This window comes from Pelecanus crispus, chromosome 4 (genome assembly GCF_030463565.1).
Source record: "Pelecanus crispus isolate bPelCri1 chromosome 4, bPelCri1.pri, whole genome shotgun sequence".
Lineage (NCBI taxonomy): Eukaryota > Metazoa > Chordata > Aves > Pelecaniformes > Pelecanidae > Pelecanus > Pelecanus crispus.
The window spans coordinates 33,260,396-33,519,025 of NC_134646.1; the positions used below are offsets into that span (position 1 = coordinate 33,260,396).

The 258,630-nt window shown below is 41.1% G+C and overlaps 1 protein-coding gene across 7 annotated transcripts; it reads right to left on the minus strand.

The window, feature by feature from the left end:
* Positions 1-101,107: 101,107 nt before the first annotated feature.
* On the minus strand, positions 101,108-226,220 carry PDLIM5 (PDZ and LIM domain 5). 7 transcript variants are annotated; one of them, XM_075708773.1, is made up of 15 exons: positions 226,099-226,220; positions 186,916-187,067; positions 156,028-156,070; positions 154,258-154,682; positions 149,099-149,271; positions 147,479-147,515; positions 145,087-145,116; positions 143,123-143,306; positions 142,313-142,440; positions 126,177-126,361; positions 113,474-113,648; positions 107,072-107,252; positions 105,936-106,056; positions 101,885-102,000; positions 101,108-101,263 (listed from the first exon to the last, which is right to left on the minus strand). In XM_075708773.1, exons 1-15 carry the CDS (start codon positions 226,192-226,194, stop codon positions 101,174-101,176), a joined length of 2,136 nt encoding a protein of 711 aa, XP_075564888.1. In that variant the 5' UTR covers positions 226,195-226,220; the 3' UTR covers positions 101,108-101,173. The 7 variants fall into 7 exon arrangements, with proteins under 7 accessions (XP_075564888.1, XP_075564890.1, XP_075564889.1 ...); XM_075708775.1 differs by lacking the exons at positions 142,313-142,440; positions 143,123-143,306; positions 145,087-145,116 and having other exon boundaries at positions 154,258-154,373; XM_075708774.1 differs by lacking the exons at positions 142,313-142,440; positions 143,123-143,306; positions 145,087-145,116.
* Between the last annotated feature and the right edge of the window lie 32,410 nt (positions 226,221-258,630).

A 258,630-nucleotide genomic window follows, 5' to 3' on the forward strand; every position in this document is an offset into this window, starting at 1 on the left:
TATATATATATGTCTGTATGTGCATATATACGAATAGATGTATATTCTATATACAGAATATTTATACATGTATGTCTGTATATAGAACATATACATATATTCTGTATGTATATAGAAAACAGACACATCACACACACACACGCATTTAAGTGACTGTGCAGGGTGCGAAGCACCGCAGCCTACACTGCCACTTTTGCACATCCCCCACAGCGTATTTTTCCAGTGCATTCTCGGGAGCTGATTCATTCTCTAACCCAATATAAAAGTCAATAGTAAACATTGTATTTAAAAGCCTGAACTACACATGGGGTATTTTACCAGCGTGGTTTTTCAAATGCACTTGACTTTACCTTCTAGCTATTCTAAAGAATGAGTAACCTGTTCCACTCCATTCAGCAACATCCACTCCTCCCCCAGCATCCCTCTTCTGTGCTAATCACGTTTTAGACGCAAAAGAAAGTCAGCCTCAATGTGGGAAAGAGGTGTATTTTAACCAGGTATATTCCTCAGCATTTATATTTCATAGTGGTCACCTTTCCAAGCTGAAAATTGCTTACCAGTGATCTGAAATGGACTACTTAGAATATGAAACAGGAAAGGTAACAAGATGTTCCCTTGCATAATATTCTACAAAATCAGTCCTGCTCTGTTGATATTTGTTCTACCTTGTAACACGCAACTAAGTTATGCGTTGATAAACTGAAAGTCATGAGAACAGTTACTGAAGGATGGTTCCCAGTCACAAAACACCAAACACTTCACTGACTCAGTGAGTCCACTGCCAGCTATATATAGTACTAGAAACATAAATGCCACTCAGTTCTCCTCCTTCAATGGGGGAGAATCACAATAAAACTTTCCAACTGCAGTTACTGTCTGTTTCAGAGGCCTGGCTTTATATTTTGATAATTAGATTACAATCAATTAGTGGAAATAGCCAAAATAAACAAGTCAAGAAAACGTCTAACTTCCTGGAAAGTTAACCTCCCCCAGCAAAACAAACATTTCAGCAATATTAAAGCTCTGTTCATATTTAAGCAACCTTATTTTCCTTGCTTCATTTGTGATATAATGCTTATTTGTGTATTTTGTTTCCAAAAACATCACAAAGCAGGTCAAGCTCCTTTAAGGCAAATAGTATTATTGGGGACAGCATTTGCTTTCTGACACAGGTCTGTTCCGGGAGAAGACTGAGCAGAACATGCACATGCTCTGCTGTAAACCAGACCAGTATGAAGAGTGCTGCTGCCCCAAGGGGTTCTTGATTGTAAAAAAGGGTCAGGGAAGAAAGAATGAAGACACACATGGGGAGGATTGTTGGGTTTGGACCTGAACTATGTTGTGATGAAAAAAACTACATCGTTCATCATAACTGGGAGGGAATAAGTAGGAAAGCTGACGGACACTTTCTGGCCCTCCCCTCCTGAGGACCTGAGTTTTCCCAGTCTGTGACGTTAGCTCGGACCACTCACGGGAGAAAGCACGGCTGAACTGGCAGCCCGCTGGCATCCTCAGTTTTCAAAGCATTCATCCTACACTCACACACAATTTACAGGCTTAAACGTTCAGTGTATAATACAGAAGGATATAATGTTGGAAGTAAGGCTAAATTAATACTTAGGGGCAGTCTTTTCTGAGCAGACTGTGGGTAGGAGGCAGGTAACAGTTAATATTTTTCTTCATCAAGCCTGCTGCCATCTAAACTGAAGAAGTAGTTACGATACGGGGAAGCAGCAGAGCTCACAAACTATAATTTTCTTTCAGTGATACCGTTAACTGATCCTGTTGGTATAGCACAAGTTCCTCCCACTGCTACACACGAGCACCAATTCAACACAGCCAGAAACTGAACCTGTCACTGATTACGCTTGGGAATTTCTGTCATTAAGTGCAATTCTTAAACCCTGCTGGGTACTGATAAACTTAAGTACGAACTCCAAGCTCTTCCACTCCCACAAAGTAACAAAGAGCAAGCAAAGTGCTGCTGCTCTGCCTGTGCACCCACAGGGAACCACACACACCAGAGACTTCAGACATACTAGTTTTTTCTAAATAGAGAAAGAAGTGCAGTGAATCAGATCTAGCCTATTACATATATCACTGAGCAAGGCTTAATGGATGCACAAGAAGCATGGAGCAATCTCTAAGGAGGAATAACTTCTGCTCAATGTTCAGAAAAATGCAAGAGCACAGTTTCACCAGAAGACTGTGCTTTATATCGGCAACTGAGTCTTACAAGGATAGAAAGAAAATTGTTTGTCTCTAACCAACAAATTAACACCATAGGTACCATACTATTAAATATTTAAGGCTATTACTTTAAATGAGTTCTCCAGTGCAGGGAAGAAGGGAAAAAAAGAAAGAAAGAAAGAAAAAAAATCAGACTCAATTAGATCCTAACCCAGTATATTCTCATTTCCTTCAACATGGGTTTTGCCAGAATGAGATTAAATACAGGTCACATTAATTTATCTGCAGATCATTATTAATACATTTTCATGTATGTTAGCATAGCCATTTTCCCCCCTGCATCTTTAGCAATCTAACACTGGAACACATTCCTTCACTAAGAGTCTGCAAGTCCTCCAACAGATGTACCACTTCAGCAGGAAAATTTATTTCTTCTTTCATGATTGATAGAGAATTCATCTAACAGCAATTTAACCTTTGAGATTATACATGCTGAGTAAATTAAAAAAAAAAAATCACAAAATGTGAACATTTGAAATGATGAGCAATGGCTTCACACATCGCAAGAGGGGGAAGGATAGCAGCACCACGGTAAATTAGAAGGATTTTACTGAACTCAGGAGAATTTTTTTGTATTTATCAGTGTATAAGTTGTATAATGCTTACAAAGAAAACCTCAGAGTCAGCTACATCAGCACAAACACACAAATGTGACTTTTGGTGAATCTCCTGATTTCTCTTCAGGTTTGTTAGAGTTTTGACTCTTCCTCTTTTACAGGCTATTTAACTTTCAAGAAGTAGACTTATGCCTTGCTGTTCTTGATAATCTAAACATTAGCATACAACTGGAGCCTTCATACTACCATCCAGTTAAACACAATGCTGAACAAGTCAAAAGTGGATCTGCAGATACAGTCACACAATAGGTAGTGATCAGCTCATGCTCATTAAGACACATCATCACCCTCAATTCGAGACTGCAGCCTCTGTCAGATGAGAAACGATAAATGACTGTGTATGAATTCCAACCCCTTTGAACAGAAATTGAAACAGGCTTGTGCTCCTTCCCTGCATTGCACTGCACAAAGGACAGACAGATGGTCAATCTGCTGCATGTGTGGCAACTGTTAAACCAGACCAACCCAATTCTTTGCAGTTGTCCCATCAAACCTACCTACAAACACTTTTCAAAATTTGCCAAATAGAAATAAAATAAGGAAAGTCAGTGCTATGTTGATTTCTGCATCAAAAATTGCAATTAATAGTTCAACACTAAGTTGCAAGCTATACCTTTAAATGTTTCTTGCAGGTTTTAATTTAACCCTCTATAAAATGTATAAAACGTCACACCTTTTAGCACAACATGAAGCAAGAACCATTGAGGAAAACATGCCTCTGAGAAAACTTCCAGAGTTTTATCCCCTTCTCTGTCTCCTACTTCTGACAAGCAGAAGTAGCATAGGCATTTGCTGCTTAATTTTGAAGGTGTATCTCAATTAAAATAGGTCTCAAGACCCTTCCCTCCTCACATCAAACCTCTGCGCTCTCATGTGACGATACGGAAGAGTAAGGACAGCACCAGGCAAGCCTACACATTTTCTTTGAGAAGTGGCAGGGACAGAACTCTACTGTTTTTAAGAGCTCTCGCTGAGTGCGTGCAAACTTGATGGAGTGAACTTGGGCAGGCCAGTTCAATGGCATATGGAAAACGTCACAAGTTCCAGCAGTGGAACAAATTGCTATCCACTTTGTCATGCTGATCTACAGGTACTTGCTTATCGTCAGAGCCTTTACTGATACCTGTGGTAGAATTACACATTCCATTCCCAATACAAGTTATGTTATCACATATTAAACTTACTACTAACGCACAGAACTTGAAACAAAAAGTAACCCAAAATAAACAAACCCTCCATTGACAAACTTTCTATGAGCTCACAATAATGAACAGTGTCTTATCTTTATCAACAGATGCTGTCTTACCTTTATCAAGAAAGGCTGAAATGTCCCTTTCTCCTATTCAGCTCCCAAGAACAAAAGAAACGAACTCCACCCTGTGGGCAAAGAACATTTTTTTAAATGATTAGTGATATTCTGAAAGAAGGTTTAAATCATTACAAAATAATACAGACCTTCCAGTTCTCGTATGATACTCAGTTAAAAATATAATGGTATCTGGAAAAAAGCCCACTGATGGCATATAACTAGTTATACATTTACTACATTATTTCAACAAGTAACATGGCAAATGTTCCTGTGAACTGCAGCCCACTGATAGTGAAATATTCAACAATATTATTTTATAAGGCAAATTACACTTTTATTTATTAGGTCAGCTTCCAAGACAAAATGGCAATATTGCAACCCATTGTGCAATCTTCAAGCACACAGGTTTCCTTTACATCTTAACAGAGACCCCAAAAGAATGAGATAATACGATACACATTATTAAAAATAATTCTGGATGCCCTAATAATTCACATATCTTATAAACCAAGGGTCATTGCTCCTCCCTTTTGTAACAAACATGCAAACCCAAACACTTCCATGGGAGTAGGATGGGATTTGTATGGCAACAGATGTTGTAAGTCTTAGGGTGAGATCAACAGTCTCATAAGCAGCAGAGAGACAGAGATTCATTTATTCTGCAATGTAGCCATAAAAGCTTTACTGAAGCCCTCAGCAAGAGCAGTTTCAGTCAGCTGCAGAGGACTGAAGACAAGGCTGGAAAATCAACCACAGAGGCTAGAAGCAAAAGAGAAAAAGAAGATGGAGCAACAGCTACAGTAGGATGATGACAACGAAGGCTGCTGGAGAATGAATGCATTACATGCTTGTATTGTAAGGAAAAGCAATTTAATGGGTTGAACAAAAGGCACAAGAGCAGAGAGGCAAGGAGAAACAGGGGGACCAGAGCTTTTGCTTCTTTGCTCTTTAATTAGCTACTTCATTATCACACTAGAATGTGAAGCAGAAATTATTCATTTGGACAGCCTCCCTAAAGTCTTTACAATGTCACTGCTTATCTTATCTGAAGTAGTTTTACACATATCAACACCAATTCAAGAGTTGCAGAATGGCTCAATTTCATTCCTGTCCTAAACAGTGGCCTAATATTTATCATTCCCTTCACAATACTGGAGCAGATAGAAATTTTGCAAGGGCATAAATACAACTGACTTGCTGATAATGGCCCGATTCAAGTAGCTGTCCTTGTCCTTACAGCAGGTTTGTTATTCTACAGTTGTTATAATCTGTTGTTCAAAAGGAAAAATTAATGTTGTTTGTTATTAAAGAAAATACCAAGCTAAGTGCCACTAATCAGATGCTACACATTTTAAATATGCAAATAGTTTGTACTGACGTAGTTAATTCACAGTGTACGTTACAGCTTCCCTTTTTGCGAGATAAAAGAAAATCTCCATGCATTTTGTTCACACTAGTTCTGTGAACGTTCACATATAGAACAAACTACTGAAGTGAGTTGTGATCATTTGATTTGCTTCTAATTAACAGAGACCAGCTGCCAATGGTGAGTACATCTTCCCCAAAATACTTGTTACATTGACATCTTGGGAGCTCTCATGCATCCATAATACATGTTTCAACATAGATTAAAAGTCAGAAAAATTACTGCCATCACTCCCTAAAATGCACTGGATGGATTTTGAAAGCTTCCTTTTTCATTGCTGAACTTCTTCAAAAGGGCCCAAATATTGGGGATCCCACCCTTTCACATGCATCAAATTGTGCACTTAAGGTCATATCCGTTCTGAAATACTAAGTTAAATTGTGTTTATACATCCTAGAGGTTTGTCTGGTGTTTACACAAAGCTACAGGTACAAATGGTTTGGTTTAACAACCTATTTTCAATCCGCTCCGTTTCAATATTTCATCACCAAATTATTTTAACAGCGCATGTTTAACACAGCAACTTTCACCAACATCAAAAACTTTCTCAAGTTAGTGAACCTTCATCAGCAAACTCTTAGGCCTCTTCCAAACATTCACACAGCTCTGCTTCCCTCTCTCTTCAACCTGGCTCCTACTTAGAGAAGAGGGAGATGCACGACTCTTGCAACACCACTTTGTGACCAAGCAAGCCCAGCCATCTGCAAACCAAGGCTTCACAGGCTGACTTGCCTGGCAGCTGCCCAGGGCTATGGTGAAGGGTTGCCCCTACATGCTTCCCCACAGTGAGGGGAACATAAACATCTGAATTCAAAGTCATCAGGACCATAATCAAGCACAGCAATTTCAGGATTGAAAACCAAAGTATTATTTATACTTTAATACTAATTTAAACTGTACTCTGAAGTCTACATTAAAGTAAATTTCCCCTCCACAGCAAAGTTTTTAAGCTTATAAGAGAATGATTTATGTGCTAAAAGTGATTTCCAGTAAACTATGATGACTTCAACTTCTATCCAAAGGGCCATCATTTTTCAGTAAACCTAGCTCAATCCTTCACTCCCACAGAGCACCATTTGTACCTTCTCACGGGACACCCGTGGAGGAGAGGAACAGTAGTACCATCCACAGTCACATGCAACTCAACTCAAATTTCAGCTGCATTCACACCTGAGACAGCAGTGGGAAGCAGACAGAAAATGCCAACTTCATGCTCATGTATGGATAGAGAGGAGGGAAAAAAAAAAGGGGTGGGGGGGGGTGGGGGGAATCTGTTCCTGAAAAGGCAAAGGTCTTAGATAAGCATGCCACAGTTTTTTGAACTTCCCAATTTCTCCTATCAAATGCTTCTGTCAGGAGTCACAGAATCATAGAATCTTCAAGTTGGAAGGGACCCATAAGGATCATAGAGTCCAACTAAACCATATAACTCAGAGCATCGTCCAGATACTTCTTGAACTCCAACAGGCTTGGTGCCATGACCGCTTCCCTGGGGAGCCCATTCCAGTGACCGATCACCCTCCCAGTGAAGAACCTTTTCCTAATGTCCAGTCTGAAGTCATTTGTATCTGTTTGACTGTGTCCTCTTACATGGTTGAATGAGGGATGAGGAACTGATTGGGAGGTTACAATTTATGTTAGCAGTTAAAATTTCCATGATCTTTTTCTGGAGGAGTTTAAACCAGATAGTTGATAGTAAAAAATGACAGGTCCTTCCCTTCAGCTCCCACAAAGGAAGAATAATGTCCTTCACCATTTCATCATAGAATCATAGAATCGTTTAGGTTGGAAAAGACCTTTAAGATCATCCAGTCCAACCATTAACCTAACACTACCAGGTCCATCACTAAACCAATTAAGGGTAGAGTAGCAACCCCACACACGTCCTGGCTTGGTGGCTGGATCATTTATAATGAAAGTAAAAACTAGGAATCATTAAGATTGGAAAGGACCTCTCAGATCATCTGTCCAACCATCAACCCAACACCACCATGCCTACTAAACCATGTCCCCAAGTGCCACGTCTACCCATTTTTTGAACACCTCCAGGGATGGGGACTCCACCACCTCTCTGGGCAGCCTGTTCCAGTGCTTGACCACCCTTTCCGTGAAGAAATTTCTTCTAATTTCTAGCCTAAACCTCCCCTGGCACAACTTGAAGCTGCTTCCTCTTGTCCTATTGCTAGCTACATAGGAGAAGAGACCAAGACCCACCTTGCTACAACCTCCTTTCAGGTAGTTGTAGAGAGCAATAAGGTCTCCCCTCAGCCTCCTCTTCTCCAAGCTAAACAACCCCAGTTCCCTCAGCCGCTCCTCATAAGGCCTGTGCTCCAGACCCTGCACCAGCTTTGTTGCCCTTCTCTGAACACGCTCCAGCACCAGGCAAAAACATGATAGGGACATTTTGACATGTTCTTCCTGTTCTCTAGAATCTCTGGAAACCATTTTCCTAATCTTTTTTACTCTTTTTCTCAGCTCCACCCTGCAGAGATCGGGGACTGATCTCTAGTAGGCACAGCCGACAAGAACATCCGCCATAATCACAGTGCAGCCTCCCCAGCTCAAAATAATAATTTCCACTTACGAACAGCCTTCAAATATATGATTTCACTATCTTATTCTTGAAGAAGAATTTTCCCATGCTAAGCTAATATTAAATACACAAATGGTGATACATTTCACTACAGACAAGGCAGGTGTCTCTCCCTGCTTTAGCCATGACACCGCATGCAAGCTTCCAGCTTCTAAAATCATGTCATCTTACCTGAGAATGCTTTCCACTCTTGTCCTTGATCTATTTAATTTTTTTTCATTTGTGATCTAGAGGAGGTGTCTAACAAAAAGTTTCAGCTAGCATTTGACGATATGTTACCTGTATGGGCTGGGTTAAAATGTAAAGAATTTTCTTCATTTTATTTTCAGAAAGACAGAAAAGCCTAGAATGAGTAAGAAAAACAATACATAAAAAATAAGCAGTACAATTTATGCTGTGCTTTAGCAGACCAATACAGCTATGATTTGACATCCATGCGTCTGACCACAGAATTGGTACATAGCCAACACAGGAGCCAAAGAGGTCAATGCCCATAAAAATGTGAAGATGATTCAGTTCGCATTCACTCTAAACTGCATACAAAATACCCGCAATCCCAAGCTAATGTATCATTCCTCTTAAACCCTGCAAGAATAGAGACAGAAAGTTGAACTTAACACTAGTTGATACAATCGGGGATTTCATGGGTAAGATGATACTATGGCAATAAAAAGCTGGGAAACACTAAAGTAACCATAAAAATGTCCTGTTTCATAAGATAAGGAAGCTTTTCAGCACAACTGATACTTGTTTTGACTTCTTAAATGAAGCTAAATAATATTTTCATTTCTCCCTCACAGCTCTTTCAGAAGGAGTCCACCCTCTCTGAAAACCCACGGCACGAAGCAGGCCAAGGACCAAAGGCTCCCCAGCCACTAACAGGAAGGTGCCCTTTCCCACTCCTGCCATTTGTCAGCCTTGCAGGCAAAAGCTGAGAGAGAAGCACAGATTGGAATAAATACACAGATAGTTTTGGGCTAATTAAACAAATTACTCTGAATCAATAGTATTTAAAATCTATGGAGAAAATTAATAGATACCATCAGAAAGCTTCTAAGGGAGAGAGAGTATAGAAAAGTGCTACAGCATGAGGAATATGAGATTTCACTTGATGCGGCCTCCACGAGGCAAAAAAACTAGATGGAAAAGCCTATAAGAATCTTTTTTGTAACATATGTAAACATAACATATAGAAATATGTAGTTTGATTGTAAACACCCAGATAATTCTTCCAGAGATCAGTTTTCATCAGTGGCTTCAGTTCTCAAATTACACAACGTTATGACAGAATGAAATCAATTTAATGCATCTGCACTTGTCTGTACCTACAAATTTTATCATGGAAAAATATAACTGCAATACAGACAAGAAGCTGAGTAGGCACATCATTCTAATTACAGATAGACAAAAGTTGCATCTGAAACTGAATCAACTCCTCCCCTCCCATCAGACTATATGATTTCATAATAAGGCAGAATCACATAAGATACCACTTTTGCCAAGATCACTGCAATTTTAAGTTGCAATTTTGAAGTGGCATATCAGCGAGACAAGCAGAAGGCTCTAAATAAAAAAAATTGGAACAGAAGATTCAGCAAAACAGCTGAATTGACGTGAACCTTCAGCTTAGGAGAACCAAATCTTTGGAAAGACGTGATTCTAGCAGGAAGGTGGCCGTCAGTGACTTAAACTGTGAACTCTTCTATCCCACACACACAGTCAAACACTACAGGAAAATTACAGGACATAGTGGGTAAGACACTGATAATCTGTCACCTTAAACATAATTGACAGATATGGCTAAACTTTTCTCCATAGGTTTCCTAGGTTCCCTGTGGCTGCCAGCCTTTAGGTTATCAGGAAAAAAACAAGGCCCTTTCTTACGACATTCTTAAATTGTTACAGAAATAAAACTACTGCTGCTTTGCCATACACTGAAGACTCATTTATTTCAATGCATTTCTGTAAGGCCTTATTACTTCCTATTTTCTGTACTTATTGTGCTGTCTGAAAGATTCTCCAAGGTGTGGGCACTAAAAAAACCCACAGGTGATCTCCTATGCAATGAAGTCCTTGTCTTGCTCATGCTTTCCCTGCCTATGGCTCCATGCCATTCAGACATTTACACACTGAGCCCTCTTTGCTCTCTATTAGAACAACAAGCACCTATCTAAACAGCCAGCATGAAACCTGATCTGTCTGTTTTCAACTGAAAACCACCAAAAAAAAAAAAAAAAACAAAAACCAACCCCCCCCCCAAAAAAAAAACAACCCAACAAAACACCCACGACATTTCAGACTGTCTTTTGGAATAATACATTCAAATATTTTCTTAGTATGAAAAGACTAAACGCCACCCTTCCAGTCTGAAAAGCCTCTGCAAAGAAAAACAGCAGTTACATTCCCAGCATTACAAGGAGCATGGGGAATTTGGCCTCAGTATTTGCTGCGACTGTTTCCGTAGCACACAAGTAGCACAAATCAGATGCTCAGGGAGTAAAGTTTAATTCAGAATTCATGAGACTAGGTCAGATTTATGCCAGGATTAGCAGGATACAACACAATCATAAACAACTGAGATGACAAGGGCTCTCAGTGCTTGGCATTGTAATTGATTCTGGTTTGGGGTGTTTTTGAGGTTTTGGGGAGGGTTGTTGGTTGGTTTGCTGGGTTTGGGGTTTATCTTTGCTTTATTGTGTTTCTAAAGCAAATTACCGATTTTTCAAATGCGTAAATCTTTGATATTTAAAAATGTGATAAACAGCTTCAATATATAATTAATAACCCACTCGGCTTCAAAGGATTTTAATGCCTCCCCATCAGCAGAAATGCAGTAACGTTACACTCATTCCTACTTACTTTATGGAAAAGAAACCAAGAAACTAAACAAATGTAATCGCTTAAAACAAAGTCAACTTTTAAAGATTTTCTGCAAAGTTCGAGTACAAACAAAATGAGACAGTAGAAATATCTCTTAAGTTTACATGACTCTTAAGACTAATCAGAGTTGTCAATATTAGAATACTATAGTCTAGCCAGTCATTAAAATTAATACTTGAGACATTCTAGCGTTGTTTTAAACTCCGAACCAGAGGAGAAAAGGCACTACAAGAATCATGCGTGTTGATGTTATGAGTCATCTATTTATACTTTTTAAAGTAACTACCACAATTAGTTTGAGGCAGGTAAGTTTAAGGGAAGAGTCAGAAAATACATTTCAAAGGACTAAGATTAAGAATGTAACTGTGGCTTTCACCTACACTTAGCAACTGGAAATTCATTTCCAGTCTCAAGCACAGACTGGGCCCCAAAGACCTATTTTGATCTCTGCATACAAACTGGCTGGCACTATTGGTAGAAACACTAGCCTTGTGTAGCTACATTTTCCACATGGAACTGATGGAGACTATTATTAGAGATGTTGAAAGGAGCACTAGGCTACGGACCATAAAGGAGAGCACTATGTGCTCCATGAAAGTGATGTCAATACCTACACCAAGGCACGTCTGAGAAGGTGGAACACAAAACTATAGGATGCTGAAGACAAAAGCACGTACGTGTATTTGAAGAGCATTTGACATACTTGATGTCAACTCAATAATGTCCCCATAGGGGACTAACAAAGCTGAATTACACAAAATCAAATCTGACTAAGTACATGCCAAGCAGCAGCAGGTCACCATCAGTCAGCTTCACTTTTCTGCGATGGGTGCTTATGTGACAGCGGTCGCTCAATGGTTGTACCTGGCTGACGACATGCAGCATGCAGATGGTCCTCCCAGAGACACAGAGGGCCACATGTTCCTCACCTCCCACAGCTGGCATGCAGTGTGCAAGCCGGACCGCTGTCCTGGAGATCCTAAGAGGAACCATAAGCCCAACACCCTTCGCCTTTCTGAACACACTCTCTGCATCATAATGTGACATCCACCTCAAACAGATGGTCTCCTAATGGACCCACTTTCTCAGCTTAATCTGTAACTCAGTGTTGAACCAGTAGGCCACAACCATGGAATGCCTATTAAAATATGGTAGACAGCCGGCTGAACATAAGCCAGCAGTGTTCCCAGGTGGCCAAGAAGGCCAGCAGCATCCTGGCCTGTATCAGGAACAGTGTGGCCAGCAGGAGCAGGGAAGTGATTGTCCCCCTGTACTCGGCGCTGGTGAGGCCACACCTCGAATACTGTGTCCAGTTTTGGGCCCCTCAATACAAGAAGGACATTGAGGTGCTGGAGTGTGTCCAGAGAAGGGCAACAAAGCTGGTGAAGGGTCTGGAGCACAGGCCTTATGAGAAGCGGCTGAGGCAACTGGGATTGTTTAGCCTGGAGAAGAGGAGGCTGAGGGGAGACCTTATCGCTCTCTACAACTACCTGAAAGGAGGTTGTAGTGAGGTGGGTGTTGGTCTCTTCTCCCATGCAGCTAGCGATAAGACGAGAGGGAATGGGCTCAAGCTGCGCCAGGGGAGGTTTCAGTTGGAAATTAGGAAAAATTTCTTCACAGAAAGGGTGGTCAAGCACTGGAACAGGCTGCCCAGAGAGGTGGTGGAGTCACCATCCCTGGAGGTGTTCAAAAAACGGGTAGATACGGCACTTAGGGACATGGTTTAGTCTAGTCTACCCTGAATTGGATTAGCGTGGACTTGGTAATGTTAGGTTAATGGTTGGACTGGATGATCTTAAAGGTCTTTTCCAACCTAAATGATTCTATGATTCTATTCTATGAAAACAGAAAAATATTTACCCAATTCAGCATACAATTGCAGGTGTGCCTTTGTAAATTTGAAACTTTTTCCACTGAAACAATAGGATTATGACAATAGGGAAATATGGTAAAATTATCTACCCATACATATGACAGCTCCAATGTGAAAGAAATAGCTATAATGGGACAAGGTTACAAAAACAATGTTACAAAACTTCATTTTTTATTCTCTTTTTTTAAATAAGGCTAAAAATTTAAGTAGATAGTGAGAAACACCCACAGGAGGTAGAATTACAGGTCATTTCAGGCTGATGCAGTGAAAAACAAGGAAGCTAAAGCATTCAGCATAAAAATCAGAGTAATTTCTAAATACTTCCTTATTTACAACATGATGTGCTATTACCACTTTAAACAAGGAACAAGTTCTTTTCTCTCCTATTTTCAGACTTAATACACAAGTGCTCTGCATTTTGCATTAAAAAGGCCATTCAGTACATACTGTAAATAAAACATGGTGAATTGTGGGGGCGGGGCGGGAAGCAGAGAACACGACAGACACACACAGAACTCCTTTCTGAAAGGACACAACCATGTTGCCATGTTAAGCTACAAGGGAAATGACAGCCAGATTTTCTCCATTTATGAATAAGCTTCGTTGCCTTGAAGGTAGGAGAGAAAAAGGGTGGCTTTTCCATTGCAGCTTGGACCATGGCATATCATGCAATTTCAAACTAGATGGCCAAAAGCAAACAAACATGCATGTGAAAACTGGTAATTTGACAAACACTGCTCTCTTGATGAAATCTCACAACAGTAGTAAACCACTGGAGTACAAAGTCATTTGTGAACCAAATGCTTCAAACAGAAAAAACGCACCTCACTACAGCAACACAGCAAGTTACTAATTCACTGCAGCAGAAAGTAATTTGTGAATTGAATCTCAAAGCATGTTTCCTTTTGCTTTTGTTTACTTCCGAGTTGAATGTTCTTAAACTGTATGGACTGCATACTAAATAGCAATCACAGGTTTTGTGTGTGTATATATTATGTATGTGTCAAGAAGTATATATGGAAATTGTATGAAGATTGGGAATGATTAGAAGCCTTATGCCATGGAAATATTGCATAGGCATGAAAAGTGTATAACATTACCCTTGAATAATTAAGGGTCAGAAGATCAGCCTACGCATGCAGACCTTTCCTCAAAACAAGGTTACCACAGTGACCTCTTCAGAACTGCCTGCCTCCTGGTGTTATTTTCTTCCCATCTCTGCTCCAGGTTTTCCACGTATTTGGAATTCCACAGGTGGTCCCCATCGCCCCCCAAAAAAACGCTCTTTCCAGATGAATTCCCCAGAACAGGACTTCATTTCTTAGACAGCAGAGGGATATTTTCCAGAAACTCATGATTCCCAAGAGTGCCACAATTGGCTAATACTTAATCATTCCATAATCTTAGAAAATCTGGTAGAAGTTTAAAAACATTTTCGCAAGGCACTGATGTTCCAATAAATGCTGGAAGCTCTCTGACCAGCATGTGATAACTGTTCATTAAAGGATTTGGCTGTCCCTTCTCATTGCTTCAATATAAACAGCATATTCTTAATAAAGCCTATGCTAATGTAATGCTTTTGAAGTTTTAGTCAACTATTTTAAACATGGTATTCTAATATCTTCTGATAAACACAGAGATGAGTCAATAGTCCAATACTACAGACTCTCTCTTACTATTTTATTTGTTGATGTTAATGATTTGCTAAGTTTATTTCCCTTCAACCACAGCCTCTGTGTTTCTCAAAGCTCCTTAAAAATTACTTAAGTAACAAAAGACATTATGACACAAAGATAAAAGGAAACATATTTTAGTATATAATTTCCCAGCTGAAGTGTCACACCTCAACACACACAGCTGTGCCCATAAACACTCTTCATGCCATCACAGTATTAGAACGATGCACACACGTACACCGTTTGGCAAAAATAATCCACATTTATCACAGACCATTTTCATTCCGATTCCATGTTTAGTGATCCTTTTCCAGGATTTCTGCTTGCATCTCTGGTGAAATGCTGCACTTCCTACATTGTATCTCCATTCTACACATGGGGTAAAATACAGATTTCTTCCTTGAAAGAAATTCGGTATAATTAATAACAGAATAATTACTATAAAGAAATAAGCTGCATCCTCTCTGTACACAGACGTATCTCTCACACATGCTAAGTGGACTCACTGAGCATGTTTATCAGGAAAGAGATGAGAAATCCTGTAACTCAGATGATACAGAAATGTATATAAAGAAAATCTTTAATTTCCTACATTAGTATAATACGTAAGGGGAAGTCAAAGAGAGGTAACATAAACAGAATGAGAATAAAGGAAATCTTGATTTAATAATTGATTTTTAACCTCCTTTGCATTTATACTTCACTGACTTAAAAAAAAAAAATCTCATTTTCACTGGCTGCTGTAACCACTGAAACAAACATTAACTCTAAACCAAATTAAAACAGGATTTTAAAATAGTGAAGTAGCTCACTAAAGATACCTTATGTGCATGGTAAAATGGGTTTACCCAAAAGCTCTTTGATTCAAAACCAAGTTGTTGAATAAAGAATTTTCTGCGAGAAAGGTTTATTTTAATTGTGAGTCAGAGTTTTAAAGGTTTCAGTTTACTGCCCCAAAGCCTTCCCAAGGATCTTCACAGAAGATAAGCATCATCATCTGCACCTTAAAATAGGATTCCGTTGAACCACCAAAAAAGCAATAATGAATATATTATGCTGGCACCTGCTGAGATTTTTAAATGAGCCACGGTGAGCTACTGCTCCTTGATAACACCATGGCACGTTCCTCCTCACCTGTGTGAAGCCCCCAAATGCTGCAGCTGGTAGAGGCTGCAGGAGGAGGGCTGCAAAGGGCTCACTGAAAGTAATCCAACAGAAGGTACTTCAACACCAGTGAAATGTAGTAAGAACCTGCCTAGTCACTCCCACCATATTATCTAAAAAGATTAGCCAATTTCAAACCTTCCTCTAATTCTAAATTTGTTTTCTGTTAAAGATTCTGTTTCTGAAAATTAGACCAATAACTGTTCAACACTTTTTTTTCTTCAGAGATCAAAATTCAAGTTGCTTCAATGGCAATGCGTTACTCTCTGTTTAAAGAGTCACACCAAAAGAAGTTTTACAAGGTAGTTCACACTTGAGTGAATGTTTTAATTAAAATACTAGAATTACCACCAGTCTTGAATCTTTAAATAAGATTAAATGCTATACCTTCTGCTGTATCACTCCCCATGCTTATAGACTTATTTTACTTTTACCTTTTTAATCAATTTTGGCAATGTAGACAGACAAATTATTTTTATTAGTTTCCTCCACTTCCATTGTAGCTGACTCAGGCTTGATTTCAACTGTCTGCAAAATATATTTGGTGTCTGGACTACTAATCCACAGAGATTTCTTTTTCAACTTGTTTCCTTGGAAGGTGGTGGAATCAATTCTATTACTGTTATTTTCAGAAAATTTGATAGAAGTTCAAAGACTACTGTTTTGTTTTAAATAGAGCCAGCCTTTGAAATTCAACTACCTGCCAGTGGTCTAAAATGCCTTTTTAAGCAGTTAACATAACGTAGCAAGTAATAAACATAAGGAAAAACTTTAGCAAGTATGAAAAGATAGGAAAACACCCACATGCCATTACAGCCTGTTTCAACCTACACATACAATATAAATCAAGCATAAGGTAACAGTAGCTTAACTAATTCTATTAATCTCTATGAGTAAGCATTTCATTTGGCCATTTTCACATCCTGTAATTATTCTAGAGGAAACGCAGGTTAAAGGTTCAACTAGCACTTAAAATGTCTCCTAAAGCATAATTATATCTACAAGACTTAGCCTGTGGGTAAAATTGGGAAACCTATAACACAGAGCATTTATTTTTCTCAAACACACTGTGGAGTCCAATTATTCCAAAGAATTTCTTTTTTACTATTACTACTCAGTTCTATGCAATGTGTATCTCAAAAGGAAAAGCTATCTGCAGCCTGCACAATTTGGGCCATGAAACATTATTATTCAGTTTTAATAAATGGTTAAAACAAAATCATGAGCAAACTCTTCAAGTTCATTCAAAGGAAGCATCATAAAAACATAGCCACAGTTGTCAATTGCTCGATTCAGTAGGGGATCAAAATAGGGGATCATTGCAACAGCACAGGGATCAAGAGCAGCCCTGTTTGTTAAATGGAAAAATATGGTTTCACACAAACACAAAACACCTATTTGCTTTTTCGCGGTGTGTTTTTGGAACAGAAACTCACTTTCAAAGATGGGAAGAGAGCCTGCAAACTGTGCATGTCATGAAGTACCTGCTTAGATAAATTATGCTCTTAAAAAAACAAAAAAAACCCCAAACAACTCCATAAATTGAAATTGCCTGGCATACAGCGAGAAAAGGCTAAAAGGCTGAGAAGAGGTGAGCATTCAAAACAGCCAGGAATTCAAGTGGATAATATACTACAATGAGAGGATCTTGCAATTCTTATCTACAGAATCCTCTAATCTCCTTCTTTCCATTAAATATGCACTAGTGCCATATGCAGTATGCATTGATTTGAAACAAAAAGATACTGAATCATATTTATTTGTCATTGGCAATTTATAAGACACATAAATAAAAGACTATTTGTTTGCCATTATTTAACAAGACTTATTTGCTGGTTTTTGTTTTTGGAAAACAACTACTTTGCTACTTATTGCAAGTAGTGCAATTGATGGAATCTGTCAAGCAAGTTCCAAGGTTTTGGGTAAAAAAAAAATGCAACTTGAAAAACTCATGAAAAGGAGATTAATGTTAAAAAAACCCCAAGCTCTCAAATTAGTAAATACTGGAATTAAGGCTGTTCATGAAGCGTGAATTCAGACCTCTTGTATCTATTCACTGTAATGGCTTTGCTCAATATTACACAGCAAGCCATCTATGCAGCCAAGAAAAAAAACCCAAACACCAATGCTCCCATGACCAGCACAAAGTTTTAAGCTAAAATTGTTCTTCTCTTTTAAACCTTTGTTTTATTCACTGTTTACCCCGGTTTAGATGATACAAAAGTCTAAGATATCACTGCACCACAACATATAAAAAGACTGTATAAAAATGTGGAAAAGGGAGTTTCATAACATACAGAATTCAACATTGAGGTACTATAGTGTCAAGCTGAAATTTACATCCAAACCAAAATGACCATAGGTATTGATTAAGAATTTTGGTTTACACAAAGTTTTCCATTATTTATTTTTAAAAACATTCCAGTTTTACTAAAAAGACCCAAAACCACCCTAACCGGTTTTGACATATTTTTAGAGCTCTCCGAATGTTTTCCTTTCCTTGGCAATTTTTCTTCAGAGTTGCATTAACATCTCACTCACCAACACAAACGGCTAATGGATCTGTATAGGTACCTGCCAAAGGCAGCAAGCACTAAAATACAGGCAACAGAACAAAGTCCAAGATGTTTCATGTTTCAGACACTCTTCCTAAGCATTTTGACCTTCCAACATCCAGAGCTCCAATGAGATCAGAGAGCATCTTAAAAGGATTTCTCAAGTATCTTCTACAAGATAAAACATAAAGCTGTATCTATTCAGGAAGATACCTCTTTGCCACTAAAAAATAGTTTTCTGATTGTTTCTGATTTATATTGATGATGTCCAGCGGATTGAGAAGGAATGGAAATAGCAAAATGTTGTTTCTCCAGCTCCAGTGTCAGGAAACGCTGTTCACCAGTTTATGAAGCAGCAGATAACTCCAAGGTCTCCCTGACCTTTCAGCACTGTGGGACAGTCTTTACACAAGGACTGACTGTTCTCACACAGTTCCTGCACCGTACAAGGTACTAATCTTTTTGTTAACACTTGGCATTCAGGTCTTCTTGTTCTACTTCTTTTTTCCCCAAGGAAACTACTCATCACTGATGTAATCCCAGAATAGCGACACATTATGGGATCCTGTCCCAAACATAGGTCTGGCTTTTCAGTTCCTTCCTCTTCCTTCTTCAGTATCCTAGTGTCCCCCTAGATTGGAAATGGGCATCAACTCTCTGCATCAGTAATCCTTTCATTTTGATGGTAACACTGGTCATCTTTTACAAGTGACATGTGAAAGGGCCGGGCTTAGACATTTTGCTGGCTGGCAAGAGTCAAGTTCTGTTGGTGTACAGCAGGAACACCAGAAGCAGGTTAGCTTTAAACATTAGATTTGCCTATGGTAGGCTTGAGATTTCCGTTCCTCTTTCTATTCTAGTACTAGTGAGTAGCTACATGCTACATAGAGCCACATTAGTGTTGTTAAACACTAACCAGTCCACTGCAAGCATTCACTGCTTGGTTCTCCCTCCCCATCAATGCAAGAGGAACTCCTGGGTCATACCGAAAGTTTGCAAGGGATGAGCTGCAGTCAATGCAGATGTAAATTATTCAAGCATTCCAAGCATGTCTCTTCTCAAACATCACTCACTTAACGCATCTAAACTTAAGATGTATTTTTAAAGAGAGGAGCGCATGGTAAAAAGAAAAAGAAGGTTACATGGAATCAGGGTGGATTCAGACATCTTTAGCAGTGGACCTTATTCAGCATGCAAAGAATTATAAATTGAGTGCTATTTTTCTTAAAGCATAAGGCATCTGCAAAACTTGTAAGAAAAACAGTGTTCAGCTGATAACTGCAAATATCACAAGCATGCTGGTATCTAAAATTCAGAAAACAACAATCAATTAGAAATAAATACTAATCTAAATCAAGGTGCACAATACTGGTGAGACATTTATTAAAAACAGTATGAAAATGTATACATAGTCAAATATACATTTTGCTTTTTGTTGAAGGTAAGTATAACAGCACGCACCTGTTGTTTACAACCACTGCAAATGAAAAGGTGCCAACGCAAACCAACTTGTGAACTCTCCATGCTGCTCAGTAGAAAGAAACTAAGGCCCTGATTCAGCAAGTACCTACTTTTACTGGAACATGTTGCCCACCTTGAAAGTTCAAAGGAATGTCTCACCCGAAATGAGCTGTCAGCCTACCATAACATTTCAACACTTGAGTCTAAAATGGTACCTAAAAAAACCCACACCAACACTATATACTTTGTGAAGAAATGTAATGTATACTTTCAGATGGGGAATAACGTTCTTTGTTATTTTTGTCGCTTATGGCCTGTCATACCTCAGTAGCTGCCCACTAGAGTAGCTATTGGCCATGGGATTTCTATAGCTGCAACTGGCAGGCAGAATTTAAACATATGGCACATTCGTTTATAAAAGACCTTTGGCACTGCTGATGGTGAGTGTTGTGGTTTAGCCCCAGCCAGCAACTAAGCACCACGCAGCCACTCGCTCACTCCCCCTACCCCGATGGGATGGGGGAGAGAATCAGAGGAGTAAGAGTGAGAAACACTCCTGGGTTGAGATAAGAACAGTTTAATAATTGAAATAAAGTAAAATAGTAATGATAATAATAACAATATAATAATGATAATAGTAACATACAAAGCAAGTGATGCACAATGCAATTGCTCACCACCCGCCGACTGATACCCAGACAGTCCCCGAGCAGCGATCACTGCCCCCCAGCCAACCACCCCCCAGTTTATATACTGAGCATGACGTCACATGGTATGGAATAGCCCTTTGGTCAGTTTGGATCAACTCTTCTGGCTGTGCCCCCTCCCAGTTTCTTGTGCACCTGGCAGAGCATGGGAAGCTGAAAAGTCCTTGACTAGCATAAGCAGTACTTAGCAACAACTAAACCATCAGCGTGTTATCAACATTCTTCTCATACTAAATCCAAACCACAGCACTGTGCCTGCTACTAGGAAGAAAATTAACTCTATTCCAGCAGAAACCAGGACAGTGAGGGATGGAGTTCTCTGGAAGTAACAACAGTTACTTCAGCTTTCTGCACAAGGGTCCTGCCTAGCAGGACAAGTATAAAACGGCAGTATGTCCTATAATTATCTTCCACAAGAACAGCACTCTGTCAAAGGCTAGCGATCAACCTACTTGTGCAATATGAAACAAAGCACATAACCACCTGGGAATTAGCTATACAGCTTTCATTCCAAAACCAATTATTGCCAGGAAAGAAAGGGGAGGGTGAGTAAATTAAACACTTACATATGCCTATTAGTGCTTTGGAAACCTGAATTTATCTAGAAGCATTGAACCTCAAATCCCAATCAACGGTCTTCACCAAAACCACACAGAATTCCAACAAAATCAGCAGCTCTTCTCACTACAACCCCACCTCTGACCTAGCGGTGGGTGCAAAGCAACCTCGGCCATCTGCAGCCGGCCTCCGCGCAGGCTGGTGCTCCGCCCTCATCACCAACCCACCTCTGCAGCCGCAACACCACGCTGCCCTGCGGTGCCCCTAGTTACTGTAGCCACTCCTGATGTGAACCCATGAACGTCGTTGGGCTCTAGAGATTAGTTAAGCATTAGCATTTTCAAAATGCATCTGGTTGAGAAAACAGAAACCTGCTAGACCTGTTCACCTCTGCTTATCTTAAATCCTCTGATCACTGGTGAGATACTTAGTATCTTAAAACATATGGGTGTTGTTCTGACTTCTTCTATACAACCTGCAATTATAAAACCAGATTCCATAAGGTAATTTTATGGATCCAATAAAAGCAGCATCTGGTATCTTCTTCAATTTCATTTTTCAGAGGAGACCTGCTCGTCTGTAAGAGTATTTCCCATAATTTTGTTCTTTGCAGAATACTTAAATATACATGGTTTGATTTAGGGAGTACCTTCCCCTTACAGTGTTACCTCATCGTATGGAGATGCAAACCCCATGCATCTAAGCTTACAAACTTGTATTACATTTCTACACTGGTGAAACTCCACTACAAAAAAATCAGGCCAGATATTGCCACATGGACATGCAGCAGAGCTACAGCAGGCGTGCCACACTGATAAGGTTTTTCTAAGAAACAGAAGTGACAAAGGCAGTGATGTTAGATAGCAATTAGTGATATTTGGCAGGAACGTCAGGACTGAAGTAGGTGGTTTACAACAGGCAAAAATGCCCTTTCCCAAAGCCTAGCAGTGAGCATCTTTGTTGCTGGATGAGGCTGTAGCAGGAGACTCAGAGCCCAAAACCAGACTAGGCAAGCTCGGGGGCAAGAGGCTGGGATGTCATCTCTAACACCCACAGCCCAACAGTGGGGGGTGCTGGGAGGGTCAGTGGGGAATGGACACTGATGGGTCCAGGCTTGTTTCTCCTCCCTATGGTGCATCCTCCACAGCTGCCATCAGGGACATGTTCCTGAACGAGACCCAGTGTTGGCCCAACTCCTCTTAGCAGCCACTATTATTGTTATTAGTTAATCAAATAAAAGCAAAACATGATTGTCAGGCTAAAGTATTCAGTGTTTGAGAACAATTTGTTTGGTGTTGGCCACTTCTCACACAGTGCATACAGAGCATTTTAGTCCCACAGACACAAAATCACTGTATTCCATTTTTTTTTTTAATAATTCCTCACACTTTAAAACTGATTTCTTGTTTGGTTTCCTTCACATTGTGTAAATGCACACACAGTCACACGTACATATAAACAACACAGAATTGTGAAACAAACACAAATAAGTACTTAACTTTTAAAACCTCAGTTTTGCCTTGCTTTCATCTATGAATGTTGCAAAGTGAAAAAAGACTCAATATTTAAGTTGTCCACTTCAGCTAAAACATTCACCGTACATTCCAGAACATATCATGGCATTAAGCACACTGTACCTCAAGCAAATAAATCAAAGGCACAATATTTTATTTTTTAACTACATCAGTTAGTATTTCTGGATAAGAATGTGTCTTGTATGGCAGGTGAAGGGATAATTTAGCTGTTGCTATTAGCTTGCCTTCTACTTGTAACTGCCAGATACCACAGCACATGATTTGAAATGATCCTCAATAAGTTATTATCAATTTGACATTTACACTGGTGCCATTAGGGTTAATTTTCAGTTCTCATTCAGATGGACAAGGATTTTAACCTAATAATTACAAGAGTAAATAGGCTACTAATTATTAAAGTAATTATTGTTTTAATTAATATTACTATTATATTAAATGTAATTATTATAACAGCAATTATTAGTACTAGTGCAACTGGTCCTTGCCACTCTAGAGGCTAGACCTGACTGTGTTACGTAAATGGTATATTTTCTGTGTATTTCTCACCTTTGTAACAGTTACTTTTTCTAAAGACTGGAAGTTCAAGAGCTGAATTTGAAACACTTGGCCCCATTGTTTTTACTCACCTGGGTGCATAAATCCTGGCTCTACAGATAACAGAAGAATTCTATTTCTTTATTATCAACTTCCTCTGTGATACAGAAAGTTCTTTTTAAAATACTGCCAGGTACTAAGAACAGGTTTAGCATTTTCTTAAAATTAGAAGACTTGTAGTAGGAGATGAGCTCCCCATTATCCATCTGTTTCCAGCTGGTTTTATTTATATTACCGAACTTTCCAGATGTCGTGCTCTTCATCTTTTGTCCCTGTGGAACGATAAACTATATTCCTCTTACAAGCTCTTTATATCTGCCCTTCTATTTAAACATTTAAAATAATTTTTAAATGAGAGATGTGTTAAATTCTTATCTTCTGTAGAGATTTCCAGGACCAGCATTCACCAACTCCCTCTTGCGAACTACCTAACAAAGAGAGAAAGAAAAGGACGGAGTGCACTTCTGGGTGTGGGGGTGTGGGTGTTGGGGGGCAGCAGCATGAGGGTAAGTTAGCTGGAAATAAAACTAGAGGTAGTCTTGCCTCCAGTGAGCCATTTGTATGTATTGAAAGGAGGACAAGCAAAGAACAAAACAAATGCCAGACCTGCAGGTGTGCTAACAAATTAAAACTGGAGCAGGAAAAGAAAAAATCTGCTATATCCTTTCAACCTCTGCTTCACCTCAACAATCTCTATGATGCAATCTTTATTCTAAGGAGAATTGCATGCAGTCAATCTTATCCGTACTACCTGTAAGCATGCAGTGGATGTCTACGCAGGGTGGCACGACTCTGCTGCTGCCCCTACCAGTGCCACTGGCACCAATTACAGGAGCCCCCAAACTGTCCTAAGCTATTAAAAGACAGAGAAAGGAAAAGAACTGACTCCCTGCTTGACCACAAACACTAACTCAAAAATAGACATTCCCTGCAACTACAAAGTATTTTAGTTGTAAAAGAAGTTTTCAACAGCATGTGGTACTGTCTTCTGGCTTCTCAGGAAAGCACTGAAGAGAGGGTTATTCAAATAAATAATTTGTCTTTACCTGTGTGATTTCTCTCAATATGAGTTCCTCTAATGCAATGGAAAAGAGAGTACTTGTGAGGTGGTTGTGTGGTCTGTGTCAAAAAAGTCAGAATTATAAAATGTCTTCTTAAATCTCCAAATGGTATTTTATCTCTGTACATGTTCCACTTGGAACTTTCCGTATCTAGTAAAAATGCTGTTCTTTCCTCTATGAGCAACAGAAAGTTTTATGTTATGTTACCAAGTTCCATAAAACTGAAAGGAGGAAGAAACTGAATCATGTGGGTCAGGAGTCAATATTTTAAATACCTTATATAGAGCTTTCTACAGACACTACATAGTACCCCTTTAAATTAAAAAAAAAAATATTTAGGGTGGTTTTTTAATATATATAATACATAAGCCATGATGTAGCTATGAAAAGGTTCATGTTACAAGCCATGATTTTGAGGCTTAAAAAAAAAAAAGCTTCTATGCTTTGTGTCTGGAAAACGGAACAGTGAACTTTTATGACTGCAATCGATTTGTTGTCCTGAGAAAAAGACCAAACAGAACGGAAAGATCGTCACATCAAGACTCATACTCATTACAGATATAGACTCTGAAGTAGAGCGGAGCAATCTCACAAGACATCAAGCAGTCAGGCAACACCACACATTCATAGCTGGGAAATAAGAAGGGTCTTGAGACATACTTTAAGCATTGAAAGTCAATACACTGCTCAAACATAGAGACTCAAAAACTCAGGAAGATGTTGTAAAACACAGGACTCCACAGAAATGTTCTGGCAGAATAGACCTTCGGTTTGGAGTTTACTCTAGCTCAAACATGCTCCTTCATAACCCAAAGACACCTCTAGGAAAAGGTTGATGTCAAGTACACTCTGTGGACAGATTTTATTGCCTTAACGCTTGCCTTTGTGATTAAGCCTCCACTACCTTACCAAGAATTTAACCCTTTTGCTTTACTAGAAGAAAGCTGCTAATTCTTCTTTAAAAATTGCTTGGTAACTGAAGTCCCACTGAGCAAGCAGCAAGAACTTTGCCCAAGGCAATAAATCTAAAACCTGTTATGGCAAACCAGTGCTGGCAAACCTCCGCAGGCTTGGGATCTGAGAGTTTAGGCCATGATTCCTACCCAGCTCCAAAAGGCAGTTTGCAGGTTGGTATTATCAGCTCACAAAATCAGGAGAAATATACCTGCGTGGGATGACTCCTCAGAAGACTCTGCCATCCTACACAGATTTTGCCTCCCTGTATAAGTCTAGTTTCTTCAGCTAGTTCCCTAACAGCCACCTTCCCTGCTAGAAAGAAGCAGCCGCCTTTTATAATCCAGTCAGAACTCCCTTGGTTTTGGCAGCTGCTGAGCTTTTGTCCTGCGGACAAAACCCCCACGGCTGGCTCTGCAAGGGCTCAAGCCAGATTTCTTGCAGTTAAAGAGCTGTTCTGCAACAACACTGCACTGGAGTGGCTCATCTTGAGCCATTTTTCCTCCTCGTGTATTTTTTCCCCACACTTTCTTATTAAACCACACGTTTAGCATACACATACAGTATCATTCACATACACACAGTAAGCTATGTATACTTACAGCTTACATGTATGTAAAGCATACATACAGTAAATACATTATTGACCACACTGGCATGCAGCCTGCATGAGGGGTTCCATCAGAGTTCTGCCCCTGTCCCAGTAATTTCTCTGGTGTGCTGCAGCAATACCAGGTCCAATGACGAACTGTCCACTTACAGGAGGTAAAGATCCAGCTCTTGGCCTCAAATACAACTCATATGAGTTTTTCCCCTATCAGCAGTTAGAGCTCTCTGAACCAATGCATGCTTGCTTTGTGGGGCAAGAAGATCAGAAAACTGTTGTTAATACAAAAGACACCCCTGCAGTCAATTTAGACCGTTGTAACTCCATTCCACACTTGCTAAACCTTTTCACCGAACCTTATTAGAAACAGAGCTCCCCCAGCACAGGAGGGAATTAGAGGGTTTCTGCAGTGCATTCACACCACGATGAGTTGTACTAGAGCAGCTATGTGCTGGAGCGTTTTCCACGGCCTTTATATTAAAGCAAGTCACTTTACAGGTCAACGCTCTGGCAAGCTTGCTCCTTGGCGAGACTTGCAGCTTCCACAGTGGCAGAGTGAAGTAGCCACAGCTGTACCAGCTGTACGTTTAATGCCGAGCACAGGTTCCCAGCAACCTAAATAATATGAGTTCAGTGTAGCAGTCAAGATTACACATTAAGCAACCATGAGCAAAACAGGAGCAATTAGGGAACAGCTAGGGAGCGCTCAAATGTGTAACCAGATACTCTCACAGCCAATACATATCAATACAGCATATAAAAACATGGTCAAGCACCACAGCTCTCTCCCTCTGAGTGTTATAGTTGGGTGGTCTTGCAATGAAAAGTACGTGTTAAATCACATCTTGTCCACCCATAAAGAAAGCCAGCCGTAAACCGGCTCCTGACACTTAGAAATAGAAAGTGCTCCAATCAATGCTGGCAGTAACTTGAGTAACCCTGGAGAGGACATTTCTGGACAAGGTGATGGCTGACCATGGCTTTTCACAGGAAAGCAGCAATGGAAGGGACCTCCTGAATGACAGGTCTAATGCACGATTTCCTCCTTTCACGCCAAAAGGGGAAACAAGGCGCTCTCCATACATAATTGCGGAACACTCTACACATCTATACCTTGACAGCTGCTTTGCTAATAACATCGCACGTTTTCTGCTACTCCCAATCCTGTCAGGTAATATGAAGCACTACTAGCAACTGAACTACTGCAATAAGGACTACCAAATCAAGCCATCAAAAAAAAAAAAAAAGAAAAAAAAGAAAAAAAAGAATTGCACCAATTCACAAGTCCTAAAGGAAAAGATGAGAATAAATATATTCAGGTATATACAAAGTTCCTGAGTGATGAAAAACAAACAGTGTCTAACAGAATCTGAGCAAGTACTATGTAGAAGTAAATTTTTATGTATTTTTTTTTTCTAAGTTACATCCACCAGATTACCTGTGGAAAGGATAGATTTTCAGAAAAAATCTGAATGCAGATGTTTGAAGATGCAAAGCAACTGCTTCCTAAAATACTGAGGAATAACACAGAAAAGGCAGCATGGGGAAGGCAGCTGTGAAGGAAGTCAGAAGAGGATTGGAAGACTGTGGGGGAAAGACTATAAAGTTGGTAACAGCACAACACAGACAGAAGCACAGAAATGAAATACATGTAGGGGAGAAAGAAAACAGGAAGGACACTAGCATTTCTGATGGGCTAGAACATCAGACACATGAAAGGAAAAACTCCACACGCAAGATTTCAAGGCATCAATTTTCTTCCTCCTTTAGTAAAGGAATGTCAAGAGCCAAAAGATTGAACAGAAGTCAAAACTTAGTTGAAAGCCACAGAGGAAAATGGTCATTCTTCTGCCAAATGACTCTTCACCCCACGATTTTAAATTTCTGGGAAATGTACATTGCTTTTACTGTCAATTGGCTTGTACTTTTTATGGCTTCTTGGGTAATATTAATAGGCCAGTGAATTCTACAAGCAGTTTTAAAGAATATTTACCAGGCTGCTTCCAAGATTTCTGGAGAATGTGAATTACCAAATATGTGTTTTTAACTTAGGAACTTATAAAGCAAAGAATTATATTTTCTTTGAGATTAGTTAATGGACGTGAAAATAAACACCGCCAATGTGACAGCAAAATTCAATAGAATTTAATAAACTCAAGTTAGGACTAGATAATTTACATCCCAGAGCTCTGGAAACATTGGCACATAAAGCAGGAGGTGTTAAAGAAAATATTTTAATAGGTCTCCAATGCCGAGGGTGGTGCTATCTGATCGGAAAATAACAAAGATAATGCCCATACTTGAGAAAGAAAAAAAATGCAATCTGGGCAAAGAAAGTCCAGTTATTCTGATCCCAGCAGAATGGAAGGCTTTAGGACAATTACTCAGAGGGGGAAAAAATGTTGAAGAGATGGGAGTAAACAAAGGAATATACTTCTATCTGCACTTGCAAAAAAATGAACAATGTCAGACTAACTTTTTTTTTTTTTTTTTTTTACCTGGCCTTCAATAAAGCCCGTGATAGCATGACATATAAAGAATTCTTTAGGGAACTCAGAAACAGGGGGGAAACTTGAAGTACGTATTAGCAGTATGAATGAACTGACTATCTTACAAAGTTTTAAAAAGGGAAAGCATGCACCATGTGGCAATTATTAGTGTACTTCCACAAACATTTGTTCAGAAAGTAATTTTATTTAGTACTTTTACCAATGAACTTAGCAAGGAAAAAATCCAAAACCAGCGGTACCTAATTAAAAACAGCTTCTAACACAAAATTAGAAGATATGACCAACACATAGAAACACCATACAGAATATCACACAGAATTTAATGGGTAACTTTGAGATACCTGAGCATGAAGTTCTGTAGCATAAAATGGAAGGCTACATGCATGGAACCACCAGAAAATGAAGCTATTTATCAACTGGAAAAGTTCAAGGAGGGAAAATACCTTGTTGACAATACTCATTGACAACAGATTGACTGTGACCTGACAACATAAAGCAGACACCTCAAAGGCAAATATTATCTGAAAATGTATCAGGAGTCATGTGTCCAACAGAGATAGGAAAGCACTAGTGCCACTGTACTTCAGGAACAGCACCAGGAAAATCTGGCCGTTTACACTCCAGAAAACTGAATACAAACCAGTGGTAGAGGAGGACTTCCAGGATGTTACAAGAGCAAAGAAGCTCTTTCAAAGGAGGAGACAAAAAAAAAAAACCATTGAGCAAAACTAGTCCAGCAAAACAAATGGTGGGAGAATGACATCTCCCTGCAAGTGCCGAAAGAAAACAGACACCAAAAAAGACACCAAGACACCAGAAAAACTTGGCTTGCTGCCTATCAACTTCCACAATCAGTTGCTCAGACTAGGAACCCGACTGCTGATAGCAGTTTCCCATTTGCTGAATTTGGTATTTTAACTATACCATTTTTACCTGATTATATGCAAATCTGCAAAGAGCTTACATTCCCCCTTACAGGGAAGTTTAATCCCACTGAAGTGAATAGAGTATGAAAGCCAGAATCTAAATCCCAGACACCCAAATATTAAGAATTCCAAAGGAATTCAGACATACAATTCTTAAAATCTTTTGATTGGAATCCAATATTCAGTTCTGTTAGGTCCTGTTGAATAACCAAGCTGAACTAAACAAATAAGAATAAAAGCTTTCCCATCCCTCTTACTGTACAAAAGACGACTCAAATTTGTCTGCCTGTGGTGCAAGGTGAATGACTATCAGACAGGAAGATATGGCTAGACTATTTGGCCCCAAAAAACCCTTTAATTAAAAAAAAAAAAACACATAAAACCAAGTTGGATTGTTCAAACTGTGTCCCTGAAGTGAAATTTGGGCACTTCTAAAAAAGACAGGCCAACCTCCACAGGTGCTGAACAATTCCTCTACAGTCATTTTTGGCTTATGTCAATGCAGGGTTGAGGTTACACATGAGAATGAATCCTTGGTCTCATTCTGATGTTTTCCTGGCACTCCCTACTGTCCCAGTGGGCTGGGACAGCCGTGGTCCGTAAGTCAGGGCAAGGGTGCATTTTCACTTTATGAGGAGGCCCCATAACACCTGCCTGTACCATGAGACCAAGACCATACCCCTTGAATGAGCAGACAGTGAAAAACCTTCTTACAAACTTTAACATATTGACTAGTCTCACACATCTTACAACCTGTTTTAATCAAGACAATTCTGCCTGTTTTTATTCTGTTGTTCATTTCTGGAAGTTACTCAAACATTTCTTTCCGTTCAAAACCATCTAGACTACTAATCCAATGTGTCTTGTCGTCTTCTCCTCAACGCGCTCATAAATACTGGCATAGCTTTAAGTGCAGCCTTGAGCCGGACTAGGGATACTTTCAGTAACACTGAGGTTTTATAAAGATAGGATATGTAGAACATTCCTTTACGTAAATATGCAAGATGTAAATAAAATTTTACATTTACGTAGAAAATTTTCCTTTCAATAGAAAATTTCTTGAGCTCCTATTTGGACTAAACAGAACTGAAAGCAGACTTGGCAGACCAACTAGATGTTCTTCATAACAAATGGAAAGTAAGAAAATACTTGTAATTCTTCTACTTCCTTCCAGCTCTTGTTCAAAACCAGCTTATTAAGTACTTTTGCAGTTGCCCCAAAAGGAAAAGTAATTTAAACAATAGATTTCAAAAGCCTCTTTCAATATGTAGTTCTCATAAACGTTGTCTCTTTGATCTGTTTTATTGGACTTTTTTTTTTTTTTAAACTCTCTTAAGATCTACTGTTAAAAAACAAACAAAAATTTCTGAGATTATATATAAAGGCTCAAAGTGGGAGAAAGTGCTTCCATACTTGAAATTTCTAATAGCTTTCTATCCATCAACAAACATCAGGAGAGAAATGAGACAAACATTGAGAATAATCTGCTTTAGAAAGGACACACGGTCAGTGGATGAACAAGATAAAAGCAAAAGAAAATACAGAACGTGAAAGTTGAAACAAATGAGAAAGGGGGAAAAAAAACTAAGATTTAGTTTTCAAAAGGAAGTGTTCAAATGTTCAAAATGTGAAAAGAGAGAATAAAAGAAACAGAAAAGTTACAACTTCAAAGATTGCCAAGTTCTGTCCTGTCATGGATGTATGCCATTCATTCCCCCTATTTCAGTCATATAACTGACTTTAACTAAATATTCCTTAAGCATCGTATGGTAGGCACTACAATGTATCTGGCAACTGTCGATGGTTCAGCAGAGACGTGTTACTGGACAGCTATGGCACTGGTAAATTGGTGCCTGATGCTTAGTACTAACATCAATACAACAACTTGCCTGAACAGAGTTGGCCTGGGCTCTCAGGTTATGGCACGCAGCTAAATACTGTACACTGAGGGGAAAATATATGTTCAGGAGCGGAAAATTTAAGGCTAATTCTCAACCAGGGCTGAAGCAGATGTGGTGGAATGCACTCTTTCCTGAACATGAAACATGAAGGAAATCAATGTGAAAACATAAAAAAAAAAGTGTTCTTTCTTCCCTTCTGCTTTGGAAGAATGAGGCCTTCAAATGGTTCCTCGTTAACTTTCCCAGTCTGTGTTTGCTTTTTCCATGAACACTGAGGAAAAAGGGAAGTATGTGGTGGTAACTGACCCGTAAATTTATATACTACTTGAGGGGAATTCCATCCATTCCTGTACCCTGGGTATTTCCATAGGTACCAAACAGACCAGTTTGAACACTCCCATTTCATGTCTCATTCCTCCTCTTGGATGCAGGTCCTTTTTCTCAAGAGATCTGTTGCCAAGACCTCCCACCACCTCACCATTATCAGAAGTAAGGTCCAACACAGTGAGTCAAGCACACTGTGGATGCAAATACAGTGAAAGGTTCACATGAAACATCATCTTCCCCTGGACAACACTACAGGTCTACCAAAGAGAGATGCTTATTCTCTTCTGCTTGCACAAAACTTCTTTCAGTGCAACACTATGCAGACGATGCCTGAAGAACTGTGGTTGATAGCTCCCTTCCCAAGTGCACGCCTCCCTTTTCTCTCCTAAGCCCACTGACATAAACATGCACCATATAATGCAATTCCCCCAAAATGTCTTCAAACATTAAGCAATTCAACAAAACAGAAACTAAAATGTACAAGTTAAACACGTTAGAGACAGATTTCCCCTGCTTTGCCACTGCAAAGTTAAAAGCTCTGACCCTGTAAATCTTTTAGCCCTTGGACTTATGAGCCTGATTAAAAACACAAGACAAATCATAAAAAAAAAATGGTGGGCAAAACCTACTTTTTATTTGTCTAAGAAAATGCTGTCAAAAACATTGCAAAAAATTTACATAGCACTCCCCTGTACTTACTGCCTCTTTAATCCAACTGAAAACAAAAGTTATACTCCAAACATGAAAATGTTTATTATGCATTTTAGTCAGCCACATTAATGTGTGGATCTACCACAATTTAAGACCTCAGTGATTTAAGAATGCTACTTTCCCTAAGACAGAAAAATGAACATAAACTGATGGCAAAAGTAATAGTTGTGAAGTAATGCTTACTTTCTAAAAAACTGCTTGCTCTTCCTCTGAAGTCTGTACTGTTAAAAATCAGCAGACCGGTTCTGCCCTTGAAACATTTACAGTCTGACCAATTTTGGAGTCATTCACAAATGCTGAGCTAGAAGCAAGTGCCATGGAAAGGTAGCAAGCACCTATGCAGGGTGCAGGGAGTATTTTTAACCTCCAGTGCCATTCAACTACTGACTGAATGAATAGCAGTAGGACCAAACCATAGATTGTTCATGGTCAGGAAGAACTAAGAAGTTCACGTGTAGGCTTTACTGCTGATACAATCTTGCCTAAAGAATTCCTCTACTGTTCACACCCTGCCTTTTATGCTCATGTTTAAATAAATTGCGCTACCTAAAAAACATTATTTAAAAATCAAAGGAAGTCAAATGCAAAAAGTTTTCCAACAACTAAGTGTTTTACATTCAAAGAGTCACCCCTACCTATGTAATAACCTGGCCACTAGTTTTCATGTGGATGGATTTCTCAAACTTGTTACAATAATCCAAAAAGCTTATCATAATTGGGCTTACAGATACAGTTATGTTTCAGGAGGTGATGCTATGCACGAGTGAGTAAAGAGATGAGCGATGCAGTGAACAAACTGTATACTTGCGGCAAGCCTGAAAGCAAGCTAAGCATTACAGTATGTGGAACTGATGTGGCTTGGCAGAGCTATGAAGGAAGCAAGAGAATCAAGAGAACAACACGGCTTGAGAACAAAGTAAAAACCAGATTCTGACAAATTTAGCTCATCATTCAGCAAAACAGAATAACAATTTGCAGCAAGACACCTGAACGTGACAACAATCAAGACAGCAAGTCACCTTTTTCAAAATGGAAAATGTAAACCCAGTACAGAAAAATCATAAACTGACAAAATAATTCTCCTGATAACACAGTGTAATTTATGAACAGATGTTTTACAGAAATAAGCTAGAAAGTTATAACAGTTTGGGCTTTTTTTCATAAGAATTATTATGACATTTTTCTTCAGTAATGCCCATGCCACCTTACCTTCTTTCTAAGATTCATAAACATTTCTAGTTAGGAACAGATAGAGGGCTAAAAATTACGTTGCTGTCAGCCTTGGTAACTTTTCCACTAGTTTTGGCATAATACTAGTATTTTGCTTCATAAAAATTAATACTTGAGTCTTACATAAAGTGTCTTGTTTAATTTATATACACTCAAATAATGGAGTGCAAGATTTTGTATACCTTAAGGTATATAAAAATGTATGTTTTAGCTGACAGTAAAATAAACCTTCTTATATCATCTCGAAGAAAAAGTTACCATAAAGGCTTATTCATGAAATTCAAAGCAGCGTATTTTCAGCAACAGTGTGGAAATGAATTCTTCTTGAGCACAAAGATAATAAAATTTATGTACAAAAAGGCACAAATGATGATACATAAATTAGCATCTGCTTGATCAGTTACACACTTCCAACATGCATATACCAGTTACATTCAGGAACATTTATTAATATCTTAGTAAATCTCTTAGTGATCTGCTGATGACCTTTTCCAGGGCAATCTAAACCTTGTCCCTCAGCTGAATTCCACCAGATCAAGGCAAAATTCATCCAGAACACAATTTAGTTACTCCACTCTATAACTGCACAGCTAACTTAAGATTTGCTAGCCCTCAAATTAAAGCAAAGTTAATAACTACAACAAATTGTACCTTACATCTAGCTAACTAAAATGTATTATGTCCCATTTTTTTAAGATAATACCATCCTTAACTTTAAAAAAATTGGGATTTGAGGCATAACTGCAACTGTTCATACATGAAGAAACGCGTCAAGAATACAATTCCATCATAGATATCAAATAATTGAAATACATGCCTGTCCATATGCATCTCACTAAACTTCATAGCACAATTAGTATGCTGTACTTGGGGCTCTTTTAGACTTCAAGGTAGGGGTCACGCTCCCTATATATGTTGTACAGCATTTGGCTCCTTCTGGGAGCTACTAGAAGTAAATAGGAACAAAGTGATGATGGGTTATTCCCAGGCACCCAGCATTGGTTCAGTTTTCCGCCACACACACTGATTTTGGAACAAAAGCAGTTTGAGACCGAGCCCTTTTCAACCCAGAGACATATGACCCATCATCGTCAGCCCAGGAGGAAGAGTTAACCACCATGGAGTCACTCTCCTTAAGAAAACAGCAAAGGTGTTTGGAGCAGGGTAGGCAGGGTAAGAACAGGACTATGATCCCAGAAAAAGAAATGTTTCTACTACTCGCGTATATTCAGAAGATAACAACGTAAAAAGCGAAACAAGGTTCTGACTCCTCCCTGTAACTACAAAAGCATCCTTTATGGTGGAAAAAAACAGGAGAGTCTGCTTTTTGCTCTTTCTAAGGGCATCTTTGAAAAACTTTGGCTTTGACACGGCGACTGGCCTGTGGTAAACAAACTCCATATTGGTCTGAACTGGAAAGGGAGAACAACCTACCAGAGTGCCAGAAGCCCTGCATCCCAGCCAAGCCGACCTGATGCATAGATGATACCTGGTGAAAGCCTCAGGTAGCCGTTGACCCCTCCAGTTTGGAAACCCTTCTGCAGCTGAACATCACCAAGACATGGCACATACTCCTAACCTTGTATTCAGTATATCTCCCAAGTTGCATGAGCCAGCACTGAGCAATGCCATCGCTTCTCTCCAGAGTTTTCCACTGTATTGCTCCTCAGGGGGTCATTTCTACCTCACTCGTGGCTCTTTTATGCCATAACAGCACAAGCGGGCCTGCAGGATAAGTTGTTTAATATCTTTATCAATGCTCTCAATGAGGGGATTGAGTGCACCCTCAGTAAGTTTGCAGATGACACCAAACTGGGTGGGAGTGTCAGTCTGCTCGAGGGTAGGATGGCCCTGCAGAGGGACCTGGACAGGCTGGACCGATGGGCTGAGGCCAACTGTATGAGGTTCAACAAGGCCAAGTGCTGGGTCCTGCACTTCGGTCACAACAACCCCGTGCAACGCTACAGGCTTGGGGAAGAGTGGCTGGAAAGCTGCTTGGTCAAAAAGGACCTGGGGGTGTTGGCTGAGAGCCGGCTGAACATGAGCCAGCAGCGTGCCCAGGTGGCCAAGAAGGCCAACAGCATCCTGGCTTGTATCAGGAACAGTGTGGCCAGCAGGAGCAGGGAGGTGATTGTGCCCCTGTACTCGGCGCTGGTGAGGCCGCCCCTGGAATACTGTGTCCAGTTTGGGGCCCCTCAATACAAGAAAGACATTGAGGTGCTGGAGAGTGTTCAGAGAAGGGCAACAAAGCTGGTGAAGGGTCTGGAGCACAGGCCTTATGAGGAGCGGCTGAGGCAACTGGGATTGTTTAGCCTGGAGAAGAGGAGGCTGAGGGGAGACCTTATCACTCTCTACAACTACCTGAAAGGAGGTTGTAACGAGGTGGGTGTTGGTCTCTTCTCCCATGTAGTTAGCGATAGGACAAGAGGAAATGGGCTTAAGCTGCGCCAGGGGAGGTTTAGGTTGGATATTAGGAAAAATTTCTTCACGGAAAGGGTGGTCAAGCATTGGAACAGGCTGCCCAGAGAGGTGGTGGAGTCACCATCCCTGGAAGTGTTCAAAAAACGGGTAGATACGGCACTTAGGGACATGGTTTAGTCTAGTCTACCCTTAATTGGTTTAGTGTGGACTTGGTAATGTTAGGTTAATGGTTGGACTGGATGATCTTAAAGGTCTTTTCCAACCTAAACGATTCTATGATTCTACAAACTGTGTCCAAGTATGGGACCTGAACTCACACCGCAACAGCTGTCTGAAGTGTCAAGAGGGTAACAAGGGCTTTCCAGTCAGCGTAAGCACCCGCAGGAGCCCACAGAATACCAAGAAGAGTCAGGCCTAGGAGAACACCAAGGGCGAGATACCACTTGCAGCTGCAGAGGGATGTGGATTTGCAATGCTTGAAGAGCACAGTTAGCCAGCAAAACAAAGGTTCCGTTTAAAAGCATTTGTATGTCTGAAGAAGCTGATGAGTGGTTTTGAGGCTCACAGAGATTTCTGTGGACCAAGACCTGTAGAAACAATTCTGGCCTTTGTATAAAGTCCCAGGAAAAACAGTAAGTTTTGATTAAAGTCACATTCATCACTCTTGCTATAGCAAAGAATCAACAGCAACTAACTCTCCATTCCCAGATTTTAGTATAGGAACTACATGAGGAGAAAAAACAACCAGTGATACTTAGAAGTATTTTACTTCATCTGATATCAGTGTGCTTAACACACGACCTAAAGCTAAGTTTCTCAAACAAACTTTTCTAACGCTAAGCCCCATAATAAACACTTACTAAAACGAACAAAATAGTTGGCAACCAACAAAATGTTTGGGTTTTTTTTTTTTTAATTAACAATTTACAGTTGAAAGAAACAGAAAATACATAAGGTTTTCTTAAATGCTATTAAGTGTCTTCATGAACATAGCATATATAGCATACTCCTCATACTCTCAAAAAATAAAAAAAAAAACCAAATGAGAAACCCTCTTCACCACCAGGAGAGGAGCTACACCACTTTGTGGGGCAAAGTGTTATTGTACAGTAGCTCATATGCACATAATAATTCTGAAACGCGCTGACACGTCGCACGCTACGCCAGACAAGCGGCTTGGCTATTCCTACTCGCACTGCATGCTGGATTTGCTGAATGCAAACATACATATCAGTGGCTCTATACCTTCAGAGCGCAGAAAGTTGATGTTGAGAGTCCCAACTGACTGGATTAATTTTGTCTGCAGCCAAGCATAACACCGCTTTAGAGCCTCACACTCTATCAAGGGAGAAATTCTAATTGGATCTAACAAAGGGCTCACTGCTTAGGCACACGTGTTAGAAAATAGTTTCCACATCACATAAACTGTACTACTAAGGAGAATTATAAAAGGACATTTTCAGAGCTCTAGAATAATGATACATTATATTACATACATTGCTTTCAAGTATACCGCTTTCAGGAAAGTATGTAAGTTATGAATAATGCATTTACTCGGGGTAACAGCAGGTATGGTGAATCAAGGCTAGATTCAGACACTGTTACTGGCATTCCTTTGCGCTACACTTAACCACAGGAAAGTGTGGTGGAAGATGCTTCACAATGGAAATATCAGAGTCTTAGTATTTAATCTTCAAAATGATGCACTAGAAAGGAAAATGATGCACTAGAAAGGAAAAAGCGATAAAAGGATGGTGAAAAACAATCTAAGGAGCTTTGAGGGGGGAAAATTAAACACTTAAATTGTGGGAACAGAAAAAGTACATCTCAGCCTCCCACTGAAGCCATCTTTTGTGCCCCTCTCTGGCTACCACTTCCGCGTGACAGGCATCTTGGTCTTCCTGACTAAATGTGCACAATACCAGAACTACTAGTTGAGAGTATCACACTACTACTAAACCCACAATACTAATCCCATCAACCTTTCTTCACCAATCTATGCCCCTCTCTGCTCATGCATCTCTCCCATCTACTCTCCAAGTGGAATAAGCCTGCCTGGGCATCCCCTCTGCTTCAGCAACACAGGATGGAAAGGCTGGCACAGCAGAGCATGGGAGAATCCCCCACCGTTATTGCCCAAAATGTTCAACATTATCACAGTAGTCCATAACATCTTAATACTTTTTTTTGGTAGGAGTACCAGGAAGGATTCAGAGTTTATCAAATATGATTTGACACCATGATATCATGTAGTTCCATTGTAATTAGTCTATCTTTTACCTCCTGTCATTTTAGTCATGCTCAGAAGTTGGGCACAGCAGAGAACCTGGGCCCGTGCACTTCGCAAGATAGATCCTCGGCTGAGAGTTGCAATGGGAAGCAAACATACGGTGTGACAAGTCAGGTATCTAGATGTCTGAAACTTCTGAGAAAACAAATGGATTGTCTAGCTGCAAGCAACTTACACTAAATTAAAAAAAGAAAGTGTTTACATTATTTAGTTGCCATCATTGATTTGTTCTCAGTAGCATCTAGCCTAGGAGCTCCCCTTATCTCAGCAAAAGGAAAGGTGTTCCTGACCCCGAGACATGCTCCTGATTATGATGGGAGAAGGAAAATACTGAATCAGACCGACCGGGGTGGGGAAAAAGCAGGTACTGTAAAACCGGGACACGCTCTACTGGGAAGCCTCACTACAGCCGTCCCCCTTGGTCAGGGGTCACTGCCGCACCACATAACACTAGCCCCGTGCCGCTACCACTGAAATTTTAATAATGCGGACAGACATACCGACAGACCAATTAACCTTGCGGGGGGGGACAATTAAGGCAAAAAAGAAAGCACATCACACCAGAAATCTTCTGATTTGGCTCTGGACTGAGGACACTGGCCATTGAAAACAGATCAAATCTTCATTTTCCATTTCCTTGCCCTTGTCCACATTAGCCCACCAGCTGCCCGAATCGCATTCCCTACCTTACTGATGAGGGAACACGTACTGGTTTTGGCTGGGATAGAGTTAATTTCTTCATAGTAGCTCATATGGTGCTATGTTTTGCATTTGTGATGAAGTGTTGATAACACAGAGATGTGTTAGGTATTGCTGAGCAGTGCTTACACAGCTTCAAGGCCTTTTCCACTTCTCACACTGCCCCGCCAGCAAGTAGGCTGGGGGTGCACAAGAAGCTGGGAGGGGACACAGCTGGGACAACTGACCCCAACTGTCCAAAGGGATATCCCACACCATATGACGTCATGTTCAGCAATAAAAGCTGAGGGGAAGGGAGGGAACATTCACAGTTATGGCGTTGGCCTTCCCAAATCTGTTAGGCGTTATGAAACCCTGCTTTCCTGGAGATGGCTGAACATCTGCCTGATGATGGGAAGCAGTGAATGAATTCCTTGTTTTGCTTTGCTTGCCTGTGCAGCTTTTGCTTTACTTGTTAAACCACCTTTACCTCAAACCATGTTTTCTCACTTTTACCCTTCCATTCTCTCCCCCACTCTGCTGGGGGGCAGTGAGCGAGTGGCTGCATGGGGCTGGGCTGCCCACCGGGGTCTGCCCACAACAAAATGTCACTACAAACCTTCCCACTTAGTGCCTTGCTGCAGCTACATCTGCCAAGAAGCAAACAGTAAGTAAAAACACATGTGAAGAGTGACACTAGCTTTGCCTGCCATGGCTAACACACCTTAGCAAAATGAAGGCTAAGAGGGCATTTGATTGCTGTCTACCAGCAGATCAAGGGAAGGGCAGGAAGGCACAAAGAGCAGAGAGGAAAAAGCGCCGTATATGCTAAGGGCAATGTCGAGCATTGTGTATGAACCAGTTGTGCTGATGTTCAGGTTGGAAATGAAAACAAAGGTCCTCATGGCTCCACAGCTCAGCATCAGGAAATACTCTCCGCACAGGAGAAACAGAAAGCAGATATTCAGCCCTTAGAAGAAGAAACTTGCTACTTCTACAAAAGGAATTGTATAATAGATGAAAAGGCAGGGAACTGGAAGGTGACCCAGGAAGTCTCACAGGTCTGCTGCCAGGAAAGTCTGAAACAGAAGCGCAGAGCACAGGGAATTCCTCTAGGTAACTTCTGGTGGAGCAGTCAGCTTCTAATTAGGATTCCCCAAGACAGGAAGGAATTCATCTCAAAAGCATATTTTGATATTGGGGGCCCTAAACCCTAGTAGAAGGCATAGTTTAACCTCTGCATCTCAAACCATTCCTAAATAATAAAAAAAAAAAAAAAAAAAAAGAAGAGGCACTCTTACAGAGATCAAACAAGTATTTCATTAAAAAAGGTGTAACTTACCTCTCTCTCGTATTCATCTACAAGCCCCAGCATTATTTTGATACCTCAAGGAAAAGGACCCTGGATTTACAAATATTCATCACTCTGTATTAAAACACCTTAATGTCAGGACAGGAAAAACTGAACTGTCTTCAGGAGGGTCCATCTCCCACCACTGACTACGGAGAAATGCTAGAGAATTAAAATGAGATGAACCCCAGTTACCAATGCAATGACATAGAAAGAAGAAAATCAAATGGACAGACCCAGACACAGTTTTCCCTGTCAGAACAGGCCATTAGAAAACCTAGTAAGAAAGAAAGATAATGAACAAGGACTTCACTGGCAGTTAAGGTGTGAGAGTCTAAGCTCCTAGCTTAACTATTATACTTAGTAATCTGCCTTCAAGTGAATTACAAACTCACTTTATTTCTTTAAACTTCAGAGGAGTACTAATTCCCAAATACATGGCTGAACCACATAAACTAATAGCTCATAAATTATAATAACGATTTTTAAAGTTTCTCTCTTCTGCAGCCCTTAAACAAGTAGATTTCATTTTGATTTTACCCAAATATTCTTCACCAGTGTTCTCAAGCCACCCTGGAGCAGAGCTGTGACTCACCCGCACCCCCAAGCTTGCGGCTGCTTTCACCTGGCTGCTCTGGTGTTGGGGGGGTTGCAATGCTGAGCGAGCCAAGGACTCCCCAGGAACGTTACACACACAGTGCTAAGCCCTTCTTACCAACCTAGCGAGTGGGAGTTAAATTATTTGGTCTGGGGGTTTGTCGGTTTGCTTTGAAACATAACCTTCAGACAAAGACTTTCTTGGGCTTTACCAACAGAGACGGAGGTAAAGGGGTGGTAACACAAGGTTTCGGCTTGCCAAATGAAATTATGGTCCTATTAAAAAACAAGCAAGCAACTAATGAGAGCCCAATGACATAATATAAACATCTTAGTTTCCTTCAGTAGATTAAAGGCAGTTCATAAATGAACTCTGAAAAATAGCAAAAAAATCAAGATACACCTCCACCTCATGCACATTTAAAACCTGATTTTAAACTTTTCCACTGCTGATTTTTTTTTTTTTTTAATAGACAAAAATCCTTTAGAAAGGATCACAGAGAAAGGTAATATAAATATCAGTGCATGTTCTAAAGAAATAAGTGAGACGTGTTCAGGGCAACGTGGAAGCACTCAAACCAACACCAACATTTATCAAGTACTCTGCTCATTTCTCCCTTTGATACTCGAGCGTTATTTTTCCTGTAAGTCCACATAAACTTTGAAGTTTCGCACAAGATCTTGAAAGAAATATAGAGTCTAACCAGCTGCTAAGTTTGATTCTCTAGCTAGTGATTTCCATGTATGTTATATAGAAAGCATAAAAGAGAATAGGTTGAACAATACAAATCGCCAACAGTGAAACACTCTGAAAATTTATACTAGATAAAAGCATCTGTAGTCTCAACACTTGTATGCTGTAGTCCAGCACAATGATAAAAAACAGTGTCCAGCAGAACAGCTGGAGTCCACTGAAAGAGAGCAAAGCCAGCGTTTGAAATACGATTTGCTCTGGATATGCTCAAGTTCTATGAGACACACTTTCACATCCACAATAAACCTCTTGTAACAGCTAGCCCATTAGATGATCCATCATTTTCTGAAGCTTTAGAAAATCAGAGGCCAGAGAACTGCATAAAAAGGGTGTTATCAAGGAGAAGGTAAACCTGCAAGACAACATATCTAGAATTACTCAACAACAAAACTGCTTTGCATACATGGGATGTGCTTGACATACAGCTATAACTAAAGGTTGTATCTTTTACCTCTTGTCCACAGACCCTCCCAGGGAATTCATAAACACACGAAGCAATAACGCCCGTTTGGCCAGGACCCACAAGGCAGCCTGTGCACTCGTACCACCACTCAGGCTGAGCGAGCATCCCTGTCCGCGCTCGTCCCAAGCCACAGAAGGTTCTTTTGCCAAAATACTGCTTGCCTTCCAGAAAGAGCCAGTGACATAGATACAGCACCTGATGCTACATTACATGCAATTTCTGCCCTGTGAAATGGAGTAAAATCATGTGATCTGTGTCAAGCTCAAAGTCATGTATTTAGCAGGCGTTAAACTACACACACAGAAAGCGACCACCTGAATCTGCTCCTTGCAAAAACACCTTGCCCGTGGAAAAAGTGCAGAGAGACACAAGACAGCAGATAAGCTCTTGCATGCATGCAGCAGCATTCACTTAAAGTGACCATTTGTAACGGCAACATGGAAATACAGAGGGGGTGGGTACACAAACACACCACAATAAAAAAAGGGTTTGACTAGGTTACTGCATTCAAGGTATACATTTGATGAACGCAGCGGAAAAGCAATTTATCAAAATGAAAAAGATTGCTAATGGAATTGCTCTGGTTTACATATCTAACTTATTTTCTTGCTCTTCAAATTGTTTTTAAACACTCATCCTGAACCATATCCTAAGGGAGAAAAGAGAGGAATTCGGTCAATATTGTAAAGTCATGCATGAAAATTAATATGATTAAGGTCCAGAGTAAAAGTTATTTTCACAGCTAACAAACTACAAAACTGCAGTATAACCAGTGAAAATGAAAAAGATGTTAAAACTGATGAGTGGAAATTGCGCTTTTACTAACTGTAATCCACAAACTGCTAGGGTTTTGCAACTAAGGAAAGAAAAGTCAGTAGACTTCAATACAGCCAGACTGAATTCTGTGGACAGGAGGTAAACATCCTCCTAGGTGAGCTCTATCTGTACATAGCCTACACCGTTAAATACTTGGAACACAGTCAGAAAGTCTGACAACCACTGAGCAGCACCAGCCTAGCACCTGACACTACAGGAGCACAAAAAAACTTGGAGAATTCAGAGAGTAAGAACAAAAAACTGCTTAAGGGCTGAAGAAGTGGATTTATAAGGGGAGATTAATAGTTGACTACGTACCAGATTGAATAAAAGATGACATTAAGGTGTCAAAGCAATGCCTTCAATCAATCAAAAGCACCTCACAAAAATAATTTGAGCATGCAAAACCAGTAAATGCTACAGGGAACAGAAAAAGGGTCTGAAGGTGACTGCTGTTCTTTAAAAACACAAGCTTGTTGCCCACAAATGCTCCTTGTATTTGCAGTGAGGGCAGACAAGGACGAAAGAGAGTGAGCTTCCCATACCCCAGTACGAGGTAATGCTTCTTCGGAGTGGAGGAGTTCAGATGTCTCCGCCTCAGTCTCAGAAGTGGATTTAGGATATAGCAGGAAAAAGCAGAAGAGGGAGCTAATTTTCTGAAAAGAAAAGTGGGCATCTGTGGAATAATAAAATGAAGGCTCCTTTCTACCTCCAGGGAAGTGTTAGAAGGCAATAGGATACACTCCAACAATTTCTGGATCATAAACAGGAAGGGTCTCTAGAATTATTCAGACTCTTAAGTTTTGTTGTGTTTTAAAATGAAAAACTACACGGAGTACATTACCCATAGCTGCAGTAATTTGCACATCCTAACAAAAAAACCCAACCAAACAACCAGCTTTTATACATTGCTGCTTCTGTTGTGATTCATTTCCACAGCTGATGATAGAAGAACTGTAACTGGGAAAAGCTGATTAAGGGAAAATAAACAAAGCAAATGACACTGCACCCTCTCAAGGTCTGTAAAAATAACCAAGAGAGCTTGTGTCATTTCTGTATTTTCAGACTTTTTGGTCAAGCGGAATAGAACACTGGAAAATACTTCATATGCCCATACCTGACAGTAGCAGAGTGAGGAATTTGGTTATATCCGTTAAGATGAAGTTAGACCTCCTTCGCATCAGCAGTTTTGAAGATTTCTGAATAGCTAAGGATGCTCATTTCCCATGAGTTTAAAGTGGTTCATTCATCATCATTTGAGTTTCTCAGTGAATTTTTTGGATAAAAACATATTTCAAGTCTGTTAAGAAACAATGACCTTTCAGTTTGTGATGTCATCTGCCTCGTTTGGCAGGGTCATTTTGAACTGAACAAAATCATCTGTTGCTTTCATATCATCTGTTGCCATTCTTTCCTTGTAACTCATGAGCATAACGTCTGCAACTCCATCACGTCAAGTACCCCTTCCTCCTGCTGCTGAACACAAGGGCAACCTTCTAACTGATTGCTGCAGGGTCAGGTTTAAGGACTAGACCTTAAATCTGAATAAACACGTTTAGGCAAAAATGAACTAAACTGCTAGCTCTCCTAAATTTCCAATGTGAAAATTCTCAATTTGTCAGTCTCTTCCAGTGCCCGTCACCCTCAAGTCCATCTTCTCCGAGTGACAGTAAGATGGCAGCACCTCACAAGCTTAGCTGTAAGGACTCCAAAAGTCAAAATGAAATTCTGAGGAGACAGAGAGACATCCCCACATTTACATGGACACATCTGATAGGTAAGGTTAAAAGCTGTTCCTAAAATTCTCTCTAGATATTTTTTTAAGCAAACTATGTACCCACACTCCATACCATAGCCTGCTTTCCTAAAAACATAATCCTCATCTTTGTCATTTACCACCTCTTCTGTTCTCCTTTAAGTGTTGAACTATACAGCCCACATAAACCAAATCTAACAGAAGGGAATACCCCAAAGACAGCGCTACCATGAAATTCAGCGTAGAAAAGAGAAAACCAAAGTTCTTCCATGTTGAATACAGGACTGCATCATGAGTTCCACAATCATGTCTTCTGCTCGATGTTTATCAGCCTGCTAATGAGGGGAGCAGTCCATCACAATACAGGAAGAGACATAATTTCTGTCAGATAGGTCCAACTGAATTACTTGGATAAACCTTTCTCAAGCTAGCCACAGACATGGAATTGACTGAGAAGTATGAGTTTTGTTTGTTCACTACTATTGCTTTTATGCATACGATTATGGCAATTTTGATTGAAGTTTTTTTTGTGAAATCTTATGCATGTATACTATTTCAAAGAGACACTTCACATATTACCAGTGTCCTGATGACATCTACCGAGTACAGTTTAGTGCAGCCCCTTGTTTTATTTCCATGAGCAAAGGACTTACTGGAAATGTACATCAGTTACCTTCTGGTGGTTATGGAAATCTAATCCCATTTTGGATTTCCTACGTCAACTGACACAGTAAGCATTATGCTGAGGCTAGTACAAGTGTGGAAGGACTGAGATGCTACACTTGAATTCCACGTGCAATGTGATTCCCTAGACTTACCTGTAAGACCAACTGAACTGCACATGGTAGTTCCTAGTCTACTACATCCAAACAATGCATTTACTAACTTACCACTCACACCCTGTGACTATGAATTCTCATTTCAGACTGGATCCCTCAGCTTCCTGGGGACGATCATAAATACATCAAGAGAGAAGACAAACAGAGATAGTAACAAATGTCAGCTAGTCATTTGAACTGGCAACCCTTTGGGGATCTCCTGAGCACTGATGCCTCTCCCCACAAAAATCAAGTAACCCAAAAAAATAACTTTAAGTTAAGCTGACTTATGCAGATCTGCAGTTATCTAGGCTTCAAAAAGACCAAGCAATACCAAGCTTTATTTGAAAAATGTGAGAAAATATGGACATATTCAATGAGTAATAAACATATTAATCTTTTTAGTCAGTTGGTCAGCTGGTCCCAGCAGATGTTGACAACCACCTACAGAAAGCACACAATAGCTTCAAGAAGTACTATTTTGAGAGCAAACCTTCCTCAAAGAAATGTTATGACCAGATGTTTAAAAGAAATTTTAAATCTTTTCAGACATGAAAAAGAGGTAGGGGTTTGAAAAAAATCTCAATACTCAAGACAGGAATTTATTGAGAAACTCTCAAAGCAAAGAGCTCAACATGATTTGTATTTTCACTAGTGTGAGGCCCTATTTCCTGGACAATTATAATATCAGAAGGACCCCTATGAAAAACAAACACTGCAACTTTAAAGATAAGGCAGAGAATAACACCCATGGAAACCATCTCCAGGTTGGTTTACATATCCTACAGAAACATTACTGATGGAATGATTCAGCTCAAAGAACGAAGAAAGTTTACATGGGCACAGTTCACAAGCTTTGCAAATTTCAGCCCATCAGCAAAATATAGTAGTCGCAGAATCTGCATTTATTGGAAAAAACTCAGTAAAAAGAACTCAGAGATGCAACTGAGGATCCAGCCCAAGCATTACTTTCAAAACCAGATCAAAAGGAAGTGCGGGTGCCTCAAAATCTTGATTAGAAAAGGAAAATGACTGAGAAAGCCCACATGACTGTTCTCTACGCCACAGGGGATTGCCTCCATTTCAAACTACCTGAAGACTGCTACAAATAAATGAGGCTTCTCTGCACTTCTCATAAGGAAGAAGAACATATTATTTTGCATGTAATTTTTTGGGCCTCAGTGGGCACAAGTGAATGCCATTGTTAGTTCTACCATGCCAAAAGAGAGAAAATAGACTCCAGCTAACTCCTACTGTGCAAAGACTGTTTTCGAGCATGCACTGCATTAAACTGTCAAGCAGGAAGTTGGAGGCATTCCCCACACTGATAACCTGTGAAGTCAGGACCAGCAAGGACAAGTGATACCAACAGAAGTTTCACCACTGAGGTTACATATGCAATCTGGTCACATCCTCACACCATACTGCTAACAAAAGCACTGTGGGCGCTAGTCTTGGGGAGAGACCCTTTGCGCATGGGCTGCCGTGTATTCTGGTCAGCTGCTTCACCTAGATGCTGAAACATCCGGGACTCTGGAGAATAAAGCAGACTGGACCCATCACCCTGTACAGATGGATAGATGCAGCACTAATGCCAAAAGGTTTCCTTGAACTTCTGAAATCGGTATCAGTAAGCATCAATGCAGGCATAGACTCAAGAGCGCCAAACTAAGCAAGCCACAAAACAGCAAAAACAAGAGTGCACAAGATCATTTTAACACGAGTGTGTGGAAGAATATTCTCATTTGCATACAGTCCTAGTTTCTTTTATTCACCTTACAGCATATCTATCATTGGTTCACTGATGAACAGGACTGTATTATTTGTATATGGTACATCTAAGCAAGAATTAAGGTTATATTTATCACTGTGTCAAGAACCTTTCTTGATTAATAAGCATGTAAAAGAGCTGCTATAAACAAGCATTTATCTTCTGATTGGAGAGTATTATCATTAAATGCCATGATTACTGCCACTAAGCTAATACTGAGCAAAAGTTTTCATACCCCACAAAGGAACATCCTCTGAACAATAAAAGCAGCTGAAAATTTTGACACCGGCTTATTTGGCCACAAGCACAGCAGGTGGCTGCTTTTGTTCAGGGAGGAATACTGTGGAAAGAGGCGGAGGTCTCGGGGGGACAGAGGAGGTTAGGGTCTCAAAGAGAACTGAAGTAGTGCAGGAAGAAGGGGAGGTAAAGTCACTTAAATGGAAATAATATTTCCATTTGTTACAGAAATAGCGGAACAGCCTCCATCAATTCATTATTTAATTCATTAAATAGCGCATTTATTTTATTTTTCGCTAGTGAATTAAAGAGTTATCATTTGCAACCCCTTTTACAAGATATTGTAATTATACTTAAATGAAATAATTTTAAAAGGTATTTTGCAAGACTTACAGTTGTTTTTTATTATTTCTTTCAATTTAGGTAATATAATTTCACTTTTGGAGTGCTAATGTAACAAACCACAGTAAAATATTTAACTCAGATATATAAACATTTCAAAAAAACATCTCATTTGAAACTCTATTTTCCCTTTAAGAGTTCTATGGAAGAAACATCACAAAGAAATGATTGTATTTAAATGTGGACACCTCTTTTAAAAGTGCATGCAACAGCCGATATTGTAGCACACAACTGCTCTTAGCAAAACAAAACTATGCTTGCATCCGCCAAATTAGACACATTCATAGCAATAAAAGCCTTTAACTTTATCCTGTCAGCTGTGGTGTATTTTCCTGACATTACAGAAGTCGGATAACTAGAGAAGGAACAGTCTTTTAAAGGACAGTAGTACCAGTTTTAACTGCAAAAACAGCTGTTTATCTCGTTACAAATCTAAATCCTGGCCTGCATAGATTAAAAAATTGTAAAGGGTTCTCAAGAGCATAAACTGATCCTTGTTTTGCAGTTGAACAAACATTTAGCAGCTCTTCTGTTTCTATAGCTAACCTGTTTTCCTGCTTTAAAAAAAAAAGGGAAGGGGGCAGGTGGCAAAACTTGTACTAATTATCCTATTTGTCCAGCCATGTATTCTGTCAGAGCCATACTTTTATCCATATCTGAGGACAATAAAGAAAGTAAAAGGAGGGGCAAAGACTTCCTAAGTTTATAGTCACGTACTCATTTCCTTTGAAACTGGCTCACAGAATTTAAGAATATGTGTGAAAGTGTTGACTACATCAGCACGCTCAGAAAGTCTCCGACATCATCCTCACCTTCCTGTGCAATAGGCCATCTGCTGGAAAACGCCGTGCCCATAGCCAAAAGCTGTGTGTGGGCTGAAAGGCTGTAGGAAAAAAAAAAAAAAAAAAAAAAATGCAGCAAATCCCTGAGATTAATGACTTCACACATGCATCCCTTGTGCTGCGGCCCAGAGCCCTTTCCCCAGCCTCCCAAAACCACACAGTACTGCCATCAGCATCATATAGCTTCCCTCCTCGTTGAGCAAAGATTAGCACATAGATCTGTCCATGCCATACGCTTGGCAGTGCCTCACAGTGGGATAAAAGTCACCCTAATTACCCCCTCTCAGATGCAGGCCCTTTCAAGAATACAGCCCCTGGTCTGATGCTTCACCTCATATACTTCAGGGAAAATACGGAAGGGACAACGACATTCAGAAAAGGTTGTTCTGTGCAGAAAGGTTCTCACAACTCTTTGACATTCATTTATTATTCACTCCCCACCAACTCTCCTTATTTGATGATATGGCTTACAGACTGCAAGCAGTTTAAGATGGAGTTTAAAGTTGCTAGCAACCATTCTGTGATCACTTCCAGTCCCCACAAAAAGAAAAGCCACTGCTTAGTCCATTCTTGCATCTAGAGAGAACAGGTAACTGGATCAATATCTGTTAGAAAGCAAAAAATCACCTGTAATTTAGCATGTGTTTTCTCTGAAAAGACAGATCATTACCGTGGATAGTTCAAAGGCCTTACAAATCTGAATTAAAATATGCGGTACACACGCAAAATAAGAAAGCTAATTATTTATTTGTTAAAGGTGCTGAATACCCATGCTGCTCAAAGAAGTTAACGAGCACCAGAAACGGACGTGCATTCTTTGAAATCAAGCCAACAAACCACCAATGATCAGCCAGTGGTTGCCCAGAAAGGACTACCTGAGTTTGCAACTGCTCCCTGGGACAGTAGCACCATTTAGAGGCCTTCCCCCTGCCCCCCAGACTGATATGCCAATTTAAGCATGATTTTACTGTTTCAGCCTATATCGTTGTAAGTGAAATAAGCTATGCAGATAAAGATCCATGCTGTTCATTACATGATATCTACATTATAGCTGTGACATCTACACTTCAGAGTGCAGACTAAATGAAAGGGTCAATACCAGAGCCTGGAACGAAAACAGGAATTGCTGTCCATGTCCTTCAAGGATTTTATTACAATCCTTTCCAATGTTCACTGTGATCTCTAACCATTGATAGAAGATATAGACAGCTGCTGCCTGAAGTAACCTGTCCCTTCTGTCCTCGGCCAATGTGAGAAGCAAAAGCGGTAAAAGTCCTGACCTTCCTCTGCAAACTTTCCTGTGCTTTCCCTCCCCAGCGTTAGGCTGACAGCACTCTCCTTCGGCCGTACCTTCAGACAGCTCACAGGATTTGTTTCAGGGTACTGAAGCTGCATCCGTTCACTCCAGTCTAGCGGGGATCTGAGCACCTAGCACCAGTATACCTACTGGTAACTTCTTAAGCGCCGCATGTTACGCCGTTACTATCAGTTAGACTATTCACAAGACCAAAACCAAATGCAGTAAACTTTGCAGGACCTCTGTTGGTGTCGCTGTGTTTGGATCTTCTCCACCCTACCTCATGGGTACCACCATCCACTATTTTCAATTAAAAAACCCCCATGTATTCTTTAGAATATTAGTTGCACACACACAAAAGAAATCAGAACCTCTCCATCTCTAGACTTTGACATCTATCAAGTACGATGTAAGACTATTCTTATTCTGGAGTCAAATTAAATTTCTGAGAAAGACAGCATCTCCAACTGTTCATTTCTACAACTAAGCCAAGACACACTTCACAGGAGGATTGCCTCACTGTGCTTGAAGACAGCGAATGATGTTATCTCACATCACAGCTGGAGAAGAGAGAAAACAAGGAAGGTGCCTTTGCACTGATGCAGACCATGCACGTTCCCACCACCTGCTGAAAGTGCTGAGGACCCTATTTTCTCATAAGAAGGATAACAAGAAGAGCTAGGCATAGTAGCTCCTCAAATGCTCCAACAATTCCCAAAGCGACTGCCCATTTAGGTCCTTAATTTTATGGCAAAGCACTTCTAAAAGCTTAACTCAGCCTTCAAATCATTAATTTAACAGCACCACTTTTGGTCAATCAGACTATTTACAGTTTACTTTTCACCTTGAGCCAAGTCCAGTATTTAAGTATAACTTGCATAAAAAAACACTTCAAAAGGTATTTCAAACACATGTAAGACAACTCCTGCCTGTATGCAAAGGCCCCACCAACTTCTAAAAAGATTTAGCATCGATGATTAAACCTGTAAGAATATATCAATTTACAAAAGTAGAGCCACACAGTTTTAATTTTTATTAAATTTGCAATAAGAGAAAAGAAATGCCAAGAATGGTTTATAGAAACAGCTGAAATGCTACTAAGGAAAGAAATGACATTGGGATTAATAATTTCAAATATATGTGCAGCATTTGAGAGCAGAAGGGCAGTATAAAAATAGATCAAACCCTTTTGACAGGCTCTCATTTCTTCACACCATTCCAAGTCACGTTGCCTAAACTGGCAAGGTGAATCAGAAAAATTTAGTTCTGCACAAAGTATGAAATCCACTTTTTTGCAGAAAGCTAGCAAAACATTTATGCACAAATTAAATTCCAAGTTACGTAAATCCGATGGTATTACGCACACACACACAGAGTCAAACAACTGAGGATTCAAGCCTCGAAAAATAAGAATAAAGTTTACAACCAAGAGGACTAGAAACTATTCTTTGTGTTGCTTTGGTTTTGTGGGGTTTTTTTTATTGAAGAGCTAATTCTCAAATAACCAATAACTTCCATGAAACCTTAAAAACAGCAAGTCATAAGAAAATTCCACGAGTTCAAAACACAGCATGTGTGTTGTTCAGATCACATATGAGTTCTTGTCAGGAGAGCAAGTTTCACTCAGAATGAAACAGTCCTCAAAAATTCCATAATTCAATTACAGAGAAGCTTGATTATTCCCTGACAATGGATTTCTGAGTAAAAAAAAGTTATAAAGGTTATCTTTATTTTCTTTCCTTTTTAATTGGAATAAACTGTTGATTTCTGCAGGTCCTCAATCAGCAGCGTCCCTATTACACTGAACAGTCCAACAATGCTGTGTAATCCCCATTGTAAACAATTATTTTGGGGGGTTTTTTGGTGGTTCTGTCTTGCTTGTGGAACAAGCACACGGGAAACAGACAAGCCTAAACTGCTGTGATACATGGTTATCAGAGAAATATTAATTAGGTTCAAGTTAAAACTGTACTCATCCTCCTCTTCAAATGCGCAAATATGGATCTGCCTGCTGCTCCAACGGCTGTCAGGAAAAAAAAAAATCCCGTTCCTTCCATAAAATACAAATATGCATCCATGTGATGCCATTGCTGCTCACGTACTGCTGGCAAGCATAACTTACATGCCCTACGTAAATAAAGTTAACCCCTACATAAACCCCCAGAGTTTACCATCCATTTCCAATTAATGCCAAAATTCTAGTGGAGAACAGTTTTGCTCTTCAGCTATAGTAAAGCAATTATATCTGTGCCAAGGCAAACTTGAAAAAGCTGATTAGTATCTGTGGGAAGAATGTTTCCTGCCATAAGAAGCTGACTTCATGTGACAGTGATGGGTGTCCTGTGAAAACCACTGAGCTAGGCGGACTATAGTTTGAACACAGAAATCACACTAGCATTCTTAAGTCAAAGCACTTCTTACCACCTCCCAAACAGAAATTATACTAGTATTTTAAACCCTAAACACAACACAGAATCAAAGTTTCACATCCATAATAGCTGCAAGGTGCTGAACGTAGTAGCCCTGAATGCCTGCCTAGGAACCCTTGTGAATAAAGGAAAAAGACAATACACATTAATATTTTTAAAGATGAAAGCGCAAAGCAGCCTTTGAGTAACTGAAGTCTCATTCTGTCCATCAATGGCAGCAGCTTGGACTCGACCTCATTCTTGACCCACGGTCTCAAAACATTTTACAAGGGGTACCTGCATCTGCACCCCACTGGACAAACCGAGATACAGAGACGTTGGGGACCGATCCTATGGCATCTCCTTGAAGCAACAGGACCCTGCTCAGCTTTAAGGGTTTCTCTGCTTCGATTCTCCCATAGGACAAGACCCTACAAGACTAGCCTATGAAGAGAAGACGACTACGATGCTTGCACACACTTAATTGTGTTTCTGCAGGCTACAAAAGTCTTGCTACCTTCATTTTAACAAACTCTACCAGATAGTCATGCCTGAAGAGAAATTCCCTGCTAGGAAAAAAAGTGTTCATCCAACTTCAGTAGCAAATGCAAATAGCTAATTAACCTTATCTCCATTACACTGTCCTGACTTTGCAATACATCTGGCACAGAAGCAAGAATTTGTTTGCCTTGTCCAAATGTTCTCATGTACGTACAGAGCCTACAATCAACAGGCTCTGAAGCAAATCTGACTAGCAAAGATTTACCCTGCAAGCGTACCTATAGCCTCTGCACTGTACTCTATATGCATACTTGTGGATGTCGTTTCATTCTCACTTCTAACAGGGAAGCGAGAAGTTGGCAGACACATGAAGAAAATTGTATTTTACTATCTGGTTACAAATAAAGCTGTATTTGTGTACTTAAGAGAGATAAAAACAAACTAGCCAAACCCTCTTCATTATCAATCCAAGGCAAATAAATCTGTTATTTCACCCGCCATGGGGGGGGGGGGGGGGGGGTGGCCCCTATTATAAACGTGTGCGCAAAACATGTGCTTCAGCATTTCACCTCTTCATAGTCTATTTTAAATACAACTATTTTTCCTTAGCCAAAATTGGTAAGGATAAAGGAAAGCAAGTTGGACAAAAGGTCAGATTATACTGAAATTGGAATACTTATCAGAAGAGCTATCTCTGCCAAGGAAGATAATCACAAAGGTAAAGTCTCATTCGATCCTTAATTGACCTGTGTGGTTTTAATCTGGGGGGGGTGGGGGGGTGGGGGTGGGGGTGTGGAATTAACCTAGAGCTAATTACAGTCTTGATTCTACAAACCTGCAAGTACGTAATTTTGTTCACATAAGTATTCCTCAGTCAAGTTATGCATGAACAAATACATTTGTAGCTTCAGGGAATAAGTCTTGAATAACTTAACCTTTTAAAAACTTTTCAGTGGCTGCTTTATAAATATTTCTTATATACAACCCATTTTATATTTTAAGCTTTACATGTGAAGTTTTTCTGAACACCAAACAATATTTGCTTTTGTTTCAGAAAAACAGCAACAGTTATGCTTGTGTCAGGAAATAAGTGGCAGTTTTGAAGAATGAACATTTTAAATACATGCCTTTATTCATCCTGGTCTGTTAAACTACGGTCTTTGGCTTAATAACAACAAAGTGTAGATGTTTGCAGCAATATATTTTGACTTTAGCACTGAATTAATTTTCAATGTGTAACACAATCAGTTTCAGGGGAAGAAACTTCCCAAGACCTGTGTACATGCAGGTCCCTGCATACTACAGTTCACTCACTGCTGGAAAAACTTTCTGGAACATGTAACGGGGGAACCTACGCTCACTGATGCTCTCACCGCACCCACATCACTACCCCAGTCTCTTCATTGCATGCAGTGGTTTGTGCCCATTCCTCAAGCTCTGCAAACTCTGTTGACCTGTATCTGCAGTCCTGCAAGCTGCCACAGGTGACTCCCAATACCAAATACATAAGGCTCAAAATTGTAATCAAGACTTCCAAGAAAACGCCCTCCCAGCTGGCCGTTGCACCACTAGATGAGGACTTGCTTTACATCCAGACTCAAACAGAAAACAACTCCATCAGCCTACTTTCCCAAGGAAATGTTTAGACTTGCTTATCTGTGGATAAACACGTCTGCCAGACCCTATCTAATAAGTTCTGAGCCTATTGGCCAATTATAACCAAATTTGACATAGGTTTGGAGGCCTAAAAGATATTGACTCCGACAAATGGCAGAAAAGCAGGCAGCTGGGCTGAGAATACAGCCCCTGTTAGCGACCCTGTGAAGAGAAAGACTCCAGCAGGGACTCAACACTTGGCTAGTGGGGACTCCCGCCTTGAGATGCAACACCTAAGAGAAGAGGCTTCCTTGGGTTTTGCTTCTTATCAAAAATCCTGCGGCATATTCGGTGTATGAGAGCGATTAAAACGTATTGCCTGTATACCAGAGACACGCAGAAACGCGCGCCTGTGTGCACTGTCTGCATAAGCACGCACACCTAGGTGTGCGCACACAGCGTGGCGTGAACTGATCATAAAGAATAATTGATCACATAGGAATTTTTTTACAGCTTGATGAGGTGTTGACATTTTAAGCAGAGAAAAGTAAACTCAGTAATGTAATGCATGAAAAACCTGGTATAATATAATCAAACACTACTTTATAAAGTATTTTAGTTATGTCAAAGTCATTTCCTTATTACAAAAAAAAAAAAAAAGTCCAGCCCTTATAGAAGCTGTGATAAATAAATCTTTCCTCCTTTCACGCACTGAAAAGAACTAGGTTGTTGATGTAAAGCATGGTAGGATTCATAGATATCATCAGAATGTTACAATTTGTAGACTTTTTGAAAACTTTATCATATAACCCTTGTTACATTTTTGCTACCTCAACCAGATATAAACAGCAAGAGGAAAGTGCTTATCAGAAGCAAGCCCGGTCCAAAACGTGGCCTACTGCAAAAACCAGTTTGGCACTCGCAAACTTTAAACCAAACTGCAGTGTTTTCTTATCAGTTTCCTCCAAATTTTGCCTATCAGCGACAACATTTTCAGTTTGTTCAAGACAATTTAAAAATTGGACCCTGTATCTTCTGAAAGGGAACACAAATCCAAGTGGTAGCAAGTCTGTAAGATACATTTTATAGTTTGTTTACAGGGTACCACCAATAGATCTAATTGTTTCTGTTCAATATTTGCAGTATTTACAGCATAATGATCTAGTTCATTTTTGGCATGTACAAGTCAAATACTGATAAATCTATATATCCTCACCAACTTCTTAAGTAGAGTAATGACAACCAAGATAACCATGTTGCTTTATCTGCTATTCTATCCTTGCAACTACCCTACAGTCAGTAGAAAACACCTGTCGCAAGTTTGAGAGGCACCTTTCTGGTTTATCCCATACTCTATCTGAAGGCTGTAAACTCCTTTGCAATGGCTGTTGTTAGCAGCAGCGTTTAGGCTGGACCCAGAGACACGCCTTCACTTCCCCCAGCACACTGCATCAGGTATTGCGTTCATAAGAAAAAGCAAAGCAGTCCCTTCCCCACAGGATTTATGGTGTAGGTAAGTGCTTTGTAGTCAACAGCAAGCAATCAGTGGTTAAGAAACAGAGCAGCTCATAAACATTAATATTAAAAAAAAAAAAAGAAAAAAAAAAAAGGTTAATCTTATTTCTTGGGAGTAGTAACACATCATTTCCCACCTGAGCATCAGACTTCCTCTCATTGTTTCCTTGCACCTGGCAACAGATATTATGTCTTATGTATTGAAGCTCTTGTTTTCTAGGGACAATACACAGAGAAAAATGACAGAAACATGCAAGAAAGATGAGACTCTGGGAACAGCCTTTGTGAATCTGTCACTTTATATCATTACCAACCAAAGCTCTTTAAAAGAGAGTTTAAAGACCTGAGGGCTTGATTCTGCAAAGCACCGAGTGCTCTGGCCTCACTGCAGCAAAGACCCCAGCACATGCATCACTTTACACAAGTACAACAATTAAAATAGACCTGCTTGTATCCTAAAAATTAAGCATATACTTAAGTGCTAACTTAGAGCCAGAGCATTCAGTATACCGACCCACAGGAAGGACTGCCAGGCCAGGGATGCACACACACCTATAGATAGGTACAGATGAAAGTACCCCAAAGGCCTGAGGTTTTTTTTTCCTGATTGCACAAGTGTCAAGCAAGAGCAGCTCAGCCGAAGCCAAGCAGGGTAGTAGGTTGTGGGAAGACAGTCAAGGCCCTTAGGTTGCATTTACTGTGACGGATTCCTTATTTTGAAATAACTGCAAAACTATTTCATAACAATGCAAAACTTCAACATGTGAATCAGAAGCTACTTACAAGTAGGTTATGAATTCATCATATTACTTTAAGAGTAAAATGCCGCTTTGGTTTTTTTGTTACTTTTAAAAACCTCCGAAAAACTCACTCCCTGGGAGGGAATCACACAAATCACACAGCCTTTGCCATGAAAAGAAAGCAGGAGTAAGTGGTGCCATAAGCTCCTCGCTAGTTGTCGGACAGAGGCGATTTTGTCCTCTGTAGGTAATCACATGGTAACCACTCTGTCAAGTTAATGTACGCTGCCTCCACGAGTTATTCCCAGAGACTGTAGCTTTTAACATCCTAACTTTAACAGGTCTGTCGGTCAAAGTGATATATTCTCAGAAAATAAACGATGGCTGTACTCATTTCCCTTCTCTTAATGTAAACTTTAAACGAAGCAGAAGATACTTTTTCAGCTTGAAAAGGAGATGACAGAGGAAACATTGGAAGTTTGTAAAAGCATGAATGGGACAGAAAGGAACAGGGACCAATTCTGCACTATGTCTACGCAAGACATAGGTGCTATCAAATGAAGGTTCAAAATAAAAGGGTGTGGTGTTTGATAGTGTAAAGTTAGAGCTATGAAATTCCTCGCCACAGCATGTTGCAGATGCTAAAAGTTTACACAGGGTCAAGGGGCAATCAGATCAGTTCACAGAAGGGAAAAATCAGTGGCGGCTATAAAGACACCAGCTCTCCCTCAGGAAGCATCCAAGCTGCAAATGGTTGCATGCTGAGAGCGCCTTCTGGGAATTATCCTTACACGCCTGCCTTAGTTTTAGCCCCCCAGGCAACACTTTTTGCACTGTCAGACGCAGGACGCTAGACAGACCTCTGGTTTTATCCACAAGAGCCTCCTAAACAGTGACGTTTTCTGTAATTTACATTCATCGTGTTCTTAAATCAAGTAGCCAAACGCTATGTTTCTCAACAGCGTCACAAAAAAAAAACCCATCGAGTGCTACGATCTGACTGGTAAATCAGAGTTCACATCAGTCCATCACAAGCGACAAAGCCCATCGGTTAACACAGCACCATACCACCGCGCGAGAAATGACAGCTTCCCAAAGGCTCGCGGAGTCCTCCATCGCCTTGAGTTACAAAACAAGACGTACCTTGGCAAACTGGCATTTTGATTTAAAAGCGCATTTCGGGATCGTATCAATGCGCAGCGTGCGACCGAAGAGAAAGGGTCCAAGAGGTCCCCACCAGCCTCCCGGCTGGGGCGAGCAACGCGCTCCGCTGCAGCTCCTTGCGCCACGCTAAGTTACGAACAGCCTAAAGCAAATGCTCGATGCCACGCGTGGGACGGGACAGGACGCTAGCCCGCCGAGCACCCCAGCAGGGGTAAGCAGAGCCCCAGGTTTGGGCTGGGAGGCGCCGCTGAGCTTTCGGGGCGCTGCCCGCGCTTGGGCGGGCACGAAGCCGGGGCCAGCCGAGGCCGCCCCGGGGCACGCCGGCGGTGCGGGGCGCTCGCAGGCCGCTTGCCCGGGCACGGCAGCTCCCCGGGACCCCCCTCCGCCCCGGGGCAGCTCCAGCCGCGCAGGTGCCGGGCCGCCGGCCGCCGCCTCCCCGCTCCCCGCCCGGCCCCACGTCCTTACCGGCGGCGGATGCTGGCGGGCTCCGCGGGGCTGCCCTCTCCCGCCCGCACACACACACCCCCTTCCCGCCCGGCTCGCAGCCTGCGTACTTGGGTTTGCGGTGGTTTGGGTGGTGGTTTTATTTTTTTTTTTTTTTCCTTTCCCCTCCTCTCGCCCTCTCCAGCTCCCACTAGTGATCGCACACCCGGCCCGCCGGCGGAGGATCAGCCGCCGCCGCCTCCTCCCACCTCCCCCCGCCCCCCCCCCCCGGGGGCGGCCGCCCCGGAGCTGCCTCCCCGCCACCCCCCGAGAGGACCCTCGGTCACCCACCGGGGCCGGCCGAGCCCCGGGGACGGGCCTTAAGGGGCTGGCTACCCCCAGCCATTAATCACCAGCCAAGCAAGCGGCCGCCGCGCCCTCCCGCACGCCCGGCCAAGTCCCCCCGCGCTTGGCTGGAGAGACGGGGAGATTTGAGCGAGGCAATTTACTGCCGGGGTTAAATTAACCGGCGAGATAAAATGGACAGCGTGGGAACGGCCAATTGAAAAATGACTCGCTGATACATCGTATAGCATTTATAGCATCAGCAGTAATTTCTTGCCAAGTGTAGGCTGCACCACGGCCCCAGCATAGATACTCCTGGTGTAACTTGTACTACATCTCACAAGCAGTCCAGCACTGTCCCGTGCTAACTTACAGGCACAACAGAAAATTCAGTCCAGAGTTTTCAATCTCAGTATTATTTTATTACTGCTTCCCTCTTTCCCATGACTGATTAAAGAGAATAACTGACTGGCAGTTGAGGTTGTCATATTAGAAGTCTGCGACCACAACTTAGTCCATTATAACACGATAAAATTTGTAACTAAGAAAAAGATGAATTTAATGGAGTCTACCTCAAGCGTTCCCATTTTAACATTTTAGTGTGCATCAGGAGCGCGCTTCGAAGCAGTCATGAAACAGCCTCAGCGCACAGACCACAAGGCGTAAGCCACAAAATGCATCCCAGGAGCGCACCTAGCACCCTTTGGGACCAACAGGCACCCCGTGCACAAGGCGAGGCTGCAGCCAGTTCAAATGCATCGGCCTGAGCACCAGGTCCTCAGAACCAGCTGTTCCAGATGGCAAATCTACTGAGCCACACTCACTGGTGGTACAGAAACAAATTACACTAACTTCACATAATTTCAATTTCTTGCACTCAAGAGGAGTCAATACTCTCCCTCACTTTCTGAGGAGGTTGATATATTAATGTTACAATGACGTACACAGAAGCTAGTCTATCCCCCTTTGCCTTAGAACATTTAATTTGCAGAAGATTGTGTCAATATTTTAGGGCAGCTCCATGGAGGAGAGAGCAAACTAGCTCCAAAGGAGGAAAGCTTCTTCCACTGCAAAACTCTCTCTCTCTCTTTAGGCCCAAATGTAGTAGCCATACCTTTTTTTTTTTTTTTTTTTACTTTACACATGCCTCAGTCAATACTAGCGGCAGAAGTGGAGAAAGACTTATTACTAGCTGAAACAAATTTGGAAATCCTGAAAAAACTAGGAGAAAGCTTGTTTCAGCAAGATTTCTGGACTGCTATTCTGTGAAATCTGTGTATGCAAGTTGTCCTTGTGCACTTCAGGCTCTGCACAGTTTTTGGCCTGTATCCTAGCCACAGCTCGTTATAACACAGGTATATTGTCTATTGTGAGCCTAAGGTTTCCCTCTCAGCAGAGATACTTCTACTTTTTAATTGGTTTCCCTCTTCTGTTTGCCTCCTGCAGACAAACAAGTGAAGACTGAGACAAATAGAAGTACTGGCTCTTCTAGAAAACAGCTGAATAACTACCCCATGCTGTACTGGCAAGAGAAACCTAGAAAACAAGAGAACTCAAAGGAGGGGGGAACACCCTCAGGAAGTAATAAAGGGATGAAAGGGAAGAGAAGACATAAAAATAAATAGAAAGAGAACAAAAGGAAGGTGTAACAGAATTTAAAAGTGCCATAAAGTGAAACAGTTGGCAGTGAGAAAAGAGGCTTTATGAAGACCTTTGCTTCACACTGCCAAACAGAGATTGAAAAACGTGGTCACCTTTGAAGCACAAAAATAATTAAAGATCTATTGAGTATGTGAGAATCAAGGACTTGTACTATAGTGCTCCAATGTCAGCGTGCAGACCAAAAGGAGCAAGTTGTTTACCAATTTCCTTGAAAACATAGATCAAATCTTCGAAAATGCATGCCCTTCCGAGCTGCGATGAATCAGCAGCCACAGAAACTACACAGTCCTAGACTGAGCCCTAATGAAAGCATGACAGTTTCCCCTTCTTTCCGCCACCTCTGGCTAATCTTTTCTAGATGAATCACTTCAGCCACCATTCTTTAACTCCTAATTATATCAGACCTGAATGAAAAATGAATGAATGAAAACGCTCAAAATATTGAGGTCCCAGTGACGATACTGAAAAGGAGATGTAGTATTTCCAAACAGGACACTGTTTGAGATGGTTGGGTAATTGTCTAAATCTTCTATCACTGCTAAGATAAACCGAAGAAACCACAAAAACGTTCAAGCCTCCTGGCAAAGTTTTTAGAGCGTGCTTTCACCTTCCTGACCTCAAAGTGTTGAGCGCTACACTACTCCTCTGCAATTCCTTCAGATACTACGTGTTGTCAGTGGAGGAGAACACCGTCCCCCCCAAACACATGCAAATAAGCCATCCAGTGGAAAAACATATATTGTGTGATCTCTTCACCTTTTGTCTATGTTTAGAAAAGACAGCATAATCCTTTCTATGCTAGAAGCAAATGCTCTCTTTCCAGAACAGTAGTGTTCTCTTTCTGTCTTGCGAAGAGCTCCATGGCTCTGCAGTTTATGCATTGCTTTTGCTCGGTAAACAACTTCACCAAGCCTGTTTGTCATTCGGTGGCCTTATGTATTTCACAAAGGAAAACCAAACACATGCAACTAATTTATTCCCATTTTCATAGCAGCCGATCAGACATTATAATTCTCCTACCGTACCAAAGTTGCAGGTTTCAGTAATGCAGCAAGAAATGGTATTATCACACCAGATTAAATAGCATTTGTTCTTTACTGTACAGGCAGGACAATACAATATTTCATGGCTTTCTTACAGTTCTATAACATGATTACATCTCATTGTCAAAACTCAATACCAAACTTCATTTGTCTTTGTTTACTCATGGATTATAGTTGATGGTTCTCTGCCGCCCGTTTGCTTGGAGTATAGTGTCTATAGTGCAGTGCTGTGATTTTCAAATCAGCCCTTAAACTGTGATAAACAGAATATCAAAAAGCTCTATCAGCCAGCTAGAAAATTACTTAGGAAAGATATAATTGCTACATACATTTTGTCACAAATGTTTTCGTTTATCAGGTATACCGATCACCTACCCAGTGTCTCTTGTAGTATGCTTATAAAAAAAACAAACAAGTAAAATGCGTTTTAATGGCCAAGAGTTGATCTAAATGTTAACCACAGACTCAAGTTATGTTTATTCATGTGCAGCAGAGTCTTACTTTGTATTTGCTGTGCAAACTCTGGAAGCTTAGGATCAAATGTACTTCTTGTTACCTCACTCTGCCATAGGATGCGTATGTACATATATGTGTTTGAGTGTGCATTACAATGGGAGTAAAAGACTGACAGCCCACTTCGATAAAAGGAGAGGAACAAGAAGAAAGGGTACATGCTTCCCATGTGAAATGGTAATTGCAAGAGGGACAGAGAATTGGAAACAACATGAAAGGCACTATATTTGAACAAAATTATTTAAGACAGCCGTTCCCAAACTGAGATCCAGGGACTAACTCCCTTCTGGGGAGAGCAGCTGGCTGGCTGCCTGCCTCAGCATCTTTCACCAGCAAGAGGAGCCAGCAGTCAGCCATAACGTCCTCCGCAAGTTTCAATGTGTTGGAGTCCTCTGCTTATGAATTTCTGGCATTTGCAATCCTTATTGATTTAAACGGGGCTTGAAAGCCATCCGAACAGAACGCTAGGCATCTTTACTAAATAAGAAAGTTTACAGTGCAGAAGTCTTTAGAGGAAATTTAAAAAGAATAAGAACAAATTACTGTCTCTAGGACAATAGCAGTGGGGAAGAACGCCCTCTGATTAAAAATAAATCTGTTGCCTGTAAAGTTTTTCACTTCAGTTAAACTGCTTAGTCTTAAACTGCAGACAAAATATCCTGGATTTAGGGTACATCCCAAAGCACCCACGTACATGTACCACCTTGCTGACAGCAGCGGTGCACCCGAGTCCAGTGAATGGACTCGCACAAACAGCTCTTCACTTGCCCAAGGGCTCCACAGGCTGGGACTTCAGGCTTCACTTTTTCGTGGATTTTGGTATGGTTTTTCCAACCTTCAGCAGTATTTTATAGCTTCTGCCCTCTAAACCACTAACTATTTTTATAATATGGATTAACCCCTTTTCCAGTTTAAAGAAACAGCTGAGATAGCAAACATTAACAATTTCATATTCTGAACTCTAATTAGTTTAATGTAATGTTATTTGTTCAGGAGTGCTGGTCCTTTAGTCAAGTTTCAGTATAATCCCAACATAATCCCTGATTTTTTTTTTCCTTTTACATCTCATACTTTTCTGAAACTTTTAAAAATGTTTTGATCTGCTAAACACTTACTGAGTGCCTTGTTTTGTGCTACAGTATTTTCTTTGATCACTTCTTTGAAACTTAATCCAACAGGTGTTATTTTAATTAAAAGCAAGCCTGTCATCATTCTTTTATAATATTAATTTCATTTCACTCACTACTATGGAGTGTATTTTATGCATTTTCTTCCTCTTGCCACTCCTTAATTTAGGACTCGCATAATAAGTATGACTTTTATATTTACTGTTTCTTATTTCTATATAGGGTGTATATGTAGAAATATTCTTATTCTTCCCATGCTGTAATGTTATTTGATATTAATGGAATTTCCTCTTGGATTTAAATCCTTGAAAAAGGATGGGCTTTCTAGAGAGCATAAACTGACCAGTTTAATGCAATAACAACGGCAGTTCTCCCTGAATGCAGCTGTGCTCTCACAGGGGATGAGATTTGACCTTTTGCAGAATGACAGCAAAAAATCTAGGTATTCCTGAAGACATCAAAACAAGGATAGGGGCTCAATCTCAAAGCAGCAATATGAAGTTCTTGGAACAAAACCATTAAAGCTATTTTACTTTTGTCCAGGGAGCTATATGACTACCACCTGGAGAGGAAAAACTGGTAGAAGCGCTGACAAAGCCAGCAGAGCCTGCACAGAAAAAGGTACATTTCTTTATTGAGATCTTCCTTTGGACATGTTTTGCCTTTTCTAAGTGTGTCAGGCTTGATCTGGAAAATGGGAGTAAGAAAAGGCCCGATTTCTACACCAGTGACCCACCCACTGCAAAGTAGTCCCATGCTGAGAGGCTGTTACATTCTCACAGGGGAAAGGAACAGGGTCCTACTTTGTTTTAAATTAGGTGTCCTGTTATTTGTGCGTACCCATTTTGCCAACCACAGGCCCAACCATACAGTGCATTTCTTCTATACCCAAAGTGGAATATGTAAAAACACAGAAGACATTCATTATCTCATGAAAGGATCATTTCCATTTGCTCACTGTTGTATGGTGTGGAAAGCAAAGAGAAACAAGCCATGGAAAACAAAAGAAAGCTGACATGTAGAACATTGCGTGTCAGGGATAAAACACCACTAAGAGCCAGGGAATTGTCATCACACTGGAGTTACATCAGACTATAACCATCTCCAGCACTATTTCACTAGCTCTCCCCATACGCATCACTGTTGCATAGTGATCTGTCAGTCAAGCAACTCTAAAAATAACAGCCAAATACCCTTGCATTTACGGCACTCCTTCCTTCCTTGATGTACTATGCTTTCAAGATCTGCCATGTCACATACTCCATTGGACTGCTTCTCTCTTTTACAACACAGAGATGATTTCCAGAGGTTTAGTATCCTGGCTTTCTCCTGATGAGGCTCCAAGGAGTCAGCCTTTTGATGAGTTAATGACAGAGCACTGCATCAGGTGAAACCCAATGGATACAATGTCCAGAAAATAAGAAAGGTTATTTGTCTTAAGATCATTATGAAAAATAGAAGTTTCTTGGCAAGAAAACATTAAAACAGCTTACGTATCCAGGAATCACCCGACACATCCACCCCCCACCCCCCAAACTCTGCCATGCTTCCACACTACTCAGATTTAAAATATTCATCATTGTATATCCCCCCCTACAGATGCTGGCTATGGGATTAGCTGTGTATTGAAGCTTTCAAAAGCTAGTCATTTGAGCCAAATCCTGCTAGTACAGTTTCTCTTCTAAAATAAAGAGAAATATCACAATAGAAGAACTTAAATCTTCATAATGCTATTAGGAGGAAAGAGAAAACTTTAAAACCAATTTTCAGTCATAAAAAATAGTAACCAAACAACCCAGAGGTAAATACTATTAAAGAAGGAAACAAAAAAATAATCACCACTTACACATAATTTCCAATATCCGGTTACAGTAAGAGATAAAAACAAACAAAAAAAATCATTTGAGAAAGGACCCTTTGCTCTCCAACTGAAGCCCTCAACCAGAGGTTTGAGAGCCCGTCTTTCCTTCCCTGGCCCAGTCAATCCAGCTACTCCATACACAGCAACAGAACAATTTCAAGAGGAGCCAGGAAAAGTTTCCCTATCCCACCCCAGACTTCTCGAGAGAGAGATCCTGAGCTTCCCACTGGTGTCTTTTATCCCCCCAGGCACTCTCCTGGAACATACTGAAGCTCAGATGCAGGGATACCCATGTCATTATGTCCTTTATAAAAAGGCTAGTGGAGCTGGGACCACCCATCCCAGCCATATTGTTAGGACACTGCTTGGGTTTAGCGGGGTTTACTGACAGACGTAAGTGGGGAAGCTGAAACAGCTTGCGTTTACCAGAAGTCATACTAAGAAATTTCTTCAAAACCAGGACCGCAGAGCAATTGGATACCACAAGCTACATTATAGTTGTTGGTGTAGATAAGAACTGGGAGAAGAACCAGTGAAATTATCCAAACTGTGTAAGAAGCAAGAAGACGCTACACGGAAACTGGATTACAGTTATTTTCCTGCTGTGTTCCGAGACCCAGGCCAAAAACAAAGCAGGGAGTTTTTCTGGTGGAAAATAAAGTGGGATTTTTTTAAATTCCCAGTGCAGTGCTTAGCTATAAAGCCACTTATAATAGATGGCTCTTATTTCATAATAAGAATATAATGAAGCTGAAAATGGTCTCCTCACACTGCCAAGATGTCAAGAGTAAAACTCCCCCCAGAGCCCCAAATATGTCTTAGCAGATAAAAGTTACAGCTCAGCATACACTTGCTGCACATAAATGTTGGCAGTCCCTATTAATAAAAGCTTGCACTAATCTGTTTTCAGTGGATCAGCAGGGCACAGGCATCTCAAACCATGCATGGAGGACACGGCTAATTCTATCATTGCATATCGTGATGCTGCACTGGAAGCAGAGCAAGAGGGGAAGATCTGCCAGTCTAGGAACTATTTTTCCAGCAACAAATTGTTTCCTTGCATGCTCTTAGGTCTGGCTGCCTTCATCCTCCACTCTTCTGCATTCTGACCAACCTATTTCACCTTGAGCAGCTTTCTCCAGGCACTGACAACCATATACTCTTGTGCAGTAAGCGATGGTCTAGTGCCTTCCCCATGGGTTTTAGGTAAAAGACAACCTATCAGGGAAACACATTTCTCTCTTCCCCTGCTAACAGCATGGTGGCATTGCCTAAATCCGATCTTTATTCTGTTTTGTTTAAGCGGATGTAAAGGTTATGAAGGCTTGGTTATCAGCATGGAAAAACACACACGCTACCTGTAAGCGTTTAAGTGGTATTCTGCATTCTCAGAAGCATAATACAGAGAGAGAACTGCTGCTAGTCAAATACAGCCATTCCTGCATTAGAATTATAGGGAAAAGGTTTAAAGGGGATTTCTATTACTGTTGTTATAATAACAATAAAAAGCAGCAGCACATGAGGCACCATCCCTTTTTATCACCATCCATCACAAAGATAAAATATACAAGATCTCTATATTGTACTTCCAGTTCCCAAGGTGAAAAAACAATTATCCTGTAGAGCATCAGTGCCTGCCAGTTTGGGAAAGTGTTTTACAATACAGAAATGCAGCCTACAAATCCCTTCCCGCTCAGCCCCTTTTGGCCTGTAAGCGGTCGTGCTGGAGTGGCCCTGGTATGGTTTAGGTAACCAATGGGGGGTTGAGGACAGTGTCTGAGCCCCGCTGAAACCCTGTTTGGGGGATTCAAGTGAAAGAGAAGTGGTCCAAAGGGCTGGCACGAGTATGCCTCAGTGGACACATTTACACTGAGCGCAGAAAGTACTGATCGCAAGAGGTAAAGCTCAGCGGGTGCAAATATGGAAAACAAAAAAGATTGCCCAGTTGACTTAGTTGTGTCCTTCACTGACTCCTACAGACTTGCATTTTACTGCTGAAAATGGATATGCTTGTGGGACAAAAGTAAGACTTAGGAAGGCACACTGGAGAATTTTTTTTTTTCCCCCTACCGTGCAACCACAGTATCCAGTTTTCTTTTATACAAAAACCCCATACCTTTTTTCACAGATCTTTCTATTTGTTCAGTGTTAACCCTTCCAGTTTTTAGACAATGCAGATACATGTGGTTGTAATTGGAGAGATAGCACAGACATAGTGTGGATTCATTTTATTTTTTAGAACAAGGAGGAGAACACCCAAACCATTATTTGAAAGAGAGGGGAAAAATAACCCCCCAAAAAAACACCCACAACCAAAACAGTAATTTGTATGGAAGTTGAAGAACTGTCCTATTATTAAAGCATCAGCATTCCTCCTGTACTTATAACTGTCATGACATAGGAACACTACTACTCCTTTGAGATACCATTTAAAGGTAGCAGCATATGACAGAGAAAGCATTTAAAAATATAGCCTTATTTACCCAAAATGTATTTGGCTTTAGCTTTTTTCTCTCCATGCTGGTGAAAGCTACAAGCATTTCACAATTTGAAATTATTTTTGTGAACAGCGTTAGAGAAAGAAAAAAATAAATTAATCCATTAATACCTCAGCCATAAATTTTAAAGTGGTTGCTATTGCATCTCAGCTCCCCCTTGGATGCAGTCAGCAATGGGTAAATGCTGGACCCTTATAACTCTGATTACAGCCCCTTACATTCTTTCTGGGTGAGGTGCTATGCCATTGGAGTAGCTGGGCTTTTTCCTCTCACTTTGCAATTGTTATTTTCCAAACACAGGTTTTCATTGTGCATTTGACTTCAGACATATTATTTAACCAAGTGTTTATCAAACACCTGGAAAATCACTCTCCTTTAAAAATTTTATGATGGAAAAGCAATTACCCTTTAAGCCGTGTTTCAAAGTCACTTCCCAAGAATCCTTTGGAAAGAAACCTCAGCTTTCTCTCCTGCTTAACACCCAATGTCACCCAGCAAGCATGTAAACTACTGCTGATTCTATTCTTTTAGGATCTAGTAACAAAATACAGATAATGAGATTTTTTTGCAATCCACAGCTATTAGTAATCAAAATCCTTAAATACATCAGGATGGGGCTAGTTTCAAATATTTCTATTCCTTACCAGTGTTTAAATCTGTACAACTATTAGCGCCAAGTTTTAAGCTTTTTCCAAAGGCAAAGAGCAGATATGAATCAACGGCCTTCAGATTCCAGGTGAAAGAAAACATGAAGTAAAAAGTCTAGGTAAGAAAAAAACAACATTGTGGAAAGGAAATAAAAAAAAAAAAAAACACCCCACCCAACAACCACCAAGCAAGAAACAAGCCAAGAATACACATCTAACAGTCTGTACTTATCTAAATACGGAAAGATCACCGGCCATTAGGGTTTTAAAGGTGCATTGGGCAGTAGGTAAAGATTCAAAAGTTGCACAGAGGATTGCAGGGGGGGGTGGTCTGGTGAGGTTAACTTCATTTTTACTCAGGGAAGCAGCATCAAAAGGCTGTATGTCTAGAAGGCAAAACACTGTCTTTGGGGTATTTTGAAACAGAGATCAAAATTCAGTTTGACAAAGAAGACAGGAGTAGTCAGTCAAATCCCATTCCAGATTTGTATCCCAAATTCCCAATTCACCTATTCAGAAATTTTGAGGTCTAGCTAGTCTGTGCCAACTCATTGTGCCATCATGTTTCTGACAGGAAGCCACGTTAATCAGCATTTACCCATTCAGCTGGTCTCAGCACAGTCAAAAGCCTATTCACTCTCCCACTCTATGACCAAGGCTAGAGGTGGAGAGTTCCCCAGCTAGCTCTTTCCTCCCTCCTCTTCCACCCCAAATTAATGAATACTGATAACAGCAAACAGAAGCAAAAGGACTACACTTCAGAATTATCTTTTAAAATTGTCACATACCGTACACCAACATATGAGACAAGCACAACTTTTATACAAACTTATTAGCGTAAAGGTGTCCACATTACCCATGGAAAGCTCAGATAAAGGGCCAGTAGACCGGGCCACATCCACACACATGCTCACTGTATGGGCAAACAGCCTCTCTAGAGCACCAACTGCTTTTAGTTCTTCTTCAGTTATGTTCTATCTCATCCTTGTCCCACCATGATGAAGGACGCTGAGCTGCAAGGCCATAGCATCAGGGAACAGCAAGAGGAGCTGCTTAGTATGGAGGGAGCTGAGGGCAACCCTGGCACCAGTCATGCCCTCACCCACCAGGACCCCATCCCTTCGCAGTACCTGAACACAACAGGCAGAGCCAGATTCTTCCATAGCCCTGGAGATGGCAAGGGGTGAGCCAGGTCAGGGTGGGGGGCAGGTAGGGGCAGCGGGAGACAGGGCTAGAGACAAGAGTTGGAGAAAGATGTGCTCAGAGGGAAGGAAAAATTGTTCAGACCTGACCTTAAATGGAGCCCTGGTCACCTGGGTAGGATGTGTGGGTGAGTGTCCCAGGTGGGGCCTTTCTGGGCAATTAAGGCTCATTAGCATGCTCAGGCCTCAACAGAGAGCAGTCAGATTGGGAATAGGTGGGAAGCTCACAAGATTACTATAAGACTGGAGCTCATGCCCCAATTTATTATTTTGCATGTGAAAACTATGAGCCATAAATGCAAACGACAACAGTTAAGACTCTCTCAAGGTCCCAGAGACGAGCTAGTTCCCTTAATTTGCCCTGGCTGGGGAAAGCTGAGAACACTTAGTCCACAGGCAGCTTCTCCAACTATAACTGGAATATAAACAAGTTCATACAAGGCACTGTTGACTTCCTCTCTTTTTCTTTTCAAGAAAGTGTATTCTATTAAAGTGTTCTGAAAGTCACTGAATTTAAAAGCAACAGACACTTCATACTGGAGCAGTGAAGGGAACAGACTGTGCTGGGTAGACTGGCATAAATACACCTGGGTGTCTCACAAAAGACACAAGAAATTCTAAATAGTGCCAAATAGTAAGTTATAGCAAAGCTCATCGGTGCAAAACTCATGGCCAGTTTCTGTGGTTTATCAAATCTCCTTTGCAGGGAATGAAAAATAAAATGAAACTAAAAGCTGTGATTTGGTCAAGGTCAAATACTTCTGAATGTGTTTTACCACCAGTTAGGGTACTAATTCCTTGTTAAGTCATGAGAAAGCAATGAGATTACCCTTAGGATCAGTTGGCTAAGCAAAAGACTGTTGCATATTGCCAGTTAACACATATATAAAGCCACCTAACCATGAAACATTGCTGTTCGTAATAATGGATACTACTGTCTTCAAATTCACTAATGAAATTCCCTGTTTGCAGACATGAGCTTCATCAGAGTTATACTGATCCCTTCAAAGACAAAGCTATTCCATAAATATACACTCCATTTACCAACACTGCAACATTTACCAGAAAAAAAGTACTGCTGAGAACTATTAAAATGGACTCTCCTTTCACAGTTCCCAGTAGTGATAATGTAATGGTTTAGATTTGTTCTTTGGGCCAGATACTTACAATTTATAAGATAAATCTTCTGGATTAAAACAATCCCTTTTACAAACTGTAATGACATGTCTTCTGTGCTATCACAGCATCCATGTAAGCCATCCTGAAGTATCTCCCACAGTCTCCAAAGTGAGACGACAGCAGCATGAGATGGATACCTGCAGTGGAGTTCAACGAAGTTTTAAAATCTGGCCAAAACAGGGAACAGATTGTTGTCAGCCATAGCATAGCTAATAAATGATGTTATTTTAAATAAACGTACTTTCTGAGCTAGGGTCATTCTACATGGAAAGCATGCATGTCAGAGGAGGACATAAACAAGTCACGTGCTCTTAAGAAATGTATCGCTCATCTCCCTGGTGAAAATTAACATAATCCACAGCTTACTTCTGTCCCTCTTCATAACAGATACTTTGGAATATAGAAAGTTCTCATGTTCTTCCAAGTAGCATAGATGGAACAAGCAGCATGAGCTGATGCCATGGATGGAGAGACAAGAAATCCTAATAAACAGAATCCCAGATGATTCTGATGGCCATGGGTGGGAAGCAGGACAGGCAGGAAAACAGGTAGCAGCCATCTGGTCAGGTAAATCATCGTCTACTTCCCATTTACCTCACTGGGTGAAGCCCACATGCTGAGCAGGTTTGGAGCAGAACAGCTGTTACAGAAATTCACCTACAACCAAAATGGTGATGAAACACTCAGCTTCTCCAGGTAACTTAGTGGTTATATAGTGGCAGAAATTTTCCGGGGGTGCTGCTCAATCTTTATAAAGATAGACATTTTGCAAAAGTCTAGACTAGATAGATTTTAAACTTTTAAATGATATGCTCCTTTGGGAATCAAGAAGAAGGTGTCATCTGTCCTCTGGGCACGTACGTTAAGAAGCAATGTACCAGCCAGAATGTGAACATGGGAATGGCTGTGGGGGCAAAGGAAAATGCCGAATTCAAGCAGCCAAAAGAGAAATGGCTGGGCTGTGAAAAGAAAGCAACATTATACTGTGAAATAATGAGGACAGTGTATGGCATGTACAGACTAAAATTCCTCCATGCTGGGAAGCCCGTACAAAATCTTGTTGCATAGACTCCTTCCTCTGTACGCACAAGGTGCACTCTTCTCTGTGAGGTGTGTGATACTGGATTTGCTGAGCTTGAGTATCACAAAACCTTGCATGTTTTATCAGGAGTATTGTGCAAAAAAAGAACCCGGGAATACTACAGTCCTTCCAAAATGTTCCCGTTTAGGGGGGACTCCCTCACGCTGGATTAAGTTTTAGGCTATTTTGGAAAGCTGTCACTCTTTTGAGGAGGGATTTGGGTGTGTATTTCAATACGAATTACTTAAAGAAAAGAAAAAAACCCCGACATATGTTTCCCTCAAGAAATCAGGGGGGTGCATAAAACTCACACATCCTGGCCTAAGAAAAGGACCCGAGTTTTTCTAATGGATGGAAAAAAAGGTCTTCAGCACAAAAGATGGAGACAGTCATTACAGCCATAGTATTAGGATCAGTATCATCTGCTGCCTACCTATCCGATTGGGGATTTTCACGCTCATCAATGTAAAGCCTGCCCTTTTGTCTAGTAGAAAATATGCACACATGTGCACGCACCTCCGTGTGCTCTCAAACATGCACTGCCTTGGGCTGTATACTCTATGCAGCATATTAAGATGCTTCACTTCTGAAGCCTTTCAAGTTCTACTATCTTCATTTGCTAGGATTTGCACATTTCAGTAAAGGACATGTCACCTCATCAGTGGACTCTGCCATGCTAGATTGTGCTTATAGGATTTAGAAAATTTAAATCTTCTGAGTAAGATTTTGCTTGTCCCAAAGCATCAGCAGCTTTTATTGCATAGGATTATTCCCTCAGCCCTTAAGAACAATTTTTCTGAAGCCTTAAAACAAAAGCACCTGAGTAATCCTGAAAATCATGAAGTATGAATCCATCCAAAATATTTCCCATCATAATCACTTTTCAGCCAGAGACCATGTATTTGTTCATCCATGCCCGAGGCAGCTGACAGGGCGACTCACCCATTTCCCCCAGCCCAGGAAGCACTTTCCACCACACCCAGGGTTTCTTACAGGTCAAAGCTTTTTCTTTCAATTATGAACCTTGGGCAAAATATCAAACCAAACAGTTCTTTGCTTAGCTTGGGCTACCACCCTGCCTCTGAAGCTCCTTCCTTTCGGTTCCTCTGCTCTGGGGACTATTGCAGGACAGTGCCTGAAACTTCGATAGGGAGCACCTGGACACATTTCAGCCAGGTTTTATAACTGTATGGGGCTAACCAGCCAGACATCTCTCCAGCCTGTATGAAAACCTCCCTTTCGTGGTGAGAAAGCTCTCTGTTTGGTGCAGAATACTCCTCTTTCTGTAGACTAGATGCTCATGGCTTTCAGGCTTCAGAGCTTTGTCTGGTTGCTTGCAAAACTGAGGAAGAAATGTCTTTCCCCACACATGCACACGTGTCCTGATGCCCCTCAAACCCTCGCACCTCTCCCAGAGACATCAAACCTGACACTGTAGAAGCTAGACTAATAACAGAGCCAAAAGCTGTTCCTATGTGCCCGTCTGAATAATCTTTTATGGCAGATTTTTTTACAGATTTGGGAGCAAGAACAGGGTGTGGATCATCTGCCTGGATCAGCTACCCATATTTTCCTTTCTCGCCATTGTGTAGGCCATTGCTGTTTGTGAAATGTTCCTGTTTTATTCTCTGCTTGTAGTGGACATCAATAATTCCAGTGTGCCAAAGTGCTTTATTTGACTTACAGAGCTCTTCTTAGGGAGCAATGGGTAAGAAAACATTGATGAATAATATATAAAAGGTCAGACGATGCAGTTTGTATTTTGCCATAAAATTTAGTAGGATAGATTCTTAAAAAAAAAAAAAAAATAAATCTAGCACTGACAGCATTTTCTTTTGTACTTTTCTGGAAAAAAATAACTGTTTTAATGCGTGGTCCCCCTGGAACCCTTTGGCTTTCTCCCTCATCTGAGGTACCATCACCTGCTACCAGAACTGTCCATGGAAGCAGGAAACATCAGAAAGGCTTTCTGATCCTCTTCTGCAGCCACATCACTGAACCTCCTGGCTATATAAAATAAAAATCTCTAGATAAGGAAACAAACCTAAATAAATACTTAGCTTAAGTTAAAGGTGACAGCTTTGGGGAAAGCCAGCAGCTTTGTTTTTGCAGTGAGGCAAACTGGATGCTGTGGCCAGTTCTAGCAGTGGCTGCTGCATAGCTTGGCCGAAGCACTTCCATTGCTGTGCCTCCATTTCCCCTCCTGCCCATTTCTCTTCTCTGTTCGGGGTATAAATCCATTGAGTAAGGGACTCTTTGCATGCATTAGCACAGGACCCAGACAAAAAGAGCTCTGGTCTTTCACATAGAAACATGCTAACAAATAAGAAATATATGGCAGGAATCTTACTTTGAATTCACTATCACTTGGAAGTTTATCTTACCATAACCTGAGCATCAGATGTATTGGTCTTATTTTCTTTGTATCTGTTAAAAATGAACATGAAACCATCAAGGGACAGATTGCTGTACTAACTCTGTAATATAGCAAAGCATTGCAAACACCCCCTCCCCCCAAAATATTGCAATATTTTAGGTACATAAAATAATTTTTCATAAGATAAAAGTTGATTTTTCTTGGACTGTGAGGCAGGACAATACCAGGATTGTCAGCATCTGGCTCACAAGTGACAAATGCACAGTGTCTGAATGGATTTTTTTTTTTGTTTTGAGTAAATTAACATTCTGAATTAGATTTTTATGAACCATGAATATGAGCATTGACAAAAAGAGCCTTCATAGCTCTGCACTTTCCCTGACTTTGCTCTTTATTCCCAAAGCTGCTTGTGACAGCTTATTCATTCCCCGAGATTGTTTATTCCTGGTAAAAAGAGCACACCCAACCCAGTGCAGTGATACATGCAGATAAGTAGTTTTCAACCCAGAAGGGCAGAGAATTACTTCTAGATGACCACAAAGGGACAACACAAAAAGCAATTTCATATGCACTGATCTGAAATATGCATAATCTCTGAAAAGATCCTCATTGCGACTGGAAGAAACAGTAACTGGTTGTGACTGGTTCAACAATGTTAAAAACATTGCAAAATTCTGACATAGACTAAATAGTATTTTCGATACATATGAAACAGATCTTTGACACAAACACCAGCTATATCTGGTAAATGAAAAATCTGGGGCTACTAATATGCCTAAAAATGTTTCTTGAAGCCAAGGCCATCATGTAAAGATATTCTAAGAAAATCTGGCCACATGGCAACTTTAACTTAGCAGCTTCCTTTTGTACTGTTATGGTGTGTAGTTACAAAGTCACTGGTGTCCTCACAGTTTGACAACTGCTGAGGCAGGGAGTTTAGGCCAGCAAAGTACAGAGCCATTGACCTAAGAAGAAAAACCCTCCTCGATTTCAAATCAGCCAGATGATGACATAAGACCAGAAACACCAAGTGAAGAATGTCAGTCTAGTATGCCTGACCGCCAAGCTAGTATTCTCACCAGAAAATAAGAAGTGCTATCACTGAAGCTTGAGTTGTGAACTGTACATCATTCTTCCCCTCCTTCTGTGCCAGAAAGCTGTCCATATTATGTAAAAGACCTTGATTCTTGGTTTGCTTATAGTCATATAGGTGAAGAGTCCTGGAAAATCTCCCATCGAGTCAGCAACTTGGCAGGAAGCAAACAGAGTAATTTGACAGATTTGGAAATTCAGTGGGGATTGTGTCAGGAGACCTAAGCACATGCCAATGAGGTCTTCTGCTGCTATCTGGCTTTTAGTAGTTGAATCCCTTGTTTTATCTTCCAGAGTGGGGGGGGAAGGATGGGGGGGGGGGGGGAGCGTTTACGCAGTCCCTCTTAAATTACTACAATGCAGATTCATTATCTGAATCAAAGGCTATACACAATTATACTTCATTAAAACAAAACCCTCTAAGAGTGTTTGGGCAACAGCAACAAAGCGTCCTCACCCGTGAGCATGCAGATTTACTCTGTGCCAAAAATTTTCTCTCAGTGTGTGCCTAAACTGGTGCGAATTGCACAGGGTGACCTGCTTGCTGTTCATCACATATGGTAGAGAATACAATCCAGGCTATGGAAGTGTTGTGGCATATTGCTTTTTCTGCTCCGTTATATGACTCAACAATCATTACCTGCAAAATGAAATTGAAAAAATTCACGTTAATGAGTAATCTTAGCATACTGGCCTCAAAACAATTCAAAGCACCCTTTACAACATGCCCTCTGTTTCAAGGCAAGAAGTGACCTACCCCCAGCACAGAATTCAACATCCAAATATCTCCTTCTGCTTTTCCATTTGTGATGAGTTAGCTGGCTGAAGTTTATATAATTTATCATATTCATTCCCCAGTTTGTCCCTCATGTCTGCCAACCCAGCCTGGTTCAACTTGCTCTTGACACTGCTGATAATTGGAGTCATCTGAAACAGAAACTCTGAGCACCCCTAATAACCAGAGTGGGAATCACCAGCTGAGACTTATAAAACCCTCTGGTAGTTGCTACATGCATATCCAACCATCTAACCCAATATGTGCCAGTATCACATTTAGATCCCTTAATACTGGTTTTCTATGAGAAAAATTGTGGCAAATACGTTGGGTCTTTTATACAGCAACAGCTATTGCTAAATTTAATTACTTCATCTAATAGCCAAAGAAGCCTTGTCTTCCAAGTGGTTTCCTTGTGGTCATCAGGTTATTAACCTCTTTAGCTGTGAAAGAAATTCAAAAGCACTGTTCACTTAGGAAGGATCTCATTTTACATCTGTGGAATGTGGAGAATTTCTGAAAGGAGGAAAAGTATTAAGCACAGATGTTTTTCCATTTATTATCCTCAAGACAATGCATATAATATATTAGTCAGGTTTGGAAAACTTCTTGCCAACTGTTGCTCTACAAGAGAAACCTGCAAATAATTTAGTGAGGATTGGTTATAGGACCGTCTATAGTCAATCTGTAACACACATCTGCTTGAAGAACTGTTGGTAAACATTGCTATATGAAGCTAAGAGTTAATTTATTCCTGCCTCTGCAAAATGCAGAGAAAGACCCTTTCTTCTCACCATGGTTACACCCATAGGGCATAAGGTTCTCTATCCCAGGATATGATTTGGGGACAGACCTCTACTAGCTGAGCTAGATAACTCGGGACGCAGTGAAGGACTTTGGTCTGTAAAGCCCCATGGACAATGAGCCCTGTATCGAGTACACTAGCACCAGTACCTCACCATGGAGCAAGAGAGTTTGGGGTGTCAGAGCTGGAGTGAAAGCAGCTGAGACCCAACAGAGGGAGGAAGCTCAGAGGATGGAGTGGTCTCATCCCACTCATAATCCCTTACTTAAAAGGTAGTCATCTTAAGTAGGACTCCTCTCATTCAATAACTGCAGATGGATTGGAGAGGGAAGGAAGAAGGTCTAGGCAACCTACACATTGAAGGGCTCACCTGAGCAATTTGTCCAAGGACTGTTTGCTGTGAAATACACAAATGATCTGGGATAATGAGATGAGAATTTGAGACTTCATATGTTGAAGGTCTGCTCTATAGGCTTTAAAGTCACACATCTCATCTGGGCCAATGAATCTGAAATTACTGTTTTTATTTTGCTCAGAGGCAAATTAAATCAAAACAAAACATAAAGACTTACAGCATGGGCTCTAGGATGCTTTTCAGAGATGGGACAGTCTGATCTTGGATTCCCTTCAGTATAGGAAGAAGCAAAGGCATCTTCTCACTTGGTGAATAATCTGACTAGGATGCTATTATGGAAATGAAGGCCTTTTTCTCTTCCTCTAGCTATGTTTTAAAAGGCAGTGGCAGCTGTGACTTCATTTTGTGAGGAACCTAATCCTTTCCATATGTATCAGGCATTTTCTGAGGATGCCTACAACTGGGTAAAACTGCTAGTGGGGCTTTTCATTGTTTGGTTTTGGGGTTTTTTTTGGGGGGAATCGCCATTTATGAGAGTAGGTACCACCACTGATGGCAAAACCTGCCATCTCCATTCAGACTCGTATATCCCTTTGAACTGGCTCGCACAGACAACTGTTATGCTCCATTTTGGGGACCCCTATGCTACAAGATCAACTGTTCCTGAGGATATCAGGGGAAGAATCCACTGTTTAAAGACCTTGATGTGTTTCACTTCCATGCTAACTGCTGGGTTGCTCAATCCTGTGAAGATTAGGGTGAAATGTTCAGAATTACAACCCTAGGCACCTGGAGAACTTAACACCAAGCAGGAAAGTTCCTAGAGAGGTCAGGTACCTCCAGAGTCTAGTAGCAGCTTAGCCAGCTTTTTCAGAGCACTTTTGAATGGAGGTTCCTAAGTTCTTTAATGGCCTTTGCCACCGTAGTGCTTGCTGGTAGCAGTAGCCGACAGCTGTCTTTTGTAGATTATGACACAAAAAAAGATGGAAAATATGTCATGCCAGTTTTCTCAGAAGTCCTTTCCAAGTTTCTGAAGTGCACAGCAGTTGGCACCCCCATGAGCATTACCACCTGTAACTTCTTTCTCATTATGCCAACAGTGGGAATGAAAACCCAGACTATAGTCTCAAAGCCCCTCAAATGAAAGGACCTCATCCATTAGCTTGGATCAGCGGTCATCCTTGGTAGATTAGCCACAAGAGGAGCTGTGTGACATGCTTTAGTGGTTTGTCAGCCAGACAGAGTCTGCTCACAGCACAGCAGCGTGTAAATGGAGAAGCCAGATAATCCTGACAATAGCTATAACTATCCTCAGGGAGGATAGTCCTGAGTTGTGCTTAGGCAGGAAAGGATTACCATGACAGTGCGGTTGTGCCAGGACAAACGCTTTCCCCATCATTCTTAAAGTGTGGGAGGCCAGTTCTGTATCACACCCGTCAGAGTCCATTACATCTGGTTTTGGTTTTGTCAAATTCATGATGCCTTTGTTGCCACCACTCCGGTCATATAGTGGTGGCTATCAAGTCACTAACACACAGCTGTACAAAGAATTCTGTATCTCAGGAGATGCATCTGCAACTCATTCCTAGGCAGTCATCTGATGCCGCTAGATTATATAATGAATTTAAATCTGCCAAGAATGAACAAAAATCCTATAACAAAAGTAGAAACCTGTTTCACATACTAGATCAAAACAGGCACGAATGATGGAAAGAAACTGTTTCTAAACTGAACTTCACACATTCCAGTTGCGAAGCTTGGCAGACTGTCAAGAGACTGAGTGGAGACTCTGGTCTGGGAAAAGGGAGTACCCTGTCACAGCAAACTCCACAGCATCACAGCTGGTAGCCAATGGCACGGACCCCTAATTGAAATAAGGCTTTCAGTCATGCATTAAAAATGACAGTTTCTGAGACGGCAGATTCCAAATGTCAGCAGGAACCTGATGGCTTCTTTCACTTGCCTGGGCTCATACTGGCTCTTCATCAACAGCACATGACTTTTGGGTCCGGCAGTTAAACAATCAGCGAAAGTTGATATGCTGTGATTTATGAACCATTATATTCCACACTGTGGATCCCAAGCATGCAAGGATGGGCAAGGATTATAGCTGTTCCTGAGGCAGGGAAACCAGTGACAAACAGGAGGAGCTTCTGACCTGCTTCTTCACTATGTGCTGCCCCACAGTTTGTGGGGAAGCTAATTCTTATGTGGAACAAGGCTCCATGCCACTCCAGAGGGGATGGTGTTTGACCAAAGATATGAAGAGTAAGTCCTTAGCCAGGGAAAAAAAGTAGTTGGTGCTGTACTTACTCATCTCCCATCAGTTTAGGATATCGTGCCGTATGAGTAACTGACTGCAGTCTACTTATTTTCCATCTGCTTCTTCTAGAAAAGATGCACAAGTGATGTTTCATTCTGCAAACTGAGTAAGATGCACTATATAGTGGCGTCCTACGCATTTTACCTCCACTCCTAACTTCTTTGATATCTATATATGTAAGTATTTATCTGTATATCTATATGTATGTTCATAAATTTTATATACACTGCGTGTATGTTAATGACATGCACTGCCAATTCCAGAATGATTTTTTTGTGCCATCAGAAGGCATCTAAAATGTAATGGATATACCTTGACCATTTTGCTCCAACAGAAAGGAGCCATCTTCAGTAAGACCAGAACAGTAGCAAACATATCTTTGATGCTGGTCTCATTCCAAGCACTGGACCGTTTTAATGAGTTATCTCCTATTTGGGAATAGCACTAAACTTGAAATCACTGGTGGACCTTGTCTGGAGCAACCGAAAATAAAACTGGCTTTTGACTCTGCCTTGAACCCTTGGGAACCTTTGGACCATAGGGATGCCGGTACCCAGATACTGGCCCTGGTTGTTGATAATGCTCTGGGCTCTGTAATATAGTTGCTGTATTTATCATTTTGGTGTAACACTGGACTCAACCACTGATCTTACTAGCATCTGTTTGAACCTCTGTGTTTTGCATATGATAAAAGAGGAGGTGAAAGAATCTAGGGTCAAACTGCAGATCTGCTAGTTTTCTCCATCTGCAGAGCTCCAGCTTCTCAGCATCATTTGGGAGGACAACTTACAGACTAGAGGATAACAGTGCTGCTGGACTCTTGCTATGTCTTCTTTGCCAAAAAAGAAAAACAAAAAAAAAAATCTTTGCAAAATACACATAGCGGTGAGAAAGAGATTCCAAATGCTGAGGAGCTTGTTGCTGTAGCTGCCCCCTTGCCTATTGAAAGGTAAAGCTCAGCAGAGTCAGAAACGAAATCTGACTCTGAGTTGTTTTAACCATGAACCATTTCTTTCTATGGAGCTGTGCAACAGACTGGAACTCAGGCAGTAAAAAAGCGCCTGCGTTGCCACCCACCAGATGTCTAGAAGGTGGTCTACGACGCTCACACTCACTGAATTAATAAGACGTCTGTACTTACAAAGCTCAGATATTGATGTCTGACTTCTGCATACAAGCAACCAACACTTCAGTGCAGCTCCTTCTTACGGGTTTTATAACCAAATCCTAATTACTGATCAATCCTCTTCAAAAATCTAAATTGAATCAAGAACAAATCCGAATATTTAACTGGCAGAATACCCACATGTAAAAATGAAGGAATAATCAGTGTGAACAGAAACACAGATAATGCGTATGATTTTAGTGACTAATATGTTGCTGTTATTTTAGACTCAAAAGACCAAATATGTACTATTTTCCCCATTTGTAGTATATGAGAAAATCCAGATTCTATGCACTTCAATTTTCATCTGTTTCATATGAAACAGCTATTCCTTTATATTTAGTGTGCAGTCCGCTTGCATTTCTGACATAATGGTAAAAGTAAGGCTAAGCTATTCAGTAACTGAATGTCACTTCTGGAGCCTGAACCTTCAGTCTTGTCTCAAACTATGTCCCATTACAACTAAGATAATGAAGTGTCTGAGAAATGATGGATCAATCCCTTAACTATTCACATAAACCCTATATTTTTTCTATTGCACTTGTAAAAAAAACTCTCAAAACAGATTTTGTGCTATTTAAAAGTTGCCAAACCATTTTCTTTTAAACTTAATTAAAGAAAATCATTATTTGCATCTTACTGGGGCATTTGTATTGGGACACCCACTGGGAATGAAGTTTCATGTCCAGAATATAAGCCCCTAAAAATATGGGCGCATAATGGAAGGATTGATACATCTTTTATGGTGACAGTGCCAAGGTAATAAAACCTAACACCACAATGTTACCACTTTATACCAAAAATATACAGAAATAAACAAATAGAACATGTTGAGAAATTATACAGAAACTCTGTTAAACATTTTAAAGGGTAATAAAAATGCCTTTGGCCCATTAAGTGTTCTCTACTGACTATATGAACCAGTGCCAAAAAGTATCAAAGCTTTTACAAAGAAAAAGAAATAAAAGAAAAAGGTCCAAGAACTTGGTAGTGTATGTCCTCACTGAATAATTAAATGAATGTGCTGGGCATAACCCAGGAAAAAGTATACAGGCCGTTTCATCTTACAGAAACCCATGCGCACACATATATACATGTACATATTATGCATATGTATTTATACCCACAAGCACATTTGATATGGGAGTTAGAACCCATGTGATAATTTGGCAGGGATATGATACAATCAATTAGTGTTATGCCCCTATCTATTATTAAGGGTCTGGAGAACAAGTCTTATGAGGAGCGGCTGAGGGAACTGGGGTTGTTTAGCCTGGAAAAGAGGAGGCTGAGGGGAGACCTTATCGCTCTCTACAACTACCTGAAAGGAGGTTGTAGTGAGGTGGGTGTTGGTCTCTTCTCCCAAGTAGCTAGCGATAGGACAAGAGGAAATGGGCTTAAGCTGCGCCAGGGGAGGTTTAGACTGGAGATTAGGAAGAATTTCTTTACGGAAAGGGTGGTCAGGCATTGGAACAGGCTGCCCAGAGAGGTGGTGGAGTCACCATCCCTGGAGGCGTTTAAAAAACGGGTAGATGTGGCACTTCGGGATATGGTTTAGTCTGGTCTACCCTTGATTAGTCTAGAGTGGGCTTGGTAGTGTAGGTTAATGGTTGGACTGGATGATCTTAAAGGTCTTTTCCAACCTAGATGATTCTATGATTCTATGATTCAATAACGTAATTCTTTCAACTTTCTCTAAAATTTAAAACTTCAGAGTACATTCTAATATTACTTTAAGAAACCTGAATCACCTATAAAAAAAATCTCTTTCCTTTTCTCCATTATTTTCACCTCTAGCACTTGAGCAAGTTTCTGTCCACAGGTAGATGCAAAGGAATGTCTCACAGTCCCAAAAGCAACTTTTTCTGAGCACTGGGGACATGGATTTTTTTCCAGATCTGCAAATGACAGAGATCAAACTTAAAAACAAGTTATTTCCTTATTTTATCTCGGAACTAATTTATATCTAAAATAATTGACATGGATTACTCCATCTGTATTAACATGGAATTAACATTAATTCCTCCATTTCTTGTGCAGTGAACTCTTAAAGTGAAATCCTAATCCCAGAATCAACCATTAAAATGACACCATTGCAAATTCTTTCTCAAAAGTGAACTTTATATCCAGTGCTCCCATCGATTCCAGGAGCTGTTCTGTACCTACCCCTATGTCTACCTCTTTCTAAATCTAACACTTTCTGTTTTAATACTATACATAAGTCTAGTTGCAGTAATGCACGCTTCAAACCTTTTGAATGTATTTGCTCTACTATCTCTTTGTGTGGCCAGAAGAGACAGGACAGGCCCTGAATGTTAAATAATTACAGGAAAACAATAAGAATCCAAGTTATTCTTTCTTTCAAGGTTCCTAGTCCATCTTGTCTGCTTGTTGTTAATCTTTTAGCAAAATTTCCCATGTTCTACTAAATGCCAACAACAGCCCACAATACACTAACCTCTCTGCCACATTTGAATTGCAGTCCATTAGATTTAACCTCCCAGAGGATGACAAGGGGCTCTTCTGTCATTTTATTCTCAAGTCAGCTGGCTTTTTAAGGACCCAAAAGACATAAAGTATCTCCTGGAGTCACTCTGACTACCTTGGTTTGGATTCTTTTAGTACCAGCATCATAAAATAAATCAGTATCATGAAATAAGAGGATTTGGGTAGCTCTGTGCAGGTGAAAGGGAAATTGATGACTTGCTTGGAAAAATCCAAAAGCAAAAGAAATGCAGATGAAGATTTTCACTTTTCTATTTGAAACAACTACAAAAGGTTGGGAAGTCAGTAGACTGGGATTAGTCCAGTGACTGTATACACTCCTCTTTGTACAAGAACAGTAATTTAATCTATTTACTGTGACTTCTACTGTGACCTCTGGAAGGTGTCACAATAAACTCAGAATGGATCCATGAAAAACATGTTTGAAAAATTCATAGCTTACCAGACGACAAAAAGGTTGGCTTCCTGTTTGAACCAGATGGAAGAGATTTCACATAAAGCCCACGTAGTTTCATTTGCTTGTGTTCAAACCCAAAACAGCTGAGGTCTAAGTGACTCTGAATCACTAAATACTCAGCTGATTTTTCCCTTTACCTAATTTCATTTTTCCCTTGCTGTTGAATTTACTCATCTTTCAGCTTCTAAGCTAATATGTAGCATGTTACCTTTGTGGAGTTTTCCATGAACGTTACTATGTAGGGCTGCAGTCAGGTTAAAACAAGATGTATGCACACATGGAGGCAAGGATATGGAGCCTCTTCCCTGTGCTTATTCTAACAGCTTTGGCCAATCGAAATAATATTTTACTGAACAGTTTGAAATATTATGAATGGCACAAGCATAAGATTTCAGATTTAGTCTCTTATACATCCATTTTTCTTCAGATATATAATTGGAAACATGTATGAGTACTAATAACACAAGGTAATTGACAGAAAAAATCCTATAATAAGGATTAGCAGCACAGATACTGTCTTATCAGCCAAACCAGGAATAAGAATAAATAAAGACATGAGTAAGAATTTCATAGAGAACATTTGTCAGCTGGCATAAATCATAGGTGGGATGAACGAGGTGGTCCCAGAATTATTCCAGATTGGCCCTTCTGCTTTAGCAATAACTGCAGAGCCCATAATGCTGATCCTGCATAGAGTATTATCAACAATACATGTAGGTCAACCTACTAAGCTAATATAGTTCACACTATCCTGTTACTTCGTTTGCCAAGCTACTCAGTCATTAACTGCTCTTGTGTTTCGTCATTTATTTAACTTCCACATTTTGTAATATTTTCATTCACACCTAAAATCATAGAAGGCTATTAATGAAATGGAAGGTGGTTTGATATGATATTTTCAGCAACGTTTCCTGGAAAGTGTGTAAAATTATATACGAATCCAGTTAAGTCCTTGCTTTCCATCAAGAAAATAATTTCTTGCGCACAATCACAAACACACAAAATTTAGTGAAATATTGCGTGAAATAAAAACGATCCTTCTTTGTCTGCTTGATAGGATCACAGGATAAATTCAGTTTGGAAGGGATCTGGGGAGGTATCTAGCCTAATCCACTGCTCCAGGCAAAGTCACACCAAGTTGCTCAGGGCTTTATTCGGTCTCAAAAACCTTCAAGAACAGAGACTACACAACTTTTCTGGGCAACCCAATATCACAACAAGATAGAAATTCTTTAAACACAATGCAATAAATCTCATGGGCAAACCCACAAGATGCACTGTTTTTAAGATGCACATCTTCTTACTACATTTCCTCAAAAGCCAGAAAATTAAAAAACCTGAAAAACATTCCCATCTCAGGTCTTCTATTTCCATTTTTCACACACTTAGTTTTTCATTAGTTGAACTCTATAAAAATTATCAGTGTGAGGCTTTCCTTATTTATGACCCAAAACATGCGTGTTTGAAAATGAGTAGGATGTTTTTCAAATCCAAGATTTTTCTCTCATCAGTTGGATGTGAACTTACCTGAAACCCCTGGGATTGCATACACTGGTTCCAGACATACCTCTATTTGTCCACAGTGTGTGTAATAGCAATAATAATAATAGCATCAACCTGGTGTCTGTGCCGAGATTGCTGACCTTCCTGTGGCCAACTGTAAATGAATACAAATGCTCAGCTGAAATTTCCGGTATTCTCGTGAGCAAAGCTCTGCTAGACCATTTGGTCAACCACGATCATTCTGATGTTACCAGAAGGATCACATACTAATTTCAACTCTTTCTGCTATAGCAGACCTAGTAATCTGTAGCAGTTCTGAACAGCCTGTGATAGGTTTTCTCAGTTTCTCCCCAATGATGGTAGAAAAAGGCCCTGATTAGGGCCATGAAACTTCTGCTGGGTTGCAGAGGAGTTTGTAGGAAAGGTCCTGCTAGTTGGCTATTTTTATTTTCTGGCATCATTAGATGTCTGGAAAAATGCCCTGAAAAATTGAGTCCAGGCACATTGACTTCAGAAATTGTTATATATTAACCAGAAATTTCCTCTTTCCCCACCTACTTTTAAAATTTTTAACAGTGGAATATATTGAAACATGCAGAGAACTGTAAAACAGCCAAGTGGACTTACATAAAACTCACTGAAATGATCCACTTCTGCAGTGGAATAAACTGGAGGAAATATCAGCTAGGAAAGAGGATATCCAAAGAAAGTGACTGCAAACCGCTAGTTAAAATTGAAGTGTGATATCCCTTTCTATTCCCATTTCTCTGTTCTTGAATAGCCAATGACATTTTCTAAATAAAGAACTTTTTCTCTGTTAATTGGTTTGCTTTCAGAAAAAATCCTGTCAAATCCATTTTACTTTCCATTCTTTGTAGAAAAAAAAAAAAGTCATCCTTTCCCTTGGACCATCACGGGATGTTTGCAGGCTGATCACTGCAAGGGCGCGTTTCTCCTTTGGTGTTGCATGCACATGCAGTCACTCGAGTTGGCTAATGAGCATCTCCTGGGAGATGTGACAAGTGTTGAAACACATATGACAAACCTCATTCTTCTGCCAGATCGCTGCCCCCTGCATTTTATAGCCTGACATCTTTTGTCTGTGGGAAGGAAGGAAGCGGAGTGCCTCAAAGATGAGGGCAAGGTTGGAAACTGCGATCAGAGCCTGAATGCGCTGGCATCTGTTACAAGTATGGGGAGCTGAAATTATATTTCTGAGAACTCCCATTACCGTTTATAACTACATATTCCAAGAAAACTCCCAATATAGTAGCTGTCGTGAACAAAGACTGCAGGCTATAAGCGACAGATGAGCTAACCTTTCTGCCTTTTGGGGCATATTTCCTTTGGCCTGGAGCTGCAGGCAGGGACAGTCGCCCCAGCGCAAGGTGCAGGAGGCACCGGCGGATGCAGGGGGTGGAGGGCTGGCTCCTGCCCTTGCCTCAGCAGCCCGGGACGCAGCTGAGAGAACAGGACTGAAATGTGCATCGACGAAATGGCAATCGTAACTGGGCTTCTCCCATCCGCCCCACTTTCATAGTTCGTAACGCTTGGTGAGGGTGGGAATGCACCCGTAATACAACGAACGAGGTTTTGGCTTCAGCCTCTACTGCCCAGGCAGGCTGCGGTAAGGAGACTCAAAATTCAACATTCAAGGGAGTGGATATGCTTCTTTTTGGGTCCTTTTCTGCCAAGGACAGGCAGATAGGGAGCCCTGGGAGGTGCTGCTCACATCTCAACCACCTCTCTCGTTCCAGCTTCTCAATTTTAGAAAAAAAACCCCAATCAGTCCTAGCCCTGCTGACAGTCCCAGCACCCAGCAAGCAAGCAGCGCAGCCATCACTTTAACTGCTTCCTGCAGAATACCCTCAGAGCCTGAGTTTTGGCTTCACTGGCATTTGCCTAATCATATCAAAGTCCTTACCTACACTTGGGTTCCTATTTTTATTTCTCCCCATAATATGAGCTTCAGATTTCCCTGTTTTGTTTATTTTTTAATTAAAGACTTGGACATTTTGAAGCCATTTTATATTTCCTATCCTAGCAATATTCTAAGAAGGACTACACAGATGGGCAAATAATCATATCAAGATCTGAGGTAACACTTCCCTTCATCTCGGTCCACTTGGGTAAACTCACACCACATGCCAGTGTGAACTATTCTTGTAACAAGGGCTGTAAATCCCTGCTGAAACTTATCTAGGAAGGGTAATTTTGGCTATGCATAAGTGCCATACATTAAATTTATTACAGGTGAAATCTGCTGGGAAGGGCTCTGACATTTATAAGTTACACAGACGGTATATATTACAGAGGCTCCAAATTCTGGGAGAATGTAATAGAATATAATTTTATATAGCAATTTTACCTTCAGTCTCTTCAAAAAGAAAGAATCGTCCTTTCAATTCTGCAGCTTTTGTTTTTTTTTTTTTTTTTAAAAAAAGTCTCCGGCCTTTACAATTAAATAATTTCACTTCAGTTCTTCCTAGGTATTCCCTGTTTAGATGCAGTGTAATGCTATCTCATTACTGAAGAGGAGTTTGGAAGGCTTGGACAGCATCTGTAACATGAGCTGTGTAACGATGCAAACATTTACTGTCTCTTCTCCCTTTTACAGGGCGCCGCCTGCATCTTCCTTGCGCCCTTCCTGGGGGGAGGAAAGCCAGGAGCCCCACAAAATGGCAAAGGCAGCCTGAACCACACCTCAAATGCAAGTGTGCAAAAAATGTGCCGGGGCTGATCCTACCTTGGGTGGACATGAATTAAGAACCACAGCTACAGAACCTCGTTTCTTTGCAGAACCTAGTTTCTTTGCAGATATCCATGTCCTCCTTTGCCTCATTGCAAAGATTTTATTCCAAAGTTATCCCAGCAACCTCTGGGATATCTATTTCGTTAAAGTTATTTGCCACTGAATTCAATTCCTCTGTGAAACGTTTATTTCTTATTGTGCTCTGGTGTATTGGGAGCACCTGAGACTCATATGTAAAACTGCAGGAGACATGTTTCTTGCACACAGTGTGATTTCTCACACAGGGTTTTAAAAGTTAAAGCCAACTCTCCCACATGAAGGTCGTCTATCAGCTGTAATTCCCGACAGGTAAATGGCTGCTTGGCGCTATCTGCATACAACCTGTTTTGACATTTTCATAGAATCCTAGAATCATTGAATCGTCTAGGTTGGAAAAGACCTTTAAGATCATCCAGTCCAACCATTAACCTACACTACCAAGCCCACCTAAACCAATCAAGGGTAGACTAGACTAAACCATATCCCGAAGTGCCACATCTACCCGTTTTTTGAACACTTCCAGGAATTTTGTTGGACTCATTTCCATGGTACTGCTTTTGACGCCTCCATGGCACTGCAGAAGGGAAACCACTTCTGCCGTGGGCAAATTGATGAACAAATCCAAGGATGCGATGCATGGAAACACTCCCCAGCACGAGCGGGGAAACCCTGACAAAACACAAGTTGCTTTAAAATATCCCCTAGAAAAACGGCAGTTGCTTTCTCATAAGAAGGTGCAGTGGTTACCAGTTGCAGCCATCTCGGCCAAGCCCAGTGCGATTGCCACTGCGCCCTGCGGAGCCCCGCGCTGCCAGGGCACGGTTCCCCTTTTGGCTGCTGTATCTGCACCAGACTCCAACCTGACCAGCTTCAGATGGCCTCTTTTCTCTTCACAGCATCTATAAATATCTATTTCCTCCTCTAGTTCCAGCATAAATCTTCTCCCTTAGCTTGCATCTGTCCAATTCCAGATCGGTAACATGTTTTAGGTTTGACACCTTAGACCTCCATGCAACAAGAAATGAGAGGTCAATGCTGTTGACTTGGGCGTAGCTTTGTTACACCGCAGGGCGCACGGCATGTTCATACGGACCTGGGAAGCAGCAGGATAGCACAGTCCCAACGACTGCAGCTATTTTTAGCTATGCAAACATATAACATGTCAAATACTAAATATGTCACTAGTCCAGAATTAAAAATTGCCACAGCTGGCTCTCAGGGAGCCTCAACTTTCAGGAGAAGATTCACGCTGGAACTAGACTCACATAAGTAATTGCACTGATTCAAGATCACTTAAACTGGTTACCTTCCACAAATTCAGCCATGTGGAATAATAATAATAATGTTATGAATCATTTTGATAAAACCCACCTTCTACATAAAGTGACAAATGTGAGAGGCTTAGAAAATGTGCATATTGGCTGGGTCTGCAGGGAAGAGGAGTAGCCTGCTTAATTTCAAAACAATAATGATGTTTATATTCCTAGCCTTTTTTTTTAATTGATAAACTTGCCTTACAAATATTATTTTAAACATATCTGTGACAGACTGCTTGAAATCAAAGCCTAATAAAGCACTTATCTTCAAGGGGACTTCTTACATGTTTAAAAGAAAGAACGTACTTCAGGGCTTTGCAGGTTCCAGGCACTGAATACTGTGTTCGCAACAAGCGTTGTGCTACCTGCAGTCTCTGCCTTATTCCAAAGGGCATTTCCCTGGGTCCAGATCCCGGGTCAAAAGGCTGTCCAGCTTCTGTAACAGAGCTCATACATCCAGAGCCAATGACCAAGAATGAGAGAAGGACTGCAGGTTGCGTTTTATGTTCATTGTCTTTATGATTCAGATCATAAGGTTTTCTATTCTTTGCATACATCTGCATGGTATTATCCATATAACAACCATAACAAAAGAAAGATAATTAAAACCAGACTGATTGGAATTAATACAAAATAAACAGTTCGCTTAATATCTCTGGCTAATTTATCTTATGAGAAAAGTGAAGCTAATGCTTTAGTCTAAGTTGGGGGTGGGGGGGGAATTAGAAAAAAAAAAGCAAAATATTTAGCTTACCTCACCTGAAAGCAATCTCCTCTTTGATCCTGTTTGCTTGAACTGCCAGCACCACTTCTTCTCCAGTATCATTAAGTCCTTCTCCATCTCTATTTGCTCTCTTCTGTGCATCTCCTCTGGCCAACTGTTAAGAGTCTTGTAACATACCAGGATGATTTTTATTAAATTAGTCAGAAAAGTATTTCAGTCCTTACTTAGAATTTCCATTTGCAAGAAAGGCTGTACAATTAGCCTCTGCTTCAGCTGTACAAGTTCTGCTCTAGCCTTTTGTGTCCATGTCTAGTGTATCAAGTCTTTAACTTAAACATGAATATTTGAATTGAGCTTGCCCAAAACCTCTGGTAGAATTTAAAGGAACTTTATTTCGGCTCATTCAGCTTGACACGCCCCTTTATGAAACTCTTCCTATGTAGAGCAAACTGACACTCAAAGCCCTTTTCCTCATGTGCCGTTTGCTGCATAGGAGGATCTATTCCTAGGGCAGGAAAATGAAGAGGATGCTCTCTGTATCTTTCACTATAGAGGCCTTCATTTCTGCAACTGCATGCACACACACACACGCACCATATAGACATTGCACTAGTCAGGTCATATCATTGACTGCTGTGCCTGGCCTTTGCCTCCTAATAAATCTTCCCTTGGATTTATTTTTACACTCCAAGCCTCTGGACAGTTTGAGCTTTGAACCAGACCAGAGCATTGATATAAACACCACACCAGCGTGTGCCTTTGCTGTACAGATTATATTCCATTAAAAGAACATCAGTAAGGCTGAAAAGTCAAGGACTCCAAAGTTAGGAAGCAGATAGTGCCGATTCAGTCCTCTTCAGATACAACCTTTGATTACCTGACTGTATGCTCCGTATTTCCATAGGAATCCACTCTCATTTAGTACAGCTACACGTAATGAAATGAGAGCACCTCCTAAATGTAGCATCCCCACACCCCTTAAGGCACATTTTGGCTGAGATGCAGATCCTTATTTTCAATGACACTGGGACTCAGATGAACAACCCCTCAGAAAGCTCATGAATCAAAAGCAAAATTTGTTTCCTTTTTTTTTTTTTTAAAGTTATTACTTGTAAACGTCAAACTGTGTAATAAGAAAGAGAAAACAGGCTTTACCATGGGGTGTGTTGGGCTCATCTAACACAACCACATTACCAAGTTCATTTGTGAATAACAGAGAACACACTGATGGCTAAACACTTGGGGTTTGGGTTATTTGTTTTTGGGTTTTTTTTTTTTCATTTCCTCTACGATTAAATACACTTATCTGGGCTAAGCTATGCCTTTCATCCCCAAACACTGAAAATACTTTGCACATTAAAATGGGCTGCAGGTTCATCCCATGTGCTCTTCAGGGCACCATCCCTACTCTGCCTCATGAGAGCCAGCTGGGGCTGGACAGGCCCCAGGAGAAAGAAATCTGGACAAGGAGGGAAAAGCAGAAGCTCCTGGAGGCTTCCTCCATCCGTGGTCCAGGGCATCAGCCTAGCCCAGGGCTGCGAGCACGAGGTGTTTCATTCCTCCAGCATCCCCATCAATCAGCCACCGCACAGTTGAATCGTAGCTGGTACCTAGTGACCCACAGCCATTTCCAAGAGCAGCTGGGGCCAGGAACCAGCAGCACCACCGCCGGCCGCAGCACAAGCCGCCTCCTGGCAGACGGACCACAGTTGTTCTGGCTCCCCCATCCCTGCCCACCCAGCTGCAAATACTCCTGGAGCTGGTAGCAGGTGGGAGGGGAAGGGCCGGGGAGCTCTTCCAGATGGACAGGAACTCCAAACAAGGCAGCACTGACAAAAATGACAAAGTGGAGTATCAGACTGTGGATTAGCTCTGCAGATCCTCACACAGTTATTCATCTCTGGCTGATGCGGAGGAGGATATGAAATCTATGCACTGGAGTAGCGCTGGACAAGGTACATAATCCACAGACCAGAAGGAACAATGGATTTGTTTAACCGTGAGCCACAGCAAAGAGCTCCCAAAAATTTGTCAGCTCCCAGATCAGCTGGATGCCCCTCGCACTGGGGCACGGGTTAGCTCAGTCACTCAGCGCTCCCTTGTGCAGCATTTTAAAGAGCATGTGGAGAACAGCAGCTCCAACTTTGCACACAGCAATAGGTAAAAGGCTTAATTTTAATGCTTAGATGAGATTTTCCAGGCTGTTTCATCCCCTGCGAGTTACGGTACTGCAGAAGGGCTGCAGCAGCTCGAGGTGTATTTGCCACTTGCAGACCCACGGAGCTGCTCTGCAAAATCTCCATGTGGACTTTAGCAGAGGTGGCCATGCCAGGAGCTGGAGGATGTTCAGAGCAGCGAAGCCCTGGGGGAATTTGAAATAGGGCTGCTGCCTACAGACAGCACAGGATGGGACCGTGTAATCTGAAGCAGCAGCCAGCAGTGGTAATGTTAAACAACACTCGCTTCAGCCTCTGGGTAGCCCAGGATCAGCCCATGACAAAAAAGGATTTCTTTGTGCTCCCAAGTACATAGTGAAGATGAAAAAGCTGTTTGACCTCAATCTAAAAAGCCGGCAGAACTAAAACACACGCAATTTGGTAATGAATATAAATGAAGAATAGGGAGGGGAGAAAAGTCCCCTCCCACGAGGCTGCAAGGTCTGCATCCCCCTTAGGAGCATCCTCAGCTCCTGCCTGCTGTTTTACCTTGCCCTCCCCAGATCATCCCCCTTTTTCAGACCATGCTGTCATGAATCTCTGACAAGAAACAACTGACAAAACAGTGTGACTCGCACAAGCTCTTGCCCTTTTCCTAAACACCAAACTGTTTCCTCCTATCACCTCCCCTTCCCTCCTCTCACCGTGCCCTGTCTCCTGGCCTCCGCTACAGCTCACTTTTCCTTCTCTCTCTACGGTGACTGAAAGCACAACTGAAAACTGCTGCCCAGCACGCCTTTTCTCCCTTGCAGGAGTACGACAGGAGCTTACCGTATATCATGGGAAGACACGAAGGACAGAATAGCAAACACCATTACTGTCTGAAGAAACTAATTTGGAGTGCCAATTTCCATTCTGGTTGGTTTTGCAAACCCCTGCCAGGAAGAAGTTAGAGCCTTCTCTCAACATGCTCCCTGAAAAACAAATAATTTATTACATTAACTCATATGCACATTGATAGAGGAGGCTCACACTTGCACTCAACAGTGATTAGCCCTGAACTTAAATTCATTTAAAAATCTAACCTATACATAAGCCTCCAAAGATGTATTTTTGGCTCTCTGGATGTGGGAGAGCAAAGGCTCAGTGTCAGCAGGGTGCTGCTGGGTGGAGGGATGGGAGATGAACAGTAAAGAGGCAGCGAGCAGGGGCATTCGTTGGGATGCACTGGCCCGGCTGGCTGCTTGTGCCCAGATCTCTGCAGTGGCAGGACCTATGCAAGGAAAGGAGCTGGAGCCTGGATGCAGGTGGTAATCCACACTTCCCATATATTGATTTTCATTTAACTGTTTGCACCCTTTGTGTAGCAGAGCTACTATTACCACATCTATTCCATCACATTGCAAATTATGAATCTCGGTTTCACGGTAGTATCATAACATTGTCTAACTAGCGATCTAATGCCCCCACAATACACCACAATCCTTGAATGCTAATTGCCATTGAGCAGAAAAATACAAGATTCTCCTACGACAAACATGTAACTGCCTAGGAGATGAATATGGTATTAGGAAACCTATGCCAAAGCTCTAGAGATCTTGTAAAAGACAAACTTTAAGCAAGGAAATATGCTATTGCTGCTTTTTTGAGGGAGTATCATAGACTTCATCAGAGCATCCTCAGAAACTGATCTCCACCAAGACACCACAGACATCCACTTGGAATAAATGAAAAAGGAAAGCATCAAAAAATAACATCTCTCCAAATTTCGCAGAGGGAGCTTCTAGCAAACTAGGAGATGCGTTCTATTAAAAGTGGGGAAAAAACACTTGATTAGCCACATACTTGGGAAAATATATAAATAAATGAGGAAGAACAGGCAAGATTTAAAGACAAATTTGCAGCCTTATTGTAGTATCATTTTACTTCCATTGATATAGACTGAATTATTTCAGAGAAAGCCCAACCTATTTGCTTCTCCAGATACCACTGGTCAAAATTTCCCAGTAATCCTCTACAGATTGTCAGTGGGTACCACATGGGGAAAAAAAGTCACACAGCAGATGAACTTCACTGGGGTTGTTTAAACCCAAGTATAAGTCCAAGACTGGACCCTAGGTGCTGTAGATACTAAGTTGCTCTATTTTATACCCTGTGTGCCTCCAACAGGCACAGGCTGAGAACATACAAAAAAAGGGGGCCCTATATTAAAAAAAAAAAAAAAAAATCCTGCCCTATAAAATGTAATTTATTCTTTGCACACAGCCAGAGAGGGTGATTGCTTTATGTGTCACGATCAACACTTTCAATAATGGAAGTGAATTTAAAAAAATATATATGCCAGTAATTTTTGAGAGATCTGAGTAATTCTCAATCCATCCTTAAAGGACACTTTGAAGGGTTTCCATAATTTGGAGAAATGCTGCTAGGACAATATAAATGGCAAGAAAAGCTGAAGAACTCTGATGTGGGTAAAACCTGCAGAGAGTGTCTCAACTTAGTGCAAATGCCGATAGTTCATCTTTCATGCAGAGCCAAATTATTTATGAATTTACCATCCTTTTTATTCTCAGAGAATATTGATCCAAGCACAGGATGAGTACAAAAATTTTATGTTCTATTTGAGTGGAAGTGTCTAACAATTCAATTAAATTCATTGAATCAGCACGGTGCTAGAGTAGGCAGATTAGTATCAGGGAAAGATTTTCACCTTCTTACCTAACCTGTTATAGTTTGTCCAGAGACACTGAACATCAGAGATTTGAGAAATGAAATACACTGGAAAGCAGCGTTATTTCTTGTAGTGATGTTCCTGTTTCTGGGTAGCGTGGTACTCAACAGTTTTGTCATCTACCATTCCTTCAAGTAGATTTGTGACACTTAATGGAAATCCTGCTAAAACCAAGGGCCCAGATCCTTAGTTTAATTCTGATCTCACTCACTGGGCAAATATAAGCATAAAACAAATGTAGCTTTGATACCAGGCATTTTTAATTTGGAGGGAAATAAGTTGAAATCAGTGAGGCTGTATCTGCTTAGGTTATCAAGGATTTTGGCCCTACACTTGTTTTCATCTATTTCCCTTTTGCTTGATGGATTTCAAGGGAAAGAAAGAGTTTATGTGGGATATAATTACCGCTTTGGTCTAGTATCTCAAGTTATTTTTCCAGCGGAAACTTCTGGGTGAGAAAACTTGACACTTTGGAAAGCGTGCCAAAATTTAGTGCAAGTTTATATTTACCAAAGGAACATTTGACATTTCATTGACGCATCACAAAGAGACATAAGGGACACACCTGACAGGATTATCTTGTGCTGAAATACTTTAAAACAAACAATGGCACTGCCCAGCAGTAAGAAAAAGCAAAGCAAAGGTGTGAGTACTGAAAAGGAAATAACTGTGATCCTGTGGAAAGTGTGAATATTACTCAGAGCACAATGACACAATCCCTAGTTTCACAGTATAGGAGAAACCTTTTAAAACATACCCAAAACGTTAGATATTTTTAAGAGTTTAAGGTATTTCTGGTGCAAATACAAAAGCACTTTATTATAATTTGCATACCTGAACATCTTAAATATTTTTGAAAAAATCTTAGGGAAAATATTTTCCCAAATCAGCCATGTGTAAATTTTAGCATGGTGATTTTAAATTTCTTTAGAGACATTTCTGCATGCACTCCATCTTATTCTAGCATACCATTCTGACACAAGTAAAAATTTCTCCTAATGAGAGACAGTGGTTTTCTATCCCCAAAATGCCATACATGCACTAGATTTGGGCTTCTCAGAGATGTGAATACTTTGCCCTATTTTTCAGTCATCAACACAAGTTTCCTATCTATGCCAACCTCAACTTTCAGGGCAAATGATAATGAAGAAGCAATAAAGAGCAATATAAAAGCTCATTATAAGCCCAATTCATAAAATTACAAGCTGTAGTGTGCAGTGTGCACAAGGAAAACTGAAAACCAAGTTCAAGCATACCAAACGAGATTATAAACTAGCTGTTGTTTTTCTGTCTGGGAAAAGCAATTCTTTAATGAGCTTGGAAACGCAGCTAAATATTTTCTTTCATAAATTCAAGAAAAAAACATACCACTTTTGAGACTTCTGCTAGGCAGCTTTTTCTCCTCTCTTTTCCTCTTTTAAATTTTAAATACTGCATAGGAACCATTTGCTCTGTGAGGTTCCCATAGTTAGGACCAAACCCTTCTCAGAGGAATTTTGGCACCTTATTAATTAGTTGGTTACGAGAAGGAGCTGCACTCTTTCAGTGACTCCTATTTTGCCATCAGTAAAGTGTGATCCCATAATAAATTTCCATCAAGCAAACTATTTCTGGTAATTCCCCCTAATTAACACCAGACTGCTAATAATAAATTAGGCCCTATGTGTTTCTGATATAACCAAGATCTTGTCTGAGCACAAGATATTAACCAATGTCCCGAGAAAGTAAAACCTGAACCTAAATTAAGCCTTTGCTGGTAAAAGGATTTATACGCAATTTTGTGAGAAACCCTTTGAAGATCTCATACAGGCCATTTTGACCAGCAAACATTTTGAGCGACAGAGAGATTTGTTCTGTGCTGAGCAGTGAAAGTGGATTTATTGTGAAAACACACCATTGAGTTTTAAGCCTATAAATCTTACAGTGGATTACAGTGTCTTAATGAATGAATGACAGATCTCTTTTTTTTGTCGGTGCATTTTAATGTTACATGACGTTGTGATTGACAGAAACCAAACCTTTGCCATTAAAACGTCAAATGCAGACTTGATGCCTTTAAAAGTTTGGCTTCTGGAGTTTAATATACTGTTTGCAAATAGACTTGCGTTTGTCTCATTCATAGCATAAACACTGAAGGGGAGGCAAGTTTTCTGTAAAGTTGCCTCTAAATTTTATAGAGCTATGTGCAGTGTTTTCCTTCACTTGTGTAAATAAAGGTACAAAACAACAGTGCATTTGCCTAGTTAAGAGATACTCAGCTAAGGAGTGTCTTACCATGCTGGTATTATCGTGAAGTAATTGGCCATGTTATAGTAGATGGTTAAGTATCCCACAGTGAAAGTGGAGACTGCTGCGTGCCAAGGCTAAGTACACTATCAGATAATGCTTGCCAGAGCAGGCAATATTTCCTTGAACAGTCTCAACTTAGGAAAAATACTAAACACTTCTAAATAGCATTGCAAAGTATTCTAGATGGGTGGTAGAATGAAGTAAAGATAACAAATAAACAGTAATTGGCCAATACTGAGTTTTACATTGGTACATATTCTGCAGTGTTCAATACCATATTTCCATCTTTCATTCCACCTTGAGAAAAGATGGAGAATCAGAGACTCACTGAGGTTGGAAGGGACCTTTGGAGATGAAGGGGCCTTGTCTAGTCCAAGGGCCATGTTCAGTCGGGTTTTGAGTCTCTCCAAGGACAGAGACTCCGCAATCTCTCTGAGCAACGTGTGCCAGCGTTTGGCCATCCTCACAGTTGTCCTGTCACTATGTACCACTGAGCCAAGTTTGGCTCCATCTTCTTTATTCCCCCCTCCAGGTATTTGTACACATGGATGAGATCCCCCCTGAGCCCTCTCTTCTCCAAGCTCAACAGTACCAGCTTGCTCAGACTCTCTTTGTACGACAAATGCTCCAAGCCCTTAATCATCTTCCTAGCTTTTCACTCCAGTATGGCCATGCCTCTCTTGTACTGGCGAGACCAGCACTGGACCCAGCACTCCAGATGTGTCTCACCAAGGCTGAGCAGAGAAGAGGGATCACCTCCCTCAATCTGCTGGCAATGCTCCACCTAATGGACCCCAGGAGGCTGGTGGTCTTCCTTGTCACAAAGGGGACATCACTGGCTCATGGTCAACTTGGTGTCCACCACGACCCCCAGGTCCTTTTCTGTAAAGCAAACCTCCATTCTACCCCAAAAAACTGAAGAACGAGCAATTCAAATGATATCTATTCATGTGTACAATCATGATTTCCTTTTACTGACTATGATTCAGGAAAAGAAAACATCCAACAACCACAAAACGACTGAGGACAGATAGAGAGTTTGGGGTTTTCTGTTGGGTTTATTTGTTTCTTTTGTTTTTTAAATATAATTAAATTTGCAAATGTGAACAGCCAAAATTTGATGCCAAAGATTATTATTAAACACAAGCAAGGAAATCACCAGGACTTAACAGCTGGTTGTTTATTGTAAATGAATGGGAAAAAAAAAGGAAGTCGAACAAGTAATCTGTGAATTGATGTAGTTCCCCTTCTTACTCTTGTTTGCAAAGCTACTCATGTGGCTAGATGATGCGAGCAGCTCCATGAACAAGCAAGTACACAACTGAACAGGCCAACACACACTGAACCACAACTCAACTTTTGCTTTTAAGTTTATTGCATTGTTATATTAAGCATTTATATTTACACATAATTCTGAATTATTTAGTTACAATATACTGAAACTGTCATCATGATTCAACTATTCACTTATAAAGACCTTCTACCTTTAGAGTTAAACCCGATTCTCTTACAGGCAGTTTTGGAAGAAAAATAATTACTGACTGAAAATGCATGCAAAAACCAACAGTAGTTAGGTTACTAACATGTCTCTCCTTACTCTCTAACATTCCCTCAAAACATGAATGCTATACATGTGTTGTATGAAAAATAGTTGGGAATCTCACAAAATCCCCAAATGATGAAACGGTGCTGATTTTTGCTATGGCAAGTCTGCAGTCAAATATATGTATGTATATGTGCATATATAAGTATGTCTCTCAATGCACACACATAAGTGTTCATGTATAGAGAAGTATATATAAACACATACACGCACTCACAGACCAAAAGATTCTAGAGGTAAATACGCAGGCTTACAAATAAAACAAAATACAAAGATACCAGTATGAAATAGTCCTAAACAAAAAAAGTAATAAATATTCAGTGAGACATATGGCATTATTATAAAGTGCTCTACTAAAATCTCACTTATTAAAATAAAGATAAAAATTATGTTCCTTTTAGTTGATTTATATAATTCGGTAGAGCCATTAAATATTCATTACGTATCAGTGACTCTATGCTTCCTTTTAAATTTTAAACAAATAGATAAAAGCAAAAATTAAAAGGCAAAGCACCTAAATGAAGCAGTACTATTGGAGCCTTTCAGGCTTTTGTCCTCAAACTCATTAATGACTGCAAAATTGCAAACCCTAGAGCATATGGATTAAGAAATATAATTCCAATTAAAATTATGAAACTAAACAAAATTCAATTTGATTTTAAGGACAATGACAAACTGAAAAGTTTCTATCCTACTTTAAAATAGCCACGTTTGAATTGCAGAAATTACCGAACACCTTATCCTGTGCATTCCCATCCTCCTTCCTCACACTTGTGCAATATAGCTCCACTGAAGCCTAGTCTCTAGGTCTCATTTCTCCATATTCCACCTAATTTCAAAAGCAACCTGGCTCATATATTACTGTATCTGGTCCAGTCTGCTTCTACCCTTCTGATTTTCAGCCAAACTCACAAAAGGGTACATCTACAAGAATGTAAACAGTTTAAACAGCTTTATGCCATTTCTTCCGTACCACCAGAAGTTAAAAAAAGAAATGTGGTAGTATTGAAGAAAAACAGCTTCAGGAAATAAAGTGAAACAGCCTCACAATGTGAACCTGTCTCACTGAATTAATAAGAAAGCTAAATATCTTTTCATATTTCAGTACAGCAATTTTGGTTTTCTTTCCCCCTCTTTTGTTGACGTTCCTTGTTACAATTGCTTTACTCAACCATGGCGATTTTTTGTGATTTTCCCCATGGTTTTATGGATAAACCTGTGCTTTGTATCAGTAAAAAAAACCCTCAAACAAACAAAAAAACCCCACAACAACAAAACCAGTAAATGGTTACTTCTAATGTCTACTGGTAAGAGCACTACAGACTATCAATTCAGTTACATCTGACTTCCCAGTTCAATTAAATAGCACATAAATTCAGTTTCCTTCAGGAATCTGATCTGGCCCTGAGAGGGCCCCCTTCTCTGTTGTGCAACTCTGCTGGAGCAAAATTCACCCCGTGCAGAGGGTCACCACCTCTTCCCTATCTGCCTACAATTGCTCCATACCACTTAAGCCCTAATTTGAAGTTAAGTGGGACTTAGCTGGCGCACAGGTCTTGCGCTGACTCTCTGTATGGAGGCGAAATTCATATCAAGCCACAGAATTGGCTACGTCTCCTGGCTCGCAGTAAACGCATAATGACAGCATTGTGTGTCTGCTCCCTTGCAGGAACTGAGAGATACTGAGCTGCCTAAACTCAATATTACGTTATTCAACAATATATTCCCTGCATCTGGAGGAAAAGAGAGAAATAAAACCCAAACTAATAAAAATCGTAAGAGCTGAGCAAGAAAGTAAGTTTTCAGTACACTACCTGGCACACCACCAATATACATATTCATGAGCTAGATGGTAAAGAATGTACTGAGAGAAAAACAATGTCCTCAGTTGCACTTCAGCAGTTTCCCTCATTCAACACCAGAGTCTCACATTCTGGATATAAAACACTGTTACCTGCAGATTCAGTGCAATTTCCCCTTTCCAAGGCACCTAAAACTATCTAAAACCTGAACTGCAAACATAAGAGTGTAACTCCCCTACTCCCTTACTTTCAAGATCTGATCTGACATTTCCATCCTATCAAACACACCTTCACTAGCAGGTTTTTTGGCTAGTGTTCTGGTAGTACATGAGTTAAGGAAGAGTATCCCATTTATATTTTCTTCTAAGTGGCATCTTCTAAACTATTCCTGTTCACCAGCATAGCCATCACCCAACTTAACTGCTTTGTAAAATTCTCTGTCCTTTGCAGACCCATCAGAGATTTAACTGCAAAGGCACAGGTATGTGTGAATGTACAGGAGGCTTTGTGTATACAGGTATCAGATAAAAATACCAGTTGTTGACCTATATGTTCCATATAATCTTATCTTTGCTTTGAGTTCCTTTTAATGGAGTTTAGCTGCAATACTTCTAGACACACTTTAAGAGACATCAGCGTGATAAAGTGATCTGGACCACTGAAGCCAATCTCCTTTTATTTGTTGAACAGCAGCAACACCAAGACTTCTAATATTGGGTATTTATTTTTATAGACATTTTACTTCTCATACTGAAGCAGATATAAATGTGGTCATAAAATCATGAAACTAATATAGTAATGTGCCAAGTGTAGAGGTAAAGGCACTCTAATCATTTGGCTTGGGTGCAATTCCCAATTCCTATCTTTTTAGGAAGCAGAACCCTAACTGATAAACGCTCTAAAAATTAGAATTGCTGAACATAGACATTTTAACCTTTCTTTCTGTTCAGTACATTTGTTACACAAGATAAGCTCCAAGCATCAGATGTTGATAGAGTGAGCGTGTTTCTTGCACAGTGGCTTGTCCTTCTTGGAGAAGAAAGTCTGACCCTCCAAACTGTCACTGCATACCTGAAATGGGATAAAAAAGAAAAGATCACCCAATTCAGATGGATTAATTACACCATATAGTATTCAGAATGCCAAATCAATGCATTGTTCTATGCACAAATATATTCTAAGAATAAGAATCATTACCTTTTTCTTAGGGACACTCTTTTTGATGCAATACTAATGGTTGATGCAAACACAACCTTTCTTTCTTTAAGTCAACAAGTTCTTAACTGGGAGCAGAGTTAGGTTCAGCATTTAAAAAAATAAATCCTATCATTAGGATTGGGGGTTTTTTTTATGGTCATACAATATTAGCCCGTGATACTTTGGCTACAGTGTCTTTATGTCAGAAGCACTCTTGCTACTTTAGAAATGCAGCCTGTTCCTGCATGGCCTTCAATGCTTGCTCCAAGGAAGTAAACATCAAGGGTTAAACGCTAGGACACATGGCTGCAATCCAGGCCTGGACTGGTGCCAAAGGCTCACAATAGCAACACACCTACCAAGTAACTGGGAAAGTGCTTTTTGTTTGGGCTTAGAGGATTGAAAGAGGTTATAGCTGTTAACTCCCGTACTGGTCAGGTTAGCACAAGCACTGCTGCCATGGGTTTGTTTAAAATGTAGACTAGCTTTACTTACTGAGCATACAAAGCAAGTGTCATGCCAAGTGTGGCCCAGAGCTTCAAGAAACCTGTCTCCAGCTTCAATGGGGAATTCACAGCCATGGCACATAGTACCAAAGAGGGCATAGTAATCTGCAAACAAATACAAAGAGATGTTAAAGATGAAGCATATGCAGAAAAGCGAGACTGACCCTTTGAAACCTTTGTGCTTTTCTTTCAATGGCAGTGGGTTTGCACTTGTTAAGTTTGTATAATACTGGGTACACTGAATAAAGAGCTCCTAGATCGAAAGACTGGGATGCCCTCCTTTCCTCGCTAATTCAGTTCTCATCCCCTTCCTTATCCTTCCAAGTGAGCAATGCTTCCATCTTCCTGGTGTTTCATTTCCTTGAGTAAGGAAGGAATCCTTCAATAGTGGACTTGGGGGGTAGGGGAAATGCACTCCTTGCAGAGCACCTGTGTGGGCTCTACGTGCTCCTTACCTCCTCTCCAGCTCTGCCTTGGAAGCATACCCTGGCTGTTCACATGACAGACCTCCTCAGTGAGTAACGAACTCCTGCCTACCTTCTGGCACAATATTTGCCCCAGACTGCACTACACAAAATCATGCAATCATTAGGCTTCTGTCCTAAACAGAGTTAGCAATTTGGATCAAGTCAGAATAGTTTTCTAGTCACTGCAGTTTATTAAAGGCTTTAAAAAAACCCCACTCCCTGCCCCCCTGCCCCCACCAAAAACCAACCAACCACAAAAAACCCAAACCAAAACCAAACCAGAGGCAATATATTTATTGCGTTTAACAAAAAGTATCAGTAGGGTGTCAGGATGGTTATTAGTGACTGGAATCACTGAAGGGTATTTGCACCATTCATTTTTAGGCCCCCGGATTGACTTGGTGCCTCTGGAGGCTCCCCTGCAATCAGCAGAGAAAAGCCCCTCCAGCAGTCTCAGAGACCAGGGACCAAAACCAAGGGCACCAAACTGTTCATATGCCCACCAACTGCAGAGCTTGAAAAAGAGAGAGCAGGGCAGACTAGCAGGTTAAAATACATGTATAAAGTTGGGTGGGAGGCACTGACACCCACCCCCCTCCCCACAGTCTCAGTGTATGAAACTCGCCTCTGTGTACAGCCATCCCAGGGGCTACCAGTCACCACAGCCCTCTGCTGCCCACCTGTGCAGACCTAAATTTCACCCCAGGTTGTCTGGTCTTTTCCACTTATTTCAACTCTCAAACACCCCATTCTAAGATGGAAATGTTTTTTTTTCCTGCACAGAAGACAACAGCTAGTGCTATAACATGACTGAATTTGGGATCAGCACGCTGCCATGCCAAACACATAACGTCATACAAGATTACGTCTTCATAAGATGAACTGTAGAGCGACAACCATAATGAAGCTTTGGACTCCATCCTTAATAGCAACACTCTGGCTCTGACAAGGAAATTAGATGTCAGGGGTTGTTTTCAAGGAGCCTTATAAGGAGTGGCAAGCGGGGTACAAGGAGATTTTGTTTCTCTACTAGATTATACAGATCTGCTGAAGCTCTAGTGCTTACTGCAGCAGAGCCAACAGGGGCTTATCACATGTGTCAAGCCCAAGGGAAGAGTCCTGTTTTGGTTTAGTAAGACTGTTTTGTATGACGACCTCAAAAAGCATCATCATTGGAGGCCTCTCAGCAGGACAGGGAACACAAGTGCCCTGGAAAAGCAAGTCCTTGATGGCTGCCAGTGGCAGGAAACAGCTTCACAGATCGCCTTCATTAATCCATGCTACTGGCATGAATTTGCAAGTGTTTAAGCAGAAGACAGACCAGAAAAAAGTCAAATGGTAGAACACCTCTGTCCAAAACCCCTGAAGGACACGGTCTCGTGACCATACTGTTCCAGTTCTTTGCATTCGTGTTCATACAGAATCTTTTACTGATGTTTTCCTGATGCCAGTAGTTAAAGCCTTTTGTAAGTTGGCCTGTGGTTTGTGTCGGTAAGTTCATTGGCTTTTCTTCTGAAGAAAGGCAATAGATAAGGGAGAATGAAGGGCATCAGCTTTCTTTTGCTTTTGCATCCTTGAATTGTGATACCACAGGAGCCTCCCAAGGCAGACTTCTCATACAGTCACATATCAGTGCTTCCTGCACACAGCATTTTCAAAACTAGGTTACTAACTCTGCACTTAAAAAAAAAGTTCAAAGATGTAGATATCTGCACTTTTAATTTAATTTTAGCATGGACATCCAAAACCAGGACATTTTGCGGATTAAACTGCCTTAATACTAATAGCTGATGCTGTTACAATTTCAAATACAGATTTAAAATTAGAACCTTTTGCATTAGGAAGAAGGAAAGTTGGCAATGACATTTATGCCTTATTTCTTTAAAATTAGTCATAGACTCTTAACTCCAGCTGGACTGAAAATCTTTGAAGAATGGATATATCTCAAATTAACATCTAGTTAGAGAGCCAGAGCCATTACCACATAACACCGCCAATAACACCTCACAGAACATGTCTACATTAGAAAGTTGCTAGCACAAGTTATCTCAGAAATAAACTTTGCGAGAAGTATAATATTCTTGACGCTTTATCTCAGCGTTTCCTGCTCACAGTATAAAAAAGTGCGCATTTGTGCACGGGAGTCGTAACAGTAGCATAAATCAATGCACCACATGACATACGGGTCATTTGGTGGCAGGAACCAGAATTCAATATTAGCAGAACAAACCCAGTCACGAGCTTTCCACCGAAAGGGGAGTTATCAATTCCTCCAGTACTATTTTTGAATCATCAAATGGTTCCAAGATTAGGGACTTCAGATTGCTTCAGGATGAAATTTCACTGTGCTGTCACGCTGGAGGATGCTGCTCATATATCCATTTCCTCTGCTGCTCCACAAATTCAATAGGAGCAACACGTTACCCTACTTGTGTCACTGAGTTAGCAACAACCTACTGCGTCCTTTTGTATCTGCCAACACCTCATTAAAGCCGCTCTGACAGAGAAACTTTGGATAAATTTTGCCTGCTTTCCTCATCCTTTCAGTACCTCGCACTCTCCATGGCACCTGCTGCAAACAACTGTGGGATCAACCCAGAAGGAAACCTTAGCTCCAAACAGGTCACTAGGATTTCACGCTAAATCTCTTCCTGGTCGATCCACTTCCACCTCTAGTTAAACTGTAATACTCCTTACAATAGAATTAAAAAAACAGAAAAGGCCCGACTGATGGTTCTAACATGGATGTAAACAGCATGCAGCGTGAAAATAGGCAATTTTGATACAATTTTGTTTCTTTTCCATTTTGTGGGAATTGTTTTACAAATACTATCTATTTCTTTCCTAGCCCAGAAGGGTACATGAGAAGTTTTAAAATAAAAGCAATACAAATAAAACTGTTCATAATAATAAAAAAGATATGATTAGCTGGAAGTGCTAAAAACCAAACCAGGATCCCTCTGAACTTCTAGGCCACACCTTTCACGTCATATTACTCATCAGGCTTTCAAGTGCTATAATCGTATCACTGTATTTTTCCCTTGACAGTCTATTTTTTTATCCCAAGCTTGCGTTCAACAGATGTTATTCCTGATCCTGCAAAAAAACATCCTGGGCAGACTCCTTACTCTTGGAAGTCCCTCCCAGCTGTGAATAAGGTTATTCAGAGTAAAAAATACTACTCCACTGGCATTTGCTTGTTTAGTAAATAAGGAGATTTACATAAACTCCAGATTATTTTAAAGCCAACCAGAAAGTCAACCTAAAATTAACATTTTGCTGTATCACCGATACCTACAGCCGAAGGCTTAACAGGAACAACAAGTAAGACCAGTGACAAGAAGCCTCCTTCTGCTGAAGCCGATGAAGAAATTCTCACCAACTTCTCCTGCTGCAAACTCGAAGTGTCTACAGCATTTGTTGCTGCTTTGAATTGACATATCGGAGTTACATGAATTTGCTGGGACACTTCTGAAGTGAAGCTTGAGAAAAAGCAATTATTATTTTTTCCAACCTTATTAAGCTCTGCTTCCCCACACAGCTGCAGTAAACTTTGGTTGTGTTGCTTCTTACCCGTCTCACAGTAGGGATCGCCGTCTTCTAAGTGGAAGACATTATTGCGGATGGGGTTATGACAGGCCACACACACGAAGCAGGAAACATGCCAGGTTTGTTTCAAAGCATTTATTACTTCCTGTGGGGATTAGGAAGAGCGTTATTAACACATTATTTTGATGCGATGACTAGATTGTGGTGACCATGCCTCCACACTCGATTCGTTTCAAGAATATTTTGTTTCCTAATGCTACTTCGAAAATTGGTTGTGCACGCAATTTCTGCTGATGTTAAACTTAATGAGGTGCTTTATTTATGGTACATCTCCTTATTTGTCATAAGCAACCTTTCATTTTTTGGAAGGTTCAATGTAGAATTGGGCTCAGATTTAGCAACTCATTTGTTCACCTCTTCCATTTTAATTAGGATCTCACAACAGTCCCCTGAAATAAGAAAAACAGCATCTCCAATGTCTCCTCCAGTCTGTGAATAGTTAATCAGAAGACATCACATAGAAAATTATGACTGCTCTGTGTTGTTTTGGAAGATGCTATAGTGCCAAATATGACTTGAGAATTGCGCTGCCAGAGCCCTGCATGACCCCGGTTACACAAGAGTCCAGACACATTGCTGTCTGCAGTAAAGCGGCGGACAATCAGCTGGCAGGCTCAAATTAGCAATATTAGTGCAGAGTAGGATAATGTGTCTTTCTAGCTACATTACCGTTGGGAATATTTCAGTACTTCACATCTAGCCAACCAGTATGTTCCGCAGCACTCAGCTTAGTTAAGGAGGACTGTTTATTTTTCTCCCTCCCCGCCCCCCCCCTCCAATTTTGTAGAAGCTGCCAATTAAAAGCATTTTGCTCAAGAAAATTTAGTAATCACAACAGCTACAGAACAGCTTCATGAAAGCAGGAGCTGAACTTGAAGAGCCAAGGAGACTATAGCACCTTTTCTCAAAGAGTCTGAAAAGGCTCAACATTAGAAGAGCCAAAACCATATTCTGTATGTGATGGGAGCTGAATAGATATGTCAGAGTGTGTTTGCAGAAATGCAGGCTGGGCCAGATAAAAGGGAATTTCATTACAGAGAAGCACTGAACACTGTGGTTACTGTTCCCACTGAAAAACAGGCCACTTGCTGGTCACTTACTCCAAGAATCTTCCTTTGGCACTTCGAACACTCAGGGGCAAAGAATTTCTCATAGCAGACCTCGCAATACAGCGCCCCTTTCTCTTCCACAAATCCAATGTAAGCCATGGAGGTTTTGCAATGAGCACAATTAAATTCCTCTGGATGCCACGACTTCCCCAAAGCCACCAAGAAGGGTCCTCTGGTTAGAAAAAAAAGAGATTTTGTCAGCAAATGCCCCTGGGTTGGCTCTTGCAAAAGCTGTTAATAGGCTTAACCTGCGATAGCTCTGTGCCATTATTACACCATTCACAAACTTATGCCGCTCCATCCCTCTTTCCTCCTACAGGCTCTAAGAAAGTGTCAAGCATTGACTAGACCTATTCCCAGTGAACTATCTCCCAGAAACACCTGACCACAATAAATACTAATTCTCTTCACTGCATTTCAGAAATCCTATTTTAGACCTACATTAAATACAGTGCTGAAGTGGCTGCTAGGGAAAAGAAGAAGAAGGATGTTCCCTATGTTCCCAACTATTTCCATCTATTGCAAAGAGATACTTGACTCAGTGATACAATCAGCTCTCTTTCAGCATGCGTTTGTATCGAGGCCACAAACGTTCAAGTAGACTTGACTCCATTACGAGCCAACAACACCAGTTTCTTGTGAGACAAAAATTCAATCGCTGTCCTTATCCAACAAGTTTGCTACAGGTAACCCATCCCAGTTGTTGGGGTTTGGTTTTGCTGGTTTGTTGGTTTGGTTTTTTTTTTTTTTTTTTTTACCCCTACAGAAGTTAGTTAAAATACGATCATTTTCTCCCAATACAGAGCCTCCTCTACCATTTGCAAACACAAAATAATGATGCTTTTATAGCATTTGTCTGGCTAATGCACCAAGGTTAACAGACAAGATGAAACTGTCCATTTCTAAGTCAAAAAAAACTTCTCAGTTTGTAACTCATAAATCCCAGGCATATGCCATTGTATTCATTTGAAAACATATTCGGCATGCTAATTTCTTTAATGAACTTGTTTACTTTAATGAGGTGCTTCCTAGGTCCCACCAACACTCAACCTTCCAGAATTTAGGTTTCAGGCGAACTTTGTGGTTCGAGTTCATCTCCCTCACCAGATTGCCCATTTTGCAATACCAATAGAGATGCCATTCTTTCAGTAATGCATCACTTTTTTCTGATCTAATACCTCACTGCAAAAAAAGTGTAAGATACTAATATCACCATCCTGTTGCTAAACATTTTTTTTTAAAATCAAGTAAGTTACAAGAGCATTTTTGTGTAAGATAAGTTTCTCATATGAACAAAGCAACAGCAATAGAGAAGGAAAAAAAAACTTAAAATTTGTTTCCAGGGTTATACTGACTGTAAGATGGGAATATGAACAGGCAGAGGGCAACTTCACTGAGAGCAGGGAGCAATTATTTTCACTTCTTTTGTACATTTTCTCTGGAGCTGCTATATACTTTCAACAGGATGAGAACTCAAAAATAATGGACTTGAACAGATTTAGGATAACTCACATGCCTTCTGAGATGATGAACGTATTTAATCTGCAACAGTTTCTTCTATTTACCTCTGATTATTGGAAAGAAAGCAGTGAAAAAGGGCTCCTGGAGAGCAGCTCGTAGCCCTTTAAGGAGGGAGCTGGGGTTGAGTGCAGCTCTCTGGCCCCCTGCTCCCAGCAGATGCCTGAGCAGTGCAAACACTGACCTAACCCGATACCCTCCCGTCACCCTACAAGCACCTTTTTACATCAATGCCCTTTCAGTTATGTACTGATCAAACAATACAAGCCCTTATGTACAACAAAGTGCTCTCAGTGCACCATGTCAGCACAGGCTAATTTAACAGATTCATTAACACAGGGTTGACACCAAAGAGACTCTCCCGGCTCCAGGTAGGATTGAGTTTGTGGCCATCTGCACTGAAACGATCGGCTCGGTTAGCTCTGCAATGGAAAGAACGTATGCTAGTGACGGGAGGGGAAGGAATTTTTACAACATCTGCTGCATTTAGCTCTCCGGAGTTTACAGCTCTGACATGTTGAGGTTAGCCATTCAGGACAGCGTGCAGGAACCCAGACGGATGGGGAACAGCCTGAGAGTGCATCTACAGAGTTTCTTTCCCAAAGTCCCCAGACAGCTGTGGCCGTGCCCTGCACAATGTCTCCAAGGTGTTCCATTAGCGGGCTGGCTCCCTGCGCACATGTGTCCAGAAGAACGCTTTCTAAATACAATTTTACGTTTAATCAGGCCGTAGTTTAAACATGTCAAGCTGATGCTGCAGCTTAATGATACCAGCGACTTAAAAGCTGCCCCAAAGCACGTGGAAGAAAGAAAAAAAAATAAACACCTACCACATAAAATACACTAAAACATGATATTCAGAACTTGGAGGTGTTCCTGGTCTCTGCATATTTTTGCGATCAAAACGATAGCTTCCAGTAATGAAAGGTATTTATTTGCTGTATTCATTTCAAAAGGAGTTTAATGCCTCAATTTGAATAAGGGGGCCGCAGGCCCACACTCATGCAACCTGATGGGAAGTAGCTGGGGCATGAAATGCTAGGAAGATGGCTGCAGATGGCTTCCATCCTTCCTTACCCATTTAAAACCAAAAAACAATTAAAAAAAGCCCACATGCCTCTCTCAACTAGAACATATTTTTAAAGGTGGTGCTAAAAACCCATGTTCCTTCCACCCAAAGATATGGATGATCCAACTCGCAACAGCTGGCTGTGAATGTGCTTCTATCCCAGGCTACTTTGACATGCTAAGCATTTCTGAACAAACTTCTGGCATCACCATCTAGACCATGTGAACCAAACTCACAGATGGAGACAAATAGTTGTAATTATTTTTTTAAATATTTTAAAAAAGAGATTCTGATGTATTTACAGCAGTATTTACAGAATCTTATGCCCCCAAGGATCACCAGGTACATAAATTTGGTAGCCACCTAAAACATCTGGGTCCTGCATGTAGCAATGATATAGAGGCAAACTGGAAGGAGAAGTAAATAACATACAGGGCATATAAGCGTAATTTCACTATCTTTACACTTGTAACTAAATATAACTTCATCAGTATGGTCACGATATATTAGTATGCCGATAATCTAGCTTCTTACGTGGCTTTTATTATGATAGCAAGCCAGAACTGAAATTTGGTGGTAGAGAGATCAAAAGGACTTCCACATCTGCTAATTAGGCTAATCACTTTACAGTTAACCATACAGCAGTCTACGGTCTGGAAAGTTTCTTTTTCTCCTCACTTGAAAATGCCCATGATATATAATTTCTGTGTAGGAGATGCTGAAGGGAAGCACTGTTTGTACTTTCTACACCTGTGCCTTTAAAATAATTAAGCTGTATGAAAGGGTGACAAAACTAAATCATCATTCACAAACGGACACACCAAAGAGTATGTTCTGAATGGAGATCCAGAGAAAACACGTGTGGACTTCAAAGGGACAGCCAACTCTGCACTGTGGCACCCAGTGAGACTGCCCGGGAACCAGAAGTCTTCATCAGAAAATGTCAGAAGTTTGTCAGACCATCACAGCAAGTAGACCATGGGAAATTTAATTTGCCTCCAACTTTGATTCTTTCAGACATGGAAAGAAAAGCTTACTTAATGAAGCTTTGGAAAAAAAGGGAATCTTCAGATAATCATGGTATGAATAATTAAAGATCTATTAAAAAGTTATAAGATGTCTCTAAGAAATGGTTTTGGCTCAACCAGCCATGGTTATTCTATGCCTGAGTGTAAAGTAACTTCACAACGCATTTTGGCTTCAAAACAGATGTACAATGCAATGTCACTTGATCCTCCTCCTACCTTTTTGTAGGTAATGCTACCACTAAGGGCATGAACTGTAATTATGCTAAAACTTGAATTCAAAATGCCATTGCAATCTTTCAGATCCCCTGTATGCTGTGAATGAGGCATATCTGGCATTTATTAACACACATCAACTCATCCTCAGATGAAACAATGCTTCCTTTTAATAATTGAGGCAGCATTTAACATATGAAGAAATATAAGGATTTAAATACCACCAGCAAATTACAAAGAAGTTAAGAGGTGGGTATCAGTTACTATTCATGAAAAGGTGTCACTTACAGTAGGTGATAATGGCCTAAGTACTGTCAAGTAGGGCTCCAGGGTTTCTCCCCATGCAGCCACTACTCCATGGACCAATACACTCCCCTACTTACAGGGCAGCAGCTCATCTCCTTTCTAATGGTGATCAAAGCGGGGAGAAGCAGCAAGTGATTTAAGGGCCAAGAGGAGAGGTGGGCTCCTCAGGAGTGATCTACAGACCCCATGTGAGACCCCATGGCACAGCGAACCCTGCTAAACCACAGGTACCTTAAAAGATGCTGAAGTTTCTTTCATGAAAGGTGCAGCATATAGTGGATTTGCAATGTTCATATTCATTTTTAAACTGAAATGAAGGTAACAAAAAGGAAGGTGCATCATTGCTTGTATATTATTTACTAGACACAAATCCAAAGCACTCCACTGCTCAGGGAACAAAAAAGTGAGATTATATGGGCAAAACTGTTCAACGAATAAGATGAATCTCATCCAAAAAGTGTGTAGACCTTTTTGATAGCAATCATTCATTTTGCCGTGAAGCAAAAAAAACTGGATTAGAAAAGATGTACACCTATATTCAGAATTTGTATAAGTTTCTTCTATTGTTTCAAGGGGATTCAGACCATATATTTTTATTACCTTGACATATACAATGGAAGTAGGAAGAACTTCTCCAAAACATCACAGATCAGTTAGCAAAAAGTCATCTAAAATTAACCTGATGTTAACTGAACTGGTAGTGAACTATCAGAATAGAAACTTAATGGAAGCAAGCAAGCTGGACTCAATTCATCCCTAGAGATCAAGTGACTTGAGTTAGCTGCACCTTCTGATGCACAATCCAAGCCAGGGCTCAAGAGGCTTGTCCTCATTTCAGCTGGGATAGAGTTAATTTTCTTCCTAGTAGCAGGCACAGTGCTGTATTTTGGATTTAGTAGGAGAAGAATATTGGTAACACACTGATGTTTTAGTTGTTGCTGAGTACTGCTTATGCTAGTCAAGGACTTTTCAGCTTTCCATGCTCTGTCAGGTGCACAAGAAACTGGGAGGGGGCACAGCCAGAATAGTTGATCCAAACTGACCAAAGGGCTATTCCATACCATATGACGTCATGCTCAGTATGTAAACTGGGGGGGGTTGGCTGGGGGGCAGCGATCGCTGCTCAGGAACTGGCTGGGTATCGGTCGGTGGGTGGTGAGCAATTGCACTGTGCATCACTTGCTTTGTATGTTATTATTACTATTATTATAATATTGTTGTTGTTACTATTATTACTATTTTACTTTAGTTTATTTCAGTTATTAAACTGTTCTTATCTCAACCCAGGAGTTTTCTCACTCTTACTCCTCCGATTCTCTCCCCCATCCCACCAGGGCAGGGGAAGTGAGTGAGTGGCTGCATGGTGCCTGGTTGCTGGCTGGGGTTAAACCACGACAAGGCTGTAAAATGCTAAAATAGAAAGGCCGATTTTCTATTATTCTGAATTAAACTTATACGGCTCATAGAGCTCCTCATTTTTCAGAACTCACTCTTCTAATCAAACAATTCACTCTCTTTAACCATGGTGAAACATAGTGCAGGCTCTCCTATTTTGCTCACTGAAAACATGGGACATAGATGAATAAAAAAGAAATATTACAATGCATTACTTTCCCCTTGTAGTTCAACAATGCAGATAACTGAACAAGCAAGAAAACATTTTAAAAGAATACATTTCTTCCAATAATCCCAGGAAATCTCTATTTTCGGTAAGAAATAAAATGCAAGGTAGATGAAAATCAGGATGATTTGCACACTGACACGAAAAGTGATTACAGTTCCCTGGATGAGACAATCATGACTAACTGTCAGAAATCACTGACTGAACAATGCAACCCAGATTCAATTCTTCCTCCATATGAAATTCTGGCTAATGATAGGCTATCTTAGGGGCTCAGCAGAATTTATTTTACTTAATCTCATTTGGCAAGCTCATTTTTGTGTTGCTTAATCTTTTATACTCATGTCATACAAGTCAAGGACACTAGCTACCATAATACCCAAAGGCCAGAGAGCCCACCAAAGAGCTTGAAATCTAACATTGCAGGAAATCACATACAAGGCTGTGACTTAGCAGCTCACAACGTTTTCCTCCATCATTACTCTCATTCTCAGTTTTGTTAGATAAATCATGCATGAAAACAGTGTTCTGCATTATTGAAATGGAGCCTTAAACCACTTGTGACTAAGGAACCAAAAACCACGAAAGCAAAACAAAGCCCTGCTGTCAGAGAGCCCACAAAATGAATAGATACAAACCTAATGACTTGATTACAGTGCGCACACATGGGAGTACGCTTTCCCGCAGGAATATGCTCTGCCCTCTGAACCAATGTGTCTTGCTCATTTAGCTGAGGTGCTGTCGCAAATTTTTCACTTGGGCCAGTTGTTCCAGGTGGTTTAATACTGTTTGATGTCCATCCACTGGCAGGAGCTGGAGAAAGAGTGCCAAAAGCGTTTAGAAGACCATCCTTTCAGTACCAAGTAAATTATTTTGAAATACAAGCAACTGACAACATTTGCCTAACATCTTTGTCCAGCGTATACCTGCCTACTTAAAAGGAACAAATTAAAAAGCACTTATTTTCCCCTCCTCCCCCACCAAGTAAGTCCTACCTACTTTATGAAATGTCTGTGAAATAACACAGAACGGTTTTGGCTAACTTGTAGAAGTAGTGGACAAATTTCAACATACTAAACAAGTTAGGCAAAAGAATGTAAAACCTGTGAAGGCATTCTTTTGCTTTAGATACAAAAGCTGAAGCCAAGAATATCAGTGTATGAACACAGACAGGAGAACGTGACATACCTACTCAAAACATTTTACAGTGAGTGCAACAGATCATACGTCATTTCTAACAGATTAAACAAGAGTACGCATTTAATACAACACATACAGGAACTTAAAATACAGTACTGTATAAGGAAAACATATTTCTAAATCAAATTTAAACACTAGTCTAGATCACTAGATACTGCCAATCTGAAGCACTGCAAAGGCCACATTCACATCCTCTTTATAAAAGTTATGACACTGAAATAAAAACCTGACGCTTTCAGAAATGTATGTATCTACACGCTCCCATTTGGGCTCAGGTCTTTAGAGTCATAGAATAGACATAAGCTTTTATGGAGTACAAAAAATGCATTTACAAAAATGAAAAGCACAGATGATACTGTTGCCAAGGGTAATGAAGAAACAAACAGTCCTCTGCTTTTCTTTCTTCTCTACTGATATATGTACCTTGGTAACATACAAGCTACAGCAACACAAGTTTATGGGAGCAGTTACTCCTGTCAAGTGGAGAATTCTTTTTCTTTTTCAAGTATGCCAACCCCCCCCCCCCCCCGCACATTTCCATAGCCTTTTGTTTGTAACCACAGGCAAGAGAAACCGTGAGTGTTTACTCGGTGTCCTGGCTTTAGTGCAGCTGTACTAAACCTTGTAAACCAAAAAGTGAAATTAAGATCCGAGTGGAAGCTCAGAGAGAAACAACTAAGCAATGACAGAGACGTCGGACAGCACGGGATGGTGCTTCTGTTGCAATGATGCAGCTCTCCAACACAAGGTCAGGGCATCGGTATGTAGCTGTGCAAAAAACTACTTTGTGGAGCTGTTAATCTTTGTGCTAGCCTTCCTCTCCCATCTTTCAAATCATCTTCCAGGGAAAAGATGAAAAACTGTTTATCATTACCTCCCTTACTGTAATGCTGATCAGCCTCCCCCCTACAGAAAAGTTGCAAATACCTTTCAGGTAAAAAACTGCATTCCCTGCTCAAATGGAAGTGGCATACTAATTGACAGGGAAGATAAATTTAAGCAACAGTGAATACACATAAAATTCAACAGAAATGCCAGTCCCTTACTATTTACAGAAGTAAGATAGCCACACACTGCACAATTTAATCAAAACAATACAGTGAACTTTAGTTAACCCCCGCCACCCATGCGTATTTGTAGGCTAAGGCAACACAGCTGGAAGAGAAATCCTTTTTAACACCGCTACTTTTGTACTATAATTATGCTTGGTATTAATCCACTGATACGGGCTCAATACCTACTTTTGCTTACTCTTTCTCTGTATGAAGCAGCAATATAGTCATACAGCTTTTTTTGTCTAACTGGCTGGTTCATCAAATTTTCTCAAATCAGGTAATTTCCAGACTGACATATTTTTGGATCCTTTTCAGTATCTGAAGTAGCAGAAAGTATACCAGTTCATCAGGGGGTTTTTTTGTTGTGTTTTTGTTGTGTGGGTTTTTTTTTTAAATATAAGACTATTGATTATATTTAATGTATAATTAATTAATTTGCAATATTTTAAAAAAGTAACATCCTGATTCTAGAAACGTTCAGCATTCCTGAGTAGTAAGTGTTCAGGAATAAAGGCACTTGTTCTTGGACAAATCACTCTGCTACTGTACTTCATTTTAGATTATAAATGCCTGCTAAACTGAAAACATAGGAACAGACAAAAATGGAAAAGGTGGCAGAAAGGCTTTGAAGACATGAACAAAAGTGGTTTTGATTGATAGCACTTTCCTCCTCTGTCATCACACATGGCCTTCTAATTTTCAGGTCCCATTTCATGAGAAGACAAAAATACACACTAAAACCAAATCTGTTTGAAGACTGCTTTTGCCATAAATCAAATTGCAGTGCAGCTTCTAGCATATTGCTAATTTCTGTTTGAGTTATCTGCTGGATCCCAAAGCCCATTCAGACACATCAGCTAGCTCTTGTTTGCACTGTGTAGTTAAAAAAAGTCTTTTCTGCCCGCTCAAAGGCGGGGGGGCCGGGGGGGAAGTACAACCACCACAATTACTCCCTTTTCTTTGGTCTCATTACAGCTTTCATTAATGCTGTTTTTATGAATGATGCTTTTCTGAACACTACCCAACTTTAACGTTACTACTGGCCAGGAGCAGGATTTGTCTACATAAACTTTCAGAGTTGTTAGACAAACCAGTTATTTCTGAGTTATTCAAAGCACTAAAAAGGGAGAGGAGGAGATAGTCCATCAGCCTGGGAAATAACTTTGGTCTATTAATGACCCTATGTTAAAACAAAAATTCTCTTTTAAGCAAACCATACTATAAACCACACGAATTAGTACTGTGTTAAGCAAGAGGTGCGGCCTAAGGAAAAACAAGCTGGGCATTTAGTATTGAGGACCAGCGAAAGGAAATGGACCCACTCCACTTCCACTGAAATCGGTGAACTCAAGTTCAACGCCCAGACCTCCAGCAGATGCAGGAATCCCATGGGATCACAGCCACAATGCAAATAGAGTAAGGGGAATAACAAATAAGCCCTAAAGCCTTCAGATACTTCTGTACTTGCCAGAATATTTTTGGATACTGGACAAAAAATAAGTTCTAAAGGCTTTTCACCCGTCATTTTTAAATTTACGTCACTATTTGTTCTACTATGATGGGAACAGTATCTAATTGATGACCGCAGATGCCATCAGCAGCTGAGAACTAAGACAGAAAAGGTTGCCTTCTACTCAAAAATCCTTGAAAAGCAAGACCTTAAAGCATTTTATTAAATGCTCTCTTCTTCCAACTTTTGAGGCCAGTGTAAAGCCAGGAAGCTCCCTGCCCATGCTCACAATTTGTCCCCCACAGCATTCTCTCACGGGGCATTTTTCTCTTTGCTGGTATTTACATTAAGACCTTGTTGGTCTAGCACAGTATTATTCCCCTCTATTCCAGTTCTGAAGTGGACTCAAGTTTCTTTGAGTTCAGATTTTTCATCCTAAAGAAGAGAAGTCAGTCTGCTTCCATTGCCTTTAGATCCATACGCTTATTAAAGAAAATAAACCAGTAAGGTACAGTAGTAGTAGCTATTTCACCACATTTATTATACTAGTTTCTTTGTAAGCCTTCTGCAGTTGTTCTGCTAGATTTTTTTTACCATAGATCATTCTCTCTTTCTCACCGCTTGATTTGCCTCAGTCTTTTATCTTCCTCATTCCCATGTGAACACCAGCCTGAGGACAGCTTTTATTGCCCACTTGTGTCTTTCCATAGGCCAGAAACATACCTTTAACACTCCAGTAATTTTAGCAAAGGTTCATTACTTCCACTGCAACTCACACAGCATTTTTTTGTTAGTGTTTTTGTTTTGTGGTTTGTTTTTTTAAAAAAAACCACTATTAGTTCCCTAGTTAAAAATCTATACAGATTCTCAGTATTTTTTTCCAACAATATTCCACCTCTTGCAGCTACAGAATTTCAAATATTAGGTCTGGATTTTTGTTTAGAATGAACATTCATGTTTCTTAACCATCCCTTCTATTTAAACAGCAAGTTAACTCCTGTGCTGGACAAGATGTTTTTTTCTGCAAGCAGAGAGGAAGGGGACACTCTCAGAGTTCCCTCATTCTCCTCCTCTCCTTTCTCTTCCCTATTCCCTTGGAAACCTTTCAGATTGAAACACAACCACAAGATTTAAAGAAAAACATCAGGCCCTGAAAACTTATGCAGGTGTTCTTCCTTGCAATGAGAAGCTTTTACCGGGGCACGCAAGTAATCACAAGGTAGGTACAAATTATTACACTCAATCTAAGCAAAGACCTCTCGACTCTTGGCAACCAGTTTGAGCCCTCCTGTGGTTTGTGCTTTATGCTTTGCTTTTTACATTTTACATATATGATTTTGGATCCCATCAGCAGCTCTGTTCTCAAAGAGTGCTGGGGAGGTGCCCTGGTACCCGACATCTGGTCAGGTGCACACACATTTTTAATTGCGAATGATGGCTGAGTGGGGACGGAAAAGGAAACAACTCCAGCTGCCTCATGACACAATCTCACCACATATTTTCTGGGTGCCACCTTTGTTGCATGAAGTGGGACAGGGTGCAGCAACTTTCATGGGTGCTCTGAAGAATTGAAAATTATAATAAGTAAATATGATAAATAAAGAAATTCTAATTTATGACAATTATACACGTCATCAGGAGCTATTCTACCCGAAGTGCCAGAGATGTTCAGGTTCTCCACAGGTCGTGAAAAGATCTCTGTAGTCAAATTTTGGAGTTCTGCAGGCTTCACCTTCACTCTCTTTAATTAAACCTTCTAAAGCACCATTGATTTGCACTTGTGTATTGTCATAGCTGGCTTTTCTCAAACAGAAAACACTCTGTACCAAACTATTAACTTTCTACTTTATTAGGTTTAAGTTTAGCAAACCCTCAGTGTTTGCTTTCACTAAACTCCTTGTTATGGCTAGTTTAATATTTAACAAAGTTTTAGGCAAGGTAAAGAACCGGCTTTTTTTCTTTCTCAAAAATCCCAGTGTGACTTTGCCCTCGTTAGACTAACAATAGGCTGTTCCATCGCTGAGCACATGGATAACTGCAAACACTGGCGAAAGGTTTGGAAGACAAAGGGAGAAAGGCGGATACGCGGCGGTGCCAAAGTCACTTTGACAGAGGCTCTCCGGTACGTAGCAACAATACAACAGCCTGAACTGTTTAACGCTCACTTAAACATAACATCAGACTTCATGTAATATCCATAAATAACAATGCTACTTTAAGCAGTGGGAGTGCCAGAACTTCGTTTTAAAGTGTTCTAACTCAGTGATTTATACGCTGCTATCAAACTACTGTATTATAAATGGAAAATATAAAGCTTCATACATCCAATTTTCTGACTTTTCTTAATATATCTGTACAGTAAGAAATCTTCCTGTTCCTTCCCTCCAAACCAAACAGATGGCCGGATGAAGCAACGTGTCTGAAAAGCTCGGCTGTCAGCTCATTACATCAGCCGTATATAACCCCCATCCACTCCCAGGTCTGTATGAAGTCGCACAAGTTCAATGGAGAAAACTACAGGACAAGCAAGAGGGATGAGAAAAAAAAAAAGGAAGAAAAAAAACCTAAAAACCACACAAAAAACCCCAACCCAAACCCCTGTGTTCAGCAGTTCTCCTTTTGTTTCCTAAGGAGTCTTGGAAGCACAGTCAGAGCTAAACCCCCGCTGCTGATTAAAGGCAGAACAGGAAGGATTAAACCATTATCATGTCTTTAAATGCCTGCGAAGGCTGGTATGCACCCTGTGGAAAATCACAACAGGTGCCACCCCGGCCCAATTTCAACCACCCCTGCAACCGGAGGGGTTAGTTCCTGCGCTAGCAACCAGCCTTTCAACTGGTAAGGCTCCGGCTAAATTAGCTGTAAAGCATCTTAATTAAAATGAGTATGGTGGTTTTGGCTCGCTCAGCCTGTCTCCTTGTGATTTGTTACATCACATACCGTCACAAATTTGGCACAACTGGCGTCGCTTATTACTGAAAACGTGCCTCAAGGAGAAAGAGAAAATGAAGACCTTTACAATAGTGTTTCATTTCTCTGGAGTGACAGTTTAGAAATCAATTTAGTAGTTTTCTGCCAATAACATTTTGCCTCCCTTGCTTTTAGCTCCTGTTTTGACCTCAACAGCTTGACTATGCCTGCGGAGACTGTCCAGTCTTGTTCACATGCGGATTATCTGCCAGTTTCATGGAGCTGATGTTTAACATTGAATAGTGATAAGAATGCATTTACCAGAGGAATATTGACTTTTCATTTGCTGTACGAATATTTGGCGTAATTTTTGGATGTTCTACACCTGCACATCTGAACAAGACACATCACTGCTCTGAGCTGGCGCTAGCAAATGAAGGGGAACTGATCTGGTGAGCCAGTCCATGACAACAGGCTAGTTGCTTTTTAAGAAATCAAAGATAACGAGCATCTAATTTTGCAAGTCGGTGAATATTCCCACTCAATGGGTGTGAAAGAACCAGAGACAATCTCTTCACCTCTGTTTAAATGACAAAAGAAAGGAACATGCATCTATCTGATTTATGTATGCAACTAATTTAAGTGCACAGCCTGGTGCAATAGCACATGAATTTAGCAACATCAAATCACAGGAAAATTGTCAAAGGTCATATTTGTAACAGAAAGCTGAGTTTCTGTTCAGCAGATCCTGTAATGAGGTACACCAGGTCATTTTACCTCCAGCAAGTAGGTGGTACCTTTCTGCATCATTACTATGATCTGCCCCTTCTTAAAGATAAACATTCAAGTTTTAGAAACATATTCATTTTTTCACCATGTCTACAGGAGTTACAATTTCATACTACCATCAAATTAAGGTTGACATTTATAAATTACTCTGGTTTCACAATGGGTTTTGCTTGGCTAAGTGACTTCACATTACTTAACTTGTAAGAATAAATTCTTGTGGTTTGCTGTCACATGATGATACAATCACTTAGATTAGATGAAAAATTAATAACAGTCCATACACCAGGATCAGGAAGCTTTTGTGTTTTGACCTGTCAATCATACCACTTTTATGGACAAGACCTTCCGTTTTTGAGAATGGTCACTGCATTGTGGAGGAGCAATCTTTAACAACCTTCTTCAGTGAAAAATACTGGAACTGTTAATATTTTGGGACTGTTTCTAGCAGAGGCCTTACCAACAAGATAAGGATTTGCCTTAACAACTTGCAGTGTTACTCCAGTTTCTTCCCCAAGTTCAGACCATGATCCTCAATGGGCACATAGCCCCTTGAACCCCTATAATAATTAGTCCTGCCTTTAATTTCCTGTTCTACAAGGGAAATAAATTAGGACGAGATGGCCCTAAAAACAAAATTGCAGAAGTTTATGAACAAGGTGATGCTGACACAATAGTTTGGTTGCCTTTTTCATGCAAAAGTATTCCCAACACCGATAGGCCACCAACTTAACTTACCCAGTAAATGTGGCCTGCAAGGTCAACAGAACTGAGATAGGGGCAGGGGCAATTACAAATGAAACACAGAAAAACAAAGGTGACAAGGAGAGAAAGTGCTGCAGTCCTTCCCCTTATGGATCTTGAGCCAGGCCCTACTGGCAGGACAAGCATTTTGCAATAGCACAATAAATCTCGGTGCCTCCCTCCTTCCCTCTCCCCAGCTTCATACTGTTTGAACCTTATGGCCAAACCCCCCAGTCTAATACGGTCTGGATTTTTACCCCATTTTCTTTAGCAAACCTCTATAGAATAAGTTGCAAGGAAGGAGACAAAGACCCAAACTGCCAGTATATGCAGAACAGGATGTCAAATCACACCTAGGAGTAGGCTTGTATTTTCTTCTGCTTTTAAAGTTACTGAGGGAATGGGAAATAGAAAAAAAAAAAAATGCAGCAAGACAGCACACTAAGGATAACTCCAGAGATGGTAAACGCAAGTCTACCAAACACACGGAAACAACTGCAAGGAAATAGCAGAATTTTTCAAACAAAGTTGCCTGGGGAGCAATTTTTCTATTCTTACAGTTAGCTTCCAAGTGTGTTCCCTCTGCTGATGGGAGCATGTGCTTAACACATGTGCTGGCTCGGGATTAGGCAACTGACAGTTGTGGGTATTGCAGAATATGCTGACATTCCCAAGCAGCTCTACTGGAAGGGGATTATATATCCCAGTGGTATCAGGCTGAGAGAGACCCTGGGAATAAGGAAATTGGTGCACGCGGGTAACTGGTCACTTAAAACTGAAAGCTTTGGACACTTCTATTGCAAACACTCCCCATCCCATCCTTGTACTCAGCTGCCGAGCCCAGGAGGAACGAAGGTCATAGATTGCAATGAAAGCCTCCTCTTCAAGCGGCAAACCAGCTTTTCCGGCCACGAGCTGTACCAGCTTACCATGGGACCTCCGCAATCCCGCCGGACCCCCGCGAGTGTAGCAGCGTGCTGCCTGCCCAGCTCCAGCATGGGAGGGCAGGACGCAGTGCTGGCAGTGCTGTGCCTGGTGCCCAGCCCCTCTGGTCCCCACTGCACCAGCAGCTCGCCCTCCAACAACAGCGTTTTGAAGATGCCAGGAAAGAGGAGGCGATTTGGTGTGAGAAATGTAATGTTGGAAGTCCTGACCGCTTCTGACCGTCGCAGATCCTGCTGCACTTTCCACAAGAACAGCTCGTCTCCTGGCCAAACTCCAGTTTGTGTAACTGCATTTATTGGGGAATTATACTTTCTTAAATTGTCCCAGCAGTTTCAATTTGCCACGGTGCTGTTCACTTCCTTTCAAGATGCCATGGAGTGTTACAGCGTGCTGACAAGCAGCTGTTACGTTTCACCCAAGAAGTGATTGCACGGCAGTGGCGGGTGAAAGCCATTCCTGTGCGTGCATCGTGTGCTTGCACGTGGTACCAGGACTGTAAAATGCCTTGGGGTTCCCTGGGGGTGAGCAGTGCTACATAAGCATAGGGTAATAGTTAGCAATCAAATAGTAAAGTAACTCACTGCAATGTAGCTAGGATGGTGTGGGCAATTTTTTTTACAATGGAATATAATCTTGGAAAAAGCGTCTCCCTCTGGTGGGTGAACAGAACATCATAGCTCAACAGAAATGAAGTGAGAACTATTATAAATTCTAGACGGTACACTTAACACACAGTAACAGCCACAATGTGACTTATTTCAACAAGTGAAAAAATCAGCACTACAGACAAGAGAGGCTGATGGCAAATGTGTTATTCGGAAACCCCTGTCCAGGCAGATGCCACCACTGCGCTGTGCACACACCCCACTTGCCCTGCACCTTCAACTCCTTGTGCACCCAATGCACCAAAGATCAGACTTTTTTCGTTCATTTGTTTGACAAGCCAGGCTTTTATCCTGCTTATCCAGCTTCTTACCCATACCATAAAGTAAGTGTGAGGCAGCCATCCCTCATTTCTTCCACCAAACCGCTGAGGAATCCTGTCATATCAGGATTTTATTCCAGAGAGCGATAAAACCTCTGTTACCTTCACAGTGGGTACCTAGTGTAGTAGTGTCCGTGGGTACCCCATGAGTGCCCTCCAACAGCTGATGGGGATAGTCCAGCTCCAAGGGTGCTATCACTGCGAGATCACTTGGATCATGATTGACTTCTGTACAGAGAAACCCAGTGGCTCAAGCATCTCCAGGTTTGCTATCTCAGCCATTCATTTTAAACCATCTTTTTCCTCCACACCTTTTTCTTGCCAGGTTGTGAAATAGAGATCATAGGAGATCATACCTCAGTTCCAACAAAAACCCTCTGACACATTTAGGCATCTCTGCACAATTGCAAAAGAAAAAAAAGAAAAAAGAAAAAAAGAACAAAAAAACCCCAAACCCTAAACCAAAACCCAAAAAAGAAACCATGCTACTTTATTAAAAAAATATAAGGGTATTCTCTGGTGGTCTATCCAAGAAAGGGAGATTCCAGCCAATAAACTAAAAGATGCTGTCTGACCAAATGACTTATCTGTGTAGTCAGACATCTTAATAATTAAAATCACTGGTAATATTCATGCCATGCCATCAAACAGCAGATTACAGCTTCCCCAGACACAAACAATATCCTGCAACATATCTGCTTTGCTATGGAAACAACTTGGTGTTATATACAGCATTCATTAGAAGTGTGAGTGCTATTAGACCTACAAAACTGTATTCCAAATAAGTTTCTGCTATTAATAGCATACTGATATACACATTTACATAAGATTATGTCTTCCTTCTAATTACTTCCTAAGCTAGACTTCAACTATGAAATCAATTGGGCTCAAATGGAGGAAATGGAGGGGGTTTTTTTGTTTGTTTAAAATTTTGTCAGGCTTAAGATCTATGAAGCCAAATTCTGATTGGCCTGTGAAGCACTGGCAATTTTACTTTAAAGAACACTTTATGCTCACAGACTGCAAACAAACAGCAGAATTAATGACTGAAGTCCAAACATGCCCTGAAACGGTTATAGTCTTTTTCTTTCAACATCTGACTAATTTTATCAAAACACTCAACTATTGAAACAGTTTTACCTGTCAGAATGCTGGTGTCAGCCTTATTGAGTAAGCTCAGGTACAGCAAAACTTTGGATATTTTTATTTTTGTGCTTCCCTATTTTAGGAAAATTTGAGCTTTCAATGCCTCTTTCTCCTAGCTCCCCCAACATTTTGAGGGGAGGTGATGACTTTGCTTTGGAAGTTAAGCGCTACATCCCAGGCCACTACAGCAAGGCAGCACAGAGCTGACATCCTCACGACCATTGCCTTCCACCAGCTTCTCTATCAGTATGAATTTAATCAGTTTTTGTAAGCTATTCTGAAATACAACAACCAAAAATTCTCTGGCTGGCTTTACCCCTCACCTACCTATTTGGTACTTCTAATGTGAAAAAAGAGAATTTCGTATTATCCAGAGAATGGGCACAAATTTTCAGAGAAGTATGGAATCAAGTATAATTTAATTCATCCTTATAAATCTTCCTCCTTCATGGGTCCATCATTTAAAAAAAAAAAAAAATCCTATTTCAAACATTAGACTTATATTAATACTAAAGCATGCTAGTAGGATTTAGCAATGAAACACCTACCAACATACTGAAAATGGGTGTGGTACTACCGAAACCCCAAGTTGACAGGTGGTTTCTGTGCAAGTGAAATAAATTTATCACTTGATGACACAGAAAAAGAGTTACACCAAACACGTAGCACAATCAGTCACTTATAAAAATGCAGGATTATCACATTCCCACAAATGCTTGCCTTAAGTACACATGCTACCAAAAATGTAACTTTAAAAAGAGTTGGGGTTTTTTTTTCCCCTCTAATGATAGCTAACTCAAAGAAGTAAAACAATGCTAGAGTTAAACTGATCTAAATTTAAATAAGTCTTTACCTTGTCCCTAAGAATATACTCAATATTTGACTGGTAAGTATAGAAATGACAGTGTATTGCCATCTTGAGGCTTGCTAGCAGAACTGCATGTCCAAATCAAAATACATATATTTGTTATCAGGCACAACAGTAATTTAGCCAGATGTGCCAAAGCCGTTATAAAAAATACAGCATTAACACCATATGTTTTATCTTTATTTTTATGCCAGGGCCTCTGTAGTTCCTTTTCTGGACTGGATATACTTTTAAAGAGGGAAAGCCCTTAACAGTAGAACTTTTAAAAAAAAAAAAAAACAGCAAGAAAAAGAAAAGCTGTTTAGCACCTTAGATCCTGTCAGAAGGAGAATCAAGAATATTAGAATATTCACCTAATTCTGACAAGAAAAATCTGAAGTTAAAGCTTAATTAGTAACAGTTTTTCCGGATCCTTTGAAATTACTACTCAAGTTTAGCTCAGCACCAAAGACTGATTCAATTTAAGAAACAAGCTACATTAAAAGATTACCCCAAATTACTGCATGTAATATTACAAAAAAATAGGTACACAATCACACATATGGCATTTCTTATACAGATGTGGTTATAACATAGGAGCGTTCATAAAGACAATGGCATGGTTTCCAGACATAAAACATTTTGGTGCTGGTTTAAAGGGGTAAGAATCACCAAACTACATTCAAAGCTAATAGCTATTATTTAAATTGTCCTTGCAAGAACCCACCTTTAAACAAATGTCCATACCACAAACCTATGCAATACTCCAGCACCTTGCTCAAATAAAACCTACAAATGCCAAATACATAACCACTCTACCGTTTTCGTCCTTTTTTTTTTTTTTTTCCCCCTTCTTTTTTTTATATTAACATCTACTTCAGAACAGATCACTTGGAAAACACACATCCATTGACATTCCCACCCTTGAAATGGCTTGGAATATTCTCTGTTGAATTTACAGTCACATGGGAAGCGCCAAGTTGAAACTGTGAGGTGTGTATAATATATTCGATTGGTATATATGCTTTTAATAGAGGTCAGAGACATCTGATGTTGCTTGTTTGTGAAACCAATTGCATCTGTGAGGCTACTTACAAAGGGCTACTGTTTTACTAAAATTGCTTGTCTTCTCTTTTCTAAACAAACTGTCCTGTACTCAAAACAGACAAATAGCCATTTGAAGGCTGTTGTTTTGACACCCGCAGTGAAGTATATTTTCCTGAGCTATCCAAAGGTCTTTAAGTGAGTAAGAAAAAGCCTCACTGGAAGTTACCTGCTTGGTTCGCAGGCTGCCGGCCCGAGTACTTGGCAGCACCCGGGGGTCCCGTTGGCTTGAGGGCTGCAGCAGACGTGGTGCTGGCGGGAGCAGGTCTCGCGTCGGCGTTTTCTTGGCGGGCGGGCATGTTCCTCGCCGAGGAGGCCGTAAATGCAGCGGGCTGGGTAGCCTCCAGGGAATCGCTGTTCAGAAACGGGGGAGGAAAAAGAAAATGCGTTTCTTGCTAGAGTAAGAGCCTTTGTGAAACGGACATGTGGAGCGACATCCCTGCGCCCCGGTGCAACAGAGCAGCACCCGCTACTCTGTCATCACCGATGCTGGGGTGATCACCCCCGGACGACGCTGTGGGAGTTACATTTTCAAGCTGTTTTTTAAGAACTGGGCACCTGAATAATTTCTGCCAAAAGTCAATATAGACAACTAAATCCCTTCACAATTTCCATTTAAAATAATTAATTGTTGGCATGATACAGGTTAAAGCAGAACCCTTACTGTAAATCTGGTGCACTCCCAGACTTTTTCAGTACTTTTTTTTTCTTGGAGAGTAGGCAAATAATCATATAGTCAGATTATACTCATAGATCTTAATAAAAACCATCAATCTAAAAGCGACTTAATTATATGCAATCTTCTTCTATGGGCCACTGCTCCCCCAAACGATTAAGTATTTTAAAAGAGCTATAAGTTTCTTTATTCATTAAACAACATACACAATATTTTATATTGCCTCTTTAGAGCAGTTTACAGCTGCTTTTATATTTTAAGGGTTAGCAGAACACTTTTAGCTATTTAAAACACGCATGATGAAAACTGCACTTAATCACAATTCGCATAGAATATAAGTAGCCACTGATTATGTTGCCAGCAAGAAAATTTTCATTTCTCATTTCCAGAGGCTGTTCAAGAATGAGCAAGTTATCATAACAAAATTTTCATGCAGTGTAACAGTATTTGGATAATGGATATTTGCCTTTGGGAAGCTGAAAACAAATATTTTCATTAGAAATCTTTGAAGTAGAGGAGTAATTGTGAAGGTTATTTGCAAACTAAGAGGATCACAAAACCAGGAAATTAACAATATTGCAAAATACAGCCAGAACAATTCCAAATACATATTTTATGCAATCTGGAGACCCAGTGGTTAACACATTAAAAGCCTTGTGTTCTTTCCTCTATTGAAGAAAAACAAATTTACAGCACACGTGCATTGTGCATATTTCACCGGGGTCATTCACAGAATTATAGATTGTCCCAAGTTCGTAAAGTAAAAATTCTTGAGCTATTTTTACTTTACAAGTATTGCACACACACAATATTGCCTTGGCCACACAACATGCAAGAACTTGAACATACCATGAAGCCAAAACGCAAGTTCATAACCTTGATTTTTTTTTTTGCCTCTAGATTTACAGGATTAATAATGAACATATTTAGAATCTTTTTCTGCGTAAGGGATAAAAAAAGATTCACCATTTAGAGAATATATCTGAATGCTCAGTTTAATGAGTAACAGCTATTGCATCTGTAGGCTTTTGATAACAGCAGTAGCTGGACCGAACTGGCACTGATGGATTTGCTATAGGCAGCGTGCACAAGCCCAGTGAAGCACAAAGCGAGACCTCGCATTCTGTTACGTTCAGATGTTGAAAGCTATTTAAAGGCATTTTGTATAGCGCAAGTGGAGGCATTTAAGGTACATGTTAGACTCCTTAAAGGCTTAGGATACAAGTCTTTTTAACAACAGATTTTGAGGCAGAGGAGATACACTGCACAAAAGCACTGTTGCAGACTGAAAGCAAAAGGATAGGAAGACATTTTCTGACGTTAAGTAGCAGACTCAGTAGTTGAGTACAAGGTAGTTCAGGACTGGCTTCCACTATGAAAAAAGTGTCTGTCTGCAACTTCAGTGTCACAGAAATCTCCTTATATACTGTTGAGTAGATTTGACACGTAACCCATCAAACCTGCTCCAGGCCAGAGCCCCATTACAACTTTAAGAATTCCTCAAAACACTGTTGGTCCTATAAAAACAAAGTTTCCTCCTTGTCCATCCGAAAGACTCATCATCACTTGTCAAATCACTTTTCAAGTCTAGCACCTCTTTACTGGCTTTGTCTGGAACATATAAATCATAAATCATATAAATCATCTGTCATAAAGAAGAAAATCCTGCTGAGCCAGCAGCTGTCTTTACACAGGAGAGGCTACCTAACAAGCAAAAATGGATGCAAGAGAAGCAAAAAGGGTATCCTTCAGGCAGAAGGAGGATAGAAAAATGTAGAAATGGCTGAGATGTGCTGCTGGCAAACTGCAGCCTTATAGTAGGTGCAGGTGAGGAAGTAGACCGACACTAGCCACAAGGCTAGTTGTAATGCCAATTTGTACTTCCACCACTGCCATTTTCGTGGTTTAGTGCTGAGGCTCGTGCATGACATGGCATGCTAGCTCCTGAAGCAACAGATTACTGGAGACACTTAGGCTTTCATTTAGAAAATGAAAAGACTGGAAAGGTGAATCCTAACGACCCCAATCTAAAAGACAATGATAAACCCAGCTATAAAACCACCTGTGGTTTTTGACCGCCTCTGGTGGTTTATGTGCCAGCAGCCTATCCTAGAGAGAAGCTTCCCAAGGGAAAAGCTTGCAGCCGTCATTCTGACAGAGGGGATTGTGTTGGCCTCAGGGCAAAACTTCTCACAGGTCTTGGACAGCCTTTGTACTTTGTGCCTGGTTCTTTCAAGCGAGAGTTGAATGAACTCAAACTGGCACTACAGCCTGTTAATTTAACAGGCAGGCTGCTACTGCAGCTTGGCAAGTCTCTCCAGTGTGATATTGCCCACCTACGGTGGGCTGCAGGAAACAGCGCACGCACCAGTTTTCCTGAATTACAGCCTCTAATCATACAGTTGCGTGGGAGCGCACTTGCAGCGTTCTCCGTAGAGAGAAAGATAGATCCATCTTTCTCTCACTTTCAAAGAAACGCTGCACCCTGGAGATGTTCAACCTTTTCAGTGCTAAAATTTTTCAAATTCATACTCCAAAATTATTTCCTCAACATTTTACTTTATATTCTTCTACACTGAGAAACACTCAAACTCCAATTATTTTTATCCATCTTTATAAATATAGCTATGTATCTTTTCAGAAGCGCACTTACCTTCCAAAAAGTGGCTGTACGATACCCACAATTAGCCCTACTAGTACTTTGTAACTCACTAGACTATTGTACAACGATGACCCAAGATTCATTACCTAGAAAATACATGGTTTGAAGAGACAAAAATACATACAGAAATTCAAGAAAATGAATAGGCTATGGAAGAGACCTCCCATCTGCTTTTTAGTGTTGTCACTAGAAAACCAAAGGAGGAACGATAAACCTTACGTATTTACCAAGTTCCACATGAGTAGCTTTCTCAGACTTCCCAGATGACACTCATAGGTGAGGTTCAGGTCAAGCACATTTTGATGCCAAAACACTTGTACGGTTATTAATGACAAGCCTACCTTCTAACTCCGGCTTTAACCTTTTAGCTCTGTTTCTTAACTCTTAAATGATTCCTCCTCCACCTGATGAATACTTATAGCAAAAATGAAAGTTTTCCATGATGAAAAACTGATGCAACCAAGAGTCACAAACATTTTAAGAAAGACAATGTTGCTTGCAAGACGTGAATGCTCTCCTGTCAAGCTTTGGGCAAGGGGTTTTGACACTGCAAGAATGAAGGAACAGTGGAACGCGAGCCTGACTGACTCAGAGTCTTGTGTCCCGAAAACCACGATGTGTGTAATTAGTAAGTTATGGGACGATTAATCAAAATAATCCTGGAAGTGGGTTGCAAGGGAAATGGATTGCAAAAAACAGCCCAAGGAAAAATGTCCAGCAAAGAAGCAAGCTGAAGACACCTCTCTATCTTTGACATATGCTAGCTCATACACGACACACTCTCCTGCATTTCCATGGAGTACAACTCCTACCACATAGTGCAGCCCCTTCTATCAGAGTAAGGGCATCTATGGAAAAAGAAGAACTTTCTGGGGGGCAAGTCTGAGACCTGGGGGGACCCACAGGGCTCCAGTGCCACTGTAAACTTTATCCAGAGCTCACAACAGGCTCCTCAGACTTACCCCTTCCTAATCAACAAAAGCACTGTGGAAACAGGCAAAATAGATGAAAAAGCAAGTAATAATTCCTCTGCTCTTCCTCCTCATCTTCCTCCCTGAATACAAAACACTGTGTTACACCCTGTTTTTTGGTGGGAGGACAAGGGAAAAAAAAAAGACATTTGCCAGATGACTGTCCCATTGCTGAACTGAGAGCTTGGATGCTGCAGAGGGGCGGTAGGCAAGGAACCTGTGGGGGAGGAAGCAGGTCCAGGACACATGCAGTGAGCACCAGTTTTTCAGAGACCGCTCTGGGATATTCCACTCCATACCACATCCCCTTCCTCCCCAAAAGTCAGGTGCATCAAGACAAGACTGAACACACCTCAGAGGCATTTTAAGAAATTTGCACTGGAAAATCCTTCTGAATGTATTTAGAGATTTTGATGCCTCCCTCCCTCCCCAATCCAAGAGAAGAAAAACACGTGGTCTGGGGCTATAGATGCCTAAACCTCCCTCCATCCTTCCACGGAAAGTCCTATATAATGCTGCCTAGAATTTCTTCACACACACTTTACAGAACATAACTATGTGTCATGTTGTTATTAGCCAAAGAAGCAGCTATGGTTCTAACTGAAAATGAAATGCAGCTTGTCATTGTGTAACTTCTAACACCACTAAAATGGTAACAAGGGCCAAGTCTCTCAGACTTTCCCAAGCAGGTTCAAGAGGTCTGGGTAGACTTTTTCCTCATGCAAGCCCAAGATAGCAGGTTACCCATCTGTAGTCTGGTACATCAGTATTTTTCTAAAAGTCCTCTGGATTTGAAATAATCTTTTAACTCCCACTCATTGTCCAGAATGACTGCGTGAGTCAGGAACAAGTCCCCTGTGGTCTGAGGAAGTTTGCTGACAGGAGAGATCATAATCTAAGAGACAGTCTGTAAATGCTTTCTTCAGATGGCCAGGAATTCTGTGAGGTTATTTTCCCTTAGGAACACTAAATCTTTAAAGACAAAAACAAGACCAAAAAAAAAAAAAAGAAAAGATGTAAGAAAATCACTATTCTTGGTTTCTGGCACAACCCAGTGGAATATGATAGCCTTGATTCTGCTTTACGGCTTCTAAAACCAAAATAGTTTAATAAAAAAGTAAGACTTCCCTCGCATCACACATTGCTGCCTGTTGGTTGCCTGTTAACCCCAAGAAGACAACGAGCACACTGCAGAAACCTGAATAAATGGCTTCTAAAATATACATACAGTGTTTGATATAGCACTGAAGAAAAAAAAAAAAAAAAACAAAACAAAAACTTTCTGAAACATTTATATTAAAGAAACTTTGCAACTTCAAAGTAAGGAAAGAATGATTTGTCTGCCCTAAGACCAAGTAAACTGTTACACGGATGCTCCTCCAAAGCTTTACAGCAAGGTATTAGCACAGCTGAGATAAAACTTGAATCTCAGATCTCAATTTCTTGTTTTAAACTATGCTGTTTAAGTCACATACATCACATGATGTCTTTTGTCCAGTATCAAAATACACGTGAGCTGAAGACATACATAGGAGACCAGGAAAAGCCACGTATGAGAAGATGATGAAACCCCATGAGTGGGGGGAATACATATGCCTTTTTGCAAGGGCTTTATGGTGTTAACAATAGAGAAACAAAAGACAAGAAATGCTGAGTGCTGACCTTGTTCCCACCCCTACTGCAAATGCACAGTCTCAGTCAGCTTTTTAAAACGATGTTTATGTTTCATGTTAACCTAGCAGTGTTCCAATAACTTGCAAGAAAGAAGAAAATGCAAAATAAAACAGTAAAAAGAAAGAGCAGAGAAAGTTGTGTGGGTGGAGGTATTTCCATATCAAGTTACAGTGAGGGTGTATGTAACCTTTCCATAAGCAGTGCTCCACACAGAAACAATTCAAAGCATCTTTCAGAATAAGTGTTCCCTCAGAGTCAATACCAGTGTTTACCTCACAAGGCCAGACTATCCTCTTTTTCAAGTAATTGTACGTGGCATAGTGTCAGGTGGATAAAGCAAAAGCTATGTCAACGCCCATTCTTGCTAGCGTCTCCCAAAATTTCACAGCATTTTCGCCATGTGATTTAATTTTAGGGCACAGCTCCAATTCTTGGAAACGCAAGATATTAAATACATCTTTTCCTTTGTTGCATGTATGTAGTTCATTAAAAACCACAAACCCCCATAAACTTAAGGTTATCGCCGTTGCCATCAGGATGAACACTTAGCTTAGTGAAAGATTAGATGGCTGTTATACCAAAAAAAAAGTCCATTTCTGAGGAGTCTTGTAGGGGAAGAGAATGTGTGGATGTTCAGCACCACTTCAGGCCAGTTAATAACAGATAAGTCAGAAAAAGGTCAAGTCCTCTGGCAGTTACCCAGCACAGAGCAGTTTAAGACAGCCAGCTTTTTGGAACAGAGACGGTGAAGTGAGAGGGATAAAAGGGAAATATTTCTGGAGCAACCCTACTGCAGAACAAAATCAAAACCCTGCTTTTGTTATAGCTACAAACTTCCTGAGTTTTTCCCCAGAGATAATGCAAACAAGCCTTAGCTACCTTGGTAAAATAGATTCATTACCTTTTCATGAAAGTTATACAAGGTAGAGCTGGAAAGCACAAACCCCAAAGCTGTTTAAGCTTATTTACTTGGCTTTCTTGGTTGAACCAGTTGTTTTTTGAACAAGTTATTCTTGTTTTTACTCTTGAATAAGAGATGTCATATACTCATCTCTTTAGTTATGGGATGTAGATTTCAGCTCTCCTTCCTTATCAACTATGGTGTTGTGGGATGAAGTGAGCTGCCACTTCAAATAATTTTTCAGCATTACATTTGTGCACATATTACAATATGTCATTAGATGGACAGTAATGCAAAGTCATTTTACTACCTAGTTTCTCACACTCATTTGGTATATTTTTCTCAAATCTATTACATTTTTCTTTTTTCCCTGACATAACTGATCTCTGTTGAACTTAACTTACTGTCAGTAAGTACATATCCTCATTTGTAAGCATAATTTGTCATCTTCTATCTCTATTTCCTATGTGTTTCTCAATCCATACAATAGGGCAGTACTCCTTTTTTCACTAGGCAGGACAAAGCTTCATTTCTATGGCTCCATCTACCGGCAACCCCTTCCTCGTTACCAGCGCTGGCAGCTCAGGATGATAATAAGGAAAACAGAAAGCATTACCCTGGTATGTTGTAGGATAACTTCAGATCAACACCAGTTATTTTGGGAAAAATCCTTCAAAAATGCAATTTATGCATAACATTCTCAGACTAATGGTACTGCTACATCATATTTCCCAAATTTGAGGTCATATCATATTTGGGATATCCTAACAGCCTGTTTCCTGTATGGCCTTATGCCACCGCCTATATGCAGCAACCTGAACCAGGATAACCTGGCTATTGCAACGGTTTAAGAGAAAAATTGTTTTTCGCAAGTTTAGAAATAACATTTTAAAAACCCTAATAATCTGTGGATGGTTATTTCAAGCCGTTCCACCTGGATCTTGATATATCTAATACTGACAAGGTGTTTTGGGCAGGCTTATATGGTCTCTGTATTTCCAGTATACCTCCTGGCTCCCTGGCACATCTTTTTCCAGCTCTGCCAGCTGGAAGAGCAAAACAGACAAAAACCTCCAAAACTGCACTTTAACTATGGCGGGATGAAAGAACTCCATGGCTTGCTGCCTCTTCCAATGGGCAGTCCCATGCACTCATAAGGCACAGCAACTGGACAGAACCAGTTTGGGAATTGCAACTTTCTAGCAGAAATGAGTGTTTCCATCTCCAAAAATAAACCTTCAAAATGAGGAGAGTTTCTCCCCATCTGGTGAGCAAATGATGAGTAAACATAGAGCCAGTTTCAGAGTCAGGAAGGGGATTGTTTCCATTCTTGTAACAATCTACCTTCATTTGCAGCTTATGCCATAAACAATGCACACTAGTGAGTGAAGGAAAAAAGAACAGGGAAGTCAGGGAATTCATTTTCACCACCATTATTGGCTCTACTAAAGTATCAGCAAACAAACACCACGGCTAAAGAATGAAGTCTTGCTGGCAGCACATCCTGGACTTCACCCGTGGTGCACAGGTATCAGAACTCCTGGAGAGGTTTTCCCTTTGGATGTGCACATAAAAAGATTTCCTAATATGTATCATTCAGTGGCAAAAAGAAAATTGGTATTTAAGATTGTACTATATCACTATAATTCTGTTAATATTTTTCTTTTTAAAGTGGATATGCCACAATGTTGGAAAATTTCATACAACTTAAGATTGTCTGTTGGTGTCTAATAACTACCGTTTGCCTTCCCCAAAGTTAGGGCTACTTTAGCCTTTTCTAGTGACTGAGGTCACTTTGGAAGCCATGAAACAGGAGCAAAAGATCTAATACTTCTTACTCAACAGAAATTTCTTACATCAAGTGGATCTCAGCTCTACTTATAATTGGGCCTTATGTCTAGAAGGGTTTTACTCTTGTGAAAATGCAAATAACTATACAAAAACCCACAAGTTATTTCTTCCTTAGCACAACTTAATACATACTGTCGGGTAAAATAACCAGATTTCTGCCTTTGAGGCTGAAGTCCATTACATAAAAGCAGCTTTCTACAGTGTTAACACAGCTGCGGTCAGGAAACGAGAACAAAAAGTCCTGTGCACTGAGCAGAATCAGCGCTGGAACAAAGAGCCTAGACAGCAAATAAGTTTTAAAATAGTTATTTGTTGCACCGCATGCTAGTTATTTGATTTTATACATGAAAAGCGAGCTTTGAAAAATAGCAGCTCTTTGTTCCCGGAGCACCCTCACAGCCTAACATGCCGCTTACTTGCTCAAGGAACTGTTGCAAATAATTCACCTGGACAGAGGTTTCAAGCCAGAATATCTCGTTTCTTCTCCAGCCGGCTATTTAGAGTGACGGTGCCTCCCTCGGAGGTTCGCAGGGCAACACAAACAGCACCCTGCGTCTCAGAAGGGCACCCGATGCAAGCGAGGAAACCTTTGCTTAGTATGGTGAACTTGCACAAACACCATCGGCAGGACCAGGGTGCAGATTAGTTCTGCAAAGAGGTGAAAACCAGTAGGATTTGGGGTTGGTGACCTCATGCCAAAGACCACAACAGGCAGGCGGCTTCAAGTGTGCAGACAACAGAAACAGGCTTTGAAGGAGAAGCCAGTTTCTTGCGAGCTCTCGGTGCCAACCATGCGCCACGCTTGGACAATACCTCTTGCTCTTTTGCAACTCCAGAGCACTTGTAGACTTCCTGGAAGGCCCGATGGCCTGCAGAGGAGGCTTAGTGACAGGCGTGATGAGCAGGGCATCCAAGAGCGAGCGGTAGGCGCTAGGTTCAGAGAGTCTAGCAAGCGTTTAAAAAGATCACGTAAATAAACTAGTTGACCAAACAAAGTGCAAGTTGGCTGGGACCACTGAAAACCCAAAAACCCTTACGAAAAGCCTGCAGGTTATGTAGCGGTATAGAGAAACTGAACCTAGAATTACTGGTTTAGGAATTAAGTCTAAATAAGTGGTCCCCAAAACTGAGGTCTTACAGCACAGGGGGTGTGAAAGACAACCCATTGGGCGGTAAGAAGAAATTTATTTTATTTCTACCATCCATAAAGTAAAATAGCAAATATTTTTAAAATAGTATTTATTTCATCTTTTTCTCATCCTTTTTGAATTTCTGGGTTTGTGTATGCTTTAAAATATACATAATATATTAGTACATTAGGACATTTATATAATTTAGGAATACATAAATATACATGTATTGGAGACGCATGCTCAAAAATTTTTTACTGCTATGGGTGCATGATTGAAAAACTTGAGACCACTGGTTTAAGTAGGCTTTTATAAAAAGCAATGCAATAAATATTTAGATGTAACTCAGAGAGTTATTGTCTTCAAGCACCCAAAAGTTACTCAAAGATGCAGATTATTCTTTGTCACCCCTGTAACATAATTATTTTTTACAGTTAGTTTACTGACTGGACCGTAAAATGGACATCATGAAGATGAGAAAGGTTGAACTACTCACCAAGGTTCAGAGCAGCACTCTGGAGCTAAGCTAAAAATAGGGTATGGGAGCCTTGGACATATTCTAACGACTGGCCCACCAGGCTATTGTGAAAGAGTGGATTTCGCGACCCTGCCAGGAACTGATTATTCTTGTGTGAGCTCGAACTTTCTTAAACCAAGCTATAAAAAGTTTCTTTTAAAGCTGACGTCTACCTGGCCTGGACAGCAACAGCAGCAGATACAGCAGCAGCAGCCATGCTCTTCATTTTTGATCTCTGCTTGAAAGGAGAAAAAATGGGAAGAGGAGCAGGTCCAAACTTGGGCAGACTTCCCAAAGGATTTTCCAGCAGTAGTTTTCTAGCACAGAAGCTTTGAGCCAACAGAGGAGAAAACAGAGAAAGCAGAAAGATTGACAGAGACACAGTACAGTATTGGACTGCATTAACCACTGGGTAGTTATGTGACTGTAGGTTCCTAGTTCACAAAGACACCAGGCAATGTATTAACTGCTTGAATACTAACGTAGAAAACAGCAGTTTTGATTTCACCCACAAATAAAACTTTCCCCTCATCAAGTGAGGATTCAGCATCCGTCAGCCTTCAAATTCCCCACCCCAGACTCTGCCTCGCACCCCTGGGACATTCCCACTGAACTCCAGGACACTCCACATGGATCCATCTAAGTCTCCATGGTGCTAACAGAAAGAGCCCTAAAGATCATTTAGCTTCTCCTCTTTTTCATAATAAATAATAAACATGGAAAGCTTTGGAATATTTGGTGATATAAATTCAGTAGGTTTATTTTTATCAACCTTTCCAACATTAATGTGCTCCTCACCCCCTTTTCGTTTTCCTTACTTGTTAACTGGGTTGGGAGGAATGTGAACAGGCAAAACAAAAAGTGAAAAAAACATACTGGCTCCAAAATTGTTTCTACAATGGCAAACCCATAACCCAGGCTCTATTTTAAAATTTCAAGATTATCCACAGAATTGCTGTGAATTTTTTAAAATCATTTCAGGAGTGAACAAAACACTCCAAACACTTACACAACTATACTTTACACCACGTCTTGGATTTAAATGCAAAAATGCTGCCTGAAAATCTTGCTTACACCTAGCGGTCTGCTGTATATACATCTTAAAAGATTTACCTTGTACGACTTACAGATGACTTAAACTGACAGCTTGAGATTTTACTGAAGGAATTTGTTTCACAAGTAGGCAGAGATGTATCATGCCTGCCCAAAAGCAGCAAGAGAAGAAAAGTCATTGATCAAACACTTATTACACCTCTGGCAATGCTAACTAAAGCTCAGGAGGAATTCATTTAAGGATTTTTAAAAGCCCTCTTTCCCCATAAAAAAAAAAGAACAGCTATAGTTTAATATCCCTGATTGTTAACTACTGAGGGAAGCACTTTCTTTCCCTATTGGTCAACACTATACTCTGGATGTCCCGTCACTACAAAAGTTAATGCTTGTATTCTCCTCCAAAAACTTCAGGTCACTGGACAATCCAAAAATACACATTTTATAGCAAGGGTGACTAACCTTTGAAAGCCAGATGAATAAAACATGTAATACAAAAGAATCATACATTACGCATGCTGTGCTGTGCCTTCCCCCAAAATCCTTCTTCCATACTTTGAAGCTATTCACTCCATGTCACCAACTTTTGACAACAAAGTCACCTTCCAACCAAATCTCCTACCCATGACTGGTTTCTCTGCCTCCATCTAAGGACCACTTTATTGTTTGAATTATTTTTCTAACTTTTGTCTAAAAGCTACTCGAATTTCTAATTGCTGTGCAAGTTTCCAGAGCGCTGGGAGGGTCAGGAGACACCTATAAGCTGCTCCATCTTGATGGCAACATCATCAAAAAAAAAAAGCATCCGGTGAAACCATATATAAAATTATAGTTTCTGATCATGCCTTTTTAACACAGCTGGCTCGGATATACCTGGCAGGAGTGGGAGGCGGCAGGAGGGCCGTTTCCACAGGCGGGGCTGCAGAAGGGGGCCTCACGGCCGCGGCGGTGGGCAGGGGGAGCTCGGAGGTCTGCGTGGCCACAGCGCACTTCGCGGGGAGAGGAGGCGCGTTATCAGCTGTCAAAAAGCTTGCTCCATCTGGAGCAGGCAGCTCCGCAGTTATTTCCCTAGTTGGCGTTAATTTCACAAGCAATTATAATGAGGCAACATATGGAGAAGAAATCTCTCATTTGATTAAAAATACCAAACAGTAATGGACAACTCTTTCTAGCTGGTGTTCTTGCATCTTTTGTAAGAAGAACGAGTGAGTAGAACCTGAGGGCTTTTTTTTCTTCCCTAGGAACCAAATACTCCTCCCCTAGGAACCAAATACTCCTCCCCTAGGAATCAGACCATGCTGAAACTGGCTCTTTGGAGCATTTTTACAGTTTAAGCTTGAGAGCTTACAACCAGGCTTGTTTAACCACAAAACCAAACACTTTGGGTAGTTTAAAGTAGTTACTCAAAAAACAGACACCAAACTTGAACGAGAGCACAAGAAGTATATTAGAAACTCTACCTAGTGTAAGTAGATGACACTTTAGACACTGTGGCTACTTGGCTGCTGGTATTTAAAACCTGAACAATTGCAGGGGGATGAGGTGCACACTTGGGTAAGGCTTCCAAAGGGTTCTCAAACAAAAGTTCTCTGAAGTAAAAGAAAGCAGAAGGACAAGTAGCATTCACTGCAGCAAAGCAATATTTTCCGCCATATTTTAACTCCTCTTGCTTGTCACCAAACCATAAAAGCTCTGACAGTTTTAGTTCAGTCAGGCTGAGACCTCCTCTTCTCCCCAACCTGATGCTCATTTGCCAATTAAATGTGCAGCTCCTGTCTTTGCAAATTTCCTTTTGCATAATGACTACAACTGAGGGAAGTTGTTTAGGAAAAGTGATGTAGAAATGTCAAACCTGCCAAAAAGGGGATCTGGCTGAGTTGAGGAGAGTACAGCAGCAGTTAAAACAATGCACAACAGAACAGGGGTATGCAGAGATTACACCCTTTCCTGGAGCTGCCCTCAAGTTCTCCAAAACTTCATACCGCATCTTTGTGAAGCTTTATAAATCATAAAAAGGGCCTTGAAGAAGGTGGGTATATGCTCCAAAGGGAGAGCAAGCAAAAAGCAAATTGACTCAAAATTTTATTCATACATACATACTCATTGTATTTCCATTTTTCACTTGCTTTGGCAGTAGCTAGAAAAGGAGTAAGAAATTACACTCAGAGATTACAATTTCTGCCGAGAATATTCTTGGCTGTCCACTAATCAGAAAGTACAAAACAAAACTCAAGATTAATACCTACTATTTAATAATAACTCTTTGTATTTAGGACTATCAGGAATAATTCTATTAAAAGAAAAGATAAAAGTAGGTCTGTATGACTGTAAAAAGCATGTATATAAAAGAGCAATCTAAAGACTTGCTGGCACTAGATCTGCTTTCTATTAGTTACATATTTCTCAGGAAGTGCCAGATTCTGTGGTTTGCATGGTCTAAAGTTGCCAGGATGACTATTTAAGATGACTTTTTGCAACTTTCTAAAAAGGCTGTAATTGCTCTTAAATATTTTACTGTTAAACTTACAGAAGGATATTGCAGATATGAAATTGAATAATAATACACTATAAATTACAGTAGTTGGCTATATTGCCATATGACTAGTTTAGGTTTTCAATAAAGAACTCAAACTACAATAAAAAAAGCATTATGCTTTATATTATGAAGCGTGCCTTAAAAGCAGTGAACCTAACTTTAATCCAGTAATCAAATCCAGAGCCTTCATACATTTCACAGTAAGCTCTTTCTCCTTCTTGGTGGTTGAGTAGTAGGTGGTACAAATCACAGAGCTTCAGCCAAGAAAAGACAGCGCCCATTAGGAAAAGAAAGACCTATGCCAGTCATCAACAACAAATGCGGGGCTTTAGTGGCAAAAGCAAGTCTACTGACCTTTGCATGGCCCAATTCTGCTTTACTAAAAGTCTGACATGGCATGCACCAATTGCTCCATATGGATTTCTGATAGCTGCTATTTGTGAAGAAGGGGTTTTGGAGATAAGCTCAAATACCCCACCCCAAAAGAATGTTTTAAGAGCAGCGACATCAATTCAGTGACAAAACATAAACACCAAATACAGTTGCTACACTGATGACCTCTCATTTCAGGAGAGAATCAAGACTACATAGCTTTGTCAAATAATTTATGTTCTCCTTCCCACACTCAGTGCTAATCCTTCTTCCTACAGATCTGCAGAAGCTGCTCAGATTTCTGCCCCTCTTGAGCAGAAAATACTCATCATCTACTTTTTTGACTATTTATATAAATACTTCGGTTCATTCTGAATCACTATGAATGTAGCCGTCCTGTCTGTTTTCGTGTGGCTCATTTTAAAGCTGCTCTCTTGCTAGGTTAATTTTGCCAAATAATAAACTTAGAGCCATAGGTCTTGAGATTTAAATTTGCTCTCCCTGGATGCAGATCCAGAGCTAGGATTTAGAAACAACTCCTTGGTAGTCAGAACACAGTAGTTGTAGCAGTATCTGCAAGGCACCTGCAGCTCAGTAGGTGTAATCAGACTAGAGTTTCATTGGTAGATATGAAAAATCAGTTATTGAAGTAGTACTTTTCCCTCTGCTTTTTTCATCCCAGGATTTCTGTTTAAAAAAAACCAAACCAAACCAAAACAAAAAACCCAAAAAACACACCAACCACCATAGGCGTTGCCATACACCTTTTGTGTGCATTCTTCATCTTTGGTGAAAACTACTCACCCCATCTGCTTCCTAGGATTTAAGAGAACGTGCTGCTGAAACCATCACAACCAAATCTTCTTTTCTGTATTGGCTCAAACCAAAGGCCACCATGAAGGTACCAGCCTGCTGTCCAAGCAAACCTCCGTCATCATCCACCATCCCTTCCTGACTAATCTCATGCTAGCTCATAAAGGTACCCTCTTCTCCCATACATCAAAAAAGCCTTCAAAAGACATTGCAACAAAACAGACTTATTTTGTTGTGAGGTTTCACCTCATCTCTCTCAGCTGGTGGAGACTATTGCTTTAAAGGGGCAACTGTCAATCGCAAATCTTAATATTAGATTTCTAGTTGCAGAAAGCCCACACAGGTATGGGCAATAGGATATTCCTGTGTGCTTCTCACAAGGACAAGTCTCTGTCTACGGGCATGGTGGGACCAGGCATTGTTCATTCAATTCTCATTTTTAAGGGAGTAGCTTTGTTTCGTGTTATAGCTTTGTGCTTGTGCACGTGTAATGAACACCAGCTATCTGGAATTAAAAAACACTCCTGCACTATGAAACACAAACCATCAGCAGATGTTATTGACCTTGAATAATAGCATCATAACCCTCCAAATTACTGTCGCTGTCTAGCACCCACAGATGATCTCCAAAACATCAATCTGCCAAGACAAGTGCCAGTGAAGCTACCCAAGGACAATGACAGGAAATTTGCCAGATAATAATCTAGTTTTCTTTGATTGCATCATAGCACAGCACAGTGTTATGAATGAAATAATCCACTTCTAAAAAAATTATTTTTATATTTTAAAAGGCACTTTTCTGTGTGTTGAAGAAATCTCAATTCACTTTTGAGTTGTTGAGACCACTGAAAAGTTACTCCGTCTGGGTGATGGGGTGGATACCCACTGACAACGTACCAACACAAACTAAATATTGTATCTATTTTAACTGGTATCCACAAGACTGTTCATGAATCTGCTCAGCTTTATTTCATTTCTCTTCTCTTTCCCCCTCCTACCATTTCCAGGAAAATCCCTACTCGCAGCAAATTAATAAAGTTTATTTTAAGTGAATGACAGACAACCCTCTCTCCCCCAAGACAGACAAATCTAGGCTAGAACAACATATAGCTAGATCGTTAAATGAATCGAAACCCCCTCTGAATGATTTACCTCCCAGGAGCTGCTGCCGCAATGTGTTCAGAAAGTCTGGGAGAGGGGACACTGCCAGAGGAGGCCTCTGCTATCGGCAAAAGAACGGCCGCAGGTTCTGGTCTAGCACCATTTTCACTCCATTCACAGTAACAAAACCAAATGGAGACACACACAGAAAGAGATTTTTTTAATCCACATTGAGATAGTATGTTGAACAGGAGTCACTGCACATGAAAATGTTAGTAAACTGGAAAAGAAAATGGAGTTTACAGCAAAATACAAACAGGGGGATAAAATGAGGCACAATACACTTATGAAGTGTCACACTTAGAGAAGTGTCCTGCCGCTTACAAACTCGGAAAGCTAAGCACTATTTTACATTTATAAAGATGGAACATGTATATTTAGTAACACACTGCGTGATGGAAAACTTTTAGGAAATAGTGGAAAAGCCACGAGTGCTGGTGGGATTCACTCCCAAAGTTTTACATACTTTTTGCTGCAACATTTTTTGGTTGTTAGTTTTGTGAAGGTTAGAGTACATATTTGTCAATATTTTTCATATCCTTTCTTTTTTCCGGTTGTGACAGAAAAAAAAAAAAAAAAAGAAATCTAGAAAATGTTGTACTAAAGGCCCTCCACTTGAAGAAAAGCACTCATCAGACATCTCACCACAATACACCAAAAGTAGAAGTAGTCTACAAGGTAGAGAGCAATCACAACCACAACTTTTGAGCATAGTGAAGTAGCCACAGGAGTAAGCATTGCTGCCTTTTTTTTTTTTATATTAGCATGCAGAATTGAGTATCTTGATAAAGTAGGGAGCATTAAGTGTTGAAAATTATTGAACAGATTTAGGAATGAGCAGGGAGCCGACCTCATAGGTGATAAAGGTGTGGATGGAAATTCTGGTACAGGTGGCATCTCCAAAGTCTGGGTAGCTACAGAGTTTTTATTCAGATTAATACAGGTATCCTGGGTTCCTGCTCCAGTAGGTAGATCTGCAGGTATGCTTTACGGATATTTATAACATGGGGGGGGGGGGGGGGGGGGGGAAGAAAAAAAAAAAATCACATAATTTATGACAGGTTGTTTCAGGACTGACCAGGAGTGGGACAAATATTTTCCAATGGCTTTGGATTACCTAAACTACAAATCTGGAAAATCCAGACACATCTTCACTCAGGACAATGAGGACAATGAATTGACTCTACAATTTAAGGCCAAAACCAAATCTGTACCCGGTGACTCAAAAGAGGATTGTTAGAAGTGAACATCTAAAGCATACTTCAAAACAGGGTGCAGGAAAATTAGAACTAATCAGTTACTTAAGCATGTAAATAAACTTTACATAAAAACTAGACTTTGTCTTTCTAAGCTTTAAGTAACTGGTTTAGGAATTGAATTTACACATTTCAGTGAGGGCTTTCTATTTCTATTTCCTTCACTTCCAGCTGCTGAACATAATAATAATAATAATAATAACAATAATAATAATAATAATAATAATAATAATCATCATCATCATCATCATCATCATCATCATCTATTTTATCCACACAAAAATTGCTATAGCAGGTTACAGCTTAGGGAAAATAATAATGAAGAAAATCCACAGGGGCTTTTGTCTTGGACAATGCCTGAAAAGTTGGAATATTATTAAATTGGGATATTTATCTGCAGATTACTGATGGAAGAGAAGTTTCTATTCTGTTGTTTGCCATATTCTCCCCTTCAGGTGATCACTTAAATTTAAGCTTGTTCATTTATATCAAAAACTATTCAGCATTTTTCAAAGATCAGATATATGCTGGGACAGACACGAGCTAGGGCACATTATCCACATGCAAATGGAAAAACAGCTCATTGTTTTGGAAACAGTAACAAAGTTCAAAATTTAGTGTCAACAAATGTTGTGCAATGGGGATACTGGGTGAAGAGATGACGTCTTTAAAGCTGTAAATGAAATTAATTTCAAACATTCATAAAACATTTTTTGAACTAGTGATTTGTTACTATGAATTTATAGGAAACAAATATTTTTGGTAGCCTTTCTCGCACTATTCTCATATCCTCAATAGATAAGACTGTATGACTACGTTTACTTTTAATCAAAACAAAGGCTTCTATACTTTGAATTATTTAGAGAGGCTTTTTCTCCCATTTCTTGCTAAAGCAACTCACCCTCCAGAGGGATAAGAGCTGGTAAGATAGATAAACATAGTGGTAAGTTAAATACCAACATGAAGATATTCTCATTACCTAGGCACATCTCCAAAACACAGAAATACTTGAAGGTCAAACCATTCTGCTCTTATGAAGGAAACTTTAAAGAGAGTCTAAGTGGTAACCTTTCCTGGCATTTATTGCTTGGTGTCCTCTGAAACTCCCATCTTCCTTTCCATTCATAAAAAATCCTTTAAACCCAGCAAAACTATTTTAATACACTATTTCACATTCCTACTTTAATACACAGTGTTCTACCAAATTATTATATTGTGGCGTATGTGCACTCAGTAACACACCTGGATTTAGTAACACGGTACTCACTACTGAGTTATGCAATGGGAGGAGGGAAAATCAAGCTGATTGTCACTTCTCATCAAAACAGTCTTTAGTGAAATTAAAGTGAATATTTTCCCCTATTGTCCCTAGGGAGTTAACCCAAAAGGCGTATAAGATGTGATATGCCTTGCTTCATCATTACCAGTGCAAATCTAATTGTACTTTATGCTGTGCATTGTTAGGCATCCACATCTGTGACTGTTAGTGTTCGATAACTTGGCTATTACCTGAAGTCTCCATTTTCTGTTTGGCTTTTCCTAGAGACAAAATGACAAATATGGTAAGCTACTACTCTACTGCATAGCTGTATAAACCATCTGAAAAGGAAACTCAAGCTCAAAATGCTTCCAAAGGTCTCCATTCCCTTCAGTTTTCCAAGTTGTGCAATAAAAAAAACCAAGTCCCCTAAGTGTGCAGAAGTGTTTGCAGTGGACATCAATCTGTCCACAGGACCAATTCCATAAGAAAAGCATGTAGGTCAGCTGCATGAACTACAAGCCAATTGCAATGGTTCTCATTAAGCAATTATGAAAGATTGAGCTTTTATATGTGCTTTACAAGTCACCTTTGAGGTCTGAAACTTCTGTGACTCAATAAATGTTACAAAAGCTGAGAGCAAGTTTTACTTCGTAGAATTCTTACTCCTGTAACCCCCCAAAACATCAATTATTTTATTAATTTCTGCAAATCACGTGTTGATTTTGACAACACAAACACATACCACTTTTTTAACATGATCAGGAACTCTACTACTGTGATAGCGTTGTACAGTTCAGTTTGTTTCTACTACGCAGCAGGGATTTAATTGTTTCTCTTACTGTAATCTGCAAATATGCAATGAAATTACAGCTCCGTGCATGAGAAGACTATTCAAGGAGTCGGAGAGACTCAAAAAAAAAAACAAAAACCAAACCACCCCAAAAAAACCAGACAGAGCTAAGATAAAAGCAACTTTTATTAAAATACTCTTCAAGCTTCAGAAAGCATAAATTAATGAATGTGTAGCTACTATAATACATTATTTTACAGGAGAACCATAGGGCCATGAAGCTTTTATAAACACAAGAAAGCCTATGAGCTTCACTCTGAAATAAATAAATACTACCATCTTATCTTGTTCTTGTTAGAGGATGTGTTGAAGCTCTTACAGGTACACAGCAACATTCTGCTCAATTTTTTCTGTTTTCCAAAATATGAACATGTTACTAGTTTAAGCAGCAGTATCTTTATATTGAGCTTACACTTCGATATGCAACATCAGATTTTTTTTTTTCTAATTTCTCTTTTATTTGCTTAAAAGCAGTCTGTCTTCTTGCTCTACTCCATAAAACATTTACAACCACTCTAAAACTGACCTGCTGAAAATCTAGTGAAATCCAAGATAATCATCCCGGTAAGTACAATAGCTTGAAATAAGTGCATACAGTCCCTCTTCGTCTTCTTCCCCTAGCCCCAAAATCAAATACATACAATTTCTTGGTTTTTTCTTCATAATTTTCTGCTTTCTAACAACCTACAGTAACTCAAACTCAGCAATGCAAATGACTCCTTTAAGGCAAAAAGAGAACTGCAACAGCCATCTCCTCCCCGACGCTGGGAGATTCAGTCACCCAAGTTGTTCTGTTTTAAACATATTTTTTGTCAACTAGTGATTAGCACAAAAACATTTTCATCTCATTTTTTACACATCAGTAGGAAAGTGTTAGAAAAGTATAGAAAAGGCTAGAATTTCTCTTGCAGTAAGGCTAGTTAAACATGTTTTCTTTTTTTTTTTTTTTTTTTCTCCAAAGCAGATGGAAAAGAAGAAAGGAAGTAAGTATTTGTATTTTGCTTTTGCAACTTGGGTTAAATCACTGGACATTAAGAACACGTGCTGAGACTTCATGGTGCCAGTCACGTAATTTTGTATATTTGGGGCTAAAGACGTGGATGGGAACCTTTTCCCTGTGGAAAGAAGTGATAGAAGAAAAATAAGAGAGAGAGAAAGAAAGAAAGAAAGAAAGAATGAAAGAAAGAAAGAAAGAAAGGAAGTTTGTCTCAAGCAGTTTCGCAAGCGAGCATGCAATCTCCATGCACTATTCCTATCCACACATCGCCTTCCTCTCTGTCAAAAACCTGGATCCAGCGTTATGCAAAGCCAGTAGAAAAATACCCACTGACTGCAAGAACCATTAGATTTACCCCCTGGTTGGTTCTCACTTTGACAACGCTTATCCCAAAGCAAGGAGACAGCTGACCCTCGTTCACAGTCCAGTACGGTAATACTTTCCACCTATGCTTTGCAATCTGATCCACGCTCGCAAATGAAAAATGCCTGGTTAGATTTAGGAAAAGGAAAACACATCGACAAGCTGACCTTGTACAGAAAACCAAACCAGTCCAAGTCTACGGAAGATCTCAAAGTCCTGCACAAACATTAATAGTGGACTGCACCAACAGATTTAAAAAGGTTGGTCTATGCAGAAAAAGATCTTAATTTTTACATGCTGAAGTAGAAGGCAAAAAAAGAAGCAATGTTTTAAAAACACACAGATGTCAAACAAATGCACCAAACACTATCAGTTAAGAATTAAGACATGCAACGTATTAAAGTAATAAAAATGTAAAACATCAACTTACTTAGTTTTCTTTGCAGCTTCATGTTCTGGTTCTTTCACTGCAAGAAAAGAGAAATTTTTTTTATTTTCTAAGGCACTAAAGACACTGTACCACCATACACTGAGATTCTCTCCTGTGCCAATGCATTCACCACAGTGGGAAATTACAACAAGGCTCGTTAGGACTCCTCAATTCTAAATACACCCAAGAGAAATAAGCTATGTCTATAATAGCCCCTTTGCCAGCAGGATTGATGAAAGGTGGCTCTGCCCTTCCCCTTGGCCCACTCTCCACGTTGGCATTCAGAAAGGCCAGTTGAGAAGGGGAAGATGAATGGAAGTTGGGAGGCATTTCTTTTGGACGAACATCCAGTGAGCTTATATCAGGTGATAATCAAAACGTCTGTTTGCAGCCAGGCTGTGACCCATCAAGGTGCTAGAGGACTGCAGTTGGGATAAAGTAAATTCCCAGCCCTGATTTTAAGTTTGTCAAATCTAGTTGCAGTCGCTTTCTTACAGTATTTGTCAACATGATTAATTCATCAGTACTGGATGACATGTTATTTAATGTTCAGGTCTCATATTCTGCCCTTACAAGGATTAATGAAGAGAATCCAAAGATAGGCAATGATCCATTAATAGACCAGCACAACGCAGAACCACAAAACAATCAGGTAACTGTCCAAGTTGAGAATATTTATCACACATGGACAATAATCCTTATTTGGGGAGATGTTATAATTAGCTTCTAGAGTAATTGTGCCAGAGAATTGATAGTTGATTTAATCAAATCTGTCCCCGGGGAGGGGATCCAATTTCCTCGCTGCCTTCTTTATTGTAGCACTGGCTGTGAAAAGCAGAAGAATGAAGTAATCCCCTCTACATTAGCTGCCTCAGTCTGAACATGACTGAGCTCAAATCTCCTGATGACACTTCTGATGGCTTTTACACAACATTAGAGATCTCAGCCAATGAATTATAACTGGCAGCATAATATGAAATTGAAGTTTTACCATAAAATTATATGACTGCGAATGACTTCTCCACATCATCTGTTCCAGCCCAAAGTACATGTAATCACACCATAGCATAAGTAGAGGATGGAAACATGACCTGGGAATAAACCGAGGAACTATGGATTTATGCTTCTGATCGGTTAAATCACTGCAGATCACATACCTCTGTATCACTGTCAAAGATTTTCTACATGCCTGAAAACACCTTAATTTTTCTGGAGCATTACATCTGAACAGGAATGTCACCATTTTGGTGATACAGGAAGGAAAAGAAACAACAAATCCATATCCTGCCAATGTCTTTGGAAGCAGAAATAGAAATTTTAAGATTTATCTAGAATGTATTAATATTCAACTCGATGAGGAATAATGTCCAGTAATATATATGTGCTGAGCGATCTAGCAATTGCAGGAGTTTTACAAAAATATTTTCCTACTATAGTCTTCTCAACCTTTTTTCTTTTAAAGAGCTCACCAAACTTCTGCCTACCAGATTTATTATCCAAGAGAGAAAAATGCAAGAGATGCGACTGAATCCTTTTACTATTTCCCCCGACCCCCAGCTTTTAAAAACACCTATCTGTCCAAGACCATTACTTTTATTTCATTTACATCAAACTACTCACTGTGATCAGTGCCAGTGATTTGGGCAAGGATGCGGAAAGAGCGGGACTGGGTGGTGCCTGTCCGGGGATGCCAGTCTTCGGTGTCTTCAATCAGTCGCTTCTTGCTGGCATCGCTGTGGGTGGGTGTGTGATAAAACTCTGTATAGGTATCCACAATGTGCTTCCGCGGGGGGCTGCATCAAGGAGAGGAGAGAGTAGTGAGTGAAAAGCTTCAGAGACCACCTGGGTTGGGAGAGCTACAAAGACATGGACTTTGCACAGCATTTAAAGGCAGCTTCTGCATTTGGATGCAGATGTGCAGTCGTGAGCTCTACATAGATTCAGTTCTCTGAACCAAACACAGCTTTTTAATTATTCTAACCCAAGAGAAATATTTTTCCTTGTTTCACTGCTGGAACATTTGAAACAGTAAAAGATAGTATTATCAAGATATTTACACATTTAAACCTTTACCGTTTGGGTGGGTTTTTCCTTGGAGATGACAGAGTAAGACAGCAAGAGAAAGTTTTCCCAGCATAAACAGGAAAAGGAGAAAAAGAAAACAAGAAATAAAGTCAGGAAGTTGAAGCGGAAGTGTAGCTAATTATTCTATTGAATTAGTTTTGTGGGAAAGGGCACGGAAATCCAATTAATAATGATATTCTCATTCTACTACCAAAACTGCAGCACAGAACTCCCATACTTAAACTCACAGGGATTTCCTTACAGGGATGAGAGGGGAATTTATTTTAGTAAAGCAGGGTAATCTACTTAGTTCAGATCAGGTGCCCCTCGACAAATTCTCCCCTTGGTTCGCAAGAGGCAAAGCACTAGCTGTGTGCAAGAGCCACCCAGTACATGCCAAGTCTTTTGCACTTGGCAAAGCCTGGATCAGAACCAGGCCATTTGAAAGTGTAGGTAGGAACGTTCTGGAGCATAACGTAGAGATATCGATGCTCGATATCCTCTCTGAAAGTCAAAAAAGTGGGGTGATCATTTCATCTGGAAATTTTCCCCACAGTAACCTACATGCTATTATCAATCCCTGCACCAGCAGACTTGCAAGAATACAGGATTTTAAAGCTTTGCTTTCAGTAACTAACATAAAGAACATGCAATGGCACTGATCAGTTTAGGAAAAGGGAACAGAAGATTCATACTATATGTATTACTCCTAAATTCTGCATTTGTTATCCCAAAGCATTAATCTTTAAGACCCTTTAAATGTGCATTCATTTTTACGTAATTTATAGGAGAGTAATTGTGCAAAACTACATCCTAAAGCATAACAATTCTAATAAAAATTAAAAAAAAAAGAACCAACAAAACTTTAAAAGTTACTTTTACTTTTGCCACTACTTCCCTACTGCACTTTTAATGTCCAAAGTATTTCTGGTGAAGAAAGGTGGAAAATACGAATGAGAATGATGTAAATTATTAATTGTCAACAAGTAAGAATTAGGCTCACTCAATGGAATGCATTAGTAAATACTTAAGCTTAAAAGAATACTTAATACTTGAAAGAATTATGCAAAAGGTATCATACAAAATTATATCAAAAGATTGAATTTATTGACATACAGCATTAGTGAAGTACGTGTATCACATATCAAAGTTACTAAATGAGGGAGAGGTACAGAAACAAAGACAGTGGTATTTCCAGGATGGAGTACAAGATGTACAGAGAAAAATGAAGTAAAGCACCAAAACAGTTAATAGCAAAAATAAAATCTGAAGATTAAAGCAGTAATTAAAGGTGTAGAACTACATGGAAATATATTTACATGCAGTTGACTGCATTCTAGCAACTACCACAGTGAAATAAGTAGTCTTTCACGTTTGTTGAAAGTGGTATCATAAACAAAATAACCCACTGACTTCTCTTGTGGGTCCTACTGGTCCCTTTATTTAAGGCTTAAGAGTCTACTGGTAATGACTCCTTGAGGCAACAAGGTGGTGCCAGAGACAAAGGAAAGTCCAACGAGACAGCCTCTCCCTTAACTCAGCTTTGAGGCAAGGGGAGAAAAGACAAGCCAATAAAACCTCAATCATATTTATCATCCCTAACACGTACAAATCGCAGTATATGGATGTTACTCTTATTTTTGTTGTATGAACTCAGTATCTGGCCCTTCATTCCATAGTCTTCAAACCATTTTTTGCTTTTATACTGTATTTCACCATTCACTAGCTGTATTACTAACACCAATTAGCCATAGGTGCACCAAGAATTTATCAATATGCACAAACACCACACAAATGTTTTGTGGAATAAAAAAAAGCTGCAAAATTTAACACAGTGAAAAGCAAGATCACATCATGTCCAATGCAGACAGAACCATTTACTACGCCTAAGAAGTTACTAAGAAAAGCGGAAGCTGTTTTGCAAAATTTAAATATAAAACTCTGCAAGAGCTATAATTTTGCAAAACAAGAATACATGCTGGTTATTCCAATAGGAAAAACGACCATAATTCAACTCCAGTGCTGTCGGTACTAACTTTGTCACTGTTGTTATCTGCAAGGGAAAAAAAAAAAAAAAAAGAAAGAAGTATTTGATGTGTTAATACATTCTTTGCTTCTCGAAATATTACAGGAGTTTCCAAATCCAAGCTCTGGTAAAGCCATGTATCACGTAAGTCAAACTTACAATCACCAAGAGAACCTACAAGGGAGAAATTTAGCCCAGCTGAGCTTAAACTGAGTGAAGTCTGTGGACATCTTACCTGTCTTAAGCAGCAGGCACATTCTCATGCAAGAGGTGGCAAGAAGGTCTTGATAAAAGCGTAATTTGCACGCAGCCTAGTGAAGGCAAATTGCTTTCTTTCTAAGGCAGGACTAAATAAGGGAAACAAAACTTCCTTCCCCATCCTCAAGTGAAGCCAAATACTATATCCTGAATGTAGTTTGAGGGGAGCCAGGAGGAAGGGAGGAAATTATGATCACAACAAGGTGCATGTCTGAAGAACTGCATTTGCTCAGCAGTGCTATCTATGAACAACATAGAAGTTCTCTTTTTTTTTTTTTGAGAAAATGAATAATACAAAATGGAATTTATTTCAGACTGATCAATTATTCCAAACACCAATGTTTCTGATACTTCATAAATGTAACTGATTCCATTTTAAATGGGAAGATGGTTAAGCATCATTGTAGAAATTATTCCAAGTATGTAGAAATTTTTCTAAGTAAAACTAAGTATTGTAGCAGCAGACCAATATAATCACTTCAGGGTTTTTTGTTTGCTTGTTTCTGTTTTCTACCTTAGAACTGTAAGACAGTTAGACAGCCCAAACTCACTGTTGTAAGAGAGATGGCAAAATAAAGTAGGTTTTTACAGCTCTAAATGTTTTCAAGCTTTCCCAAACTTGATCTGCAAGGTTGGCAGAGAGACAGGGATTTCTTCACCTGTCAGCTGATACCCTTCAGTGGGTATTATTCATCCCCTAAGTGTAAGGTAGGGCACCTTACAGTGCTCACCCAGTCATCCTATCTTGATTGTCAAGGGCTTACTCAACGCCTGCAGCACTTCCTTCCAGAAGACTTAATTTTGTTGCTATTGTTCCTCTTTTTCAGTACTAATTGCTGCTTTTGAATAGTCCTTATACAGTTATTTGCTAAAACAGTATTCCTGGAAAGGTAAGAGACGGTTTGCCAAAGTGTATTCAACAAGGCTACCAGCACCGAGCAAGTCCTTGGGATCTCCCGACTTTATCCTGCTTCTATGCAGCGTGGACTCCTGCCATCAGCTGTTTAAGAAAGGACTGGAAGTTACCATGACAACGGTGTGATATAAAATGCATACGGACTGCATTATGTGAGTCCACATATGGAAAATATTCGCACTGCAATATAAAGGGAATAGGTACCTAAAGAAGTTTTTTTCCTCCATGAGCAGCTCAACTGAAACTGCAGTTTGTTCTCTGTTTTAGTTGATACGGATATTTACCTTTCTGTAGGGTTCTTCATATACTTTATATAGAGAATATCAGAGGAGAGAGGCACTAGGCCTATTCCTCCAGCCCCTTTCCTTTGAGGGATGGGAAACAGTAACCACAGTTTTTAAGTTTTAAGCACAGGTTTGACATTCCTAAGATCGAAGAAACCTACATTTCCCCTCCTGCTCTTTTTAATACTTAATTCAATCTGCCAGACGCTGCTGCTGGACATGGAGGCCAACTGGCATGGGACTGCTCACGCCCAGCCGCCTCCTCTCCCCACGGCACAGCAGCCGCTGGGAACCCGTCCCTGGGGCACTGCAGCTCCCAAGCCCTGCCCAGGAATTTCTGGGAGAGCCCGAGGCTGCCCCGGCCAAAAGCATACCACTGAAACAGGGCAGCGGTGCAGGTCCAAGTACCCAGGATTGCTGCTGTGCTCAGTTTAATTTACTAATTTATTGTTTACTAGACGAGATGCTACACCAGATATAGTATAAGCCTTTTATGCAGCCTTACAGTCCCTTAAATATTAGGCCTCTGATATCTGCTTTAACATAAACAATTATTTGAATATGAAAATGACTCAAATTTTAAATCTGTGTTGCTTTTTTAGGGTAAAGGTAACATTTAAAGTTGAGGTATTTACATTATAACGCTGCAAAAAAATCTGCTCTACCCCACCAGCTTCCTTGAACGCATCTTGACGTTACTTGTGTGTTGCGCAAAGAATTAATGCAACATCTGCCCCTTTGCCTCCCTTCTGGGTCTTTTCTCCGCCAGTCCTGCCGGGGCCACAGTTGGTCTTTCAGAGCATCTCATTCCCAGCCACTGCAGCACCACCAGCCCTTCTTGATAGCTCTGCATTTTTGAGTGCCTGCTGCTTTGAGTCACCATATTGGGAGTCAAAATACACAGTGAGACATGGACATCGAAATTAACACCGGGCTTGTTGTAAGGCCCAGAACACATTGTTAATACAACCCATTGTGTAAAGCATTTTGTGGTCCCGATTCAATTTAGCTGTGACACTCTATAAACTGGTCATTTTTCCTGAGAAAAATGATCACTGGAAGTCTGGCTTGGCCCTTCAAAGCATCCCTTTTAAGATGCGAGTCCATCCTCAGAGATCCGTTTCTGAGGATTAAACGACTCCTCCAAGCTGTGTTTTACTTAGTCCTTAAACAAGCCCAGCTTTTTTCCTGCGAGGAAAGACCCTCACAGCAAAAAAAAAATCCCACCTACCCATTTTGCTGTTTACTCTCCCCCTGGTTTTCTCTGAATCCTCGTCGCGGCCCCTCGGCTACATCCTGGGCGCCGTCGCCGGCAGAGGCGCTCGGGGCGGCATTGTGCGTGGTGGGCTGCCATGGGACATTAACTGCAGGTTTAGCAGCGCTCGGCGTGGGCGACCACTGCTCAGCGTTAGGCTTGGCGTTAACATGCAGTCCGGGCGCGGCAAACGGGGCTGGGGCGGCAGCCGTGGGGGACAGGGCTGCTGCCTGGGCCGGGGTGAAGGCGGAGGATGGTGATGGGATGGACGTGACTTTGGAGGTGGTTACTGCTCCAAACGGCCTCGGTGTCTTATTGTAAGCCACGCTCGCCGTGGCAGTGACTTTGGGCGCAACAGCAGAGGCAATGGGCACAGGCTTAACTACTTCTGTAGGTTCTCCCTATGCGAGATGAAAAACAAAAAAGAAACACACAAAACCACGCCAAACGCATGCACGTTCCTCAGCAGGTATTTTCGCTGCTCTCAGGGGAGATAACCCACCTAGCATGAAACCAAGAAGCACAGAAGCAAGCTTTACTGAGACTGCAGCCGCGAAATGTAAGGGAAAAAAACCAAGCCATGCATTTTAGGAAAGGGAATGATCCAAGCATGCACAATCAATATGAAATCCCACGATGCTAACTCTTCTCATCATACCCAAAACAGACACCCCACAAATCAAATTCAAGACAAACTGAAGAACCACTCTGTTGCAAAACCTACCGGGTAACTCATGTGGAAAAAATCAGTGTTTTTTATAAAAATCCGCGTTCCACCTCTCAAACCCAATTTGAGATATGCACATTCCCTATACACAAACGGCATGTGCGTGTGTACACACACGCTGTATATACTGATCTGTTCATACGGCCCTTAAGAGCAGAACCAGAGCCCCAGAGCTCATTTATTAGAGGCCAGTGTTTCGGGACACAGTGAGCTTTTCCAGTTGCGTTCCATCAATGTGCCGCAACATCTTCATACACCCTTGTCAGATCAAAACACTCAAAAAAATGTGATTTCCCCCCCAAGCCCGGGAGATATGTTTTAACATGGTGGTTCCCAAACCATGGCCCTTCAAATCATGGTCAGTAGAACAGTAATATACTACACATTATTTATGTCCACTGGAGAGGATTTTCAAGTACAGGCCATTTGGAAGCATTTTCAGGTTTGCAAACAGCCTTCTTATCAAAAAGGGGGGTTTGAAACTATTGCTTGAGAACATAACATTAGAAGAACTCAAGAACAAATAATTCCCCAGGCCTCTAAGGAAAGTGAGGGGAACTGGTCTCTGAAACTCTAATATTTAGATAAGCTTCTTTCAAATACAAAGGAAGATTCCAGTGCCCATTAAAAACAAACAAACCAGCCAAGCCCAACCCCCTCCCCCTCAAACCCCTACTACTGTTACTCTCTTAGGGACAGAGGAAAAACTTCAGCAATATCTTTCTAAAAAGAAATGTCCTGAGAATTGGAAGATAACATTCATTCACTTTTTTTTTTTTTTTTTTTTGTGCGTGGATAATAATTTGCCAGGTTTCTCAATGCTTCTTTTTTTGGGGGGTGTGGGGGTGCGTGGAATCACTCAGATTCAAATGCTGTAATACTCAATGTAACACATGGAAATCAAGCACGTTATATTGAAAGGAAAGTTTGAATGACAGTGCTTATCAACAACAGGGTTTGACAGATGGGTAACAGTTAGTGCCACATGCTACAGTTCTTGGCTGTGATGATGAACATACCTTTGGTACATGAATAAGATCGGGTTTTGGTACAGAAGCCACTCTGGAAGAGGAAAAACATACACATAATCAGAAAAACTATGTTCTTTAATATTTAAGCATTTCCCTCTTCCAACTCACCACGTCCACCCACAGATATATAAAATATTTCATTTTGTTTCCTCTAAAGGAAACAAGAAGCATTCAAGTTAAACCTACGACATGGTTGTAGCATTAGGAACTCTAGCATCTATCATCAAGTACTATTTGATTTATAAATTCATAATACCATACCACCAGTTAGGAGACTTCAGCTCCAATTTGCTTATTGTTTTCCATCCTTTCATAAGAAACTATGTCACATAACTCAAAAGCTCTGATCAGATAAACTGCATTTTAAGCCTGAATAAAGGTTATAAGCTGTTTAAAACAGAAAGCTTCCTTTTAGAACAACAACAAAAATCCTTCTGAAGGACTTAGCAAGTTAAATTATACAGAAACTTTTTGCACAGTCTTTGGTCTTCAAAGGTAAGGTTAATGTCACTTGAACGTCACAGCAGATGGCAAAAAAACCTTCTTCCAAACAATGGGTGCATTGAAACTACTATGGGGTGGTGGGAAGGAAAGGAAGTATCGCAATGGAAAGGATGAAGAAGATAAAGAATCGACAGATTTTGTTATACCTAAAGTGAACTGGCAACATGTTATGGGCAAAGGCATCTCACTTAATTGTTTTTTTTTCAGATTTGCATATACTTATATGCAAAAATACACACACACACAAAAAATTTAAAAAAAATAAAAAACACCAGCAAAAAATCTGACACAGTAACATTTTGTCTGCAAACATTGCTGCTGATACATTTGAGGCTTTTCATGCTGTTTCAGTAGAAAAGTGGCTTCCTGCCACATTTCAAAACATTTCTGGCCATATTTGGTAGCTGCTCAGAAAAGCTGGCACCCTTAATGACCCAAGAATCAGCAATCATATCCTGCCTGAAATCACACACCCCGATTTCCGACAAATCTTCTAAATAGGGTTTTGAAGAACTGAAGCTGGATTGTCATTTCCAAAAGACAATTTGCCTAGGAGGCAAAAAGGTTTGTTTAATTGGAGATCAGCTAACAGACGCTACAATTTAAAACACCTCTATTGTATAAACCAGTTTTTCTATTTCTACCAGAAAAACATGGAGAGCTAGATTTGAATTAGGCACTGTTGGTCCAGTTAACAACTCCTTTCTTTTTTATTTTCCTTTTTTTTTTTTTTTTCCTTTTTTCCTCCTCTTTTTTCCTTCTTTCTTTTTACTAATTACGTTCAAAACGTTTACTCCTTCCCCCAAAGCCTTTTAGCCCTCAGGGCTCATCAGATTCCAGCAATAGCAATCCCACTGCAGGTTCAGTAACTAACTTACAAAAAGGGAGATGCATATAATCCACATCCTATGTTGGCAGAAGGAAAAAAGAAAAAGCGCATGAAAAGATCATCTTCTGCACCTCGCCTGTACCATTTGCGCATCGCTGCTGACACACATTACGTCCGCATCAACAGAGAGAGGGTTTTGCCTGCTCTGAGGAACAGGTCCATTCTCCCCGTTCTCACAGTGTGCAGCTTATGAGAAGGCTGACCTCCAGCCCTCCAAAGCACTGGGGTGCATCATTAATCACTCCTAATTGCAGAGTTGTCAATTTGCAGCAACAAAGGCAACAAGAAGGAAAAAAAAAAGGTAACACATACGGAAACTTTTCTTTTTTTTTTTTTTTTTTTTTAAGACCAGAGTTAGAAGGAAACATGCATCTCGCTCCGTATCTTAGGCATACATTTTTTAATAAAGTAACTTGGAACGTTTTGTGTATTTATTAACCTGACCTAACAGTAAGCAGTAGAAAGACATTCATTATTCAAGGCAACAACCATATTTCACGCTTGAGAAAAAAAACTTCTCTTTGCTAGTGCTGGACCTTGAAGTTCCCATCTCATAAAAGGAACATACTTAATTTTTTTGTTTTGTTTTTACAAAATAATCAAATTTGAGTTTGCAACGGATGAGATTGCTCTGCATTCATCAATACAGCACTGAGCAAAAATGATTTTAAACCAGTATTTCCAGATGATGTGAAAACACACTCTTCAAAATTCATCTTTAAAAATATCATACAAAAAGAAGAAAAAGAAAAAAAGGGTAAAAAAAAGGTTTGATAACCGAAACGTTCCCAACGTTGTTTTAACATTGGAGTGGGACAGCACATTGCTTTATTTTCCCCAAACATACTTGAAACAAGGACATTAATTTGTGTGCCCCAGACATACTTCAAACAGTTTAACTTGGCCTTGATGACTTCAGACCATAATCAGCCTAAAATCTGTGATTTATCCTGCATCGTATAAAGAAAATGCTCACCCAGCAAACTGAGCCACCAAGATCTGAATGTGAAAAATGCATGGTGGTTAGACAAGACAGTACAAAAGGAAATGCACACTTCAAGCTGAAAAGCAAAACACGTCCAACACATACATTTAAGAAAATACTTCTTTCAGGGCTATTTCCCTTAGGATTTGATAGATACTACCAAATTGCATAGCAAAAGAATAATTAAACTGCAGAATCTTGTACATTTCCTTAGCTGTTAGCACTTCGCTTGCCACCTAGCAATTAAACACATTAGGATTTCATGCTGGATTGGTCACGTTGAATGTATGAATAACTGTTGATAAAGGCTTTCAAAATGAGATGACACACTTGCCCTGTTACTACTTACTAGAAAAGCAGGATGGCTTGAAGTAGGATTTAAAACTAGCAGTTCAGCATATATAAGTTTATGCAATATTTTCAATAACATACAAACAAAGCAAAGACATAAAAGCTTGGTATAAATGCTTATTATAAACAACTCACACGAAAGACCTTGGCAAATGGTTACAGTTTTGAGCTTCACATGAATTATTATAGACAACAAAAATGGAAGCAGCAGCCATCACTTACTGACAGCCTAATGCTGAAAATGAAAGTGCACAAAGTTTTTGCACAGGCTTCTACATCAAAGTCGTTTATTCTTTCATAAAAAAAAAAAAGCTATATTTAGCCTGTGTAAACAGTTCTTTTCGACCAAACATGATCAAATTTGCTCTCTAAACATACCACAAGCCGTTCCTCTCCGATGAATACTTTTGTGACATTCAATGCAATTCAAAACATTCCAACTTCCAGCGCAGCCTTATTAGGGAAATGAATTAGTCTGCTCTTCGCTGTGAGCAACATGCCCAGCAAAAACCATTCATTCTTTAAATTCTCCTTTTATTCATTCCCTTTCCAAGTATTTTACCCATAAAAAAAAAAAAAAAAAAAAAAGGACACAAGCAATACAACATAACCCTTCCATAATTACTAATATCTGGGAAAACACACTATTAAAGCTAAAGCTACAGTATTTCGTGCTTCTGCAATGAGTACAATTTGATACATCATCTCTAAAGACCGATCACGAACGAAAACATTATAATCTCAATAATTAGCGTTATGGGATTAAATTCAATGGAAAGCAGGATTTTTTGGCCAAGTCTCAGCTGTCCGGTGTGTATAACCATACAACGGCAGCTGAAGCCCTCAGCCATTAACTCCCTAAAGCTTCACTGAACCTCAAATCCAAAAGATTTTTCGGATTTGTCTCTCCTCTGAACTCCATTTCAAGTCCCACCATCCCTAGTCCTTCTCCCCCTTAGTAAAGGGACTGTATTCATAACTTAAAAAGATGCTGAGCCCAATGGAAAAAGATCACGAGAAGGTAACTGCGCTTATGAGCCCCCTCTATAAACAAGGGGAGCATGTAATACCAGTATTAATACAGGTGTTGCGTTTGGGGTTTTCGTATCTCTGTAACTTAAAGGATTGCTCAAAAACTCTGGTGTGAGATACAAGAAGAAGCTGCAAAACCTTCATTCTTGGAAGGAAGGATGGACAGAAGGATGGATGGAATTCTTCCCACCCCTCTCATTTCCAAAACTAACTCCTTTTTCCTAGCTGATCAATCAGGATACAGGTTTTGGCAGCAGATACTACATCCCTGAAAAGCCACTGGTCAGAGCTTCCTTTCAAAAACCTGATCTTTTAGTGGTTTTGCCATTGTAGTCTGCAGTTCTGTTTGTTTGCTTCACTTTATTTCTAGAGAGCAATCAGTTGATGGGCCAGAAAGCTAAATGCATTTGCTTTTCATAAATTAGACAACTCATGCAGAAAGATGACAAACGTTTAACATATATAACAAGTCATGACTTTCACTAGGGGTTATCTGAACTAAAACAAATGCAGATGTAATTTAAAGCACAGAAAAAAAGAACAATCCAAATACATTTCTTTTTTCCTTAGACCCAAGCCTTTTATCACAGACATAATTAATTTCTTACCAACCTTGCTTTGGCTTACTCCAATAGAAAAGCAAAAACATTCTTAAGCTTGCTTCTTGTTGCAACTTCTACACCATCAGAAATGGCTGCCTTATATACACTAATATAACATACAACTACGTTTCCCACAGTTTTGTAGAAACATATACACTGCCCTGTGGCAACACCAGTTGGCAAATCAGCGCTTCAACAATCTTTCCAGGACAAGCACTATGGCCTAGAGACTGCAAACCTCTGCACATGCCAGTCCATGGCAAAATAGAGGTAGCAAAATTATCACTAAGTACTACTCAATGAGAAATGGAATCTGCTGCAGTCATTGCAAAAAGAAGATGACTTTTCTTTCTCCTTAAGAAACACGGCAATGTTTTCAAATCTATACTCTGGTCATCATGCTTGCTAACATACCAACAGATGACTGGCAACAACATTTTATTTCTTAAGTCATTCTCTTTGCTCTAGTTTATTATGTTAGTTTTCATTTAGTTGAACATACCAAATTATGACAAACATGGGAATGTTAACGACAATCAAACAATGCAGACTTCAGCGTTGACCGCCTGCTTAAGAGAGCAAATGGCAACGTCAAACCAGAGAAGATAGGATGCGTAATGGCATTTCAGGTACCATGCACCTCCAGGAGTCTTAATACGAACATCTCATTCTGCAAACCAATTCTTAGGTTAAAAATGCATTACTTCTCTTGTCCTAAAAACACAGGCTGTAAACTCGTGATAATTCAAACATTAAAATGCAAACAGTGTGAGACAGTCGTCTCAGCATTAACAAAATATTGAAAAGAGTTTCTGTGGATGCTCCATTTGTATGCAAAATGACAGAAAAGGAGCTCTTCAGTCAAATGGGCTGTTTTTAAACAGCTTGTATTTTTTGGGCTTCATGCCCTTTGATGAGGTATATCTAATGGAGTATGCTGAGAATATCGGTATTTCTTGACAGAATAGTACCTCGAGAGAATACTTAACACCTTACTTCATTATATTTAGCCTGGGAATATTAGCTCACGAGTCACAGATTCTACGTTTTCATTAAGTTTAAAGGGGGAGAGTTAATATAATGTGCATATCAGCATTTTACATTTGGTATATGCTACGTAATACTTTTACATCCTCACATTCTGCACTCCCACAGCGCACTAGATTACGATGAAGCACTAGATCAGGTAAAAGCAAGAAAAATTATGTTCTTGCTTTACTGGCTATTTGATAGTTGGCCGAATCAAACGTAGGTCCCCCCCTCTTAAATTTAAATAAGGTTTGGGATTTCATCATTATGTGTTAAAATAAACAGTGCTGACATTTTAGGAGAGAAACAAGCTGCCCTCTGCTTTGGTATTCCTACCCACAAAGGATTAGTTGTTTTCAAGACCTCCCAAAGGCAACCACTGCTCATAGTCTCATTCCTGTGGTCTGTGGCAACCCTACCGAATGCATTTATAAAGAGAGTTTAAGTGCAGGCAGATAATATTTTATTCTATTAAAGCAAAACCAAAAACCAAACAAAAAGCTAAGGGAAAAATACTGTGGAATTTATCTCACCTTCTGACTGCCAAAGACTTTTAAAAACATGATTCTCACTCCCATAAAGGCAGAAGGTTTAGAAACCTGGAGAGCCCATGCATATGACCATCACTGGACTACAGGCCACGTCTGTCCGTACCTGCCCACAACTCCCCCGATCAGAGCCCAAACAGGTGAGGAACCCCCAGTACCAAGTATGGCCGGTGTCTTACAATCCTGTAGGGCTGATCACTGCCAGTTGTCCTAGAAAAATTATAGATTAGCCTACACGCAAGTGGTAGCTCAGCATGTGTAAATGATCAAGTTTGGTAGGCAGGAATCCCATCTTGCCACTGCTTGGCTACTCACAAGTGATAGGAAAACTACTGTCTTATATACAGGACCTCCTTATACATTACCTTCAGTGACGTTGATCATTTCTGTCAGTTATGCCTTGTTGTAACCTGATTTTTTTCTTTTCTTTAAGCTTTCCTAAAGCTGTCTTGTCAAGTAACAGTATCCACATAACAGTTAAGTGTAAATAACAAGACAGAACAACTATACCCGGGCTTTTAATAAAGTGGAATTTATATGTTTGATTTTCTTTAGAAGTGCTTATTAGATACTAATTCTACCACAGCAAGCTACCTTTTAAAAATAGCCAGCTTAATAAAAAGCATAGGTCTAAATGACTTGCAGACCTAGTCAGTCCTCCAAAGCCCTCAAAAAAAAATGCTCAACTTCATGCTGACTTCAGTCTGTCCTCAAATCTAGGTTATAATTTAGGAGATTCAACACTAAACACTAAATTATTTTTTCCAGTGCTTTCCACAATATGGTGACTAATGTTTAAATTACCTCCTTTGTCTAAAACACAGCCCACATAAGCTTGAAAGTGCAGTCATATCAATTTTAACTGGGAATTCATGACAAACACCTCCCCAATCCCCAACATATCCTTATTTGGGATTTGTATTTTTTTGCCCTTGGGTGCATGCTTGGGAATGAGCATTTGTATCATTTTTTTTCCTCTCAAATGAAGAATCTGGCAATTTAGAGAGCTCTTAGATTATTGTGTTTTACCTCCTATGGGAGCTAAGCACATCTCTCGTCTACAAAGCAGCTCACCCATCCATGGCCTCAAGAAAAACTGAGAGAAATGTAGTGGAAGCAGTTAACCAAATGGGATGAAAACTCTGTTTCCAAGGTGTCAGGCAGCTATAACAAAGAAGAGCCATGTCCTTCACTAGGTCACCAGCATAGGAAGTGGTGTCACCCACCCAGACCCCAGAAGCCCTGCCCAGGTGTCTTTGGCCAAATCCTAGCTGCTCCCTCACACCTCCCGCTTCTTACTGACTTCGGATGATACAGGAACAATATAAGCAACCTAAAGCTACAACTCCTGAATTTCCATCTGTGCTGTTTGGAGCTGTACATCATCTCAACTGCATGGGCATGTGGAGAGCCTGCTGCAGCTGCGTGGCTGTCAGGAAAATCGCTGAGCCTGGGGCTGGTCCAGAAAAGCCAGCGACATGGCAGAACCAATAAAGATAGACGAGGCTAAATATATTAAGAAGGATGAACTCTGTTGCTTTTAATAGGATACGCTATGGTTTTAATTCTTTCCAATTAAGGTCAGGAATACCATTAAGCATTTGTCTGACTCCTGAGCACAACCCACCACCAAACCAGAAAATTTTCTTTCCCATCCAGCCGCTCAGACATCTCTTTCCTCCCTCCTACGCCACCGCAGCAGTGAGACATAAGCATCCACCCTCGAGGTGCACAAGCCCAGGGCCTGGCTGGCAAGTTGCGGCAAGGACTACCTTGTGCCCTTCCCACCACAGGGACGCTGCAGCCAGCACATGCCTGCACCAGTCTTCATTGCAGCAAGTGTGTTTAGAGGGGCTCCCCCCGCCTGTCCTCTAAGGGGGACATCACCACAGGTAGTAGTGGCTATGGACAGCAGAGCTGAAGCGCTGTAAATTGCATTACAGAATTATTACATGATCAATTTAATGAACATGCACTTGCCAGAAGTTAACTCCTCTGCTACAGGTCCTCGCCTTTGCTGCCCTTTATCCTTTCCGTGTATTATTTCTATGTTTATATATTTAAGGTCACCGGCTTAGCAGCATGCATTGCAGGTCTACCAAGTTGAGAAAAGCTATGTCTCAACTTGGCTGTCTAACATAGCTTTAGATATCTAAAAACTTTTATTTCAAGTAAGTCTTTCATCTAGCAGACCTCAAGTTAGTCTGGCCAATAGGTCTCACCACACCTTTATGGGAAAGGGAAGTCAAAGAGCAACTGCCAGATTACGAGCTGTAGCTGGAAATTGTTTGGTGCAATAGCTAGGCAAGAAAGATCAAAAAGCAGCAGTGAACTCAAATAGTTAATTCCTGTGGTCAATGAAGTGGACAAGGAACCAATTATACTGGAAACTCTAACACTGATTAAGTAAAGGTGCATAAAACAGAGTGCTGTAATTCTTCTGTCACTTGCAACAACTGTGAAAGAAGATAAAAATTAATAATCCCATCTGACTCCGACTGATCCAGCTAACTAAAGACTTTTCCCTTCCCACAGTCTAGCTTTAGAAAAAAGTAGCTTTTACCCTTCTCAGCTCAAAATACTTCGGGGATAACATTCACAGCATGCTCACAGCATATGAAGCAATTAACTGCTTTTGTGGGCAACTAATCACTGATGCAAAACGGATGCAAAACATCTGATGGTCACAAAACCTCTTGAGATTTTTCACAATGCTGCAAACATTACTTCAGCTATGAGGCAAGACAAAAGTAAGTGAGCAATGTTTGACAGGCACAATATGTGTTTTTATTACCTCATGGGGTTTTGTGGTTCTGTGCCACAGACATGACTTTCTACTGACAATACCCTAGAATTTTTCAAAGGCAGTAATTTTTCAAAAACTGGGTGAAAAAGAGGCCTAAAAACAGTGCAGCTGTGGAATTCAGCTATTAATATATGCTTGACTCTGCAGCTACGACCTACCTTTCTATTAGGTGGTGTAACAGATACATATCTAGTTAAACTTGCAGCAGTGGCTCTCAACTTGTATTCATCTTTGTTTCATACCTCTAGAAAATCCTGTATACCTGAAAACCTGCCTGCTTTTCCCAGCATTACCAAAAATCCCATCTTTCTTACACTGTTACACTTTCACGATACGACCACTATCTTTCAGGAAGACATTTATTTTCCAAACAGGCAATCATTAATTTATTCTCATTTCACTCTTTACTAGAGGAAGGTAGGAAGAGCCCTATTGATCAGTCAGGACACTGCAATTTTGATTCTCAACAGCTGAGAGATGATCTTGCATGGCAGAGGACAGGTTTTATTTAAACAGTGTCTCATTTTTTCCTGTGGGCTGATGCTTACAAACAGTTTATCTAACAGCACTGGTCAGTTCACATATTTACTTCGGTTTTTTTTTTTTTTTTTCTATTCTTTACATCCCACATTCACAGAGGTGCAAAAGTTACTATCTGAAATTGAGAAACTAAACAGTTACCTGCATAGGTACTAAACACACACTATTTAGCCAGTTCAAGCTAACTTGAACTATTTTCAGCATATGAAGGGCACAGCCCATTTTTAAACCATGTAAGCTTCTTTTAATCCATTTAGAGACAACTGTCCCTTGACAGATCATCACATACCCTTTCATAATTAAAGAATGCCTGCAAGTTAGCATCATGAACTGTGCATGTTGGAGAGATGTGTTTTTCAAAGGAAAGCAACAGGTGTGGGGCATATTCTGTATTTGAAAAACAAAAGTGTAAATAGAGACAAGTAACACCACTTGTGGCACCCAAACAATGAGATAACGAGTGTTTATGAAGGAAAAAATGACACAGATTACACAGTGGGCTGAGGTAGGATGGACTTGGGTGTCATCGGGCCAGGTGAGCTGCCTGTACAGAACCCGATTTGGAACCATAGGGAACCCACAGTAGAGAGAACACAGTGAAACTTATTCTTTTGCCATTCTTAACAATGGGATAACAGGAGCAAGATTAAATCAATTTTCAAAAGAAGATTTGAAATAAATGCCATTAAGCATGTCATAAAATCCAGATAATATATCAAATACAACCACACCCATTTTCTGAAAAAGGGGACAAAAGTTTCACTCTCAAATATATTCACATACTATTCAAATTCATGGGTAAGAAGAGTCGTATTCTAAGAAATGTTTCAGCTTTCCAAAATGCAAACTTTTCCATTTATCTAGACTTGGCCAGGAGCGCAGGAAGCACCACTGCTCACGCATGACTGCCGAGCAACTGCCAAATCCCAAGGCTACTTCAGGTTCTGGGAAGTAAACCAACAGTGCTTTAGAAACTTTTTGATCAGAAAACTTTTGGACCTGGGTCAAACAGCTATTACTCAAGCTCGCTGTCTTTCTGGCAGTCTCATTAAACTATTGAATTCAATGGACATTTGACTTATCACTAGCATTGGAGACTCAAAAGCAGCAGCAAGAAAGTTTTGACTAACGTTTGCAAAGAGTTCCAATTTTCTTGACTTTCCGATATCTTCCTACTAACACTTTTCTAATATGTAACTAATATAGGGTAGGAAAAAAGAAAATATTGATCAGTGTCCCAAAGCACTACACAGTACGGTCATGTCAGCCTTAAAAAGTTTTCAATCTGTCTGTAAATTGGCAATGCAGTCAAAATCACATCTGTGCTGCTGTATTCCTTAGGAAATTACAGGGCACACGAAGCACATCGGACTTCCAAAGTGAAGCTCCTCGCACAGAAGCGCAGGCTTCCCCTGTATTTCCTAGTTTTGAGACCTTGACAGCTTTGCTCTTGGTCTCCTTTGTATGACATAAATTTCTGCAGTTGAATCAGAGGCTGCTGAAGGCTTCCTCTAATAAAACCCCCAAGGGAAAAAGAAGACATAGACAGCATGATGACAATGATGATGACAAGACTGGTTTCCATCACAGTGAAAGAATTTCTTTAACTTTATGTTCCAGTCCTCACTCACTCACTGGCACAAAACATGCCTCAGCAACAGGCACAGAATAACATTAGCGGTTACTACAAAGAATTTTTATAGCTACGCACTGGCATGCTAGAAGATGCTAGAGCACCCCCAGGATTCTTGTCTCCATTTTGCTACTAGTTTGATATGGCATAATGATTAAGTCACCTTCAATTTTCTCATCTTTAATTAATCATCCTACTTTCAATGCTTTTAAATGAAAAAGTAACAAGTACAAAGCAAATAGGTCTGGCTATATAAATAAAATGAAGCAATTTGTAAGAAACAAAAACACAAAGAAAGTGATCAGTTAAACTACCTCTATTGTCTCAGTCATATGACAAATTTGGTGTGCTTTATGCAGGGAGTAACACTATGTATTTCTTAACAAAAATAAGCTATCCAAGACACTAAAAAGATTTTGGTAATTAAGAGCTGATGCCTCTCAACCTCATGTTCAATCGCTTGGGGAGGAGATCTCTGAGTGTTTTATACCCTCAATACCACATCAAATCCTATTCAGTTGCTGGATTAAGTTGCTGCTACATACCACTTGAAGGGTCTCATTTTTTCAGTGAATCAAACGTGGTAACTTTTCCAGACTGCCCACACGGGCCAGGCTTGCTCTAATTCAATGACTATAGCTGGCATAAAAACAGTGTGCAAAATTTGAGAAGTAATTTATTACCTGCTAAGAGAGGTGCAATTCTTCTGAGAGAAGGAAAAAAAAAAAAAAAAAATTTGTCCATATCTAAACTTATCATTACCTCTTTTAACAAATGCCTCGCAGAGCCTAGATTACTGACTCCATGGAAAAGGGCCAGAGAGTTGTCCTAACACATGGAGACGGACAACTTACGTTGACACATCAGAGTGCCCTGCCCTTCAATATTCTCACCTACTCCCTTGTAAGCTGGCTCAAGATTTGGCCAGTCATTTTCTCCCCCTTTAGAGTAATGAGCAGCCAAACACAGTATACAAAGAACAGTAATCAAGTTGAAATAGAGGATTACTTATGTCTGTAGCACCACTGTGTATTTCGCAAATACAGTTAAAGCCTGCAAGGAGATAGCACTATAATATATTAGACATCGTATGCACAAGCAGTATACAACTTTGTACAGTGATATTTGTTTTCAGACACCAATGCAAAGATCCTCAGGGCAAGGTACTGTTCGTTTGCTGTGTGAGAATGGGGTTGGATTATTTTTTTACATGTCTGTGAGTCTGCTTATACCTTTCACTCCCTTGATAGAATACAATCAAGGACTGATTTCCTTAAATGAATGCATCCCAAATGATTCTCTGTATCCTCAGAAAAAGCATACAGATATACCAATGAGTAATATTTGGACCAGGCAAATACATGTATTGTGGGGCACGGAGGAGTTTTAACAGCTGCATTGTTCTAATGCAGCTGTTCACAATTACTGGCATGCGTTGTGAGGCGCTTCTGATTACTGCATGTTTAATCTATATATAAATGCATTATATTTTGCTACTCAAAAGTTTGGCATTTAGATGCTATCTGCAAGGCTTCAAAACTGTAGTCTATCTGTGATGCCCCAGCTGGCTATTTCAAAGTGTGCCAACAGAATTAAAATGTCACTAAAGATCACACCACTCTGAGGTATCTGTGTTATTTTAAGAAGTGAAGATAAACTGTGGCCAACTTCACATTGTTTCCTTAAATCTTTTAACTCAGTAACTATGGCCACTGCTTAAAATAAATGTGCAAGGTCAATGGCATCACAATTTACATGCTAGATAACAAGCCCTTGAAATTCCAAAAAGGTATTGGATGGGTTGCACAGGTCAAACCAGAAATGCATAGAAAAGTTTCACCTCAGACTGTGAATGGCAAATAGCTACCAGTCATACAGGAAAATCTACACACTCTTTCAAAGTCATTAGCCAGAAAATCTGCTATTTGAGAGTGCAGTTGGGGGGAACATTTACATTATTTACCTGAAATACAGGAACTCTGAAAGCATTGGCTCACTGGCTGCAGAAAATACTCGTTACCAACAGTTGCACACTAATTCAATTCTGCAAATTATTGTTATACAGATGCTGTTTTAGTAAAAGACTGTTCTAAGTAAAAGTTCTGGCAAGCCATGGTGAGGAGTGCAAGTCCATAGTCTACTACTTGAAGGCATTTTTTCAGGGGGAAATATGTCATGGGTGTCAGCTGCTTCCTACAACAGTTTTTAGGCATGCATTTGACTTGGAGCTAGGAAATACATGGTGTGAAACATTGGTCTCTGCACCGTAAATTGCACTTCTTGGGCGATCTTTGGACAAGGATGAAAAGTTCAACTGTCCAGACATCTTTTCTTAATAACGCATTCATGTTAAGCAGACAAGGGACCAGTATTATTTTTCTTGGGCCAACCGTTATCTCCAAGAGGAAATATCCATGAACAAGGAGAAAAATACTTCATTGACCTGTGGAAGGCGTAAGATTTCTGCAGTCTCGTGCAAAAATCAGAAATCATTTCGTCACAGTCCTGAAAAATATTCTGTGTAGTTAAGCAAAGCTTGGGTCAGGTACCATGGTTTGGTAAACAACAAAGCAGTGCTGGCCACCTTCTGTTCTCCATACATGATACCCCACAGTCTTCTTCACTCCAGCAGTGTCCAGTTGCAGCAGCCACAGGCACAAAGCCTGATTTTTGGAGAGTTCTATCCTTGCCTACCCAAGCCTTTCCTACAGGCTTGACCAGCCCCAGAGGTGCAGAGAGTTTGAAACGATTGCGGCCACAAGAGCTCCCTAATCCCATGCTGAAACACTTCCACATCTACCATCACAGAAATCCGATCATCTACTGGGTCCTGCCCATTTCTGCCAGTTTTTCCTTTTGCCTCCCTGGATTGCTCCATTAGCAATCTACAGTGACCTAAAGCAGGGAATAGTATTAGGCCATTAACGTCATATACTATATCTTCACTTCTACATTTTTACCTAAATGGGTAGCAGTGAAGTCTGACAGATCCTCTTTAGGAAGAGCAACTAAAAAAAACCAACCAACCAAACAAACAAACAAAAAACCAAAAAACAAACCACCACCAAGAGAAACCCCACCCCACACCAAAACAAAAAACCCACAAAAAACCCCACTCTGATTGATAGACAGATAGACAAAAAACAAAAAATGCTGAAAATGTCAAGAGGTAACTTAATTTGGTGACTCATCATGAGAGGAGTCTTCCATGGTGTTTTAAAACAAACAAACAAAACACAACACACACACAAAACCAAACAGCAGGAACATGGTGCGTCATGAGAAGGATCAGATGAATTCTTAACATTTTTTAATAATAAAATCATCTGGGCAAATTATACAATGAATAGGGTAGTGAAGACTAAGTATCTAATGTTTGTGGTTACTCCAGCTCACCCTCATGCTTCCTTTTGGCCTCACCCACAGTGTGCAGCTATTCATCATATCTCATCTTAACAAGGAGACATTCTCTAGTGCTAATGTATTGGGGGGAAAAAAAGGGAAAAACCAAAACCAACTCAGACAAGAAAAATATCCATGATCAAAATTAAAGGTGTAGCTTTAAAACAAACATTTGCACTAAAATTACATCCTCAGACAAAGCCACATGGCAAGCTACAACCTTCTCCATCTCTCTTTTGCAAAAAAAGAAAAGGAAAACAAAAGGAATAGATTCACAGTGTCCTTTATTCAGACCTTGATCAAAGATGTGCCGTATCTGCTAATTACTGACTTATGGCAGAAACAGTTCAGGTCCAGCCCTGCAAAGTATTATGTTTCTCCAGGAAGGCTGCTAAATGCCTCAGGCTCCATTAGATGAAGTCCTTCTCATTAAACAAAGAACCCTTTTTTCTCCATATCAAGAGAAATTCAAAACTTTGTATTTTATTCCAAAATGCATTTGTTATTTCTAGTATAAAAATAAACAAACATATATAAGTTACAAATCCATCCTCCCTACTAAGATGTCTACCAGATTATACCACCTTGTAATTACATGAAATGTAGTTCTGACATATCCAACTTTTTTCCCTTTGAAATGATCAACAATAACACTGAATTGATACATTATTAATTTTAGCACTGCCATGCTACACCCAATCACCTCTATGCATTCTGCATAACAGAACCTGTAAGCAGTATTTGTTAATTTTCAACAGCTATATTGTGTGTCACTAAAATACTTAACTTTAACAGCTAATGTAAGTAAGGAACATTTGTTTTTGTTAAAAAAAAAAAGAAAAGTGGTACATAGGTTTTATTCATTAGTTCAAAATATTAGTTCTGAAGTTTATCCAGATCCTAGAAAAACCCCAACTGGGGGTGGTGGCTAGGAAGTGCAGGAAGCAATTTTCACTTACATGAGACATCTAATTATTTATTCCCCAGACCCATTTCCCATCAAAATACTTTCTGTATGATAATGGAGATTTAATATTGATTTTTCTCTGATTTTTTTTTTTTAAATATACAGTAACGTTCACCGGAGTTGTGCTGAAACTTGATTTTGTCCCAGCTTCCATGTAAGCCCAAGATATCCATTCACGGCACTGTGCCACCTTAGTCTAGCAGCCCTGCCACGAGAACTTCAGTCTGCTCTTGCTCCAACTCGCTCAAGTTGCACTAGGAGGTTCTGCTCCAGGAAAGCTCTCTTCAGCCAAGTGTAATAGATACAAAAATTCCACAACCATACTCTCTTGATAATTCAGTTATTCAATGTTGCTCCTTTGTAGGCAGCTCCAAGAGATGCAACACAAAAACTTTAGTCCCAGCATTCACTTAGCTACCACATTAATGGGGTAGTCTGTTATGGGTTACAAAGACTTAGTGGAAAATGACTGACTTGTCGAGCCATCACCTTCCTTCCAAAACTTGGAAAGGAGATAACTGGCAACTCTTTTGGCCAAGGGACTCCATGATCACTATCGACAGCAGGCACAATTACAAGTTTCAGTACTTGAGAGGCCTTGAATGGAAAATATTACACATTTTTTACTTGCAAAAACTGTTATACATTATACTTAGCACAGTATGTGTATTTTAGTGGCTCCATGTGTCACTGAAACTTATAGTCTGCTCATGTGGAGTGGCTTTATATGTAAAGGAAAAATAATCTGTTAGTAATCGAGAAGCATTAGTTATCTCTGAAGTCACTGTGCTCATTAAAACTTTGGCTTCCTAAACTCTGTAATACATTTTAAGAATGTATTCTACATTCCATTTTTCACATAGAAGCTTAGTAGTTAGAAAGGATACTACATGGTCAATAGACTAACTACCCTGGGTTTGGTCATTTTCCCTCCAAAAGACATTGAGTGTTAAAAGACCCCTCTGCCGAAGCTCACATTATTTCCATAATTCATTCCCTTCTGCCAAGATGTTCCCTCTTGTACAGCAGCAATCAGGCATTTTTATTCTGGAAGATTTCATGCTCAGCCACACCCACACAAAACTTCTAAAGCCTTCAGGGTATTTTTGTTTGTTTGGGGTTTTTTAAGTAACATTTTAATTGTATCTTGGTAAGAATGAGAAATGTTAGGAAATTAAAGCTTGCCAAAACTGTGGAGAAAAATACTCAGACATTATAAACTTAAAAGTTGTAAGGTGTTAAGAGGAATATTGCAGATCCCAAAATATGAAAGCATCTAAATCTGTTGTGAATTTAAGCATAACAGAGATTGAAATAATTTGCAAATTTCATTTTAACAGACTCCACTCAGCTTACAGAGTCCACCAGAATGCTGGAAAAAAGCTAAAGCTTAAACCTGCACCAATGTTTTACAAAGTATGTACCAAATACTTTGTTAGCAACATGTTCAATTAAACCTAAACTGAGAAAATAAACAAGAATAAGAACCATTTACTCAGTTTATAAGCACAGTAGATGTCACTAACAACAACAAAAAGCAAAATCCAAGTTCAGTTCTGGTTCAAGCAGACACAACTGTTCCACTGTAGCTACACGAGTCCTGTTTTGAGCATCTAAGGCAAGTGAGCAAACTTGCCCAAATCTACTAGTTTTTTTAATTTACAAATTTTACAGTGGGCAAATTACTACCCAAAGTGTTCTTGAAATATCTGCAATAACTTTTTGTTTTCCTTTCATCCCTATACATTTATTGCTAGTATTTTTGGTTTTAAACTTTTGTGGATCAGAAGCAAAGGCAATTCTTTGTCATCTTATATTTTGGCAGAAGACAAGACAGTCATTCAATGACATGAACCAACTCTAACCTCTCCGTGCTGAGGATGTGCCACATCATTCTCACTGTTTTTTGCCCACGTTTGCTGTTTCTCTTTTCCTTCTTCCTCTGAGTTACACTACCTTTACTCAAAAGCCTCCTCATTCTTTGAAACACAGTATTCTTCCTGACAATTGTTTTCATCCTGATGTGCCCTCTCTGTTCTCATCTTTATAATCTGCATCCCGGTGCTCACATTCCCACTTCTCAGAGCTCCCTGAAAATGGCAGCATCAAACACTTCCCTTGTATTGATTAGGTGCCTCAGGGCTGGGGAGAGAAGGATCTGACAACTCCAGCAGCACCCGGTAGTGTCAGGTCTTGCGCAAGGCAGAGGAGGGTTGTGGAGCAAACACAAAACAAAAGCAGCAGGTTAAAAGGGCAGTTCAAAATCTTTATAAAGTTGAGGTAGGGTCTCTCAAAGCTCCTTATTCATCACAGAAAGGAAGGGAAAGTTTTCCTCCCAAGCACTTTTTGGGCGGAGGCTTGAACACAGAAGGGCTCCACCAGAAGCACCACAAGGTCAGGAAGAAAGCATTATCCTCCAGGACTCTGCCACAGCTGGGAACCAAAGTCCTTTCAAAACCAGAAACTGCTGCAGCTCCATGAGTGAAAGAATGTGATGTGCACATGAGCAACTGCAAAGACAAAGTGCAAAGGATTCAGCTGTGAGTAATCAATGTGAGTGTCAAGGTGAATCCTCAATTCTTCCTAGCTCAGGTCTCAAACCACAAAGTTGACAAAGGCTCAGATCTGGTGCAGACCCTGCCAAAAGCGGAAAAGGTACATAGAAGTGGGTAAAGAAAATTGACTTTTTTTTTTTCTCCTGCATAACTCACCACGCATTAGGTGAAAGTGGGGATACACTGTGCACAAAGATGAAGGGAAGTGCAATTAAAAAAAAATAATTAATGTGAGAAAATACTTTCCATCTGCACACAGTGAAAACACCTTGATGTTGTGAGCCTGTCTGGGACAAGAGTCATGTTGACAGATATATGAAACAACGCCCATAAGACCCCAATTTAATTATTAGTTACAGGTGTTTATGATAATCAAACCCACATCTCTTGTGTAAACGCCCAGGTTTTCACCACACAGGGGTTACAAAGGCATGGTTTACTTCTCACACGCCCCGCTCCTCTGCTGAATCATCAGATACCAGCCACAACGGGTCTAACAGGTTCACCGATACAATACACTCCTCTAAGACAAAGCCATCCGTACAGTTTCTCAACTCTCTTACTATTTTTCACACTTAATGTTCAGACCAGAACTCATCCACTGAAAACACATCCTATTCAGTGTCAGGCCAAAACACGTCCCGTCGGAAGATGTGAGGTGATGGTGGGGATGTAAAAAATCAATATATACACAGCTGTTTGTTATTCAACCATCAGGCAAAGCCGGATTTTATTTCTAACAGCGGCTTTAAAAGATGAAACTCTCAGGTCTATTTTACAGGGCAATGAAACTCTAGTGTGTTTTCCACCAGAGCATCCAAGAGTGCACCTTTCTTATTTTATTTTCTTGTACAAAACTTCTCTTTGGGAAGTGAAACCTGTGTGCACTCCAAAACCTAAATGTTATTTAACAGTTCAAAGCAGATTTACATCATCACCAAAATGTAAAAATAAGTACAACGATCAGTATTTGCCTACAAGTTCTTAACAACAAGAAAATATTTGGGGAAGAACATAGACACTTCAGTTCACAGGGAACTAAACAAAAATGACAGGTAATAAAGAGTAAGCACTGATTTAGAGGTTGCCATGATACTTTATTTTTCTTAGTATCTTCTACTGAAGTCCTCAGGGCCTCAATTGCTATCAAGTAAGATCAGATTTGACCGTGTGAACAGTAGATAAAGGTTATCTGCATAAGAAAAAGAGGAAACTTCTAGTTCTAGGAAGTAGAAGATTAAAGCCAAACCAAGTCTGCTGCAAATCCAGAAATGGAGCTAGAAATGATGAATTTAAAACCTACGCTTAACTAGTAAATCAGTTCTGACAAATAAAACACCTGAAATATCAAGATCACTAATGGAAAACATTTTGCAAGTAATACAGCATCTTAAAAAAAGCTGTAATTAGCTGCAACACACAGTAGGTAATATTACTAGAGAAACAAAAACCCATTTTGCTACAGTATGCTGCAGTGCTTATGGAGTACCGGTGACTGTCACCATGAATACTGTGGAAGGCCATTAGAAAATAAGGAAATGAAAGCCAGGATTGCATCAAAGGCCTCCTGGAGAATAATACTCCATGAAGATCACTTCAAATGAAACAAATTATAACAAAATCCTAAGAATATCACTTTTCTGATGGCTTGCTGTAACTCATTAAAGAAAAAAAACCTACACTCCCCTCTCAGGATTATTTATAAATGGGAGGAAAATAGTTACCGAAAGAGCTTCCTGAAACACAGCTATGAACCTCTTTCTCAGAATAACTAAAGAGCAGAACTTAAGCAGGAAATCACACTAAGAGCAAACAACATTGCTTGCCTATCAGCCATCAAAATCTGAAGTATTCAATAGCTTGATTTCTGCCTTTTTCTGAAAAACAAAACAAAAAACCCCAAACCAAAAACCAACTCCCCCCCCCCAAAAAAAACCCCCATAATCATCTGTGTGAGGAGAAGAGATATGGAAAAATAAAAATCACACAAAGTGAACTTCTACAGCCACTACAGGTCTTGAAAATGGTGGTATAGCCCCAAGCACCTGGGATACAATGACTACAGAAAGGCTGATTTCGTATTGCACCGTCAGCTGAGAGCAAACACTTTCCCCTCATGTAGGAAGTTGGCACATCTACCTATTAAATAGAAGCTTTATTGCTCACCACCTAGATATCAATAGTCAGCAAAATTAACCCCTGTGGTTTTCAAGAGATTTTTTAGACTTCCATAATGAAGATGAGCTTAGTTTTGTTCCTGCATTCCTAAAATACATATATTTAATGTTTTGGAAATAAATTCAATCTACTACTTAGTAGCATCCATGCTATTAAAGACAGCTTAGGAAGAGTTGCACCTCTTCAAAGTGGGGATGTATGAACATGTATTGCATGTTCTGCTTCCACCCTTCAATATCAATGAAAAGGCTTTTCAACACCTGGAATATAAATCAACTTAAAAGACAAGCAAAACTACCTTGAGGAGTTTGCAACCTGCAGATTACTGTTAGGCAACGGTCAGACTCCTAGTACATATTTTCGGTATTCAATTTCAGCTTGCAAATATTAGTTCTTGCTTACAGTAAGAACATATAAATCAAACCACGTGGAGTGCATTAGGTGATTCCCTACTGCCCACAAAGATACTCCCTCAACTCAGCTTTTTCAAATTCTGAAAGACAGGAGAAAGTTATTGGTATTGCAGAAAGTTATTTTTAAATCACAAGCAGTAGATGATCATTAGCATGTCTTTTACCCACTAGGAAGAGCACTGCAAACTGGTCCTCACCTTGCATACTGAAGCATACTGGCCATCCAGCACATGCCGAGGTCAAGTAAGATGCTCTCATTTCCAGATATCTCCTACTGAAGTACACCATTTCAGGTATAATATATTTGAATAATCATCACTGTTTGTTCCTGTCTTCACAGACAGAAATCAATCGTGTCAGATCTCAGCTGGAGCACAGATTAGTTTTAGTTTAGTTTTAAAACAGAGTGAAAATAGGCTTCTAAACTACTGTACATCTAAACATCAGGCCAAAACTATTACCTTTCTAATGATCTCCTCGTGTAAAACCACTTTTGCAACTCGTATAATCTTTTGCACTGTGTATTTTTTGTTTCAGCAATTGCATCTTTGTTTTTAAAAAACTCTCAAATCACTGTATATCAAAGTAGTTTAATCCCTGTAGTGGAACTATAACAGAAGGCAATTATTTTCATATCTATCTTAAATGTAGGCATTAAAGAATATAGTCCATATAATAACAACAGGTGATAAACATTTATTCTTTGGCTAGTCCCAACATATCTGAAAGATATGCATGATTTCGGACCTTACAGCAAACATCTATAGGGCCAGCAAAATCACTTACATCACTTAAAAAAAAAATCTTTACTCCCCTGTCTGAAAACAAGCAATTTAAGAAATAAAAATTAAGAGACAAATTTCAGAATAAGATTTTGACGTTATTTGTCAGATGTCTGTGCTATGCAACAACTTGTACAAAGCAAAGGCATTTCTCACTGGTTAAGGAAAAAAAAGCAGGAAGACCAGTTAAGGCCCTTTAGTTACCGCTTGATCCATTGCAAACAGGTGGGAACTTCTGGGATCCAACACTTTCTCCCTCCTTTTTCAGTGAGGGATTCTCAGATTACACAAGACTTACAAACCTCCTCCCACAAGCACTCACTACCCTTCAAAAATAGTGATGCCCCAACTCATTGCCCACCCAGCTGCTTCTAAGGCTTTGCTGGTTCTAATGCCTGAGCTATCCTCCCAAGCAGCTTCTCGACTGACCAACCCTTATTCCATTGAGGACTTGGCCTATGAGGGCAGGAATCCTGAAAATTTATCCCAAATTGAACTTAGAGTCTCCCAGCTCGTCAGAGGCAATTACTTCATGATGGCCTCCTTATTTTCATACAAATGAAGGTGGAGTTTTGAAATATCCTCCTAATCTGACTGCCCTCTAGTTCAGCCCACCATGATACAGTATGTAGACAAAACCCCAAAAGCATAATGGTAAATTTGCTGCAAATTTTTGCATTTCCCTGGGGTCAAACAAACTAAAAATAAATACCCACACACACACATTATGTGTTTCCTCTTCAACCCTCACCAAATTAAATGTTTAATTCCAAGGCTGCTCCTTTGCTTCATTTGCTTTGCCTTTTTTTCCTGTGATTGTATTAATGATATGGGGAGGAGTTGAAATGTAACTGAAATTAAAGTAAAAAATATCTTTAAGTTTAAAGTTGAAGGAAACATTTTGATGTTCAGTAAATAATGATCTATCTTTGGCACCTGGCATTGTCCACTATCTATATTTACTACTGTATTTACGTTCCAATGCTACATACTGTATCAACCTCAAGAAGCTGAACAGCCTTTGCAAATTCTGATCTTTTGCAGCTCTGAAGAGCCCCAGGAAGGCTCTAAGGTACACAATGTGGGGAAGGCTGCTATTGCTTAACTAGTCCTCACTCCCACCCATTTTCCTCGCAGATGGGTAGGTATAAGCCTGCAAAAGTCACTGAACTTCATTTTTACCCTGCAACCTTCCATTTTCATCCCAGCAACTCTCCTTTGAACTTCAAGGCAAGTCTTTAGTTTGTCAGGTTCACTTAGCTGCAGCATGTTTTGTGGTTCATTTAATTGCTAGCTGACATGCAGCAAAGTGCTGTGCGCAACAAGATTTTGAATTCCAGCTGAAGCAAGAGCTGTACCCTTCCATTTATTTAGTTTGTGGGCAGGCTTTCTGTCCAAAGGCATGGCTTAGCTAGCAAAACCTGTTCAGCTGCTAAATTAGGAGCAAAAGCTTTCTACCTTGCCCCCAACAAGAAAAAAAAAAAGTGCATACGCTTACGCACCAAAGCACCTTTTTATGCAAAGAAGAAACCAGCATCTTCATTAGCTTTGAATTCTTTGGACAACTTTCTACCCAACACCACTTAATTTCAAAACCAGATAAAACAGGACTTACGACTCAGTTGCTTGCGCTGCGACGTACAGCACAAAAAGCCACACACAAAACCCTTTCAGTTTTAGAAAAACTCCTGTAAACATAGAATCATAGAATGCTTTGGGTTGGAAGGGACCTTGAGAGATCATCGAGCCCGACCTCCCTGCAGTGAGCAGGGATTGAACCTGTGAACTTGGCGTTATTAGCACCATGTTCTAACCAACTGAGCTAAACATGCAAGGAGTATGAGCCTGGAAGGCTTCAGGTCAGCTGTCAGCCCGCGCCTGAGGCACGCACCAGCAGCCAGAGTCTCAGATGCGGTCCGGGAAGGCACCAGCCCATGCTGAGGAGAGAAGGACGTCTTCAGTAAGGCACCGTCGGCAGAGCCGAGGGACAGGTGACGACCGCCAAGCTCTAGACCCGCAACACCTCACCTCCAAGTCCTGAAGCTGGTGTTTACAAAGCTCACAAGAATTTGAAGAGCCTGCACCGAGTTTATGGGATTTACTTCAAAGAAACAACCGGCTCGCAAACGGATTCTGCAAATTTGCAGATTAAAAGCAACTTTCCCAGCAGCACCCGCTTACCGTACGTTGCACAGCAGCGTTGGTCCTGCAGGTCAGGTTACTTCCAGACCCAAAGGTCAGGTTGACAAAAGCACTTGGCGGTTTTCATGCCGCGAGGCACACGACCTTGGATTACGTCTTCCCTCAACAAGTTACATACCGAACATCTCCATCGGCTGCCACCGGGTGCAGCGGGCCAGGCAAGCCCCAGCTCCGCACAGCCTTTCTCCTCAGCCCCGTTCAGCAACCTCGCACCATGGAGCACACCCCAAAGCAGGCAGAACGAGGGCCTGGCAGCCCAGGCAGCCCCACACCAGATGCACGCAGCCCTTCACACTTCCATAACAAAAACAGCTCCCAAGACCAGTGCCAGCAGCCTGTACAAATATTCACATCCACCTGTCTTCCAGGCTGACCCCCCCACTACGGACCCGCTGGCCCTCTTCCCCTTCCACCCCTCAACAAAAATTTCTGAAAACACGCGAGTTGAGCACTGCCGAAATAGAGAAATCGGGGATAATGAGAGGCTACAGAACAAGTCACCAGGTACTTTTAACCAATAAACTCTGAGAGATGTATTACTGTGCTTCGCCTTATTGCTTCTCTTGCCTGGTCATGCAGGCTCTCTTCTGCAGCCGTAAGTAATATATTTTTGTTTTTAATGGAGACTCTTCTATTACCGCATTTTCCTATTTCTGCATACCTGGCTTTGTAACCTGAATGCTTCTTTGGAAACACTTTTCCACACAATTCCATAAAAATACGATAAAACAAAAGAGACTCGGGAATTTTAATACACGGAGGAGCAAGGCAGATCTGTACCTGCATCATTAAGCCATTTAGATTCATTCCCCAAACCTCTACTGCTTTGAGCTTACAGACTAATGAAGACTTTGACAATTGATTCTTTTTTTCTAAAAAAAGTTAACTGGAGAGCTTTAAGGCTTCAAGTTGCTAAAATGCTGGCCTTTGGCAGAGAGGAGGCCATGACCATTGAGGATCAGCGACAGATCAGAAATACGTTAAGTGTTTTTTGCTAAAACTTTCAGAAAAGTCTGTGGTCAATAACAGAGTTCAACAGGAAGGTTTAAGGTCTCGCAGGACTATATGCGCCTCCACTGAGCGAGCTACATGGAATAACCAACATCTCGGAGCTCAGTGACATGGCTAAATAAGAGAAGTGAACCTCTGTTTAGGAGGCACTATTTTCCGGCCAGTTTCTTTTCAGGCATAATTATTGAAAACTAATATTAATGATTGAGGGTAACAACCTAGGATTGAGGAATAAATTGCCTAAGGTTTTGACTAGCAGCTAAACTATACATATACAGTTTGTTTATATATTGTGAGCCATACGACTTCTACCAAGTTTTGTAATTTTTCTGTCTCAACTCTCTCAATTAAAAAGGGATAATAGTGTTAGTTTCCTTAATCAACCAACACTCAGTTTTGATATCCTTGAAAGAAGAGTTACACAAGAATTAATATTACAGGAGTTCTTTAATTCCATCAAAAAATTGTTTTCAGGTTTAAAAAAAAAAATTACTCGGAAGTTGTGATGCTTTCAACCAATTTATTGCCTCTGTTCAACTGGCACAGGACAAACAACCTTCTTCTACATGCTAAAAAAGCAAATCACCAAAGAACAAAACTAAAGTCAAACTGCCTATGTAAGGGAAATGATGATGACTAGTAAACCAAAGTTGGCAAAAAATAAAACTTCCGAATGCATTCTTACCATAGCTTTCTTAAAGCTCATCCTTATATGGTTTATGGAAACAAAAATATCCACCCCAAGGAACCCATGACTCATAAACCTGAAAGCATGAGTTTTAACCATCATCTAAGCGAAGCCTGTATTGTTAATAGTTTGAAAGCCTTTCTATCCTCGTATTGTCCTACTTGCTCCTCTTTTTAATTTCTTCTTATAGTAGCCTCTCCTGCCATTTTATTTAACAGTTATACTATTTTCTCACCTTTCTATGGAAACAATTTAAAACTTTTACACTTCAGGACCTCAGAGACCCCTTTAACAGTGACTAAGGCTGGCTCTTGGGATCCACGGTGCCATTCCCCACACTGCTGGTTTTTATTTTTGTGAAATTAAATAGTTTACAGCTAACTTACACTAGATGAGTATTTCAAAACCCGAGGAGCAAAGGACTCAAGCCTCTTAAAACTTGCTCTACATCAAGGCGTCTCACTTCCCCATCTTCAAACTGGGAACAAGATCACCCATTTTGTCCACATAGTTTGTCAGAACACACGTTCCTCACGCAGCAAAACACTCTTCCTCCTGTGCATTTCCAAAGCAGATCAGGGCTCTCAACACAAGAAATGGTAATATCATTATATTGTTTTATAATAAAAGCAAGACTGGGAATAATAAAAATAGTAAGTAAAAAGCATACTGAGTTAGTCTTACTGCAGACAACCATTTCTGAAAAGGATAACTTGAAAAATGACCTTAGAAAATAGAAATCAAGTGATCCATAACATTTTTTCCCTATTACCCCACCTCAAATCATGAGCATTTCAGCTGTTCTTAAGCTAGAAGTCTAGACTTCATGTTTCCTGAAAGAAAAACCAAAAAGATGAGGGAGAACAGTACGATAAAGATTCATGCTCAGGCAGGCAGATAAAATAAGTGTCACACTTTTTAACACTTGGGTTTACCAACTGCAGAACACAGGCTCATCTGAATTTTGGCTCCGAGTTCTGTCAACATGGACATTAAAAATACCCAGCAGATCCTAGCCTCACCTGTGACACCTGGGCAACCCAGAGCCAGAAGCAGAACTGTAGTAACTGCTCATTGCCAACCTACAGCACCCAAAATGATTTCTGAAGCACTGCAGTATAGCAAGAGAGAGGTAAACAACCTTGAGAATCCTCCTTTCACTTCCCAAGCTGAGCAATCCCAATGCTTTTCGTCCGAAACGACTAAGTTCATGGGGAGAAGTGAAAGAAATTCCTTTACAAAGCACGCTATAGCTGTGCAGATCTTTCTTCCAAAATAAAGGTGTAAATAAGTTCTACATTACAAAAGCAAAAAAACTTTCCAGGCTTTTCTGTACTTTTTTTTTTTACCCCTGTATTGCTCACTGACACTTTCTCCAGAAGTTTCATGAGTATCATGATCTCATGTAACAGAAGAAATACACAATTCTTTATCTTTCTCGCTTCCAAAGAATCATTAAGGCAGGAGTCTAGAGAAACAGTCCCCAAAACCAATATTTAAAAAATGGGTGGTGGCTCTTTGCTGCTCAACAACTTGCAGATTTATTTATGGAAGTCCATGCTAAGTTACTGAACTTGAAAATATATCCAAAAAGCAAGCATCTGGTTTCCATCTGTCCTCATGGGAATCAGGAAAGGGTTTTAACTGAAAAATAAAATATTGGGGTGCAAAAGAGCAAGATCTCAGGGAGGGAGGGACACATACAAAGAAAAATACCCTATGCAATGCATTTCATATTTAAAAAACCAACAAACTACCAAGAAGCTAAAAGTGCATGTTACAAAAAGAAGAAAAAAAACACCCCAGATTTTTAAGCCATATCTAATATGAAAAAAAGAGCAAGTAACACACCAAAATTATATTTTTATTACACAATTTAAAAATTTTCACCTTCATAATAAACAGTGAGACTTGTTTACAGAACAAATTAATTCTAAAGACATATACCTGAAAATACGTGCCAACACCTGTAAATGTTAGGCACGTACTACTTTACCTGGCTGGCAAGCACAATTTTATCTATTTGTATTTAAGCAATCGCCAAGCAAAGGGGACTTGCAATTGTGACAGCTGTATTTCCAGTTTCTTCCAGAGGCAGAGAACAATTCCATATTTAAAAAACCAACAAGTGATATTACCTTACACAGGAAAAAAGGGAGTTTTTATTCTCCCTTCAAATATTTTGCCAACATTCATTTACAAGTTACAAAACATCTAAATCGGTTTTCCACTAGAGGTACATTGCACATCTGCCTCCATAAATATACTGCTTTAAACCTTTAAGTAAAGCTTTTGAAGGCATTGCTTTAAATATCCCTTCCAACCTCCCAGGCAAGCTACTTCTTGCCCTTTATTTTGTTTCTCTCAATTTTATTTTTTCCACTTGGCACATAAAGAATAGAGGAAGTCAAGTGAAAGCCTGACCAACGGTACAAAATCGTATCAAGTTAAAATATTTATAATAAGGAAGCCGATCATAAAGAATTTCCTCTCTCGCCTTTGCCACGTAGACTGACAAAGTTTCCTTTGTACCTTTTAAAAGGCAAGCTGTCACCATGCACCAGCCACCATGCAGACTGGGATGCTGGAGCCCATCAACCTCAGCTGGGACCCACTTGGATTCACTGGTCTAGTAATCCCTAGGGCACACCACTCTGCTTTTCTACCAACTATCATTTTGATCCTCAAAACACACACAAAAAAAAAAAAAAAAAACCACCCAAAAAACAAAAACCCCTGCTAGAAAGCCAGAGCAAGACCCTATTTCTTTTTCAAATAACTACTGATTATTTTGGTTTCACCCCTCCCTAGCAAACAGCACAGCCAGCCCCATCTCTGACGTGGTGTGAGGCTGGTGGTATACACAGCCATTTTTCCCCATATTGCCATTATCTTCACATTACACTTAAGTCTCCATCCCTATACTAATTTCCACATATTCCACATGAATCTGTACCAAATTGTAACTGATCAAGAGTAAAGCAGACATCCACAGGTGAGCGCACAGTACTTCTAACAATTTATCATGAATAAAGGTCACTCGGTGCTACCACAAAAAAACGTACCAAACTGAACTTACAAAATATATTCTGGTTCCTATGACTAATTTGATCAAACGGTTCTTTCACATGTTTCATAAAACACCACATGGACACGCTCACATTGCAAAAGCCATTAGCTTAAGCCATAATGCTCTTGCAATTTTCTTGGACCTCAAAGTAAAACCACTAACCAGCTGATCATTGTGTTCCTTTAAAGCAGTGGCAAACTAGGGCAGTTATCTAAGAATTTATATACTCTTTCAAGACTAACCTCAACATTCTAGCATTGTAGTTCAAACTGTCAGTAGTCTGTGTGGAAGCAGATAAAAGCTCAGAGAAGTGTAAAAACCCCTAAAGATAATTAAAAGCAGTAAAACCAAAATTAGATATGTGTTAGATTTTCCTGTCTATGGCACCAACCCGTATTTTGAAGGCCACCGTTGTTTCACATTCACAGCATCTCTCATTTTGCATGTGAACAGTAACAGCTCAAAGTATTTTATTTAGTTTAGTTTTGTTTTGGGGGAAGAGGCAGGAACAGAAGAATATAATTATGGAGATCCTTCAAGACTAAAATGGCTTATCTTGCCACCCTGTTTATACTCTCAAGCCGTCCTTCCCACAGGCATTCAGCATCTGCACTTAGTGTAAGCCAGCCTCACTCCAAGAAGCACTTTCTTCCAGGCTATAAAGAACAAATAACTGAAGCAAATCTCCTGCTAAACAGCAGTCAGAGCAAGGAAGTTTTCACAGGCAGAGGAGCCTGGAGAGCACTGTCTATGGCTTTGGTTTCATGGGATCCGGGCAGAATTAGAAACAGCTGAGACCATGGGGCTGCAGACCAGTAGAGCTGCAAGAGAGGACATCTGTCCCACCCCCAGATGCTGGGACCCAGGCTATTCCTTTGATCTCTGCTAGCGTGATCCTGACTTAGCCTTCAGCTGTCAGGTAGCTGACACTGGTGACTCAGATGCTATGCTGGGTAGGAAGGGTGAGAACAGGAGAGGATCGGGCTAACTCATGGTTAATTCAATTTTCAAACCACTCATCCCCGCACCCAACCAGAAGCAGCCTCAGACAAGTTATTGCCTGACGGAGACACATCTGCTATTCCTTTCCTATATCTGATATTAACCCTGCCCATCAATTTATGGCAATGGGAGAAAGCGGGCCAAACCCCTACACTCCCAGCTGCCTGCTGGAGTGACTCAGTGGGCTCCTGGAAAGTGCATTTCTAAACAACCTGCCTGCCTCGTTGGGAGACAGAAAAGCAAGTGACACACTAGATACAACATGAGATTCTTCTGATGAGCTGGTATAATACCTCTGTTTCATCAAGAAACTTTTAATGCCAACTTTACGAGTTTCACTCGAGAAGATGCCCTAGGCATGAACCACACCACAAGATACTCCTTTCTTCAGAGGCTGAGCAAAGGGAATCCCTTATTAAGGGTAACTAAGGTAGCTAAGGACCAAAGTACAGCAGGACAACAGGAAAAACCAGAAGCAGCAAGCAGGGCTGAACTGTAGCCTCTTGTAAAAGAAAGCAGTCACACAACCGTTCGACTACATGTCACGTAGGGCTGGGAACAAGCACCACCACCCTGGAGAGCTGAACGTTTGTCAAACCTACAACCATGTCATCTCTTTTATTCTTATACCGATGAACTCTCAGAGAGAGGCAGTGCTTTCATTAAGGGCAGGATAATTTGCCAGAAAAGGTAATAACTGGTGAAGATATACTGTTACGGGCCTCAACCAATGCTCATCGAGGAACTTTGCACTGCTGAAGGCAGGCACAAACAGCAACCATGGGGTGCAACTGCTGTTGTTTTCTTTGATAACAAGAAAAGATGGTTCTCATTACATGATGGCTTCAGAGGCCAGTCCTCCTCCAAGATGCTCACTCACATCATTAAATAAAAATAGCAGTATTCTGATAAAAGCCAATATTTAGCCCTGGGAGACTTTTGAGAGCTTGAAGGAATTTCTTGCTTGTGCTGCTGCTCTTCCTGCTACACTTCCAACAACCCGCACGCAAGCATCTTGCTCCCTTCTTCCAACCCCTCCCAAAACACAGTCCCAAGCTAACAGCAGTATGCTGAAATTCAATGAACTGTACATTTCAGGAATGGGGAGACTGGACCAAGCTGTAACTTCTATAGTAGATGGTGCAATTAGTGAAGGGAGGCTGGTACTTTGTGAAACAGTAGTATCGCTATGGGAAACATCCTTCTGTGAGTCTGAGCTGCAGTATTTTCATCCATATAGTTCAGGGGTTAACTGTTTAAGAAAATCCATCATTCTGTTTGCCAGTAAAAATGATTATGTAGGACTTGACCCAAAAAAGAAGTGCCCCTAGTCAATCAGGGGAGGGAAAGAGAGCCTGGATAAGACCTGTTTTTAATTAAACAAGTGTTAACAAAACTGAAGCTCAAAAGGAAGAGGAACTAGACTTCATTCAATGTGGAGCAGGTGACAGATGGCTGGAAAAGGTCTTTGTCGACTCACGTAATTAACATCTAATAAGTTTTCTAAAATGCTATAAATCAAGACATTTCAGGCTACAGCAGCATCTCTTTCAATTGTGGCCACCTAACACCATGCACCTTGCCAAACCACTTACATGTATTTATCCTCCAAACAACTGTTACGATGACGATTAATTCTCTTTTAAAGAAAAAAAAGAAAAAAAAAAAAAAGAAAATGGTATCTTACCTTTGCAGAGTCATGTTCAAATTGCCTGTACACGCCTTAATCTTGTTTTGTGCTTCTAGATGAGTCATCCCGTCCGTACTTATCCCATCAATGGTGAGAACCACATCACCTATCCCCACGTGCGCTCGGGCTGCCTTGCCACCGTCGTTAAGCTGAAATATCACAACAATGGTAAATGCAAAACTTGGATGGTTTACGTTTATATTCTCTGAACACAGGACTGCAATATCTTACTCACAGTGCTGTTTCATAGAAAAAAAAAAATCTTTTCTACTTTGTGAGTATGTGTCTGTGAAAGTTGCTGTATTATCTTTCTTTCTGGTGAAGCAATATCTACAGGTTCTTGTTCTTATTTCACTTGAATGACAGGAAAAGTATTGCACAGTATTGCCTATTTTGAAAAATCGAACTCCACTTCTGCTTTACTGGTTCGAAGCTGTGCACATGCACCAAGAGATATAAGCAGTGGTAGGCGCACACAGTTTCCTGGATGCCAAGTTCCAGCCTCCTCTCTCTTCATATATGAAATTCTTCTCACAAGAGGAGAAAGGAAGGCTGTAAACCAGCTTCTTCCATTCTAGATTTTCCATCTAAACAATCTCTCCAAAGTTGATGTATTTGTCAATGACTGTGCGTGGAAGACTTCATTAGTAGTAAGCTGACTTTTCCCCAGCTGCAACTCCTAGAAAGTCAAAAGTTCAACACCACACACAGACCAGTTACAGGACTTTGTTTTGCCTTTCTCTCAGTAGGTTTACAGCCCCCACCGATCTGCAGTATATTCAGACTAGAATAAGAAAGGCCTCTTGAGCAGTCTGCCTCTTTGATCAAGGTCACTGCAGAAGTTCATCTCAATTGACTTTGGTCCACTCGAATGAAAGAGTCTGGCAACAGAAACCTTTGCAAAGTTCGCATTATTGACCTCGATTGAACAATAAATTAATCTTTTCATCTGATGCCACTGAGTTTCAACTAGCTTCATTCCCAAGAACAAAAACAGAAATAAAGCAACACGTGGTAAGATTTATGCACCAGTTCATATCCCTGGTCCTCAGTCTGCTAATCACTTTATAGCTGGCCGAAGAGCAGTCCTGGATGGTGCAAATTCCCTCTTTGTTTCCAGATGTATTTCCTGTCTTAAAGCAGAGAGGTTGTAGCAGCTCATGCTGTGCATACAAAACCTCACAACTCTTTCTTCAAGGAAGACTCATGCTTGTAGGCAAAGGAAAGTGCTACGTTTTAGGGAGGTGCTGCAAACAGCAGAATTGCTTCATCTTTATTTCCAAAAGTGGAGTTCACCTTGGGCCACAGTCATGCTCTAGTAAGCAACTTCTCCAAGGGAGGTGCAAGGAAGGCTTTCATCTCTGTTGTCTTTTAACTGCCTCTGTTTTAGTTCATTCAACAGGGACCGAGAAGTTTTGGTTCCTTGCGGTTCCTTTTGATAATGACCAACCACAAAATACAGTCACCAGTTTCCACACCATTCACTTCTCCAACGAAAGAAGTGAAGCTATGTCTTGAGAACTGGGTATGGCAAAGGGCTAGAAATACATGAAATACTAGTGACCCAGTCTTTGCATTTGTGTATGAACGGTTACTTGTTGGTAAACCTGTAGGAAGCATCCCATCAACTTACCTGATATGGTTAAGGCTTTCCTAAACTCTCAGAGACTATAATACATGACAGCTGCAACACACATACCGGACAGCATCTGAAGACAAATACTTTAACAGAAGAAAAAGTATTGCCTAATGCTGCAAGACAAATAGAACTGCAATACTCAAAAAAAAAAAAAAAAAAAAAGCATAATTTGACAACATATAGACCGAAAGCAGGAAATTTCACCTTCAGTGGATCATGGCTGGCATTCTTCAACACCAATCTATGTCCCACAGACATCTGCAGTAGCAATCTTTAGCAACTACAAACAGTAGCCAAAAATTCAAACAAAACCAGAAAAATCCTTCCATTTGGTGTTAATCCTACGCTATCAAATACATTATTCCGGTGAAAGGGGAAGCCTGAGATGTAGGAAGACTTGCCATCTCTCAGATTCAAAATAGCGGCCAGTCCCTCAGTATTGTAAGTCAACTGAGCAATTTTACTCAGAGTTGAAACCAAAGTGTGCTAACAAGGGAAAGTTAGCTGAGCAAGTCCTGTGCAAGGAAGAACAGTAGAAGACAAAGGAAAAAGGAGATGCACTAGTTTCAGAAAAACTTCTTGACTTGCTAAATTCATCAGAATTACAACTTGTATGGTACATCCTTTTACAAAAAGCTTCAACAACAAAGACAAAAGTCCTCCAAAATTTGGCATTCATAACCAAATTCTGAGCTAAGAGACCCGGTTACTGTAAAATGCAGATCAGGGAACCCTACAAGCATATAGAAAGCTATGACCAACATAGCTATTTATAGGGAAGCTCCTCAAACCTTTGGGTGAAGTTTATCTGCCATAAACAGATCCCTAAACCGATACATTACGGCATGCTGACATTTGTCAGCCAGGTCTGGAAAAGGGAAAGGAACGTAAGGGTGCTAAAAGCTAAAGGTCAAACAAAGCACTGTGCTTTGTGATTGGACTGCTGAAGTGAATAAAATCTAGCTTTCTCAGAACGTACGCAAATGCACATGATGTTCACGCATCGTAATTCGTAATGAAAAAAGCATCCTACATATATTCAGCAGTACAACTTCAAAAAGGCGACTATTTTCATGAGGGGGTGGGGGAGGCGCTTACCATCCAAAGAAGTATAAAATAAAACAAATCAATTTTTTAAAAAAAATCACTTTTTTGTTTGATTCCAGTGGCCAACACACAACAACCCAAAACTAATCACCTGACTTTCAAGAGGTCACTCAAACTGTTGCCTACTGGGGATGAAACTCTTTGCAAGTACACATGGGAGACAGCTGTAAAATCATTTCAGCAAAACCCCAGGCTGAAAATGCCTGAAAAACATGGCTGGAAAATGCACCCCAGAGAAGGGGGAAAAAGCAGGCAGGTCCCAAGAAGCATGACGAGCCCCTGGCTATGTCCATGAGACCCGCCGTGCAGGCAGGGGACTGAATCTGCCTTATAGGTGAGGCTCTTACAGGCACACCTGAAAGAACAAATTACTGGTCAAGAGCGTGAAGAACTGCATGTGCAGAGGGATGCCAGAGCAGTAATGTCCTTATCTAGATACAGTGAATAAGACTTCCAAGTAACACCTACTGTTTTTGGATAAGAGAGGTGAGGTTGGTACTTCTAGGAAATCTCAGCCAGAGGACGAGTCTTCCCTGAGAGTACCAGCCAGCATCCTTGGCTTGCGAGGTGCCTATAACGAAGTGGGACTGAAGCTACAAGGGCAGAGCTTTACCACACAGGCAGGAGGAATATAATCACAAGAACAGCTATATAAAAATAAACAATTACCTACACTGAACACAGCAGGAGGAGTTAGAACACTTGAAATAATTAAGAATCCCTTCCACACTGCAGACATATTTATACCCCAGGAGCCTCAGTTCTGACACTTTCTTAAGACTCTGTAACTGTGCGTTACCATTATGAACAATAAATTCATATACAGACTTGGGATTATGTATGCAAAACTGTGTACATATTCAAACCAAAACTGAAAGAAAGGTTCCCCAAATTCCTTGTCACAATGGAAACTAACACCGTTTATTTCATTTTTTTCACCTAGATTTAAAAAAAAAAAAAAAACTAACAGATGCAGGAGACATAAAAAGATGTAGGTGCTAATATATAGAAAATTTTGAAATGTTATTGATAAATCATTACTACTTTTGTATTGCTTTTTTTTTTTTTTTGGTCCTGTATGAGTGATTGTGTTCTTAAACTGCAAATTTAACCTTAGCTTAGTAAAATTATCTGGCATCATTCACAGGTGAACTATAGTATTACCTATGCTTAAATACCAAAAAGACCAGTAAACTGATGGACAACAGCAAAAACACCACCTAATGCTTAATTCCTAGTAGGAAAAAAAGCACATCCTTAAAACGCACCTTTATTAAACATGCATGTGCAACCAAATGGAATCAATGCAACAAGATGTATGCACAGAAGAGTATAGCATTAAAATTATAAAACTGGCTCCCTACGAATCAAACTAGCTTCTAAGCACCACAAATATTCTTCAAATCCTCAATGGATCTGTTTTAATTCTGTATGTACAGTACGAGGCAAGTTTTTAAAATCAAGCCTGAATTACAGCTACAAAAAAAATGTGACTTTTTTTTTTTTTTTTTTTTAATGTTAACCAGCAGACTTTAAAGCTACAAAATTGCCAAACCAGAAATGTTTCCTCCTACTTAGTTCCAGGGCTCTGTACTCTGGGAAGCTCATTCGGAGACAGAGGGGGAGGCAAGCAGGAGAGACATTTCGTGATCAGGCACCTGCCGAGGCCAATCACTCCCACAGCCCCCGGCAGCAAACCTCTTTTTGGCCCCTCAACAGCAATCAGCTTCATGGCCAAAAGCCAAAAGCCACCCTAAGCCATTCAAAGATGCTCAGGACACTTTCTAATAAACGTAAATAAAATTACCCGTCTAATACTAGATTTCAGTTTTGTTTGGGGGTAAAAAAAAAAAAAAAGTTTTTGTTGTTGTTCTTGTTTTAAACATTACAATTCCCAAACTGCAAATATTGTTCTGAAATACGTTCCAAATGGAGATAAAACAAAATTAAACCAGTCCTCAATCCAGGATGGACTTCAAAAGCAACAGCGTAAAAAGTAATCTCAGCACAGTTCTATGCCTCAGGTTTTTAAAAGCAAACAGCCCAAAACACACTGGAATACAACTGTTTTCTTGAGCTAAATTTTAGCCAGCATATTATTTCATTTTGCAACAGCCAACATGAAAAGAAAATAGTGAGAAAAATAGCTTTTTTACTGCTACACTCAAGCTTTAATGAGGTATTTTAAAAGATCCTTTCCAGGAAAACTGCATGTGTGCATATACATGTCCATCTATCCCTGAATCAATGTAATTTGTTGCTTAACTCATTTCTAATTAACATATCACCATCTGTTTTTCCTCACATGACTAAGAGGAAAACTTGACAAGCATGTCTTCTCTGAACCGTCATTATTTAGCCTTTATGCAGTAATAAATGAAATACTTAAATTGCAGTTACTCACAAGACAAAGGTTTATTTGACTAGAGATGAAAGCTGCCTTTTATCTTTTCCATGCCGTCTGCCTTGAATCAATCTCAGCTGCAACTGGCTCGTGCGATAGCGCATCACAACCACCCTCCCAAAGAAACTATTCCATAGTCTGACAGTAAATAATGGTCCCCCTATCACACAAACATCCTTCAATGTCACCTGCAGCTTTCTCTCAGAATGTAATTCATTGCTACCAATTTAAAACTCCCTGGGCTATCTGAGGGGAGACCTTATTGCTCTCTACAGCTACCTGAAAGGAGGTTGTAGTGAGGTGGCTGTTGGTCTCTTCTCCCAAGTAGCTAGCGATAGGACGAGAGGAAATGGGCTCAAGCTGCGCCAGGGGAGGTTTAGGTTGGAAATTAGGAAAAATTTCTTTACGGAAAGGGTGGTCAAGCATTGGAACAGGCTGCCCAGAGAGGTGGTGGAGTCACCATCCCTGGAAGTGTTCAAAAAACGGGTAGATGTGGCACTTGGGGACATGGTTTAGTCTAGTCTACCCTTGATTGGCTTGGAGTAGACTTGGTAGTGTAGGTTAATGGTTGGACTGGATGATCTTAAAGGTCTTTTCCAACCTAAACGATTCTATGATTCTATGAAATGCCTCCAGCTTAATTTTTACTCCTCAAGCATTTCTGACACATGGCTAGCTATAGCAATTCAGTTTAAAGACATGCATAATCAAAGCAGAAGTCAACCGGACAGTGATCTTTCTATCATTACCTCTCTTGCTTCTCTTTCAGTCTACATCCTTCCTTATATTAAAGTATTTTATATAATTAAAAAACCAAAACACAACACGTCCACATACAGAAAGAACATTACGGAAGAACTTTGCAGAATCACAAAATAAGTAATCAGGCAACATTCCTTTTATGAAATGAAAGTCTGTCTTTTCACATAGATGTTCAAACCACAAGGGCTTTATCTCCCTGCTTTAATACAGTTTCTGCAAATAGGTACACTCATTATCTGTCACTACCTTGTTTGTGCCTAACCTCACTTCACCTGACCAAAGCACCACCTTGCACCAATAGCCAGTATTTTAACAGCACGCTCTCAAATGTACGTAGAGCTCAAAGTATGCTAGAAAACACCACTCCAGTGAACCACTGCAAGCTTGGAGAAGCAGCCTTTAGCGTACTTTTTGAGAACACAACCTCGCCCCAAACACGAGGTGGGGGCACGCTTATGCTCCGTAGCTGCACCAGCTCCCTTGCACGAATTGTGCGCGTCCGACCTGATGCCTGATGGGTGGTCCCAGCACCACCTGCCAGGAAGGAAGCAAAAACCTAACTTACACTCCAGACTCCCGACAGGTTTGGGATGCTTGGGATCTAGCTTACCACTTCTGCATGAAAAAAAAAAAACAAACCAAAAACAAAAAGGCCACGGCAGCACCTGCTCTTTGTGGCAAATAAGCTTCCTCTGCACTCAATGGAAACTGAGAGCTGTATCATATTCCTCACAGCCTTTACTACAGCAATATTATTTGCATAGCCAACAGATTAGCCATGCAGCCTCAATTCTTGCTTCCAAATCAAGAACATACATGCCAATTTTAAAGTCCAGATCAAATTTATACAGCTGAGTTATAAGAACCCTAATGCGGGGTTTGCAGTGGAAACCGCTGACACAACCAGCTATAAAAGGGGTTATGAGGCAGTCCGGCAAATAAGTTGAAGGTTTTCCCCAAATTAAGCAGGGATCAAAATTAGCTTAGGTCAAAAAACCGTTTTCATTACCAGAGTATTTTGCTACATATCACCGCCAGGAAACCCTGCCCTCGCCTCGCTCCACGAGGCTGTACTCCTACAAGTTTTCATTTACCCTCCTTTTTCTCTCCGTAACTTTAAAGGTTCTTCCAGACTGATCTATAAAGCTGTAATCTAAGGCGTGCACAGCACGCCAATAATCATTAAAGGTAACATGTAAGGGAAAAAAAGCGCAAGGCAAGGTACCAACCCGCCATACTTCTCAGTCCGGCTGTGGACCCCAACAGCCGCTGTCACCCCAGCCATGGCCAGAGGCCACCTACGCCTCCCGGCCCGTCCTCCCACGTCCTCCAGATTTGCCTCCCCCCTTTCACTCCACACGCAGCAGCTCCCTTGCTGCAGTGCAGCAGCGGCTTGGCTACAGCAGACCCACACCAGCCCTTCGACTCCTCGCAGCCCGCAGGAAAAGGATGGGGAGAGCCCACAGGCATTCGGCCATTTTGCCAGCAAAGAACCCACAAAACCATCTCTTAGCATTTCGTTCTCAGTTCTGCTACTTATCCTCAGCAGTAACCCTGACAACAACATACATTTTAATGCAATTGTGCCATGTATCCTCGTAGTGCCACATTCAGAAATTACGTCAAACAAAACCTAACACAAAGTTTCAGCTTTCCCTCTACACAAACATGGCTGAGCATGCCTGCGGGTTCACAGGTTTTAGGAAAAAGACACACGGTTTCAACCATATCTCTTCTTAACATTCTTCTCTTACTGTATTTCAGCCCTTAATATTTATTTAATGCCCTCCACAAAGAAAAAATCTAACTTGCTTTTGCACTTTAAATAAACTGTTACATACACATCCATCACTCTATCCATCCCTGCATGCACCAAACATGGAGCTATGCACCCACAGAGGAGCACGAGAGGATGCTAGCTGCTAAAAACAGAAGAGGCACCACGTAGTGTTAATTACTCTTACACATAATTGGGCTGATGCCGAAAAGGATCCAGAAATATAAATTAAGTTTAGAAACTAGGGCAACTGCACAATGCATAGGCCTTTTGGATGCATGCTCTTTTATTTTTTCAATCAACACTAAACAGATCAACTTCAATGCCAGGGGAGCAAAGCAGAAGCAGCCGCCGTTGGCTTCCCTTGCTTGCCCCAGAACAGGTTGTTAATAAGCAGGAACAGTTTCCACATGCTGATGCCAGAAGGATTATTAGCTGGTTCCATCTCTCACTTGTCACGGCTTGACTGATCCCATGGTTTCCTTGCAGCTCTACTCTTCCATGAGCAGGTTTCATCTCTGCTACCTCTCCCCCTTCCCTTATGACAGCCCAACCACTGCAGGACATAAGGACGCGGAGGCAAACAACTTCACAAAAGGTACTTTCAGCTTTAGTTTTTGACATAACGCCAATACAGCATCATCACTGCAGATTCAGTAGCAGTTATTAGAAAGGATGATCCCTGCTTTTCAACTTGCCCATAGGAAATGGAAGCCGTTAACCACACACAGCGCAATAAATTGTGATACATTTCACATATTTTACCTGTAGCTTAAACCTTTTTCATGTACTGACATACCAGTTAAAATTGGAATTCAAAGGATTATTAAAATGAGTCAAAATTCACACTCACCTTGCACGAAGCATAAAGAAACCACTCTGTGCAAGTGTGCCTCTATTGGCATCTAACACTAAACATCTTGGTCTTGCTTTTCCAAGCCACATTGAAGAGAACAAAGAGATAAAAGGATTGGCACCAAGATGGGATGGACAATACTTGTGGGTCCCCTGAGTAAGAGGAGACAACTAATGTTCTGATTTTGAGAAGAAATAATGTCACAATGTCAAAAAACAAGTTGTCAAAAGGACTAAGGCAAAATAATGCAGACATCGTGGCTAAAATCATATTTGCAAGAACATGGGCAATTCAAAAAAATTTATGCTTTCCAAATACTTAAGTGATGGAAAATGATTTACAGTCAAGTGCCAGAATGTCTGCAGATATTTAAGACTCTAAATTAGTAGCTTTCACTAAGCCTTCTCTCAAGGAGCTCAGTCATGTTCTCATGCTGCCGGCGTGCCTTAGAGCCCTATTTATTTTAACTGGCTGTCTTCTCTCTGAAGATTATTCTTCTGTTCGAAGAGTTTACAGAACTAATCCAGATTTCTCCCTGGGAGACTATATGCCAGTGGGTAAAAATTACTGCCTACTTAATTTCTTGGAGAGACAGAAAGAGGAAATGGAATGAAAATGTAGCTAGAAACGCAACGTAAACTTTGTATGGCTGCTTTAGCATTTGGGAGTTGCAAGTCTGTAGAGTCTCTCTTCCAGTTATAGGGTTGGGGTGTTTTGGATGGCCAACACAAATTAACTCCACAACCAAAGCACGCAAATACTTGGGACTGCTGAGGAGGCATCATCTTAGGAGCTGTGCAATTTGCATCAGAACAGAAGTTTAAGTGCCTGTCTCTTTTGGAATAAACAGTTTGGAAAGTTACCAAGTAAGTTTTATTGCTGGGGCCTCCTGAACTAACCCAAAACAAAGAAGAATTAGTTTTCTCTAATGGAGCTTAAGTGTGAAGTGGCAAAAGGGACTGTGCTCAGCTTGTTCCAAAGAAGAAATTAATTTCCATACTGTAAAGGCCATGCATATGAAGATGTTTGCAGCGCATATAATGGTGTACTTCCTCCCTTCCCAAACAGGATTATTTTTATTCATTTACAGATGATAAAATTAATTCCACTAACTGAACATCCATCTCCTTAATAACCTTAGTAGCCCAGTATGGGTCATCTTGTTTTCATAAGGTTTTCATGGTCTGTGACTTAGGCCCTCTTAATGGGATATGCCTTCCCTGCATCAAACGTGCTGCAATCACTTCATGTTTTCCAGAACATCCCATTTAGGAGTACAAATAGAATAATATGTTATACTGAGTAATTTAAAAGTATTGATTTTTTGCCTTGGACTCCCTCTCACAGGAAAAAGAAGAGGCTTGTACATGGCAGCAGTGAGAAGGAAATGCAACTAATGAAGCAATCCCACGCATGAAAGCAAAGCAGAGAGAGAGTTCAGTGGGGAAGCGTGCACCAAAACCTCATCTGACGAAAACTAACAGCCAGTGGCAAGAAAATGCTACTACAAATTGAATCTCTCATGATATACCAGCTGTTGTTTCACTTTCTTCTATCCAGAAACAAACCAGGCATGCATAAACATGTAGGAAACAACCCGCTTGCTTCAAAGAATCGAGATAATGATAAGCTGCACCACATAAGTAAAGAGGAAAACGGAGGCAAGTTCAGGCACTGCGGGTATTGCTTAATCTGTCCAGGAAGCACAGCTCACCATCCCAAACTGGCACTCTGCAAAAGCTGTAGCACAAGTCCACTTTTAAGGTGAAACCCAAGTGCAACAATGAGACCCCACCACATCCGCTCCCCACAGAAAGTTTTGACACATTTAGGAGTCACATATTAAAAAAAAAAAAAAAGTGAACAAATTGTTAGCGTTATAACCAGCAGCTGAAAAGGCTGGAGGCTCAGAGCTACACTTCTGCCAGCTCTCCTTTGAGCGTGCAGCTCAGCACCCAAGGAGGGAGCGCAGAAGAAATGCATCAAGGTGCAGAAGCTTCTCCAACTCAACCATGCTCCAGCAATAGAGGGTTCGCATTTTAAGTATAAAGGCACTAATGCTTATGGCACGTTCCTTTGGTAATGCGAAAGAAAAACGCAACCTTGAACATGTGAAAGACAACTTGGCTCAGATAAATAAGCGTGCTCTGAAGTGCATGGAAAGTAACAATTAAACCAATTATGGCTAACACACTGATGTGCTGAGACCTACTCCAGATCAATGAAAGCACCACCCTATGTGTACATGCCTTCATTTAATGCAACGGGGAGGGAACTCCTCAGGATTAGTCCAACGCAAACTTCTAGCACAAAGAAATGAAACAGAAAGAGGGGACATGAGTAAATCCTAGTGGATATCTTGCCTTTTATACATCAAGGGAATATCACAGCAGACATTTATTTTAAGCCAGACACTTATTGGCTAAAACCCCAAAATATAAAATACTGCAGGAAAAAAGTCCAATAAAAAACCCTCAGAAAACAAGAAACACATTTTAAAGGAGTTGCACATTGTTTAATAAATTCATACCAGCTGTTTATAGCTAAGACACAAAAACCTTTATCACAAGCTAATAAAGCTCATGAGAATATATAACAATTTCAAATTTAATTTTCCATTTCTAAATTACATATATATATATACAGACACATAACACTGTTTTAGTTGACTTGGCTTTAAACATCACTTTTACGTGATTTGTTTATACAGTTCCAGGTGTGGTGTTTTTATATATACACATGTATTAATATGTGTATTTAAAACACTGGATATATTACTGTAGATGGTGTTATACACATATATTCTTTAAGTAAATATTTGGGGGGGGGGGGGGTTGTGATATTTATGGGGGGGGGTTGTGGGTTTTTTTTTTTTTTTTTTTTAAACACACACCTCTATATAAATAAAAAGGCATTTGTCCTCTCTGCTGGGGACCTGCATGAGAAGACCAGATGAAGATTATCAGTATTTTTTAGGCAGCACATGACAAAAAGCACTTGTTCAGAGAAAATAGGAAGCTATTCACAACAAATGCTCTGACTGCAAAATGAAGACCTCATTTTAAGTAAATTCTCCTCACCATTTGATTGCCAAATGCATTGCAGACATTTTAGACTGAATATGAACCCACGCAAAACTTCCATACTAACGCTCCAGGGAGGAAAATGCTAGTGTACTTGTTGCCACTATGAACTTCGTCTACATTTCCTGCTGCTGTATTTTAACAGTCTTCTGAGTTTCGCTGCTGAGAGTTGCACTGATTGCTAATCATAATAACCTAAAGCCTGAGTTGTGCCACAACATGATTTTTCTTACTTGGACATCTGGAGATCCAAAAGTTACACACACAACTAAACAACAAATAAGGCTGGTTATCAAATAGCTCCGAAAAAAACAATGAAGAATACTCAACCCATCAAATTTACTCTCTGCAACAGTCTATCACTTGCTCTCAGCCTATCACTGTGCAGTGGAAAGTGTCTGGCCATTCAAAGCCTGGACTTGCAGAGGAATCCTGTTAAATAGAGCCTGGTAGTCACGTTAGCTATTTTATCTTTTTTTTTTTCTTCCCCCCCCCGCCGCCTTGTATGTCATAATCTCTGAGCTCTATACTACCAAACTAAAATCAGGACATTTCAAAAGTAAGATGCAGAAAAAGAAATCTACCCTAAATATTCATTGTAAACTCTACTTCATTATCACATCTATGGAAATGAAAGCTTAAATCCTTTAGTGTCTTAAATTTTAGGACTAAAACCAAGACTGCTCTAGCATTGGGGGGGGCGGCACAGGGAATCCACTACACACTGCTGGTTACAGACAAAGATAGGAAACAATTCCAGGTTAAACAGTGCAACACCAAAACCCAATATCCATTAATTTCTCCAACTTGATCCAAGACAGATGGTATGAAAAGCCTGCAGGTTAGGTCTTTCTGTTTGCTTTTATTATTGCTGATAACAGTACAAAATATTGATGACTTGCATAAGAGTCACTGGCCTCCACATGATTTACACTCTTCTCATAACCTCCAAGACCTACATACAGCCTCTTGAATGCTTCTGAAGCTATTTAGGAATAAAGACCTGACCATCACACAAGCAGGAGGCCTTTGATAAACATGATGATAGAGCCTACCTTCATGCCTGCTAAATCCATGCAATTTCTTTTTAAGCATGTCACTTCAGGTTTTTTCACCAAGTACCCAACAACAACAAAAAATTTTACAGTAGGAAGACTCATGCTAGATTTCAAATAATTTCTAGAAGTAAATGTATTACTTTAGACCTGCTGGAAATAACACTTTGGAAGAGTTTTATAAATAAGTAAATAAAAATCAGTACTTTAATTGTTTTTTTCAGTTTGCTTTTGCTTGAATTCTGCATCAACTATACCAAACAAAGAGCAAAGTTTCTGGCCCTTATAATAATGTCCTTTTTGACCACTATTTTGGTGGCAGCCATGATGACTTGTTCTTTCTGACTCACCGTACTACCCTGAATATTACTGAATTTTGTATACCTCAAGTTTGTGTAGGCCACTCATGAGCAAGGCTCTGGTGAAAACTAGGAATGTGAGTGATTATGTATCCTTTAGCAGATGAAAGACGGGAAAGAAATTTTTCAAACTGAAAAGGTATTCAGAATAAATAGTCAGGGATGTTCACTGCTGAAAGCTTATCCTCAAGAGATTCTCCACATCGGTCGGAAGCCAACAAAAATTACGCAACTAACACAGCCTCTTGAAAGCAATGAAAATCTCTTCATGTACCTAGAAAAAAAAGGAAGTGAGAATATTCAAGAAACATCTTCGAAAGTGGGGCAGAAGAACTGTCCTGGCAGGGTTACTTTGCCTTCATGCTTCTTCTCGCTTGGAGGCTTACCACAGCTGGGGCTGCTGGAAGGTCAGCACCACCACGCAGGAGATGTCATTGCCTGTTGCCCAAGGTGGGGAAGATGGCAGAGCAAGCCTTCGCTGCAAGCCTCTGCAGCATCTGCTCTTTCCCCACAGCTAACAGGAAGACACATCCATCAGCTGTGACTAACATTCAAAACCATGATTTAACAAGACACATAAGCATATAACTCACTTCAGTGGGATGTTAAGACTTCATCGAGCAGTGGTGCATTGATGTTTGCAAACCAGCTCTTCAAGACAAAAGAAACCAACCTTTGGCTGCAAAACAGGATGCAGGGAGGAACTCAACCAAGCAAAACCACCCCCATATTCTAGGGTGAGACAGGGAATGCAAACAGATTCCAAAATTGCTGAGGCTCCACCTTTAGTTTATGGGAACATAAAAAAAAGGTAGAAATATTTCAGTCCTGTCCATTCCTCCCCTCCCCAAACATGACCAGACAGGATAAGATGCATCATTCAAAGGCCATCAGAGAATCAGGCTGGCCACGAGAAGCAGAAGGGTCTGAAAGCTTCCCACCCAAGACCACCATTCAAGGCGTACTTTATCAATCACCAACAGCAATAGCATCTCCGGTCCTGCTTCTGCAGGTGGAAGGCAGGAATAACCACACGCATGGAAGTGGAAAGTGAGACCTTACGTGCAGCCTGTGACCTTCGGCAAGCAACGTCCTCCTGTCATATGAGCTGGTGATGTCAAGGGTCACGTCGTTCTGATACTAAAATGCACTGTTTGCATATTTACTGCCTGTTTAACAAACCAATTTTAGGGGAAAGCTTTTTCATCATAAATACTTAATTTTTATTCAACCTGTTTCCAAAAGCCAAACAGGTTCAGTGGGACAATGAAAAAGTTACAGAAGGATCTGAGCTCTTCACGCAGCCATCTATCATGCCTTTCTTGAAATTAACAGCTTCTTACGTTCCTTTATGGCCACCTATTAGAAGGCATCAGATATCTTAAAATTACACAGCCTACCAAAGGGAGGCCATAGATTTACAGCACATGTCCCTCAGCAGCTCTTCCAGAGACTGAGCAGTCTGGAAGCGTTTCATACTTTTTGCTAGTGTTCAATTACAGCCCGTACCTCTAATCCACTAAAAGGTTTGCTTTTCCAGGGAGCCCAGGGATGTTTTCTCCATCTTCTAAGCTGCTAGATTTAAATGGGAACTTAGCACAATTATAGCATCCAAAGTATGTTTAGGTATGCTGAGAATATAGTGTTTTCATACATTAATAAGAACAAGAGCACACTGTGATAAGAATTTTGAAGAAAGGCATTAGCACTGACATGGCTACAAGAAGTATTAAGATCTATCCTTACTTGAATTTGATACTGAAATTATTTTAATATGCATAAATTCTCACTTTGAAGTTTTATTTCACTCACATAAAATAATTCAAGCTAACCTGGAACAATCACATGCAAACTAAACTCCTATTAATATCAGTAGGAGTCTTGCAGTTGGTTATAATGAGATATGAATCCTGAACAAGAAAGGCCTGCAATATAGTTGGAGATACTTTTTCTTCTTCCTCCAACTTTGCAATCAGATCACCCTTAAACCATTTCGGGCACTAAGTAGAGAATGATGTAATACCTTTTTGTACACCATATTATTCTGATCTCTGTGCACTATGCTACAAGTCACCAACTCAACAGTCATGCGGGCACGAGAATTGAAGGAGACGAACATCTTCCACAATCTCTTCTTGAGCAAAAATGAAGAATGCACTAAGTTACTATTTAGTAGTTCAACAGGGCCAATATTTAATGTTAGATAAAATACAGCCTTTCTCAGAAGAGACTTGTTATCCAAGTCATCTTGCAGACTACAAAAGTACCTTTAGCACAGCTTTTTGAGTGCAGAGGTAAAGAACGAAAGCAACTATACAAGTGTGAGGGGACAACAAGCATGACCAAAACAGGAAAATGAATAAAGCTGGAAACCTTGGAACTAAAACATCTTCTCAGAAACATATCTTCATTCCCACTCACAAATGAGGTGAAGGGAATACTAGGTTAGCGTGGCTTTACAGGTTTTTCCTCTTTTCCCATTCACATAAGGACAACTGTGACCTGGTGTGGTGATTAGGTCAAATGAAGACACTGAAGTTCCTTCTTAGAACACTTATATTACTTGGAGCCTGAACTGACATGGCATTTGCAGGTTTAACCTGGAGTTCAGTTCCTTACCAGAGGAAAACTCATGCAACTGGCAGTCTCAGGATTTGAGGGAGTAAGTCATTACAGAAATACAGAGTGCACAGGTCCAAGCACCCTCCGTGAGACCATGATGCCAAACTACAGATTTCTGCAGAGAAGTCTAGTTGATGTTATGCAAAGTTTGCGCCAGATATTAGCAAGACCCTTGGGTGACAAGCCACCCTTACAGATCTGTTATCAACCAGTTAATTTTATACTTAACCCTCCTCCCCAATGCAAGACCTGCCCAAAACCCTTCTACCTCACACCACAGTCTAGAGACAGTGACCGCATTAATGACTGCGCTTCTAAAGAGTTCGATACAAAAGGCTCAGTGTTCACATCAGCAAAGCAGAAGGCAACACAGTCTCCTCCAGGGCTACACACTGAGCACAGCATGTTGCTGCACATGTTCCTAAAGACCTGGAAATAGCAGCATCCAAACCAGGACTTGTGGAGAAGGAAAGGGAAGAAATCAGAGTCTTGCAAATGTTTCCAAATAAATGCATGAATGCTGTAAGTGGACATGGAGGATGATGGATACGGGTACTTCAGCACCCTCACGAGGATGCTCATTGACGGGAGCAGCAGTAACAGGGTCAGTCCTACCTTCCCTTATCTGTATGTATGTGTGCGTGTGTGAGCTTCTACTATTATTGCTCGTGTAAGAAGTCACTTATGCAGCAATGAATAGGTATTTGTTAGCCCGACCAAGAGTTGCTGGCCAAATGCAGCCCTCTGTCAGAGGCACAAAAATAATTCCCACCTCACATTAGGACCAGTCAGCTGGTGAGTTCAAAGTCTCCGTCCCAGGTGTTTGCCCCACTAGCTCCCAGATGCAGATGGCATCCCCAGGAGAGCAGCATTCCCAAGGGGACAGGCCCTCGTTCATCCCCAGGCACCAACAGCCCAGCCACTCTTGTGCCTCCAGGTATTTTGCTGCCCTGGAACACCTGGAGGACTTCAGTCTCCCATTTATAGGAACGTCTCACTAACATGAAGTTCACAAAGGTTTGATTACCTCTGAAGTGCTTCTCTCATTAACTAAACAAACTAAAATGTGCCAGGGGAAATACCAGCACTGGCAGCACTGTATTTTGTAGCAGTGAATCATTGAAGAGCATGATACCACTAAGTCAACTGCTGAAGAAGTTACATTTCAAGCCCTTCAGATGCATAAGCAAACTGAGTTCCCTCCTTCAACCCGCAGTGCTTAACTGGAATGAGGAAGCTCAAGCCTTTGAGAACTGAAAGCATATAAAATTCAAATAAAATAGACAGCAGCACAAGATGTGCACCAGGGGAGAAAGAGTTTCTTCCACGTTCCTATTAAATTGAGGGGCAAAAAATGTCTTTTCCAAATATACAAAGCTTAAAGCAGAACATGATCTTCCTTTTTTCTTCCAGACTAGACCAAGATAAGATACTAACGCAAACAAAAAATAAAAGAAATACCAAGCAGACATAGGAAAATCCCCGTGCAGCTGAAAGTTTGCATTCAAATGTCAACATGTACAGTGATTAACCTGCCTGAGGTTACACCAGACCTCCCTGCTTCTCCGTTACTGTCACATGCGCTTCCTAAACACTAACCACAGCGCCCACTGAACATAAAATAGCTGTCATTCCTCCCCCCTGTTGCAGAGAAGACACGGGCAAGCTGGTTTTCATCATCCTGAGGAGTACAAGACTGATGTAGCAACTCAACAGCAGAAGGGGCAGGCTGGAACAACAGTGATCAAGTACAATCTACTGGAAAACAAAATAACTTGTCACATTCATCAGTCTGCTAATTACAGCTCAGAGAAGAGAGGGCAACCCAGATCACTGTATATAAAAGGGTGCACAAGAAGGGGAAGAAAAGGAAGGTAATGAATATTTACATCCTCTGGTAAGTGAAGTGTTACTAGTCAGATATGGTGCATAGCATCTCCCTTTATATCACCGAATCTAACTCGGGTCAGTAACAAGTGAAAGTTCATTTCCCAGCACAGGTAGGGGAAACTTATGTCCCTGGGGTGGGATTAGGCAACCTCACCAAAACAAAACAAGAATGTGCTCTGACTTCCAGCTTATATAATTAAACTTGACACTTTAATAACACAATGCCCTGCAGTTACAGGTAGTTCTCCTGGAAACCTAATTTCTTAGGATACACATATCCCTAACACTAACTGAAAAGCTAACAGTATTACCCAGCAAAAATGAAAACAAAGTATATTTTTCTGCTGTTTTAGCACAGCATGCAAACAAATGAACAGTGGTGGTAGCACAGGGGCTGGGGGTGGTACATGGGGTCAGAGCCGTGGCAGGGTTGGGGCAATAATGACTTTGACTGGCTTGATGAGATTGTGCCTTCCTACTCAGGCGTAGTGGCAATAGGGCTGAGGAGGTCTGAACCATAAAGACAAAACTTGCAATGTCAGAGGACACACTCCAAAATTGGAAGAGAATTTTGAGTAACATTGTGAACCACATAAATACAAATCATTACAAAAGCAATCCCAGGCAAGCTCGAAGTTTCTGCATGAAGAAATTAATACCAGTCACAGAGCTCACCAACACTGTCCCTCAACCAAAACCATTTTTATTTATTTATCCAACTAATCTGATCTCCTTTTTGGTTGATGGAATGATAACTTTACTGGTATAAAAGTCTTCTGGTTTAGTTCTGCATAATTAAATAATTTTAAATAATCTCTTCAAATTGTAAATATCATGCAGTTAAGACATTTTAATACAGTTGCCCAAAAATTCCATTTCAGTCAAATGCTTTCCCTTATATGAAATATCTGGAAGCAAAAATAAAATCACTCTAGCCTAATTTAGCAATACCAAAGACAGTAGGGTGGTAAGGAACGGGAATGAAAAGGCTTACAGTCATTTATGTACAGACAGATACAGCATAGGAAATCAGAGCTTTGTCTCCAGAGTTGTCACTTTGATTTGGTTTTAAAAAGCAAAACAGAAGTGTGATTTCAAAAAAGAAATGGAAGAGCGAGTGGTAGGGAAAAGCCTCCAAAACGGACACACGTGCTCCAGAGCCTACGTGTTGAACAGCAAGCTCCAACCATGGTGTAGGCTGCTCAGCGAGGGTCTAAACTTTCATCTAGTACTCGGGGGAGATGAATGCAAGTTATTTAAAACCACAGCACATTGAGCTGGCACGTCACTTTAATATGCTGCCTATAGATTATGTTACAGCTCTGCTTTATAATGAACCTTTAGCTTCATCCTCAGCTCTCTGGTGAAATGGAGCAGACAGAGGGCCACAGCTTTAGGGTTTTAAGAATTACGGGATTTAGTTAATGCTTCTGCCAAATCCGGATGTGCAGAGTATCCCACAGCAGTGAAAAATGCCATAGGTGCTTGGCAAAGGGTCTCAGATTGAACAGAGATAAAGTTTACAGTGAATAAGTGAAACAAACCGAAACAAACTAAGCTTGCAACTGAATTTAACTGTGACTTACGGACTCTGCATCTGATTTATAGCTTCAGTCTTCATTGCTTTGTAACTGTGAACAGAAGCGGCGTTTCAGCGCAGAAATAAGAAAAGCATCCAGGTGTCCAACTGAACTATACTTAGCACAAAATGAAGGGCTTGTGTGCTTTCCCAGGGCCAGCCTCAGCCAGCGTTACAAGAAAATGCAAGAGGGCAGAAGAGGTAGGGCAGGGAGAGCGCCAGCACCATGCTGGGAGGGCTGGGGACACCCATACCAGCGGCATGCACGTAAACCCGGGTCAAGTGGGACAGCAGGACGAGGGACAGGCTGTCCCATAGCAATGGCATTACCAGCACATGAACTTCATGTTAAAGGGCAACGCAAAACCAGAACAAAATACCGAAACATTGCAGACCACTGCTGCTTCATGCGGTAGATAACAACTGCTGTGCTTCCATCAGCTATGTACAATATAACAACCAAAAGGAGAAAAGAAAAAAGGGACCTTTGCCACCCGTGTGCAAGCGGCAGTTAATTTGACAATGAAACTCATCAGTCCTTGTTTCAGACCCCAACGAGGGAAGGGGCTTGAAAACACACAAGCCAGGTTGGTCTTCACAGTAAATTCAAGCACAACTTAGCAGTCGCCATTTTGTGTGATGCCGCCAGGCAGGAGAAGGGTCAGGCCATAGCAGAGGGCTGCATGAATGAAGCTGCCCTACGGGACGTGGCCCGAGTCACACCTTCCCCCCGCCCAGGAAGGTGTCAGCACAGATACTGCTTTTCTTGGGAAAAAGTTTTTGATCCTGGACCAAGGGCTGCGGTGGGTGCTTGCAGAGACCAAATCTGCCCCAAACTGAGCCACTCTGCCTTTAAAAAAAAAAAAAAACAAGCCACAAAAAAAACAAACCCAAAAAAACCACACACACCAAACAAACAACCACCACACCACAAAAAAAACCAACCTCAAAAAGAAAACCCAACCACCAACACACCCCCACCCCCCCCATACACACCACTCCCCCCATCCCCCAAATCTTCAGGAACAATACAAATATACACTGCTCCTGAAGATTTTGGTTATACTGCTGTGCTGAAATGTTATTTTAAAGGCATTACCCCTGCAGATATTTGTTACCACCTCTGTTTCAGGGCTGGTATGCATCAATAAAAAGCTGTACTAAGGAAGCCACCACTGATTTCTCTTTCAGCCTTGCATGACAGCCTTCCAGTGCCTGCTGGCAGCAGGTCAGCTTGTACTTTGAACAAAAAACTCAGTGTTGCAACACCTCTCTCCTCATCGTTCTGCAGCACTAAAATAAAACATGTAGAAAGACATGTACATACAAATTTTTGAAGTCTACATTAAAACATAATAAACATAAAAGCCTACTTATGTCAACATGAGTCCGTTTAATCCTTGCAATAACTTACAAATTACCTTTTGAAGAACTTCAGGACATTATTGACAAAAGAGTGTCCTAAATAAAGTTTCAAAGTCCATTAACAACTCAAAATATTTCCTAAGCAGAACCAAAGTAAACTTTTCAGTGAACTGCTGATGAGGAAGAGCTTGTTAAAAGACAAAACCTCATCCTCCCCCTCAAGGGTGCGGCCGTTTGCATTTTGGTCCTTGCATATTTTTATTATTTTTTTTCTAGCATGGGTCAAATAATCCAAGATTTTCTCTTTTTCCCAATGTGAAAATATTTGAGGACTGAGGAGAGCTCCAAGTCTTAGAAGAACTGGAGGAGAGGAGACAAGAAGAGGAACAAATTACAGTTTTGGCAGCATTCAAAACCAGCAGTGAAATGGAAGGGCAAGACATATTTGCAAGGGTAAAACCACCTTCTTATTTCAGCTTTGCTCAGGAGGAGGAGGGGGGAAAAAAAAAAAAAAAAAAGAGTAAGAAGGGAGAAGAGAGAATAAAGAAAAACATGCCTGTAGTGGAGAAAATCTTACTGAGTAAAATACAGCAAACTGTTGAAGTTCTGGGCTCAACATTGCATGTTTTTAATAAATAAACAGTTAAAGCAGGTTAGCCAAGTAAAACTTTTAAGCAAGACTCTCCATCTGCTGTCAGAAAAGAAGGTTTACATACTTTTCCGCCAGGCACTGTCATCACTACAGTGTCCATCCATGTGCCAAAGGTGAGACCTCCAAGCAGCATTTCAACGCTTCTCGCTGCTCCGTCTCCGAAAAAACCCCTTGTATTGCAGTAAGTCGGCATATTGGCATGCTGAGAAACCTGTAACTGTAATCTGTCGAGCTGAACTATTTATGCTTGCAGAGTTAGTATTAAATGCCCAAGTGGAGAAGAAAGGGAGTAGAAGGTAAAATCATTATGGTGATTGCTTACAGTAGACAACCGTTCCAGACTGTGTGTATGGATCCCAATACTTGCATGTCCGAGAGCACAAAATTCAGCACCTGCTTAGATATTAAGGCACAATGGGCAGTCTAGTCTAGTTGACTAGAATCAGGTATTTGCCCACAAACAACACAAAATTCCTCATGCAGCCTGAAGAAACACAAAATATTAACTCAACAGACAAATCGGATCTATGCCATATTCTTCATTTGTCTGTAGGTTTCTGAAGCCAAAACACATTAATAAAAGCGAGGAAAAATTTCTTGAAAACAAAGGTTCTATTCATCACTTACGAAAATTCATTTACTAGCATCAAAATACATTTTAACATGTGGAAAAAACAGGATTGTCTAAGCTTTTCTTTTCTAAGCAGTAACTCTTTGTAGGCAGACTTCTGTTTGACCAAGAAATTTATGGAACTCCACTAAGAAACGTCAACAGCATTGCAACAAACACACAAAGTGAAGCATTTTTCCAAGTTTCACTTCAGATTTTGTTTGGGTTTCAGGATAAATTCCCTTCCACAAGTCTGCACTGTGCAAATTAGCTGCAGTATGCAAGTCTGGGGTGTCCTAGGAAATGCCCCAAGAAGCTTGGGTACGAGGCAGTACCCCGGTGCAGTTCTGCAATGCAGCAGAGATGCAAAGCACAACCTCCATACCCAGAGACGACATACAGGAAATGCTTGAGTAAATTACTGTCCGGGTGAGCCAAAGGAGGAAAGTTCAGGGGGTATTAACATTTTTCTATCTGATGAAAAACAGACTACAAAAGGTATGAGAAACAGATTTGTCACTGTACAGCTTTCCACGTGTATCCAGCTGCCAGAAACGCTAAACGGCACAATTCAAAAAGGAGGCGTCATGCCAGCTGTCATATTCCTGTATATAGAGACTGAACTAAATGAAGAACGGAAAAGATATTAGAGTTTCACTTAAAGGGAATGTATTAATTCCATTTCTTTCCACAATGTGTTAGTTAAAAATCCAAAAGAGTTTAAGTTAAGATATAAAGCCCTTTCTTACACTGAAATTCAGCTTTCAAAGTAAATGCGTTGGACACGCAGATGGCCAATCGAAATTATGTCCCAGTGATAAGTGTGGAGTACTGTGTTTACACATTTGTTACGTTCTGCTCTCAGCTACCTCATTTTAAACAATAGCATATGGAGACAGAAGGTACATATCGCAAACATGATTCTTTCTCCTCCGCAGAAAGAAAAATAATGAGTTTACCTATATTACAATCCTGTACACTTTACAGTGACTGGGCCTAGCCCAGATATTTATGCAACATGGTATAGACCTTTTCCATACCTTCTTCCAGGATCTTTATGTTTTAGTGCCTTTTAAAAGTATTACAAATTTATAAATCAAGCAATGTATTTCCTACACATCTTCAAGAGCGGTTCAGGTTACTCTTATCCACATATCTACTTGTTCCGACATTCCCTCGGGATCTTGCCTGCCACGCTCCATCTCCTACTTCCAAGGATTTCCCACATATGACACATACTTGTTAAAACGGCAGCAAACACAACAAGCAAATAAGCTTTCTGGAGTGATACACATTTTTCACTGGCTAAAGGCTTGTCTCCCCCAGGTCAGAAGAAACCAGTGCAGCTGGTTCAGGAATTCTTGAAGGACAAAGGAAGCCTAAAGTTTTATTCATTAAAGGGCTTATTCCATGTAGCACAGCAGTCTGGATTCAGCACAGTCATGATGGACAAATTACAGAAATAAGTGTATTTCCATCTTTTTCATCTGGATATATAGCAGGCAGAAGACCCACCACCCACCGCTTTCCATCCACAGAGCTCAACCTCGTATTTCGCCACTGCACAGAAGAGGGCACTGGGCAGATTGTTCACACCCGCACGTTTGGTAATCAGAGGAAGCAAATTAGCCCTTCAGTTCTCATGTAAAAGCACGGAGGGACGTCATTCAGCATTTCTGGCAAGTCACGTCTGAGAAATTCATGAGGCCAACGCTCCCAGCTGCCTGCAGCTCCCCATGCCTCCAGAGGTGACCCCACGGCATGGCGGGTGACGAGCCGGCTCCTCGCCTGCACCACCCTGCATCCCAGCGTCGATGAAGTCCTGAGCAAGACATTCCTGCACACCTCTGCGGAAGGCCCCCTCCGCCCTTTCACGCTCTGGGCTTGCGGCAACTTGCAATGCCTTATGAAAACTAATAGAAAAATACTTCCCCCAGAGTGCAATCTGTCAGAGGAGAATTCATTTACTACTTGGCTGAAAGAGTTTCAGGGCACTGAGGGCTTCCTGGCAGGCAGGAAGAATTATTCAAATCCCACTTGATTCACTTGATTTCTGCCCGCCCCCCCCCCCTCCCCCCCCCCCTTTCTTTTGCTTTGCCTATGCTGCTACCAGAAGCTGGAGCCACCGTTAATAACCAGCCACTTTGCCCTACTTATTTTCCTAACAGGGCCAAATTCTACTACACATGCCACATACTGTTTATTTCTGAAGGTCTCCAGCAAGCCCGCTGCTCTGCAATTCACTTTCCTCTACCACATATACATGGAACTTCATACAGTTTGTCCCAACAATACAACTTTTAGACAGTCAGCAACACTTTGGCCACTATGTAATTGATTTAAATACTTAGATTTAATGCACCGTTTTCAGAAACTTGAGAGATTTAACATGCTGTCTGTTTAATTACACATGCAACCCAGGTTATAAGAGATCTGCAAAAATTTGTTTCGGGAATTAGGAAAAAAAAAAAACAAACATGAGAAAAATATTCAACACAGATCTGTGCCCTGAAGTCCTGAAATATTTATAACGCTACTTGACCATAGGAGCTAGCGCTGCCACCCTCACACATTCAAAAACCATGAGTCAGGCCCTAGAAATAAGGAGTGTTTTTTAATCTCACGATTTTAATGCCAAGACACACTCTGAGGTCTCGCCGAGTTTTTCAACTTACTTCTCTTGAGTCTTCAATGCAGCACTGAGGGATTATTTCGATGATTTAAATTGAATCCACATTTTGATACAGGTGCATCAATGCAAAGGACTGTGAGCTTACAGCACATACACGCACACACCCCGCCCCCACTCCCCTCCCAAAAGTTCGTACTTACTGTGACACTCAAGAACAGCACCAGCAAGAGTAACTCTAGGTTCCTCTATAATCTTGACCAGGGTAACCTTCCCATGGACCGCCCCCCCTTGGAAGGTCTGCTTTAGGAACATCACTCCAGCATGCAGGAAGACAGCAAAAGAGGTCAAAGACAGCTACCGCTGGTCCCAAGTAACATCCAACTAGGGTTACTGGTGAGGATCTCAAAGCACTTCCTCCTCCTTACGGGATGACTGGGAAAACAAACAGCTCTGTTGTACTGCACTGTGGCCTCTCTGATGACCTAGATTTTGGCTTCATTTTAGTTCAAGTCTTTCAACAAGAACTCAACCTTTACTCTTCCTCCCAGTGTAAACAAAAGGGATGGGGATGGCCAAAGTGGTATCTTTTGGGTGATTTTTTTAACCAACACTTCACTTTTAGACTCTATTTATTGCTGAACAGAGATCAACCCGAGGAAGTTGCTGCTTTCTTTACAAAGCAGTTTAGCCCTATTGCACTGCAACAGCCTCACGGGCAAGCAAAACCTAAACCCTCTGTGCTCCCCTAAATCAGAACTGCCTGAAGTGACTGAGGGAGGAGAGCTACTACCATTGCCATGAAGGTCGGAGAGTAGCATGGATCTTGGGCAGGCTCCAAAAGACAGCCCCACACACCGGGCAGCAAGAAACAGAAATACGTAGTTGAGTCTACACACCCAGGGTGGTTACACATCTGTCAGGAGGCTGAAAGCCAGAAGCCATCTCTAGCCCTGACCACCACCTCCCACCTAACATCAGCTACAGGACTTTTTGGGCTGGCAACGCAAAGTATGCGCGTGCTGCTGACGGCGTCTACACTTGTTCAGGAATCCAGTGGAACCCAAGTGCTCTCTGCTGCATAAGAGAGCAGCTTGTTTCTTGATGCTGAAGCATTTCCTGCAACTGTACCAATAAAGCAAAAGCTGCCATACAGCCTTGCTTTTCTGATTAAACAGAAACCCGGTGCTGGGCACAGTAAAGCCAGGACATACGACAAGTCTGGCAAGGACTGGCACGGTAAGAAAAAAACTGGAAGGAAAAGGATGGTTACAGACTTACAATGCAGTAATTATGCAATTCAAAACAGAGGCAAGATATCCCTGTAAATACTTATACCATCTGGTAAACAGAGTCCAAAGCTTTCAGCATTTGTCATTTGGAGCTTTCTGACAAATGTCCTATATACTTGATTTTAATAGTTTTGTGGGGTTTCACAGTTTGGGTGGGTTTGGGGTTTTTTTTTTTTTTTTTGATACCTAGATCTTATTATTCCCTTCATTCCTATCCCATCGTATACTTTTCTGAACCCTAAACCCTGTTAATGCCACAAATAATAATGGCTTCTGAACAGCATTTCTCTTAAATGGTAGCTAACAGCAAAAACACCTGGTAGGCTTATTTCAGCAGTAAGACCGATGTCCTCAGGCTAAGGAAAGCAAGGGGAAAAAAACCCGAAGGCAGTACAAATTACCTTCCTCTTTATGCTGAAAGAAAAACAGGTGACAAATTGAAAGACTCAAACCTATTTGGCAAAAACTCAAAAAATGGCACTAGAAAACCAACTCTGATTCAATTTGAGTGGTTAGCAATCTTAAATACCAAAGTGAGGTATTTCCTAACTCATAATGCCCATTGTTACACATTACATTTCCCAGAATTGATACTAATACTACATAAATGTCATTGCATCTAAGCCTAAACTATTTGCATGCCACCCCTCTCAAGTGTACACTTCCCCTGAAGCACAGCCGTTACACATTCCGCAAAGCTCATCTTTATCCCTTTATTCTGGATAATATTGTTGTTCATGAGGGATCCCCTCTTGTGAGGTCTCACCTCTCCCCCATATTCAGCCCCACCCCCCCAAGTCATACAGGAGTTTCTTTCAAGGGAGTGAGTGCATACTGTAGGATAAAGACTGACTTGTACTAGGTAACCATCATCAGGGCAAAGCAGGACAGGAGAATCTCTACAAAACCTCATTTGGTACCCTGGGGATACATTCTTTGCTAAAGAGGGCAACAGAAGCTGGAGAGGAGGAATGGGGTAATTACCAAGCTAGCCAAACAGGCATAGATTAGGATATGCAATAAAACCAAATACAGAGTTGCGCACACGGCGAGCAAGTGACAGAGGAGGCATTTGGAGTTACCAGAAGTGCTTGAGGCACTCCATCCTGCTGATGGGGTCAGGAACCAGTTGACATCAATGGCTACAGCGTCAAAAAGCGTGTACTTGCACCCATCTGTCTCCATCACCATGCCAAAAGCATGCCTTACATTTGCAAGGAGGAAGCAGGGAGAAAAGACCCCAGCAGTTTAGCCTTCTCCAACAGCAGGAGGTTGCAAAGTAAAGCATCAACACCAACCGATTTCCCCTAAACCCTTACTTTGGCTGCTGTAATCAGAGTTTCCTGTGAGCAATTTCCAGTTATTTAATCCCACGCCATCCAGGACAGAGTTATAAACCGATCTGGGCTGTCAGCTGCAACAGCAGCAGTTTTCATCAGGTCAGGTATCAAAACAAATTAATGTCATTTGAAGTTTTAATAATCAGCAGTTTCTACATTTTAAAGTTCAAATGTAGATGTGTCAATGGAAGAAAATACTCTCACAGAGGAGCTACTCAACCAGCCAGAGAGTATCACGTTCCCTCTGACATAAGAGGGATGGTGATACTTTTATCCAGAGAGATATTGCAAGAATTCAAGTCTCCAAGATTTAAGTGCACACCTCAAGGAAACCATCTTTAGGTTTTCACATTGAAAGTGAATTGCATTTCTAGACATACACACAAAATTTGTTCTTTCAGTCAAAAAAACTACTCATACGTATTTTGTTCATAACCTCAATTATTTTAGTCAATAGTTCAGAAGAGACAGTTGTACAAAATTACCTACCAAAGGACCTGCTCTGAGGTACTAATCTCGATCTTAAGAGAGCAATAATGGCATACTGCAAAGAGAGATAAGGGGACAGAGCATCTCTACAGCATTTCCAGAGCAAGGGGTAGCAAAACACCACCACATACCTAACAGGCAAAAGACTCCTCATCCCCAAATGCTACTAAACCACTTGATTTAGCCCTATAGTCTTAGTGATGGAAATGGAGTGGCTAGTCAAAGGTCTGTTTCTAATCTAGCTCTCAGGATGTCATACAAACATCTCTGCCAGCCAGCTCTCTTACGGCTTTCTCTCAAAGATGCATTAGCCAGTGATTGTAAGTAGAAAGTTGGCTCGGAAAGGTCAGTTGTCTCCTCCAAGTAAGTCAATCTTCCTTTCCTTCTGGTGACAACAGTCTGAAGACCCAACACTGCAGGGTGCTGAGCAGCAATGCACACCAACACAGGCTGAGCCTTAAGCAAGAGTCATCTTACGGAGACAACTTCTATGCCTAAAATTACACTTTTGCTCACATGTTTTTGCAGCGCCAGGGCCTGGGTTCTTAGCGTTTACAGGATTACGCTCAATCTGCACAATATCAAAACAATTTAATTTACAAATGGAATACGCACTCAAAGCAGATTCACATAAGCCCCTGCTGCAATGACTTGTGCTTATAGCCAGTTGCCAAAATATGACAGCTGGAAAGTGGAGAGAATAGACTGTATGCGTAGCTGACAAAAGCTGTAATTTAATAAGCATTCAGTGGCAGTTTTCACAGCTTAGTACACTGACAGACATGTCCTAGCAAGTCTGGCTTCTAGACTGTACTGTACCCAGGTATCTGCCCCCACCACTGTACCAGCAGCCCCAGCTCCCATGGCCAAGCCTGCTGGGCTGAGTGAGCCTCTGCTGCACCAGTCCCACCTACTACCCCTGCTTAGGGCACCGATGAAGAAGAGTTTCATCTGTGGAGTTGCCTTTGAGCTCTGACATGGAGGTGCAAGCAGAGGTTTTCTTCTGCCAACCTTCTTCAGCCAGTAATTACTGCTGACAGAGGTGGGGGCCAGTTCACATACAAGAAAAGTGTTAGGTACTACATGAGCTTATTCCCATTTTAGTGAACTGCCAATGTTTTGGGTTCCCTCCCCCCCCACACACACACCTCTGTGCATTCAGAAAAGATTTAAAGAAGACAGGAGCTCAGGCTGCCAAATAGGATGCAATGCTGCCTGCTCTCCCACCGCTCCTGCTTCCTTTGTGAGGTTGATTGTGTCCCCTGATCAGTACCTACATTACATTCGATTAAGCCATGAATCCAGACAATCAGTCCCTCACAAAGAACTAGTAGACTGTCCCCTGAGGGTTGAATATATTCTGCTTGTCAGAATACATATTTTGGAGGATGCCTTTTCATTCCTGAATAATTGCTAACAAGCCACCTTAGACATTAGGCGGAGAACACTCTTATTTGGTCTGGACTCAAAACACTGTGATTTGACGAGGAGCTGCAGAAAGCCAACAGGAAACAAGAGAATTTACTCTACTGAGATGTCTTTGATGTTTAAAGCTTTACAAGCCTTCCATTTCCCTGTCAGTCTAATAAAAGCAAGCCCAACCAAACTTCCACAAGCTCTCTGGCTTGTAGATCTCCACTGGTTTTTTGCTTGCTTTTTCTTTTTCTTTTCCCCCTCCTTTTAAAGGCATTAGGTAAAGAAAATAGAACAGCACAGAAGGAAATTGCTTAGCTACATGAGTGAGTTGGAGACACGCAATCCCATTAGCCTACCTCTCCATGTCTTTTACAACACCAAGCTAAGTCCAGAACCACAAAGAGAAGAGGTAGATATCACTGGCAAGGGAGCCTCACCCTCCCCCCGAAAAACCCTAACAAATTTTGCCTCTTAATTCACAGAAAAGAAAGAGAAGTTTCACTTACTAGCTGCATTGGACTCAGAACTATGCCTGGCTTGCCATGTATAAGATGTGCATTAGAAAGAAAAAGCTTTGATAGCAGATGTACCATAAACTTTGAGATTAAGCTGGACTGGCAGAGGGAGCATTTGCACAGCAAAGCTGCTTATTTTTACGGGTTCTGAACAAAATGTTCTATAGCTAGAGTTTCCACCACGGCATCTTTATTTATGCCTGCATTTTTCACATTTACAGCACTTTGTCTTCACTCTACAGAATTCCTTTTTAAAAGTCTCAAATGCTATTACTACCAATACAACATCACACTTGACACAGACACTTTGAACATTTTCTCCACAGCTTTAATAACATTTGGGTGTAAGAATATCTAAAGATGTCCCAATTACGTTCGTAAACACAAAAGCTTAACAAACAGGGAGTTTTACCCTCCTGAAATTGATACACTTTAATCCAGGCTTAGCATCTAAATCACTATTCAAGCCTTCAAAAGAACTATGACATAATTAACACAAAATAAATGTTTCTGTTGCCTTCCCGTGCTAAGTACTTCACATTGTTTGATCACTTGTTAGGGAAAGAACTAGATACCGCATTAGGTCATCCCTTAATATAGACCAGGGTAAGCCAAACTTCTTTCATATCCAGTTAACATGCAAACCATTTGACCTTTCTAACAGGACCACTAAAGACCTGGCAAGATCCACTTTTTAGCCTATGGGACTTCACACCAGACATTGCATTTTACTTCAGGGCTTTGTTACAGGCACAGCTGACAGCAATGGCAAGAATTCATGCTTTCAGATACTTTCAACTATTAGATGCCATTTTCTTTTGCTTTTACTTCTACTAAGCTTAACTGTTCAAGCTGAAGTTTCTAACACAAGACTAGCTCAGAATGAGACAGAAACTATAATAATAATCCATAACAGAAAAACATTACGGGCTATTCTACTTGAAATTTTCTGGCCTACATTAAAAGGAAAAACACTAATCTCTTAAGGAGTGCATAACATCTTCCGGCTGGTTTGAGTGGGGACTCAGCACTTGGTACGTCTTGAAGTTTGATACTATATAGGCAGAACAGTCACCCAGGTGTCACAGAATTATTAATTTCACTCCAAGTTTTCTGGATGGTAAAACACTGAAGACTACTGTTTTCCCTGTTAAGTAAAAATAAGGGACCGACAGCAGAAGTCTCTTCATGCTAACTATGCTTTACACCAAAACTACTGAGCATATTCCATTAGCACGGCACTTATTCATCTGCTTTGAGGGTGTGCATCACGATACAGTCTTCAATTTATAACATGCTATTTTGTCCCCCTACTACCTCTCTACTTGGTCAGCATACACAAGAAACCATGTGGTGGGAACTGCACTGGTGTCTCAACGTAACAAAAGATGAAAAGCTACTGTGTGTGGGACACCATCCCATTAACTGACAGCGTTGAAAGGCGAGTGATGAATGAAGCAGAGAAATGGAAAAAGAGGGTGGGAGTACCACTGTGCAGTGTTACACAAGTAATTTAAATCAGACTTTTTACAGCCTGTCCATAAGGGTGGCCTTCATTCCCCAGCTCGAAACCTTAGGTCTGTTCTGCAGAAGTGTTTAGTGGCCATGGGCATCTGCAGCTGGCTGGTGCTTGAGTAGCAGTCACAGAGCAGCACCTGCCCCTCCTCACAGCTGTACCAAACCTAACAGCATCCATGTTTTTGTTTCTCGCTTCCTCTGTTGCCTCTTCCTAGTGTTCCCTGAACTTCATTTCCACATGTATCTGGTTTTAAGCAAGTGTTAGAGAGGCTGTTCTTACCGCACAAACACAGCACAAGCTCCCAATGCTTTCTTTTTTCCCCTCCTCTTAAGAAGATGAGACTGAACTGCCACAGCACAGCATTACCAGCATGACCATGCTCCTGAAGAAAACCTTTTCAAGAACAGTTCCTGGAAGCAAATGTAACTACAAACCTGATCTACCAGCAAACTTGTCTGAAAAGACCATCATAGCCCTAATCTAGATCCGTATAGCCCACAGTCACCTACCAATATACTTACAGGAGTAGCTTGTCTGCATTTAAACCAGGCTAGCAGAGTCAGTGACACTCAACCTCTTACCCATCAGCTCTGTCTTCAGCATCACACATCAGAGCAGCCGGACAGTATAAACTCCTTAACGCAAGCAAGGCTTTAAGTCAACATGGTAACTGAAACTACTCGCACCTCAAAGGACTCTGTGCCCAAAGTTTATAGCCTTTTTCTTCCACCCATGTCAACTCTTCTAAGAAAAGATAGGATCTCTCTCCGCAAATTCAGCTTGAGGACCTCTTACAGTAAGGGAACCTGAACACATACTTTTGTCATATTTTCCCTAGTTTCACTGCCCTGAAGACTTGAGTCATTCAAAGACTCACATAACACCAGCCTTAGCGGTGGCCTCCTTTCCTTCTGTCTCTATTCTTGTAACAGCCACCTATGGAATTAAATGTACTTCTATTTCCCATATTTGTTCAAACAAACCTCAGCCTTTTTGACCACTGGCAGTAGGAGTATCACCTTTCCCATAGTTCCACTGCTTTAGGCACATGAGAGACAGTTTTCTCTCACACTTTCCCTTATATTGATAACATATGAAATCTATTCTTAAAAAGTCAAAACAAATAAAATAAAAAAAAGAAGCCAACAATGTTATCTCCTGGCTCCATACCAAAGCCAAACAAACAAACCTTTCAACACCATGTCTCTTCTCACAATGCCTTCTGATAGCCATCGGCCAATGAATAATGAGAAAAACAGTTACACTATAAATAGCATCTCCAAACGGTGGGGAAGTTGACAGAAGTTGTCAGGCCTCCAGGGCCAGATACTCACAAAAAAAACACGCCTAATTTTTTTGCACTTACTATTCAATAAATGGTCCTGCTTTTTGGCCTCTGGAAGGACTGCCAATTTTGCATCTGCTCTGAACATCTAATCAGAGTTTATTTTTTCACTACATCTGTCTTTGAGAAGTGGACACTGCAAACAAATACTTTAGTTTTTCCATCATGAAATATTTAGCTTCTACTCCTCATACTGTAACTAAACTGTCACTTATAAGGGTAAAAAGAGTTACCAGCATTTTTTAATGAAAAAAAAAAAAAAAAAAAAAAATGTTCACACATCACATCAGATATCCCTCAGCTACAAGCTCTTTGGTTCCTTCTTCCCCCCAAGTACAGCCAGCTTCACTTTTGGGGGAATGACATCAGTAGAGGAACTATTTTAAAGTTAGCTTCCTACTTGGTCTAAGGAGGTTGTCTGACAAACCAGGTCATGAACAGATGAGATGCAGACACTTTTCTTCCACCTCTTCTCCCCCATGCCCTCCCTTCTTCCCAACCCCACTCCAATGATGGTCTGTCTTGCTTTAAACTGCATAGCTGAATAGACAAGGGAAGGAAAACAAATGGTCAGGGGACACATAGCCCTTTTCCCAATTTTCAGCACAAGGAGGTTAAACAGCAGTGGGAAAAGAGGCAATCAGGAAATTACGTCTGTACCAACTGATCTCTCTTTCCATCTTCAAGTTAAAGTGAGGAGCATGTTGCTTGCAGGCAACTACACATGCTCTGAAGCACTAACCAGCACTCTTAGGACTTTCAGAAAACTCGCTCATATTAAACCACTTGTGCAGCCGGGAGCTTTATGACTGTCCATATTCCACTCAGTTCCCAAAGAAAAAACTCTGCTCCTCCAGGACTCGGTGCAGAGAGTATACAGACTTTGGCACTGGTATCTCATTTGTCATTCTCAGTATTTTTTTCAGGAAACCACATCTTGTAAACAGAATCAAACAGAACAGAGTAATACTTCTTGCTTTATGTCTTGGCTAATCCCATCCATTTAATAAGTACTGATAGCTCCTGTAAAATGCAGCATTTATTGCCCTAAGAGCAGGATCGGCAGGTAAGTGCTGTGACCTCTGCCAGTATCTCTGACCCCGTGCCAGGAAGTTGCCACACTGGAATACATCTTCAGCCGTATTTTGTGCAAACCATCACAACTCGGTAGCAAATCAAACCAGCACAGCAATGCCAGCAGCTGGCAGTTAGGGCTTAGTTAGTAGCTCTCAGTAGCTTCCAGGATGAAGCATAAAGTTACCAACACAATTATCACTGGCCAGGCCAGCAGTTGTTCTAGTGTTTCTCTCCTATTTCACATGCCTGCCTGAAAGACCATTTCCCCAGTCCCCAACTGCAATAGCTCATTTCATACGTACACAAAACTTGATTTTACTGGAAATGACACATACAGCTTAACAAAATAATTCACGCAAACACAAGGGCAAGAGGCTCCGCCAGACCCTAGTCAATCAAAGATGACATGCTCTAGGTTCATTCAAAGCATGATTTTCCTTTATTCTCTTCTCATTATTTTCACAGATGTTAATGATTTTAAAATAGCTTGCTTCCAAATATTAAGAAGGCTAAGCCTCTGAATAAACAAACACTGTGCAAAACCAATCATGCATACTCCATTCACGTGGACAGCTTGCTGGGTAACCATGTATGTACCTGGGCAGGAAGGAAGGAACGTGGGAGAGCAAAGGAGACCTCCAGATACCAGCATGAAGAATGTCAGTATGCTCATGTGGGATGAATACTGAGCAGCTGATGTGCTGCGCATGCATTCCCTACTTCATCCCAAGGTGGGCTGCTCTTCTACCTACTCCCTGGATGTACTGCTTGCTGACAGATTCATTATCATGAGTCTTCCATCAACTATAAGCTTACAACAACACAGAAAAATCAGGCTTGAAACAGATGAAATAATGAAAACTGAAAAACTGCAAAAAGAAGGGGCTATTTCTAAGGGTGGGCATTTGTTTGCTTGTTTTGGTTTTCTCTGAAGAGGCAAAGTGACCAGTGAAGCAGGCAGAAGCAGGGGGGAAATACACAGAGAGAACTTGCTGTAGAAAAACAGACCTGTCAGTCAGGTCAAGCATTTCAAGATGACCGTATTCCATTTAATTCTTACGGGAGGAGAAAGACAAATAGTGAAACACCTTCTGAAGGAAGATGGCTAAAGTTGCCACCAGGATCGAACAAAAAAGTAACTTTTAAATACAAGAAAACATCCTATGTATTTGCATTAGGTGGGAGGGTCTATATTGCACATAGGCTACCTTACTGTTCAAACTATAGTTTCACTTCAGTATTTCCTGGTTTCTAGTGGTAAATACTGCCATAAAAACAGAGACAAGCACTGTTTAGAGACTGCACCACAAAAATTTTGATAGGCTACATGTCTAGCCTACATTTAGAATCTAAACCTCTCACATGTCATCACAACATAATGATTAAATCGTCAGTACCAAACACTATTTACTTCAATCTGCAGAGGACAGCAGTTTTGACAATTCTAATGCTACAGTCATGCTTACTGAGTTTATTCTGGCTATGTTTATTAAGCATTGGGAACTAACAAACTCCAAAAAAAGTAAAGCAAATATAACATTAATTCAAACTCTAAAGAAGTGTGTATTGTTTTAAAAGCTACTGCGTTGCAACACAGACCATGTTGTAGATATCATTAACACCAAATTCTGTAAATATAATACTTCGCATGCCCAAGAGCCACTCCAGGAATCCTACCTAGTAGTGCATTTGGATTACTTGATCTCCAAAACTGCATTTCTTTATTCTGATTCAGCAGAATATACAAATGCTTGTGCAAGCAAATCTAGAAGGCAAAGACCTATTGAGTGTAGACCTATGTTATTCCTGAACTAGACAGAGCCATAGTGTCAGTAGGATTTATCCAAGACCACAGATCTACACACGTATCAGCAATAGCAGATCCCATATAATTGGCAGTCATTATTAAAACCAAAATAATTCAGCTGCAATCATTTTGGTCCGATAGTCCTTTCTGACCCAGCCAGTGTTTAGCAGAACATCCTGCAACTTGGAAATAAATTTTGTTTGGAAATAATTGAAAAACAAGGAGGACCCATGATGCAATTCTTGCGGTGTAGTCAACACTCAAAGTGTTGGGTCAATGCCTCCCAAATCTACCAGGAGGAGATGCCTATTAAGTAGCCACCTTTTCAGTGGGCTGTGTTGATTCAGAAGCAACCAATTCATTCATATGAAGACAATCGCATTACGGCAACCATCATTTCACGTGACTACCTATGTTACAGATAGATGGATAGACATTAAGCTTTTTCTTCCATAGGGAAAAAGTCTGAATCTTAGCCATTTCCTACAATAGCTACTTTACAGCTACCAGAATCAACCTTGCATCTCAGTAATTTGTTCTCATCTGCTCTAGCTTTCAACTTTTTCAGTTCTGCATCACAGCATAGGTCTTGAAGGAATAAGAAGAACAGTTGCTTCTTTAATTAATGTAAAATGCCGTGAGGAAAAAGTCGTAACAGCAACTCAGAATAATCTAAGTTTGCATACCTCAGCTCCAGTAATTTCTACCTTCTTCACTGCAGGATAACTGGTCACAGTTGGCAATCTCTCATTATACAAGTACCACTACACAATAATCTACCTGGAAATCCTACAGTACAGTTACATGTGGTGGCCTGAGCCACTTTAACACTTGGCTGTTAATAAAAGATGTAGATCTACCACCTCAGCCCACCCTTTAATCCTGGTTGAAGGGTAAAGATCAACTTGGTTTACTTTCAGAGCAGCTTCCTTCCCACCGACCCCTCTTCCGTGAGGGCTATACCCCCACCACACTCCCATCGCCACTCCCACCCCATATCAGCTTCCTGATGTTGAATTCCTGACCTGTGTAACAGCACTCTGCAGGGCTCAGACAGGGGCCTTTGCAAGGTAAGGAGGACTGTGAAAAGCCACCCCGCTGAAGTCCAGGCAGATACAAGTATACGTAAACAAGTACTGTACACATTTTTGTTGTACTGATTTATGCCACTAATTATAAGGCTATATCCCCAACATCATACATACTACTTACCATGAAATGTGTACAGCTGTGTAAGTATACGTAGCAACTTTAAAGCACTGAGAGCTATATTAAGTGATTGACATAACCCTGCAATAAATGTTGCTATTGGTTATGATGTTGCAACTACTCTACAGTATCCTAGCTTATGAAAAATATCAAATGTTACTGCTACTCCTGCATTGATGTTAATCTGTTAAACCTTAGCTGACGTTAAGATTTCCAACTGAAGAACACAAAACAGGCTCGTTTTACCTTACGGAGGCAACAAGGAATACGCCCATTTAAACTGCATTCTGTACAAAGCCAAATGACTTACTAAAAACTTTCTCCAGGGAACCATGCGAGATCTTAATTTGTTCAAATCGTTAGTAAAAAGAGATTAGCTTTTCAGATAAACAGTTTTAGAAACCTGTGTATTTTCTGTGCTTCGTAAACTGTACTTTATTTAAACTTAATTTCAAGAAGTTTAAATTAAAGCAGGAAATTAGCCCTCAGGAACACAGCCAGATTCATCCTCAGCATCTAGAGGACAAATTAAAACCAAAATAAAACCAAAGAAGTCTTCCTTGCCAAAGAACATAATTCTGCTGTCTCATTACTATTTTGCTAAAATAATTTAATTAGCAGTCTTCAGATACAGGAAGGCATTTATGCTTCATCAGGAAAAGAAGGGCCGGGGCCAGCGGGGGGGAAGGTGAATGGTACGTGCTGTTCTAACACACCAGGAACATGGCATTGAATTCTTCCAGCTATCGGGCCAAAGCTGGATTGGCATACCAGAACTAAGCACTTTTTTGATCCAAAGAGGTGGAGGAAAAAAAAAAAAAAAAAAAAAAGAAGAAAAAGAAAAACACCAACCAGCAAGCACCAGGCAGTCTAATATTTGCATACTCTTAACTGCAAACAAGAAGAAACAGTGCAGCTGAGGAGTGGTGCTGAGGTATAATAGGTGAATTGGATATTGTGCTTCCCCCTCCCATGCACAGATTAAAGTCCTAAAAGCACCCCAGTCCCCATCTTTCATTACATTCTGCTCTTGTGGGCGCTGACATTTGTCGTTAGGGAATCCCATAACTGAGGCTTTTATACGTAGCTATTTAGGCCAGTTCCCCTAGGCCACTCCACACAACAGCATATTTGATTCCTGCAATAAAGTGGTAGTCTAGGCTAATTTCAACATATGTTTCCTGTTTAGAAACTTTTAGATGGGAAGCCTGCCTACAGCAGTACTGCACTCGATCTCCAGGACAGCAGAGGACCCTACAAAAAAGTACTACCCTTTCTAAAACTAGTCGTTTACTACGGTTTACTGCCTACAGCACTTCATTGCTCATCAGTACCACACACAAGTACCCTATGCAGGCAAAAGCCTATGCTTTTGCAAATCCTTGTCAGGAGAGCACTTCTACCGTCGAATCAGAAGAGTGCTATCCGCATCCCCACTTTAAATTTCTCATTAGTGCAGGAGTAACCAGCTACCAAACAAGAAACTCAGTTACAGATTAGCTTAAAAATCCCTGGAATTTGGGAATAAACTGCTTCTCAACCCCTTTTTGCCTCAGATACAAGCTGTATTCATCTGTAAACAGGCATTTCTACAGCTCTCCAGTCCACTTTAGTGATATAAAAATAATTTTGCAGAGCCAAACTGTATTTTAACTTCACCAGCATAATCCACAGGTGGATAGGATGAGCCAAGTCTAAATGAACTGGCAGAGTTTGAATCACTAGTTGAGATTAGCTAAAAATATTGCCATGATGCATAAACCCAAATAGAAACCTGCTCCGTCTCCCAGGGCAGTATCAATTCTGCAGTCCCAACAGGTGTGAAAAATAATTCATCTTTGTCACTAAACTATACAAATATGCAGGAGGGGGAGGAGAGCTGTCGACAGAGAAGGGGCCATTTGTACATAAATGCTTCCATGCTGCAAATCAAATGTAAAGGTGGCACGGTACAGAGCCATCAGAAGCCAGTTTCTTCACCCAGAGATTTCCAATGATCTTATAAATTCAATACTGCAAAGTTTGCCCCTGTGTTTTGTATGTGAAGTGCTTCAGCCATCTGAGGAAGGCTTTAAAACTCGGCCCACATTGAAAGACAAGCCTTCCCTGAAAATGTGGTTTTAAAGTAGGAAACTAGTCAGATAGTGCCTGGGTACAAAGTTCACATTTGTTTTGATTTAGTTCCTCGAATCCTACCAGTTCAGAGCACATAGTCTATAAAATGTGAGAAACTGGCACGTTCACTCAGGCACGTATTGATGAACTGCTATTTACAACTACCATCATTTCAGTGCCTTTTTATTGTAAATAGTGGGATTTGCAAGAACAGACACCAGAAGATCCTCATGCTGCTAAGAGCTGCTGAATAAACAAGGGTAACATGAGTGATTTTTCCTCACTGCCTCCCATTTGAACTGCACAGGCTCAGCCTTGCGCAGAAAATTGCTTGTTTCCTGCCAGCCTCCAACCTCTGCATCTCTGTTTTCTGGGTGGGAGCAGGGAGGGGAATTCAAGGGTGGTTTCTTTTGTTTGTTGCATAAATAAATGCCGATAAAACAACCATTTCAAGTGAACATGTCCTTCCTAAGACAATTTTGTTGGAGCCTTCAGAAAAGATTTATTTTCCCAGGTTTCCCTGCCTGCCAACAGCCCTCCATGCCACAGGGCAAGTTGAGCCCCAGCATCTGTAATTAATGGCTTTGCATACTTATGTCTGAAAGCTGCAGGTCAGCCGCAGCATAAACAGATACCCACACGCAGGCAAAGAGGCAAATGCACTTACCCGAGAGATAGACAGAGGCATGTTGAAATCCTTGCCCCCTTGAAGTCTGAAACCCCAAGGAGCCGGGCCGACCAAAGACACGCTGTAGTTGCTCATGTTGTTTAGTATTCAAGGATCAAATCCAAAGAACTGATGCCTGCGGAAAGGATTAGAATTTTAATTTAATGACAATAAAAACAAAGGGCACTGTCTACCATTTTGAAAGCCTTCTTTCTTTGTCTGCGTTCCCCTCCAAAGTATAAAAAGAGCCCAGAAAACCACACCAGGTCTGTCATTACTCATGCTTTTATTCCTCACTTGTTGCTTTCCCCCCATAGCTTAGGAAAAAACATAACTAGGGAACCGGTAACATGCACTTGGGACTTGAGAACTTCTGGTGCCGAGATGCTTGATGGCAACTTCTTACTAACAAAATGCTCTGTGTGGGGAAAAAAAATTAACATTAAAGCTCATCTTAAAAAACCCTCAGTGTTGAGACAAGCATGAATTGATAGTATCCCTTAAATCCCAGTATGGAAGAAATTAGCACTACTGGCACATTCATTTCTAACAAAATGAATATCACATGCTGCCATGTCATCAGCTCAAAGCTTGTTTCTAAACACATTATGTCTTGACAGTTTCAAAACAATGTCAAAACATCACAACTTTGAAGTTAATCAGAAGAAAATAAAATCCCTGTGGCTTTTTTATATTTATAGCGTCGCTTCATATTGGTAGAACAATGCTACAGACAAAACAGACATTAAAACCAACCCTCAAACGAAAGCTGTGAACTAAAGCGAAATACCCACAGTCACAACTTAATGCTGAGGCGGCAAAACCAAAGCAAAACCCAAGCATCTCCCTGCCCTCCCCACAAACGCGGGCAACAAATTACCTTTAAAAGGCAACCGAGGCACTTAACTGCTGTTCAGCGTCAAAGATAAGGGCTTCAGTTTCACCTCAGATAAGTAACGTTACAGATAAGTGACATCTTAGGTAGTGGATCCGTCTATTTTTGTATGGTTGAAGCCAGGCAGGAGCACACCAGGGGGGGCTGCTGTAAGACTACACCGGGGCACAGCCAGATTCCGTACTCTTATAGGGACATTTAAGGTGGACCTTCAGTCAAGCAGAAGCAAGCGGGCTGCAAACCCCACCGAGCTCTGCAGAGCACGGTTTTACCTGTTCACACACTGCAGAGGAGGGGTGTTATTTTTTTTGGAGGCGGTGGATTTTTGCAAACGCAGCCCAGCCTTGCGGACCTTCAGAGCAGGGCTGTCGCACAGCCCCCGTGGGTGCATGGAAGGACATTTAATGTCACTGCCCGAGAAAGCCATCAGTACCACACATTTCTGGGTTCACCTCCCACAGCCACAGAGATCCGCTGCTCAGACCTGTTTCTAAATCAAACGGCTAACTTTATTCACACCGACAGCCACACAGGTAACCGCAACGGGGCTGCTGGCATTGGGCAGAACAAGATATATATTAGGAAGCAGAGTTTCGGAGCAGGTAACAGATGTGCCGGGGTACCTGGGCAGCTCCCGACGTGCCCCTGCCTATTGGCATCCAGCAAAGGGGCAGCTCTGACCCCAATCGCTGAGTCAACCCACCCTTAAAAGTCTCAACAAGCACCAACATACAGAGGGGGAAATGCACACCACTGAGCTTTCATGTGGCTGAAGAGGAAAAAAAAGAAACAAAAAGCCTCCACCAAGTTTGAGCTAGGACTCTTAGGGGACTCACTCATCACTAAAGCGAGAACTACAACTTGTTTAATTGCTCTGTGCACTGAATTCATGCTAAAAAGAGGATTTTAATTAAACACAGATTTCTTTCTGTATAAAAATATGAATTCTTGTCACTCCCTCTAAATGAAATCCACTGCAGTGACAGGTCATTATAAATTAGAGACTGCAGAAAAGCAAACCACATCTAGCGACCAGCACGCATGCAGTTCATCGGCACAGGCAGAGGGCTTCACCTATCAGTTAAACCTGAAGCACTTGTGTAGCTTTTTTTTTTTTTTTTTAAACTGAGTAACAGCTAGTTACAATAACAGATCTAGGACAAGATTAAGGTGCATTAGAAAAGGATACTGTTCCTTCTCATTTGTAGCAACTACAAATAAGAGGGAAGAGACTGCATGCTCAAATGCCGTCCACCACTCTAAGCATCACTCATCTTTCCTTTCTCACCCCCTCGATTCTGCCATGCCTGCATCTCTAGGCTTACAGGTACACCGGGAAGGACTAGCAGACAAAGGAGAACTCTTCAAAGTTTAATTCAACAAAATTCTTAAAGTATGCTGGAGCAACATCTAAGAGAAGGTATTGCAACCCACCAACCCCGCTTCACGGGGGAACATTGCGCAAACCAACCAACTAAGGGGGAAATTGTGCAACTTTCATTCAGATGATCAAACGCTGGTGGATCTATGCCTGGAAGGGGGAATTTCAAAGCCCAGGCAGAAGTGCTCACCTCCACAGCTGTCACCAGGGCACAGAGCCCCTGCCCCCCGGGAGGGGTGGTTATGCCGGGCGGGGGCGGGGGGCAGCGCCAGCACAGGCCCCCGTGCCCCCAAGCACCCCCTTTGCCCATGTCCCCCACCGAAACCCTCTAAGCACCCCGGGACGAGAAGCCCCACGGCTACCACAGGCTGGGGGACCAGGCAGCCCCACAGAGCGCTGGGTCTCGGTCCGAGTCGCCCCCACAGCCCCAGCCCCACGGAGCCCCACAGGCACCCCGGCGCGCAGCCCCACGGGTGCCGCAAAACCCGGGGACCAAAGGGCTCCCCCCAGAGCCCCGTGCCCGAGCAGCCCCACAGGCACCCCGGGCCGCTCGGCCGAGGGCAGGGAGCCCCACAGGTGGCCCACAGCCGCGGGAGAAGGCAGCCCACGGGCGCTCCGAGCCGCCGCCCCCGGGGCCGGGCACTGCCCGCCGCGCTCCCCGCGACGCCCCCGGGCAGCGCCGACAGCCCCGGCCCGGCGCTCCCCAGCCCACGACAAACCCCACATTAAACCAAAACGAAAATAAAATAAGCACCGTTGAGCTTTGAAAACCCTGTCCAACCTGCTGACTTTTTTGCTTCCCCTCCCCTTTTTTTTTTTTTTTTTTGTCTTTTCCTGCTTCCCCCACGCCGCGGCCGGGCCGCCACTCACCCCGGCGGTGCGGTGCAGGGCGCGGAGAGGCGAGGACACCCGCGGCGCGTCTGGAGGCGGCGGCCCCGTCCCCCCGCTCTTGTTTTCACTTCCGTCTGCCGCCGCTCCTCCCCCGGCCCGGCCCTGCCTGGCCCGGCCCGGCCCAGCCCGGCCACCACGGCGTGGGACGGCGGAGCGAAGCGGAGCGGAGCAGGGGGGCTGGGAAGACTCAAAAGCACCATTCCCAGGCGCTCCTGATTTTTTTTTTAACTGAGAAATGCACGCTTTTTGCCCCCCCCCCCCCGTTTGCTTTACACACAAATAATGAGGGCGCACCTGTGGAGCGCAAGGGCGAGCGGGGAAGGGGTGCCGGGGCTCCGTGTGCCGCTGTCCCTCCAGCCCCCGGCCTGGGGGAAGGGGCTGCTGTGCTGGGCAAGGGGGGGGGAACGGGGCCAAAGGGGCCTGGCCCCCAAAGTGCCCCCCCCCGGGCATCCCCCCCCGCTGTGCCAAATGCACAGTCTCTTCAGTACAGCCCCGCGTAGGCTGGTACGGCTGCAGGGGCAGCCTGCGGCAGAGCAGGAGCCCTTACAAAAAGCCGAAAGAGTTTGGTTTATTCGACGTGGGGTAACCTGACTGGCAAGGGACATATTCGCCTCCTGAGGTCTATCAAAGTGGGGAACAGCAGTGAGGCAGAAGAGCTGTTCAAGCTAAAAGACAATGCTGGCATAAGAACAAATGGCTGTAAAGTGGCCATGAATAAATTGAGCTCAGAAATTAGTAGGGGTCTGCCAGTAAGGAGGAAAGGGAGGTTGCTGGCACAGCCTCTCCGTAGCAGTGGGTGCAAGAAATCAAACTGGTTCTAAGGTGACGCTTGATCAGGTTACGTTATATGATACGCTTGCCTCCGAGCAGAATAATTATTTGACACGGAGACTATCAGTTCGACAATCCGCAAATCTTGCTGAGTCTGAAGCGGGACAGACTCGCTGGGAGAGCGCGTTGCTGGGCTGAACAGGGTCCGACACCGCCGCTGCCTCGCAGGCAGGAGGAACGGGAAAGACGAAGCGATACCGTTTCAGTTTTCGTGTTCAGCTGCACCGCGCAGCTAGGTGAGGCTTGAGGTTCCTGTCATAATTCACACGCATTAAAAGTCATTACAAACAGAAGTGGCTGTGAAAGAAATGTGCATCTAATTAACCGTACCATTAGCACCGCAATTCAAAGAATTTCAATCCCCTCTTCAAGCATGGATTTACTGTGGAGAAAGCTTTAAATTCTTGTCACCAGCCAACACACCACGCCATCCTTGTCATGGATGGCCCTGCCTAGCCCCTCTGTCCCCATTTAGGAGGAGGGCAGCACAGTCCCTCACTTCAGTTGTCACCTGCACAGGGCCAGAGCTTGAGTTTGGCCCAGCCGTGCCCGTGCCCACACAGGCTACCCCGAGTGGGAGCCCCCAGGCTGGAGGCGATGCTGGGGTAGGAGACCCAAGCCCCAGGTGCCTGGGTGTGCCTGAAACTGGGGCCAGCCCAGTCCTGCGGGTACTAGTTATGTGAACTTTAATACGCATTATTTTAACATTGTCCTGCTGAGCTGTGTGTCTTGTCAGCTGCTGTGACCAGGCCAAATGCATCTCAGACAGCATCTCAAAAATAAAAGCATCTAAACCCCACACTAATGTAGCCAAACTGCTCTTTCAGAAATACTTCTTTGCTCTTTTCCTATTAAGTATCTCTAATCAGGCAAAACTGAAAATCCCCATTACACACACAGACTCTCTCACATGATTTTAATTCAGAGAGGTAAAAATTCCTCAACACAGGGATTTTTCATTGTGTCACAAGGGCCTTAGGTCACTCCCATGCTGTTTTATTTATTAGAGCAGCAAAAGCTCCAGGACCCCAGTCCCCAACATGACTCACGTGACATCTCCAAGGTCAGCGTGTCCCTGCGCTGACTGCTTGGGCAGCAATCTGCTTTCAGCTCACCAGAGCGCACAGCCTGTGGTCTTAGCCTGGAATACTAGCTAGCCACATGAGTGAAAAAATCCTTTTCCACTTCAGCGTTTCAAAAGCCTTCAGCTTTTCTTGATGGAGTAGCAGCTTGCCCAAGCCACCCGCACACGCAGCGTCTCAAGAACACGTTACATTCGTTCATTAGGATGCAAGGAGAACTTGCAGAGGGACTTTTGCGGGTAGGTGTTGCAGTTTCACCCTTGGCGAGCCTGCATGCACTCTGCACCATACCCACCCATTGCACCCGGGCCAGTGCCACTCCCAGCTCAAAGCTGGCAGCCTGGTGTTTTAAGTCCATTATTGCTTTTCTGCAGCATGAATCAGTTTTTTCCTTTTCCTCCAGAGACAGGGCACAGAAATTAGAGGTAACTGATTAGTTCGAGATCTCTCCATTCTTGGTCACTTTTCAGATATTCTCCTCTTTGAGAAAAAGCTTTTCATTAGAGCTGAATAGTGAAATAAGAGATAGCAAGTTGAGCAAGAAACCTCAGCAGCAGCCAGAACTGTGGCCTGCCTGTTCTTCCTACCACCACCGTATTTTAGACAGAGCTTGCATTTTTCCCTCTGAACAACGAAGGAAGAAGTCTGGAAATTAATTAAATGCAGTAGTCTGTGAGCCATGAGATACAACCTATCTCAAAATTACTCAGGCACTTAAGTCTTGTTTAAATGCTAATGAAATGCCTTAGGTGCCAGATAATGGGCACTGCAAAACTCTGACAGAGAATATCACCTGCGGTAGTGAAGTACAAAAAGGCATTCATAAGTGGAAAAAGCAGCCCATAAATTACAAACAGATTAACAATGCACAGTAAAATGATTCTCAATTAAACAGCAGTTAATCTAACATTAGCTTTGTGTGCGCTAAGGCACTGAACTACGAGCTGTGCTTTTGCCGCACTGCTACTTTCGCTTTTGCTTTTCTTCCAGAGGTAAAGCTACAGTCAGCATATAGCTGGGAGTTCAGCATAAAGTAATCCTCTTTTACAAGAGGTTAATGTGAATATCATCTATAGCCTTGCAGCTTATTTCCAGGTCCAAGATAGCTCTCTGGCCAAACAACGAAATAAATTAGATATGTTCTGAGTGTTTCTGAGAAGCAGGGGCTGCAGTCAGCTTTTGACAGCTACAGAGGACAGGCTGTTACGCTCTGGTCATGGCGAAGCCCAAACTGCCTCAAACTGGTATCACAGAAACGCTTTTATTTTTCTGTTTGTTTGGTGTTTCGTGGGTTTTGTTTTTTGGTTTGGGTTTTTTTTTTTTGTTTGTTTTGTTTTTCCTGTCCCTGGTTTGGAAAGCTACCCAGTGCTGAATTACATCCTCTCTCATACATCCTGTCCACCACAGTAACTCCAGTTAGCCTAAGGACTTCCTCGCACGGAGCTGCCGGCGGAGTGGTGGGGCACAGAGTAGGTCAGGGTCTGGGCGGCTGGGCAGCTACACCCACCCAATTCACTTCGGGTCAGCTTTGTCAGCCAAAAATACCCCTGTGGTCAAGTTTACTCTTACGTGTCACCTCTCTCTTTCTCCTCTTGGAGCTCTGGTTCTTCCTCCAGCTGTGCCGACCGCCTTCACTTTTCATCAGCCCACTTTTCCACCGGGCACATTTTCTCACGTTACCGCTTCTATAGCTGTCGTCCTCTCTGCCTGCAGTTCACTCACCGTGTCGGTGGTCAGGCCAGTTTTTAAGCCCATGGCTTTCGTCAGATCGAAACATTAACAGCATTGGTCTTCCCACTTTAGATAGTTAGCCATTAAAGCTCTTCATGTTATAAATGGATTTATGGTCTTTTTTGTATCCTAATTTCTTCTTTATTTTGGCCTATCAAGCCTTCCTTAATTTTTCTTTATCGGTCCTTTTCTTTTTAAAGAAAAAGTAATAATTACTAATAAAAAATTCCTTATTTATAATGCCCCCAGAATCTTGGCAAAGTGTGTAAACAAAGGAAATAAGTGTATGTCATTACTGGACTCATTCGTAGTGACTGAGAGGACACATCTGGAGCCCGGTCGTTCACTGAGCTGTAAGCTAGGCAAATCTGGTTTATTCCCTCCTTCTCAGGTAAAAGAAGGACCACCTATGTGGAGGCCACAGCCCGTGCTACAGGTTAAACATATCCTCCCTGCGAGTCCAAATCAATGAAAAAGCAACTAAATCTTTTAACTCCGGGGAACACGAGAAACCTTTTGAGGAATTCCAGGTTACACACTTACCATGTTAAACATGGCCTGTTTTAGGGACTGAAACCAATCCGAAGCTTCTCAGTACATCACAGCCTGGACAGCTTCATCCTTAGCCCTGCTGTGAAACATTAGCCTCATTTTACAGATGGTGACCAGAGGCAATAGACGTTTATACATGCGAGGAATCAACTGTCAGATAAAGAACTGAAATGAGTTCTTCCAAATTCCTGTGCAGCTCCTAACTACCAGATTACCCTACCCCAGACTGACATAGCCCTTTCTGCTTCTTCAACCACATGCATGGGAAGAAGGAGGAAAAAAAAAAAATAAATTCAGTCTTCACATTTACCATTCTAGACAGAGCCGAGAATGTTACGGGAGTAACGCCTTCAATCATCCACGCTTTTACCTCCTGAAGCAAGCCGCCTGCTCAAATTTCATTTTCCTTAACGGCAGGGAACGGTTAATGCAGAAAACTGTGGCTTGGCGTGGTTTAATTACAGTCCATCAGCCGCACAGGAAGGGCTTACACCACGAACACCAATTAAGTAGGGTTTGGCAGGTAAACAGCCAAACTTTCAGAGTGATCCTTGCAGATATGTATATTAATTAATGTCATGGGAGAAGAGGTGCAGCTTCGCCTAGAATCTTTTATGTTATATATTGCCTTAGCGAGGGAGGGAGTGGGTGCAAGCTGTGGCACGAAGAGCGCTTTGCCTGGCAGGTCGGGAGCAGCCCGGCGCACGGGTTTGGACAGACGTCGCAGGAGGGGAGCAGGCAGCTCCCCTGCGTTATTCCTACCAGCACTGCTAGTTCACATGAGCCCAGCTAATTCACACAGCCCTTTCACAAGCCAGGCCTGTTCTGCAGCTCAGGCAGAGGCACTCAGTAGATGCCACTTGGGGCTTGGCCACCATGACCCTGTGTCACCTTCACCAAGTCAAATCACTTCAGCCAGTTCATGTAACTGAACTGATATGAAAATCAATAGAGTCCAAACTACTGAAACTCCAGTGCATCAACAGGTCTAAGAATACATTTACAAACATAAAAGAAAAAAAAAAAAACGACAACCAACATAGTTTTCCTGTTGCGTTGACTTAAGTGACCTGGATTTTGTAACTATTTAGGTAAATCCATAGAAAAACCTCTGCATGCAGAGAAACCACTGTAGGCCTTTGTAGCCACCTCTAAAGTTCTATTTCTCTGGGGAAAAAAAAAAAATGAAACCAACCATGAGAGCAGTAAGATCTGAGAACAGGTCAAGAAGATCTTATTTTAGCTGCTGCCCACAAAAAATATTAAAGCAGCTAATAGCTATTCCCACAGTAATAAAATACAGCTAACCTTTACTGACAGAGGAGAAGGGAGAGAAAAAAAACCCCACCCCACCAGAGAAGCTCATACTTATACTTTTTAAGAATTTGGACCGAATTTACATACACCAGCAGCATATTTATGTGTGAATTCTGTTACAAATATTTATATCCCTCTTGCTGTTTATGAAAAAGCCAGTTCCTCATTGGCTTTGCAAGGCTGGCTGCCACATAGGTCTGGGTGTCACCAGCAGAAGAATGAAACCCACGCTGTGCCAATATTTTTGGTTGAAACACCATACGTAAATCAAGAAGAGCAGGAGGGACAGAAGGGACCATAGGCACCTAAGAGCACCCTGCATCTCTAGCTGCCAGTCAGAAACTGTCACCTCTCTATGCACTGCCTGGGTGGATCCAGGAGTCACACGAACATGGAGCATCACTGAGCCCAAGCTTTTCCCTCCCGAGGTGCTATAGCATTTCTTTCCAACAGAATTTACATCTTAAAAGAACTTGCACTTTTCTGGTCCCAGCTGTTCCCATCGGGAGGCTGTCCTCGCCTCTGTTTTAATGGCCAGCAACCTGCATCTTATTTCCAGACTAAGTTTAGTCACAGACAAGTTTAAATAGTTCTTCTCCCGCTCCGCTGTTTCACTCCTGGGTATTTTTAGATGGAAACCATATCCCCTGTCAACCTTCATTTTCCTGGACTGAACAAGTCAAGCTTGCCTTGCCTCCATTTGTAAGGAAAGATTGTGGCACTCTGGTGATCTCGGTAGCCTCTCTTTACACCTGTTCAGATTTGTACTTTCCTTGGGCATGAGACCTCAAAATCCTGAGGACACCTTACCAATATCATCTTCTGTAATGGATTTAGTGTTTCCACTGGAAACATCGTTTGACACGTCCCGGAATGACGTTTCCTTCTTCCCCAAAGAAAATCGTACTCATGCTCCAGAGGTAGCAGCGAGTTGCCCAGTTGATTCTTTTTCTTCTACTTTTCTTCCATTTTCAGCTTACTGATAAGTAATCTCCATATGTGTGCTTTTGTCATATACGCATCTGAATTTAACTTGATTGCACTTTTGTTCTTCCCATAACATTTTTCAGCTCTTCCTCCCTCCTCATAGTGCCTCCCAACTTTTTGTCATCCACAAATGTCATCAGCAAACTTGTAGTCTTTTTGCCTAGTTTACTGATGAAAACATTAAGCAGGAATGATTCCAAGACCTTTTAATTTTATAACCATATATTTATGTAATTATATATATGTATCTATGTAAAATCCATTAACTACCTTTCTGCCTGGTACATTTTGTTGCAGCATTACCTGCTGCAGTCTTCCTGCTCACCTTGCATAAAAATGATGGCCTGCAGCAACGTAACAATTGGAGCAGGACATCAGATGCTGTCCTAAAGCCCAGATGAATGGGATCTGACACATTCCTTTTGTTTATAATCCCAGCAGTGAAGAAAGCTGTGAGGTTAGTCTGACACGAGCTGCCCTTGGCGAGCCCAAGAAACCGTGCTGGGAGGAAAGCACGGAAGTGCTGCAAGCACTGTCTATAGTGGTGTTCAGACTGGACCCAGCAGGAGCCAAAGGCCACTCAGAGGTCTGAGTGAAGAAGGAAACAGAGAGAGCCAGTATTAAAACACAGAAAAGTTTCACAATGTCTTAGATAAAAAAACATTATCATGCCAATTTTGGCAAGGCAGCAGAAGCAGAGAACTTAGCAGCACCAACAGCAGTTTGTTTCAGAACAGGAAACAAAAGAAAGATGGGGAAACCAGTATTTTAGGCTTGGTTTAGGTTTGTTACAGCAAGGTTAAAGAATTCTCTTACACAGATTAAGGAAAGAGGAAATGAAAGAAAAAGCTGTTGCTGAGAGGCAAAAATACGTGGTTCCTATCAGCAAGGTGGTGACCTAACTTGGATAAATCAAAACTGTAGATATCCAAGTTATTCTCTAAGAGCTTATTGACTACATCCACCCTATGGAAAAACATATAAGCCAGTTCCTGTAGAGGATGGACAATATATAAACAACCGCAAGTGAAGCAGGACCTAATACAATTGGCATTATGTGCCGCCTTGTTCTGTCTGCAGCATTTGTGCAGTTTAAGGTGGGACATGCAGCCAGATTACTCAATCCAGGAATAAACAGGAGCTGATAACAGTACTTTGGAGGAGCATGAAGTGCCTGCAATGTATTAGCCGGACACAGCCTGCACTTTCCTTCTCTTCCTATGAAGACAACTCTCCAAAGCAGAGCAATACAATCCCCTCATTCTCTAAGCTTTCATTTTAAATAAAATATGAAAGTGACAGCAGGGTGGCATCAGTCATCTTTGGCATGGTGTACACGTCGAATGCGTGACCCAGGTTGCACAGCAGTAGCTGCGGTATCTGTGCTACATGATAGAAACATATATCAGAGACTAATTAAAATAACAGCTGGAAAGGTGGTGGAAGAAAAAAAAAGTGAAAATGGGAGGGGGAAGAGTGAAAAGTTTTAGCCCACCACCTATTGCCTCTAAACTCGTATTATTTCTAAAAATACAAAAGCAGAAAGCCAGTAGGAAATTTTGATGCTGATAGCAAACTTTCAGCAAATAAAGGGCCATGCCAGTGTAAAACTGAGCCTCCGGAGCCCAGGGGTTGAATCAGACAGCCTTGTCCTCATGCTGTCGCTCCACCATCAGCTTGACCGAGACTTCCAAGCCTATTAAAATCAAGTAGAAACTTTTTGCAGCTCCAGCTCCTAAGTTTAAAAGTGGCACTGAGCTTTGTCTCGCATTTCGCCTCTTCCCCAGCGCTGTAGCTCGATACCCCTTGTTAGCCCTCCTGGGATGGTTTCTGTGTGTCTCTCTGGAGAACATTTGTCACCCAGGACCGCTCCAGCCCCTGCTCATTTCGCAGAGAAGGAATTTTGGCAGCAATTAGCTGAAGTGAGTTTCTGGACCTTCAGCCTGTTTGTTTGACCTCTGGAAGTAGGTGGCTAATTCAAGGACAATGGAAGCTGTCGTGTTACCTGTTTCCAACATGAAATCAATCAGCGGAGAGTGGGAGTGAAGTCGTCCTTTCTGTTTTGATAAGAGGGTGGTCAAAGATCTCTGGAATGAGAGGCACTCCAGCAGCCACCCGGGCGCAGGGACGCCTGCTATTTATACACCGGGGGGCAGGGCCAGGGAACAAAGTGGTGGTTCTGCTCCCATTTTATTTTTATTTGCCTGAAACTGAAGGGGAAAGGGACAGCTTTTATCATCCAGAAACATGCATGGGCAATGTTCTTTTTTATTTCCTTTTTGGTTTTGGTTTTTTTTTTTTTTTAAAGTTGTCAGTATAGTGCTATGTTATATACATATTATTATAATATATACATCTAAATATTGTTTCATCTTTCAAAACCAGAATCACTCCAAAGGCAATTTTTTTTTTTTTTTTAAATTAAATTAATCCTGTATCCCATGTGTAATGGTGATGTACCTGGTCTGTGCTCTGCACATCAGCAAACAGAAGACTGTTTCGCTCTGGAACCAGTTGCCTGAACAACACAGAGGGACAGGGATAGCAAAGCACAACAGCTGAGAGAGACAAGGCATGCACCAGTGTGGATTTTATATGACAAAAGTCAAATTAACAGTGTTTCACAGAGTTTAATTTGTGTGCAGAACTCTGTTTGAAACTCAATTATACACATATTTATGCTAAGCCTCGTTGGAACCAGATCCAAGTCATCCCAAAGGGTGGGATTTGTCAAATCAACCCGAGACATAACTTACACTCATTGCAGTGGTTTTTGCCTTTGAGGAAGGGAGGAGTAGCACTTAATTTAATTCAAAAGTGCCCTTTTTCTATTGACAAAGATAAGCCCCAAGAGATTTGCATCCAATTTTCCTGTGCTCAATATGACAGAAAAGAGTCTTTGGGAAAAAAAGCCCAGCACAAAACCCTAGGGAACACTAATTGTAAACTTATTTTAAGCATCTTGCATGGTCTGAATAGTTTACAAGGCCATTCCAGTTGCTGAGAAGTCAGAAGTCTTGGTAATAAAGACCCTTGGGAAACTGATCCATCAGTTTTACAAGTTTACAGCGCTGCTGGAAAAGGGCCAGTGAGCTGGTCCCTGGAAATGAATGAAATATTTCTGTATTACCTCATATAGCTTGCAACACCGTAGTAGCCGAGTAACTTGCAAGCATTACTGGATTCATCGTTGCAGTATCTGAATAATCCAGGGAAGTACAAGCATAAGAAGCGATAAAAATAATTGCACCTCTCTTTTGTGGGCTGGGTTTCCACCACTCCTAGACTAGCAGGGAAAATTCTCCTTGAAAAGCTTCCCTCTGTGGGGCATGGCCGAGACCCTAAGCCTGGAGCCTGGCGCTCCCGAAGGCAGGTTGCTCTCCTGTTCCCACCCCAGCCTGCTCCCAGGCTTGGCTCCAGCAGGGCAGCAATGCTCACCTAACCTCAGTTCCTGTTTCTCAGTGGACTAGCCAGTGGATTAATGACAATTTTCTGGGGAGACAGAGGCACATACAAGAACTACCAAATTAGCCTCTGTGGGCTGCCTCCCCTCATCCTACAAACGGTGTGGACTGAGACAACATGAAGCAAACACGTTGCAAAGGGCACTTAGGAGCCATAGGAGCTTTTCATTAATAGTTACATGACCTATAACTTAGGCCCTCTCATAGATTACTACCATTATGTTATTTTTAACACTAGCAGTCACTGGGTATATATCTATGTTTTCAAACAAAAGCATGGCTCCAGCCCAGAGGCTTTTTGCAAAACAATTTGCTGCTCCTTCCCCCTCCACCTCCTCTTTTCCTTCCCTCTCCACCCATAAAATTTACATCCAGATTCAGTTATCTCTGTTCGGCTGACAGGAAGGGCAGAAGAAAAAAAAAGAAACTGATGATAGATTTAAGAAAATAACACATCATGTATGCAGTACATACATACCATAAAACACTTTAAAATGCCATAAGCCAAAATAGGTGCTAGGAGCAGGCTAATCAGATTTATTTCAAAATAGCTGCTGTTAGAACTAAAAAAAGATGAGAGGAGCTGATTGCAAACAGAACAGAGCACATTTTCCATGTCTCACCACAACTTTTGCAAAAAAAGTGCTTCTAACCAGCTCTATTTATGAGAGGGAGAACAGCATGAGAAATGACACTTTTCCTTCTTGCACAAATCAGAACCTGACCGCTGAGAACAATCCGCCCGGTCCTGCGGCATTAACCTTAGAGCCTCAGGCGCTCTGCTCGAAATGCCTCATAAAGCAAACAAACCCTTCTGGAGTGAGCCACCTCCTTATCTATTCAGCAAGAAAGGAAGATGTAAAGGATGAGCGATGGCAGGAAACTCGCTTCATGCCAGTGACGAATTTTGACCAGCCTTTCATTCCTGTCGCTGAAGATGTAAGCGCTTGAGAGGGCCACAAAGACAGGGATGACTGCACACAGCTCCTTGTAAGGAGGAGAGAAGCTCTCTTTTTGGCAACTAAGCATGTTTCCACTGTTGTTCAGTCATCAGGATCACCAGACAGAGGGTGTGGGCTTATGTTTTTTCTTTTTTTGGGTCTGTCTAGCCAGACTTTTGCATAACTTGCCCCACCCTGCCTCACTGATCTCTCTGCAGCGATTTGGGCAGTCCATCTGTAAAACTTGCGTGTTCTGGCTAACCTGATGAGTGATTTCCTAGGAAATCAGCTGCATCAGGAATGCCTTAATCCATGCGTAGGTGCAGCACTGATCCAGGGGCTGGGGCAGGTCCCCACATTGCCAAGGACAGCTCTCATCACCAGAGCCAGCTACTGGGGCTGAAGCAGCCTTGGGCAAGGTGGGCACACCAAACTGTGACTACCAAAATTGTGGGCATCTCTAGCAGGCGGGGATTGTAATCAGTTGCTTGAGATGGCGTTAGTAAGGTTTGACTTAAGAGCAAATGCTTGGGGAAAAATGTGAGCTTGGCAGACATATACAGTTACTGCAAGCCCAGAAATATGCAGGATTGTAAAGAAGCTTTTCATATGATGGAGGTAGATACAGATGTGAATGAAAGGTAGGACAAAACTAAGCATATTGGCTAAAAACAGGTGCTGTAGGACTCACTCCATAGCTCTCCTGGGTAGAAGAGTCCCTTTGCTAGACTACGGAAATGAAGTAGATTTTGTATCCCCGCACTTCAGGAAAGCATCAGATCTAGGACTGCTTAGAAAGCTATTAAACAAACTGCAGGAAATGGGGATGTCTAAAAAAAGAAAAAAAGGAAAGTTTGTAAGAAACTCCCAGACGGAAAATTTCAAAGAAACGTGTGAACTTTGTAACAGGGTTGAGAAGGAACCTATGGGGCTGCAGGAGGGCTTTGTGCAGTTACTCAAGGTAAGTTTTGAAACGGAAAATATTACATATCCCATTGGCTGTGCTAATGCAAAAAATCTGTTTTCTTCTTTTTGATGATAAATAACTATGGGGGGTATTCTTAACCTGGAGAGATGGTGGAATAAATTAAGGCTGGGCATTGGCAGCCTTGCAGCCATCAGAGGACTGAAATCCTGGAGCAAACTTCAGAACCGCTGGGACAAGGCAGCCTCACTGATTCTTCTGCATGGTGTTTGGTCTGTTTACAAAACTGCGTGGTATGAGCAGAATAGGAAAGCGGTGAACAAGGCTGTCTAACACAAGTTGGCTTGCTTAGGAGAAATCAAATTTAAAGAAAATGCATTGCGAGTTCTCCACCTGCTTGAATACAGGTAGATCTTCTTCTCACCCCCAGACAAAATTCTCAACTTAAGTGTAGTTTCTGAAACATCTCCAGTTTTCTCTAAATAAGAGCAGCCTGGCCCATCAAACTTACCACTACCTCCTCATTCTTTATCAGAAAGACTGACTACTGAACCTGGAAATCAGTTTTGGCTGTTCATTTCAGCCTGCACCGTTGGTGATTGCTGGCCAACCTCTTCATGGCTGGATGTGGCTTGTGAACTGTGACTTGGTCATTTCGCTCTCTCAAACATCTCCCTTCATGTGTTGAGACTGACAAAGGGTTGGTGTCTACTGCCAGTTGTGATGCGGGTTTACTCTGTAGGAGCAAAACCAGGAGCGCCTCTTTTCAGAAAGCCTTGCAACTACCCAGCAGAAAGCTGCAATTACTTATCTGTGAATTGGGATTGTTAAGGCCAAGACAAAAAGTCTGATGAATACTTTGTGAGGTGCTTTGATATCATTCAGACTGCAGGCATTGATAAAACTAGAACGTATTGTATCTGTTATCAGAAATAATAATACACACTTGGCCCTTATATGCATTAATCATTTTTGGAGGACAGCTGTTTTCAGAGGGGAATGGCCTCGAATAACTTTACATTTTAACTTTGTTTTAAAAATTTGTGATATTGAACATAATCTTTAATCCTTGAAACATTTAAAATATAGGGAATAAATTACTGGTTTATGGCTTTTCCCTCTTCCCCATATCTTTGGGAAGTAACGATTCCTCTAGCTAAGGACAAGGTACAGGATGTATCATTCCAGCTTGTTCTTCACATTCAGCTTTATTCTGATGGCTGGAAACCTGGCTTGACCCTAGCTAAATTAAAAGGAGGAACTCAAACAAGCAGGAGTTTTATTAAAAGTAACATTGCATCAGGTGCACAAACTTTCTGGAACAGCTAAAGTTTGCAAACAGAGTCATGGATTTTGGCAAAGCACTGGCATGCTTTGATGAGGTCACTGAAGGTATAAAGTGACCACAAGACATTGTATTTGATTATCTCTTAGATTTATGGAGGATTTGCTTGCTTGGAAAGAATTTTTAGAATGATTGGCATACACAATTTGTGTAAGCTAATGGTGTTGGGATTTTACATACAATTCTATTTATATACAAACTGGGGCTAGTTTTGCTTCTTGATCTAAGCTTGTGCGTAGGCAGGGGTTGTAAGTCTCCGTTTGCTGCTTGCACGTTCATTTAGACACCTCCCCGCAGAGAATGCCAAATGATCCCACAGCAGAAGGGCAGCATTTTACTCCCACTTCAGACCAGGGCAATAATGAAATTGCTCTACTGAGAAATGGCATTGGCCAGCAAGGAACTGAACACGATTTATTAGTGGCCTTACGTAATGGATGCAGAAGACTTTGTGTACCTTTATTCTAATTATAGCCTATCCAAGTGACAAAAGGGATTTAATGGAAAGATAGCAGATATTGAGCACCTTTAAAGGTAGCTCACTGCTTTCTTCCCTCTGCGGATGAGTAAAGCTACACCTAAAGGAACAACCCCAGCATATCTCAGCAGGAGCAGAGGAACAATGGCAAAGGACTGAACACAAACACTTCCTACTTTAGAGGCAGGGATTGCTTACTAGAAAAATGGCAAGAAAAGAGGAGGATCATGCCATAGGGCTTTTAGCTTTTCTCTTTTTTGTTTTTAAATGCTAGAGGAAGCAGTTTCACAAGGATGGAAACAACATAGTGGGGGAAAGGGAAACAAGCTGAAGATGGGGAAGCAGATAAGAGTCAGAGAAACAAAGCCTCTTACCTGTGTGCTGAATGTGGGGGTGGAGGAGAAGACATCATGGGGTTTGTAGATGAATTTGTTGGATTCACTCCACTGTCTGTTGCTCTCTAACTGGGGCACCTAAGTGAGAGAGAGCCCCGTCATCCCTGTAGATAGAGAGTTCAGAGCAATAGAAATTTTAAAAAAGTTTATTCCAGCTAAATTTAAAGGAAAAAAAGTGGCTGAGAAAAGGTTAAGATAATGCATCCCATAGGTCCGCAACAGTTTTTGTGCATCTCGTGTTTTAAGAGTGATTTGTAAGGCACATTGTTAGTTAAGGACTATTTTGAGAGCTAAATCGGAGGCAGAGAGATGGGCAAAGAACTGAAAAAATGGCCAGCTCTACAACAGAGGACAAGATGTAAACAGTGAAGCATGATTTTTTTCTAATTCCTCCTTCTCCAAAAGCACTGACCTTCTCCCAGAGCTTACTTGGTGTTTAGTTGCAGTCATCTTGAGAACCACATTACCCACCTTCCCTCTGGCTTTGTGAAGCACAGCCAGTGCTCAGCAGCACGCGTCACTGAGAATTGCCACCTAGGGTCCTTCAGGCTGGGGAAGTGAAGCAGACTGTGGAGAAAAATCTGTTTCTTCATCAGATGGGGAGGAAAAACTGCTGCTTAGAAACCATTTTAGTTAGGAAGTAGCTACAGAAACTGTACGCTAACTGCAGAGCATGACACAGGATCACATCAGCTAGCACTGTTCTACGTGGTGGTCCTTTTCTTAACAGGGTCAACTCAAAACCTGCTTCTCTGCTTAATGATAATAGAAAGCTGTTTTATCATTTGCAACTCTCTAAGCTTTATTTTGCCAATTTCTATTTACAGCGGCATTCACTCCCACAGATGCTGCCATCTCCTCTGCTTACAACTAATTCCTCATGCACTGCAATTTCCTGAATGGCTTCTTGTTTTTTCGTGAGTTAAGTGTATTCTTCCTGTCTAATCCAGGATTTGCACCAGTCAGCTAAAAGGAACTGGACTAGGCCATACATTTACTTTTCAGACTCTATGAAGAGAGTCTGCTTTAGTTTCATAGATGCTAGATTAGATTTTAGCTTAAATATACGTCTTAGTTTTATAGATGCTACCACTTGAGCCACACTCCTCTTATAGAGGGGGTCTGAGATATTGCCAAAGCTGGTAGGGGAGGCAAAAGGGTTTTCTTCTAGCCCAGAGTGCACGCTTTCTTGTGAAATGTGGTGTTATAGAGGCTTTTGAACATAAATTATGGTTAGACTGCATGGGTGCCAGGATTTGCAAGTCTCTAGTGCCACTACAGCTGACACCTGCAAGAACTTAATTGAGGATTTGGAGCATCTGTGGCACATTTAATCCCTAAACACAAACAGATGAAACTTCCTTAATCCTTGCAGCTCAGAGGGTCCATCTCCAACAAAAGATAAAAATCCTAGCTACCTAGAGTGTACTGAAAAAAACTCTTCTATTTCTATTTAGTATTACTAATACACATATATGTCTAGGAAAAGAGGTGGAAAATAGATGACTTTTCTCTTTTTGGAGTTTGTCTCTTTCTGTCTGCTGCCTCCATCCTTGTAATCTTACCACTGGAGATGACTAGGAGGGAGAGAAAAAGAGAAAGGATCATTATCTAGAATGAAAAAAAGCGGCCACCTCCTTGTACTCAAAAAACCCCCTTTTCTTCTCTGGGGTTTGGAGGACTCAGCAGGGGACAGAGAAGTCAGAGCAGAGGCAAAAAGGAGATTTTTTTTTTCCTGCCTGAGGAGTTTTAACCTCTTTGAAAGTTGTTGGGGCAGCTTCAGCTCCTTGCTTTTATCTCTGTTCTCCTTGTAATTTTTTTTTTTTTTAAAATCAGTTTTTTGGTGAGTTCCCGGTCTTCTCTGGGGACAGAACGTTCCTCTCGGACCAGGAGGCTGAGCTCTGCAGGTGCATCGCTGTTCACATCTCAACAACAGAAAACAGTTTTTCTGAACAACAAGGTAATTACCATTTTATTTTAGGGACACAGTACTGCAACAGGGAGAGATTCGTGCAAAGAAGAGAAAGATCAACAGAGAGTAAAGGAAAAAAAATCCTCAATAAGATCTAACTGATAATAAAAAACAAATAAAGGAAAAATTCTATTTCACTTGGTATTTTAATAATGTTTTCATTCTTCATAAAAGTAGGCTTTAAAAAATAGAATTCTATGCACTTAAAAATCAGACCTAATCCTGAGATGGTTTTTACTGGACAACCTGAACTCTTGGCTAGACTCGTCTGGGACGGGGATTTCGGTGACTCTTCCTGGCTTTCCTATAAAAATGCATCATGATCCTGGGCAAATACTCTATCATCACTGTGGGTTCTCAAATGCAGATGTTAGTGCTGGAAAAAGAAACCTCACTGATGACACCTAGTGTTTTCCCAAATCACAGCTGAGAAGACTTCTTTAAAGGGTACCCAAGAGCCCTCTCCTCCCACGGGTGACCCTGGGAAGAGAGTGCCTGTGGACGAAGCTGCAGTTTACGCCCAAGGGCTCGCTTTCCTACAGCTGTACCCATGAAGAAGAGCTACCAAAACCACTTTGCTGCCATCATGTCAGCAGGGAAAGAGACCAAACCTCGAGGCATTAACATCTGCAGACAAAGCACAAAACCCCACCAGTTACAGGCTTTGCCACTTTTCCAGCAACCTGGTAACTGATTCCCTAGAGGATGCTTGTGCAAGGAGGTTTACTTCCATAAAAAGCAAATCGCAGCCTTAGATACAGTGTTTCATGCAACTTTCAAGTTGACTGTGTTTGCTGTAAACCCGTAACAGCATCTGATAATAAAAAATACTGGAGGTGCAAGAAGTGGTTTCTACTGATCTTCAGTAGAAGAAATGGACTTCTGGCTGTGGATGTACAAAGAGCCAAAGAACAGAAACTTCTCTCTTTACTAGTTTGAGGAAGCAGCTGTAATGAATTTAACAGCAACCACTTTTAGCAGCAGGTATACAACTGTGTTTCCTGACAGGGCCTATTTAGCAGCTGTACAATAGCATAGTAGAAAAAAAAAAAACTTGGAGTCAGACTTTTCAGCTGATGTGAAGCACTCAACATAAATATTACAATATCAAGTCCAAAAGCGCAGCTAAGAAAAAGCCATATTGGGTGTGAGCCTGTCGTATAGGAGTCTTGCTGATTCCTGCCAAGGGACAAGTGGAAGGTTTTGCTGGTTGTGAGGAGCACAGTGTAAGAGTCACACATCTTTGTTTCCATCTCCCCACTTCGGGCAGGCGGAAAACCAGCCAAAGAAACTGAGAGGATCACAAAAGAATGAAAGAGCAAATGAGTTTTCCCAACTCTCTTAATCCTCAGACACCAGCCCAAACAAACAGGACCAGTCACATGCATCACAAAAGACCCGTAGGCAGACTAATTCCTGCAGAGTTACAGACAGTGGATAAAGCTTTACTAACATTAAAAAAACCCCAAACTAACCCAAAAAAACCCACCACAAAACAAAACCCAACACAATTGTTAAAGCATGAGAAAAGAGCACTGTGACTAGCTGAAAAGGGGAGAGAAGAAACTTGTCTTTGCCTTGCAGCATTGCACACAGCATCCTGTAAAATTCAGCCTAGGTCTATAGATCTTGAAGGCAAACAAAGATAGATACAGAATTCACATGCGGGAACACAGATGCTGAGAATAAATCAGCAGAGACATTTCAATAGATGTATAAGGCTGGCAGAGCAACATATTGGCACAGCCTCTATTTAACAAATGAATCCTCAGGGCAGCGTATTTCTGGGAAAGCTTTTGGTCGTTCCTCTCGCATCATTTCCCTGCACCCTGAGAGAAGCGATGACTGAGTATTTACAGCCTAGCCGTGTCAGGGGGTTGACAGTCCTGCTGATTTAAAACATGGTTCTACTAGGAAAAGCGGCTCTGTGAATGATAACCTCATGGCTTTCTATTTATTGCATCTCCCTGATTTCCAGATCAAGTTGAACTGGAAAAAAAAAAAAATTACAAATAACTCAACCAGATTGGGTTCTTTCTTGTTTACCCATCAATGGCAATTAACAACCCATGAGTCAAGCTCTGGTTTTTTCATAGCTGAGCAAACCAAAATGGAAAGGTTCTGTGTAGCTTTTCTACTTCTGCTGTTTAAATGAAACAAATATCCCCCTCCAGAGCTCCCTTCCCTGCAATGTACAGCTGCTCCTCAGCAGCCAGGTGCCCTGGAGCCCTTCTCTGAAGAGGAGAGGCTCCAGGGTCTCCCCTCCCAGATAGGGGAGGATGGAGAAGGGGATGCTGTACCTGCTCATTTCTTTCTTATTGTAGAGGAAAGCGAACTTCAGGCACAATTTTAGTGAATGCATTCCCCTCTACTATTTTTTTTTTTTTTAAGCTTTCCTCCCCTCGCCAAACTGTCCTGTACACTTGAAATGCCCTTTGTTCTTTTACCTTAGTCCTACTCTGCTAGCTATATGTGTTGTATGGTAACATAAATCATTAATAACTCCATCAAAGCAGGTGGAACCAAGCCAGTAGAAGAAAAAGAAAAAACAGTCCAATTTTTTCCCTATTAATCTGGCCCATGTGTTCTCCATTTTCTTTTCCATTAGGCAAATAGCCATTGAGTATTCAATGCTGTATATAATTTATTGCAAAAATGTAACCAGGCAGCTTAGTTCAGCTGCTTGAATCAAGCTAGGCCATCAGTATTTTCAGACTGCCTCTCGATTTGCTCTTGATCAAACTCTAAAGGGGCTGAGATTTCATGGGCCAGGACCAGAGCTGGCCACAGAATTTTTTTTTTTTTTAAATTTCATTTTAGCATTAAAAAAATGAATGCAGAAAACTCTATTCTGAAGAGATTTTTCAGCTTTATTTGCTTTCCATCAAAGCAGAAAAGGGTGCATTTTCTGTTGCGTTAGTTCTTCCTCCTTGCCCCCTTCACTTTGCTGTGTGACCCAGGGATCCTTATCCATCAGTTTGCTTTGTTATGCTGCAGCTTTTAAAAATTTGGCTATGTTTTGGAAAGTGTTGGAAAACAGCAAAAGGAAAAATAAAGGGAGAACTGCCAAGCCATAGATGCAATTTAGTCTGTTACCTTCAGTGAGGAAGCATGGAAACCAAGGAATAATGCTCTTAAGATGTAAATACTTCCTTTAGAAGTATTTCATGAGAACTGGGAGACAAACAATCCATATAAAGCAAAGCTGTAATATGTTTAAGGAATCTCGGCTCTGCTTTCTCACAGGAAGCTGAACTCAAACTTTGACCTCCAGTTCCTCCATCTCTCAGCTTTAGGTAGCAGATGGGATTCTGAGACACTCTTAGAGCAATGTTTCCATTTTTACCAGTTAAAAATGGAAAAGAAGGAGGCTCTGGTAATCCCCAAGGAGATATTGCTTCTCTTTGGGCAATATGCTTGAATAATAGCTTATATTAAAAAAACCAACCCAAACCCCAAAACAAACAAACCAAAAACCCCAACAAAACAAAACAAACAAAACAAAACAAGATTCATCCTGAAATAGCATAGTGCAGAACCAGCAATTTGATTTCAACTTTGTCTTGCTTGTGCTCACTTTGCATTTAGGGTGCACGGCCACTATCAGTTCTCTTGCAGGCCAGAGCACATGAAACTAGGAACAGAGTGACAAGCACCACTTCAAAAATGTCTGTTTTTAGAAGACTGATTGCTCTTCAATTACCGCATAGCTCTTCTCTTGATAGACTCCCTTATATCTCTGAACACAACTAATGGTGAGCTGCAGTCTCCCCAGAAAGGACCCTGAAACCAATTAGTGGAAAAATTAGTAGCTATTATTAATAGTTACATTTTCTACACCTATGCTTTAATAGCAACTCTTCCTGCTATCTCATCCGTTATCTTCTAGCAGCATGATGGGTGGCCACAGATACTGATCAGACTGGGATTTTTTTACTGCACTGAAGAATCAGCTCTTGGTAGCAGACAAATATAGCGGCAGAGTATTCTTTCTTTCTATAAATGTTGTTTATATCCTTCATCTGCCCTTTGTCTCCTCCTTATCACTGCCAGCACGCTTCCCATTGGCATGATTGCAACCACATATTAATGCCAGCAATAATATGGTAACGGCACCATAAGTGGCAAGACAGCCGTGGCAAAGCACATCAATTACTAGGATGCAGAGCATGACAACCAAGGGGCATCTTGATTAAAAGCTTAATTTACCTGTACATCTCATAGTTACTGACCTATTAGTGACTTCCTGTATTACTATTAGTATTTTAAAGGCAAGCTTTCAAAGCCATAGCAGAAAACAGGAATTTTTCCTTGTTTATGGGATTAATAATTTCCGTGATAGTTTTCTCCCAAGCTGCTTTGTAGCAACAAGGTTGTTAGAAGCCAGTTCTGTACTTCTTGCTGGCTGCAGCAAAAGTTATCATCAGCAGTGATTTTGCAGAAGAAATTCAACTCACCTATCACCTGCAGCTCCAGTAATTCAAGGTATCTTGTTTTCACCTGGTAGCAGACACCAAGCATTTGTGAATCCGGATGTAAATAAATAATATCCAGGGGTTACAAAGCAGCAGGGGCTACAGGACAGACTGGAAAACAGTGCTAGAGACTTTTTTCCAGGCCTCATAGTTGTGGCTTATGAGTATCTGAGATTGAAAAAAAGCACCAGAACTCTTCGGTCTCTCCTATGCTAATAAAAGCAGCTGAGAAACCCCATAGTTGCCTGTAGACAAAGGGCTCAACTATAGAATCATAGAATCGGTTAGGTTGGAAAAGACCTTTAAGATCATCCAGTCCAACCATTAACCTACACTACCAAGTCCACACTAAACCAATCAAGGGTAGACTAGACTAAACCATGTCCCCAAGTGCCACATCTACCCATGTTTTGAACACTTCCAGGGATGGTGACTCCACCACCTCTCTGGGCAGCCTGTTCCAATGCTTGACCACCCTTTCCGTGAAGAAATTTTTCCTAATTTCCAACCGAAACCTCCCCTGGCGCAGCTTGAGCCCATTTCCTCTCGTCCTATCGCTAACTACGTGGGAGAAGAGACCAACACCCACCTCACTACAACCTCCTTTCAGGTAGTTGTAGAGAGCGATAAGGTCTCCCCTCAGCCTCCTCTTCTCCAGGCTAAACAACCCCAGTTCCCTCAGACACTCCTCATAAGGCCTGTGCTCCAGACCCTTCACCAGCTTTGTTGCCCTTCTCTGGACACGCTCCAGCCCCTCAATGTCTTTCTTGTATTGAGGGGCCCAAAACTGGACACAGTATTCCAGGTGCGGCCTCACCAGCGCCAAGTGCAGGGGGACAATCACCTCCCTGCTCCTGCTGGCCATGCTATTCTTGATACAAGCCAGGATGCTGTTGGCCTTCTTGGCCACCTGGGCAAAGATATAGATGTGTACTGAAGATTTTCTTCTGGGAAAATAGCTCTGTAACCCCTTAGCACCCTTTTTGCTAGGCCTCAGGGAGATAAATCTGTGCTGGGAGGAGGAAGGCATGAGGCACAGCACGAACCAGAGCCTGTGGAAGCAGGAGAACAGCAGAGGCTCCCCTTGTTGCCTGCACCAGGCCACTGCAGAGGGGATGCCAGGAGCAGCAGGCTGTGACAACCACAGCCCACACTAAAATGACCTACAGCACGCTGCTCAGCCAGACAGAGCACCAGGGAGAAATCAGTCCCTCCAACAAATTCTCCCTCGTTGCATCAGTTGAGCATATATATATATATGCACAGCATTTAAAGGCCACACTGGCAGGCGCATCCTTAGACCGCTGCTGCTGAAGGAATGCTGTCTGCACTCGCATTATCTGCCTCCCCCAAAATTTTCCTGGTTTTTTGAATCTTTCTTTGCAGTATATTTGATAATGTATCAAATATATTCTCACTTGTCACATCCTATTTTGTTCACAGTGAAATATTCCATTATTTATTTCTTATAGGAACTCAGAGAAACAAAAAGAAGTGTTACCTGACTCAGAGCTGTTTCTTCAAACTTTTCCTTTGCAGGAGTGCCCCTCCCAGCCCCAATTTGTAAGGGGGAGCAAAATCACTCTGGTGTTGCCTGACATTAACTTGAGACACCTGACAGAGTGGCAGACCTGTAGCAGAAGAGCACCTGAAAGAAAGGCTCAAGAGCTGAAACCAACTGTGAACTATTTTCCAAGTTACCCTGCTGTGCCAGTTCTGGGCAGTTTTCATGCTGCCTCCCTGTATTCTGCACTTGGTTCTTCCCCACTGTATTCCCGCTCACTGCTCTATTTTGTGCCACTTTTCCAAGTTTCAGCTGGCACTAGTAAAATTTTCTCTCTCATGTCATGGTCCATTGATTTCACTCTTTAGAAAGCCAACACCTCGGTCTCTCCCCCCAAAACAATATGCCTCCACTACACAATAGCTTTTAGCTATACCATAGCTTTCAGTTCCGTTGCATATCCATCTTAAAAATTAAATTTTAGAAGGCAATGATCCCTGCTGCTTTTCCTCTGGACCAGGCTTTGCCAGACACTTTCTCATTATGTCACTCAGATTCAATTTCACTTTCCTTCAGACTGAATATTGCCACAGATACCTAACACTTTCACTCTGCTGCATAAAAATAGAGAGACCTTTCTCCACTTTTTTAAAAATCTATCACGGTTCCTGTGCAATACAACAGAAACGTTTGCAAGCAAGTGTTTCTGGTTTCTCCCCAAACTACCAACCAATTGCTTGCGTTTAGAAGGCTGGAGCTTAGCCCTTTGTAACTAATGCGGCACGAAGTGTTTCCATTCACCCTGGTGCCGAGGAGCTCTGTGTCACCTGAAATCCAGGAGCACCCCTGTGGCAAGTGGCACAGGACATTCCTGGGAGCTGCAGGCTGCTGCCTCAATTTTAATGTGCTTGTTTCCTCCGAGAGCTTTAGAGCAGCAAGAGACCGAAAGGTTATATTTTTAAAAGATATCGCTGCTTCAAATTGCAGTAACATACATGGCTTTTCCCTGGATAATGCCATTATAGGGCCTTACAGCTTCCCTTCTCCTTTATCTATAAAACAGCCTCCTTGCATTCACTGTTCCCCTCTTTTGCTACTAGTGGAACTGCGACAAGGTGTTCTTACTGGCAAAAAAACCCCTGAAGTAGGTGTGGAGACACCCATGACGAACTTTGTGCAGACAGAGGCTCAGTGGGACATAGCCAGGTGTTCAGGCATCATACAAAATCCCTAAATCAGTCATGAGGAATTTTAAAAATACTTGAAATACCCTTGTTGTGGAAGGGAGACTAAGCCCAAGGTCCTGCCTGCCCCAGGCTGCCTTTGCAGACAGCCAAGTGATGCATAGGTGGGTGCATTTTGGCTCATAGCAGCATGAAAGCACCCAGGATGTATTGGCTACAGAGGCTGAAGTTATCGATCGAAAGGGCACCTAAAAAAGGTGCAATTTCTGTGTAAACACTTTCCCTTGATAGGGGTGGCAGCAGTGGGGCGGAAGCAATAACCACAATATTTGACAGTCTGCTCAAAAGCAAGCCCTCTTCCCCAGTGGTTAATGACCTCTTTTGTTCACCCCATGGTTTTGTTTGTGGGGCTACAACAGATCTGGCGATACCAATATAGCCACCGCGGCAGCACCTAGCTGTGAGCATTAGCCAGGAAGAACAGCGTATGGAAAAGAGCTGCTCATTAAATAGGCTATTACTTCATGTGATGATTTCCAGGAAAACACATTATATTTTGATTACAGGCATTCAGAGCGGGAACTGCTAGTACAGCACTTGAGATAAGGAAGAGGCCAGATAGACTGAAATAGCAAATCTTAATATGACTTATTATGTAATTATCTGCCTCCCATCACCAAGAGGTTTGCATGTCTCAGGCAGCTAAAAATAGAGGAGCCTCCCCCCGCCTTTTTCTCCGTCCAGCCTGTGGGAGGAAAGACTTGACTCGCTTGCTTATGTTTGGGTCAGCCCTGCCAGCCGCATCGGCAAAGGGAAGCAAGGGTCATGCATGTTGAAGTAATACTGGTTTCTCCCTAAGCTGCAGCAGACAGACAGAGAAAATACATTTACAAGTTATCAGTTGACCTGACTGGACCAGAGGCTACCCCTGGAAAGCGTTGCTTCTCCATGCCCTGGCTCTGGGGAGACAAATACCTCCTGCCAGGGTACCCCATGTTCCCAGCCACTCTGGGCTGCAGAAAAGCAGCCAGGGCTTATAGCCACTTACCTTTTGGTTTTTGGGGGTTTGCTGCACCAAAAATAGACCAAGGCTTTTCCTCATCTACCTGTCCATGGTGGTGGGAGGTGACACCTGCCCACAGCAGTGGCTCTGGCAGGGCACGCCACACTGGCGGAGGCAGGACGGGCACTGGGGATGACGGTGTTCCTCACGCTTCACCAGGGCAGCACAAGAACATTTGGGCAGACGTGCTGCACATCCTCATCCTTATGCCACCCTCAGCTGTTTCCTTTTGAAGACAACATAAGCGTAATATTGATTTTCTAACAGGACATCCCATGCAGTATGCTCACAAGATGTTGGGAATTTCACTGTCATTGCCAGTGTTTTATAAGATTGAGACTAGAAAGTTCAGTTACTATGCAAAAAAGAAAACATCCTGTAGGCTGGAAGAGAAGTGTGGGCAACACTTTTTCCAAATTTGTTATTAAAAAAAGTTATATCCTTTGGGAGAGAAGGCTTGGAAACCCTGCCCTTAGAAATAGCATTTTTTTATTAATTTCTGGTTACTGCCATGAGGCATGCCAGGTTAGAGTGAGGATAATATTAATCCAGTGCCTGCTATTTATTCATGTGTCCTGGAGTGCATCCCAGGCATATGTTTTGGTGACAATTCCAGCTGTGCATTTGAATCTGTCATTGAAATTCACCGTATTATACAGGTAGAAGTACTAAGTGGCAAAATCTGGATCCCAGTTGAGATCCAACATCACAGTTGTTGCATTGTTTGGATTAGGGATTTGTTTTGTATTTTTCGTGTAATACCTACAGCTGAAACCCAAGTATTTTAGTGATTTTGACCACGCGCTGCAGTCAGGGAGGGTGAAGGCTCTGGTGCCTGGGCTTGGGAGAGGAGGAGACTGCTACAGTGCTGCTACCATCTGGGCACACGCTCACGCTACGTCCCAGCCTCTGCTGATGTTAATTGAGGATAATTACATTTTCCTTCTTCCCGGAAGAGCTGGGAGACAGCCTGTTGATAAATTATTCCCCAAAGTGCTTGCCAACTGCTTAAATAGTCTGTAAATATTTAGCAGCTACTCTTTAACTGCAAGCACATCACATTTCTGCTCCAAGTTTTTCAGGGTTTTTCCCAACTTCCCAGCGATGCTGTCAGAAGAGTGGGCGGAGGGCAGCGGCACACCGGGGTGGGAGAGGAGGGGGCAAGGACCCAGACCAGGGTGTCCAAGGGTAAGGACAAGGACAGATGACCCAGGACCTCATCCTGGGATGAGCAACCAAAGCAGCTTTGCAGTTCACCCATGGTATCCAGTGGCTTCACTGCGCTGCTGTGCCAATGGGGTGGAGCTCCTGGGTTCAGGTGCACAGAGCACGACCCCTCAGCTGGGAGAGGAGACCGTCAGTGGAGATGATGCAGACTCAGTGAGGCTCCAGGGAAGGTGCCCACCAGGCAGCGATCATCTGCTCTCTCGCACCCTATGAGAACTGGAGGGCACCAAATGCAATTACCAGTTGTTGCCTCAAAACAAGCAAAGGGAGGCTCTGTTTTGTGTAAATCACAGTTAAACTGCAGAGCCCATGGGTTGTTTTGGTAGTTAGGCTTTCACATGAATCCCAGAAGTGATTCCACAAATTTGTGGAAGAAAAAGAGGTCTGTGAAGGCTTATTAAATACAATTTCTGGCATAGAACTGCTGAAGGCTGGGAGAGCATAGCAGGAAAGTATCGTTACCTGTTTTGCTTCTCTTCCTAGACATTTGTTGCTAGTCACTGTTGGAGACAGGACATTAAGTCAACTGGACCCTTGGTCTGAGTCCGTATGATTTTTTTTTTTTTTCTCCATTTTTCTGTGCAAAAAGTCATGTTTCTGTCTGCAGACTGGAGAGCAAAGCTTGAAAAGAAGGTCAAGACTCATGAAAATTCACTGTGGTAGTTCTTTGCTTTTTACCCAGTTTCATGATTATTTTAGTCTGGCTTGTTTGAGTGTTTGCAATCACCTGTCCTGAGCCTCATGGTGTCCACTGGAGTCCAGGCCTGGACTTTAGGAGCACAATGGAGGAGAGTTCTTTACTACCTGCCCTTTACCTTGACATGTCCATTGATTCCCACCTACAGACTGATTTTCTCCCTTTTTTTTCCTTGGGTTATTGAAACCTCTGATTTCTCTGTAGCCTGTGGTATCAGAGTTTTCAGTATTTTAACACCAATGATGTTCCAGCAGTGAGCAACATCCTTTTCTGAAAGAGGCATGTGAAGAAGAGAAATTCAAACCAGCAGACTTTGTGGGGTGGTTAAAACCACCCGCCAAATTTTTGATTTTCAGCTCTTCTCATGCACAAGTTCGGGAACAGCACCTCAGTTGAAACAGAAACATGCCATGGGAGTTTCTCCTCTGGAAATCTTAGTTGCTAATTATTGCTGGACAGGAAGAGCTTCACCCAAAAGCAAATGTCTCAGTGCATCAGCAGCAGAGTGTGGCAGAACAACCCAACCCTGAAGGACCGTCTGCCAAGCACCTTCAGCAGTGCTCAGAAGCTGTTCCAGGAAAAATCATCACGCGGGGAAAATAAATCCAGACCAGCACAAAAACAAAGGCTTTCTGAGGAAGCATCCTATGCCAGCAGGGATGCATGCCAAGGCATCCACAAGAAAAAAAGACAACAAAAAGAAAGAAAAAAACCAGCCAGTCACTCCCAAAATAGGCAAGATAGTGAAACCACAGAAGACTTCTTTTCGCTTGCCCATTTCCTTTGGCATTGCAGACCAGCACATCTGGTAGAGTAAATGCTGGGAGGATAAGGCATGTAGCAGAGAGCCCCAGGGGCCTGTTAGGGGGTTCAGCACTTGCTGCTGGACTCTCCGATGCTGCAATATAAGGTCTTAAGCTACACTGTGATTGTAAACACAATTTGGGGCCAGGAGGAGAAGGCCAAAGCAGCTCAACTCCCAGCCCCAGAAAAGCATGTGGCTATTAGGCAGCGTGATGGCAAGGAGGGAAATATAACAAAATGCAGGCTCGGCCTTTCCAGGCAGCTGAAGCTCAAGTTATTGCCACATTGCAAAATACTTTAAAGGACAGGCAATTTTTCCACTAAAGTTTGCAAAAAGGGTGACAAAGATCCTACTGGATGCTTGGCAATTTTTCCCCTCAGCAAATTGGAAGCAGTTACTTGCTCAATGGCTGTACATCATCAGGAAATTTGCTGCATTTCTCCAGCAGGACTCCCCAACAGTCACCCGTGCACTAACACTCAAAACAACCCCAGCCTATTTAAAACCATCAGCAAATTAGTCATCTCAAGACATTTTTAATACCAGGATTTGTTTCTGTGGGTATTCACACTTTTAAAAAAATTATTATTCTACTGACGCAATCGGTGTCTGAGACTGACCGCTGATGGCTGTCACTGGGGCTACAGCTGGCCAGCCAGCATGGCTTGTATGAGGCTCAAACTCAGTATAAAACACAGTTGTTTCTTTTGTGTCCTCAGAACGCACATGCCCCAGGCTCAAAAAAAATGCCAAAAGCCAACCATGTAATTTTCTAATACGTTAATTCACAGCCAGTTTATTCTAACTTGTTCCTGTGCCAAAATTGACACAAAGTTGAACTGCCCATTTTCCTTCCCAGACACGTGTAAAGATAGCAGTCATATCCCCCTCAGTCTTTTCCTGCTGGGTTTTACAAGGCAAATTAAATTTGCTCTTGTAACAGAAACTTTTCATCCCCCTTTCCTCCACATGCTGGTGCCCAGATGGTCAAGCCTGGTGACAGTGACCCAAGCATGACAAAGCTGCCGGTGGCTCCGAGTTCCTTTCTGTTGGCTTGTCCATAGATGGGGACAGACAAAAAGACCTGGGTGTATTATTTGGTCGGATACAGCTTTTTACATCTTTTATGAAGATGGAGTTGGGCATTTTGCTGCACTGCTGGTGGCTCAACAATTTCCACTATAAGCTGCTGTTTTCACTTGTTTTACATTTACCAAACTCAAATGTGTTCAGTCTCACATTTTCCACACTTGCAGTCTGCTCTGGGCTGGATTTTTTTTCCTCCATCTCAGGAAATAGGGATCATTTGTTTCCAAGAGCACACCCGTGGAAAATTAGTTGTTAATGTTAAATACATCCATCTGTTTCTTTGAAGAGCTTTACCACCTGCTCACAGTGGAAAGGAATCTGAAATTTGGCAAGGAGAAACTCCAGGGAGGCATCTTCTGCTGTCCCCGTGAAAATCTACCCGCATTTACCTCCCTATAAATTTCTGGAAAATACCATTTTCACATGCACCCACTAGCACACGTGTCTGACTCTTCTGTGGGGATCAGACCCGCTCCTCGGCACAGAGTGAAAGGGCTGGGGTTGTCACTCTAAGGACCATGCACCACTGGTAACAGCAGCAGCACATCTCCTCACATGTTACTGCCTATATCTTTGGCTAGTTCAGTCCAGCACAAGGTCCTGAAGATGACAAAGATCTTCTGAAGCTTTGCTTTAAGGTGAAGGAACACATCTGGCTTTTTAAATAAAAATGTCTACATGATACATAACCACAAATAAAGAGTAAAAATGCTTCAGAATAGAAATTTCAGTGTATTGTTTAAGACTCTACCAGAATTTTTCTTTCAGGAAATCTTACCATGACATATTGGCACCAGGATTGCTGACAAGCAGATATATCCCCATGCCAGCACAGGGGAGAATTAGTAACAGTGGATTTACACCTGACTTGGACATTTTGCAGTTAGCTTTTCATGTCCTGCTACCACCTGTAGCACTAGCAAGTGCAAGCAGAGTGCAGACATGAGTGCAACCAAGACACATCATAAAGCAAGTAAAATATACGGACAGACATCTGAAATCTTAGTAAGCTGTAGTATATGTTAATACACAGGTAAATGTGACAGGCACAATACAAGCACCCCAGCACCAAACTTCCCACTTAAATACTTGTCCATTCAAGGTGTGCAGCCAGAACATTGACTGAGGCTATGGATGAGATGAAAAGCAAGAAATAATCACCAGCTTGTGCTGAGATGACCCAGGAGGGACTCATCCCTTCTGCAGCTACATCTCAGCTGCTTCCACCTTGTCCAACCTCATCCTGCAGTTACCTGGTACATGCACTTGCTGAACTGAAGCACCACAATCAATTTTGATCT

Bases quoted from the DNA above. Each gene is read 5' to 3' on its own strand.
- PDLIM5 (XM_075708773.1), bottom strand. From the start codon at position 226,194: ATGAGCAACTACAGCGTGTCTTTGGTCGGCCCGGCTCCTTGGGGTTTC. The intron at 154,683-156,027 runs GTATGTTCATCA...CATCTCGCATAG, and splicing joins ATCTTATTCATGTACCAAAG to GGAGAACCTACAGAAGTAGT. The intron at 143,307-145,086 runs GTAATAGCCAAG...ATATCCGTAAAG, and splicing joins ACAGAAAATGGAGACTTCAG to CATACCTGCAGATCTACCTA.